The sequence below is a fragment of the Marmota flaviventris genome, chromosome 13 (genome assembly GCF_047511675.1).
Source record: "Marmota flaviventris isolate mMarFla1 chromosome 13, mMarFla1.hap1, whole genome shotgun sequence".
Classification (NCBI taxonomy): domain Eukaryota; kingdom Metazoa; phylum Chordata; class Mammalia; order Rodentia; family Sciuridae; genus Marmota; species Marmota flaviventris.
In genome coordinates this window covers 72,035,300-72,300,211 of record NC_092510.1, presented here as the reverse complement: position 1 = coordinate 72,300,211, position 264,912 = coordinate 72,035,300, and the positions used below count along the sequence as shown (strand labels likewise).

The window sequence follows — 264,912 nt, the reverse complement described above, 5'->3', positions numbered from 1 at the left end:
TTATATGTGTGCTGAGGCTGCCTCACACATGCCAAGCAAGCGCTCTACCACTGGGCCACAGCCAGTGGTAGAATATATATATATATATTCTACCGTGTGTGTGTGTGTGTGTGTGTGTGTGTGTGTGTTCTACTCAAAGTGCTGAACAGGAGCACTGAATCTCCTCTGTCATCCCCACCCCACACTTAAGGTCCCCATTAGGGACAGCCTCCTGCCTACCCTGACCCTCATCACGAGTTTTGGAAACTAACCAACCCATTGCCTGCTGGTTTCTTCCTAACATACAATCTACGCAGTCCTAGGCTGACCCCCCGACTCATGTGTGTCCTCACACATTTCCTTTCACCTCTGTCCAGGAGGAGTGTGCTGCAGTTACTCCCCTGGACCCCGTCACCTGCCATGGACTGGGATCCTAAGGCCTGTACTTTGTAGCTTCCCCATGCTGACCCCTAAACTATAAAGGTCAAATATTTCTCCTAGAGGTTTCTCCACCGCCAGGCGTGTGGGACTTCCTGGTCCCTATCCAAGAATCAGATGTTCCCCCAGAAGCACTCTTCCCCGCCCCCTTTCTCCCGATCCCCACCTCTCTAGAGCCACTTCTATGCTGAATTAGACATGGTGTCACACCAAAGGAGGACTTCTCCAAAAGGCTTAGATCATTTGCCCTGATATATTCTAATTCCTCCGAACATTTTACATATGTGAAGCCCCAAGGTGAAGGTGCAGAGGTCAGCTCCAGTCTCACTGATGCTGCACAGCAAGCCACCGCAGGACTCAATGGCTTCCAACAACAAGCATTTGGCCTTTTCCTTACAGGTCTTTAGTGGCAGGGGAAGCTCTGCTTCAGGCTGCAGGGACTGACTCCAGTCTCAGGCTAGGTACACCATTGTGGCCAATACTCCCCCTGGAACAATAACTGCCAGAGACACATTCTTTCCATGAAAAGTCGAAGAAGCCCAAGGAAACATAGAAATGCATTGCCTCGTGTGACTCAGCTCAGAGTCCATCCCTCAGATCTCAATCACATGACCAAGTCCATCACCAACAAGATCGGGAAATACATTCTACTCATTCTGTGTCCTGCAAGGTCACTAGACAGAAAGAGAGAAAGTGACATTCAGGGTTTATTAGAAAGCCAGAAGAGGGGCTGTGGCCCAGTGGTAGAGCGCTTGCTTGGCATGTGTGAGGCAGCCTCAGCACACATATAAGGAAATAAAATAAAGGTTCATCAACAAGTAAAATAAATATTAAAGAAAGAAAGCCAGAAGAGGGAGAGACTACCTGACACACTTTGGATCTTTAGTGGCCCTCGGAGGCCCATGTATTAAAGGTTGGGTCCCCAGCTTGGTGCTACTAGAGGTGATGAATCTTTAAGAGGTGGGACCTAGTGGGAGGCCTTAGGCCATTATAGCATGCCCTCAAAGGGGATTGTGGGATCCCAATTTCCTTCTCTTTTTGTTTCCTGGATACCATGAAGTGAGCCACTCCTTCCACCGTGATGTTCTGCCTCACCATAGACCCAAAAGTGATAGGGCCTGTGGCCCATTAGTGGAAACCTTCAAAATTAGAGCCAAAATAACCCTTCCCTCTTTTTAAATCAATTACCTCAGGTATTTTGTTACATTAACAGAAAGCTGACTAGGATACTACCTCTTCCCAGGGGACTCTGAGAAGTTCCCAGAGGGAAGATGACCTCTGAGCTGTTTTAAAGAACAGCCATTATCTACCAAATGGATGAAGAAGTAGAGCATCATGGCAGAGTTGCAGGTTCTGAAAAAGGACCAAAAGTGACACAGCATGCACTGAATAACAAAATCCTAGAGTGATGGGAAATGAGTTTGGCAAGGGGGCAGGGCCAAAGCACAGAGGATTTTGAAAACCATGGGCAGTCTGTGATGGGCTCCAGACCAAGGAAGAGGCCTGGCCAGGTTTGGATAAGGAAGAGTCACAGGACCAGCAAGTAGGGAAGTAAACAGGGGCCTTCTCACTCCCAAAGTGGTCTCTTTCTGGAGAACCCCTCACCCTACCCTCATCATGCAAGGCTTCCAATGCCAACGCATTGTCCTCTGCCCACCCTCCCATGTCAAGTATGACCACAGGTTCCTCATCTTGGTGGCAAAAGAAGAAGCCTCCTTCAGTGATCCTAGAAAAGAAACTGTCACATTTCACATGATCTACCTACAAAACTTGGATGACAGAACACCAGCAACATAAATCTCTAGTCTTATCATATTTATTTGAGTTGGTGACTAGGAATGTGTGAACAGCATACAAATTTATAGTCAGAAAATATTAGCTTCTAAACCCTGCACTCCTGCCCCCAGAATCACTTCTTTAAATTCAGGTTGTTTCCATTCCATCATTTGCAATCGGAGTTTTTGTTGCAGACACATTTTTTTACAGGTCCGCCCTAGACCCGGGATTTATTTGTGCTCATAAACAAAACCCTGATATTAATCGCAAACTATTTCTGATTCTTGGTTAATGTTCTTAAACATCTTGTGTCTCAGGGGACTCTTTGCCCTGTCATATGAAGATGATGTTTCAAGATTTATATTTCCCCAAAGAAGCAAGTAGATCATAAAACCTAATGTATTCCGTGGTTTGGAATGATAATTTCACCAAGAGGTGAGGGAATATTTCACCGTGATCGTTACAACAGCCACGCAAGTTGTTAATATACTACTTCCCTTTAAATATTCATCCAGCTCTGTTTATGGGATGGCTCCTACACCCCCATAGGGACTGAGGGTGATCAAACCTTGGGGACAGGTTGAAGACAAAGCTGGGCGCCATTCCCTGACTTAGGGTAAGAGGACCGTGGTTGGACACAGAAGGCAAGAGGCCATCACGAGTAAGGTGACCAGTTGGCAGCATCATGCTGAGATAAGGAGGAGGCCACTGCAGAGCTCAGGGTGGACACTGTATGTGGCCACAAGATTTCTGTCCTGGGAGCCTTCGTGGGGATGGGCAGGGCGTCTGCAGAACTCATGTGTTGTCAGCGGTCACTCACTGCAAGCAGCACCTGAGATAACTCCCAAGAGCAAAGGTTTGCACAGGCTCACGGTGTTGGAGGTTCAAGTCCCTGTTGCTTTGGGCCTGGAGCAAGGCAATGCATCACGGAAAGAGCATGTGACAGAGCAAAACTGTTTGGCAGGGAGCCAAAAGAAAGAGGATGAGGCCAGGGTCCCTTATTCCCTTCAATGGCGTACCTCCAGGGACCCAAGGACCTCTCAGTAGCCACTGTGTCCTGAAGATGCCACACCTCCAAGGAGTGCCACCCTGAAGACCAAGTCTTTAACTAAAGGGCCTTGAAGGACATTTAAGATCCAACCCTAGCAGCCCGGCTGCACAGGGTTTAAAGCCAGGGTAGGGGGAGAGACCTGGTTCAGGGAAGCCGCGAGAATGGAGAGGGCTTCCATTTAACCAGGGACTCTGCCTCAGCCCTGGGATTGAAGGGTCCCCAGTCTAGTCACAGAGACAGAGACACGTGGGTGCAGAGCGTCTTCTTACAAGGGAGACCAGAAAAAGAACTGTCAAGCAAGGGAGAAGGAACCTTGAATTCTGTCACTTGGGGGTACTCTCAGAAAGCTTATCTAAGAGACATGCTGTGCTATCATCAGGGCAGTTTTTGAAAACAAGACTCAAATTGCTGCACACTCCCTTTCTAACAAGCTGACCTGGGGCCACTTCTCAGACCTAATTCTCCCATCTGTCAAATGTGGGTGATGACACGGTCTCCAAGACAGGTGTGAGGATGGAGTAGAAGGGCATGCGCGAAGCAGAGCCAGCGCATGTCGAAGGTCCGCACAACGGAGCCTTACTGCGCACCTGGAGGCCAAGCTTTACCCAAGGGCAAAGGGTGCTACTGAACTGGATCCAAGACAGGGACTGGCTCCAGCCTTCATTTTAGGGAGGAGAATGGAACGTGTGGTGCCGACATCACAACCAGGGAACAGGGGAAGAAGGCTCATGTGGACCTGGGAAGCACAGGCCTGTAAGAAGCCAAGGAGAGGACGGTGATAGCCATGGCGATGCTGGGGATGGGAGGGAGGCCATCACAGCCCCAAGAGACAGGAGAGGGGGGGATAAGCCACAGGGGCTACAATAGCACTCCCCAAACGAATGCTTCTGCAGTTCTACACTTAACAGGAGAGAGAGAGAGGGCAGAACCGTGGTGTGTGTGTGTGTGTGTATGTGTGTGTGTGTGTGTGTGTATTAAAAGAAGAAATAACATTCTGAATCTCTAAGATTTTCTTGCATTAATCCCAATACTTGAGCAATAGATGAAATATAGCTTGGTTATGCCAGGCACAGTGGCACACACCTGTGATCCCAGAGGCTCAGGAGGCTGAGGCAGGAGGAGCATGAGTTTAAACCCTGTGCAGTTTAAAAACCATCTCAGCAAGTCAGTAAGGCCCTAAGTAACTCAGCAAGACCCTGTTTCTAAATAAAATACAAAAGAAAAGAGGCTGGGGATGTGGCTCAATGGTTAAGCACCCCTGGCATCAATCCCTGGTACACAATAAATAAATATATATAATATGTATTTATTTATGTTATATATATATATATATATATATATATATATATATATATATATAGAGAGAGAGAGAGAGAGAGAGAGAGAGAGAGAGAGAGATTGCCTGATTATCAGTTTGTCCATTTATCCATCCACCCATCCATCCATTCACATTTCCACCTATCCACACCTTGTCTGCCTGCTCTGGACTATAGAATAAACTTGACAAATATTGGCCAAGCCAGGAAGGAATGAGTAAACACCAAAAATGTTTTGAAAAATGTGAAATCTTACTTAGAACACCTCATTACAAAACTGTCTTGAGTTCATTTATTTCAACAGAAAATTCAAGGGATAATTTGGGAAACAAATCCCCACTTTTTTTTTTTTAACTCCTAATCAAATTAAATCAGCAGATCTTGCCAGACTCAGGCTCAAGTCACTGAACCCAGGAGAGGTGGGAGTGTATGTTGAACAACTTCTGTAGGTAATTTGCACACCCTCTCAAAACTACAAAAGCACATGCCCAGTGATTCCACTTTCAGGATTTAGGATTTAGATAGCCTGGGATGTGTGCACAATGACATCTTACAGAGATGACGTGGAGCACTGTTATATAACATTACCAATGAATCCCAGTGTGGAAGGACAGGGAGCTGCTGAATGATAGCACACTCACACCAGGGCACTGCCCACCTGCCTTGGAAAAGCCTCAACGCCATTGTTACACAGCGATCTCTAAGACATGATATTAAGTGGGAATGTAGGAATGTGAGCATGTGCACGGTTTATCTTCTCTGATCACTCCTGTGAGAACACACAAGGAGCTGGTAAGAGGTCACCTCTAGGTTGCGGAACAGAAGCGGGAAGTAGCCTAGCTTCCTGTATCCCCTTTTGGACCTCTTTACCTTTCTTTAAAACTGACAAACTTTAGCGTCAAAAGTCAAATAGTAGAGAAAGGTTTGTAATGACAAAGCAAATTCCTTTGCCCTATCACTCTCTATCCCTAGTCCCACTTGCAAAGTGGAAACACTTTTCATGATTTTTGCTTCTTGTTCTCTCAAATAATTAGTTAACATAGTTATTTCCTGGATCAATTATTTTCTATATTATTTACTGATTTTCTGTTTTGATAATTGCTTACTATAACCCTGATCTCTCTTCTAATAGGTCTTCAACCTCTCCTGCTAATACAGAAGTATCATGAGTTAGTCAGCATACAGTAGGTAATGCTTCAGTAACAAACAATACCAGATCTCAGTGTCTTCCATCAAGAAAAGGTTTACTTCTCATTCATGCTACATGTCTATTGCAGGTCTGTGGGGAAAGCTGAATCTACATAGTTATTAAAAGACCAAGACTGAGGGACAGCCATCATCTCATACAAGGCTAGTCATGATCCAGAAAGAAGGGGGTCACATTGGCAATGAAACTCTCGCCCTAGAAGCAACTCACTTATTTTAGGTGCACAATGCAATTACCAGAACTAATACCATGGCCCCATCCAACCTCAGGAAGTATCCAGAACAAAGGAGAACCAAAAATATCCTGGCAAGTGGCATGAATGTCTAACATGGTTACCTTTGCTACCTGACATAAAATACTCAAACCTCTTTCTTGTAAACATTGATTTTAGGCATTTATGTATTGGCTCCTGCTTGTAAGAGGAGATTACTGTTGTTACTGGCCACTTCCTTTCCTTCCATCTCTCCTCCTGCTTTGCTTCCTGGCTTCTTTCAGCTTTGCTTTTCCCTGTTCTGCTTATTTGGGTCCTGGTCAAGTTTGCTAACTCTCCTGTATGCTCCAGTAACCACGATTAAATCTCTGTGCTCTGGGCTTGGTAACCACATAGGTATCATTCACCACTGGGTTAAGCAGTGTGCTGCCATTGAGATTCTTTCTTTGCGCAACCAATATTACAATCTCTGGTGCCACTCTGGGAGTTTTCAGATGGATTCGCCTACATTCCATAAACTTCAGTTTGCTTTATATCTGCACCAAAATTTAAAAATCAATGGAAGCTTTGAAAATATATGACACAAAGAATGGGCCATGGGGCCACAAAGGGACCATGTTCCAACATGGAGCGAGCACAGTCTCAGTCATCTGGAGAGCAGGACATCAGAGGCTGGACAAGGGGACTACAGCAGAATGGAAGGTGGAGCTGCTCTGTAGATGGACCCAGGAGCCAGCATCAGGGAGACAACCCAATGCCGGGTCCTCATGCCCATCTGTAAGACTGTTATCTAACTGGAATAGTGTTCTAACATTTCTCCCTGAATGCACAGTTGGGAGGAAGATCACACATGAGTTCGTGGTAATAGTCCCCAACCACTACTCAGCTGGGACACCATGGAGTATCACAGAGATCAGAAATAACCAAGGGTTTGCGCATGTTGGAGTATTTTTAATAGTTTTAGCATCAGTATGTTTATTGTGACGGGGTTGGAAGAAAGCGATGGTTAGACATGAACTACTCCAATGTGCCCATCCCACAGATGAGTGTCAAAGCCCAAATACTGGGAGAAACACTTGTCTTTGGGATCCTTGTGCCTCAGGGGCTACTCCATCCCTCCCCAAATACACCAACTCCCCTTGTCTGTGATCTCTTTCTCCTTGCCATTGCCTCTCATATCAGATCAGCTCAAAGAACTCTGAGACTGGGAGATGTGGAAAGACAGAGCTGGAAGGGCACAAAGAGATTCCACTTCCCTGTCCACCATGAGGCACACCTGGGTTACACAGGAAGCTGTGGGAGGACCAGGCCTGGGGAGTTCACCCTGGGAACCACACCCAGCCTTCTCCCAACTGCCCCGCCTCCCTGTGGCCCTTCAGTCCTCAGATGTAGGGACACAGGATGACCCCAGAGCAGCCACCTTTATTTAACAAGCAGCCGGCTGCAGCCCATCTCCATGGCAGGAAGGAACCTGGAAGTGAACACCAGAAGCCGCAGCAACAATGATCAAAATCTCCCATCTTCACACACCATGCCTTTAGGAGCTCTGCTACCTCCTCTGTCTCATTTAAACCTTGTGATGGCCGTGTGAGGCAGGAGGGACAAACTGCATCATCCCACTGTACAGATGGGGCGCCCAAGTCTGAGCATATCAGAGCTGGGTCCAAATCCAATTCCTTTCCTAAACCAAGTATCCTTGCACCTAAAGATCCATTTTTTTTTAATGCTACATATTTATTATTCATAAAATGAAATCCACAGGGATCACTTTAAAGTGCCAATGTTTGCATGTTTCTTCACATTTTACTTGAAATAGTGTCTCTGGTGAAGACAACTTGGTGATATTTTGGCACAATGTCCACCAGCAGTTATGGAGGAGGAATTGCAGAGCAGCCTTGTGGTGGGAGGGTCCCTGTAGCTGCTCTTCTTGCTTTGTCTTGTTTTGATCCAGGGTGGCCATTAAGTTCCCTGTATCTAGCAGAATGTCTTCAATTAAACATTTACAGAAGTAAAAAAGTTCTTAAAATATTTCTAAGCAAAGAAATCTGTAATGCTGTAATCATAGAGAAACCCTGTTTATTTATACTAATCTTACATTCCTGAACATGAGACTTCCTAGAGCAAAGCTGTTTAAGTATACTTTAAAGCAGGCTCCTAATACCCAAATCTAGAACACTCTGAGCAACAAAATAATAGAATAATGGATTATAACCTAGAAAATAAAATATGTATTTATGAGTCCATGGTGATATAAATAAATTTAGTAGAATTCCAAACAATAAATGTAGAAGTAATGATGGAACCATAAAATCCTTATTTGATAAACATTAAAGTAATAATGACCAAAGTCAAGAATCATTAGTGGATGCTAAAATTAGTAGACAGAGGTGTAATAATGGCAATAAGTTGTTTACATAGTCTCAACTACCTTATCACAAGATACTTATCAAATACAAGGTGAAAATATCCTCGCCACAGTAGAGAAACAGGAGGACCCTGCTTATCATCAGAATTAGTTTTACCAGTACTGAGACAAAATGGCATCATGAGCCTCCTGATCTGAAGTGCCAAGAGGGAATGACCTGACCAGACCATGGGATGCCCAAAGTCATGGTTAAACGTCATTTATGGGGGTGTCCCATGTGCATATTTCTGGATAAGGCTGGCATTTGAATTGGTGGACAAAGTGATGGCCCTTCCCAGTGGGCTGGGCCTCTTTCAGTCTGCCAAAGGCCTGACCAAAAGAAAGGCTAAGAAAGAACTCCTCTCTCTCTCTCTCTCTCTCTCTCTCTCTCTCTCTCTGTGTGTGTGTGTGTGTGTGTGTGTGTGTTCAAACTACCAGTGGATTTGGGCCTTCTCCTGCCTTTGGGCTCAGACTCAAGACCAGAACTTCCACCATGAACTGTCCTAGTTCTCAGGACTTCAGAGTCAGGCTGGAGCGTCCACTGTCAGCTCTGCCTGTACCTAAAGGTCTATTCTTAAACTAGATGCTCCCCTGAATCCGAACTTGCCACCTTAAAGGCTTTTAAAGGAGGGAATGCCCACCATCTTTCCTTAACAAAGTCCTCTTCCACAAGGTTCCCATTCCGGGTGGATGCTGAGCTGGCTCCAGGGGAAAATGCAATGTGTGGGCGACTACCGCCCCCTAATGGCCGATGGACAAAGTGCCCTACAGTTTTGACAGAACAAAGGCTGCCTGTGTCTCCCAGGGCCTCAGCCTGGCACAGGAAGGGTGGCAAGTTGGATTTTTAAACGGGGGGGAGGGGTGGGGGAATGGCAGGGGGTGCTGGCATTGGCTGTTGTGGCTCCACTGACTAATGAGATGCACATCAGCTCGGAAAACAGCTGTTCAGGGCCTGACCGAGGGGTTGAGTCTAAAGGAATGAAATGAAAAATTGATTTATGTCAGTTGCTATGGCAGCTAGGAAATCACCAGCCACCAGAGCCACTCTAGGCTCACGAGGCCAACACCTGAGCATGGCTGGCCCTCACCAGCCCCCACCGCCGCACCTCCCCTCAGCTATCAGGGAGAAGGACTCAGAGGCCAACTGACTTCCCTCTTTCTCCCCCTCTGCCAGGGATCAGCAGCTGTGCCCTGGTCCCATCTCCAGAGCCAGGATGGTGCAGAGGTCTGCTCAGCTCTTGGGTTTCTTGTTCAGCAGGGGAGTCAGGCCAGGCTGGACCCAGCAGGATCAGACAGAGTGTTGAATGAGAGCTCAATTCAGCCCAGTCCCAGTCCCCACAGGGAAATCAGCCTGCTCTGGAAAAGTAGCTCTGAGGGCCTGTCCTGCTTTGCTGCAGGTTTGAGGATGTGGCCACAGGAGTTTCTGGATGGAGTGGGGGGAACAGAACCCTGATCCCCAGGGCTTGTTCCTTCATCGGCTTTTCCAGTCTTAGCCTCTCCAAGGAGTCCTCCTAGTGGTGCCTGTTGAGCAGCCTCCCTGGTGGGAAACTGCCTGGACTCTTGCCAGAGTTGACCCTGGGGAGTTATCTTGGTGCATTTATTTCCCCATCTATACAATGGGAACAAAGAGTATTGTCAAGAGTTTGCAAACAACAAAGAAAATAGCTGGTCCCTTAGCACCGTGGTCAGTGATTCTAACCATGGTGGGGGCTGGATCTGAGCCTGAGAAGGCACTTCCCCTAAATCACTCCTTGGTCACTGCCCCAGTCATATAGAACAGGGGCTCTGGCCTAGGTGCTGGAACTGAATTGCCTGCGTCTGAATGCTGGCTCTGACCCCCCCCACCCCACTCAGCCCTCCGGCACGCTGTCTCATTTCTCTGAGCCTCAGACAGCTGGTGTAGAAAGGGGAGGTGATTTATGTCAGTGGGTTTGGCAGCTGACTCCCCCAGGGTCAAATCTGGAAAGAGTCCAGTCATCGTAGTCATCATCATCATCACCTCCTAGGATGAAGGGACAGAGCACGCCTAGAAAGAGAAGTCAGGGCAGTGACTGTGAGTGGGGGAGGGGAGCTCAGAGCCAGGGAAAGTTCTGGCTCTTAGGTAGAAGCTGCTGGTTATGAGGCCACTCAGCCTGGAATGGTGCTTCTCAAAGGTGGAGCTGAGATGCATTTTACATACAAACTGATCTTTCTAGCGATCCACTCCATATAAGCTTCTTCATTCTGAGGCCAGCCATTCACGAGAAAGGAAAACTGTAGTGTCCTAAAGCCATTTGTTGCTCTAATGTTCATTGAATGAATGAATGAACCAATTAATGAATAAGCTTTTTTCCTGCATAGATTTTCACTATGTGCTTGGAAGTGATAACCTACAACTGAAATGTGTGCAATGTCCCATCCACAATGCACCCAGCAGAGCTAGTGACGGGCATGGTGGCCATGTATCTTCTGAGGATGCTGAAGACCATCATGCCAAACCAGGACCATTTAATATTTTCATTAATGGCTTGAAGGATGGAATCGAGGCCCAGCTAATGAGATTTCTGGATGCTACAAAGCTGGAAGGGATCTTGGCCACTTTGGAGGACAAGATTAAAATGCAATCCAAGCTTGACGAATTGCAGAGATGGAGCTAAATCAATAAAGAGAGGGGCAATAAAGATAAATGCAAGCCGCTTTGAACAGAGCTGAGAAAATTATCAGATACCAAATGGTGGTGAGAGAAATGAGTTCTGAGGAGCCTGGAGGAGGTCCCTGGATGGAAATTGATCGAGTCACAGGATTTGTAAAGTGGAGGCTCTGCTCTGTCACCTGGTAGATCTCAAGCTTCAGTGAACTTAAGAACAACTGGGAGAGCTGAGCAAATTGCAGATTTCCAGGCCCCAGGCCTGAGACGGTGCCTTGGTAGTTGTGGAGCAAAGCTAAGAGGATTCTGATATAGGTGGTCTATGGCCCACACTTTGAGAAAGCTGGCAGAGGAAAGGGGTGCTGTCTGAGCATTCTGGGACTTCCCAGATGTTTACTCATGGAACACTTACCCCATGGATTCTCTGAAGACGTGAGTTCCATAGCCACATAGTTTGGGAATATTCCCTTTTAGACAGAAAAATAATTCACAAGGCAAGTCAACATACAAATGGCTCCAAATTTTTCTGCAGTGTCCCAAACTTTTCAACCAGGGAGACTTTTTTCCCCCCATGTAACATCCAGCAGCATCTTCTGAAACACACTTCAGAAAATGCTGTTCCTGCTCAAGCATCTCCCCCATCTAATCCCCCAGGGTTGCTCAGTCCTGGCCCCTTCCCAGTGCTGTGCTCAAGCCTGTATGGGGAGCTGGGACTTGGCATCATTCAAGGCTGCTGCTTCCCCCACTGTCCTGGGTCTGAACTTTCCTCTGACACTTACAAGAGTGAACGGCTTCAGAAGTCTTGGGCTTTATAGGCCTGTTAATAGTGCCCATGTACCCCAGATTGGGGAGAAGAGGAGAGGGCTTTTCTTTCTTTGGCCTGTTGTTTTTCTTGAGCTTGTGTGAAGAACTGCTAGTTGCCTCCCCATTGTCTATTTTCTTCCCTCCCTTGAGAACAGAATCCCCCTATTGTCCAATGGCAATGTGCCCTGCTTATGCTACATTTCTCACGTCTTCTTTGCAAATAGAGGGTGGTCAGTCAGATGTATGTGGAACCCATTGGACAGATTTCTAAGGAATTACTTAATAGGGGACTGTCACATTTAGAAGGCATTCTCTTTGCTCTTCCTCACTTTCTTCTTCTTGCCTGTCTGGAACACAGACATGTATAGTAGGAGCATTGGCAGCTATCTTGGGCCACAAGGTAAACTTGTAGCTGGAAGCTACTTGCTATGGATGGCAGAAAAGAATAGCCTAAGATTTGGGTGGCATTATGAAGCCACCAGAACAATCGTGAACTGCTCAAGATGCTCCTCTATTTTGTTTAAGCCAATATTTTTCAGGTCTTCATTTCTAGCAGTCGGATGCAACTTTGAATTCACACAGAACTGAACCAGCAAAGCCTTTTGTTATTTTCCACAAATATCAGCCACTCGGATACCATCCTGACCCTGTCCCTTGATGTTTTTTCTGTTCCTCTGTGTGTTGTGTGTGTCTTGGGGCAGGGGTGTGTGTGTGTGGGGGGGGCTTTCTCGCCATCTTTGAGCCAAGACAGTTACCCTGCTCCAAGCCAGGAGTTTTGAAGCAGCCCTGCCTCAGTCTCTGGCTGCCTGCCCTTTCCTGGCTGCTGGTCCAGCCTCTCAGAGTCTCCCTGGCCTCACCTGGCCTGGAGAGGCCCACATGTTCCACTTAGGCGCCCATCAAGTACATTCCCAGGGTTTCCTTCCGCTTCAGGTGCTGGTAACCTCTGCACTTTCCTCCTCTGCTTCCATCGGGGAGCCCATGTGCCAGGAGCTGTTTGCCCAGGGACACTGTTGGATTTTCTGAACATCCCAGGGGACACTCCCTGGCAGGAGGATCAGCACCGACCTCTGGTCAAGAGCCGACAGGAGCAGTTGGCCAAGTCGCCCACACCAAGGAACACGAGTGGTCTCCTTGCTTCTGGCAAATTCGACACGGGGCCCAGACAGACCCCTTTCCTCAAGGATGTGCTCATGAGCCACCAAACAGAACAAAGCAGGGCGTGGGGACTTCTAAAATCCATGCACACAGAGAACAGGAGCCAGGTCACCAGGTCCAAAGGAATCCCTGGCTTTCGATGCAGCCACTTCAGGAAAGAGAAGGAGAATTTGGAAACAGATGGGGACGTGATCTGAATTGGATCCCGGAGCAGGTAAGGTCTCCAAAGCAAGAATAGAGTAAGCAGAAAAGGCAACTGGAAGCAAAATAATTTCAAGATAAAATTGAGAGCACCAAGCCACGAACTCAACACCAGCTCATCAGATCGGTGACGCAGGCAGAGAACGCAGGAGACATTTCCAGAGAAGAGATGACTAAATAACGAGAGGAGAGGGGCAGGAGATGGGTATCAGTGATGGGCAGCGGGGTGACAGGCGCCATGGACGGAAACGCAGGGTGGAGCCGCGGCAGTACATGGGCAGGAAGTCCCCCAAACTGGAGAAACACCTGCAATCCTGACTTCAGTTACCCTCAATCCCTCTATAAAGAAAGGAGAACGAAAGGAAGGTTCAGAAAGGCTGAAGAAAGGACAGAGCCATCCCATGGGTCCCAGCTCAGGGATTACAGCCCCATGGAACCTCCTCTACCACTCACTACCTGGGGTGGCTTAGAGAAGGCCCCGCCCCTTTTCCAAACTTCTAAGACAAGAAACCTGTGAAATGGTTTCTTGTCTTAGATTCGATTTCCCAAAAAGCCGACTTCCAGCTGAAGACTGGACCTCAGTTTCCTCACTTGAAAAATGGGGCTGTTCCTCTCTAACTCACAACAGCTCTGAGAGTGGAAGTGCGCAAGAAATCTAGGATAGTACACACCTGCTTGATTGAACACATTAGAAAAAATTAAAGACGTTTGAGGATGTCCTTTTATCAGGGAAAAAAAAAACTACATTATTTTTACTCTCACACATTTCCCTTTTTTCCTTGGCTACCAGGGAACCTTAAAATCACTTTATGCTTCAGGTTGTAATAGGCACTTGGCCTTGTATAAATATTCTGGTATAAATATTTCTCCTCTGTCCCAGCTTCATTCCACCACTCTATTTTGTTTCTAACTGCTGTGGAGTGTTCTCATCCTCTTTATAGGTGTGTTTATTAAATTGAATATCCTCTTCCCTGGCAGAAGTATTTATAGTCATGTCCAGCCGCCTATAAGCCAAATCCAACCAGCTGACATGTCTTGTTGGACAGAGAATGCTTAATAAAATATGAGCTAAAATTTTTAAATAAAGACTTTTTTTTTTTTTAAGAACCCCACCGAGTCTGGATTTCTATCACTCTTGGAAAACTGGCCGGTGTAGTAGTGCTGGGAACAAGCTGTCCCTTATAGGGGTGAGGCTCCCCCCTCTCTGTGGTTCCCCAACCCAACCAGCTGCCCCTCCAGCTCTCCCCCACGCCCAGCCTCCATGAGTCCCCACGCTGTGGGCTCTGGTGGACATGACGCAGATCCACCTGGAGCATCTGTTTTCTCCCCAATTTTACAGAATCATGCAGGAGCCCAGCCGGCATCCCACATCCACCTCTCCAGGGCCGCCCATCAATGGAATGAATGAATGAACAGAATGAGAGCTAAATAAATATTGCTCAAATTAAATATCTATAAACATGTACTCGCTGTGCTGCTCCCATAGGAAAGAAGTTCAAGTTCACAGCGAACGCCACCAGGCTCCCCTCCAGGATGAGCAAGACCTACTCCCTGATACTCCAAATAAAACCACCCCCCTCTTTTCCGAATAGCTCCCAGATGGTCCCTCCCCCTTGAAAATAAAACTGCTCCCCGTAGAAGCAGAGGTAGGTGTCTCTAAAATGTCATGGAGGTTTTTTTTTTTTTTTTTCCAATTCACTCACTTGGCTGCTTATCAGATGCTGAGAGCCTGTGTTCCGCTTCCTGTGGCCAAATAAACCAGTCAGGGCTCAATTCTCCAATTGACTGTGTGGCTCAGGGAACAAGCCCTCAAATCTGATTACAGGAAAATTCATTACTTTAAGACCTCCCTCAGGGCTCAGAGCTCATAAAAGAAACCTCCAGAGGCCACAGCTTAGGGGGAAAGAGGCTCCTATGCTGCAGATCCACAGATTGGCAATAATTAACCTGAACTAATTATTGTCAGGCCTCAGGTCAGGTTCCCAGACCAAGGCTCCCTCCCGACAGCCGGGTTTTCAGAGCCAGAATTTTTTCCCTCAGATGCCAAAGGAACACTGGAACCTTCAGCAGATTTTAATATAAAGGAATATGAGGGATCAGGAGCCTCTGCAAGGGGAAGACTAGGCTGGCTGGAAGGGTGCTGGTGGGGACACAGCACAGAGCCCCAGAGACAACTGTGCCGACTGGCTTAGGATTGCAAGACAAAAAAACCCACAAACATCAATATACAAGACAATCAGCAATATAGGAAAGTACATAATAGGAGCTAACATGAAAAAATTTAAAAAGAAAAAGAATTTCCCAAAGGAAGAACAGTAAATTTTAAGGAAAGATAATTCACCACATAGATAAGTAGCCAATAAATACATACACATTTTTTCTTTTCTTTTTTTTTTTTAAACATATTTGACTTTAGTAATTCAAAAAAAATCAGTGAGAGAACTTTCTATCTTATGAGATTGATCAAATACTTGGGGTTTTGTTTTTGTTTTAATTAGACAAGCAAAATTTTTGTTTAGAGTCTACAGTGATAAAAATCAGCTCAAGTTTGGAAGGTAATTTGACAACAAATAACAAATGTTTTGAACAGTGCATATTCTTTAATCTTTTATCTTGAGAACTTCGCCCCAGGGAGAGTGTTTCTCATGCAAGAGCCATTTTGCCACCCAGGGGACATTGGGCAATCTGGAGACATTGATGATCCCCATGTTAGGGGGATGGGCTTCGCTGGCTTCGAGTGACACAGGCCACTAAACAACTTAAGGACAGCCCCTCAGGAGAAGAATTATTGGTCCAAAATAATGGTGTTGCCATTGAGAACCCTGCCATGAGAGGAGAGGTCCTCAGGTAAGGACACAGGAATATGTGACAACGGTATTCAGTGCCGCATAGTTTAAAAAGTCAATGCATTAGAAACTCCTCATCAGGAGGGGACCTGCTAAGGAAATCACATGCTGTGCATTCAGGAGAATGCCATGCCATTAAAAATTAAATAAACCTGTGTTCATAGACATGGAAACACACCCATCATATATTGCTTTGGGAGAACAACTGGTAGCAGAATCCCATGCCTAGCAGAAGCATCCTTTGCATGCATATGCTGTTTATGTCTAGAAAAAAAATTGAAAACTTTTAACTACCAAATTGCATGTTTAAAAGTGGTTGTCTCGGGTTGGGATTGTGGCTTAGCGGTAGAGCACTTGCCTCGCATGTGCGAGACTCTGGGTTCAATCCTCAGCACCACATAAAAATAAATAAGTGAAATAAAGGTATTGTGTCCAACTATGACTCAAAAATAAACATTTTTTTAAAAAGTGGTTGTCTCTAGGTCCAAGAATTTTAGGTGATTTCAATTGCTTATTTTATCTTACCACTGTTTTCTATTTTTCTTCCAGTTGGATGGCCAGGGAACCTTTGAATGCACTGTTTCAGAAAAGGACCTTCGTGTTAGTGAGAGCTCTAGCTGGGCTCTGTCCTTGTAAGACTTTGCTTCTTTTTTTGCCCTGTCCTGGGCCACCTTTCTCCTCCCTGCCCCTTCCTCCATGCTTCACGTTGGGCCCATAGCTTTGGAGTTAGCCATCTGTAGACTGAGACCTCCAGAAACATCCTGAACCACTGTCCAAGAAGTCCCCTAACTCAGATAAAGAGAAAGCTTGGAAAGTGCTTGATATTGCATGTGAAGGAAAGAAAGCTCAGTTAGGCATGGTGTTCCAGTCATCCCTACCAAAATGCCAGCTGACCTGAACACAGCAGGTGACTCTGGTCAATACCATATGAAGTCATGGAATAATCCCACCAATTTCTAATTGAATTCTTTGCTCCAAATACCATGAAGTAAAATAAAATCATTGCTATTTTTTTTGGGGGGGTGGTACCAGGGATTGAACTCAAGGGCACTCAGCCGCTGAGTCACATCCCCAGCCCTATTTTGTATTTTATTTAGAGACAGGGTCTCAACTGAGTTGCTTAGTACCTCACTTTTGCTGAAGCTGGCTTTGAACTCTCACTCCTCCTGTCTCAGCTTCCAGAGCTGCTGGGATTACAGGCGTGTGTGAACGTGCCCAGATGGCTATTTTTAAGCCAAAACATTGTGCTGGGGACATGGTGGTGAAGCCCTAACTTTGTAGAGCTCACAATTGCTGGAGGAGCCAGATGTTAGTCAAATAAGTCCACAAATTGCAAATGTGACCTGGTGAATGCCATAGTCTTGACCTGGAATGGCCTGCAAAGGTCCATGGGGACCAAGTGTGGTCCTCAGCTTGGTGCTATTGTAAGGTGGTAGTACCTTTAAGAGGTGGGGCCTAATGGGAGGAAGTTAGGTCATTGGGAGGGGTGTCCTTGAAGGGGATACTAGAACCCTGGCCTCTTCCTTGCTCTTTGCTTCCCAGTGGCCATGAGGTGAGCAGCATTGCTTCACTACCGGCTCCTTGTCATGATGTAATTCCTCACCACAGGCCCAAAACAAAGGGCCCAGCAGCCAAGACAGAAATCTCTGAAACCTGAGCCCAAATAAATTTTACTCTCTTTAGGTTGTTACATTTTTGACACAATAACAGGGAGCTAACACAATGGTAAGAATTTGGGTTTTGGAGTGAGATAAACCAGTCCTCCTCCACTTAACTTCTCTGAGACTCTTTGCTCATCTGCAAAATAGGGAAGTGTAACAGTGGGGACACTTGGCACAGTCCCTTGCACAGGGACATTCATACTGTGATTATTAACACACCTGGAGTCATCACTAGTGGTGGCAGCAGCAGGCATGACAGCACAATGAGGAAGAGGAGAGCCCTGAGAACCTATGGGATGGTGGGGGTGGCTCTTGTTTTGTGGCGGGTCACGAGGTGAAGCTAAAGGAAATGGAAAGAACACTTGTCCAGAATTTACAAAACTCTTGGGGGCGAGTGCATGAGTGCACGGCAGGGGTGCTCTAGTTGAGCCTAGCTAGTTCTCAGCTGCCTGAGACCCCTGCCGACATCTGAGCCATTTTTTTATAAAGCAGAGCCCTCTCCCCCACCCCCAGGCCTCCCCTGTCAGCAGGTGCAGCTGCCTGGCAAGAGCTAATGAGATGTTTACTGGAAAGATTAGCTTGTCACTGGAGCCCAGACAGATGGCTATTGATCCTCCACAAAGCTGTCATCCTGTCCCATCTGAAGCAAGGTGCAGGGGAAGGCACTCTGACCCCAGAACTCAGGTGGGCACTCAGGCCCCAGGCACAGATTCCAGGGGTGTCTTCTGGTCTGTGGCCTGGCCAGGGTGGCCTCTGAGTCACCAGAAGCCCCTGCTTCTGATCCCTTGTGGGATCATGGAAAGAGAATAGTAAATGTCAGGCTTGAGTTCGAGATCTGCTTTAATCACTGTCAGGTGCTGCTTAATGAAGGCACAGTCTGAGAAATGCATCCTTAGGCACAGTCATCACTGTGCCAACATCACAGAGCATCCTTCCACAAAGCTGGCTACAATGTCACCAGGCCATGTTAGGGGATCACCATAGTGCATGTGATCTCTTGTTGGCCAAAACGTCATTTCGTGGTGCCTGAATGTGTTTTGTGAGCTTGAACTCTGTGACATTCAATTTTCTCATCTGTACAATGGGCACAATGATACCTACCTCACAGAAGAGTTACCAGACTTAAATTAGAAAATGGACATCAAAGTTCTAAGAACCAACTCTATTGATGGGATGCTCATTAAAAAACAAAAAATTGAAACCGAGATTAGAACCTTTGTACTTGTTCAGGAATTTCCCCAATGTGGCATGTCCGTTGGTGATCTCAAGGACTCTCCAACACTTAAATAATTGTAGGCTGTGCATTATGTCCCAGGGAGCTGGCCAGTGCAATGCCACTGAATGGGGTGACTTGGTGAGACAGAGGTTTATCAAGACCTTTCTGCCTGCAGGAAGGTGAGCCTGGAATTCGTCACAGCTATGGTCATGGCAGTGGAATTCCGAGGCTTGTTGGATTTTGGCTGTGTGGCATTTGAAGTTAACTTATTGATTGGATGTGAGACGGAGGCAGGGGAGGCTGTCAGTAAGACAGGAAGCCGGGAGAGGAAGTGGTACCTAGGGAAGGTGGCGGTCTCATTTTGAACATGGTGTGTGTGAGATGCTTATTGGGCTCCCACGCGTGGTAAGATAGGAGCCTGGTGTTTGGGCATCAGATCGGGGCTCAGCATGGTGATTCAGGCATCACGGTGGCCACAGTCATCAAGGTCCTCCTTGTTCTCCTTCCCCTCCTCCTCTTCCTCCTCCTCATCACCATGTCTAGTTGGTGATGGAAGCCAGAGTGGATGAGGTTCCCATGGAGACCGTGATGAGAAGAAGCCAGCACACAAAATCCTGAGGGGACAGGCAGAAGGAGACGCCTGCAGAACCAGACAGAGCGGCACCCCTGGAACTCAACAGAGGGGGGAGGGGGGAGTGACCAACAGCAGGACATTTGACAAAAGGGTCATATTTAATAAACAAAAACCTGAAACATCTCCCTGGAGGTCACTACAAGGAGGTGTTTTGAACTTGTGCAAGGCTGCGTCAGTGGGGCCAGGAGGTGAGAACACGCCCTGCGCCCTGCGTGTCATGTTCACACCAAAGGAAAGGAGGGCGGGCTGTAGCTGCAGTGCATCGGGGAAATTGGGGCTGCCTGGTGTTCGAGGTTGAAACCAGTTGCATCAACTCCCCAAGGCTGGCCTAGTACTTGCGATCCTAAATGGACAGGACTTGGGGACTGATGGCAGGCAAGGCAGGGAGAAGGGGGTGTCTACAAGGACCTCTGGTTATTGTCATGGGGCATACAGGTACCAATTAACCCAACTGCATCTGTGGGGACGGATAAAGGAAGCCAGCCTGGGACATTTGCACTGTGAGAGGGTGTCCTCTTTCTCTGCAGCCCCTCTCAGAAGCCCCCAGAGCATTACCTCCCCACCCCACTCCAGGAAAGGTAGGAAACTGGACCCACTCACCAAGACCAGCATTTCAATCTTGCCTACCCATGGCAGAGCAGAGAGGAAACCAGGCCAGGGAGGCCACCTGCTAGGGTGGTCCCCGGGCCCTTCTCTTCTTTTTTCCCAGCCTCAGTTTCCCACCTAGACAATAAGAACAATGTGTCCAGGAATCCCTGAGGCCCCTGACCAGGGCGGACATTCTCCAAAGGGAAGTTTTCTTTGTGAGCGTGTTATTTATCATCTGAGCTGCTGTCAGGGGGTCAGGGAGGTGGGATCAGAGCCAAGCTCAGAAACACAGACACATAGTTAACTGCGAACTGCCTAAATAAGATCTGAATGGAAACGTTTCCCTGTTAATTAATGGCTGCTTTTGCGGTTATTAAGTTAGACCAGGGTAGGTGTGTGGCCTTTCTTTCCAGTGCCCTTCCAATTAACAGGCACTTTGCTTGGTAAATGTTAATTTAGAGTAATTGGGCGTGCAGATGATGGGGCTTGCAGAGGGGAACAATGTTCCCTCTACTGTAGGTTAATTGCTGGGAAGTGTTGTCCCGAAGCCCTAGTCCTGGATGATTAATGGCCTTGGAGTACCCACTGGAACCCCTGAGGTCACCCAGGCTGCGCAGGCTTAACCCCTCAGTGGCCAGAATGAGAAGAGAGAAAAATCCCAGTGGCACTTACTAGGTGAACAAGTCCCCCTGGGATGTGTTCCTCACCTATAGAACAGGTTAAGTGAGGAGTCCCTGCCGCCAGTATGCCAGGGAAGCCAAGTGTCCGTCCTGAGAATGCTGATAAAACTGCTTCATTCCCCCGGTGGAAGGAATAACTCACTGGCCCAGTGGTTACTCTGAGATATTTTCATCTGGGGAAGTTAAATTGATTAAAAACAAAAACAAAACAAAACAAAAAACACGTCCAAAAGCCCTCACTAAGACTCTGCCCTCACTTAATCCCTTTCGGCCAAGTGGACCTGGGGAGGCCAGGTGGATGTGTCAACCTGGCCAGATGACAGCCCCATTACTCAGATGCAAGGCTAGGTATTGCCATGAAAGTGTATTGTGGATCATATTAAAAGTCTGTTGGCATTGCAACAGGGGAGAGTACCCTAGGTGGCCCAGATTGGTTGGATGGCCCTAAGGGCTGACCTGAGGCTTCCCTTAGAACATCTTCTAAGGGCGGCAGCTTCAGTTCTTCCCTGAGTCCCAACCCTCCTTTCCCCATGGCCCACCCAGAGGATTTCAAATTTCAGCTCCATAATTACATAAGATCATCCTCTTGCAATGTATCTCTTAACACATATCCCCTTTGGGTTCTGGGGACTTGAACCTGTCACAACCTAAAAGTTGATTGATATACAACCCAAAGGTCACTTGGGGCTGAAGGACAGTCCTCTGAGCCACGCTTAGTTCCCCTGTCTGTCAATCTCAGAAATGTGAATTGGGGCTGGCTCATCTTCCAGCTCTCAGAGCCCATTCTGGGGATCCAAAGTCCCCCAAGTTCAGCTGTCTTTGTGACTGAGGATGTTACCATCATCAGGACAACTTCTCTCCTGAAAGCTTCCTCAGGAAAAGGCAGTGAATGGATAGATTTTTCTTTCAAAAAAACACAAATACTCTAACAATATATATGCTTTCTTGTGAAAAAGAAAATGGACATTTTTAATTTGTTAATTTTAAAACCTCCAGGTTATAATTGAAAAGAATAAAAACAAAACATTAGGCTTCTACATAAAAAGGAGGGAAGAATAAGAATACATGTTCATATTTACATAAAGAAATGCTGGAAGGATAAATAAATTACTGACATAGTCAGGGATGGGGATGGGGTGGAGCCACTGCATGAGACTTTGCAGTGAGACATATTTTTGTTGTGTAGCTTTTTTTTTTTTTAAATAATCTGGGATAGGATAAAAAAGCTGCTTCACTTTATATGTGAAAAATAGATTGGAATTCACAAGTTGAGCACACTCATCCATCTCTCCACTATACCATGGCCTATGAGAATAAAATATAAGGCGTTATTAAAAGAGAAATCTTATCAGCGCTAGAAAATGAGACATGATGCAGCAGATCAGGAAGTCTGACAAAATACTGGCAGCTAGAATCTAGGTGAGAGTGAGCCCAGATAAACCACAGCCCAGCAGCAGGACCTAAACATTCCCTCTTCAGGAATCCCCAGAGAAATCCCCAGACTCGGAGCAAAACACAGAAAGCAAGGGTAGGCCTTCAGAGAGGCAATCAGAGAGTGATCGGCAAAGGCCACATCAGTGCTGAACCACTTGGACCCTCCTCTCTTCCTCTATCTCTCAACATACCCTCAACCAACTGGGAGCAACTGGCAGTGGAGATTTTGTCTTTGGGGACCTCATTTCACAGAATTATTCTCCAAAAAATAAAATATGGGTGACTTATGGAAGAAAGGATCTGAATATAGATGTTAGAACGTAAGAGAGAAGCAGAACAGGACTTTGGTCCAGCTAGAGCTCCACACAGACATATACAGCAAGTTGAGAGTCAGGCAGAAATTCCTCAGCCTCACAAAAAAATACAGCAAAGCACTGCAGTCCATGATTTAAAAAACATCCCCCCGTATTTTGGCAAATGTGGGCATCCCCCAGCAACTGCTAACATCTAGGAGGACACCTGTCACCAGCTGGCAGGGCTGGACAGATGACCCGGGTTCAAAGGAGCTGCCTGTATCAATAACTAAGAAAATGGCAAAGAAACCATGCAGCACACGGACATGAGTTTCTAAGAACGAGGGCAGGATGGCTTGGTGACCCTAAGGGTCAGCTCCACGCTGGGCAGTGCTGGAAAGAGCAAGAGAGCAAGCACACCCCACCCTACCCCTTTTTACTGGGGAGAAGACATTTGATAGAATATTCTACCCAAATAAGGCAAGGGGTAGGATTTTGAGGGGTAGAGTCTTGCTTGGTAATGTCTTGTGGCCAGCAGACTGATTGACATCTTGGCAAGTCACATCCATCTCAGGTGCTGTGTAGGATCACAGGCAGAGAGGGAGGAAAGGCACACTTGCGTGACACAGCCCAATCAGCACACAACATCAGACCAGTCCCCTCATATGCTCAAATGCGCGTAGTTCACACACACATCCCATGGATGGCTTTCGACAGACGCCTGCTGACAGCAAGGGCCAGACACTTATGGAACCTGCAACCAGCCCTTCATTTAAGGGAGAAGCCTTTTAGGGGACAGGCCATAGCAACTGTTGATGCAGATCATGAATCCTGCATTATAAAATTGCACATTTGAGGAAAACCAACAACACAAAAGAGTCAAAGAAAGACAAACAGAACGAGCCACCCTGGGAAAATCCAGGCACAGTGGGGAATGTTAGGGAGGAAAACTAATTACTGCCTTTTTTTGTTGGGGGGGGGGGTGTACCAGGGTTTGAACTCAGTGGCACTCTGCCTCTGAGCCACATGCCCAGCCCTATTTTGTGTTTTATTTAGAGACAGGGTCTCACTGAGTTGCTTAGCACCTTGATGTTGCTGAGGCTGGCTTTGAACTCATGATCCTTCTCCTGTCTCAGCCTCCTGAGCCACTGGGATCACAGGAGTGTGCCACTGTGCCTGGCTAATTACTATCTTTGGAGAGGTTTGAGAGAATGTGTAATCTCTAAAATCAGAGCAAATGGTTATGAGAGAAAAAAAAAAAAGCAGAGAGCAAGAAGTAATTCCTAAATATTTAAAATGATGGTCAAAATTTTTAAGATCCAGCAAACAGAAGGAAGAAGAGAATTTTGTTAAGACTAAAAACCAGACCAGTTATCTGCAAGTCGGTGAAATGTCTGAGAACACACACAAAAAAAGAGGTGAACAATGACAGAAAAGTCTAGGGATAGAGGAAAGATAAAGGAGGTCAACATTCACTCATTCAAGAGTTGCAGAAGCAAAGAAAAAAGGGGGTGGTAATCACATAACAGAAAATCTTCCTGAGTGGGGGAGGGGGGAAACACAAGCTTTTGATTTTAAAAGACCAAGAAGGATAAATGAAAACAAGACCCATATCTAGCTACTTAGAAAAAAAATTTCAAAAACTCATGAACAATGAGAAAGTCTCAAAAACTTCCAGAAAGAAAGCACAGATCATCTACAAAGGAGTGAGAATCCAACTACCATAATATTTCCCGTCAGATATGCTTTAAAAAGCTGGGCATGGTGGTGCACAACTGTAATCCCAGGGCTCAAAAGGCTGAGGCAGCAGGATCGAATGTTCAAAGCCAGCTTCAGCAACTTAGTGAGGCCCTAAGCAACTCAGTGAGACCCTGTCTCTCAATAAAACATAAAAAAGGGCTGGGGATGTGGCTCAGTGATTAAGAGTCTCTGAGTTCAATTTGGGGTAAAAAAAAAAAAATGCCTTTAAAATTCCAAAAGGAATATGAGTTATATATAAACTGCAGGTCAAACCAGCAGCCAGTTCTGCAAGGAAAATGTATCATGTGTGCACTCAAACTTAAATATGACTCAGGGGATTACTTGAGAAAAGCAGAGGAATATAAGAATGAGGTTTCAAAAAAACATGGGATTGGGGGCGGTGGAGTGGCTCAGTGGTAGAGCACAGGGTTCAATTCCCACCACTGCAAAACAAAAAGCTTGAGATGAAAACAAATGTAAAGAAGGGCTAGCTGAGGGAAATTAAAAGACAAAGCTCTGAACCTCAACAACTGCATGGCAGGGGTAAATAACTGGAATTTTTTTCTTTCTCTATAGATTTGATTGCAGTCCTCGGCAGTGATTAATATTTATATAACCACAATATGGTAAGTGCTATTTTTATTGGGTTTAATTATTCAGAAGTTCAAGCCTGGAAGACTTGACTATAGTTCCGGAACAGAACGCAAATATTATAAACCACGAGAGTGGGAAGGATGAAGTTCCTATGTATGGGTGTGGAAGAACACACTCTATGTAAAGAAGCAATGTAAGTTGCAGAAATATATATATATACACACATACACATATATAAACATGAAATATATTTAAATGTTTTATTTATATATGTGTGTGTGTGTATGTATGTGTGTATATATATATATATATATATATATATATATATATATATATATATATATATAAAATATACATGGCAAAACATCTGGAAAATTTTCATTCATTTTTCATTTTCTACAATTCTGTAGTTTTTTGAAATGTTAGATGCATGGATAATGTTTAAAATTAAAAATTTTTAAATAATAAAATATTAAGGATTTACTTAGGTTTTTGGCCTGCCTAGGAGACTTAAAGCTCTTCTAAGGACCCTGAGTAAAGTAATCAAATTGAGTATTTAAAAAAAAAAACCACAATAAAAACCCTACATTTTGTGGAGGCCTCAGTCTAAAGCTAAACAACCTCAACTATTGTAACTCATCCAAAACCAAGAACTCCCACAGACCAAAAACCAACGAAAGATCAACACTGCCACCTACTGAGGATGTACTGAAGAACAGGCTAACCTGGAAAGAGTTTTTGTTTTTTACATGATATCACCTTCTGAGATCTTCAGAAACCAGTTATCTGGGTTATCTTCCACCAGGGACCTTGGGTCAAGAGCAGAGGAAGAAATCAGGGTCTTCCTGAGAGATGCTTGGGAATGTATGGGTGACAGCTGAAGAAACAGAGACTGTTCACCCCATTAAAAAGCCCACCCAAGGGACATGGTTTCAAATTTCTGACAGTGCTATGTCAGGGCAAAGGCTTAGCATGTGGTACCCAGGAGGACGTGTGGGGAGAAGCAATAGGGTGACATATTTTGCTCTGCTAGAAAGAATTAAATAATGATTACATTCCAAAAATAGCATTATGTTACCGGAAAGTGAATTTGTCCTACTCACTGAAAATGTATGAACAGGCAACGTGACCTTCCATTCTGGAAAGGATGTTTGCTTTTCTAAGGGAACTGAGATTCCAGGGCTTCAGAATACATGCATGTATTCAACAGATACTTACTGGTGTCTTCTATTACTTTGGGTTCTGTGCAAGGACCCTTCCCAGAGTCACAGATCCCAGTAGAAAAGCTTCTGGAATGACTCAAACAGAACTAAGGTGCCAAGGAGTCCCAGAGGAATCAAACTACATACTTGGTGAGCCATCCTGCAAAACCCAGCCTGTGTTTGGCAAGCCCTGGATTTCCATATCACACCTCCATGTTTAAAACACATTCATTCAAAACTCAGGCCCTACAGTCTGATGAACCAAACTTTTGCTCTTTTTATAAGTAAAAGACTGAAAATATAAATATCCCAATAAGATCAAAACAGGCTTCACTAACTTTTTTGGTTTAAAAAAAGAAATATAGATTAAAATCTATATTAAAATCACAAAATAGTAGAGCTGGAAAGACTTCCCAACTCAGCTGGTACGCTAAGCTTCATATGCTGGGCTGAGAATGATAGAAATAAGAATTCTAATCATTTTTTATTTGGGAGAACATATGAGAAAAGAAATAAGGAGGCAAATAACATGTATGGAATTTGTAATATAGTCAATGCTGAAGGGTAGTAAGAAGGTAAAAATGCTCTTTCATTTAAATAACCAGAAAGGTTCCACACTTTCATCTTTCTTTAAAGGTTTTGACTAAGGAGAGCTGTTGTTTTAATTTTAAACACCAAGTATGAGAAAAATACAAACTAGTAAAATGAAAGTAGTTCATGGAATAAATAAAAAGCTCACAATAGCAAGGTGAACGGAGATCCGTGGGCAATAAGGAAGGAAATAAGAAATCTGATGGAGAACCCACCACTGCCACCCAATTGAACAAACAAAAAACAAAACAGCACCCTGCAAACAAACAAAATCCCTCAAAACAAAATACAAAAAGACTGGAGGGGAAGCTGGGGTGAGGCGTGCCTTCATGAGCAGTTTAATAAAGACCTTACCTTCACCCCTTACCTGGTGGTGAAGGACTCTGATTCTACCCAGTGTCCATCTCCATAGCAGCATCTTGTCAGATGGGTTCATATTTATTTAGGATTCCTTTACCTGAGGTTCATTCATTCAATGAGCGCTTCTTCCTGCTTTGAGCCCAGTCCTGAGCCAGGCTAGAAGGTTCAGGGAAATACAGACAAGCTTCTTGATCTCGGGGCATTTGTATCTAATTGTAGCAACAGTCTCAGAAACACGCAAGAATGAAAAATTAATATAGTGCAAGGGCTTGGTGGGGAGCGTGTCTACAATATGACAGAATCAGAGCATGTCCGGGAACCATTCAGAGAAGACCCCCCAGGAAGTGGTATTGTGGTTCTCACAGAGCACCCCAAACAAGCCAGGTTCCCCCAGAACCCAAGGATCCAGCACCCAAGTGATCACTGAACCTGTTTTGTTAATTCACAGGCTGGGTGTTTGGAAACGTGTGAAAATCATGTGCTTCCTTCAAAGGGAAGAGGGAGAAAGAGAGAATCCTTAAAAAAAAAAAAAAACTCAAGGGGTTAAAATGGGAATGAAGTGCAATTAGAAGGTGTTAGAAGGTGAGCCAAGTGATTTGGTAATCTGTTGGGGATCTGTGATCTACCAAGGCTGGACAGGAATTCAGAGGAAATTCCCTTTAGGGTGAGCCCAGGGGAGGATTCACAGGAGCTGGAGTGGGAAGCACAGCAATGGGCAGAGCCTGAGCAGAGGGCAGGGAGCAGGTGTGTGGGGAACAGGAGAGTTACTCAGTCTGACTGGCACCTAACAGGGGGGTGGGAAGAATGGCAAAAAAGTAGTTTTATGTTTCTTTAACAGGTCTCTTGGGAGTATAATTTACACACGGTAAAATCTACCATTTTCTGTGCACAATGAATGATGTATAGTAAATTTATGGAGTTGTGCATCCACCACCCAAATCAAGTTTTAGAATATACCCATCACCTGAAAAAGTCCCCTCCCACCTGTGTACAGTCTCTTTGTTCTCCTTCTTCCACTTAGCATAATGGTAAAGTCCAGGGGTTATCACCCCAAAATATAGCACCCTGGAATGCTGGTTATTTTTAATTAAAGGAGTTCAAAGAACAACAGAAGCTTCTCTCCATCTCTTTGTCTGTTTAATGTCCAGACCCACCAAAAATAACGACCACTGTTAGCCTGTTAGCATAACTATAGGCTGGTCCAAGAGTTAAGTCAAGCTAACTCCATTCTGCTCAGACATCTCACCCTGCACACCCCTTCCTCTTCCTGCAAGAGCCCACTCACAAACAAGTTGACACCTTCACACACCTGCACCCTGACACTTGCAGATGCTAGCCTACTTTCTGAATATCTATAGGGGGTGACAGTTCTAAGAAATTAATGACAGTGCACTTACCCCTCCTGCCCCCGGTTTTCGTTTGTGGTTTTTGGGGTCTTGAGGCCTGCTCTCCACCTGCAATAGCAAGGGCTAAAGGGAAGTGCTGCTGTTTCTCCCTGGGTGAGAAAGCCTGTCAGGTGTCAGACAATAAATCTGCTTTTGGCTTCGTCCTTGGTGTGTCCGAATGATCAGTCCTGCATCCAGTTTCCTTTCAATCACTAGTCCTTTTCCTGAGTTTTTAAGTAACTATACAGGCATGAACCTCCACACCCAGTTAATACTGCTTTCTACATCAATTCACCAGCTGATGAACATTTAGATTATAGCATTATTCATAATACATAAAAATAATGACAAACATTTACATACAAACCTTTAACATATATTCATCTTTCTTTTTTTATATTTTATTTTTAGTTTTCAGTGGACACAACATCTTTATTTTATTTTTATGTGGTGTGGAGAATCGAACCCAGCACCCCGCGCATGCCAGGCGAGCGTTACCGCTTGAGCCACATCCCCAACCCTATATATTCATCTTTCTTGAATTAGAGCTGCCAGATTCAGCAAGATAAAGCACAGGATGCCCAATTAAATTTAAATGTCACATGAATAACAATTTTTTTTTTTTTAGTGTAAGTATATTCCTATTCAATACTTGGGACATATTTATACTAAACGATTATGTGGTCTTCATCTGATATTCAAATTTAACTAGGCATCTTGAACTTTATCTAGCAATTCTATTGTGCATAGATACCTAGTAACTGAATTGCTGGGTCATAAAATAGGTTCATATTTAACTTTTTAAAGAATCGCCAATTTGTTTTCCCAAGAGCCGATATATAACACTAGACACTCCAGGGATGTGTGAGGAATTATTGTCAGCCTCCCTAATACTTGGTATTTATTGTATTCTTTTTTAAAAATAACCATTCTAGCCAGGTGCAGTGGCACATTTTTGTTCTCCCAGCAGCTCAGGAGGCTGAGGCAGGAGGATTAAGAGTTGAAAGCCAGCCTTAGCAAGGCCCTAAGAACCTGAGACCCTGTCTCAAAATAAAAAACAAAAAGGGGGATGTTGCTCAGTGAGTAAACCCCTCTGGGTTCTGGGGAGTTACCAAAAGAAACAAGCAAACAAAATACAAAAGACAACCTAATGTGTGTGTTTTCTTTTTGTGGTTTTAATTTCATTAAGTCTTTATAAGGAATTGTTTATTGGACATTCATTTTTTTTTTCTTGAGAAAATGTCTTATCAAATCTTTGGAGCAGTTTTTAATTGGGTTATTTGTCTTATTGATTTGTAAAAGTGCTTTATATATTCTGAAAACAAATCTTTTTATATAATTTGCAAATACTTTCCCAATTTTTGACTCTAATGGTAAAGAGGTAAGGATCTCTCTTTCTTTTTAAATATAGGTTCCTATTGTTCCAGCACCATTTATTGAAAAGATTGTCATTTCTCCAATTGAATTATCTTGGCATGAATGTCAAAATTTATCACAATCTTCCTCAGATTAAGGTTAATAAAATTCCAATAAAATAACCCTTGTCCCAGTATTGCTCCATCTCCTGTGCCCTCTGTTGTGCCACATTATACATCACATCTATGTTGTAAAGCCAACAATATAGTTTTATTGCTTTATGTGACTTAATGCCACTTAAAGAAAACATATTTGCTGTTAGGTAGATTCCCATTCTCCATTACTTAATCAAACTCCAATCTTGGGACTGCTGTGAAAGGACTTTGCAGATAAAACTGAGGTTACTAACTAGAAAGACCATCCTAACATGAGCCCTTAAAAGCAGAAGAGCAAAGCACAAGAAGCAAAGAGAGAGATGATGGAAGAGAGAAGCAGAGGAGAGATGAGGCCAAAGGGTGATCAGAGAAAGGAAATGTGTGAAGGACTCAACCAACTGCAACTGGCTTTAGGGATGGAGGAGGGAGCCTCTAAGAGGCAACAGACAGCAAGGAAATGGGACATCCCAGTCCTGCAACTTCAGGAAATTGAATGCATTTTGAAAACAAACTGAATGAGCCTGGAAGCTTATTCATCCCAAGCTTCCAGAAAAGACTGCAGCCACTGGCACTTGGGAAAAAAAGTAATTTATTTGCATTGCTTTCATTTTCTACTGTAGTGTTAGGACTTAAGCTTCACTCTTCTATTTTCTATTTACAGTTCATTTGGAATATTACTACAAATACAATATACAATATTAAAAAACTTATGGGGAAATGCAGTTTATGTTTTCTCTCCTCTTTACAGGCTTTTCAAAATCATTCAACTTAAATGAAAATTTATATGGACATTTCTGTACATATCTGAAAGCGCAGAGACTACACTGATAAAGTCAAAAGAATTCTGCACAAATACAATAAAATACAGAAAACAAAAAGTACAGATGATGTTATTTGGGGTACAAATATAAACAATACAGTACCATTTGAATTTAGCAACATAATACCCATACTTTATAGAAATAAAACTGCAAACCTGGAGAATGCTCTGACAAATATTAAACATTATATACACAATGAGGTAAATGTACCTTGGTCTCTTGAGAGGTAATATAAGTTTAAAGCAATTGACATTTTGAAGCATCTCCTTGACATATAAAGAAATATAAAACACCCTATTCCATTGGCACAACGTGAAAAAAGAGTTATCAAAACACGGTTCATGATATTTAATTCACAAATCTTGTTAAAAATAAAAACAAATTCACTGAAGTTCATAAATTTTAAGTAACAGGTTGAATGTTATTAATCATATTTTTAAAAGTTTCCATTTAAAAATAAGACTGCATAATGGGACTGAAAATAGTGTACTGACAGTCCTCATGGTGTCTTAGGGAGTCCAGCATTCCCAGAGAGAGGGCCCACAAGTATTCTTGCATTCCAAAACACAGAAGGTGCAATACATGTGTGGAGTTATCCTATTCTTTAGGATCTCAAAATAACTGAATATTTTCTGCCTTGCTGTAACAGAACCTTATTTGGAGTATCCACCATTTGGAGCCAGAACACTGTGACAATCAAGAAACAAAACAGTTGATTTACAATCATTCTTCGGTACATGGATAAAAACAACCTTTTGATAGCTAATGGGATACTAATTTTGTTGTGCATGTTAATCAGCACTTTTTCATTTGTTTTACAAAAAGTCTCTGACACTTCTCAAACATGAGGGGGAAAAAAAGCAACTCACCCATGGACTTCAAATTGGCCAAGTGACCACTTAAATTTTACAGTAAGAAGTGAAATCTGGATTTCTTAATGGTGTGGCACTGTTCACTGACTCAAGGCACTTCTTGAGCACTATTGTTACAGCAGAATTACAGGCTCGGCTCTTCAGGCTTTACTGTCCTACAAGGGACATGAGTGGCCACTGTTTCTGGCACAACTCCCACTGTCACAGCTGCCACCTTGCTGTCACTCTACTTAGCTAAAATTAATGCAGGAATATTCTAAGCCTCATCCACTCATCCCTGCCACATCCAGTGACTCAAGGAAATGGAAGTATGTTCCACAACTTTCATCAACCACCTCACTCCAGGTCTCAAAAGCGATTCTCCAGTCAAAAGGGTAGGGAGCAGTGGCCAGCAGGAAGGCAGGCTAGAAGAAAGAGAACTGAAGATAGGGAGGAAGGACCAGGGATGTCGACGCCCCATTATGTCATTCTTTCCCACTCTCACTCCTCAAGGTACTGACAAGATGATGTGGGCAAGTGATTTTCTAGAAGATATTTTTTAGCCTGCTAAATCTTGGAGGGTGAACATTTAGCACAGGCTGTATAAACAAAGGACTATGTTTCTAAATGACACAAATATTACTCCAGCCAAATTTATCTGAAGTTATGACCTATCTCATCTTTTAATATTACTTTCATTTTCAATATTACTTAATTGGGGTTCATCAAGCTGTCCCTAGGCAAAAAAGAAATTAGCTGCAGTAATATGTAAACTCAATTTAGAACTAAATTTCAACTTTAAAAAAAAATTCCCTGATTCATCAAAAGTACATTTTATCCACTTAGGCAAGAATAGTATGACTCAATTTTTGATGTTATCTTTACTAAAAGTTGATTATCTTATTTGAAAGTGAGAAATCATGTATTACAACTTTAATTCAAACAACTTTTGGTACATTCTTAAAATTATATAAAAATAGTTTTGTGATAAAATGCGTTGGTCCCTGGATTTCATAAAGCAGATCTTGTAAGCTTAGAAAAGGCCAAGACAAAAACAAAAACAAGAAAACCTAGTACCTGATCATAGAGCTAGAGAATATTAAACAGGTAATATAACTCAACTATAAAAACAAACCTCTCAAAATTATTCATTTACTTCAATAAAATCATAGTAACTACAGGAAAAAACCCTCAAATTTGTGGTCAAAGTATTAGCCTCTAAGCACATTTTCCCCGGGATGTTTTTAAACACATGAAATTTACACTAAGTTCCTATGGAATATGTCATTCATTCTAAAATTACTTTGGTTTTAAGACCAAATAGTCTTTCAAATTTATTCTATGTATAAGGAGAAGACATTATCAGAATGCAACTCATTCAGTGTAAATAACCACAATCTTTCTGACCAAAATACTGTGAAGGTTATTGTGACCCTCTTCTCAGGGACAGCACTACAAGGTCAGTTCCCCTCTTAGCTATGAGATAGATTTCCCCCCTCAGAATAAGATCACAGTGATAAGAAAGACTCTGCAAACTGTAAAATCCCTACAAAGAGACTTTACAGTACTAAAAGTAAAAACCAGTTGTTACAAGATAGTTCCAACTTCACTTGAGAAGACCATGAAAAGTTTACTTTAAACATTTAATTTGACTGAAAACATCTGTAAATGGAAAACCTACTCAGTGTCCATTAGTTATCAGCTCTCCCAATATCAAGGTGCACTGAATTCATTATATAACCATGTAAATTGAGCAGCTGCAATATCTGCATGTATGAGATAAGGAAAGACTGAATTAAAAGCTGCCTTCCTCAAAGTGTAGCGAGACCTCCAATCTACACTAACTCTAACCTCACAAAAACAGGAATCCACTGAACACTTACACCTACAAAACAAATGTGATTGTTGTACCCATCTGTTGTCTATTCAAATTATTAACTACATTTGCCTTCCTAGAAAAAGGTCTATTATTTAACATCAACCATATTCTAATTTAAATGTAATTCATTTCTTAAAAAAATAACACTGTCTTTGATCAAATAAAGAACAAAATGGCTTACAGAATACCACACAACTTCTCACAAGAGCTAGATAAACTTTCCCTTATAGAAAATGAGTCTGAATGCTATCAAGATTAAGTTAAAGCACTGTGAGCATCTCGAGTGCCGCTTGAATGTTTAAAGTACACTCAGACCACACAACTCAACTGCAAAAGCTAGAGGTGAGATTACTCCAACATGACCATGGAACAACTGATTTCATGACACTGCATTTCTTTAGTGGTTCAAGCACATTTTGGTAGGAGAAGGCATTTTCAAAATGGAATACCCAATGACATATCACAAAAACCCTTCCAAAAAACAAAATAGAAAAGGTTTGGGTTACCCAGATAAATAAACTTTTTAAATTCAAACACTATAGGATTTAGCAAACAAACTTTAAGCAATTCTACTCATTTCCATTTGAAAGACATAGAAGTGGCACTTACTGGTATAGTACAATCCCTTTTGAAGGCATGTAATGTTCTGAATATGTGAAAGAACAACAGTGTACAAAATACAATTGCATAAATTATGTTCCTCATCCCTATATGAGGTCATTTTTAGACTCAAGAGTTTTATAAGTATTAGTTTTAAGATCCTGAAAAATTATAGAACAGTACATTCAAAGTCTGAATCAAGGAAACTCTTTAGTGGTTCAGAATCCTCTGAGAATGTACTAACCAGGAGTAAATCACTTTCTTTAAAAATAAGAAATGTTTCATATAACCCAACAATCCAGTTCCTTTAACCTTACATATGATCTTCAGCATAGCAGAGTTACCTAAAGTTAAGACCAGCAATATTCTTTAAAAAAAAAAACAAGTTTTGTTAATAAAAAATAAAGATAGACTACACAACATTTTATAACTGTCCTGGGAAAGAATCGTTCATAGTGCACAGAAAGGACCCACGTGGCTGTTTCCTGGGTCCAAAGAATCCTGGGAAGTTTTTAATCAATCTTATATACTGTTGCAAAAGGAAGCAATATCCTTCCGTTCCCTCTCAGTGAGGTAGAACAATTGACCTCCCAAACGAGAACCCAGGAGCAGATCTGAAGAAAAAAGCAGAGTTCAGGCAAAGCTGTAGAATTACATTTTGATGCCTTCCTGTTGACTGAGTTGTGACAATGTCTTCTTAATCCGTAAGGCTGTCAGCCTAGCTGCTCCATTGGCATACCAACATTCTCTCATGATTTTAGCCATCACTCTCAAGGCCTAAGAAAAAAATATAAGAAAAATAATTAATGCGTGCACCACTTTTCCATCCATCTAGATCAGTTATTTATTTACTTACTTGGGCAGTGGGGACGGCACCCAAGGCCTTGCACATGTTAGGCAAGCATTCTACCATTGAGCTACATCCCCAGCCTCTTTTTAATTTCTTGAAACAAGGGTATTGCTAATTTGCCCAGGCTAGTCTTAAATTTATGATCCTCCTGCCTCAGCCCCCTAAGAAGCTGGGATTACAGGCACGCACTACCACACTTGGCCAGGAAAGGCATCTTTACCTACAAAATCTCCTTTGAAATGACATATGTACAAGTTTTGGAGGGCATTATTTGTAATAGAAAATGAATGAAAATGTCCTAAGTTTCTATCTATAGGGTACTGATGCCAACAGTTGGAAAGCAGATGGGCAAGGGATAACTACTTGGTAGATCTAAAAAGGCTGAATCCTAAACCAGTGCTCCAGAAGGCAAAGCAGAAACTTGACTCACCCAGAGTCTCCCCAAAATTGAGAAATTCACTGCATGTTCATTGCATGAAATACCTCTAGGATGAAGTTCAGGATTTAAAAAAAAAAAAGGCAGGGGGAGGATCAGTTCAAAGTGTTAGAACCCAGGTACCTGCTCCATCCCCCATAACCTGGGCAGGTGGCTGCCCACCTCTACTCCAGCAGAAAACTAGAGGTATTGCCTATGTTTTGTTTTATTTTGTTTTAAATCTGAGAGAAAAAAACAGATTTCCAGCTTGAGGAACATGGAAGGCAGAAGTTTCATACTGGAAACATACTGAATGCTAAGACCATAAGCTTCCTCCCAGAAACATGGGTAGTCCTTATGTACAAATTCTTCCATGCAGGAGATTGCAAGAATCTTTTCTGGAAATCTGTGTAGCTTAAGAAGAAAGACCTAAAGAGACAGAATCAATAATTTCCCAAGGAAGCAACCCAGTGAGATCACCTAAAGAGCAGTGAATAAGCTCCATTCACATGTACAGTTTCCTATCCCTTTTTAAACATGAAAGAAGTATGATCATACATTTGAGGAAAGTAACATGAAATGGAGAAACTGAAACAGACAAACAAAAAAAGCAACTTAGAGAAAACAAACTGGAGAGAGAGAGAATATATTAAAAAATCAATCATTAGGGGCTGGGAATGTAGCTCAGTGATAGAGAGCTTGCCCTGCATGCATGAAGTAGGTTAAATTTCCAGTACCGAAAAAAAACCAAAAACAAAATTATTATTATCCTCAAAAAGATAAAATACTGATATTGTATCTATCATTGATAGTTGTTTTTGATTGGCTTCACACTTTATTTTTTCTCCATAGTCTCTTTACTCAAAATTGCTTTACATCCTCCCCAGTGTTTCCCGGTACTTCATATTAGATGTTTTCCTCTAATGTCTACTAATGAACAGGAGGAACATTCAGAGAATAAATGAGTGCTCCTGGAAATTAAAATATAAGAGCATAAATATAATAACAGAATGGAAGAACTGGAAGATGAACCTGATAAACTTCCCAGGACACAAAGAAGGAAAAAAAAAAGACTCAACTGATGAATGAGAAATTCAGAAAGAAAATGAGAGGGTTTCTTCAGGAGGTCTAACATTCAAGTAATGAAAACTAAAGAAACAGAAGAAAGGAAAATAGGAGAAAGCAACCTCACGAACTTTTCCTAGAAAAGAACAACTATTTCCAGATTAAAAGGGACCATGTGCCAGCACATACTCAAAAAATATTTAATGAATACCTACTATACACCAGATACCATTTTTAGATGCTAGGAATATAGCAGTGAACAGATAGACAAAACCCTTGTCCTAAAGCAGTTTACAATCTAGGGAGCCAAACCACATAACAAACTACTATAAAATACGTGGCCAGTCAGATAGTAATAAGTGCTAAGGAAAGAAATAATTTAGAGATAAAATGTCAGAAAGGAGGGTGCTACTTTAAATAGGTAGAAAGATAATGTCTCCCTGACAAGGCAACATTTGAACAGAGACCTCAAAGAACAGAGTAAATGAATAAACAAAAAATAGGAAGACATGAGATCCAGGAAGGAGGATTCACTATAAAAGGCAAAGGGATTTCCAATATGAAAAATGAGGGTTATCCCAAGACGAAAGCAGCACAGTTGGGTCTTGAGAGCAACCAGTCCAGACTGCAAAGAGAATGAGTTTCACTTTCTTTCTTTTTTTTTTTTTTTAAAGAGAGAGAGAGAGAGAGAATTTCAATATTTATTTTTCAGTTTTCGGCAGACACAACATCTTTGTTTGTATGTGGTGGTGAGGATCGAACCCGGGCCACACGCATACCAGGCGAGCGCACTACCACTTGAGCCACATCCCCAGCCCGAGTTTCACTTTCTTGAAATGAAACTATCAAGAAGAAATTTGTAAAACTCAGAAAAGTAAAGGATTGAACTAGCAATAAGTACACCGATAGCTAAAGAAATCAAGAAAAAAATTAAAATGACAGTGATCATATTGATTTAGTTGATGTGATAGTAAATGTAAATTATGTGTTAATATTAACTGACTTTTCTTCATACTTAAAAATCATTTAATAATACTCACTCTAATTATTAGAGTGTATGAATACATCTATAATTTGCAGTACCCAGAAGCAATTTTAAAAAGAAACTCATTTGTTAAACTATGTCAAAAATCAACTCTTTTCTGGGCTGGACATATCATTTTGTTGGAGATAGCACTTTCTTTTGATAACAGAGGCTATGTGCAGTCCCACATTATTCTAAGATGTAAAATTAGCCAATGAAGTAACCAGCTTTTTATTCTTCCTAAGCTCTACAACTTCAAACCTGGAAAGCTATGCCCTGCTTCACTAATATCACAACAGTAATGGCTATCAATTTTGAAGATATTCAACACAATTTGTAGCCTGAGTTCTTTAAATTTACAGCTAAGAAAACATTTCAAACTTTTTGTAATAGCTGAAGATGAGAGGCTCTGACACTGATGGAAGCCATTTTCCCCAAAGTCCTAGTCATCTGGGCAAGCAGATGACCAAAATGCAAATTCTTCTGAAGCTGCTTTGCAATCCCCTCATCCAAGTTCCCCATTTTACAAAGGGACGTTCAGGTCCAGGGAAGCGAACTGGCCTGCCCAAAGTCCAACTATGAAACAGGAGCAGGCTTCTCTAGAATCCAGGTCTCTTAATTCTTGTCCCGTACTCAAAGCAATATTCTTGGCTGCCCTGGCTAAAAGGAGGCATTCATTTAAAAAGCAGGTGCCTTCCTTCATTTGGCAGATCTAATAATGTTATGATAGGCTGGTGGCTACTGCAGTACTCCATGGTCTTTTTAAATGTGTTTAAAATTGAAAACAGAAAACCAAATTATTCTATTTTTACCCATGGTCTAACTATTATGAAAAAAAGAAAAGAGAATTCTTGTCTGCTTTCCTTAAAGAAAAGTAGCAAATTTCCACAGAAGCAGTTTAGAAAAGGGCCTTATATTAAAAATCAATACTCACTTCACAGCTCTGCCATCTGTTTGGAATATTTGGCCTTAATTTCTGTTCACAAACTACTTTTCTCATTTCTTCAACTGACGGATCAGAAGGTACAAGATCATAATAAGGCAGCTGGTAATCTTCATGAATTCCTATATGGGCAAAAAAAAAAGTCTATTTTTAAGAATTTATTCAGCTAATGCCAAACCATTAGAAGTCTCTCCTAAGATGTCTATAACAGTTTCCCATTACTAAATCAGGTATGTAGAATAAGGCTCACAGTTTACTCTACCTTAAATCCATACATGCATCAACAATTCACCTCCCTGAGAACTGAGCCCATACCTTGAAATTCAACACTGCTGTGAGATTGGCAAAAGACATTTTTAATGATGCTTAACTATGAGCCATGATGACTAGATTAACATTTTCCCCTATAACTGTACTGTATATTAAATGAGATTTCATTCTATGAGGACACAGTATCTTACTGGGTACAGGTACTACTCTCTCAGTAGGATATGAATTCTACAAGGCAAGCATGAAGTATAAGCTACTTGCATCTTTAAATAACATGTCCTATTTGCTATAATACCAAGACATACTCTGTCCCTCACTGCCACAAAGACCTCAGGTCCTCCTAGGTCTTAGTCAAGCCTGGACCCCCAAGTCTAAGAGATTATTTCTTGCATAAACAGTAACAACTGTTTAATCTAAAGTGAAACCTAAAAGTTAAAATTATATTACTCTAAAAATTAATGTAACATGATAGCAACTGCATTACCATTTATCTCCAGTGATCAAGCTGGAAAAAATAACCATAATCTCAAGGAAAATCCAGATACATGATCCAGATACATGCTAGAAACAGCTTCTTTGGGTGGCCTCCCAAGCCATTCCCCGTTCTAAATATTACAGTCCAGGATAACAAGGGGTTGGGTTCTGATGCTTCCCAAAATTCAAATAGAAACAGGAAAAGGAAGATACTAGGGTAAAGCTGGGCACTGGCATGCCATGTCATTCCCCTCGGTCCAGGTTTTACCTTCTTTGTTTGCTCTGGTACTCTCAGTGATCACCTATCAGATTGTTGACTACAGAATTTCATTCAATAAAAAAGAAGGCAATTCTTGAACAACTTCTGTTCATGACAAACTGTTGGGAGAAGGGAGAGCAATTTACCACCAATGGAACATCGTCGAGCAATTTCCCAGAACACTAAGCCCATTGCATAGATGTCAGCACGTTTGAAGGATTCAAAATGTTTCATATTTATGGAATCATCTAGAACTTCAGGGGCCATGTACCTAAAAAAGAAATTGACATTTCATTTTATTGAAGGGTAGCAACATCATTTTTTAACGGTTTCACACATTTTCTTTTATCCCTGAGAATAAAATAGTAAAACAAACTCATTATTAATTTTTCCCCTCTTTAGCAAAGTTCTGCTTTTAAAAATGATTCACATTTATAAAAATTTCCCTAAGTAAACAAAGTACCAAGTGCAAAACCTCATCTCCTTCCTACCACAGTGTAAATGTTTAGATGAACATTATTTCAGACCTCTCTCTATACAAAAACACATACACACAATATTACATAACTGAGATCATACTAGACTCAAGAAAAATATTAAATATCTGCACTGGTTTGCAAATTAATGATGTCAACTAAATCCCACAAAATGCTGAAACTGCAGTTTCATGCTATCTGTCTTCTGATTTTGGCTTCTAGTGGAAGACACACATATAATAGGTATGACTTAATAAATACACTAATATACACCACCTTGTATACTGTATAGGGAATATGTATTTTTTTTTTTAATTTATTTTTTTAGTTTTTGGCGGATACGACATCTTTGTATGTGGTACTGAGGATCGAACCCGGGCCACATGCACGCCAGGCGAGCGCACTACCGCTTGAGCCACATCCCCAACCCCGGGAATATGTATTTTTATCTGGAAGTCTACTCACTAAAAGAAGATGAAAAGGGTAGGGACATACTCCAGGAAACAAAATAACAGAAATGAATGGCAGTCTTCATACTGATGCTACCGTACAGGGTTCTAAAGTTTCAAAAGCCCTGTCAAAGTTACAGATCAGACCCGTGAAGGCTTATAGCAACCACTTACCTAGGAGAGGGTTCTGAATACCCTCTATGAATCTAGAAATCATAAGTACAATTTAGATAGACTAAAACTGCTAGCTCTCTTCAAGGTCAAGGCAATAGTTTTGAAGAAACATTTGTGACAACATGATGTCATATATAGAGGAAGGGCTTTTGGGGCAAAAATCTCAGCTTTTTAGCTTACCATATACATGAAGTTGGTCACATAACTTCCAGGAGGTGGTTTCCCCACCTCTGAACTAATGGTAATGGTGCCTACCAAATTAGGTTCTTTTGAGAACTCATGGACTCAACAAATATTTATTAAGGACCTACCACATACTAGGTAGCGTGATGGATGCTGGGGATACAAGACTGCTCTCAAGAAGCTTACAATCCAATGTTACATATAGACAAAAGAAAAAAAAACAATAGTTACAACTTAATGAGGTAAGGGCTATGAGTGCCCTTATCAGGGACACCTAAGAGTAGTGAGGACTAGAAAAGGCTTCCTGTGAGAAAGGAAGGGTGTAAGTTAAGGAAACAGTCAGGGAAAGTATGTTCTAGGAAACAGTACATGCAAAAAGTTCTAAGGAAGAGAGAAAGGCATATAGCTACAGCACCTCATTTGAGGGCATTGAATGAGGCAATATGTGTAAAATACCTATTAAGATGATTGCCACATAGTAGGTACCCCATAAACATTAGCTACCATTATTATAATTAACATAACTAATGATATTTTCAGAAAGGGCTGCCTTTCATCCCCAGGCATCATTTTAAAGTCAGGTGACATTGGCTTCAGAGAAGGTAAGACTATGAGACTTACCTGTGGGCAATCTAATAAGTACAAGTTCCAGTTTCAAAAAAGACACGTATATACAAATAAGGAGATGGAAAAGAAATAGATTTCAGGAGATATTAAATATCATTTATTCACAAGTATACCTTTTTGTTCCCACTCTGTGGTTTGGAGCAATATCAATTGTATCTGTGGCTGAATCATGTCTTACTGCCAGTCCTAAGTCTGCAATACAGCATGTTCCATTCTTCTTCACCAAAATATTCTTTGATTTCAAATCTCTATGAGCAATAGCTGGTTTTCCTGAATAACCCAAAAATTAAAAATGACTGCTTAAGAAGTAATACCAAAAGCGTCTCCTTCTGCCCAGTATGAAAGCATTTCTGTCCCATCACCTGCCATACTCAGGGGAGTATTAAATAACCTCAACTGAAGCATTATACCCAAAGTTGGTTGGAATTACATTTCTTTAAAGGAAATGGAGACAATAATAAGCTCCAAAAATTGATACTCAAACAATAAAAGTCTATCAATTCAAAGACTGGGGTTGTGAAAAAAGTTGTCAGTTTGTTGGTATCTTGTGCATTCTTTACGAGAACTACAGTCTATAAATTGCTCTTCTAGTTCAGGAACCAAACATGTAGATCATATGCCTATCATTCCATTCCTGGAAAGAATACAATACTAAATATGCTATCTTTAATACCAACTACTAGAAAAGGTGCTATTAAAAAACAATCATTACAATGTGGAAAATTTAGAACCCTGATGGTAGGAAGAAGATAGAATAGTGGAGGAAAAACAGTCTGGCAGTTTCTCAAGCCATTAAGTAGTTACCATATGATTCAGCTATTCAAGTCCTACCCAAGATAACTAAAAAATGCATCTACATAAAAATTTGTACACTAACGGTCACTATATTATTATTTATTATAGTCCAAATCAGACACAACCCAAAAGTTCATCATGAACACACAAAATGTGATATATCCATACAATGGAATATTAGTCATAAAAATGAATGAAATACTGATATATGCTATAATATAGGTGAACCTTGAAAACATGCTAAGTGTAAAAAACGACATTCCCAAAAGACCACATATTATAAGACTCCATCTATATACTAATGCCCAGAATAAGCAAATCTATGGAGACAGAAAGCAGATGAGTGCTAAGACTAAGGAGTTTGGGGTTTAAAAGAGAAAGACTGCTAATAGCGGACAGGGTTTCTTTACAGGGTGATGAAGATGTAGTAAATGGTTGTGGTGATGGCTGCACAACTGTGTGAGTACTTTAAAAACCAATGAATTGTACACTTTAAATGGGCAAAACTGTGGGATGTGTGAATTATAACTCAAAAAGTTGTTACAATCAGTAATTACACAGATGGGGCTGGCAGAGATGCGAACAGAAGAGTAGGCAAGCCACCAGGTAGTGAATGGGTGGCAGCTTGAGCACAGAGCTCTATCAGCCTCTGATAGCCTACAGGACACAAATACCATGACATAAAGTTATTTTTTATAGACTTAGAGCCTTCATACAAATCAGTAAGAAGAGTACAGCTTTGAGAAATAAGAAAAACAAAAAAAGTCTAGGCTCACAGAATATAATAAGGAACAGGTTGTTTTAAGATTTGAGGGAGGAGTGAAACTTCCTAACTAAAACTTAGTATTTAATTTGTCAACTATTAAACTATCTCATTCAGTCTCCTAATCTAAGGATCAAATATAATTATTAGATGGCCAGATACAATGTATATAGCATGTTGGTGTTTAAAAAGCACTTTCATATTCCATTTGATACTACATAAAAGAATATATTCTGAGGCTTGAATTCTAGAACTAAGATCCTCAAAAATTGTAAATAAAACTGAATGCTTCTGGGTGCAGTGGTGCATGCCTATAATTGAAGCGGCATGGGAGGTTGAGACAGGAAGATCACGAGTTCAAAGCCAGCTTCAGCAAAAGTGAAGTGCTAATAAGCAACTCAGTGAGTCCCTGTCTCTAAGTAAAATACAAAAAATAGGGCTGGGGATGTGGCTCAGTGGTCAAGTGCCCCTGAGTTCAATCCCTGGTAACCCCCCCCAAAAAAACAAAAACTGAATGCTACCTTTAAGAACTTAAAAAATATCAGTGTTGTTAAAATGAGTAGAGAATCTCTAAACAAATTTCCTAACTCTGAGATTTCTAACAGAAAAGGATTTCTCATCTAAAACTTCATTTCAAATATCTTCAGTTAGGCCGACTTCTTGTTTTAAATAGACATTAAACTGTTTGAAGAGTTACCTTGGGTACCAACAATCTCCATGTGAAGATGGGCAAGACCACTTGCTGTGGACAGAGCGAGTTTGATCATTCCTTCCACAGTAACTGTATATCTGTTCAAGTAATCAAAAAGGGATCCATGCTCATGATAATCTGACACCAGCCAGAGCTGAGTCCATGTACCATTATCTGCAAAACAGAATAATGTGTTTCAGTTGGCTCTAGAACATTTGAGATTTACTCAAAAATTTTAAAATATAAAATTACTGCCTTTTATTCTTAATTCTGAACCATACAATTGCAATATCATGCCACCTCAGGTTTGTATTTCCTGTATATTCAGCTTGTCATGTGCTTTCACATACACACTCTTTAAGTTCCCTACTCTTGAGATAAGGCAAGGATAATTAATCTCATTTAAGAGACACAGGTGGTGACTTTCTTGAGTCTATACAAGCAAGTTGCAGAGCTGGAACTCTTACGTACCTAGAAGAATACTTGGATCAGATTAGATGTTCAATGGCTATTTCTGGAAGGAAAAAAGGAGGGCAATAGTGAGGGAAGGAGATGAAAAGCAATGTAAGCCCCATGTGGCCACAGTGGGAAAAAAAATAGTATAAAACAAAACTGAAATAAGTTTCAGTGAGAAGAGACATAGCTTTAGTGACAGAACAGAGTATATATTTCACAAAAATGCCAGACAATATGATTATGGCTCCAAGGTTGCTGGCTTAGAAAAACAAAATGAGTGGTACCTCTGAAACACAGGAAGCTCAGATGAAAATTAAAATGTCAGGAAGAGGAAAACTGAAAAGGTTGGGACTGAACGAAATACACAAAGTGATTTTAAACCTGAACAGTTAGGAACGTGGATTCTAGGAGTTCTTTTGTAAGCTGAACATGGATTTGAAAATGTGTTTTTTCACAGGAACAGATTAATACTAGGTGGCTCCTAGGTTAGACTATCCCATAAGAGTTATTTAACCTGGAAGTAACTGGAAAGTTGTATATTTGATCAAATCATGAAGGAAAACAAAACAAAAAGCTTTACAACTTTTAAAACACAGTACAGTTCAATAAAAGACAAACCCTTGAGTCATTCTGACCTGGGCTAGAAATCTAGGGCCTGTCTATTATCCATTACACAACCTCAAACAAGTTTCTTAACCAATGGGCCTCTCTATTTACTTTTATACAAGAATAATATGGTACTTTGTGCTAAAAAGACTAAAAAAACCAGAACACAGTACTACTTTTTTTTTTTTTTTAAAGCAATTAGTATATTGCTTGGCACATGAGAGCTTAAAATGTGCTATTTTGTCCCCTACAAATTATGGCAAGAAGAAAATGTGCCAAATTGATATAAAATAACTTCTTTATTTTGAAGATTGTTACTTTCTGAAAAGCAATATTAATGAAAAGAGATTAAGGAAGGAGATGGGAACGCCCCAGATTTTGGAGAGGATTTTTCAGCTTTAAAAGGACTTAAGAGATTCATGATACTAGTTTTTGATTAACTTATTCTTTAAAAACTATAAACTGACTATCCAAACTTATGTCTGTTCTTTTCCTTGATAAAGGCATATCACCAGCATGCCATTAACTATAACTGAATTCTGAAAGACTCACAAACACAAGAAATAGAGGAACACTGGTAGATGAAAAGGGGAGATTTTCTGAGGTAACTAACCAGAGGCAGAAGGAAGATTATGGAAGAGGCTGTGCACAGAAAGAGCAGTCTCAGGTGGAATTAACTGAATTAGGAGGTTGAAGAAAAAGAAAAAGGGAATTGGGGTGGAAAGGCTAGGTTCTGAACAAAGACCATTAAACCCTGACAAAAAAGAAAGAAGGGGAAAAGAGGGGAAAGAAGGGAAGAGCCAGTAGGGTCAGCTACTTCCCATGGTGACCACCAGGTGACAGCATCCACTTCAACAGGAAAAGAAAAGTTCAAGGCATAGCAGCCCCAGCAATTTGTGCTCATGTGTTTGCAACTTGAAACATGTCCAACAGGCTTAAGCTTCAAAATGAAGATTTAAAGAGTCACTACTATGATAGACTTTGAAACCATGAATGTAAGTAAGTCCTTTATAGCAGTAATTAACTACTATTTGTCTTATGAATCAGTAAGGAGAGTAAGACTTTGAGAGAAGGAAACAACTATTAAGATATAAGAATAAACTAAGAAAGTCAGACAATATAATAAAGAGAAAGTTGTTTTAAGGGTGGGGGAGGCCAGACATGGTGGCACACACCTGTAATCCCAGGGGCTCAGAAGGCTGAAGCAGGAAAATTGCAAGTTCAAAGCTAGCCTCGCAACTTAGCGAGGTTCTACGCAACTTAGCAAGACCCTGTCTCTAAATAAAATATAAAATAGGCTGGGGATGTGGCTCAGGGGTCAAGTGCCCTTGGGTTCAATCCCCAGTATGAGTGTGTGTGTTTGTGTGTATGTATATATGTGTGTGTGTGTGTGTGTATATATGGAAGGAGCTAAATATTAGGGTCAAAGGCAGATGACAATAAAAACTAAGGATCTGGTCAGATTATGATTACTGCTTTTGTCAACTTATTTTGTTTTAAAATTAATTGATACTGAATAATAGCCACTAATAATCACTGCTTACATCCATCACTGTCCCTATCATTATCAAACATTATATGCCTCCTGATGTGATACAATAGGAAGTATATAATATACCTGATATGTATTTTGGGGAAACCAATAAAGCCTTAATTGGATTCAAAATCTAATTGCCAGTTTTATGTAGAGTAGTTAACAGACACTACAGAAATTCAATCACCAAATTACAGAATATGATAGTAAGCCCACAGGACAAACAACCCAGTTTCTTCAACCAACTGCAAGGAAAAAAAAAAAAGATGGGGAAACCTAAGGATTTTAAGGGATGTATAAGAAATATCAACCCAATGTGACAATACGTGAACTTGGGATCCTATCTGAATAAACTATTGTGGGGGTTTTGTTGTTGTTGTTTTTAGGAGGTAACTACATATTTGAACCAGAAATGATATTTGATGACATTACTTTTTTCTAAAAAGTACAACGGTAGATTTCTCATAATTTAAAGATATGAATTGAAAATGTTTATGGATGAAAAGATATATTATCTGGGACTGGCTTCACGCAATTTGATCAGGGGAAAGTAGGTAGCATCAGAAATCAAGGATTGGCAGTAAGTTAATAATTGTTGAAGTTGGTTGATGGGGAATTAATATACTGTGCTTCACTTTTCTGAAATGTTAAAAGTGTTCTATAAATAAAATTTTAAAAAGACAAAACAACATATGCTTGTTGTAAATAAATTTGAAAATACAAAGAAGCAAAAAAAAAAATCACAGAAATCACTCATAACTACCAATTGAGAATATACACTGCCAATATTTTAAAGAAATAAATACTGCTTAAAAAAAACGGGGGCAGGTGGGGACAGGAAAGAAGGAAAAGATGACCACAGGTCTGGCCAAGCCACAAAAGACAATGATAGCATTTAAAACAAAAACAAAAAAAAAAAAACAGGAAAGCTGGAAAATACACTTGATTGAGGTTTAGGATGGTTGAGAGTTGAGTTGTAACAGAAGTCTTTTGACACAAGCTGTAAAAGTAGGAATTGTGGGTACTGAAGCCAAGAAAGTGGGAGAAGCAAAGTGAGGTCCCTGCTAATGTAATCACTCATCCTGACTCCACTGATAAAACTTCCTCAGTACCCACACTACAGGGTCAAGAAAATGTCCACATGGTCACCAGAAGTGAGGGAATTTGGTAGAAACCATTTCTGTTTAATTAAGTTTACTTAAAAAGTTGACCAATCTTGCCCCACACAACTTAGACAATAGGATACATCAAGAAGTTATTTTTACTCCTCCTATAAATGAGGTCACTGGTCTATATTGACTTGTCCATACCAGTCAAGAAGAAATTAAAAGGAAACAAGTAGTTGATCCCTATCCTACTCAAAATTTTAAGCAATCAAAATTTGTAAATTTTTTCTATATTATGACTATAATCAACTAACTGTCCAGAACTAAAATAACCAAAGTATATGGCTTTCTTTGATAGACTATATATTTTATAAACCTTCTATACATTTTGAAACATGTTGTCATAAAATTGTATTTGACTTAATAGGTCTCATCTATATGATAAACATCTATTTCTCACCTAATTTGACAATGTTTTGCAGTCATATCTGGAAAAAGACTTATATAGACTTTATTATAATTAACATAAGGATAAGCAAATTTTACTGACCTTTATTGTCTGCTGCTATAAATCCCAGGATGTTTTCATGGCGCAACATTACAGTTTGATAAATTTCTGCCTCGCGGAACCATGAACGTTCTTCTCTTGAGGAGAATATCTTAACGGCAACTTCTTCTCCCCGCCACTTTCCTCGCCAAACTTCTCCAAATCGACCTTTGCCAATACTTTCTTGTAACACAATAGTTCTTGCAATTGTTCTCTGAACAAGCAATGGTAAACCTAAAGACAAAATAAATGGTATGCAAAACAGTCAACAATGTGTTTCAAACATCATGAAACTAAAGATGTGGCCCAGACAGGTACCTTTAAGAAGCTTAAAACCTCACTAGATTTACAGACTATGTTGGCAAAAAAATAATCCATGAAAAGTGGAAAATAAGATAATAAATACAATAAAAGAATCCAGAAAACTCCTGCCGACAGGGTCAGGATTGGTTTTATAAAATAAGCTGAATTTTGACTGTCATTTGCAGAAGGGACAGGACCAAAGGAGAGAGAAGGAAGTACGGTGGTTGGGTAGGAGGAGTATGCAAGCAAAGTCAGAGGAAGGGAATTAATAATGACTATTTTGGGAACCAGCTTGTTTAATCAGAGAGGATATATGTGGAAGAGCAGTGCAAGAGAACATAAGAGCCAGGAAATGAACAGTAGTAAAGGCCAGGATCACAATGACCAATGAGGGCTATGGATAAAAGAGGACTTATTAAACATGTCTGAAAAGGGTGCCAGAAATGCAGAGGTGGGGTGGGAGTACAGGGAATAAGTTAAAATTTTATTTTGGAAGGATGAACTTAGTGGGCTGGGGTTGTAGCTCAGTGGTAGAGCGCTCACCCAGCAAATGTGAGGCCCTGGGTTCAATCCTCAGCACCACATATAAATAAATAAATAAAATAAAGGCATTGTGTCCAACTACACCTAAAAAATAAATGTTTAATAAAAAAAAAAAAAAGAAGAAGCATGAATTTGGTAATGATTTTACTGATGGGAGGAGAAAGGATGTGAACAAAAGAAAAATAAATTTTGACTTAACTTTTTTTAAATATTTATTTTTTAGTGCTAGGGCGAGCACTTTATTGCTGAGCCACAACCCCAGCCCGCTGACTTAACTTTTAATAAATCAGTAGAAATTATCACAGAAATCATTTCAAGGCAAATAATTTACTTGCTAGGAACTGATGACTTAGGCTACCTAGAATCTGAATGAATGATACCAAGGAACTTACCTTGATAATGGGACATTTATGTTTTCACTAATTAACCTTGTCTTATTCCAAAATATATAATTTTAGATATCACCATACTAATTTCATTTAAAAGAATTAAGTACCTACCTACAACATTTAAACAACTCTGTATCTGGCATAATCACTTAATAACATATCCCCAGTTCACTAAATAACTGTCAGATTCTAAGTTATACTGACATTAACAACTAAAATACCAGAGTTCACCATGTTTTATGCTAGTATTTTATTTATACAATCAATGTATGCACAAATTAGTGTCATTTATAAATTATACTCAGAGCCACTTACTAGGTCAAATTAACTCAATGACAGTAAAAAATTATCTATCCTTATGTTCCCTGGTGTGAAATGCTCATAAATCTAAATGTTAAAGTCTTTAGGGGATCAGAAAATCTTCTCTTTTCATCTGTGCATTTCTCATATAATTCTTTCCTTTTCTTACTGCAAAGCAATTGGCAGTGTAATTATAAATAATTACTTTTATGTACAATGAGACTGCTAGTTAAAAACAGATCTGTGACAAATTCTTATTTAAAATTAAGGAGCTCTTTTGTTCTATAAACAATTAACTCCTAATTACTACATGTTGTTTAATACATACAACATGTTAAGTACTAACTTATTACATTTTATCCAAGTCTTGTATAGGGCTGCATCATGTATTCAAGTATACTAAAAAGTTTCAGAGGATAATCTGGAAGTTACATAGGCAAGTAATAAAAAAGAAAAAAAAAAACACCACGTTTGAAAATGCATCACAGATTTAGGGGCTTATGTAAGTGTATAGTGAAGAAAGTAGCACAGGATAAGAGAAGTTTATTGTCTTTCCCTTCATCACTAGATAGAGAATTAAAATTAAAACCCAAATGTAGGTCAGCCATGTTATCCATATTGGGTTACCATAACCCGCATGAATACTTGAGAATTTTTATTTAATGATTTTCTTCTAAAGATAAAAATAAACAGGCCTATTTTAGATCTCTATACTCTTTGTTTTACTCTTCTGTACCTTTAAAACTGCTTGAGAGGAAGCATCAATAGGGAAAACATCCCAGAAAAGCTGTACATACAGTCAACAATGGAAATAAGAAATGGACAGTATGCACATATTTCAAGAGATCTTAAGCATGCAAAAGACCTAATGACCACTGTGTAAGACATTCACTCCTTCAAAAACTGGCACTGCTTTATAATTTCATTACAGTTTAAGAATGAGTCCATGTATAACCTGTGATTAAAACTAATGCAACAAGGGGCTAGGGCTGTAGCTCATTGGTAAGCTTTTGCCTAGCATGAATGAGGCACTGGAGTCGTTTCTTAGCACCACATAAAATATAAATAAAGGTCGTGTGTCCATCTTCATCTAAAAAGTTAAAAAACAAAAACTAATATAAAAGGGATTAATTTATCTTCAACGTTAGAGCTACTACAACCCAATTCTTTGCTGTCTTCCCTATAGTTCCCAAGTTAAAATTAAAGTCTGTAACAGGTAGAGATAAGGTTTTTCCTCAAATATGATCATGGTACTGAGTAATAGACATGTGAATTCAAAATAAGGAATGCTTAGTTTTAACTTTTCCTCAAGAAGTGAAAGAACTAAAATAGAATTTATGAATAGATATTTTACTTATTCACAGGCATGAGTCTTATGCATAAGGTAGCAATGAGGCTTTCTAATGAATATAAAGGAAAGACGGCCTTTTCTGCTATCATTCAATAGAAGATGGTTTCTGCTTAGATAAGTTCAGAAACAATTTAGCTAACAATAAACTATCATGAGAAAAGTCTTAAACTAAGTTCTTTTTGTTTAGAGGTTTTTCTTTTTTGGGTATAATGTTACAAATTGATGCTGTATATCAGAATTTTCTTCTACATGTTGTCAGTACATGCTGTCATTTGGACATAGCTCTAAATTTGCCAAATGCTTTTACACAAACATCTTGTCCCATCTGAACTTCATAACAGCCCAATGCCATGTACTATGCAGAATTCATCACTTTCATTTTAAAGATAAAATAACTCAAGCATGTGACATCAGCTAACAGCCTAAAACACTTTACAAGGGAAGGCTGGAAAGGAGAGAGAGCAGCTTTTGGACAACAGAGAGCTGTGGTCCTTGATGAACTTAGAAATACATACAAAATGTAAAAAAGAATAATTCTACTCTTGGCTCCTGTCTACATTTTAAAAGGTAAACACATATATTCTTATTCAGAAATCAACTGCCATCCATACAGCAATGCCCTAAAATTGTTTAGGTGGGCTTGTGGACATAAGGGGCTTCATGACCCTAGGTGTAAGTTTGGCAATAAAAATACAGGCCACCCTGATTTCTGTGACTTTGGTCCTTAGCATAGTTTTGGACCAGAATAATCTGTGAGAAAAATTTTCTCTGGGAACCTTTTGAACTTTAAACTAAGAATCAATGAGAAACCCTAGGGAAGCCCTAAAATACCCTTTTGTCTCCGGCTTCTTATGCAGAGATTTTCATTATCTTCTGTACTACGGCTGCTCCTTCTCAGTTCAACCTCTCATGGTTCCTGTACAAGCCTGTTTTAGCAGTCAGAGAAAGAACTTGTCTACTGAATATGTAAGGCTAAATTCTACAGAAGGCTTCAGGTGGAATTAATTTCCTTGTGTTACTTAAATGAATGAACAGATATTCATACCATACATATTTGTTTTCTTAAAACACAGACATTTGTCACTATATGAACTTTCCATTAATGTGATTTTTATGCTTCAGAGCTATCTTCCTCAGTCACTTCTGCTTTAATGTTCCTTATTATCACTTGGTCATAAAATTACTAATTTTTCATTATGTATATTTTCAGATTTTCACTTTTTCCATGACTTTAGCCCTTATATAGAGTTGACTTACAGTTTTCAAAGAGTATATCACATTTAAAAGTCCTAAAAAATAGTTTAAGTATTTTTAACAATGGCATATGTTTCATATTTCTGAGGAGGAAACAGAAGCCCAAAGAAAAAATAGGGTTTAACCAAGGTCATAGAGCCAATCAATGACAAATCTTCTACTGCAATCTAGATCTATTGATTCCCCCCAAGTATCAAAATCCCAAATTGTAGGGTATAGGGGTGTTCCTCTCTCAGTCTCCTTCCAAACCATGAGTAAGAAAAAGTAAAAGATAATTCCCCATCCCTTTAAAAGTAAAGTATTTTTAAAATCTACCTCAGGATGATTCTGGCAATTTCTTATCCCACAAAAATCAACCAAAACAACCTAATAAAAGCAAACATGACAAGGGTCATGGATCCATAAAGCATATTAAGTAAATAAGGTGGTTAGACATTCTTCTGGGGGAAAAAAAGACTTAAAATTCATTAGTTTAATGAAAAACCAGAAATGAGTTAAAGAACAGCAATTTCATCTATTGTTAAAATAGCAAATAACCTTCCTAGTTCCAAGCATGTGCCAAGTTTAGTCATGCCTACTTTCAAATACAAAACTAAAGCTGCCAAATAGTCCTGAATAGAATAAGGAGCGGATCATTTAAACATCTTTGAACTTTAGCATTATCTGTAGTACAGTTGTCCCTATCCTTTCTATCTCACATAGTAATGAGAAGCAAATGAGATTATATAGCGAGAATGCTTTAGAAGTTATACAATTGTGGAGCTGACTTACTGTCTTGTTTCAACAGTAAAAGCAAGCTCCAATTTGTTTATATTAAACTACCTACAGTAAGAACAAGCTTAAAGGTCTTTATATCGGCTTTACATAGGATCAAACCTGGAATACTAGCTGCATGTTGGCACATGGCTGTAATCTCAATGGCTAGGGGGCGACGGATGGGGAGTGCTGACTGCCAAAGTAGGAGGATTGTGAGTTCAAAGCCAGCCTCAGAGATTTAATGAGGTCCTAGGCAACTTAACGATACCCTCTCTCTAAATAAAACATAAAAAAAGCTGGAGATGTGGCTCAGTGGTTAAGTACCTCTGGGTTCAATCTCTGGTACTAAAAAATTAAAAAATAAATTAAAAACCTAGAAATACTGTTTGCCCTAGAAATACTATTTGTTTTAATAAACCAAGGAAAATGGCTTAGCCATGTAATAAATAAAAGTTGTTTTTTTTTTTTTTGAGAGAGAGAGAGAGAGAATTTTTTTTTTAATATTTATTTTTTAGTTTTCAGTGGACACAACATCTTTATTTTATTTTTATGTGGTGCTGAGGATCGAACCTAGCACCCCGCGCATGCCAGGCGAGGGCGCTACCACTTGAGCCACATTCCCAGCCCACAAGTTAAGTTTTAAAAGACTAATGTTATATATAACTAATAAAAAAAACAATAGCAAAGAAGACATTTTAGGAAAAAGGAGAAACAATTACATTACCTGATCCAGACCCTGATGTTGTCATATCATAAATTAAATCTTTTAATGTAGTACCCTCTGAAATAAAAGGGCGATCTAATGAAGGATCCTCTTCATTTGGCACTCGATGGTGAATGACAGTGCGGTTATGGCAGATATAGACCATCAACATGAGTGAGATGCAGACGAAGCAGACCGGTCCAGCAATGACAGCTGCCAGCTCGACGGGACCAAGGCCAGGAGGCTGCTTTACTGAAAAAGGGTCTCAAGTGAAATAAACATCAACAACAAAAAATAACAATGTAGAGGCAGCACCTACATTTTCCTCACCCTCCTCATTTCCTACAATTAGCTACTGCCTCCACTTAGTCATAGGTCATCATAGCCACTCATCAGGCTCAAATCCAGGAGTAGAGATTCAGTCTTCTCCCATTGTCTTCCCACCCCCTTTCATGATCTCAAGCACTGTCAACACCTTCTCACTCTTCCCGTATTCTCCAGCCATCATCTAAATCACAAGGCCAACTATCACCAAAATCCTAGGATCTCCCCCATGTGTCACCTCAGATCACTAATAAAGGAATCAATAACCTAAAACAACTTGCACTCTGTCTTTTAGAATGTTTTTGCTTGCTTGTTTGTTTTTCTCAGTACAGGACTGAACCCAGGGCCTTGGGTATGGAAGGCAAGTGTTCTACCCCTGAGCTACATCCTCAGCCCCATTCCCCAACCCCCGTAAGTGTTTTTGGCTTGTCTAGTACGTGCTTGACTAGTCCATGCTGATAGCAGAGGGAAAAAAATGCATAAATACAAAAAAGTGAAAAAAAATTATCACCTCACCATCTCAAAACAGTTCACATTTTAGTACAAGTGTCTTCAACATGTAATAATTTTTTTTTTTAATACCAGGGATTAAACTCAGGGGTGCTTAATAACTGAGCCACATCTCCAGCCCTTTTTTATGCTTTATTTTGGCTAAGTTGCTTAGGGCCTTCAATACAATGCTGAAGCTGGCTTTGAACTCCTGCCTCAGCGTCCCACACTGCTGGGATTACAGGCATGCAGAGCTGGCTTCAACAATTTTTTAAGGCCAAGTATGTCCTTTGTTTTTTCAATGGTTTATATACATATATATTTTTCCCTATTTTAACCATCTGAACTTTAAATTCCAGATCATTTATTTTCTCAATAATTAACATTTTGCATTGTTTCAGAACCACATGAATCCTGAGCCTGACTGGTTCACTGCTCACTACCATTTCTTTTCATATCACATCTTATCTATTCTTCAGATCTTCAACTGGATTAATTTCTTATATCAAATACTATTTCTAATAATTTCTTTTAGGAATAATGTTTAGATCCTTATACATTTAATAATTATCCAAAGATGGCTCTTGCCTTTGTACACACACAAAAAAATCTGGGCTTATTCAAGAATTCTGACAATCAATACAGAATGTTCCACTGCCTTCTTGATATTTAAAAAAGCAGAAAGTCCAAACAGTTTTTTCCTTTTATGGGTAACCAGTATTTACATGCACTAAATGCTTATAGATTTTTCATTCTTAAAAATGATACTTTTAAAATTATTTGTATTTGAATAATTATTTTTTCATTAATCTTACCTGACATTTTTCTCTCTTCTTTCTGCTCTCATGTCATTTTCTGGAATTCTAATAAGCATACTGTGTCACCTAGAACTGTTCCCCATCTCTCTTAAATTGCTCACCAACTGTCTTTTTCCTCTGAATTGTAACAATTTCTCCAGCTCAGCTATAAAATCACAGCATCCAGTCTGCTGTTGACTCCCAATATTGCATTTTTAAAAGCATCCATCAACTGAGCTTTTCTCTGAAAACAATCTTTTAATAACTATGAGATGTTCTCATTTTGTAGTGAACAAAATAAAAACAGACATTGGGCTGTCTAAAAGTTCTTCCCTAACAACTGGAAGCTTATTTCATAGGATTACATCTATTCTAACTTATCCAGTTCAATCCACTTATTTGAACCACTGCACCCTTTCATTTGATAATTTTTTACTTTGATTATTTTGAGTTGAAAATGAGGAGTTTGTGAATATTTAGAATTAAAAATTAGGTGATTACCTAAGGTTTTTAAAATTTCTATTCAGGTGTTCAAAGTTCAAGCAACAGAAATGGGAAATTTGGGAATTATCACTTTCTTTGCCATTTTAGAATTGCAGGTGCCTATATAAAGACATTATAGGCTGACAGTGCTATCACAGGGTGCTGCGCTACCTTGCTAAAACCAGGAGGAGGGCTCCCTCTTTCTTCTGAGCTGCAGCCTTGTTTCCTACTTTAATCAGTGTATAGCTTGGACCAACTGAGTTAAAAGTGAACACTGAGGTCTGACTTTAAGCAATGGAACCAGAGGCTCCCTAAAAGAAGGAAGGAGTTTGCCCCTGAAGTCTAGTCCCTCAGCTTAAGTTTCCAGTGGGATTTTGCAAAAAGGTCCTTTCACTCGCGTCCTTATTATATGGTATGTCCATTCTTCACTAGTCTGGTGTCATTTGTTTATAAATGAAGAAATTCCTCACAAGTGTTGGCATTTTAAGTGGCATTCTTCCATTAATTCTGCTAGCATTCATGTAAGTTCCCATTTTTATATTCCTTTGATTATTACAAAGGAATTTGAGGAAAGTGGTAAAATGTTTAAAATATATGTAGTCAAAGTTCCATCTTAACCCAAAACTTCAAAATCAATCCAATCTTAAGAGTCAAATTGCTGACTCTACCAGGACATTTTAAAATATAAACTATGGGTAATACCAAAAACCTAGAAATCATGTACACTTAACTTATACACAAAGATCATAAAACAAGGTGAAATTACAAAATGAAAATATCTAGACTATTAAGTGCTATTCTCAATTCCTGCCCATTAACCATCTGTTTATTGCTTTTACAGGCAAGCGCATTACACAAAGAAGAAATTATTCTGAGCACAAGGTGGGGAAACTGTGAGGACAAACTGCTACTTTGGGACGTGTCAGAATTTGCTTTTAAGAGACTACCCTTTTAGGCATAACAAATCTCACTGAAACAATCTTCTCTAACAACACATGTATCCAGGATTCAGGATCTTGGCTATTCTTACAACACTACAACTATGAAAAAGTCACTTCTTGCTTCTACCTTAAAACAAGTTGTGTGGGACAATTTATATAACTCCTTTCAGTTTCTGAAGGAATTTCTCTGCAATCATAGAATTTAAGAGCTTTCTTAGTAGTAGCCAGAAAAAAAGAATACAACAACTTACCAGTAGTTGGGAGCTCTATTTTATTGCAGTGGTCCTGATTGCAACAATATGTTGTAGTAACAGACCCAGTTTTTGAAGAAGGTGCACATACAAATGGTCTATCTCGAGGAATTAGGTCGATTTCAGCTATACACATGCTATTATGTATAACTTTGTCTGTGGTCTCCGTGACAGAGACAAAGCAAAGCCCATCTGTCACACAGGTAAAATTATCTTTTGTACAGAGGTGGCAGAAACACTGTAGTGCTGGGGGGGGGAAAAACAAGATCCTATTAGGAAAATAAATCTCAAGATTAACAGCTTAAAATTATTTGACATTTACACTATTATTATATTCTCAACCTTTTTATTACATAATTTCAATGCACTATTCAAAAACAACCTTTTGCCCTTAGACCTTCCAAAGTCTGTTGAGAGCCACATACACATAGAAGCCCAAGGAAATAAAGTTTGGGTCCAGGCTTTTTCTAAAAATGTTTATGTTTAATCAAACATAAAAAATGTTAAGCAAAATTTCATAAAACATTGCCCTCTTATTTGAAACAAAGCGCATTTAAATTTTTAATTTAAAATTTTTGAATTTTAAATACCTGTTCTTAGTCCCCAGCTGCATTCATATATATATATATATATCCCCCCTGGGGACCAAATGTGTGAAATAACCAACACCACTGTGGGTTGGAAATGCCATTTCAGTGGATTTATGGTAATGGAATAATGGAAATAGATTCATATTGAGTCAGGTACTCTTTATTCATCTTCGTGTAAACCCTCAGAAAGACATTTATCTTCCAGCTAGGATGGGGGTATTCTCTCTCAGTAAAGTCAAGCAACAATTCAAATATGCTCCACACTTACAGGCAACCTCGTTACATAAATAACTGGAGAAACACAAGTTCAATGTCCACTTACATTTATTTAATCTTCACAGCTCAACTCCAGGAATGACCCCTTTAGGGAAGTCTAATTACCACCAACACCTTCCCATATACACAGACACCTACACACACTAAATCATGCTCTCTTAAGTGCTCCCCAAGATACACATTGCTTACCACAATGGCTATTTGTTTTTCTTCCCCATATGAAACTATAAATTCCTTGAAGCCAGAGATCTGTTAATCATTTCTGTAACTCTATCATCTAGCACTATACATGTTACACAGCATCAAACAATGCTTGTTGAATGAACAACAGAATGGGCACTTACATCTCACCATGTTCTCACGAAGTTATAAGGCACAGATGTGTCCTTAAGTCCAATCAAACTTTCTTCATACTCATTGGCAAGGGAAAAGAAAAAGTCCAGATATGGGGAATGGCCATCTAAGATGAGACCAGGTATATACTGGCTAGGCAGATAGGCAGGCCAGGAGAATGCTAACTCCCTGAATGACTAACTTACAGTATAGGAGTTAACTCAGCAGGCCAAGCTGCTCAAACCCTGCACATTTCCAACAAACCCCTATCTTCAGGACTAGCCTTGACTGGTTCCTGGGAGATGGGCTTCCTAGCCTCTGGAATATTCTCCCTGATAACAATGCTTCTGTTTGCCTGGGGCCTTCAGTACCAATTTGATCAGATAGTTTATACTAACAATGTGATTTATAGTGAATACCTCTCTTTGATGTTGGAGTTGGAAGGGCAGTGAAGTCTGAGTAGTTGAAGTCAAGTCACACAGACTACAAACCTACATGACAGACCCTCCAATAAAACCCCTGGTCATCGAAGCTCAGGTGAGCTGCCTTGGTTGGCAACATTTTACACACACTGTCCTGTGTTACTGTTGAGAGAATGAAGGCCATTTGTCTGTTCTATCATCTACTCTACCATGATAGACACATGGAACCTGGACTGCACCCTAGATGCCTTTCCCCTTTGCTAATTTTAACCTATATCATTTCACTGTAACAAACCATAGCCATGATGATAATAACTTTTCTGAGTTCTGTGAGTCCTTCTACCAAATCATAATGCCCGAGTTGGGACTCCCAACTGCCTTGCTAAACTCAAAACTCATGAATGACAGGTTCTCCTCAAGCAGTTGTTTCTTGACTGCTGGTATAATTACCACACTTGTCTACTACCTTTACAGACAAGAGCAGTATTACTATAACCATTATTTTTTAAAAAAGTTCTTTTTCTTCATAGACACCTATTTGACTTAAGTCTTCCCAAGTCTGAAGGGAACTCAAGAAGACTACAAGAGACACGATCATAACCTAAGTTAAGAGACAGCTGACTTCCAGGATAATGTTTGCTGGTGAGTATAAAGTCCCTGGATATAATTTTCTAAGGAGGGATTCTGAGCTGGGAATTCATGGTCCAGCTTCTGAAGTACATAAATCCATTAACTATAAGACCAAATATCGTATATATTTGCATTTACAAGCAGAAAGTCTATAGCTTTCAACAGAATTCACAAAGGGATCTGTTATCCACAAACGATTAAAACCACCAATACTGTTATCATCTTCTCCCGACTCCTCCTTGCTCACAAGTAGCTGTTCAACCTAAGTGCCGCCCTCAACCAGTGCAAGCAGCTTAACTTAAGGTCACTGGTGTGAATTTCCTGGGTCACCAAATAAAACACAGACACACACTTTACTTTTAAATCAAGCTTCAGGTCGGCTCCTCCGCTCTCAGCCTCAAGCTCCCCAAATGGGAGAGTGAGGAAAGTCACGAGAGGCTGGCAAGAGAGACAGAGAGCACGTTCGGATGCGCTTTTATTGGGGGGACCCTCATTCTTAGAAAGTTCCATCCAAAAAAGGTCAGGAAGGGCAGGGTTACAAGGACAGGTGAGAGTAATTCGACCCATGGGACTGCAGAAAGACACGCCTATGTCTGAAGACACATTCTGCTACTTCAAGGATCGGGGCAATATCCAGGTCACTATGAAAGTCACCGACAGAGTCTCTCCGATCCCGGGAAGGAGAATGCCAGTCATTCAAGGAGGGCTTCCAACATATCCCCGCTTTTTTCTTTGAAAAAGCAGATGATGGGTCACTTTTTTGAGTCCCCGAATCCTTGCTTTGAAGGCTCACCATCCTACCAAAGAGAATTAGTAGCAAAGAGAACAATACAAGAATATACCATGATGAATGTTTAAAAGTGTTTCCAGGGTTAGAGCCGTTTAATTCTTTTAATATTTGATTGGCGAAAGAAGTAGGATCCGAAAAAATCAATCTTGCTTTTTTATATATTTTGAATATGATGATGGAGCTCCAAAAGATCCAAGCTGTTATTATTAATTTGCCAAATACCCAACAAATGGTTTTTAACCTTCTCCCAATCTCATTGGGAAGCCCTGTATTTGGCAGCAGTAACACATACATACTTATAGCTAGCGTGACATTTAAGTCTTTCCTTGAATTTTAAACCGAAAGTTCATTACCAATATTTATGACAGTAGCCTCTAAGGCACTTAGCTTAGTCTCAATACTTTCATCAATATTTATTTGGCTCAGTATTCTGAGCCAAATTATTAAGAAAATTTGCATATTGAATATTTTGGGATATGGCCACCAAAGCTGTGACCATTGAAGCAAAAAAAGAAACCAAGGCAACAACTCCCACTATTATGAGTCCAAGAGCACGTTTAGGTCTCACTAGCTGTTGTAAGACTTGAAAACCAGCATCAGCTTACCATGCCTCTGAAATATTAGCTGGCAATAAGACAAAAGAGGGCTGATGGAATATCGGCATTCCTTTTTCTCTATTATATCTGGTGATACAGTTAGTTAAATTACATTTACCACATGTTACAAGATATCTATCATCTTTCCATTCAACTTTTATATTTCCAGTAATTAAAACGTAAGGAGATTGAACACAGGCTCTAAGCCATAGCAAGAACCTTCCTTATAGTTCTTGCCTACAAAATCTGGTAAAGGTCTGTTAGTAAAATGTAAGAATACTGAGGCAGCAATTAAGCGCCAAACATCTTTCTGAATGCCACCTTCAATGAAGGTCAAGATGTTGCTAACAAATCCTCCAGGAGTCATTATGGCAGTACTTTTGCACAACTGCCTTTTTTCAATTTTAGGAGACCAGTCCAAAATATACCCACTATTTCTAGACACCTTATGTTTTACTGGAAAAGTATTTATACAATCCATCCACTTAGGAAAGGTGCCAATTTCTATCGCAGAATGGTTAGGAGGAATGAGGTATTCATGGACGTTCTGCTGAGATGACTGGTTTGTTATGAGAAAGTCCCATTTTAATAACTGATCTGATAAAAGGTTTTATATCTCCATTACCAGTACGATTAGTTGGTCTAGGTCTCCCAATTGCTGTCTTTTCCTCAAATGATACTTTTAGACAGCCAGCATGTTTATTGTGGGACCAACGCAAAGGTAATTGGGCACTATAGCCAGAATAATTAAATCCAGTCACATGATTGGGAGTAATATGAATGTCTGTAAATCCTCCCGTGAGTCATTAGTAAATACCAGGATGGATTCTCCAGTCCACAATGCTGGGTGTACTAGAGGTAGATCTGGAAAATATGTTCAATAATTCTCTCCCTGATTCCCTTATACTTGACAGCTCAATAGAGCTATTACTGCAGCAAGCATCATTGTTGGAATTTTAACTTTCCCTTGCTGTTGAATCATTCGTGTAGCCCACAGCATCAATTTCTTCAGGTCCTTCCACGGGATTAGCTTCCTCATTCGGTTTCTCAGGGTCATCACTCTTCTTCTCTTCTTTTGAGGTTTCTTCTTTTTGAGGGAAGTCTTCTCTGGGTGGATCTTCAGTCCTTTGAATCTTGGTTCTAAGTCCTCTATGCCTGGCGGCATGTTCAGGTACCCAAATAGGATGAAAAGCACCTTCTGGAAAAATACAAGCATGACCTCTGCCCTACATAATTACTGGATCTGGTCCTTTCCATTGACCAGTCTGTAAATCCTTCCACCAAACTCGGCCTAAAGGGCCTGTTGCTATGGAAGACATGTGTTGCTAGCTGCAGTGTGATCTTCTGAGTCACAATTTAGAAAATTTAAAAGAAACAGAACATGATTGAGGTTATTTGGGGGAGTCATAATCCTATCTCCCCCTTTTAGTTTTTGTAACTGTAGTTAAATGAGTTCATTTAGTTTTTGTAATTGTAGATAAATGAGCTCATTCTACAATGGTTTGAACTTGAAGATTATAAGGAATACCTGTTTTATGATTAATCCAAAACTCGTGGCAAAACTGTTGAAAAGAAGCTTACATAAGCTGATGCAGTATCAGTTTTAATCTGTAAAGGACATCCTAATGCTGAAAAAGCAGCTAAACAATGAGAAATAACATGTTCAATATTTTCTTTTGTACGGGCAGTAGCAAAGATGTATCTACAATTACATGAACATAGCATTGTTTACCAAATTGAGGAATATGAGTTACATCCATTTGTCATAATTGATTTGGTTTTAATCCACGGGGATTTAAAGATGGAGCGTATAAAACATACTGGAGGCCATGATGTACAATTTGATGAGCTTGTTCTCTGGTAAATTTTTTACGTAAGCTAGAAGCATTTTGATGATGTAAAGAATGCAAAGCTTGTGCCCAGTCATATAAAGACATTTGCTGACAAACAGCAACTAAGTTATCAATATTATCATTACCTGATGTTATAGGCCCTGGAAGATTAGTGAGGGCCCATATGTGGCCTATAAAAACATCAGTGCTTTCGCATTTGCATTGTCCTCTGTAGGATATGAAACAAATTGAGTAACTCTTGTGATGATGTATATACAATAATTGAAGTTTCAATATTTTCCAACTGCATATAAGCTGTCAGAATAAATATTAATGGGCTCATTTGTAAAATAACTTAAAGCACAAATGAGAGCTTGTAGTTCTGCTCACTGGGCAGAAGCATATGAGGTTTGTATTACCTCTGATGAACATGACTATAAAAACCTGCTTTACCTGAACTTGAGCATCAGTGAATACTGTCAGTGCACCATTTATTGGTTAAGCACATACAATCCTTGGAAAAATAAATGGCATTATTAATGCAAATTGAATAATTTTATCATGAGGATAATGACTCTCTATCTGACCAGGAAAATCAGTTAAAGCTACTTGCCATAAATTAGAAGTTTGAAAGAGCCAATCATTCTGTTAAGCAGAAAGTGGAATGATTATAACATTAGGTTCTGATCCAACTAGTTGTAAAACTCTTGTTCTGCCCTTTATCACTAATTGAGCAATAAAATCATGAAAAGGAGTTAATGAGTTTTGAGGAGAGTGGGCTAAATGAATCCACTCAATAATTCCCAATGTTTGCTGTATCACCCCTGTAGGAGCATGAACAGTTGGAAATATCAATAAGCATATAGGCTCTTGTGGATTAATTCTAGTAAGCTGAACATTTTTAATAGCAATTTCAACATCCCTTAAAGCCGCTCTCACCTCTGCTATGAGCTGATGAGAAGTTGGAGAAGGATCTCCCTATAATATCTAGAATAAAGGACTTAAATCTGAAGTAGTTACCTTTAAAGATGGCCTCAGCCAATTAATAGCTCCTAATAATTTTTGAAAATCATTAAGGGTGTGTAACTCCTTGACTCTTATTTGTAAGTTCTGAGGACAGATTTTATGTCCTTCAATTACATGACCTAAATATTGAAAAGGAGATATCTGTTGCACCTTCTGAGGTGCAATGCACAAACCCATTGCTGTAAGTAAAGTCTCTAATTGGGCAAAAGTTTTTTAAAGTACATCTGAATTAGCATGAGCTAAAAGTATGTCATCTATAAAATGAATAATATATACATCAGGGAATTTTTTCCTCACAGGTACGATAGCCTGTGCCACAAAATTTTGACACAGAGTAGGACTGTTACACGTTCCCTGAGGCAACACTTTCCAGCAATACCTTTTTTTTTAGAGAGAGAGAATTTTTTAAATATTTACTTTTTAGTTCTCGGCGGACACAACATCTTTTTGTTTGTATGTGGTGCTGAGGATCGAACCCGGGCCGCACGCATGCCAGGCGAGTGCACTACCGCTTGAGCCACATCCCCAGCCCCCAGCCCCCAGCAATACCTTTTGACTGGTTCTTTAAAATTAATTGCCAGGACACTCAAGGCAAACTTTTTACAGTCATCTGGGTGCAAAGGTATAGAGAAAAAACAATCTTTTAGATCTACTACTATCAAATTATAATTTAAAGAGTTACCTGTTAGAGAAGGAAGCCCATATTATAATGCTCCCATGGGCTCTATAACACGGTCAATAGCTCTAATAATCTCCAACTGCCAGATTTTTTTCTTAATTACAAAGATGGGTGTGCTCCAAGGGCTGACCATAGGCTCTAAATGACCAGCTTGAAGCTGTTCCTCAATTAACATATGGGCTATTTTAAGTTTTTTTCCCTGTTAGGGACCACTGACTAACCCAGATTGGCTCTTCCGTGAGCCAATTGACTTTTTCTGTTGTCTTTTGGGTCAGAGAAAAGGTCAGGGCCCCTACCAAAAATTTTGGCTGGGTGCATTAATTAATCTGTAGAGGAGACTGGGTGATAAGTAGGTATTCGTCCTGTAAGTTTCTCTCAATTTCCCTAGGAGTAGACCCTTGATTAAGTTCTTTAAATGACCTGATAGATAATTTGGAGTTTCTAATAATAATGCTAAACTGCTTAGGATATCTCTTCCCCATAAGTTTGAGGACAGATTGTATGTCCTTCAATTAGTGTGTCCAAAACATAAGGCTTAAAAATTCCAGTATTTCCATCTCCATCTTCCTAGCGAAGATACTGGGCACTCTGGGCAGGCTGAGAAATCGGCCCTGCCTTCTAAATTGGCTGGCGCGGTAGGTAAAGGTCAGGTTTTAGGCCAAAATCAGTGAGATAAAACAGATTTATCTACTCCAGTATCTAAGATTCCTCAAAATTTTTTATGATTGATTTTAAGTTCCAGTAGGGGGCGCTCCTGCTGGACTAATTGAGCCCAATACGCTCGATGCGGGGACCCGGAAGTTAAGGTTTTAAGTAGGCTGTTCACGGAACGACAGGGTAAAAGTACTAATTGTGTTAGCAGTCTTCAGTAGAGAGCCTAATAGCATATTCTGATTTTACAGTGATTATTAGCTCATCTCTAAAATCTGGATCAACAACTCTTGGTATTAACTGGATTGCTCTTTAAAATTATTTCATCCCCAAATTAGGCCTACAGTACCTGGGGATAATGGCCCACAGACTCCAGTAGGAACTCGCTGTGGTCCCATTTCAGGTGCTAAATCTATTACCATGGCTGGTCATAAAAGTACAGTCTGGGTGGAGCTGACCGGTAATAAGGATGATCCACCCTGGTCAGTTGTGATGACATCAAAGCCTGAGACTCTAGCTCCTCCTCTGCCCTTTATTTGGTGGGCCTGGGGAAGGCCCCGACTTCTGGTTTTGGGCACCAAAAGAGGCGGAAGTGAAGGCAAAAATGGAGGCGGGCTGCCACCATATCAGTTCCATTTCCCCTTGCCATGTGGCATTTTGTTCTGTAATGCTGCTGGCATGAACTGGGAAATGCTTCTGTCCTGTTGTGCTGAGATTCACAGTCTTGCGCCCAATGTCTGGTCCTCCCACAATTAAAATACTACCAGCTAGAATGGCATCTCTAGGATTAGGGCTGAAGTACCTGCTTTAAAACAGCAGTGAGCTTAAAACCTTGTAATTGTGTGGGGCCAACTTCCACACAAAGGCAAATAAATTCTGAGACTGTCCCTTTTTTCTGATGAGGTCAGAGGATGTCCTGACAAACTTTATTGGCATTTTCAAATGCTAGCTGTTTAACTATGAATTGGGAAGCATTCGAATCCTCGACTGATCTGTTAGCTGCCTGGTACAGGCACACTACGAAATGGAAGAATTGTTCTTTGAGCCCTGTTTATTTTATTGATCTTGGGAAGAAATTTTCAGCCAAGCTTTTGTGGCACACGCAGTAATCTGATCATGAATTGCTAAATCATAGTTTAACTGTCTCTCTAGGTCCGCAAATTCTCCAGTTCCGTTAACATTTGTAAAGGAGCTTCAAGATTTCGTTTCCTGTTTCTCTCAGCCCGATCGGTACAAAATCGGTCCAGTGGGACTGCTAGAAGAGGTAGTCACCCACAGAGAGACAAGCCTTTGCCGTTGAGATCCAGTCATTTGGGGGTAAAGGCTCTTGACACAACGAACTGACCAGGCTTTAAACAAATGGCAAGTTACGGCCATAGGTACCCCAAGCGTTTTTTGAGTTCTTTTAGAGTTTTAAAGGGAACTACAGCATGCACATAAACACACTGGTTTTTCTGCTCATGAATCTGGAAAAAGCTGAAAACCTGTAATGTTTTCCTCCACTTTCTGTACTCTTCTAAGCCCACGTTATAATGGCATAAACATGGCAACTGCCAGTTCAGAGAAATGACTGAACCTTATTCTCCCAGAGGAGAGCAGTCGAATTTGGATGGCGGGTGCTGGCCCAGCTAAACATAATCTAGCATAACTTCCTCTATTTCTTCCTCATCTATGGATTGAGTGCCCTCAGACTGTGACTCTTTTTCATCTGTTTCCAGTCCATTTTGTTCCTCTACATTTTGAATTTGCCTCACAGAAATCCAGTCGGGACTACTCTCCTCTCTGAAACACGCCCTTTGGTGCTCCTCTGAGCTGCTGAGTCTGCCTGGCTCAATGGAGACTGAGCTTTTGATTTTAGGTCTTGCCTCAAGGCAGCTTGTTTATGACTCCCAAGCTGCAGTTGTGAGTGAAAAGTGATTCCACCCTCAATTCCGATAGGGAAAGAGAAAACCTTTTCAAAGCAGCCTCTTGCTCCAAACTCCTAACTGCCTTTGAAGTCCTTTTAATAGGTCTTCGGGGGACCACTGGTCTTGATCTAGGTCATCAAAGAGACACACATTTCTAACGCAGTCCAGACCCTCTAGTTCCAGACAGCTTGGCAGAGAGACACCCTTTATATAGTTTCCTATCTAGTTTCTCCCAAGTTCATAAACCCAGTAAATCTTGCTGACAAAACCATGGGCACACCTTGCTAACCATTTTTAGGAACTGGGCTAGGTGGCTCCTTTTCACTTGTTTTCCTCTCTGGGTGATTATCGTCTCCAGAATTGTTAAATACATTTCTTTATCTGAAGACATGGAACTGCCCATGATAATTCTTTAACGTTCTTGGCTCTAAAACTTTCTGCTTCCTCCGTTACCCTTCAAAAAATTCACTGTCCACTAAATGTCTATAGCGCATTCTCAATCAACCTGGAAATTCACCTATGAGCGGTCCCTGTTCGGGCGCCACCTGCCACCCTGGGCCAGCGTGGACAGCTGAACTTAAGGTCGCTTGTGTGAATTTCCTGGGACACCAAATAAAACACAGACACACACTTTAAGTCAAGCTTCAAGATGGCTCCTCTGCTCTCAGACTCAAGCTCCCCAAATGGGAGAGTGAGGAAAGTCACAGGAGGCTGGCAAGAGAGAGAGCGTGCGTTCGGAAGTGAGCTTTTATTGGGTGGTCCTTCATTCTTAGAAAGTTCCATCCAAAAAAGGTCAGGAGGGGCAGGGTTACAAGGACAGGTGAGAGTAATTCGACCCATGGGGCTGCAGAAAGGCACGCCTATGTCTGAAGACACATTCTGCTACTTCGAGGATCGGGGAAATATCCAGGTCCCTACGAAAGTAACCGACAGAGCTCTCCAATCCCGGGAAGGAGAATGCCAGTCATTCAGCGAGCGCTTCCCACACCTATGCAGTCTAATTATTACCTTTACTGGTTACTCTACCAAAAACTTAGTACAAAAAATTAATAACTCACAGCTGTAGTCCTCAAAGAATTCCAATGACTAAGGAGAAAATTATAATACAATGTGGTAACTGCTACATCTAAAACACGGTCATGAATATCTTCTAGTATTCAAAGACCACCATGGCTGCCCTTGTGTAAATAAGAGCTAAATAAATACTTTGTCTAACAATCAAAACTTACTAGGGTAAAACTCTTAACTATTATGATGATCACTAGTTCTTGACCTTGATCTTTACACGTACTCTCTCAACCAAGTTTAAACCCCTCTCTTCTGTCTCTCATCCTTAAGATTCTATTCAAACAAGATCTTCTCCAAATATGCTCTATACCTCTTGCCTTCAGATAACTTGTAGATCCTTTCAATATGTTCCCACATTCCTCTGCATACCTTGAAGATGAGTGCAAATCAATCTATTTATGTTTGCTGTTAAAGTACCTCTCATTACCTTAAGAAGGGCCATATTTTGTTGTTATTCATGTCTTTCAATTCTGGATCCCTAGGTAAGGATCAGAAAAATATTTGCTAAAACAATGTTTCGGATTCAAGAGGTCACAAACATAATGGGAAAAGGAGTTTAAGAGTTGTGTGCACATTTAAAAAAAAATTTTCATTTCAAAGATAATCTAAAAATAATAATAAACATTCTGGATGTTCTGGATCATAAATAGCCACTGGCTAAACAAGCACTGTCACTAAGCTTTTACTGTTGCTTCTGTAGCTGTGTGAAGATCTCATTTGGGTCAAATGTCTTTGTGACAAACTTTACACAGAGAAAAATTTCACAATGATTGTAACAATAAAAAATATAGGGAATTTGAATCATAGAAGCATCTGGCAATATAGGCATGGCATAACCAAAATCCAAAAGCCTAACAGCCAATACTATGTATGCACTATAATATATGGAAATCATGATTCTTAACTTTGTAGTTCAATCCGCAAAAGTTCATTAGTAGTGAATGTGATGTGAAGTATAGGATGACATTTCTCTATTCTCATTTCTGGCAATAATTAATTGGTTTAGAAAACCATTTAATGAAGATTTCAATAATATAATATTGTTAACCTTATATACCAGTGAACAAAACAGCTGAGAACTCATTAAAACTGCTATTTTAAGGAATGTTTGCTGGCAAGTGTTTTGGTTAGGTATCAAATCTCATTATTCTGAACTTACCAACAAAGCCCTAAAGTCATTAGTATCATCTTACACAACATTACTGATGAGAACAGGCACTTGCAGCTTTTATTATCACTGAAGTTAAAATACTGAAACAGATTTAAAGTGGAATCAGACCTAAGGCTATTCATTTTCTACTGTGAAACCTAAACATCATCTGTCACACTGAATAACTGAATTAATTTGAGTTTTTTTATAGTTGTCTTTGTATTTAATTTGCAGATTTGATTTATAGTGGTAAATGAGACAGAAACATAAGGGGTTGTATCTAGTTTCATGTCTATACAATTTACGTAACATCATGAAAAATACATTCAGTACTTTTTCTTTCAAAGAAATCATTATATTATGGTAAACATGAAAAAGTGCACTGAAAAAAAGTGCTTCTCTTAACTACTCTTTCAATAAGAACAGGTCACTAGACAAACATAAACATCATACAACACAAATTTATCTCTTCAGGGAATTTTAAAATTCTGTTTTGCCACTCTCAATTAAATACAAAATTATTGTTATGTGACATGGCAAAACAGTTTAGAGAAAAATTAAAACAGGAATTTAAAGATTTCCATGAACACATGAACTTTAATACCCATTTCTTAAAAATTCAAATTAATTTTACTAAAAGATCTTGACCCCTGGCTACACCTCAATCTTTTATTAAACTAGGTTTTTGTTTTAATTTTTAAATGCATGCATAGAGCAATATTTCATCTAAAAGAAATGTAAAATGATGTCTCCTTCCCACCATACCCAGAGCCAAAGTTCATTTTCCCACTGTGCAACACCATCACCAATTTGACTTTTTCATTATTTCAGCAATTATTCATTGAGCATCTCTAAGTGCCAGGAACTACATGAGCTAATATGGGGTGTAGGGATGGACAACAAAGTTATCTGCACATAAGTAGTTCATTGGTGTGGATGAGTAAAACACTAAATAGATCATTAAAACTCAGAGTACAAAGGAAAATAAAGTACTTCAATTCTGCTGAGGTAGAAAATGTATCAAGAAAAGCAGCACAGGGCATTCAAGCTGGAACTTAGAGAATATGTACAATCTGCTAGGTGGATACTTATAAGCAAGAAATTCTGACTGGTTTGTTTTGAGGGTGGCTTTGTTTTGGGTTTTTTATTTGTTTTCTCTCAGTGGCAGGATTTCATCCTTAATGGTTAGAATCCAAGTAAGTTCATCAAGTTTAAATAACTATCCAAGATGCTAAACATAATGGTTTCATTTCATCAGCAAAATGAACATACCTTCATAACCTAGTTCATCATCTTATTGAGATCACCAAATGAGATACTATACATTAACACACTTTGAAACTAATATAAATTATTATGTAAATACACAGAATTACCATATGATAAAAACCCACCAACAATAAAATACTTCTTCAAAAAAGTGGTACCTAAAATTCCACTGTAGAATCCTAGATTGACAGAATCACATGAAACCTTGAAGATCAACTAGTTGTAATTCAATTTTGTTGTATTATGAATGAAGAAAACAAAACTTGACTTCCAAAATGATCTATAATGATATTCTATGCAGATTACAGGTGGATGTGAATTCCCAGTGGATTATCATCATGAACATGAATGAAATACATGTGAATACTTTCTGTCCTGATATCCCTATACTAAGTAACTCTAAACTTTAAAGGCTCCCTGGTAGATCAAGGACAGTTTCCTCCTTAGACCCCTAGAATTCAATTCCTTACCTCATACCTTTATACTATACTGCCCAACTTTGCTTCTATGCTCCAATTTCTACCAGTAGACATGGCTTTCTTAATTCTGAGATGCACATTTCCTCATACTTCAGCATTTTTGAAATCTGGATACACCTCACAATAAAGATCAAAGGGAAACTCCAGTTTCCTCAACAGACAGGCAAGACAGAAGGAGCTGTAGCAACCTATCCATGTGCAAATTTGGCTATGCACAGAAGGTGTTATTCATTTAACCATCACTTTATAATTAAGTCTGCATAGGTAGCTCTTCTGCAACTAAAATTCAACTTAAGTTAAAGTCTCAAGACTTAACTTAAGACCTTATTAAAAGGTCTGCATACACACATACATTGCTGATGGGACCGCAAATTGATACAACCAATCTAGAAAACAGTATGGATATTCCTTAGAAAACTTGGAATGGAACCACCATTTGACCCAGCTATCCTACCCCTTGGTATATACCCAAAGGACTTAAAAACAGCATTTTATGGCAGCACAATTTACAATTGCTAACCTGTGGAACCAATCTAGATTCCCTTCAATAAATGAATGGATAAAGAAACACAATGGAATATTACACAATAGAATATTACTCAGCATTAAAAGAGAATAAAATTATGGCATTTGCAGGTAAATGGATGGAGCTGGAGAACATCATGCTAAGTGAAATAAGCAAATACCAAAAAAACAGGGGCCAAATGTTTCTCTGGTAAGTGGATGCTAATCTATAATTGGAGGGTGGAGGACATCAAATGAATGAAGGAACTTTGGATGGGTCAAAGGGAGGGGGGAGGTGGAAAGGGGTAGGAAAGATGGCGAAATGAGACAGCCATCATTACCCTAGGTATATGTATGATTGCACGAATGGTATGACTGTACTTCATGTAAAATCAGAGAAGTAAAAAATTCTGCTCTATTTGTGTACAATGAATAGAAAAGCTTTCTTACTGTCATGTATAACTGATTGGAATAAAAAAGGTCTGCATAAAGATTTCACTACATTCAGTACTAAAAGGAAAAGCTTTTATGTTCACAGAAAAGCATCAGTCCCTTGCCAGGAAATCCAAATACCAGCAATGAAATTTCCAAATATTGCAGAATAAATCAGAGTTTTCAAAGTCTGTAGATGTTGGTGTGATGTGAAGGACTACCAGAAACCAAACACCTAGCATGTTAAATTAATTATTACCTAGCATGTGATAATTATACAAAGAAACAGCAGGACCATTATTAGGGTTATCTTTATTGTATTATTAAAATAAATCAGAGTGATAAATCCTAAGTTGAAAAGGATGACCATAGTTATCTCATTTCAAAATGTGTGGAGGTGACACAAGGAAGCACTATTACTTCTATACCTTCAGGACTACCAAGGATTGATTCACAAGCCCACCTGTCAAGAGAAGTGAAGAGACAGAGAGATTTGTATAGTACATGAAGCAGACATTTCTATCACCCTTGCCAAAGAAATAAAAAATGTGCATCAAAAACCTTGTCTTCCCAGGCCTAAAGTGAAAGTGTCTACCCAATCTGCCCTCTTTTTATGAAAACACTTTCCTTTTCCAACTCTTGCTAATTGCCCTCTCTATCCTTCCATCACTTATTCTCCCCAATCCAAAACTCTTCTGAAATATCTCTCTGAAATTCTCTGAGGATGACCTTCTGGCTGAATTCAATGTTCTTTTCTAAATAATGTCCTAGGATATGAAACACAGTGACACCCTTCCTTTATTAGTTGACATGACATTACACTTCCTGAACTTATTGTGCTCTCAGCCCTTTACTACATCTCAAATCTACATCTCTGAACTTCCTGGCCTTTCACCTGTGCTCCAAATTCATATATAACTGCCTCCAGAAAATCCTCTGCTAGGCTTACCTTTTAATGAAAAGCCAAAATATTCAAAACCAAATGTGGCATTACTCCACCAATACCATGATTAACAAAACCGTAGGCTCCTTCTTGCTGGTAGCTCAGCAGCTACAAAGGAATACAGGGATCAAGATTTCTCTGATCAAAGATAGCAATCCAATATTTCCACCATTCTGACTTTGCAGGTGATAATCTCTGAATCCCTTGCCCTGACCACTAGTGCATAATCATACTTTACTTTGCAGTGAGTGCATTCCCACATATTACAAATATGCACCAACAGACACATGAAAGACCTAAATAAGTCCTTTACTCAGTTCACCGAGCTACAGTTAAAAGCAGACTGCACCACTGTTGGCAAAGGTGAAAGGAAAAGTCAGAAGGTATAACAAATCTTTTCAGGTACTAATGTCAATCTCTTCTATCATCTAACCTATTCTTCTGTGCCATTCTCCTGAGTCATCTTCCTTCCCCCTTTTCTCCACTCCCAAGGCTGCGCCCCTCTCTCAAGGAAACCTTTCCTCTTTCTTGGCTCTCTTCCATCAGCTAAAGAATCATGTAGATTCTTTTTCTTTTTTCAATATGCTGCTTATCTGTGTAGACAATGCTAAAATCCTGACTACCTACTCTCTCAAGCATTCATTGATTCTTCTCAGCTCAACCCTCTTGGGGTTACCCTGCAGCAGTAATGTCAAAGTGAGCTTGTCAAAACAAAGAGCAATCTAATCTAAATGATTCTTTGACACCAAATTTAGGACTTCAGAACAAAAATATTATCTTCACAGATAAATTATATTTATCCATATCTCAGAAGAATGGAGGCACTCCTGGATTCCCAACCACTATTTTTTTCTACAATACTTTCATTTTCTGATCTCCTACAGTCCATGGAATTAGCTAATGTAATGTTAAATGATATTGAAGAAAATAGTACTAAGAATAGACTGTCCAATGGCAAGATGAGACTTAACAGAGGGGACTAATACAAAGGCTCTCATTTAAGTTCAAAATAAAATAAATTACACAAGTACTAGATAAAAGATCTGCTTAGCTGACTTGGGAAACTGATTTAACAACAAATTTTAAGAGAATAGACAATTTACAGTTAACTGTATCCAGGATGGTAGGGAAAACAGGGTACAAAATCCCACAAACGTTCAATATGATAAATATTTAGTGTTCCTTGAATATAAATCTGCCATATCACTCAGAAAATCAAATAATTAAAGTAGGAACTGAAAGTTATCCTAGCTATGGAAACAAATACCTCATTTTATAGATGTAGCAACCAAGTCCATTTATCTTACTATAACACTAAACCACACCACGCATATTGGTATACAACTGTAATCCCAGCAGATCAGGAGGCTGAGGCCCTAAGCAATTCAGTGAGACTTTGTCTCTAAATAAAATATTTTTAAAAGGTTGGGGACGTGGTAAAAGTACGAAAACAACCTAAACAATGACATCAAGATATAGTAAGTTTTGTTTCCTAAAACAGGAATCACCTGCGCTGAATGACAGGTTGGTCTAAAATTTGACACTCGTAAGTTTAGCAAGACTACTATTTTACAAGTTATATCAAGTCATACACCCAAGCTTTCATTTTACAACCAATTTAATGTAGGTTCACACCTTCAAGATGCTACAATTATAACAATACCCCTCATTTTTTTTAACTGCTAATCTACTAAACTCCAAATGTGAGATTCTTCAGGGTGAGGACTGAGTGCTTTTTTGCACATCTGTATCTTTAGGTTTTTGTTCATTATTTGGTACATAGGATAAATCCAGTGTTTCTTAAATAAACATTGGCAGAATATTCCATTGGCATGCAGGTAGTTGTTACCACCAGGATCCTCAATAAACAGTGAAGCAAAATTTGTTTGCTAAGAATAGGCTGTCCAATGGCAAGAAACAAATTTTCTTTCATTTGTTACAACCTTTCATTTTGAAGTTCTTTTCCTATCAGTGCTCTCCTTTCAACTACCCAAAATTCCCACATTGGTACCTCTCCCTCAAGCCCATTCAATGTAATAGATCTCACTAGAGAAAAAACTTTCCCTTCATATAAATGGAGAGCAATAGGACATGTTCCAAATAACAAATGAATAAACAATCTGAACCAGAAGAAACATACATATTATATACACAGCTTATATTCTGTTATTAATTTCCTAATTTTTTACATTACATTGTTTCTAACCTTTACTATGTATTTATCAATAGAACTGGGAAAGTAAAATGATGATTCTACTATGGAAGACCATGCAGTTATTTATCAAAAAAGAAAAGATATTATATGTAGCAATGTAGACTGTTTCACCTAATATGTATTAAGTGAAAAACCATTGTGTAGAACAGTGTATTTGATATGTGGCAACATCAGTTCTTTAAAAAAAAAAAAAAAGAAGAAGGAGGGAGGAAGGAAGGAAAGAAGACAGAGAGAAAGATACTGGCTTAAATACTGTACACTACAAATTATCTCCCTATGAAGGTACAAAAAAAATAGGTAACCTCGTTTCCCAGGAAAGGTACTGGGTGCCTAGAAGATGGGAGTGGGAAGAGCCTTTATTACACACTCACTTATACTTTTGAAAAATGTGTTGTGAGCTTGGAAACACTTGAGTATATTATACCTACTGAAGTTATAAAAAAAAAAAATTAAAATGCCTGTCCATGCTTCATCCTTTTCCCCTCGCTCCTTCAAAACTGTAACTCAGCATACTCACTATATGGAGTATAGCCATTTTACACTAATTTCAAAATTTATGTTCTTTCTAGAAAATAATCTGCCAATATTCACTAAAAGCTTTTTAAAAGTTTATCCCTTTTAATCTATTCATTCTTATCCTTAGAATTTGAATAATAGATGAGAGCAAAAATATAAGCACACAAATGTCTGTTACAATTTTATGATGGAAAACCTGTATGAATGACAAAATGATGACAGAATAAATTATGATACAATCATAAATGGAAGACTATATGAACATCAAAACTGATATGCTAACAGCATGTTTAAGGATAGGAAAATGGACACATTATTAACTGAACAGGAAGGGTAGGAATTAAAACTGCATATGGTATAATTATGATTGTGGTTCTGTCAAGTGACCTTTCTTTTATTTTTGTTTCACTTCAATGAGTTGAGAGTGGTGTGTTAACACAGAAAGCAGATGTGTGCACTTAATGTTACCCAAGGCCTTAAAAAGAAATGGGAAACTTCTATTTCTACCAGTGCGTGTTAAAACAATAACTAAATTTCTTATTTTTCCCCAATCTAAACATACTTTTGTATAGTTCCTTATTAGATTTTAATTTGACCCCTTGTTATTAAGAATATAGTGATTAAGTCCATGGAATTCAGAGACAAAGACTTAGTTTGACTCCTATCTTTCCCAGTCATATGCTAAGTAATCCTTAGGAAGTCACTTATTTGAGCCTAAATTTCTTCAACTTACTTCCTAAATTTATAATAGCTCAGTCACAGAAGATTTATGGGCTAAATGAAGATTATTTGAGGGCTAAAATGAATCAGTGTCCAACATCTAATAAAATGCTTAAAATTTTGTTTATGCATTCATTTAACAAGTATTTCTTTGAGCTCCTACAACGTGCCAGTTCATGTTCTAGATGTTGGACAGAAAATCAGAACTGGCCTTCAGACAGCTGTAGGAAGCAACACTGATAGAAAACAACGTACACTATAGGCACATGAACATTCACAGGAGCTTTCTCTCATGCAGTTTTCTAGCAATATGATTGTTTAAAAAGGGTTAACCCAAGAATGTTGCTGAAGTAGCATGAGAGGTATTTTCAGCCTCAGCATCAAAGGTGGAAGAGTAGGTGTCATTGTAAAGTTGCAGGAGACAATCTGGTTCTTGGTGTAGTCTAGGATGTTCTTTAGGAGGACCTCCAATGCCCACTTCACCACCTTCTTGATATCATTTTTGGCAGCTTTTTCCAAACAGCACATCAGATCCGTGACCAACACACTGGGGTCAGGCACTCTGAAGGCCATGCCAGTGAGCTTCCCATTCACCTTAAGGATGACCTTATAGCCCTGATAGCATGAGTGGATGCCCTGATGATATTCTGGGAAGCCCCATGGCATCATGTCAGTTTACCAGAGGGACTATGGTCATAAGGCCCTCTATGATTCCAAGATTGTCATGCCTTAGCCAGAGGTGCTATACAGTGGTACAGGAAGCACTGCAAACAAATTTGAGGGAGCTGTACTTCTCAACCTTAGAAGACCTGGGGGCATCAGCAGAAAAGGCAGAAACAATGACCCTTTTAGCTCCAACCTTCAAGTGAGCCCCAGCCTTCTTCATGGTAGTGAAGACACCATCAGATTCCACAACATATTCAACATCAGCATCACCCCAGGATCTTGCTCCTAAAAGATGGAGATGGGTTTTCCATCGATGACAAGCTTCCAGTTCTTTGTCTTGATTGTGCCATTGAACTTGTTATGTGTGGAATCATACTGGAACAAGTAAACCACGTAGCTGAGGTCAATGAAGGGGCCATCAATGGCAAACAATACCCACTTTGTTGGAGTTGGATAACCAAGTGCCCAATATAGCCAAATCCATTTCACCAACTTTACCACCATGTCTCAGGGACACAGCTGGCTCTACCCAAGAATATGTGGCTGTCTGTCAAATAGGGAGGAGCACATAGCCCACATACTACTCTTAACTGATTACCTTAGTAAGGGTAAACTACATCTGACAAAACTTAAATGATGAAATCTAGCAATCTAGCTTGAAGAATATTTATGTAGCCTTTTTTAAAAAAGATAAAGGAGAAGAAATAATTGTAATCATGGGGAAAATGAGTGTTGAGAACATAAAGATTCAAGTTTATACATGGATAAAAAAATAAGAGGGCAAAGAATGAAAGTAAAATGCACCGTGGAAAGGAGGAGAGAAAAATAATGAAAAAAGAAATAGGAAAGCAATCTGCAGCGCTACATTACATTTTCAGTATCAAGACTAATTTTACAATGCTTTGGTGGGATGTGGAATCAGAATTTATTTTCTCTCATTGAGAAACACAAGCAAACTTGCCTCTGGGATATATATTTTTATTATTTTTTTTTTTTCACCAAATGTGAAATGAGATGAAATAAGTAAAACTACTTTAACTTGTTTATTTTGGCAAAATAATTACATATAATTATTGTTGAAGGAAATCTACAATAGACCATCTTGTTGTTTTTATTTAAATCTGTTGCACACTGAATAACAAAATTAAAATGTCAGTCTCAACTGGAGAATACTCAAATCAACAGCCATGTGCTAAACAAAGACCCTCAATTAGAGCACATTATAGTTCAATTTGGGAATGAATACATCAAGCCAAAAAAAAAAAAATACATATTTTGTGTGTTTGTGTGCACGTGTGTGTATATACACAAATGAAAGTCCACGATTTCTGCTTTTCTATCTCCATGTTCCTCCTCTTCAGGTATATGAGATATCCTCCATGTTCAGAGCTCACAAATATGTATATTAGTTCTTGCTTCTAGTAAAAAAAAGAGCCAGTTTTGTTTTTCTCATGGAACCTGTTTGTACTTCAATGCATATTTAAGAATCTTATATTGTAGAAATGTAATAGGATGCCTGCACAAGGTGTCCTAGAACTATAAATATACACTATTATGTAATCAGTGAGGTTCACACCTAGGAAATCTAGATGGAATGGTTACCCTGAAGCATGTCAACAAAAATAGGAAGGTTCAGTCCTTTCCTTGTTGAGTCAGTGAGAACAAGGAAACGCTAGAACAGATTTAAAGTAGCCAGAATAAGGAAAGTAAATCCTTATGAATCATGAAGTGATAAAAACAAATCGTTCACTTTATTTCCAAATGGTCCTATACAAAGACTTCTACAACAGATTCTACCGAAGTACAGGAAGCTTGTTTTTCTGCCCCCAAATCAGAATGCCTCTAACCAAAGAATGCCTCTGATGCAAATGCATGTGGGTATCTTTTATATTAATATAGGGTTACTGTGAGACTGGTACGGTAGGACCACACTCTCTGATTAAGTGTGGTTTCTCCTAAAGTCATTATTCCCAACATTCATCAGCCAGAAATGACACAGCTCTTTAAGCAGGAAACCCAAGCAAAAACACTCTAGACCTGGCCTACTTGGGCCTGTGTGAAGAAAGGTAAACGTCTGACTCTGTTCATCTTTGGTGGTAGTACTCTGATGATGTCTGCCAAATGGAAATAGGCCAAAAAGATAAGAACATTAGGAAAATGCTTTGTAAGCCAGGCTAAATAGTTTCATGTTGCTCTCTATTCATTATGCCCTAGCTTTTAGCAAAGCTTGATTTAAATATCCTAGCCTTACATCAGCTGTTTCATTGGCATGAGAGAAAGACTAGTGTTCACACTTGAATCAGAAGTTTAAACTGGACAAGAAAGACGGTGGCAGTAGTACTAAACCAGACCCTCAACACATGTTAAAAAGAAAGCCTGAAGCAGGAATGGTGGCATATACCAGTAATTCCAGTGACTAAAGAGGCTGAGGCAAGAGGATGTCAGGTTTGAGGCCAGCCTCAGCAACTCAGCATAACAGTTTCAAAAAAAAAATTAAAAGAGCTGGGGATGTATCTCAGTGGTAGAGCACCCCTGCGTTCAACCCCAGTACATAAAAAATAAAAAAAGAAAGAAAGAAACCAAGCCTGAGAATTAACACTGCCAGGTCCAGTGATATCTCATAACCCACTTGGAGAATCTCTGAGGGTTGCAATCTTGGCGTTTCTTAATCAAAGTGGCAGGCTCCTCATGAATTCTCAATAACAGGCAATGAGAACTATGTAAACTATCAAGTTTCCTTATTTGCCCTTGCTGCTAGAAAAGTAAAAGTTAAGTCTAAATTGTCAAAGCTTTCCTCAGTTAAAATTATAGATAATTTCTTCTCCTTTTACTGACTTGTTCTTACCTTTTGTGGTCACAGTTTTGGTATTATCGATTTTTTTATTTCAAGCTTACTAAATCCTTTTCTGGAAAATGACTGGAACATGAGCCAATCAGTAAGTAAATTTTTATCATACAACAAGAAAATTACAAGATAGTGCTTATTTTAAAACCGTGAATCCTGGGTTAGCCTGTATGTTCAATAGTAAACAAGTAAATTGGGATTATACCTAAAAGTACAAAATTCTGAAGTAGAAACAGAGCTTAAACATAATCAAATCCAATCTACTACCCAATGCAAGTTTTTTTCTACAACTTCTCAGAGAGATTATCTAGCTTTTATCTGGATATTTCCAATGACAGTTAACAAACTCTCTTATAACGTTCCATTTTTTATGACAGCTACTTTTGATAGAAAGACCTTTTTCACATTGAGCTGAAATTTGTCTTTCACTACCAATCATTTCTAATTCTCCCAAAAGTCAGTCTTCTACTCATTTAAATATATAATTCTCACTTATCTAATACCAACAGTTGTCAGGCTTGTGCTAGGAACTTCATAAACATCGCTGTATACTATCTTTACAAGGGCCATGTAAGTTAGGAGTTATCCTCCTTGACACCTATTCTGATAAACAAAGATTATATTAAATTGCTGGGAACCAAGTCACATGAATTGAATCTGCCTTCAAAACTGGAAAGAAAGCAAACTTTGATTGGATCAATCTGAACAGAAAATTAAAGATGTTCTAGAGCTACAATGGGACCAGTGTTTGGCTCATGGAACAAAACAGTAGCAGGAAACTCATTTAATAAGAGAGCCATCAGAGAACTCTAAGCCATAATTAAGGTGACATCTATAACACTGCAATTACAACCTGACCAGCAGTATAAACTCATCCTCCAAACAGAAAACTTCCCATGTTCTATCTTAGTAGACACTAGAGCAGATTCCCAAGAGACCTACATTTTACTCACTTTAGTACAACCAAAAGATCATGTTTTGAATACATACTGCTTTGGTGTTATGGAGTTAGGGGGAAAACACAAAACATGGACCTGCAACCTAGGAGGAAAGAACACTGTGGTGAGCTGAGCAGAGCTCCCAGACCCGAACTAGGACTTCGGGATTAAAATACACCATGTAAGGTGGTCTTTTGGGCCACTGGAATCCAAAAGAAAAAGAGAATAAGGTGAAAGGGAAATACTGATAAGTCTTTTCTTTGCCTAGGTTCTCTCCCTTTTCCAAACAGGATCCAGTCTTTTACCTTCATTGACAACTGAACAATTCCTTTGGCTACCTTTACCTCTAACTCAACATGCTCAAGCCAGAATTAATTTCCCTTTAATCCTTCTCTCACCAAATTTCTTATTAAAGACATCTTCCAGGTGTAAAAACTTCACTTTTTTCCTTTTATGATGTCCTTCTTAATTTCTGCACTATCTTTTTTTTTAATTTTTTTTTTAGTTGTAGATGAACACAATACTTTTATTTATTTGTTTTTATGTGGTGCTGAGGATTGAACTCAGTGCCAGGCAAGTGCTCTACCACTGAACCACAAGCCCCGATTTCTGCACTATTTTTTTTTTTTAATATTTATTTTTTAGTTTTCGGTGGACACATCTTTATTTTATTTTTATGTGGTGCTAAGGATCGAACCCAGCGCCCCGCACATGCCAGGCGAGCGCGCTACCGCTTGAGCCACATCCCCAGCCCTCTGCACTATCTTTTTAAAGCTGAGATCCACTGCCATTTAACAGACATCTACTCATGCCTATGATGCACCAGGCACTTTCTATGCACTTGAAATACATTAGTGAACAAAATAAAGGTATCTGCTTTCATGAAGTTTATATTTTAGTAGGAAACAATAACCATAGTAAGAAAGTATACATGGTAAGTAAATACTGATATCAGAAGGAAGGGTTACAACAGAAAAGCAGAGTAGATAATAACAATTTTTTTGAAAGTAGTCAGGGTAAACATCACTGAGAAAAAGGTGACATGTGAACAAAGACTTGCAAGTCATGAGGGAGGAGGCCATGGAGATTATGTGGGGGAATAAGAGCATGCATGCAAAGAACAGATCAACTCCTCTGATGTTTGAAATGCCACAGAGCCACACTTCTACTCCATTCCAGATGCCTTCAAAACAACTCCCAAACCTCCCTAGGTAACTCCCCTCTGCTCCATTTCCTCTGGCATACAAGAAAACATTTTTTTTTCCATACTAAACAACCTGCCTAATTTTCAAGGCCGATAATTCTCTCACCCTACCTTTTTATATCATGACATTTTCACTCTTTCTTTAAAATTCTTGAAAGGCAACATGTTACTTCTCCACACATGTCATCTTCCCCAGCCTAGGAACACTTCCCTTCCAGATGTCATCCACTCCAAACCCTGCCATGCTGCAAGGCACAGAGATCAAATCCCATACCATTTCTGTAAAGTAGTCCTCATAGTTGCTATTACTGAGTCTGAATATACTATATTCCTCCAACCTTGTATTTCTTTTCTCTTTCTTTTTTTCTTCTTCTCCTCTCCACCCCCTGCCCTGTACTGGGATTAAACCCAGAGTCTCACACACGTAACTATCACTGAGCTAAACCCCAAGCCCAGGCTATTTCTTAAAAGCAAGTCAGTTTCATCTTTTTTTATACTTCCCATCATGTTGCTCATTATTAAAACACTTTTTAAAAAATTCTTTTTGTGCTAAGATTTGAACTCAAGGTCTTGTACATGCTAAACATACACTCTGCCACTGAGCTACAACCCCAGCCTCATTAAAAAAAAAAAAAAAACCACTTTTATTAGCTTTGTTTAACTGCTGAAGTGGAATGATTTTTACTTAAAAAAAAAAATGCACAGGGACAGGAAAAGATAAACTGTTAATAACAGATTTTTCCCCCGTAGTTCAAATTTCTAGTTCCATGCTTGTGTTACTTACACAAGCAAAGTTTTCTATGAACATATATAAATTGATAAAAATAAGCGATCAACTATCATTAGTGAAATTCATCAGTGAAATTCAAATTATCTTAAAATATAAGGTCAAAGATGGCAAACACCTGAGTAAACTGCCGTTGCAAAAGAGCCAAACTGCAATTAAGACAAGCTGAAGCAAATTCCCATGGCTGAAAGAAGACATCCTTCCTGCTGAAGTAGCTCTAACAATATATTTACTGTATAAAAAAAAAAAGCAGCACAATAAATGCAAAAGAGCACTTACCCTGAAGTGCTTACATGCAGGCTGCTCCATTGATTAACAGCATGACCTCAGTTTCCTTGTTTGTCAAATGGAAACCAGATGCTCTTCTATTTATAAACGTTCATAGATAGAAAATAGGTCCCAATACAAACAAACTCCTCTGGTCAACTCTGATTATCCAGGCAAATGGAGTTAATGGTAACAAACAATCATTTGAGTTTCAGAGTTTGGACTATTGTTAGTCTACAACTGTTCTAATTCAAGAAGGGTCTTCCTTTCATAAATTTATGATCAAAGGATGAAAGACAAAATACTAACATCTTTGGTTATTGTTAAAGAGAGTTGAAAAGAATGGTTAGAATCAATGTCATCAAAACGAAGATATACACATAAAAAGATCAGTAAATGGTTCTCGATTTAAAAACAAAACAAAACAGAAAAACACAGATATCTTCTGGTCACCCGGACCTGGAAACAATTGGGCTTAAAAATAATCTTTTGGGAATTAACCAGCACGTAAGTAAAAAATTTGTATGTTATTACACAACTACCATTCAGGGTTGGTTATGAGAATTAAATGAGATAAGGCAGGTAGAATGGCTGGCACATTATTATATTCTTTCAAGAAATGTCAAAGCAACCCATGTGTACACAGCCTGCAAGTCATTCTTACTAAAGTTAGAAATTATTTCATGTTGCCAAAATGAGCAAGCAGTTTTATAAAAGGCCAAACATGATCTATAAAATTGGATCCCAAAAACTAATCATATGTACCCTGTTAGTGCTTGATAAGGGATGTCCAAAAGGAGAAAACTGACAAGTCAACCAATTTTAAGTTCATGCTGAAGATAAGCAAGCACCAGACATCTAATAAAATCTACCTGTAATATCTGGGCTGAAAGCAAACCACACAACTATGTATACAATTCAGAATGCCAGCAAATTTTAATGTTTGTGGCAACTGCTTAGATTTGTCATTGAGAAAATGCAATTAAGAAAGGCATTAAATAATAGCCTATGAATTAAGAATTTGGTTGGGTCAAGATAGATCATAAATTTGAGAAAATTTCCTGGAGCTAGTTCTATGAGACAAAACATAAAAATCCCTGAGAGACATGCCAGCATCTGCCCTTAATTCCAGAAGCAGGAAGCAAAGATGTGACCCAATCACATGCTATCAAACCACAGTCCATCTGTTCAGAGGACGCTGCATTATGTAAGACATGACCAAAAAGAACAGCAAAAGGAATGTGGTCAGCCAACATCTGCAGGGGGCTCTGTGGTCTAAAGAGATATGCTCTTATATCAAAAGGGCCATCCGTAGGGTAACAGCATTTTCAAAACTCACTTCAATTATACATGAGCATATCTGATGCAATATAAAGGCATTACAAGAATGGTGTAGAATCTGGATAACTTTCAACCAGACCTAGAACCTTTCAGCAAGGGTCACCCCCACATTAGCACCCCCCTGCCGCAACAAGAACAAGATTTATCTTCCACATGATTAGTTTGATCACAACAATTCCCTTATGCAATTCCAACAGCAAAGGATATCAACTAAAATTCTAATCTAACCAAGGTTGTTCAGATCCAGCCTAACTCAATTATACTACTTAACCCAAGATTGTCTTCCAAACTACTACAAACTCACTTTTCTCAATCAGTAATCACTATACCAGGTGTCCTTTTATCAGCAATAAAAAGAAAAAAAAACCTGACCTTTCCTTTGAAAACTTTTAACCTATAATCATTCTCCCTCCCTCCCAACTGCAGAACTCACTTTTTTTTTTTTTCAGAACTCACTTTTCATAAATTCTGAGAAATTCAAGACCAGTTTCACTTAGGGAGGTCATCCCACTAATCCTATTCCTCCCCCATCTTTGAGTTCTTCACATTTTCAAGATTTGGAATCAGAAAAGCATTGTTCCTGGCCAAGTTCTACCCTTGTGCAACCCTGAGGAATTCACTGAATCTGAGTTGTATTTTTGCACCTGTAAACAGAAGTGATGATACACCTTTGACTTTACCATTAGAAAGCCTGGCGGACATCCCATCATGTTATTTTCCATCACTCAGCCTATCTATGTTACCTTTCTGTTTTGTTTCCAGCCATTTACTGTAGTTTTTAGGATTGGGGTTGGGGGTGGGGGTGGGGAATAGAGGTTAATACATCCAAACCCTACAGTACAGAATAAGAAACCTATTACTAAAGAGTAACTTGTCAGTCAGTCAATAAAAGCTTTTATTTCCTGTCCTAAAGTAGGGCCCAGGTCAGTGGGGGATATAACTTAAAGAACTTTAATACTCATCAAATCCTACTGTCTGCCTATCTGAATTCTAGCCACACTTCAAAGCCAGTTTAAGTCCCACAGTGTCCAGGAAGGCTTCCTCTGACACTCAACCTACACTATTTCACTCTTTGAATACTAATGCTTCTATACAGGAGCGGAATTAAAAATATGTAATAATTGGCACTACAAGGGTAAAAAAATCAATCAGAAAGGATATTTACCCAATCAAAACATAAGTGACCCAATGGGAATTGCTGATTGAACATCAGTCCTAATTACTACTAACAATACAAAAGAGTATCCTGAAACTCAAATATGCACACAGCTTCTCATCTGATCTTCACAACCATGTGATTTAGGCAAAATAGGTTATCACCCATTTTCTGCAAAAGTAGAGGTGAATTGGGGACTAATAACCAAATCAAATAACTGCTTCTTTCATCACACTATATAACATTTCCTGGTTACATACAGAGAATCATAAATTAATATTGCATAACCTATACTAGCATAAAATAGTAGGACTGCTCAAATGGAATTCATTTAATCAACAAGTATTTATGCAGAACAGGATATAAAACACAGTACTAGGTTCTGAGGCCATGAAAGAAAGAAAAGGTGTGACTCTTGCCCTCTGGGTACCTAAAATACACCAATGCAGTTAAATAACAGTGCAAGATGGCAGAAATGGACAGCACAAGCTTTAAGTGCTATAGGGTTCAAGGAAGTAAAGAGCTCAAAGAGAACTAAACCAGTATAGGAAGTAAAGACTGAAAATACTCTCCTCATGCTCCACAAAAGATGCAAATTAAATATGTAGTGAAAAGGCTCAACAATCTGGAGTTAGTGGGAAAATAGAGATTACTGGAACTGAGGGTTTGCAGTTGTGAGAAGTGAGATTTCTGATTGGATTCGCTAAGATGACCCAATCAGAAGCCTCAAGCTTTGCTCTAGGTGCTGACTACAAATGGGAAATCCTATAAATTTGTACAGGATGATACAGGAAGATTAGCTTGGCAATAGCCCATGGAAAAGCCTAGAAGAGAGAAACACTGGAAAGCAACTAGATGTGGGTGATAACAGGCAGAACTAAGCGGATGGCAACAAGTCAAAAAAGGCAGCAGAGTTGAGTTTTAGGTATAAAGGAAGTAAACAGCATTCTCACATGGGATATGTATGTAGATATCGTGGTACTAAACTGTGTAACAGGGACAATAAACCAATTTCCCTAGAGCAATTTATGTTGGAAAGACCAGAAGCTGAGCAAAGAAATACAAAAGTGATCCTCAAACAATAAGGAATGATAGCAAGTCTTAAACAGGGAAGCTAAATTATTTAAAAAAAAAAAAAAAAGTGCACTTCTTCAGAATGTATAGAGTGAAGAACTGAAATATCAACTTAACCAGATCAGAGGAGGTGGTCTGGGCTTCAAGTAACATAAGCATTTACAACAACTTTATACTGTATGTGTGCCCACGTAGGCTGTGAATTCCTCCTGGGATTGGATGGAGAAATATTTTGAACATCCAATTAAACCCAACACTGTTTCTTAAATCCACAAACACTTGTAGGTGGAAAAGAGTGAAGTATTCTTCAAGTAGTAGTACTGAAATATTATTTTGTTTGATGAATAATTACATTAATTCTCCCACTTATTCACACAGTCATCCTGCCTTCCTCCTTATGCCAAGGTCAAAAGCACAATTGTTTCCTCTAATGCAGACCTGTGTAAAGGGACTCAAGAATGTGCGAGGAATCAGAGAAAAGCCAATTTGATACTCAAATTGTGGAGGCAAAATAAAAAAGTGAGTAATAAAATCAACTGCCTATCAGATGATTGAAAAATTAAAATGGGCTATGCTAATTTGGTGTATATATCAGGAGTATAGATTTTGGAAATAGTGAACAGTAAGTGCAAATTCTAACTTAAACACTTGGTAAATACTTGCCTTGCACCTCAGTTTTCACATCTACAATAAAATGGGGCAAAAGCCACTAGCCCTGATGGTTTGGCTGTGGGAATCAATGTACTTTGGTGTTCCTTATGCATTTACAAAATAATAATCTCAATAAACAGTAGCTATTAGTATTAATAATAATTGGCATCTCCAGTCTTAAGAGGTTGTTTTTTTCAACATTTGCTACCCGATTTCAGAAACAGAAATGTACTTTTGCTCTATTTTAGTTGCTAATGTTGAGACTCTATATTTTAGTTCGGTCGCTAACAAAAGTTTTTCACTCCTACCCTCGCCAGAGTAGATGACAACCATTTATTACTACCCGATTTCATATTTTGGAAAGCCGCGCAAGCATTCTCCCTTGAAAACTAGTCACACAGACTTCTGGTTCTAAAATACTGTGACTGATTAAAAGGAACATCACAAGCAATGTTCCTTCGAGGAAATGAGAGCATTTGATCAATTCACAGAGTCATTCCCATTCAAACATTCCAAACCCTGCCGAGTGAGCAAACGTTCAAGTTTCTACTACGAAAACAATCCGTAGCCTTCTGGTTACTGGACTCACTTCAACACTTCCAGACGCACGAAAAGAAGAAACATTCCGCGCATCTTCGTGCCTCCTCACACAAAGCTTCGCAGCTCCCCTTCCACCACCCCCTGGCTGGACAAGCAGCCCTTTCCGCAGGATTGGCCCGGGCCGGCGCCAAAGCCCAGGGCAGCACAGCCGAGCCGGGGGTCTGGGCTACAGGGCGCCCCCCTCCCACCGCCCTGGGACGCCCTTGGGGCTCAGAGCCCACACCCGGGACGGGAAGCCGCCGCCGACCCCAACCCCGCCCGGGCCCGGCAGCCCCGACCCGCCTGGGGCTGGGGTGCCCAGTGCAAAGCCACACGGTGTCAGAGCGGGAGGGCAGCAGCGGTTCGGCCAGTGCCCGCCAGCCTCACACCTCCGGCCCTCGCCCACTCACTCTCCAGAGCACAGCCCCAGACCTCGGACGGCTCCTCCCGACGCCACCGCCCCCGGGAAGCCCCAAGTGGGGCGGCCTCGGGCTGCCGGGCACGTCCGCCGCGCTCCGACCCACGCTCCCGCCCGCCTGCGGCTCGCGTGGCGGCCGCTGCCAGGGCCCAGCACCGCCACCTGCGCCCCCGGCCCCGCGCCATGTTTGAGAAAGAGCAGGAGCGAGCCAGAGGCCGGGCCCGGCCCGCGCGCCCCGAGGCCGCCCGCCTGCCCGCCGCCGCTCACCCGTCGCCCTCGGGAGCAACGTGGCGGCCGCTGCCAGCACGAGGAGAAGCAGCTGGCGACGCGGAGCAGCGGCTCCCGCCTCCATGGTCCCGCCGCCACCGCCTGTGGCCCGGCCCGGCCCGGCCGCCGCTTCGCCTCAGCAAGCCTCGCCTCGCCCCACCTCCCCCGCCGCCGCGGCGGCCTCGCTCCGGCCCTTTGTAACTGCTCCGGGGACGCGCGCCCATTGGCTGCCGGGCTCCCGCCGGCCCCGCCTCCCGCCGGCTGAGAGCGCCCGAGCGGGACCCGGCCCGGAGCCCCGCCCGCGGGCCCGTCAGACAGCCAATGTGGAGCCGCGGGCGCCAGCCTCTGGGCACGCCCCTGCACTCCCGGGGGCCGTGCTGCCAGACCCCTGCCCTAGCCCGAGCTGCTCCCGGCTCCCGGCTTCGGAGGCGAGTGGGGGCAGGGTCTAGCCAGCCCCTGGCCTGCAGAGCCTTCAGCCCTCTTAGCGCGGGGCCGAGCCGATGGGTGGGTCTCTGTGTGAGTTGCTTCGGAAAAAGACTGTGGCCACTTGACGCTCTTTTCTTTCACCTCCAACTGCACCATGACCCCCCCCATTCACAGCCCTGCATCAGCAAACCCCCAACACGCGCCACCCAGATCGGCTCTATGGTCAGCCCCTGCATCTACTCCAACTTCCCCTCCCCAGACCTATGCCTCAACTTTCAACAGATCTCCGCCAAGACTCTTCCTCAGTGTCATTCATATACGACCCAGGCACCTATTTCTTACTACTCTTAGTGTCCACCCCAAACCTGGCCTCTCTCCCCAAATTCCAGGCCCCCAAACCTTCAGAATCCAGATCCTGAGCTCAGACACACCCCCGAGTAGCCTCCCTCTTCTCTCCAGAACAAACCCACACGGGGAGCCAAGCCGCTCTCTTGCCTTCTTCTAACACCTACTTCAGGTTGGAACCCGAGGGTCCCTCACCCCATCCCACGAAGGAGAGGGATTCCCTTACTTAGCACCCAGCTCCCCGGCGGGGCGGAGGGGGAGCAGTCATCATTACTTTGAGTTGTCTCCGACACGCCTGTGTAATAATTCTGAGGTGTCACTAAAAACCCAAATAAACTGCACTACGTTTTCATTCTGAATTCCTAATTTACTGTGAGACGCTCCACCCACCTTCCCTCTGGGACGCCAAAATGAGCTCCAGATTTGTAATTCTTCCTGTCAGACTAGTCCTTTCTTCAGACACAAACACAGCCAAGGAGGCTGTTCCATAGCACAGAGAACATTTTTCCGCAGAACCTTTTAAGGAAAAAATTTTATTTTGTGTGTGATTTGAACTCGGAATTAAATAAAGCTTGGTAGGAATCAACCAGCCTCCAGTATCGATTGGTAAATTACTGTAGAGCTGCTCGCTGAGCAAGTTATCTGAGGGACTTCCTTCAGGGACTGGATCTGGGGTCTGAGACCTGCTCTATTCTCCTCACGCTAGGACATTTGTGTGAACAAGTGAGTTAACCATTCCCAGCCTGCATCTCCTGCAACTTGGAGGCCTACAGCCTGCTATCTGGGGCTCCAGGCCCACCAGCAGCAAGCTCTCCTTGGCTCAGACTCACCCTGTCCAAAGAGACGGCCTCTAGTTCCAGGGGCTTCAATGGAGGCTTGACGGACCTTGTCACACCTGAGGTTTTTACACTGCCTTTTTGCTGTTCTGTTCTCAGTGGTTTACATGATATAAAACCTCAAGAGATTTTTATTGTACGCATGAATGCTTCATCTCAGAAAGTGATCGCTTTTCTCTAGCCATCTCTAAAATGTAAAAAATAATAGTACCTACCCCATTTATAAATAAAAGAGATTGAATCACATGTCTTGGGTCCCTTAAATGACGTAATGTGTCTGGAACAGTGTCTGGAACATAGTAAATATTTAGTTAATGCCATTTCCTTTGCCCATCCCCTTTCCAGCTCTGTGTGATTCCAATCAGCATCTAAGTTCATATTAATCCTTGCCTTTGCCTTACAGATCCTATGTTAATCAGTGTGAGGATCTCTTCTATGACACACCTCCAGGTCCTTAACATTTTCCATGGAATCAAGTGTGCTCAATAGAAAACTGAGGAACAGGAAGGAGAAACAGACTATTTTTAAATTTTATCTTCCTGATATTAGAAGGAAATTTCCATGAGCCACAGATCCATAAATAAGCTATGCTAGAATGGAACAATAAATTGTAAGTTTAAAATCATGGTTCTTCAACTTTAAAGTGTCTCCAAATTACCTATAGAGCTTTTTCTACTGCAGATTCCTGGGGCTAGACCTAGAAAGTCAGCTTCAGTTCCTCAGGAGGCAGTGTGGGAATCTGCATTTGTAATGAACACTAGCCCCCCACCCCTAACCCACACCCCACACCCCACACACACTGTCATTCCACCCTGAGTGATTCTGCTACACCTGGCCCAGATTCACTTCAAAAGACACTGGTTTATTTAAAATTCAGTAAATAAAAATGAATGAGCCTGTTTGCCTTTGGAGAAAGCTTAGGCCATGGAAAGGAGCCTAGGGCTTTGAAGGCTTGGAAATTCTGATTGGAATTCTGACTCTGCCACTCACAAGATCTGGATCTATGAATGCTACTTGAGCTCTTTTGAGATTCAGGATTCTGTAGTATAAAGTGGGATAATGACACCTATGCATGTTTTTGTTGTGAGGTCTAAATAAGCTATTGCACATAAGAAATTCATCATAAATGTTAATTCCTTCACTGTCTCCATAAGTTCTCAAAAAAGCTCAGAGGTTGTTGACTCCAATGACTTAATTTCAAGGGGGAAGAAACTGAGAATCATCCCCCAGCAAGTCAGCTATGGAGCTAGAACTAGAAGACTCCCTCCAATTCCTTGTCCCCTGAACAATGCTTCCTCTCAATCTTTATGCTGAGTATATTATTGCTTTTTCTTCTGGATTATTCCCTCAAGTAAGATGCTTTCTCCAAAATAGAGATCAGAGGCTACTAGTTGCCTAATCTGTATTAATTCCAACATTTGCTTTATAGCAGATACTAATTTCTTTCAGGAAAGCAATTCATCCAGGTTAAAGAAAAAAAATCTCAATTTCCCACAGGCTTTTGCACCTAGGTATGCTCATGGCTGGAAATATGTTAGTTTTGTTGTTGTTGTTATTATTATTATTATCACAGTACTAGGGATTGAACTTGGGGCTCACACATGCTAGGCAAGTGCTTTGCCACTGACTTACAGTCTCAGCCCCTTTCTTTCTTCAATTTTATTTTGAGACAGGATCTCACTAAGCTAAGTTGCTGAGGCTGGCTTTGAACTTGTGATCCTCCTGCCTCAGCCTCTCAAGTAGCTGGGATTACAGGTGTGGCCCACCAGGCACAAACAGAAGTTTACTTTTTACAAAGTAAAGTTTGTTTCCCCATAAAAAAAGAAACAGACTCATCTCATTTTCACTTTTTTTCTGCCTAGAACACAGTTGCAATGCCTAGAGATAACAACAGCCTCTTCTAAATATAAGGGTGACATCAGAAACTAGGGATAGTGGAGAGAAAAAGAGAGGCTGGGTTCTTATATATTCCTGGAACAACTGAACCAGTTCTGAAATTATTATTTCTTACTATGTGAGAAAACTAAAGCTCTTATATTTTTTAACCTTGGAACATTTTGCCTCTAGCCATAGGTCCATTCTATATATTATTACAGGTGTGGCCATTATTATTGTATATTGTATTTCTATTTTAACCTACAAGTTATTATTAATTTATACCAATATATAAGCTATTGCTAATATCTTGGTACTCTTAACTGTATAACAGTCTACTCCAAAAGTTTGTAGCTTAAAGTAGTAACCATGTATTATTTCTCATGAGACTGTGGGTAGGCTAAGCACTTTCTCTGATCTAGGCCAATTTAAGCTGATCTCTGCTGAGCTCTCCCAGGAATCTGCTGTCAGGTGACAGGTTAACTGGGGTGATGGTCTAGATCAGCGCCTCCAGGTGGTGTTTCATCCTCCAGCAGGCTAGCTTGGGCTTGCTAACAAGGCAGTCCAGAGGTCCAAGATAATGAGAGAAAGTGTGCAAGACCTCTAGAGTCTTAGATTTAGAACCAGCACATCATTAGGTTCATTTCTACCACACCCTGCTGTTTGTTTGGGGCATGAATTGAACCAAGCCCAAATTTGGGGGGTAATATTATGATGCATATATATTTTGGGTTTTATTCATGGTTCCTGGCTCCCCAAGGTAGGCCATAGAATTTCTGGCTTCCCAAGGTAGGCCATAGAATTTCTCTTCCATGAAGCTGGTCATAGACACTAATCTTTCTGTCTTGGAACTGGCCATAATGAAATTCCCTGGCCTACCTTGCTTGATAGCAGATCATGAGACTGCATTGGAGAAAGGGTCCTACCCATCACCCCCATGAAGGAATGCTGCAGAATCTGAACAGATAGGCCTTGTTGAGTTTTCCCACCCAGATTATTAACATTGGATCATTCCCTTTTTGTCCAGTTACATTTTTGACATAGTTGTTCATGCATCAATCATGCCTATATAATGAAGTTTCTATTAAAAACTCCCATAAGACAGGATTCAGAGATCTTCTGATAGCTAAATACATAGACTCCTGGAGGGTGGTGCTCTACATGGAAGTGACAATCCTTCCCTCACACCTGGGCCTATGTGTCTCTTTTTCAGTATCTTTTGAAATATCCTTATAACAAAGTGGTAAACGTACATGTTCCTCTGTGAGAAACATACGTGAATATACATGAATTCTGTGAGCTGCTCTAGCAAAGGAGGGTGCTTAGAAACCCTAATTTATAGCTGGTGTGTCAGAAGGAAGAGGGTAAATTGGTGGGGACTGAGCCCTTGACCTGTAGGGTCTAATTCTATCTCCCAGTAGATAATGCGGAATTATAATTGAATTCAAGGACCCCCAGCTGGTATTTACTGCAGAACCCAAGAGTTGCCAGGTGTGTGGAGAAACCCCAAAACACATCTGGTATCAGTAGTGATCTGAGTGGAGTGAGACTATAGCAGAAACTGCAATGGAGTTTGCTTTTTTCTATTCAATTGGGAAACAGGCTCCATTTTTTAAATAAAAGGAACTGAAAATCCACATTGCAAAGAGGCATGGATATCAAGAGAGAAATAGGTTTGTCCACTTTTGCAAATACTTTTCTACCACTTTCTTCGGAACTTTCTTTTTACCTCTCAGACTTGCCATCTCAAATCATTTTCATTTTGCCTGAAGTATATTCTTTCAAATTTCCTTTGGTGGGAGTCTACTAGAGGCAAACAATCTTGGTGTTTAAAATGTTACAAAATGGTTTATGTAACCTTTATTTTTGAACAATGTTTTTACCAGATATAATTCTAGGTTGGTAATTGTTTTCTTTCAACAATTGAAGATAGCATTTCATTGTCTCTGCCTCCATTATTGAGGTGAAATCAAGTTAATAGTCTAGTGGTTTCTTCTTCATAGGCAATCGATGTTTTCTTCTGGGTTGATTTTGTTGTTTATTTGTTTTTATTTTTATTTTTTAGAGCAGTTTTAGGTTCATAGTAAAGCTGAGTCAAAATTATATAGCATTCCTATATATCTCCTGCCCTCTACCCACACACAGCCTCCCCTATACTGACTTCCAGTACCAAAATGGTCCATTCATTACAACGGACGAGCCTACATTGACACAGTTTACATTTGGGTTCACTTTTTTAAAAAAATATATATATATTGTAGTTTAGATGGATACAATACCTTTATTTTATTTATTTATCTTTATGTGGTACTAAGGATCAAACCCAGGGCCTCACACATGCTAGGCAAGAGCTCTATCACTGAGCTACAACCCAGCCCTGGGTTCACTCTTGGTACTATAAATTTGATGGGTTTTGACAAATATATAAAGAGTATTTACAATCACAAGGATGTCTTCCTACGTGTTCCTCTGTTGTATATTTTTAGCTTTTACATTTAAGCCCTTAAAAAGCTATCTTGAATTAACTCTTATATAAGAAGTGAAGCCTGAATTCAGCTCTTCTTATATTAACATTTCTGTTAATCCAGCATGATTTATTGAAAAAAAACTTTCCTTTCTCCCATTGAATTACACTGGTGCCTTTGTCAAAAATCATTTGTGTATCTATGGGTCTATTTCTGGACTTCCTTTTCTTTTCCACTGATCTATTGCCTATCTTAGTGTCACAGTCTTGATTACTGTACATTATGGTAAGTCTTAGAGGAGATTCTCCAACTTGGTTCTTCTTTGTCATCAACATTATTTGGCCTATTCTCATATACTTATAGTCCCAGGTAAATTTCAGTGATAGTTTTTAATTTTTCTAATAAAAAAAAGCCTGCTAGGATTTTTATTGCAATTATATTGAATCTATGAGTAAATTTGGGGATGATTTATATTTTTACAATATTAAATCTTTTCATCCATGAGTATGGTATATTTCTTCATTTATTCTAGTATTTAATTTCTCTCAACAATGTTTTGTAGCTTTATAAGTAGAAGAATTTCATAATATTTGTCAAAGCTATTTCTCGGTAAGTTTTTATCCTATAAATAAAATTTTAAATGAAGTTGATTGTTAAATTTTATCTTCTCTTTTTCTCCATGAAGATTTAATTTTAATTCCCAAGTTCCAGATTTCCAACTTATCTTGTTCAGTTTGATCTTTTTTAAAAAAAACAGCCTAGCAATCATAGTTATTTCCTAATAACTATGTGTGTGATGATAGTATTTGAATTCTTGTAGGCTTATTTCTGCTGTCGTTTGTCATTCTCAGTGCCTGTTCATAACAACAGTTACTTTTTACTGAAAGCTGCTTATTTTCCTTGAGATTTTATTTGTGAAAATTCTCTGAGATCTCATATAAAAATAAGTTTTTCTATCCAGGCTTTGCATTTGGGTTTTGCCACCTGGACAACCACCAGTCTCTAATTACTCTAAATCACATTATTGGCTTGAATTTTTTTCATTTGTTTGTTGTTTGGAACACATAGGCAATATGAATTTGAGCTTCAAACTACAAAAGGGACAGATAACTTGTTGTAAATTCTCAGCGATGACATTATTTTTCCTTTTTGGTTCAGCACATAGATTCTTGCAACCTCCTGAGGGTTGACGAGGTTAGTAGTTATTTCTGCTTCATCCTTTCACTGGGGGTGTAGATTTTTGGGGTTCCATCTGTAGGGGAGGAAGTAGGCAGGGGCCTTGGATGGCCCTGATCATTGCCTCCTGATTCCTCGTGCCCTCTGAGACCTCACAACAGAAGCTCAAGTTCATCTGGTTCCATAAATACCCTCAAAGCAACAGCCAGCTGCAGCGCTCAATATGCTCTGCTGAATTCCTTCTTTCACTTAGGTTTTTGGCCTGAGAATCTCTTACTCTCTTGCCAATTCATAAACGCAGTTAGCAATACATTTCCCCTGCAGTTTCACTGGTCTGTTTATTTGTGGGTTTTGTTTGTTGTGTTTTCAGAGGAGGTCCAATCTACTAATTCCCAGGAAAAAAACTCTTACTACCTGACTTCCTGCATTATACAAATTAAAAATCACTAGCAGGCTCACTGTTACAGCAGAACACATTTTTAACTACTATAGAGATCCAAGAGGATCGAAACAAAAGCTATTTTGCAAATAGAGTACCAGAGAAAGTCAGCTTCTGGCATTGTTGCTGTGCCTCTCTAACATTAGAAATATGCCCACAGACTGTCTACCCCCACTCCTGTCTTCAAGCTGGTTCCCCCAAATGCTCGCTTCAGGAAAATGTTTTATTTTCTTTGGTTTGGGGTTTTGTATTGTTTTGTTTTCACATACACTTTTGTCATGAATGTCAAATTTTAAACACACTGTGGATAAAGAATATTACCTGTGGATAAACATTTATTTGCTTTAGGAAATTCATTTCTTTCTTAATTTAAGTTTTATCAATGTCCAATGGAAACTAGAAAATGGAAGTGGACTCTATGTGTGAATCTGTGTGTGGGGGCATGTGTGTCTGTGTGTGTGTTTAAGTGCACTTAATCCTGGGAGTTAATCCTTGCTTCTTTTTTGCCTGGTTGATCTGTCAAGCACTGAGGTCCATTAAGCTGTTCCTACTCGCTGCTGCTTTCCTCGTTTTCCCTAGAGACACATCCTGCGTCATCACCCTCCCTACTCCATTAGAGATCTACAGTGAGATGTGGGCTTCCTGGCCCCTCTGAGTTAGGGTTGGGGACCAGCAGTTTGAGCATCTTCCCTCTGGCCCTAAGAGGTGGTCCACAGCTGCAGTCCGTGGCTCTGCAGTTCCCAGTCCTGCCTTCGGATCCTGGATATTCTGAGCCATCCCAGCCTCCTTTCCTGGACACAATCTCCCCAGGACACAGCTGGTGACTAGGCTTAGGTCTTAGGCCCCTACCCACACGGGTGTCCCTCGTGTTGTCAATTCTTCCTGGTCAGGCCCAGCCTCCCTCTTATCATTTCTACTTCCAAGACAGAAATTTCAGGCCCAAACCCAGCCCAGAGGATGAGTGTTTTCTCTGTACAGACCACCTTCTTAATGAAGTTGTCTCTCTGCTTTTCAAGAACCTGCGGGCTACTCTCTATTAAAATATCTTGCTTCCTTGTTAGACACTCCAGAACTGCCTGGCTGCCTGTCACCTACCAGTCTTCCCTTGTTTCCAGCCTGCCCGACTAGAGGCCTTGCCCCACTAAAATCCTCCACCTTCCCTCTGTATTCGTCTGCCCCATACTGTTGCATGGTTTCCGGTGGAGCTTGGCCTTTCTCCTGGTCAATCGGAAAGATTTGCTTGTGGTCCAAACAAATTGAAGGTTTTCAATAGGTTGCCACTGTCCCTTCCTCTGGCTCAAATTTCCCTTTAATGACATGTTCTGAAAAAAGCACAAAGAAAAAGGGGTGAGGGGAGACCACGAGACACAGAGTGCTTGCCTCTGTGGCCTCTTTGCCAGAGACCAGCACAAATTCAATTTTATGAACACAGACACACACACATTCACATGCACATTCAGAATTATACAAACAGCAGTGTCCTCTTTTGATGACTGGATTTAACAGAAGCACAGCAGAACCACCGAGATATAATCAGCTCTATTTGGCTAGTCAAGCAGTTAAAAAATAAGCAAGGATAACAACCAAGACTAAGTCTGCACCCACGAATACACTCTTATGTGGACAGAGCCCCCTTCCAATTTCCAGTATTTGTGGGATGTTTTAAAAACTGATCATAAGTTAAGAAAACTCAAGGAATCCCTTAGAAGCAGAGACAGTAGAGAGCAAATCCTTGGTTCAAGTGAAAATTAAACAAAATATTCAGAAACACTAAAAAGACTCTCCCAAAGTAACTCAAACATTTGGAGATATCTGCTTGAAAAAGAGAGGAGGAGAAAGTGCTGGAGAGAACATGCTAGAATTTAGAGAAGTGGAGAGAACCTCAGAAGCAGAACTTTTCTGTACTGTGTGGCCAGATAGCTTTTTTTTTTTTTCCTGACTCCCTTTCATACCCACAGTGGTTAAGCCTGCATTCTGCTGCACCAAAAAAAAAATTTTTTTGACAGTGACTTCAAGTTTGTCTGTGCAATGGGGGTAGGAAGTGGGAAGGTGGTGAGAGGTGAAGAGTGGACATGATGAGGGTCTAGGTGTGGCCAGCTGTTCTGTATCAAGGAAACTTAAAGGTGAGCAGATTCCCCACCTCCCCTAAGTCAGGCAAGTCCCAGCCTTCTAGAAATCCTTCCTGCCTAACAGAGGAAGGACAAAAGATCCCATCTTCATCTGATCATGGTGTCCTGGCCACAAGGAGCCTCTAAGAATGCTCCGGGCCCAAGAGGGATGCCAACTGCCCTTGATGGTCTGCAGAGGAAATTGGACCTCTCAGAGAGCCGACATATAACCTCACCTGGAAAAGCCAGTAAGAAGGGGGACGAGTCTCAGCACCCCGGAAATTCTCTGCCCTTCTGTTTGTGTCTTGAGTTCCTAGTTCTATTGGCACATCCCACTTCAAAGCCAAATCAACAGGATCAGGCAGCCAAGAGGCCCCGCCAGCTCACAAGTTCCCATGACCTGAACCTAGGCCTTCATGTATCTCAGCATTGGTCCAGTGCAAGATGGAGTAATAAGGACACGGTCACATCTCCACCCCAGAGACAGGAGCTTAGATTTGACTTAATTAATGGCAGGCAGGCTGTTTGAGCTGAGACCCTGACTTCTAGTCTGGCCTCTTCTGGACAGTTTTCTCTATTTTTAGAAAGTACAAAGGGAGGTGGGGGAAGAATGGGGTTAAGGCTGCTTTCTAAAACCTGGGTCCCTTCCCTCTGTCCCAGGGAAGAAGAGTATCACTTCTTGAAGCATCAGATTCTAGGCCTAAATTCTAGGCCAGGATTCTTTAGGTTACAAAAGAAACAAACCTGAATTCAAGAGTGCTTAAGAAAAAAAAAAATTGGCTGTCATAACAGAAAAAGACAAGGGCAGATGATGTCACCAGCTCCCTTGTGCCTCACCATCGCCCCTTCAGCCTTTCTTGGAGTGGCCTTGCTCTCTCCTTCAGACATTTTCTATTTTTTTTCACTTCTAGATGGACACATATCTTTATTCTGTTTATTTATTTTTATGTTGTGCTGAGGATTGAACCCAGTGCTTCACGTGTGTAAGGCAAGCGCTCTGCCACTGAGCCTCAGCCCCAGCCCCAGACATTTTTCTTACATCCCTTGTGGGTGGGAGGGGTTGGCCAGAGTGGCTTTGGGCTCACCCCAGCTGGGGAACTCAAGGGAAGAGGACTACTCTTGCCAGACATTCTTAAATAAAATCCCAGGGACAGACTCTTTCCATTCTTAGGGTCAGGGTTTCTCCATAGAGAAGCCAGTAATCTCTTGAGTGGGACAATTCTTTACCACTGTCCTGGGTTATGCTGATGTTCAGCACCCCTGGCCACTAAATGCCAGAAGTGCTTCCAAAACTGTTCAACCACCACCACAAAAATAAAAATGCCTGTTCCCCATTTCCAATGATGGGGTGCAGCATGCAGTGCTGCCTAATGCTGAGAACCGTGGCCTGGTATCAGCTCCTGCAGCCGGAATCTCAGGGTGCTGCTGTGATTGGCTAATCCTCCTCAAGTGCCTGCCTCTGCTGGAGGGAGGTCAGAACAGATGGGGCACTGTGATTGGCAGCCCCACCAGACCCATACAGCACTGGCGATTAAGGAGAAGTCAAAAAAGTTGTTCCCCAAGGAACTGTCACCAGGTTCCAGTTACCAGAAGGGATGTTTCTCAGACAGAGAGCAATAGCTGTTGATTGTCACTATCCCTGATGGGAAAAGAGAGTGCTCTCAGGCAGAAAGGATTACCACCCTCCTCCGAATCAACCATCCTCCATGTCTCAGCTACTGCGTCTCTTAATCCCAGGATCTAGCTCTAAAACAACCCTCATTGATGGGGCATTGAGGTCCTGTGATCTCTTATTTTGGCCCCTTGACAGCTCCCTGAACTACAATCTCCAATAGGGTCAATGGCCCTTTTATCTGTAGTGCTCTGCACGGGGGACTCAGCCCAGAAACGTGTTGGACCAAACAAGAGCCCAAAGGGAAGATCTGAGGACTCATGATAGCCAGAGCAAATGAGCCCATCATAAGGAGCCATGTGGCATTTCCAGGAAAGAGCCGAGAGGCCCAGAGGCCCCACATCATTGGATCCTGAGAAGAAAAGGAAGCGGGATTGTTCTTAAAAGTTCCAGCATCTCCAAGGCACCATAGCTGAGCTACACTGACAACTCATGTGGCTAGAGAAGCTGGACTCTGGGAAATATCTCACATGAGTCAAGTACGGAGGCCAGGATGCATTTTTAGGAGAGATTTCACAGAGCCTGAGCAATAGATGAGTCCTGCTCATGTGAGGTAGACCATGCAACACCCCCAACTCTGCCTGCCAGTCATTATTCACAGCCCCAATGAAGTGTAGTCCCTGGCTCTTCCCTTGTGCCCTAGAATGTAACTCCAACCCCTTCCTTATTTGCACTAAGATAGATAGTTGAGATAGTTAGGTGCTTTCCAAAGGAATTTAACTGCAAAGTTAAGGGAAACGGAAGAAGAAATCCCCCAAAGTCCACTAACTTTACAGAATGGGTGTCTGAGCTTTTGGAAGGTTCTGCTCTATGCCGATTTTAGAGTTCCATTTATAGAGGACTCCATATTACTTCTTTTTTATTTTTAAAATTTATACTTTTTAGATATATATAAGACAGTAGAGAATATCTTGACATATTACACATGTATGGAGTATGATTTATTCTAATTAGGATCTCATTTCTGTGGAGTTCTAATTAGGATCCCATGGTGTGGAGTTTCACTGTGGTGTATTCGTATATGAACACAGGAAAGCTATGTTCAATTTATTCTACTGTCTTTCCTATTCTCATCCTCCCTCCCTTCTCTTTCATCCCTTCCTCCCTTCCCTTCATTCCCATTGTATAATCCACTGAACTTCTATTCTTCCCTCCCCCCTCATTATGTGTTAGCATCTGCATATCAGAGAGAACATTTGGCCTTTGGTTTTGGGGGACTTATTTCACTTAGCATAATAATCTCTAGTTCTACCCATTTACTGGCAAATGGCATAATTTCATTCTTCTTTATGGCTGAGTAATATTCCATTGTGGATATATACCACAATTTATCCATTCTTCTGTTGAAGGGCACCTAAATTGGTTCCATAGCTTAGCTACTGTGAATTGAGCTGCTATAAACATTGGTGTGGCTGCATTACCGAATTAATTTTAAGTTCTTTGGGTATATACCCGGGTGTAGGATAACTGGATCAAATGGTGGTTCCATTCCAAGTTTTCTGAGGAATCTTCATACTGCTTTCCAAAGTGGTTGCACCAAATTGCAGTCCCATCAGCAATATATAGTATACCTTTTCTCCCACATCCTCATCAACATTCATTCTTACTTGTATTCTTGATAAGTGTCATTCTGACTGGACTCCATATTACTTTTTAGGTGAATTCTTTCCTTATGATTCCAACAAAAAGCCAGTGTGGAATCAATATTCCCTGGATGCACTGCTTTCTCTCTCTTGGCCTTTAAGAACAAGGTTTAGTGGGAAAGGGCAGATACCCGTGGAGGGACAGGACTAAATAAAGCATGAGTTCTTTGCTGCATCCCTTCTTCTTTCCTCCCTCAAACATTAGTAGATCACCTCCTGTATCCTTCTCTCTCTCTCTCTTCCAGAAGCTCACAGATCACTGAGGGAGAGGGCCACCTACAATTAATTATCTGTCTTAGTATTGTTAACTCTAACATGGCCAACCACCTCCTATGCCCTCTCATTATAATGTTTCATCCAAAGAAACAGCAGTCAGACTCCTCTCTAAACACCAAAAGTCATTTAAACTTTGGTTGAAAAGAAAACTTTTAATGATATCGGAAGGGTTTGCATTTAATTTTCTCTGCAAATGTGGTCTATGCCCACCCCACCCCACCCCCATCCTCTTTCCTGGATGTCTTCTTCCTTCCAGAGAGATCATGGCCCATTCCAAATAAAATATATCTAGTTGGCCTAGTGGGCCTTCTCCCTCTCCTTCTCCCACTACCCTGTCTGGAGTCTGGCAAGGGAATGGAAACCAGGTCTTGGCAGTCTGCCAGAGGGGAGCAGGAGGGAAGACTGTCCTGTTTGTGCCCACCATAGTGCAACAGGCAGTCAGGTCTTTTCTCTGCCTGATCTTTCTTCTGTTAAGCATTAGCGCTCCTCAGGCCATCTTTATTTGGCTTATGTCTCTCCCTGGACAACCAGACAGACCTGCTGCCCGGGACAGACCTGCTGATGACTCCCAAATCTCTGCTTCTCTAGGAATTCAGCCTTCTGAGAACCCACATTTTTAAAAAATATATAAACTACTGCTTAAAGGGGACCCAGAGCTTGAGAGGGGATTGTGGTCACCAAGAGAGCTATCTTGGGGCAGCAAAACCATGAATTTTATAAGTGGGTTACTAATGATGTCACTTGGAAATTACCTTGTGTCTTATCTGGTTGGGGATCTGACCTTCTCCCTCCCCAGCAATTTCTGGTCGGGGTGGGGGTGGGGTAGACAGTGAATAGCCCTTTTGTGTCTCGACCAGATTGGGATTCGCCAAAGCATATATTTGTAAGATTTCCAGGCCTGTGAAAGGATTTTGTTGGAATCCCTGGAAGTTGAATCTCTAGATCAATTGGGTCATGTGCCCTTACCCCCTCACTGTGGTCAGGGAATGACATGTCCTAGTTGATCTAAGGTCTAGAATTAGTGCCCATCCCTAAACCAATCACGGTGGCAGTGGAGTTGAGACTGTGGTCACTGGTTTGGTTCATTCATGGCCACTCCTCCAGCCCATCCAAACCATGGACTCTCCTACCACAGGGGAGAGATCAGAGCCCTGTGAGTGAGCAGCCAGCATTCTGCAAGATTCCACTTGGGCAGTGGCTTGAAAACAAGTTTTGAACACAATCCATAGTAATAAAAACATTTTATACTGTGGCCTAGGATACACACACACACACACACACACCAAAAATACATTTTCACAAAATATTTTTCCTCCTTTGCTACTGGGAACACATTCCTATATTTTGTAACCTTGGCTACTTAACAAGGTCATGCCCAATTCTACTTTTAAAAGAATTCTAGTCTGAGCCCATTGAATTGAGTTTATAACTTACAAATGGACCATGAGCCACAGTTTGAAAAATGCCAACATGTGTGTGTATGTGTGTGTGTGTTGGGGGGCATGCTGGGGATTGAACCTAGGGCCTTGTGCATTCTAGGCAGGCACTCTATCACTGAACTCCATGCAAGCCTCTAAAAATGCTATTTGTAAAGTTTGAATAAACTACTTGCATTTTTGCAATGGTGGTAAAATGTGGTCCAGGAATTTGAGAGGGAAATGTGTAAAGAAGTGGAGGTTGGATTAATGGAGGGTTATTAAGGGGACAGGAGTGGATGGAGACTGTCACTAGGGACTCAGAAGAGAGAACTTGAAAGAGATTTTTGGAGTTCCAAATGGGACTGCAGCAGCTTCGAGTAGTAGGGCAGCTCATTAGGACTTCATCTGACTAGATTCCATCTGTGCCCCAAAGGACCCCTGGAGCAGCGGCCTGGGCACACAATACAGATGCATGCTCCAGTGTGTTTTGTCCCCGTGACTTTTTTAACCAAAACTCAGCTCTACCCTGTAACCAGACTGTTTTGACACCCTGAAAATGACAGTGAGCAGGCAGATTCTATTTTTTCATGCCAGAACCAGGCTAGCCCGAGGACCTACTATGTGTAAAATTGTGTAGGTGAAGGGCATATAATAGGTTTATTATTAGTGTCAACTGGTATACAGGGGGGACAGGTGAGGATAAATAAGCCATGTACCCACTTATAAAAAGCTAAATGACATACAGAGGTGAATAATATGTTTTTAAGAATGAATTCACACAATAAAGATAAAATTCAGAATAGTGCTTAAGGGATTGAGAAATCAAGACACAGAGAAGAGTGGAGAGAAGCTTCCACAGTAACAGTAGCCTTTAGTTTCCTAGTTTAAGTGGTGAAATACACGACCAGGCGTTTCAGTATGCACCAGCCGTTTAAGAAGTATGGTACACACATATGCACACCTGTCGGTATGTATGACAATTTAATAGGCCGTGAACTCTGTGCTTGATGATCTCACAGACTCGAGTAGAAGGCAGATATCATCACAACCAATATATTACACAATGAGATCACATCAAATACCAAGAGGTAATGGATTCTGGCTGATTACATGACCTTGGGTAAGTCGTTTTATTTGTTGAAGACTTGTTCTTTCTATACATTTATACTCGCACACACATACACATGGATGTGTATCTGTTACATATGTATATTATATATGATATGCATATACACATATATAATAGGTTTATTATGAGCGTCAACTGGTATACATAATGCATGAGAAAATGTCTGACAAACTGTGAAACACTGCAAAAAATGTGAGATAATATTATCACTTTGGGTATCTTTGCAACTAACTGTCTATTACTTCTGCAAAACTGCTATCCCACACAGTTTTGTGCTCAAGTGGCAGTCTGAAACAAGCAGGTTGTAAGTGACTGTAAATTATTCCCAATCTAACATATTTTGTGTCTAGCACGATGAGGGATAGAAATAAAGACGACGACCACACTGGCTATTGCTGAATAGCTCAATTCTCAGAACAGGAACTTGCAGCCTGATGACTAGACTTGGGGAGATGAGGACTTTGAACTCAGGGGTTATGGGGGAGAGGACTAGTAAAGTACTGAGTTTTACCTTCCTTGAAGCCCTCAGTGGGGTGCTGCTCCTTCTTAGTGCTGGGACTAAGCATGGACATAGATCCTTTCCCTGTGCCCAGGAAGAAGCACAAGAACCATCTACTTCTGATACCAGGTAGATGCTCTTTCAAGATCACCAGACCCTGTCCTTTTCCCTCTGCTGCATGAGACATGGGGCTAGCCAGCCAGCCAGCACAGCTCTGCAACCTCTTTGCTCAGAGTCTGATTTCCTGGCTCCTGGCCATCACTGTGAGGGGTTCGGCTATAAGTTTTTAGAGGCTCCTTCTCAGGAATAAGGTAAGAACTTATTAGGATATAGGAGTCCACGTTCAAGAACCTTATAGACACATTGACTCCGAAAAGTAGGCTCTGAAGAGTCCCCCTCTTGGGACAGAATATCGTCCCAGAGACTGTGGGAGACTGAGACCTAGGATGGAGCCACGTAGTTTACCAGCCAGAGTCCCAGCTGCACAGGTGGCACATTCAAATCAGGTAATTTCAGGTGAGTTTAATAAAGGGATTGTCTTTGAAAGGGATAGCGGGGTGTGGAGAAGCCACAAGGGAGAATCCAGAACCCCACAGGACTCACCAGAGCACTGGGCTCTGTGGGTGCTGTATCAGCCCATGACCTAACAGGTGAGGGGAGGGACAATTACTGGGACCAGCAGACAGAGTTCTGTGAAGGGCGGAGCCACTTGACAGGAGGTGTGGTTTTCAATGGAGGGACACATCCATCCCTAGGAGGTCCCACAGAGAGGGAATTGGGCAATATGTACCTGAGCTCACTCTCCTCCCTCCCATCTCCCTGCCCCCAGCTGGCTCAACACAGGGAGCAGCCAAAGGGCATTCTGCAAGAGTCAGGTTGCAGGGACAGAGCCCTGGGGGATGTGGAGGAGCAAATGACCTTCTGGCCTCACTGTGCTGAGGGAGGAACATGGGGGCCAGACTTGAGCGGCGCAGCCTAGCAGACCAGATGGGGAAATCCAGAGGGCACCAAAGATTCTAAGAACCACAGGTCAAGCAGTCTCCTTGGTACGAAAACTCCAGACCACAGGAATTCAGAAACCAGGAAAGCAAAGGACTATCAGCAAAGGGATGACCTTGGTGGCTGAATTCAAAACCCCTATGCTTAAAGCAGGACAGAGCCACATCTTTACATCTCTGTAGCTTTGGACAGAAATTTTTGGCAGCCAGGAGTGAATTGACGAAACAATTCAATTCAGTACCAGGTAGGAATTTCCCATCAACTGCTTTCAAGGACATTTCGAAGCAAATTCGCAGCAGATGCCCCTTTATTGACTTAATTAAGCATCATTGAGGGACTTGATGACAAGATCCTGTCCAGCAATTTAAAAGACCTCATCGGTAGTCCTCACTCTGCCGGTAACTCATGGGGCCCTTTAAGTGCTCCATGCCCATCTCCGGGCTACAGTTTCCTTCTCTGGAGTGTGAGAGGGTTGGCTATGATGTCAAGGTCTGGCACACTAAGACTCAATCATAAAGACTACGATCAGAACGAGTCATGACATTTTAGCCCAGCCGGCTTGGCAGTCCCTACACCCATCCATTTCGTAGGCTACAATATTGCTTGTTTGAAATTGCCCTTTAAAATTGCTCCATTCTCTGATGCGGCAAAGAAGCAAGGGAAAATAATTGCTTTCCAGTGGCCTCATGCCCGTGAAAACAAACCCAAGCGTACTGCTACTAAAAAGAATCTGTCTGCCACACTTCCTATTTATTTGGCTTTGGCGAATTGGATGGCACAGGACTGGGGAAGGCGTGACAGGCCACACTGAGTCATCACCTGGAAAGGCCTCCTTCTCCCAGAGCCTCTGAGCCCCCTGGACTGGGAAGGACTGACCCCGCCATTTCCCCCTCAGTTCATTTCTTCACAAAGGAAGATGTTTGTGCTCATGTCCTGCAATCCCAGTCCACCAGCTCCGTTTTCTTGTTTCAGTTAGAAAAGAAAACAAAAAGCAGCCTCTGAACACTCACTGTTTGCCTTCCATCTGACTTGCCACAAGGGGATCTGTCTTGTCTGCCTACCCAGCTTCTCTCTCATACCATCCTCACCCTCCTGTGTAGACTTGCTCCTCCCCTGGGGAGTCTCGGCTGCCAATCACAGATTCCTGCTGCCAGAATACAGAGACCTGGGCCAGACCATGCCTGGCCTGTGGTTGCCACGGAAAACAAGCCTCTGATGCACACTCAATTTCTCCTACTATGTGCTTACTACAGAGATCACTTCTGTACCCCCCAAAGGGGTGGGGATTTCTCTCCATCAGCAAGTAAGCATTTAATTTTGCAGAAGACACTGTTTGGGTGTCCTCTAATCCAGTTCTGTTCTGACGCTATCTATCTGGAGATAATGTTGAGGCCCCACAGGTTGAAGGCTCAGTCCCCAAAACCAACCCCCTTCCCTTCAGGTGCTAGTTGCAAGCCCTAAGTCATTTTACCTGGGCTTCTGACATCCGGCAATGTACTGAGGTTCCCATAACCCCCTTCTTCAGTTTGAGTCATTTGCTAGAGTGGCTCACAGAAGTCAGGGAAATACTTACGTTTACTAGTTTATTACAAAGGATACTAAAAAGGATGCAGATGATGGGATGTGTATGAAGGGAGAGGTACGAAGAAAGGGACACAGAGATCCCATGCCTTCTCTAGGAGTGTCACCTCTAGGAACCCCCACCTGTTCAGCAAGTCCCTTCTGTTCAGATTCTTCTTGGTCTCTATGCAGCATTCCTTCCTGAAGGGCACGGTAAGGACCCCTCCTCAAATGGGGGGCTTACTATCAGACAAGAAAGGTCAGAGGATATCTTTATAGCCAGCTCCAAGCCAGTAACTCACAGGAAGATTCCAGCATCTGACCTGCTTTGGGGAAGAGAAATTCTAGCCTCTCTGGCCTGACGTAGGGAGGGACTTACAACCCAGGAAGCATGGACAAAAACCAAATATAGTATCACATCCAGCCACCAAGACTGAATGAAGACACTGATCAAAGCTGGGCCAATCAGCTGGATTTGTGTCCAGACAAGCAGGGAGAGGAGAGAGAAGCCCTCTTACTGCTTTGGCAGAACTGAGCTAATAATATGAGCCAGGAGCTTCTCAGGGCCACGCTTCCCGTGCCTGTCCTTGCCAGGGTGCAGACAGGGAAGTAAGAGATCACGAGGCCCAAGCACAGAGAGAAGTTGAAGCAGCAATGGAGGGAGAGGGGTGAGAGGGGGAGGAGAAGGATTTGACAATATTATATGCTGATCTGGATGCCCAGGCCAGGTATACCCCTCCTTTTTTTTTTTTTTAACAAGAATCAGTAACTCTTATTTTTTTAGGAGAACTAATTTTACTTGGAACTCTGTCCCGTAATTAAGGAAACCTAAATAATACAGAAGTTAGTACTTGCACACAGGGACTTGTAGGTAACTCCAGTGGCTAATGCCAGGTGGGAGGAGCTAGGAGGAGTCTCCTCCCTTCTGGGTGGAGAAGCTGGCAGCCCAGTGATAGTGAACTGCCAGGCAGGCTGTACCAGCTGCTTCGAGAGGTCTGAGGTCAAAAGATGTGGGGAGGTTGAAGTGTGTTGGCCATTTCCTGTGTCCTTTAATGAGGAACTATCAGAAAGGATATTTCCGTCAAAGCCAGGCTGTTTAAAAGCAGGGGAGAGCAGCAGGTGGAAAAAGAGAGATTCCCTCTATTTGCAATAGACCCCAAGAGTGCTAAGGGTTTGATGATTTTTTCCTTAAAGAATTGCAAAAGCACCCATTGGTGACAGGAAGCTGGAGTATGGAGGAGCACCGTGGTGAAGCAGCATTGACTGGAACTCAGCCCAGGGCTGTTGTGAACCTTCCTCGTCACTCAGAGCTGATTGGCTGGGGAGTGGACACACTCCTCTGGGCCTGTGGGGAACAGCAGAAGTCGCTCAGGGGTGGGGCCCATTTTCAGCTGCTCAGTGGATTCTCCCATGTGTCCCATGGGCAAGACCCATAGGTGGACAGGAAGAGCTTGCTCCTCTGCCAGCAAAGAGCATTTTGCTGACCCTATCCAGAAGGAAAGCATAGAGGTTCTTGGCTGGTAACAACTGGACATGTTTCCCTCTCCCCTTTTATTTACACTGGATGTGTTTATTTATATATTTATATGTGCTGATGTGTTTCTTTTATTTTATTTTAGTTTTGTTTTGCAGTGATGGGAATGGAACCCAGGGCCTCATGCCTATGAGGCAAGTGCTCTACCCCTGAGCAACATTCCCAACTCTTCCCCCATTTTAAAATAGAAATTTGGCAAATACACATAGAGTGGTCCAATGTATCACTGAGTCATAAGTGGCAAGAAGCATATGAGTATGTCCATCAGGTTTCTCATCTGTAACCTGATCCATCCAAAAGCCTTCTCATTTATTCATCATATATTTAGTGAGCAACTGCTAAGGGGCAGATACTCTACTTGGGGCTAGAAAAACGAAGAAAACAAAGAATCATAAACAAATCTCATTATGGAGTCATCCCCACACCAGGAAATAGCATCACTGTCCAGGCAGCCAGCCAGGCTGAAACCCCAGGAATCTCACATAACAGACTTTGGGCAGGGCTCCTCCGCCTGAGTTCATCTGGATCTGTCGGCTCCTCTCCACCTCCTCTGCCTCAGCCCCAGCCCAGGACATCGGCAGCTCTCAGCTAAATCACTGCACCCCTGCCATAACTGCTCCCTTTGCTCCCTAGTCTCGGCAACACCCAGAAGTCAGAGTGGTTTTCCCAAAACAAGTTCACATACTACTAAACCTAATAGATCTGCAGAGAACTAACATGTAGACAGGTGTATGTATCTCAGTAATTAAATTCATTGAGTTGCAGGAGGGGAACATGTGTTTGTGAGACTCTTGGGGTATATGAAGAGTCAATATGGGTTTTGTGTTTACTGATAGGGGAAAAATGCCATAATAAGACATTCAGTTATCTAATCTGCTGTCTCAAAAAAAAATCAGTTAAATTGTAGAAACTCTCTCTAGCAGTCTCTCAAAGAAGCAGACATAAAATCTGAAGAACCCATGCTCTTTATCTGCCTGCTTGTCAGTTTCTCGTCATTTACTCTTGTCCCTGCTCCTATGACTTCCTTTTGCTGCTTAGTCACACCTGGTTACTTTGCCCCTCAAGGTCTCACATTTGCTGTCTCATCTTCCTGGGACACTCTTTGCCCAGATCTCTGTGAGCCTGCCTCCTTTGCATTGTTCAAACATAACAGGATGTTCTCTGGGATTTCCCTGTTAGCTGGGAATTCCAGCTAAAGCCCAGAGGTGGGGCAATAGAACTCTTAAAGCAGGCCCCCTTCTCAAGAGAGCTGCCCACCATGTCACCCCCCCTACCCCAGGCCTTGCTTACTGAAGGGCGTCAGATTTATCCTACCAGCTATCCCCCTTCCCGCCTTCCTAAAGTTCCTGAGATGACTGGGAAGTGGAGAAGGACAGGAGCTAGGTAAGAAACTTCTGCCCTGCGGGGACTGCAATGTCTGTGGTGAGGGGTGACCCGTAACCAAACAAAATACGAGGGAAGAACTGGGCCTGGAAGAGGAAGTGGCAGGCGGATCCCAGGCCTGGATCACCCTCCTTTCCATCTTCCTTGGAGTCAGGATCTCAGTTGAGGGCAGAGAAGAGAGAACAGCTGGAAATAGACTAGGAGACTGAAGACTTAGGTGGATGGACTTTCATTAACGGAAGTTACGCAACCTTCCTGTGTCTGTCCTGGGGCTCTGTGCCCCTCTCCTCTCCACCCTACTCTGGCAGGGACTGTGTTTCCCAAGCTCTGGGTCAGCTGACTACTGGCTACATGGTCCAAGGCAGGCAAGGAACTAGATACAGAAGGAAATAGAGAATCCAGATACTTCTCCTCCACCCACTCTGTCTCAGTGGTATTTCTAGCTGTGGGCTCTTCCTCCTTCCTGTCTCCAGGCCTAACACCATCCGACTCTTGGTCTTTGATTCTAGCCTCGGGCTCCTGTAACACTTTCTCCTTCACTTTCCCCTCTTGATAATACCTGGGAAAGACTTTCTGTCCTCAGTTCATTTATTGGCTTTTCCATCAACCATGTAATTAATTGTCTGCATTGAATTCCCTCTGTTTCAATTACTTAAAGTGCCTTCTGGTTTTTGATTGGACCTTCACTAATACACTTCCCTGGAGGTCTATACGGGTCTGTGCAATAAGGGACTATGCCATAGAGAGCAGAGTTGGGAACAACAGTTACAAGAAATCAAATAGTTTTATACTTATACCTTAATCCAGATGTCTTAGTAAACCAACAACAACTTAAGATGTCATCAAGAGTATCAAAAGGTGAGATCAATTTAAATGTCAACTCTTCAGAAGTGTCTCTGCAGGTGAAGTAGCTCCCCTGCTCCCATTACACTCAACCCTGTCACCTGTCTTCTTTTAGCGGATTTCAGTATGACCTGAGTTCACCTCATCTATTTATTTGTTTGCATGTTTATTATGTGTTCCTGCTACTGGAATATAAGATCTTCAAGAGCAGTTGCTGCAGTTTTGTGTATATCTGTGCTCAATAAATTATTGATAATTGACAGACCATCATTAGGACCTGATTGATTAGAATTGACACCACTTCAAGACTCTGGGCTTGAAGCTAGATGAGATAGCTGGATATCACTTTGCTTGTCAACCCCTAAGAAGAAAGTGAGTGCATTTTTCTTGTCGGTGAGTTAGAGCATTCTTGAAATTGCGTATGTGGAACTGTGTGTGTGTGTGTGTGTTGTCTGTTGAACACCCAAGAGTGGAATGCAATGATATCTTTTATTTTCACTTTGCCCACACTTTTATATTGTTTCTGTAGCATCCTCCCTTCTAGGAGAAATGACTCCTATCCCACCCATAAAACCAGCAAAGAATGCAGAGTATTGTGTATGTAAGGTGAGGAGATATTTTTTAATAAACTTTATTTACATAAAATATATATAACTTAGTATAATATCATTAATAGATAGTGTTTTTACCACTAGGTTTTTGTTTTAACTGCTTTATGTATTTAATTAATTTGCTTTTAAAAATGTATCATTGCTGTGTACATACACATCTTATACATGATGTTGGAATTCATTGTCAGGTGAGGAGATTTTTGATATTCCTTTAAATTTCATACATGGTTAGTAAAATACTCAGGTTTTAAATTTATTTTTGGATCAATTTTGATCATCACATTTTTATAACACATTATCCATTGTCTCTATATTTTAAAATCTAAATTTATAAATAGTATATAGAATTCTTTATATTTTAAAATGCCTTCTGTTTCTGTGGTTTATATCTTTTTCATTATAATTTTATATGTGTGTGTTTTTCTTTCTTTTGCCAGAAGCCTGTCTGCCAGGTGTGACAGAGGTCTCCTGTGTTTTGGGGCCATTTTTAAGTTACACAAGCCCTGAAATACTGTGGTAGTTGATCTGATAACCAGAATAGCTCCTAAATGACTAGTGGGTATATAGTATATACAGCACAGATATGCTGGACAAAGGCATGATGCACATCCCAGGAAGGATGGAGGGGAATAGTGTGAGATTTCATAACACAGTGCAGAATGGAGCACAATTTAAAACTTAGGAATTTTTTGTTCTGGAATTTTCCATTTAATATTTTTGGACTTCAGTGGACCCTGAGTAACTGAAATGACAGAAAGGGAAATACAGATAAGGTGGAATTATTGTTTAGAACAGGATAGGGGCTTGATGAGAATGGAGGCTGGTTGCTAAATGGGATTATAGTTAGGTGCCTCCTATATATGCCTCATGCCCCTTTGGCCGAGCTCTGATGTCAGCCATAGCAGTGACAAAACAGTTCTGAGTCTCCTCTGGTTGCTGATGTTCTACCTCAAGACTCACCACTGGTCTTTCTCCCAGTGCCAGTGCAGAAGTGCAGGGAGGTTGATACTCTGGGGACAACCTGCAAATGCTTCAGGGCCCTGTTCATCAAGTGGATGCTTTGGGAGATATTCTGCACACTTCTCTGAGGTCCCATCATAATTGAATGCCCACTGCTGACAGTTGTGACCTCAATAATATGTCCATAGATGGACTTGTCCTCTTTCTCTGGTTCACTCTTGCTATTTCCTCACTCTTGCCTCCTGTACCAGACCTTGACTCAGGCTGTGCTCCATGGGACACCAAGACACTCATCACCACAGTCTGGGAAGGGCTTGATGTGGACACACTGTAAGGTTGGTGGTGGAGTTTCCATGCCAGCTCTTCTCCTGCTGGTTGGGATGTCCTGAAGATAACCGCAGTTCAGAGACCAGAGAAGACGCCATAGAATTTAAGAGTTTGGACACTGAGACCAGGCAGTTTTGCTGTGGGCTCCTTGAATGAGAGTGACACCATGAGAAGTAGCCTCTTTGAACCTAACGATTAAGTATTGGGACATCAATTGGCAAAGACCTGTATCAGAGATAGCTGGGGTGGTTTGGGTAGCAGGACGTTCAGAGGAACGCTTTGAAGTGGCTCAAGCATGTCAGAACCCATATCTTTAAGACGACCAGGACTTCAGCAGGGTTCTCAGCAACACCAGCTTTCCACTGTCTGGTCACAGGGGTACTCCTCCATCTCCTGTTAGTTTGTTCCTGAGCAAATATTAGCAATCTGTTATGGTTTCCATATAAGGTGTCCCAAAAGTTCATGGGAGAGACAATACCAGAACATTCAGAAGTGAAATAAGTGGGTTAGGAGAGCCTTAACCTAATAGTGCATTAATCCACTTGAATGGATTAATTGGGTGGTAACTGTAGGCAGGTAGGGGAACTCTAGGAGGTGGGTCACTGGAGGCATGCCTTTGGGGCTAACATTTCGTTCTTGTTGAGGGAGTTTCTCTCTCTCTCTCTCTCTCTCTGCTTCCTGAAGACCATGTCCTGAGCTGGTTTCCTCCACCATTCTCTTCTGCCATGATGTTCTGCCTCACCTCCAGGCAGAGCAATGAGCTAGCCATCTATGACCGAGACCTCTGAAACTGTGAGCACCAAACAAACTTGAACATCTCTAACATTGATCTTGTCAGGTCTTTTGGTTAAAACAATGAAAAAGCTGACCAAATCACAACTCCAGAATATTTGAAGGAAGAATTTTTGAGTGACTGGACTTCATACTAATTTCATACCCAGGGGTTTCAAACTTTGAATTTAGATTTTTTTTAAGGGATTTGTTTTGTTTTGTTTTGTTTTCAGTTGTACCTTTATTTTATTTATTTTTGTGGTGCTGAGGATCGAATCCAGTGCTCACATGTGCTAGGCGAGTGCTCTCTCTACCCCTGAGCCCCAGCCCCAGTCCCTTAATTTAGATTTTAAAAGAAGCATGAATCTGTTTTATCATCACAATTTGGTAAGGTCTGGAACATACTCTACAACAGCATTATTGACAATTATTCAGTTTAACATTTACCAAAATTTAGTCATTTACTACTATCTTAACATAATTTATACAGTTACCTAATATTTTTCTTTCAACTAATACTTTTTTAAAAAACTTAAGTACTTACTTTAACTGCATATTACATAAAAATGAATGTGAAATTATGGATTTGGTGTCTGCCTGAATTTTTATAACATGTTAAAATAAATGTATAACTGTTAAGATAACAACCACTTCAATTTAGATGTTGAACATATACTATACAATGGGATGGGATACATCAGTTTGTACATATCTATAAAATATTCTGGCATTGTTTCTTATTAGATTTCTAGTATGTTATGATGTCCTCTACTTTGTTGGGTCTTAGTTCTTTGTTAATTTCCATTTGGTTATAATTTTTCCACAAAGTTTGTTTCTTAGTACCTGGATGCTGTGATTTTGAGTCTCACCATTCATGAAAGTATCTCTCTTTTGTTCTGATATAAGAATGGGGTGAGCTGTGGAATTTTAACATTTTCTTAATCAACAGGATTACTTATTCATTGGTCCATCATCAATTTTTATTATTTCAAGTGTGAATTCCAGTTCCAGTCTGAATTGCTTTCTGTGTAGAAGCTTGTAAGATTTTTACTTTACCTTTGAAATTCTACCAGTTATGTCTTTGGTGGATTTTTTGGCAACAATTCTCCCAGGATTCAGTGAACCATTTCAATCCATAGATAAAGCTCCTTCTCCAACTTGGGAAATTTTTGTTTCATTATTTAATAGATACTTCCTTGCATTCTTCTTTCTTACTCTATGACTCCTATTATAACAATAGTGGAACATCATATCTATCCATCTCCTTTGTCTTTGATCTCATGATGTTATCTTTTTGTCTGTGTTTTGACACAGGCAAGCATGAGAGGATCATATCAATGCTTCTGATTTTTTTCTAAGAATTCACGAAGTCAGGTTGCAATTGCACAGATGCTGCAATTCTATTTTATTTTGGTAAGCATGCAGACATTTTTTAATTTTTATTTTCTTCTCCTAGTATCCCATTTCCTGCTTCTTTTACCTTCTGAAACTTCATAGAAAATTCAAATGTGAATTTTAAGAAGTTCTCTATTATTTGCTGTCATGATTCTTTTTAAATAGAAGTCATTGGCTCTGTCCATCTGCCAGTTCACATTTTGAGGCTGCTGGACCTCCTTGGATGTGCTTGCTGCTATTTATGATTGTTCATAAATATGGAGCCTGCGCAGACAAGACCGGCAGCTCTTCAGGTATTGTCAGCAGTGGTACAGTGTCTGTGAGGGTCCCAGCTCTTCCTCAACTTATCATTGACTTCAACCCCTGCTGGTGCAGTCCACAAGTCACAACACAGCAGCACACAGGCCTCTTTGCTGTGGTTGTGGGATATCATCATACCAAGTTCATAGGACCCCAAAAGCCCTCAAGGTTTCTGCTTAGTCGGCGATCTTCTTCCTTTTTTAACAGAGGCATTACAGGTTGTCTTCTCTCCTCCTCTTCCTCCTCCCCCCTCTCCTCCTCCTCCTCCCCCCTCTCCTCCTCCTCCTCCCCCCTCTCCTCCTCCTCCTCTCCCCTCTCCTCTGCCTCCTCCCTCTTCTCCTCCTCCTCCTCCCCTCCTCCTCCTTATCTCAGTAAGATCTGAGGAAGTCGCTGTTAAGTTTAAACTATTATCTTGAGACCTGGGTGGTTTCCTGTTAGATTAAGCCTGAAGCAGCAGGCTCAGGGGAGCACGACCCATAGACCTCCAAATTGGAACTGAGAGTATTCTCAGACAACCTGAGCCCATCTGCCAGTGAGTAGCAGACTGGAACTGCAGGCAGTGTCCTGCCCTTTCCTGCTTTTCAATGACTGATGAGGGCTGGTGTAGAAGTACCGCAACACCCTTGTCCCTTGTGTTGGAAAAATACACGGATCCCAGAGTTCCTCAGAGAAAGGTATGAGTTAGTCACCCACAGTGTTAATGAGATGCACACTTTACTTCTGTCTTTCCTTCACTGTCTCACTGGGATCTCCTCCCACTTAAACTGCTTGCAAAGGAATCCCCATCTAAAGGGGAACCCAAATCAAAACTGATGGAGTGTGGCAGGCTCCTGGTGTGGAGCACCATGTGGAACAGAGAAGCAGGAGCCCAGGAGATAAGCAGGGAGGTGTGAGCCGCAGAGCAAGCCACACAGGTGGGAAAGAGCCAGTACCACCTTCTCTCTCAGGAAGACCACCACATGCAGCAAAGTGAGAGTGCCCTAGGATGTCTTAGTTCATTAAAAAATCAAAGTGGGCCTGGTGTGTACTCACAGTGGCTCTGGATGCTGAGGTAAGAGGATCTCAAGTTCAAGGCCAAACTCAGTAACTTAGTGGGGCCCTAAGCAACTTAGCAAGGCCCTGTCTCAAAATAAAAAATAAAAACGGACTGGGGATGTTGCTCAGTGGTTAAGCCTCCCCCTGACTCCATTCGGTCTCTGGTACAAAAAAAGAAAATATCAAAGTGGTTATCGTGGAAATATCCCAACTTTGCTGGACTCTCTAGCACTTATTTTGGGATTTGTTGTCATTGTTACTACTAAGAGGCACTCAGTCCATATTCATTGAGTGAACTGCTAGTAGACAGGATTTTGAATATTCCAAGCACAAAGAAATGATAAATGTCTGGGCACGGTGGTGCACGCCCATAATCCCACGGACTTGGGAAGCTGAGGCAGGAGGATCACGAGTTCAAAGCCAACCTCAACAACTTAGCAAGGCTCTAAGCAACTCAGCAAGACCTTATTTCTAAATAAAATATAAAAAAGGGCTAGGGATGTGGTATGCCAATTACCCTGATCTGATCATCACATATTGTATCCACGTAATAAAATGTCATTGTCTCCATAAATATGTGTAAGACTAAGTCAATTAAAGATAAAGATAGATATTAAAATATTTATCAAATGAATGAGTAAATAACTGACTTTTGGGCCCCTTACTGGATGGTAGTGTCATTTACTGAGAAAATGAAGGAGGGAAAGGAGTAAGTCCAGAAAGAGAAGAAGGTAAACAATTTCCTTGGACCAACATATCAGATAACAGGGCAGTCTGCCTCCTCCTGGAACTCATGGCTCTGAGCAGACTTTTGCAGGGGGACAAATCTATTTAGCATCACTGTGGTAGATGCACTTGTCATTCAGAAGGAATTTAGCCCTGCTATCAGGACTGAGTCTTGGAACTCTACTGGGCCACATGAAAAGAATTTAGATGGTGGATTATGGAGGGTGAGCAGAGGTGCAGGCCAGCTGGGGTGGGACCTGGGACAGTGGATATTCACCACCAGCAGGTACCATTGAGGACATGTTGAGTCACAACCCTTGGCTTGGAGATGGACAGAAAACTGGGCAGACTGGAAGATACCATCTAACAAGGCTGGAGAAGGAACCACTCAGCGCCTTCTGGGGGACACCTGGATAGGCCAAGGTGGTGATGCTGATGGGGGACACCTGGATAGGCCAAGGTGGTGATGCTGATAAGAACCAAAACCTTATTCCCAATGCTTCTAGGAAGTCAGCTCAAAGGAAAAGCAGCTTCCATGACTGTCCCTTTTTACAGATGAAGACACTGGGCTGCAGAGAAGGGTTGAGAGTAAGGGATTGTTTTCGGTTACTTGGAGATTTTTGGTAACTCACCTATGATTATGCGGCTAACAGGTGGCAGAACCAAAATTCAAACCCAGATGAAGACCTCTCTACCCTCCACAACCATGTGAGTTTTAGTACAAGGAAAAGGGAGAAAACAGCCAGTGGCTACTGAAGAGCTTTGAGGAGATTGTGTGTCCTGTGTTCTGGGGACCCAGGAGCTTGAGAGGTAACCAGAAAGGCCCTTCTCCTGATGTTAGGTTGGGCAAGGACTGTGCATGTATGCCTGTCCCTAATGTAGGGGTTCTGAGGAGTTGGGAGCAGAGGAAAAGGGTGAATACACAAGAGATTTGAAATGAACTGTGGCATTATAATGGGTGTGGCGGTTTTAAAAAGTGGGGACATCACTTATCTTTGTAACTCCAGATGAAAGCATGGATGCCCTACCAGTCTAAGTGCTCTAAAGTCTAAGGGTGAGGCATGACCTCACCCCTGTCTATCATTCTATCAGGACTTCCCTCATATTCAATCCTTCCCTGTTGCTGGGTGTGATAGAAATCTGTTTTTTTTTTTTTGTTTGTTTGTTTTTTTAATCTTCTCAACTTTCTGTGCTCTGTTTTCTGGTCACTGAAACCTCCATGCATTTTGGACAGAGATGCTATTTCTTCTTTCTAGTGCAGCTGCCAATCAGTCCTGGGCATACAGCACAAATGGGACCAATAGGGGTCCTTTCCAGGAATTGATGCAATCCCAGAGGGGAGGGGAAGCCTTCCCTTTCCTCTGCAGCTACTCTCTGGGGTGGTGGGGTAAGATATGCGGGGAACAGCTTGCAATCACCCCTGACACCCCTGAAGGAATCTTGTCCTCTGTCGGAGGGAAGGAACCAGATACTGACAAAAGCAGAAGCAAACAAGGCAGAGAGACAGGTAGGTAGGCAGACACGCACTCAGATAGACAAAATGACCACACTGCTTGAGTCTCTGTATCCCCCACCCTGGAGATAATACATTCTTTTCCTTCTTCTGCTCCTTCTTCTCCTCTTCCTTCTTTTGATTTGTTAATTTGAGGGTATTTCCTTCATTGGTTAAAACAAACCATCTCGTCTAAGACTCAGCTATACGGGGTTGCTGACAGTTCCCAGAATTTTTTTTACATACATCCCTCCAAGAGTCGTGACACACTGCAGGCCACATAAGGTCCAGAGAATACGGGAAATTCAAGGCAGGCTCCTGTGGTCTATTTTTCTTGTTTTCCTAGTTCTGCTTTAGGCTATACCATGTGGCTAAATCCAGGTTGGCAGGGAATTCTCCTGGACCTTCTCCTTCATAAACTCTGTCCCCACCACCCATAGCTTCCAGGTCTCCTTGCCCCATCCAGGATTGCCTCCTCGTGGACTCTGGTTCCTGATTATGAGTTGGTAGTCACTTTTGTCCTTGTTCTGTCACTGGACAGGAGACTTTGGAAGCTTGAGGTTACAGCCTTCAGACCTTGGGGTTCTGCAATACGGACTCAGAGCAAGTCCAAGAGACATCCAGCCTGCGCACATTAAATACTGTGTTAAATCTTCACTGCCGCCCGGGAGTGCTTGTCAGCTTCCCAACTATAAGTGCATTCGAAACTGTAAGCAAAGGGGTAGAGGGAAGGTGTAGGCACCCTTCGCCATTGTATTTTAGTCATGTGACAAGATTCAGATGTGAAACACAAAGGGTGTTTGGAGGGGAAGCTTGAGAAAAGGGAGGCAGATTCTGGGGAGTGGGGGTGTTACAGATGTATTGCCGTGGGGAAGAAGCAGGCCAGACTCAGTGATCAAGACCTTGCAGAGATGGGGCAGGGTGTGAACCACACAGCAGAGGAGCCTGTGTGGCTTACCTCAGTGACCACAAAGGTACCAGGCCTATGGCTTTGGGCATGTGACAGGAGAGCTCAGGTTGAGGAAAATGTTTGAATAGCAAGGCCCTGGGTCAACCACAGGGTTCTGAGTCTGTGCAGGGCTGAGGTTGACCTAGGGCCTCCCTCTGGGTATGTGTGGGGGTTTGGAAGAAGGCTGAGAGGCAAGTTCATGAGCCTCAATGCCCTTTATGGGGGTCTCCTCTCTCCCTGGCTCCACCCCCAAATCCCATTCCACCTGCCTTTCCAGTAGCTCTAGGCCATGTTGGCTGTCACTAAAATGGATGGCTGCTGTACTTCATGACCTGCTAAGCCTCCGGTCCTCTGTCCCCATGGGGTTTTATTCAAAACCACCCACTGAATGACCCCCTCTCATGGGTGAGCTGATCCTCAACCATCTCTCCCAGGTTCCAACTCTAGCCGTCTTCATTCCATGACACATCAGGGAGAATCTCACTGTGCCTCCATTTGTAAAACCCTAAATCGAGATTCTGGGCTGCCCCCGCTTTTTTTTCTCTTGTCTCAATTTCCTTTCTATTTCAAGGACTATGAGGGAGAACTCACTTTGCCAAGTTTCTGGGCCAGTCCAGATGAATAGGAGGAAGTATCCCAGCATGCCTCTTGTCTGGTGACTACGTTTCTCCTAGGAGTCAAACCAGAGCCAGCGTCACACACTTGGAGCTGGGAGGAGGCAAACAGGCAACCCTGCACTGCGGTTCCTTGGGAAGCTCTTGGGTACTGGAGTGAGACAGACGCTGGGTCTGAAACCAGCCCTACCACACACCAGGTAAGTTCTGGAGCTTCAGCAATTTTTTTCTTCACTTGTACAGATCAACATACTTCCTTTGCAGAATTATTAACTAAAGCAAATGGGACCTCTCGTAAGTCTGATATGTAGTAACTGGAGCCAATATTGTGCCTGCCTCATCCCAATCTCCTTGTGACAGAGGCCGCCATGTCCACAGTCACACACTGGGACTGGGGCAGAATCACAGCCCATTCTGTTTCCCACTCTGGGGCTCTTCCACCTCCAGCCCCACAAGTGGGAGAGACAGCAGGCAGGGGCAGATGAGCATGATGGGAAGATCTTCAGTTCTCTGATCACCGCCTGAGGGCTAGCACAAGTGGCAGTGACAGGATTAGCAAATCCACCCCAGGTCACTTCTGCATCAGTGGTGAAGAATAAAAGGAACTAGGGAGAAAAAGTCAAACAGAAAAAAAGTGCCTGGAAAAGATGTTTTATGTTCACTTACATGGAAAAAAAAGTCAAAGTATACATCACGAAGATGTACGTTTCTCAGAAAATTCATCTCTGTGAACCTGTTTGTTTCAGCTGTAGTTATGATTCAAGAACTGCCAAACGGAAGTCGTAAAACCAGTGGTGGGGGACGGGGAGGAAGGACACCAAGGGAAAGGTAGTAATTATGTGCTATTTCTTTTCTAGTTTCAGATAATTTAGAGCTTCAACTTTTCCAGCAAGTCAGAGTTATATAAACAGATGCCATACTAAAATGTGACTCGGTAAAAATATAAAATTCTTACAGCTCGATGGCAATAATATTATAGGGAAAAATCCATTAAAATTTGATACTATAAGAAAATACAACAGGAGCATTTGAGCCAGTTCTGTTTCTTTGTATGAACAGCAGTTGCAAATGATGGATGTAAATGAAATAATAAAGCATTTGGTTTGCATATAACTTAGAAAGGGGTAACATTTCTAAACACTAACTTCGTAAGAAAACATGAAGGACATCTTACACTCAACAACCATGGTTAAAAGAGGACATGATTTCCTGACGGTTGTAGTGGGCAAATACCCCAGCCCCTGGCTTTCACCCTGCTCTTAACATTTGTTGGGATTGTATTTACACTGCACGGAGTTCATTGCAGAATCTAGCACCAATATATGGATCAGATTTTATCTTTGATCAGAGTCCTTTCTGTCTTCCATTTTGAGTGTATTGAGGTACGTTTTCTTTGGTTGCTGTTGTGAACGAATGTGTAATTTAAAAAAAAAAATCTGTAATATTTACAACATTTAAACATTTTTGATTTCAGTGTCAACTCTTCACATAAGAAAAACTGGAAAATTCTTTTAAGAATCACTGAAAGGTCACTACTTCCTAGCGTCTGTCATGAAACTGTTTTCAATACACAGAACGATGAGCCTATTAGCACAGCTATATGCTTTCTGGTCCAGAATCTTCCCAGTGCTCAGTGGGGAGGCGAATCCTGTGACTGCCATGTCTGCAGTTCGCCATGCTTCACAGTATTTATCCACAAGACGGACGCCATGGGTGTTGGAGCCGTGCCAAACGACCTTCTGGGGCCTAAAAAGTAATTTTGTCATGTTAACTTTTTCACTGACACGTCTTCGTAAGCAAGTTACATACGTCTAGTGAATGGCCTCAAAGTCCTTAGCCCTCCGTGGTCTATGCCAGGTCACCTCTCCATCTCCTCATGATGCTTTCTTATCTTCTGAACACACTCTAATCCAGTTGTACCCAGCTTTTGTGAAATGAATCTGAACCACTGCTCACGAGATCCCTTTGTCTAGAGTGGCCTTGCTTTCATTTTTAGAGCAGTGACTCCTTCTCATCTTTCAAAGCCCAGTGATGCCTCCTCTTGCAGGAGGCTTTCTCAGATTCTTACTCCTAAGTGAAAATGAATGCTTCCTCTATGTTCTTATCATCACATCTGTCTTTCCAGTTTATAGTCACAATAATCCCTCTACAAGCATAGTGTAGGCTTGGGACTGTCTTCCCTTGCAGACTGGGAGCCCTGGAACAGGGGCCATGTATGTTTATTACTGTGCCTTCCAGGCCCGGCAGGCCCTGATATAGAGGAGACACTGAGGAAAGCCTGGCTGAGTTGCTCTAATCTGAAAAGTACACATAGTTGGCACAGACTGACTGTAATTCACAGTATAGAATTATAAGATCACCAAGAATGACATTACTTATCATGTTCTAAGTGCCCACTGCACGATGTGTTTGCACACACATTCATTTTATCTGCACAACAGTCCTAGGGTTATCTTGTCCATTTGACAGGCTCAGAGAGCAGCAGCACTATGCCCATGGTCTCAGATTGAGGTACTGGACCCAGGTCTTCTGGCTCCAAGGACAGGGCCTTCTCCACAACCCTCAGCTGTCTCACTGTGGCTTGACCTTGGCAATAACCCAGGGGGACAGTTGATAAAGGCATCCTACCATTAGAATGCTGCCTAGCATGTCTGTGGTACCACATAACAGGGCCCATCCCCGCTTACCAAGAAGGATCAGTCATCACGTCCCGACCGTCAAAGGAGTATATTGGAACATGTGCATTGAACTGACCTCCTTGGCCAGAAAAAATTGAGTCCCAATTATTAAAAAGTACTTGGCCCTGTGATGAAAAATGGCACATTAGAAGGATGAAACATACCACTGACTTGCAAGTGGACTAGTTTTCACTCATTCTTCAAAGCCCACATACCATTTCACACTGAGGTCCCCAGCCCCAATCCCAGAGCCTAGACAGAGTAGGAACTCAAAAATGTATGTATGTGGTTTGATTTTTACAGTTCGTCCTTGGACCCTTCTGGGTCTACTGTCTTATTTCATTCATGAGGCAATTTCTCTTATTATATGCGTGTGAAAATCTCTTCCTCAACAAAAGTCTGGCTTACGGATTTATTTTATTGTTATTTAAAAATTTGTATGCATGTGTATTGAGCTTTAAATCTGGGCCAGGCTTTCGGGGGAGACATCTGGGGGCTTCCACTGAAGGTGATGTGGAGAGGAATCTCAGTCCTCTTCCTGAATGAAAGAGCCTGGACTAGTGGACTGACTGAAGAATGCCAGTCACCCCAGCAGGGAAGGTGGTGGAAGAGGACCTGGGTCAACAGACATGGAAGTTCCACATGGGAGTTCCCAGCCTCCAGGCTCCAAAATGGAAAACTGGGGCTACATGGACCAAAGTGTCTTGAAGAACTGTGGAGAGCTAGTTAGTCATCAGGATGTGTGTGAGCAGAAAAAGAGCTGTCCCTCTGCGGCCTCAGAGGAGTCAGCTATTTCCATAGAATGATTCAGGGATCCTATGAGGTCCTTCTTGCCAGCAAATGGGGTGGTGAAAGGTCTGCCAGGCTTTGACAGCCTAGGTGCTCAGACAGCACCAAACCAGGGCTTAGGACAAAGTGCCTTTGCTTGGAACCAGTGTCCCCATCTGTGCTCTGGAGGTACTCATCAGATGCCCTAAGAAGCATCCTTGGTTGGAACTAAGAGCCCCAAGCACAGGAGTCGAGGAGGCTGACTGTAGTTCACAGTGACTTCCAACAAACTACTTTCTTCCTCTGAGCCTCAGTTTTCTCATCTGATAAACTGGGAAAGAGCAATGCCCATTTTCATTATTATTCAGATAATAGATACAAAGTGCTGCTTTATAAACCAACCAACAAAAAACTATTTAAATGAGGAGGTTCTTCTTCTTCTTCTTCCTGTCTACCCTAAGAGCCACAGACCATTCAAGCAGGAAGGAACACTGCAAATATGAGTTAAACTGAGGTCCAGAGAGGGGAAGGGGACCATCCAAAGTCACACAGACAATCGGTAAAAGAAATGGGCTTTGAACCATGATAGATGTCATGGGATGGAAACTGCCTTGGTCCCTGTGGAGACCGCTGGATCCATAGGCAGCAGGACAGTGCTGATTTTTACCTTGAGGTTCACTATGGGAAGGCTGTATCTCTCTGCTTTCCTTACAACCGTGGAGAGATCTTGCAAGTGGGAAGATAAGAATGCTCGGAAGGTGGACAACAGTCCTGCAGCTCTGGCCTGCTGGAAGCACTGAAAATCAGCCCGAATGTCCCCAGAAAATGGCATGTTCAGAGCAACCAAATGCAGCTGGAAAAAAAAAAGAGAGAGAGAGAGAGAGAGAGAAGATAGGCAGTTAGAGTTGCAGCCTTCTTCAGATGGGAAGTAAGTCCCAGGTCAAAGGTCGTCCCAGTCTCTCTCTGCCCGACATGGCAATCACAATCAGCTGGACCTCCCCAGGGAAGGAGAGCCAGGGACTCCAGAGCAGTCTGTTTCCACCCTCTGAACAGCCGTCTGGGCTGGAAATGTTTTCCTTAAATGAGAAAAGAAACCCCAAAGTCGCTCAAACCATTTAAAGCACTTCTGAGATCTGCATCCAACCTGTGGACCACATGTTTGAGACCTCTGTGTTCACCCCTAGCTCAGTCTTCAACAGGGACTCTAATGTGGCCTTTGTCCTGGACCCTAGAGCTTCCTGCTACCTGCCCATCCTTCCTTCTCCTGGGCAGGCCTGGAGTGGACCACATGAAGGCCAGGGGAAAGGCACTGAGAAGGGAAGGACGCGACTTTATACTAAGACTGATTAGCTTGGATGGAACCTTCTGGAAAGTAGGGGTCATAGAGCAATTCCACCTTGTTCAACAGCCAAAAATAAAGCCCTTCTCTAGCCTCCCACACTTCCTCTGCCCAAACTCAGCATCCTCAGCTGCCCTCTTTCCCAGCCCTTTCTGCCAAACCCTCCCGAATACATTCCATGATCAAGGAACATTCGTCCCCCGCTAGCTCTTCAGTCTCGTATCAGGACAAACTTTCATCTCAGCACCATAGAGCTGGGAAGGGCTGGTGCAGAACTGGGGCCCAAATCATCAAAGAAGGGGAATGCTTTTCAATATCATAACTCAAGGGACATGAAACAGGCCCCGTGGGGGGGCAGGAGGGGGCTGGTGTTTCTCTCCCCGTTTCTGTGCTACCTTTCAGTTCTGAACAAAGCTTCTGCATGTCCCAGCAACCCGTGTCACCAGCTGGCCTTCTAGTGCTTTTCAAGCTGCCAGCTGGCCCTGAGCTACAGCACCCAGACTGCCCACACAATCCTTGCCCTTCTCTGGACATTTCCCTCCAATTGCCTCCACTCTCCCCTGCCACCTCCCCACTCTGCCTCTGGGTACTCCTCCCTGCTCTGCCTTCACCACCATGCTAGATGGGGGTCCACCCCCACTGGGCCCCAGTGGTAAAGGAGGCTTCCCCAGCCAGCCTCCCAGAAGGAGCATTTAATGCTGTACACACCCAACCATTAGGATAGGGAAGGGGCTTCAACAAGGTGCCCATCATGATCGCTTCCGGGTCACCAGACTTCAAACCTCACCCCACACACAGCTTGGCGCTCAGATGCCCTCGCCATCTGGCTAGACTGTCTTTCTCCTTCTCTGGCACCCAAGGCGAGGGCACTCTGGTCTCATCACGTTATTGTTTGTAAATGAAGTGTTCCCCTCAAAGCTCCTGTGTTCATGCAGGAGTGGTCAGAGGTGAAGTGATTGGATTATGAGATCTGTGACCAAATCAATCCATCCTAGTTTAAGTGGGTTGACGGGGTGGCAACTGTAGGCAGGTGGAGCATGATTGGAAGAGGCTGGGTTCTGAGGATGTGCCTGGAAGGGTGCATCTTCCCTGTGGGGTCCCTCCCTCCCTCCCTCCCTCTCTCTCTCTCTCTCCTCCCCCCACCCCTCTCTCTCTCCAGACCCCACCAGGAGCTGAGGAATTTTCCTCTGCTGGGCCATTCCCTATGATGTGCTGCCTCCCTGGGGCCCAGAGTCACAGAGTCTATGGACTGAGACCTCTGAAACTGTGAGTCCCAAATAAGCTTTTCCTCCTCTAAGTTGTTCTTGTTGGGTATTTTGGTCACAGTGACAAAAACAGCTGTCTAAAACGCATCACCTTCTCCCCAGAGGGCTTCTGGTGCTACATCAAAGGGCAGTCCCAAGAGGCTTTGATGGAGGAAGTCTACCCTTCCTACCCTCTTACCAAGGGCCACCTAAGAAAAGTGCAGGACAGGTGCAGGGCTTCTCTATCACACCTCTAAACCCTCTTTCTCCTCTGTCTTTAAGGAGACACACCGAAAGAAGTCTGGCGTTATGGTCATTTGTGAATGGTGGGGCTGGGGGCTTGTGTCCACCTGTATGTGTTTATCTAATTGCTGGAACATTTTTGTAATAAATTGTTTTCACCTTTGTGTACACAACCATGTTACAACAATCAAAAATGTTATGACTATTTTGTGGGTAGGTGTAGTTTTGGCAAAGTTGTAGGTAATTTACTATTTTGTTCATCCTTTCTAGAAATCGTCAACATTTACAACAATAAATATGCATAACTTTTGAAGTGACAAAATACTATCTCAAAAATCCATTAGTCACTGCCCTCACTTTTTGGAGGCTCTTGAAGGGTAAACATGTGCTCCCTTCTCTCTCCCTTCACCTCTCAGAGGATCTTGTTGGTTATGGAAATGCTTTGCTTTTTTAAATTTGAAGGACACCTTCTAGTTCTTTCTATGTGCCTCCTGCATCCTCTGATTCTGATGGCTACTCCCTGGCTGGGCCTCCTTTCTCTCTGGCCATGGCTTTTCAGTTTCCTTCTCATATTTCTTCCTTTGATTTCTTTTTGGTCCTGGTCTATATAGCCCAAGTCGTTTACATCGTCTGGCTTCTCTTTCAGGAGCCCTACATCCCATAACGGTTGCCAAAGTTCTACTGAGGACTTTCAAGACTTGGACCAGGTCCCACTGCAGATTTCAGACCTTCATATCCCACTCCCTCTTGGTCATCCCTACTTGGGGTGTCCTGTCAGCACCTCACCGTATTTCTTCAAGTGCATTCCTCCCTGGTGATAGTGGCCCTGCAGGAAGCAGTTTTCTGGTGTCTTTCAAGTCCCTGCCTGGTCTTTGACACTGCCCCTCTAAAAGCAGTGGTGTGGGGCCTTTGACCTCATTTTCCTGGCCACTTTTGATTGGACTGAGAATGGTAGGTTGACCCAAGAGAAACCACAGAGACTATCTCTCCCAAGACTCTGAATGGAGTCATGTGGTGTTGGACATTGCAACCAGAAGATCAAAAGACTTGGAGCAACGACAAATGTTGCAGCAACCCAGAGCTGCATGCAAGCTCATGCAACTTTTGTCTATGTATTGGAGAGGGCTGGAGGGGAGGTGGGGAAGGACTCTTGCAGAAGAGGTCAGTGGAGAAAGTAAAGCAGATTGAACAGCACGAACAAGAGTCCCCAGGTCTGGTTATACTTCCTGCAAGAGAGTTCCATGAATCTCCTATAGGATGAACCACGTCGGGTACCCATGTTCTTATAAGGCAGAGAGTACCAAAAATTAAATAAGTGTTTATGACAATCATTGAATAAATGAAAGTGGATGCCAATTTAATTTAAATCAGCCAAGGAATAGAGGGAGGGTTTCTCATCCTAGCAGTGCCAGTGTTCCCTGGGAAGGGACCTAGGAGCACCTGATTATCCATGCAGAAACCTGGGCCTCATTCCTGATCTCTCCTATCCTCACTGCACCCCTTCCAATTGGTGACCACACCAGTCATTCCTGCCTCCTTCACGTTTCTCTGGCCTGCCCACTCTCCCACATGTTCACTGTCGTGACCCCCATTCAGAAAATACGGGAGCCACATACCCTCTCTGGTCCATTTGCATAACATAACCAGGGTGATTTCTGAAATGCCAATCTTATCATTCCCCTTTCCTGCTTTAAATCCATCACTAGTTCCCCACTGCTACAGAAAAAAAGTCAAAGTCCTTATCTTGGCTTACAGGCCTTTGATGACTAGCTCTCAGCCGACTGCAGACTAACTTCTCCCTTTTCTGCTTTGAACTCTTATTATTCCTTTGGCCAGACCAAAATACTTGCAATTATAGGAATGCATAGCACTTTCCCTGACTCCCTCTGTTGCATCTTTCCTGGAATTCCCACTCTTTCCCCCACTGGACTCGCTCCTGAACTCTACAGTCCTTTAGATCTTATTTTAATGGTCACCTCCTCTAGATGGACATGTTTGACCTTCCTTGTAACTCCAGCATCTTGTATTTGCCTCACCCAAACAAACTCCTACACTGTATTGTAATTGTGTCTATTTTATTTGCCTCTCTTGCTGGTCTAGAAGCTTCTTGATAGTAAAAATTATGTACTAAGCCCAGGCCTAGCACAATGTAGACAATCAGTATTTGAACTGTACTTACAGCAGGATTCTCATAATTGGCACTTAAAATAGGGTTCAGTGGAGGCTGGAGCTGATATGGCTGTTACATAAAAGAGAAAAACAAACAGTTCAGAATATGCATTCAATCTGTTCTTCAGAGTACAGTGAGGTGCAAGTTCAATGTTTCTTGGGAAGATACTTTAAAGAGCCTGACTTTGTCTTTAACTGGCTCTTAACTGAGAGTATCATGGTCAAATAAAAACAGTCATCCTCAGAAAAGTAGAGGATGCCCTCAAGACTTTTTAAAAGAGCACTGAGCCGAGGAAGCAGAGGACCCATGCTTAAGAGCCAATAGGTTCACTTAGTAGAGCAAGTCACATCTTCAAAGCCTCGTCATCTGCAAAGTGGAGATGGCAGTAGTTGCCTCATGGGAATGCAACAGGGCTTAAAAATGAATCATGTCAGTTACTCATGTTATTGTAAGGCAGACAGTATAAAAAATTAAATAAGTGATTGTTTATGCCAATCAGTGAATAAATGAAAGCTTATGTCAATCACTGAATGCCTAGCCAATTCAATAACTGAGTAAACCGAAGCTAAGACAGGGGAGGCCCTTGCCCAGAAAGATGCAGCTGCTTGGCAGGAACAGCAGGTCTCCAGCCAGTTCTCCCTGCACAACAGAACATGAGAACATTCTGTTGGCACCTGGTAACTTCTGGGTTTCCACCAGATGCTAAAGCATGCTCAGCTGGCTGTTAGAGTTTGGAGAGCTGGCTGTTGGATACCAAGGGGGACTCAGGAACTGCTAATGAATGCAGAGGCAAGCAGCAAGGCACAGAAGCTACTCACATTGCTGGAAAGTGCTGGGGGTGGAGGGCTGTCTGCAGGAATGGGGATCAGTTCTCCCAGCTGAAAGGAAAAGAGTACATTGAAAATGAAACATCAATTAGAAACTGCCTATCTTTGAATCAGAAAAACAGTAGTTAGAGGAGTAGATTATTATTATTAGAGGGTATTTGTTAAAGGCGTTTAAGAATTACCTGTAATTTTTTCCAACCATCTCGGACACGAATGAAAAACTCAGTGCTGTCCCTCAGATAGATGAATGTCCCTTCTATGACCAAATGTGCTTTCTGCAGCATGTCATTCATGTTGCTGAACGCAGTGACCTGTCAGATCATTTTAAATTCCAAACACTGCTGTTATCATTAGAATGTGGCATTAAATATTAAAATGTTATCATTAAACAGTGGACAATTTGAGAGACCACCCCCCCTTTTTTTGGTACTGGGGATTGAACTCAGGAGTACTTGACCATGGAGCCAGATCCCCAGCCCTATTTTGTATTTTATTTAGAGACAGGGTCTCACTGAGTTGCTTGGTGCCTTGCTTTTGCTGAGGCTGGCTTTGAACTCACAATCCTCCTGCCTTAGCCTCCTGAGCCACTGGGATTACAGGTGTGCGCCACCATGCCCAGCTAAACTGACCCCTTTATAAAGCCAAACAGGAGCCTTGAATTCAATAAAAAGGCGACTGTACCATATAGAAATCTACAGCTTTACTAATAACTAATAGGCATTCTTTTTGATTAAAATACATGTATTACTTTGAAACCCAAATTATAATAAATGAAATACGACACAGAAGATAATATTCTATGAGTACAAAGATATAACAGAGTTGTCTCTGTTGTTGGGTTTGGGCATTAGCAAAATTGTCAGTGAGTTTAGCCATTTCCACTTGTTTTCATGCTTCTTGATGGCACTAACATTAGTAAATGGTGTCCTTCCATGCTACTCCTTAATTAATTTCAAATTTACTTTCCTTTGTAATAAGAAATACAAGCAAGTGGGCAATTACACTTAGGTCTCAGTTTTTTCCCTAGCTTGGTAGTTACAATATCAAATACATGATAGAAAACAGGGGCTGGATGTGCTGGAGTTTTAAGTCAGTGACAGAGCACTTGCCTAGCACATGTGAGGCACTGGGTTTGATCCTTAGCACCACATTAAAAAAAAAAAAGTTAAAAAAGAAAACAGGGGATGGTGATTTTTCTGTCTCAAAAATTGCCAAAGATTAGACAGCCTTTTAGCATATCTTGAAGCAAACTTTGAAGCTGCAAAATAATCTAGCCATTGGAATTTCATTTATCTGAACAGACAACAAATTACCCTCCATTGTTTGTGGAATTGCACCAATTCTAAGGCCATGGAGTCGTTAATTCCAAAATAAAAGGAATGCCAGCCCCCTGAGCAGTGTAAACCCATCCAAAGTGGAATGATGATGACACACTGATAATGATACAGACCAAGTTTCTGGATCCTGGAAGCCCTGGCTGTCCTGGAGGACCAGGCGGACCTGGAAGGGCCACAGCTAAAACAAAGCAGAAAAGAGAAGTTATAAAAAACACACTCTCTGAAAAATGGCCCAGGGGTCTGCTCATCACCTGCAATCAGTGTTCACAGCCCTCTCCAGTGCCACAAGGTGCCCCATCTTGCAACTGTGTCCTGGTGCTCTGGACCCTGCATGTAACAGGTTAATCAAACCTGGTTTGGGGAAGACCTGAGAGTCTTCCCTGTCACCCTGGTTTAAGCCATGCCTAGGACTCTTCAGGTTTATACATCCTTTGGTTGTTACTTGTAAAAGCCAGTTTAAGTTGAATGATCTGTCATTTGCATCCAAAAATATCCTCATTCATACAACGTATTTCACCCAAGAGACATGCACATGACCTCTAAATAGAGGAAGTGGACTCAGAAAGAGGAAGAGAGGGGCTAGGCTATGGGAAGAGGCCAGGTACTGCAGTAACAGGAGCCTGGGCCTTGGGGCCAAGAGACAGAGACCAAGCCCGGGGTTGGGTCGTCATTTCCCAGCTGTGCAGCACTGCGGAAAAACAGCAAGCCACCGCCCCACCCCTCACCCCCACGCCTCCCGTGCTGCTTCCTCAACTCTGCAACATAAACAGGCATCTCTTCTTCACTGGGTTCTGGCAAGAACAAGAGGCAACACAAGACTAGAAATGTGCTTTGTAGATTATGTAGCATTAGACCGGATTCTTAGCGTTTGAAGAGTCACAGTGCCTTAAAAATCAGATCAAGGCTACTTCCGTCTTCCTCAAAAAAAAAAAAAAAAAAGTGTGGGTGCACACATGTATTTACTTGCAGCGCGTGCACGCGCACGCACACACACATACACACAATTGTATAAAAAATGTTAGTAGGATGAAAAATTCCTGAGGCACATCCTCGAGCAGTACTTTGAGTCAGGTTCCTTGCTTACAACGAAGAGAACCAAGGCTAAGGAGTCCATAATTCTGCAACCAAAAAGCCCTTGTTTTAGGCCAATATAAAGTTATTTCAGCTATTCCTTTGTTCTTCAACCTCTCTAAGCCCCGGTCAGCTCCTCACACCCATTGCCCCAAATCTGCAAAACCCTTAGCAGAGTTAAGGATGTTTTTGCAAGTTCAAGTAAAATTATTGTATACAATGTTTCAGGTTATTGCAAGCAAGCCTTCCGTTCCAATATAGAACTTGAACATCCAGACAAGTGTCTAGAGCAGAGGTCAGAGGAGAACTTGGATCTGGATCCCAACCAAGCCTCCGACTAGTATGCATGACCTTGAGCAAGTAAGTTTCTTCTCTGAGCTTCAGTATCTTTATCCATGGAATTAAGTTTATAATATCCATCCCATCTTCCTCTAGGGTTTCTGGCAAGATTACATGGGATAATGACTATGCAAGTGTATTCAAAAAATCTTTTTTCGATGTTGATGGGCCATTTATTTATTTACATGCACTGCTGAGAATCAAACCCAGTGCCTCACACATGCTAGGCAGGTCCTCTACCACTGAGCCACAACCTCAGCCCCTGAAAGTGTATTTTAAACTGTGACTTGCCATAAATTAGGAGAGGGGCAGTCCTTGTGCAGTGCAGCAAGGTGTCTTGGGGTCCACTGGGGTAATACTCTGTGGACAACAGACTGCATCCCACACTCCTTTGTCTCCACCTCCTGCAGCTCCTGTTCATCCCCCAAGGCTGTGTGAAAACCTCTGGTTTTATCCACACAGTGCCTTCTTTGCAGGACCAATGTCCTCGTCACTTTCTCTGGAGGTCCCCTCCTTTACCTCCTCCAGAAAAACCTACAGTCTCATGATTCTACCTCCTGGCCACAGGTGATTGGTTCATGATTGGCTCCTAGCTCAGGATGGGCCAATCAGAATCCTTCCCTGGGACTTGCCCCACCTGGAACTTTTCAAACTAGAAAAAGGTCAAGATTTCTAGCTGACACTGGGAGCCGTTAAGATGTCAGTGACCCTGTTTCCCTCAGCTCAGAGGATGTGGTCTGTGGTGAGGCGCGTGAAACTGGCACACAGAGAAGGGCTGAACAAGGGGGGCTAGAGAACTCTTGCAGGGATCCTGGCTCCTCCTTGGTTCTGGCTGTGCTTTATCTTCCCTACCCAGGAAGCAAGTGCTCATTTTCTCTTTCAGAGGGAATACACTTTCATTTTGCTTGAGCAGTACTTTGAGTCAGGTTTCTGGCTTACAACCAAGAGAGCCAAGGCTAAGTTAAAGCCCCAACCTCCAGGTCACCTCCTGTGTAAAGCTCTCCCTATGGTCCAGACTGTGGTCTCTTCCAGGTGCACTCCCACCACACCTGGCTCATGCCAACCCAACCAACAAAAAAATCATACACTCATGCTATTCATATTACTGCTGCTACAAGTTGAGCATCTTACCTGAAATGCTTAGAACTAGAAGTGTTTCAGATTTCAGATTATTTTTTAATTTGGAGTATTTGCATATACATAATGAGATATTTTGAGGAAGGGACCAAAGTCTAAATACAATATCCATTTATTTAGGGGCTGGGGATATAGCTCAGTTGGCAAAGTGCTTGCCTCACATGCACAAGGCCCTGGGTTCAATCCCCAGCACCACCAAAAAAAAAAAAAAATCCATTTATTTTATGTACATCTTATACATAGAGACTAAAGGTAATTTATATATTTTACATAATTTTGTACATTAAACAGTTTCATGATGTGGAATTTTCTTTGTGTACCATCATGTCAGTAGTCAGAATTTCAGATTTTGGAACATTTCAGATTTGGGGTTCAGATTAGGAATTCTCAACTCATATTATTATTTTCCACCATGTGCATGGTAGAAATAATGTAGGCTTTGGAGATACTCTAATTTGAGTCCTAATCTTGTTGATGCCACTTATTGGCTATATGACCTTGGAAAGTTTTCTTAATGCCTCTGGGTGTTAGTTTCCTCACCTGTAAAGCGGGGATGCTAGTACTTTTCTTAAAGTATTGTTGTGATAATTCAACAAAACACTGTAGTAAAGTGATTAGCAAAATGCCTGGCATTTTGGATGTTTTCTTTAATTTCACCCACTTTGCCTTTGAGGAACTGAGGCTCCAAGGGATGAATAGATTTTTAACATTGAGGGTTACGATCAACACTGGTCCTTAGCTGGTCAACTCCCTATGGCATTGACAACACAGATGGGAAGGTTCTGCTGTACATGAAAAGATGCTCAACATCATTAGTTATTAGGGAAATGCAGACCACAACCACCGTGGATACACCCAACACCCATTAGGATGGCTACAATAAAAAGATATAATAAGTGTTCATGAAGAGGAGGAGAAAATGGAGCCCTCATACACTATTGGTAGGAAGGCAAAAAATTGCGGGTGCTTTGGAAATGGTTTGGCAATCCCTCAAAAAATTAAACACCGGGGCTGGGGTTGTAGCTCAGTGGTACAGCGCTTGCCTAGCATGTGTGAGGCACTGGGTTCCATTCTCAGCACCACATATAAATAAATAAAAATAAAATTCTATCAACAACTAAATTTTTTAAAAAATTACACATAGAGTTACCACAAGACCCAGATATTTCATTCCTAGGAATATGCCCAAGATAACTGAACACATGCATAAAACTTTGTCTACAAATATTCATAGCAGCATTATTCATCATGGCTGCAAAGCAGAAGCAACTCAGATGTCCATGAACAGGTGAATGAATAAACCCAATCAATGTATACCCTACAGTGGAATATTATTTGGTCAAAAAAAGGAACAAAGTATTAATACACACTACCACATGGATAAACCTTGAAATCACTATGGTAAGTGAAAGAAACCAGATACAAAAGGCCGGAGAGTGTATGATTCCATTTGCAAATCCAGAGAGAAAGATTAGTGATCGCCAAGATCTGGGAACAGTTGGAGGGAGAGGCAGGTAACTGCTAACTGGTACAAAATTTCTTTTTGTTGTGATGAAATGTTCTAGAATCAGACAGTGGGGGTGGCTGCCCAACCTTGTGACTATATTAAACACCGTTGAATTGTGCACTTTAAATGGGTGAAGTTTTGATCTGTGAATTATACCTCAGTTTTTAGAAGAGAAAAGAAAGAAGGCTCCATCCAGGAAAGAGCCCTCTGTCAGATGGTGGGGCACTGACATGCTACCCAGATGGTGACCCTGAGCACGATGGTAGGGGCAGCATGAATGAGGGCACCACTCACAATACGAACCTGCACCCAGGATTGCTGGAGGTCCTGGGGGCCCAGGGGGTCCCGGTGGCCCAGGAGCACCAGGTCTTCCAAAGCCAGGTGGCCCAGGCAGTCCAGGAATTCCTGGGGGTCCTTGGGGCCCGACGACAGTCTCTCCTTTCTGTCCCTGTCAAGGCAGACACACACAGTAGTGGAGGAAAGACCATTAACCTCCAGAAGTCCCGGCTATTGCTTTTTTGTAAGAAGTCAGTGAATTCCAGCTGTTCTTGTCACTATTCACTATCAGGGGCACAGTTCCAGACAGTGTAAGCCCCAAGGAGCAGCAGCAGAGTCATTATGTTCAAAGACATGAGAAAGCACCCAGAGGGCCCTGGAATCAGAAGCCCCTCCCCCAGCATCTTGTTGGGCCTTTGCACTTCAGAGATGAGGCTTCGAGAGGGGAAAGGACTTCGAGAGAGGGGATAGGACCCTACAACGCAAAGTAGGGGTTCAGCCAGAAGTGGAACCCCAAGCTCCAGCTTTGCTGGTTCTACCATCATAGTGAGTTCTGGGGCCAAAGTCAATACTCTGGTCCCCAAGGTTCATAATCTGGTCATATCCTCGTTGTGGGGTGGGGGGAATCTAATTTTCTCTCTGTAGCCTGGAAAACTCTTATCCTAGGAAGCCCAAGTTTATCTAGAAATTCCATCTTGAGTAGAAATAAATATTTTCTCCAAAAATATTTTTTCTCCAAAAACATGACCCTCACCTTCCATTCTGCTTCCATTAGCTGACGTATTTACCAATAATGGAATTTTCACCGTGTGCGTGAGTGAGGTAGTGTGGACGGCGCCTGGAGGGTAACTAACTGCCCAGGGCCTGGGGCACTCCTTCCCTCCGTGGGCCTCTGCCAATCTCCCCTGCAATCAGCAAGAGGCAAGGAGAGTGGGCCCTTTTTCCAGCTTGTGGTCCTATAACTGACCCTTGACTCTCCAGCTGCCTGGTCATATTGGGGGCCTCAGGAAAGCTCCAAGTCCCTGGGAAGATGACATGGAGGGCTCACTACTCACAACCAGGCCTGGATTTCCCGGCAGTCCCGGAGGCCCAGGCACAAAGAAGTTGTCAGGAGAGTCTCCTTTTTCTCCTTTGAACCCCCTGTCTCCATTCTCCCCCTGAAAGAGAGAACGTGGGAATATTTCAGTAGGGCTGGGTGAACTGTCTCCAACATAAACCCAAGAAACTAGAAACACAGGCGCTTATGATTTCCATGTGTTGGAAATTTAATTCCCCAAATCATATATTAATGGCATCTGGAGGTAGGTCATGAAGGCTCTGGATTAGTGGATTAATAGATCATCTAGGAGTGCCTTTGTTGTGAAAGTGTGAGCCTGCTTTGTTTTATTTTATTTTTATATGGTGTCCTAGACCACCTCAGGACTCTGCAGAGTCCCGACCAGCAAGAAGACAGACACAGCCTCTTTAACTTCCAACCCTGTACAACATTGAGCTGGGTAAACCTTTATTCTTTGCACATTACCCAATCTGTGGCATTCAGTTATAGCAACGGGAAACAGACTGAGGTAACAGGCCAGACGCTTAGCAGAAAATACTCACTTTCAAGCTATTCAGAAAATGTCTCAGGTACACTGGATCCACTGGAGGACCTGAAGAAGAAATAATCCTCAAAACAAGAGCCTTCCAGATGGTAAACATGGTTACTTCCTAGAGGAGGTGACCCTGTATTGATTTAGTTAATTGGTTTGGTACTGGGCTTGGAGGTGGCTATGGCCCCAGTTTGGGCCCAGCCACCCAGACAAATCCCTGGGACTCTCTGGACTTCATTTTGCATATAAGACATGAACAACTGGAATTCTGGTTTCTCTTGACAGTGTTCCATCTTGGATATGCCAGGCCAACGACTGGGTCTTACTAGAATTCAGAGAAGCTTATGGTCAGGGTGGTAATGGCCTTCGCCTTACTCTGTGATGCCACTGCAATTCTCAGGAAGAAAAGTCAAAGGCAAGACCAAGAACAACAGTTGCAATACCTGGTGGTCCTTGGGCTCCTTGGTCGCCTTTTTCTCCTTTTGAGCCAGGAAGACCCCAGGATCCTTTCTCTCCTTTAACACCTGCCACCAAACACACATGCATTTAAGGGGAAAATCACCTTTATTCTACCTAAAGTCTTGCATAGACAAGTTTTCCAACTGAGCCCTTTTAGCAGTGTCTACTCAAACAAACACAGGCTTGCTGAGAAATCAGCAGGCATAAAAACCTTCACTACAGATGGATAGGGCAGAGGCAGCTGCATCCACCCAATTCCCAAACTTGAGAAGCCGGCACAGCTGGGGAGACGGACCCAGTTCATAGCAACACAGGCAGGATGCAATAACTGCTATCGTGGAGAGGTCAATGGGTACCACGGGAGCCCAGCAAGGGCTACAAAGAACTCTCCCTTGCACCGTTTCATGAACATAGACTGAGACTCAACATTAATAAACCTTCCACGCTCATTTCATCTGGGCCTGTGCAGTCTGGAGGTGTGGGGAACAGAGGAGGAATCCCCCAGGAGGGATAAGGGAAGACCAGAAGGGGGACTAGGGTGCTAGTTGGAAGAATGAACACCAGCTGTGCATGACGCACCTGCCAACCAGAACAGGAAGGGCCGCCTCAGCCCAACTGGCCTCACATCCTGGCCTTCTCTTCAATTCTTGGTAGGGGAGGAGCAGAGAAGGGGGTCTTGGGAAGGGAAGTGATCCCATGGGGCACCAGAGGTGAGACAGTGCCTGATGGGAGTCAGAAAGGAGGTGTACCACATCTCCCCAGGTCCTACCAGTGCTGGGGGAGCTACCTGAGACTGAGGGACTGAGTAGTGGGGACATGGGACACCTGATGAGACAGTAGTCAGAGGTGACACCAGACAGTGTTATGGTTTAGATCTGGAGTATCCTCCAAAAGCACTTGTGTTGAAGGCTTGTTCCCCATGCAACAATGTTCAGAGGAAGGGGTTCTGGGAAGTGATTGCATCATGACCTCAACAGCGAATTAATCCATGGATAGCTGAGTGGACTACTGGGAGGCGGTGGAGACAGCCGGCAGGTGAGGCTGCCATAGCTGAAGGAAGTAGGTCACTGGTGGTCTATATTTTGTCCCTGGATGCTGCTCCTTCTTCTCCTTCCTCTTCCTCTCCTCTTCTTTCCTCCTCCTCTGTTGAGAGCCACAGCCGAAGGGGCCCCAGCAAACTTCCAGCTGCCAGCAAACTTCCAGCTGCCGGCTGATGATTGGCTCACAGCGGCCCCAGCAACATCTAGCTGATTGGCTCCTCTGCGGTGATGCTCATTGGGCTGTTTCCCTGCCCTTTCAGACCACGGAGCTGCTCATTGGGGGACTTTTTTGGGTCCGCCCATGTGACCCAGCCAATCGGCCTCAAGAGCAGGAGGATTGTGGGAGGTGGAGAGAAACTTGTGGGGGAGAGAGAGGCTTGTAAAAAGCCGGTGGTGGCAGTTGAGGCTCTGAGGGTTTTTCCTGAGAGGCTGTTTCGTTTGGCGTGTGTGGTTCTAAAAATAAAGTTAGTTTCTTTTGACAAGTGGCTCCTGATTGTGCCCAGCCAGACTGCGGCACTCCTCCTCTTCTTTTTCTTCTTCTTCCCCTTCCTCCTCCTTCTCTTCTCCTCGTCCTCCTCCTTCTCTCTTTCCTAGCTATCATAAGCTGAGAAGCTTTCCTTCACCACATCCTTCTGCCATGAAGTTCTGCCTCACCTCAGGCCCAAAGCAACAAAGCTGGCCAACCATGCACTGAAGCCTCTGAGACTGTGAGCCAAAATAAATCTTCCCACTCTAAGGTGTTCATGGCAGGTATTTCATCCAGAGATGGAAAACGGACTAACACAGACCATGAGCTCACTACGCTGTCAGGGCTGCTTGCCTTGAGGGAGCAGTGACCTCCACCAGGAAGCCCAAGGACAACCACTCACCCACCAGCACCAGCACGTCCAGAATGTTCTGTCCTCCCTCCTCCCAGGGGAGTCCCACAGGACAAAGGAACAAGTGGGGGTCTGAGAAGGCAAATCCAGCTCTACCTCTTCCTCCCCAAGGGTCCACTGGGCACCAAGGGAAAGGAGAGCCTCACGTAGGATCTGAGCAACAAGGTTGGAAATAGGCTGGACTCAGCAACCAGAAGTGCAGGAGAACCAGAGGGTCAGACATGGTCAGGGCAGGGTGACCAGAGCAAGCCAGAGGCGAGTCGTGGGGGTGGGGAAGGACCTACTGTTGAAGCTACAAGTGTTCAGACTCCTCAATCACAAGGGGGACATGGCCATTCAGAGTATGTGGGGTCAAGGGGAACCAGAGTGACCTCCAGGCCCCTGCCTCCTGGCCTATCTGTCTGATGTGCCCGAGAAGCTGCCATGGATAGCCATGAACATGTGGTCATTGACTAATCAAGCCCTCCAGGCCAGCATTCCTTACCCTTCCTTGCACTTACACCAAGAGGCCTGGTGAAATGCGGGTTCTCATTAGGTAGATGCAGGGTGGGGCCCGAGGGTCAGTATTTCTAAAGAGCTCTTCCTGGGAGATGCAGGTGTTCATGAATGCTCTGAAGCAAAGGTCTCCTGAGCTCTCCCAGTCCTTCCCTGATTAGTGCTTGGTGTATTATGCTACAACTAATTTTTAATAATAGCTCTCACCTCACATATTCTAAGGGCCTGGGAGGCAGGAAGGGCAGAGAATTCACCTGTCTCAGCCCAGGGCACACGATGACACTAAGCAAGGGGTTGGCATCAGTGAACATCTGATGAACAGATGAACAAATGAGTGACCCAGCAGGGTGCTCCCTGCTACCTAGGAGGCTCAGCCACGTTGTGAAAAATAGACAGATGCTTAACAAAACCAAACAGAGGTGACCCTGTGGCCTTGGCTCAGCTGCCACCCAGGCACCCAGTCACACCTCCACCTCCTCTGAAAGTGCCCAGCACTGGGTATTTGCAAAGGAGCCTCTTCAAAGGTGCTGAGTAGAGAAAAAGAAAAGCCCACAGTGAAGAAAGAGTGTGTACCATGGAAGGTGATGAGCTCGGAATCTCCAGGATGAGTGGTACCAACCTGGAAAGAGAGAAATATAGGATCAGACCCTGGGCACCCTGCCCTGGCATGTGTACACCCCGGGGGGACACTGTCCTGGGGGCATGTGGCAGAAAAGGTGATGTTATGAGACAGAACTTGCTTTGACCCTGGCCCACCCCCCACCCCACCAAAGCCCTGAGCTCCCCAGTAGCCCTCAGCACCCAGAAATCCCAGTAGGAGAATCATCATGCAATTGGGTTGGGTAGAGAGTTGAGATCCACAGGCCAAAAATCTCAGCAAAGGGGAAATCCAAGGTTTTCAAGTGACAAGTCATGGCAATGTTGGTCTGGCCCCAGATGAACCCTCTTGGCTTCCTTTTCTATCAATGAGTATGGACCCCCCCCCCCCACTGAGAGATCAAGCATCTAAGCCCAGTCCTAAAGCTGGCCACTCATCAGAGCTGCTATTGTGCATTACCAAGGACGAGCATAAGGGACTGGTGCTGGCAGAAACGAGAGTCAGTGATGGAACACTCATTAGACCAGGGATTATTCTGAATTGTTCTGAGTGTCAGAGCCCTAGGGTGCAAACAGCTCTTTCCCAGAGTCCCACATTCCCTTGTCTGGTAAGAGGGGGCCAGCTGCAGCCTGGCTTTTAGCAGCCCCCCTTCACCTTCTCCCCAGGTGATATGTGGAATCAAAATGATCCAGGATTCTTCTGTGCTTATGGGTGGGATCATGAGCTGCTCAGGGGTCACCAAGAGAAGATGGGGGGAAGGAAGAGAGAATCTGCCAGCATTTCTAAGTTAAGGATAAAGACTGCAGCACCCAGGTGATACTTGCGATGATGCTGCTAAGTTGCCCCACTGTAGGTGTGAACTGCAAATGGTTATGGCGTTGCAAGGGCTGAAATCAGAAGGGCGTGCAAAACGCTGGGCATGAGAGGAAGCACTTCTGCCTGAAAATGTCCACTCTGAGAGGACGTATCCGTGCCCCAGCCCCCATAGTGTCCAGCCAGCCATCATGAAATAAACAACCGAACAAAAATGCCCTAAGCCAGTGTTTGGCTTAAGTAACTCCATGACCCCCAAAGGCCAAGGTTACTGCAGAGTCCTAGAATAGGTTATGGGAATCACAGTAGCATTTTCACAGCACTCTACAGTTTGTCAAGTGCTATTCCATGGCCGGCCCACTTGAAGCCTGCAATTGTGTATGTTGGGAGGGGCTTCCGGCACCCACACGCTGAGGGACCTGGGGCTGGCCCACTGCCTCTGAAGGCTGTGATGGCTCCTTCATGACAAGGAGGTGGTCATGGGGGGGGGGTCTCAGGAGGGACTCTCTAGCACTGATGCTTCCTGTTTCTCACTAATAGAAACATACACTGGGTTGGGGGTTGTCTTCACAAGGATCTGGGAGCCAGCAACTCTCTTTGTCACCTTATACAGTAGGATCTCATCCTCTGCCTTTCAGGCCAGATCTCCCGGGCTCTGGACTGTACACTAGGATGCTTCAAAGTTCAAACACAGACAGAAGTCAGGAAAACACTCAGCTAAACCGCGTCATATTGAAGCCTCTGAGCCCAGCCTCATCACCACCTCCAATTATGAATCCACTTCAAAGAACATTTTTAAATTGTCATTTGCAAACCTCAGAGAGCAGAGACCACGCCTGTCTTGTTCACCCGCTTCCCCCGGGGCCTAGCAGAGTACTTGGCTCTGGGTACATGCTCAATAAATATTTGTCAAATGAATGAGAGAATCATCATGCATCGTACTGTGACTCAGGCCTGCCCAGGCCCACCCTCCAGGGCTTCCCCACAGAAACAAGACCTAATAATGTGCATGAAACCCCAGAGTGCTGACTGGCTGGGGGACCCGGCAAGGGCCTGACCCCTTGGAATCACAGTGTCTGCACTGGCTGCCTGGGACGTCAGATGGGAATTGTGGGCCCTGCTCCATTGTGTCCCGAGACCTTGGACAAGCTAGTGAGCTTCTGTGAGTCATTCTGTTTCCTCATTACAGAGTGGAGGGATCAGCCCTGCCTCTCAGGGCTGTGTTCTGTGCTGTGCCGTGACGTGATCGCTGAGAGGGATGGAAGGCGGTAGTTACAGATTGTAGCCCCAATTCCCAGTGCAGAAACCACAGGTTGGCTTTAGTTTTTTTTTTTTTTTTTAATATTGCTCCATGCATGAAGCTAATGTGATCATACTGATAAAAGACACTGTTTTATTGATCATACTAAAGACCAGTGTGAGCACCCAAGACGACCCTGAAAACTAAAAGCTTATATCCTTGAAGGGTGTACCCATAAGTGATAAAAGACATCAGAAGATGCTCAGAGGTGGAGGGGCCCAGCACGGAGGCTGATCTTCTCTGAGTTGCTCTCTGTGCAAAGCCCACCCTTGAAGGCAATGGCCACATGCTACTTACGGGTGTTTTGCAGTGTGGTCGGGCAGGTACTGGGAAAACGGCCTGTGGGAAATAGAAGGAGAGAGGTGAGGCTGTCAGGGAACTGGACTCCAGCTCATGCCAGTCTGGTGCCTGTTGCTTGATCCTCTGGGAAAGTCCCCCCAAAACCCCAACTCACCCCTTTGATGTTAACCACAGCTCCAGGTGGTCCAGGGGGGCCTGGAGGACCAGGTAGACCAGGGGGGCCCTGAAGGGAGAAAAGAAGGGCCACTGCTGAGTTGAGGCTGCTAAGAGGGTAGAGGCAGCTGAAAGACACTTCCTCCAGGCTTTGGGCACAAAGCAAGGAAAGAAGGGTCCCCTGAAGCCACCAACTTCTACCTTGATAGGTGGACCTGTCCACAGAGCACTTCTACATCTGTGACCTCTTTGCATCTTCCCAGCAAACCACCAGGAAGACAACAGTATTGTCCCTGGTTGATCCATGCAGATAAGGAGGCCCAGAGAGGGGAAGCTACCTGCTCAAGACCACACAGCCACTGACAGCAAACCAAGATTGGAACTCAGAGTCTGACTCCCAGAGAGTGTTGAGTTGATAGGAAGCCTACCAGCTCTCTATCAGTGCATCCTTAGCGTGGAGGGGCCTGAAGGAGAGCCTCAGAAAGACGAAATTAAGAACAAAGCTCATGTTGAACAGCATAGTCAATTTCAGCCTGGCCTTAAGATCATGCAAAGTCTTCTCATCCCAGCCTGGAGGAGGACATGCAGCGGGTGGTGGGTACTGACAGGCAGGTGCAAGGAGGGCTGCACTGGTCCTCTAAATGGAGGCATGGTTCACCGGCTCCAGGAGGCTCGATGAGCAGGAGCCAGACCCTTAATACTTTAGGAAAATTGGATTTCTGAACACATAAAGTGAGGCAGTTGGATACACACAGAAGCAAAATGGACACAGAGCTGTGTTTGCCTCTTGGTTTGGTGACCTTCAGTGGCAGCCCTAACTTCTGTAGGTCCCATCCTCCCATGTTCCTGGATGGGCAGAATCAATATTATCACAGTGGCCAGACTACCAAAAGCTTTATACAGATTCAATTCAATCCCCAGCGAATTACCAATTCTTCACAGAACTAGAAAAAGCAACTCTGAAATTCATTTGCAAAACTAAGAGACCTAGTATAGCCAAAGCAATCCTGGGCAAAAAGAGAGATGTTAGAGGTATCACAATACCTGACCTCAAAAGAGACTAGAGTTAAATAGCATGGTACTGGTACCAAAAACTGACATGAAGACCAACGGAACAGAACAGAAGACACAGACTCAAACCCTCATGGATACAGTTATCTGATATTAGATAAAGGTGTCAAAAACATTTATTGGAGGAAAAAATAGCCTTTTAAACAAATGGTGCTGGGAAAACTGAAAATCTATATGCAGAAGAATGAAACTGGCCTCTCTCTCTCACACACCCTGCACAAAAGTGGATCAAGGACCTAGGAATTAGACCTGAAACTCTGCAACTGCTAGAAGAAAATGTAGGTCCAACACTCCAACATGTTGGAACAGGAACCAAGTTCCTTAACAAGACTCCTAAAGTGCAAGGAACAAAACCCAAAAATCAGTAAGTAGGAGGGCACAGAATATAAAAAATTTCTGTACAGCAAAGGAAACAGTTAAGAATGTGAAGATAGAGCAGACAGAATGGGAGAAGGTCTTTGCCACCCACACCTCAGATAGGACATTAAGATCAAGAATATATAAAGAACTCAAAAAACTCAACATCAAACCCCCAAATAATCCAATTAATAAACAACAGGCAAAAGAACTAAACAGACAATTCTCAAAAGAAGAAATACAATTGGTCAACAAATACATGAAAAATGTCCAACATCTCTAGCAATCAGGGAAATGCAAATCAAAATTACATTGAGATTTCATCTCACTCCAGTCAGAACAGCAATTATCAAGAATACAAATAATGATAAGTATTGGCGAAGATGTGGAGAAACAGATAAGGTTCGCTCACACATAGTGGGTGTAGCACTAGTTAGTATGGAAATTTCTTTAAAAACTAGGAATGGATCCACCATATGATCCAGCTCTCCAAGTCCTCAGTATAGATCCCAAAGACCAAAAATTGCCATACTATAGGGATATAGGCATATATCAACCAAGGTGCCCTTTGACAGATGAATGGATTAAGATAATGTGGTATAAATACTCAATGGAGTATTACTCAACCATAAAGAAGAATGAAATCATGGTATTTTCTAGAGAGAGAGTGAGAAAGGGAAACCATGGAGGAGTCCATCAAAAAAGAAGGTTCAGGGGCTGGGGTTTTGGCTCAGCGGTAGAGTGCTTGCCTCGCATGGGCGAGACCCTGGGTTCGATCCTCAGCACTATATAAAAATAAATAAGTGAAATAAAGGTATTGTGTCCAACTACAACTAAAAAATAAATGAAAAAAAGGAAGGTCGATCAGTTGGTTAGATGAAGGGGCTCTGGGGGAGGGAGAAAAGATGGGCTAAGGGAAAAAACAGAGGAAGGAATCTAACCTAACCTTTTAATGTACCTATATGAATAAACCACAGTGAATCTCACCACCATGTACATCCACAAGATACTAACCAAAAAGAAAAAAGAAGTAAAAGTAAATGGCAAAAAGACCAGTAGAGGGAAGGGAACAGGGAGAGGGAGGAGGAGAGGGAAATACTGGCGACTGAACTGGAGCAAATTATATTCCATGCTTTTTAAAAATTTTGTCAAAATGAATCCTATTGTTATATATAACCAAAAAGAAACAATAAAAAAAAAAGGAAAGGGGAAAAAGAGAATATTCAAAATCTGTAGAAAAAAGGTTTTATATTTTTAAGCCGAAATTTCTTCTTTTGTGACATAGTATTAAAACACATTTTTGGAAAAAAAAAATCCCCCTATGTAAAACAAGGACCCCACAGAGTGTCTGATGGGCTGGTTAGTTATCACCAAGATGATGTGGGCCACTGCCCTTACACTTTGCACAGTGTCTGGTACACAGTAGGTGCTCAGTACACACTGGTTTTCTTCTCTGAGAGCCTCGACCCTGCTGCTTCCCCCAGCATCCACCATCTTGGGAGGTCCTAAGTGGCGGGTCTGCCTTGGATAATCACTCATAAGCACCAGCTGAGCCCTAGTGATATGAGCACCCTGGGACTGTGTTCAGGAGGGAAGAGAAGACACCACTCTGGAGTCAAAGCCCTGGAATTTGGAATCACATTTCCTGAGCACACCCAGACCCCTTCTTCCTGGCCCTCCCTTTGGGGTCTGCACAAGGAGGCTGATGGCCCACTGAGATGTCGTAGGTGGCAGGGATCTCCTGAGAGTGAGCCCAAGGGTAGGGCTGGGTGGGAGGACCTTTGTAAATGGCAGTGGAGACAGAAGAAAAACATTTCTGAAACGTAATCTGTCAGTCCCACTCATCGGACACCAGCTCCCAACTCTTCCCCCAGGGTGACACAGGAGGGGTCAGTGGCTGTGGCACTCACCGGCATCATGATCCCTCGATCTCCTTTGGCTCCCTTGAGGCCGTTCAGTCCTGGGCGACCCTGAGATCCACAGGAGACTTTAGTACCCCCTGACCCACAGGCCAGCCTGGCCACGCACCCCCTTCCATCCAGTCTGAGGAGCACCCATACCTACCGGTCGCCCTGGAAGGCCAAATTCTCCTTTGTGTCCTGGTGGTCCTTTGGGCCCCTAGAGGCAAAACAAACCCCTGATTAGAAACTCAAAGTGCGGAGAAATGGGGACGGGAGGTGTGAAGCCTGACTCTGTGGGCAGTGGTCAGGAGGGCCCATGGGGGGGAGGAAGGAGGGCAGGGAGCGGTTTCAAAGCCCCCACCTGCCCAGTTCCTGTCTCCTGCCTCTCCTCGGCTGAGAGCACTTGCTCAGCCCCCACCACACTCTACTTTCCTGCAGGCTCTGCCCCAGCCCAGATGCTGGACCCAGCTCCCCACATTCAGGGCTAACTGCACAGCAAGAGGTCAGTCGCTCAGGGCTCAGTGCTCAGAACTCAGACCCCTGCCCTAGGTTGTGTGTCCCAGGGGTCCCCACAGACCCCACTAGGAATAACACGGCCTGCACCCCCACCAGAAGGCCTGCTTGGTGTCACTTGGCTTCTGCCTTCCTCCTACCTGTCCCGAAGACCAGTCTTGGCTGGGCACCCCTCTCCTTTGCTCAGTCCCTGACCCACGGACCCTATTTCAGTGCTGGCTTTCTCAGTCCACTTCTTGAGCTACAGCCCTGCTCCCTGCAGGAATCTCCGTGTCTTCTAGCATCTGGGATGCAGGCCGCTCAGCCCAGGAGACCATCACTCATGCACCTCTTCCTAGAACCTGCTTCATCCCCACTCCTGTGGCTGGGTCTGCTCTTTGTCCTGGGGGAAGGCAGGTTTAAACCTGCAGCCCTGCAAGTCCCTTCTTCCTGCCACCATTAACATGGCCAGCCCTTCCCCCAAAGACAGCAAATAAAGACTGTGTTGAAACAGGGTATACATAAAGTCCCTGGTTCACAGTGCTCTCAGGGAAGGAAAAGTGGAGAGAAAGAGTTAACGGCACCAGTCACTTAGTTGGTAGGTGGTAGGGTAATACTTCCCAAATGTCTACATGCACAGGAACTACCTGGGTCTTATTAAAATGCAAATCCAGCATGTCTCGGCCGGGCCAAGGTTCCAAATGTCTAACAAGCTCCCAGGGGACACTGGTGATGTGGCATGCGGACCACACTTTGAGAAACAAGACTCTAGTGAATTTGCAAAGGAGATGGAAGTTATACTAGTCACTAGGACCACAGCTAGCCCAGATGGCATCCTGATGCAAATTAAAAGGTGCCCTCACTGACTGTGTTTGGCAAGCTGTGAGCAAGCTGGCCTTCAGTGGGACAACCGCCATGCCATCTGCAGCCACCTGCTGGCTCCCATTACCGTTTGTATTTCCCAGGGTACTGGAGGCTACAGAGTAGTTAACCAGGAGTGAACGAGACTCTCTCAGTCTGCCTTGGCTCTCAGCTACCCTACTCCACAGTGTGGTCTCCTTGACCTCAGGGATCAAAGGCCTCAGAAGGTCTTTATTTTTTTCTTTGTATTTGTTCTTACTAGTTATATGTGACAGTAGAATGTGTTTTGACAAATTATACATATATGGAGTATAATGTCCCATTCTTCTGGTTGTACATGTCGCATTATATTGATCATATATGCGTATAGGATAGTTATGTCTGGTTCATTCTACTATCTTTCCTATTCTCATTCCCACTCCCTTCCCTTCAGTCCCCTTTGTCTAATCCAAAGTACTTCTATTCTTCCCTACCTCACCCTCTAATTATGAGTTAGCATTCACGTATCAGAGAAAACATTTGGCCTTTCATTTTTGGGGATTGACTTTTTTCACTTAGGATGACAGTCTCCAGTTCCATCCATTTACTGGCAAATGCCATAATTTCATTCTTCTTTATGAATGAATAACATTCAGCAGTTAGAGAAATGCAAATTAAAACTACACTGAGATTTCCTCTTACTCCAGTCAGGATGGTGATTATCAAGAATACAAGTAACAATAAATGTTGATGAGGACATGGGGGAAAAAGATACACTTATACATTGCTGGTGGGACTGCAAATTGGTACAACCATTATGGAAAGCAGTATGGAGATTCGTCAGAAAACTTGGAATGGAACCACCATTCGACCCAGTTATCCTCTCCTCAGTTTATACCCAAAGTACTTAAAATCAGCATACTACAGTGACAAAGCCACATCAATGTTTATAGAAGATCAACTCACAACAACCAAGCTATGGAACCAACCAAGGTGCCCTTCAACAGATGAATGGATAAAGAAAATGTGGCACATATTCACAATGGGATATTACTCAGAAGGTCTTTTGAGGGATGCACCGTGGAGATTATATGCGTTATTCATCAGGGACATGTGACTGTTACACAAACATGTGATCCTGAGATCCAGCTTGAATCAAACAACCCCATGTACGATGCTGCTTGCTGCCCACAAAGTTCTGCAAGAATCCAGGGCAGCTTGCTCCTTGGAAATAGTGGGGTGCAGTGGAAGGATTCTGGATATAGGGTCTGAGAGGCTGGCCTCAAGTTCCCTGCCTGCCACTTAAAAGCAATGTGACAGTGGGCAAGTTACTTAGCCTCTTGGAGCTTTGGTTTCCTTGTCCATAAAACAGGGATCCTGCTATTCACATCTTAGGGTTATGAGTGTGAAATGAGACAGCCGGGTGAGAGACCAGTATAGTGTCTGACCCACACAGATGTTCTCCATCTGAATTTTCTCCATTTTGAGGGAAGAAATGTATGACAAGGAAGTTTAGGGCTCATCCTTGAGAGAAATAATAGGAAAACTGTCCAGCTGTGTTGGACAGTTTCTAGGGAGAACAGCAAGGCCAGAAGCACCTAAAATACCATCTATTCTTAATCCCATCTCTTTCCTCCAACAGATGGGCAAATAAGCCCAGAGAAGAGGGCATGCTCAGAACAAGCAAGTAACAGATAGATTCCAAAAAGCTCAGAGAGATTTTATGGGTGTTATGGTTTGGATGTGAGATGTCCCCCAAAAGCTCACATGTGAGACAATGCAAGAAGGTTGGAGGAGAAATTATTGAGTTGTAGACTTAATCTAATTAGCAAACTAATCTTAAATGGGACTAACTGGTAACTGGAGGCGGATGGGTGTGGCTGGAGGAAGTGGCTCATTGGGGGCGTGGCTACCAGTTATATATTTGTATCTGGCAAGTGGAGACCTTTTCTGTTTCCTGATCATCATGTGAGCTGCTTCCCTCCACCCCATTCTTCTGCCATGATATTCTGCTTCACCTGGAGCCCCAAAGAATGGAGCCAGCCTTCTATGGACTAAGACCTCTGAAACTGAAAGCCCTCAAATAAACTTTTTCTCCTCTACAATTTTTCTGGTTGGGTCTATTAGTCACAGCAGCAAAAAAAACAAAAAACAAACAAAAACCTAACTAAAACAGCAGGGCTTCCTGTCAAATGGCAATCTTAGATTAACAACTGTGGTATGACCTTGAGTGCTCACCACCATTTGCTTCCCCCTCTTTCCTGGACACACAGCTATGGCTACATGTATGACCTTGAGTGCTCACCACCATTTGCTTCCCCCTCTTTCCTGGACACACAGCTATGGCTACATGTCTGAGGCCCCATGGATCTAAGTTCTGGCCAAAGAGAGTGTACTCAAAGTGGTGTTCGTTATTTCCAGTCTTCCCTGACCCCAAACTCAGCCTGCCAGGTGGAAGATGTTGGTGTGACTTGGAATCCACAAGATGGCAGAGTCACAGCAAGGACCATCCTGAGTCCCTGAGTCACTGCCTGGAGGAGAGAGGCCCAAGGGGGAATAACCACAGTGCACTTGGGAAGAGGGATTGGCTGCTACTGTGCTGGGCCCTGAGAAGCTTACGCAACTGCAGCTTGCCTTTCTAACATGTGGATGCTTTGCCACATCCTTTATATTTTCACCACTGGGACAACTGCATCTAAGTAAGGAAAGTATTATAACTTTGTCATACCCCAGTCCAGACTCAGCTGAGAGACACTGTGGCTTACCATGGGTCCTGGGGTCCCGTGCATTCCAGGTTCACCCTAAAATGGGGAGATACATACTTGTCAGTCTGAGGAACACTGTTAGAGACACCAAAATGGAAAGCCAAAGTAGATGTGTGGTGGCTTCAGCACCTGGTGACACAATTACCTTTTTCCCCTTCAGCCTTTCCAGAGGAATATCCCCCGTCAGGATGGCGCCAGGCTCTCCCTTCTCACCCTGCAATGAAGACAGCCTTTCAGTGAAGTCACACTTGTTCCTGCTATCGTGCCCAGTGGATCACTAAGACCTCTTGGGCCTGCTGCCATGATTAATCACCTCTGTCCTGCCTTCACAACGCCCTTCCAGCCCCACTGCTCCCAAATTACCTCTCACTAGAGGATTGCAACAGCCTCCTATGTGACCATGATCCCTCCACTGACCATCAGAGCTACTGTGTCATAGCACAGGCCATAGCCTCCCATAGCCCTCCGGAGCTCCCACTATGATCGATCTGCACCCTCACTCTCAACCATCCAGGAACCAGCCCTAGCATGGTCCTGCCCACCACTTGCCACATGATACCCCAACTTCTGGCTCCTGATATATCTGGTGGCTTGACTTCCTAACAACTTGACTTAAGATCTGTTCCTATCAAGTATCCTCATTCTTGTTAAAGCTTCTGAAATTGAGAAAGAGATGAAGGTAAAGACACTAGATGCCTCTTTCAACACAGGGGCCCTGTGTTTCCATGGCCAGCTTTGCCTCCAAATTCCAGGATTCTGTGCGAAAAATTACTTGGTCAGGCAAAGCTATCCCAGATGTTAGTTAGAGAAGGGGAAATGGGAGACAGGCAAGGATGAAGGATCCCACCCTCAATCCTGTCCTCGGCAGAGCCACCCACTCTCCCCAGAGGGTCCTGAGAAGACAAAGTCCAGAGAGCAAGGCCAAGTAGAGAAGCCTTCGGTCTCCCTGGGAGGTCTGATGCTGGCCCCTGGGGAGCTGGGCTGGGCCACACCAAAGCCTCCTTTCAACAGGGCTCGAAGCAGCCAGGCAGTGGTACTAAAGCGAGCAGAGCAGCCTCTTCCTCCATCCCCCAAAGCCCATGCACGATACTTGGGTCTTACCACTCCGCTGGTGAGGAAAGGCAGTCCTGAGTCCGCCAGCAGCGAGAAGAAGCAGGCACAAAAGCATTAGAGGCAAAGTGAGAGGAAGCACATGGGCTGCAATGGCTGGAGCAGGGCCACCTGGGGCATCTGTCCCCGTCATTCACAGCAGCAGAGGGTTAGGTGTCACCAGGTCCATCTGACCTTGTCACATCAGGAACAGCATTGGAAGCAAGAACGGCTCTTCTCCAAGCCAGAGCTGCCCCGCACTGTTCTCCCTGCAGGCCCTTGGCAGCAAAAGCACCCAAGATATTGACCCCATGTGGCTCTAAAGGTCTCCCAAGCATGTCAACCCTCCTCCCATGTGGCCCAACAGACACCGGAGCCTCTCTCCTCCTCTGTGGAGGCCTGTGTGGCAACATGGAGACAGGGAAAGAGATGGAGGAGGGAAAGAGATCGTCATGCTCTCTCCTCTCGGAAAGCACACTGCTGGCTCCCCATGGCAGGCTTAGGGGACGCTCAAGCCCCCTAGCACATACCCCCTGCCACCTCTCCTATCTGTTCCCCGTGTCCTATTTCCACACTCCTGCTGCTCAGTATAGGTGCTAGCACACCTTTGTGGGTAGTAGATGGAAGAGGAATGAATTTATAAATGAGTGGGCGGATGAGAGAATTCAATCCAGATTTTTGTGATCTGTTTATGGCTGTCACTTCTTTCCCTCATCTATAAAAATCACCCGGGAAGCTAATTCTAAGAGGCAAATGTAGAAGGTACAAAGACTGATTCTGTACCCGGGGAGCGCTCAGGAAGTGCTCAGCATGCTAAATATTTATTCCAAAGATTGTGGACCAAGACTGTCAACCAGCTGCAGAAGGCCCCAACTTGTAATTCTAAATATTGGCATTTGTTTTATTCATGAGCTAGGCACACTTTGATCCCTCAAGGGCTGTGAGTGTCATTTGTATAGCAGGTCTAACCTGGTTCTAGAGCTGGAGAAAAGCCCGTCCCTGGGGAGTATGCATATTCTAAGGAAGACACCCAGCAGGTGATAGACCACCCACTGCATTCAAGAGGGTGCTGAGTGGCATTCTTTTTCCAAATTATGGTGAAATTCAATTTCATGTCCCCATGGATAACCTGTGCCATGGAGGAACCCTGAGATAATAAATGTTAGGAGCTGAAGAGTGACTGCTAATAGACACAGGGTTTCTTTTGGACATGATGAAAACGTTCTAGAATTAGATAGCACTGGTAGTTACACAATGTTGCAAATCTACTAATAACCACTGAATATAATTTAAAGAAATTATTATGGTATGTGAATTGTATCTCAGAGAAGAGGAGAGCTAACATTCATGTTCAGCTCACTGGAAATGGTCAGCAAATTCCACAGCACGATCCCACCCAGACACCTGGTCCCCCTCACCTGTTCTCCTTTGAGTCCTGGAAATCCAGGCACACCAGTGTCACCTTTTGGTCCTCTAGGGCCCTGGAAGGAATTATTGGAAGGTATTGTGTTGTTTGTTAAAATGCTTTAACCAATCAGAAAAACTTCCCCCCCACCAAAGTAGAAAAATAGAGCATGCCATTCCCCAGGAAGGTAGAAGTCATGATTAGCTATGAGATTTTCTGAGATTTTTTAAGAGGTCCAGAAACTGTGGTCTAGAGAAAGTGACCCTGAGTGGCAGGAGGCCCAGAGGTCCCGGGCTTCTCTGAATGTTGGTTTCTTCCAGCAAGGAAGCTGCTTCCACTTACCTCCTGCCCCCCTGGGCCATCCTGCTGCCCACTCACCCCAACACTCACCCTCCATGACTCCCACCCTTTTGCTCCCCACTACCTATGAGATGGGGCCCAGCACCATAGCCTGACTCCCAAGCCCATCCTCCCTGCACCCCCACCCCACTGCTTCTGTACCCATGCTCATGCCACCCCTGCAGGGATGGCATCACCCCTCTGAAGAACCAAATTCCACATGCCCCAGCCAGAGGTGACCTCTTCTCAAGTCCCCCAGATACTGGATGTCTGTCACGGTGACTCACGACAGCCTCTCCAAAATGCATTTCAACACTTGACTGTTAACTTTTCACAAGCTCAATATATAAATATGTCCAGTGGAACTTCCCTTGGCAGCCTGAATCCTGCCTATCTGGTCCCCTCCTTGTGCCCTACAGTGGTAAACAGGCTCTTTTGAGGAGCCTGGGGCTCCCTCAGAACACACAGCCACTCTTGAGAGGAGGGTGTGTTCTGGAACATGCTTTGGCTTTTGGAGCAGTCAAGCTGGGGTGGAGCCGAGGTCTGGACTCTTCTGCTAACCGAGGTGTTATACCGTGGTTGGCACTCCTGACTGTTTTCTCAAGTCTAGTTGACATGCATTGCTAGTGTCACTGTAGTTTATGCTCCGTTAGAAAATGTAAAACTGTTCCCCAAAGTAAAACAGAGATGACCTATAATTCTACTGGGAAGAACAAATTTCTATTACATTTTGATAAATTTCTTTCTTTTGTCCTAGAAGCGGTGTGTGTCACCTGTTAGCATTAGGACTTAAGGTGCAGGGTCTTAAAAGAAATTGTTCATATCCTGCCCTGGGGCCAGGCTTCAGCACACATTTAAACTTTTAGACACAAATAATCACTTTTGATGTAGAAATGGATCTTCCTCTTCCATGGTATAAGCCCCATAATGGCACTTATGGACTGTTAACTGTTGGGATCCTTTCCCAAGGTTCTCCTTCCCCCACTTTCCACCACTACATCCTGTCCCTTCAGGGACTTCATCTACTTGAACTTTTTCTACCTAAAGCATCTACTCACATTAATGGCGAGCCAGGCTTTGGTTGGTTCTGGGGTAAGAAGACATGAGTAGGACCTAACCCTCCCCAAGGTTTTTGCAAAACAGCCAAGAACAAACAAAACAGACAAGGGGACAAATAACCGTTATTTAAGGCAGAAAAGAATCATAAGAGTGGTGACAATAAAGCCCCATGAGACTCAAAGAAGGGGACCCTTCGAGGTGAGAGCAAGGACACAAAAATTAATGAAAGAGATGGTGCTGGAGCTTGGTCATGTAGAGATGGAGGAAAATGTCATTCCAGGTGGAAGAAACAGAATGAGCACAGCCCTGAGCACAGATGAAACTTACTGGAAATCCAGGCAGCCCAGGCAAACCATCCGGTCCCTGTAAAACACCAAAGACAAAGCATTTCCAAAACCAGCAGGAACACGCTGCCCCAGCACCTTCCCAGGGCCTAAGCTGTCCCCCAGGGAGGGCTTGGTGGTCTGACTGCCCCATTTTGCAGAAGATGCTGAGCCTGGGAGGGAAGAAACCCTGCAGCAACACAGCTAGTTGGCACTAGAGGCAGAAGCTGCACTCGGGCACCCAGAGCCCCACTCTGCAGCTTCCTCCTCGGTGAGGTCCCTCAGCACTTGAAATCCTTAGGGGTGATGATGACGGCATGGGGACCTCCACAAGTAAACTCTGAGGAGTGGGTCAGGAGGCAGCCTGGGGGACTGGGAGGATGTGGGTTCATGCTGATGGGGATTGCTCTCTTCCCTTGGCAGGAATGAGAATTATAACAGCCAATTAAAGGACCTGAGACATCAAGAGTTGGTGCTGTCCTATGGTAGGGGCCAGGGCCCCTCTTCCTTTTTCTGCCAACCTCATATATATATATATGGATGCAGTTCAGAAGATTCAGACAACCCACAGACCAACATCACTCCACAGGAGAAGCCGGTGGCAGACAACTTCTCAGATAACTGCAGAAATCTTTGGGCAACTAGTGGATTTTACACTTCCACAAAAGCACACAAGATGACTTATTTTCTCCAGGGCATGGATGGACAGGCCAACTTCCCTGGGAGCTGCAGTGACAGCCCAAGCAGCCCTGGGCCCTGTACAGCTGCAGAGGTATAAGCCTTGGTTTCCATGGTGACTCGTAGTGCCAAAGTGCACAAAGCAGCTTCACTTCCCTCACCTCCTATAAGCCATCCCCAAATGGCAAAGTGCTATCAGAGAAGAGGATCTGGGGCTCAGAGTGGGGTGTGGTGGAGCTAGGGCTGGAATCCCAAGGCTCCTAAGCAAGAGCTTTCCTCCTTCCCAGCTGCCAGATGCAATGGGGATTTATTGTACAGGTGGGAAGAGGGAGCTTCCTTCCTCTTAGGTCCTGCTGTGCTATGGGCCAACCCTGTGGACTTGCAGAAGTAGTGTCACTTCCTTGTGCATTAATTTCCTCATCTCTAAAAGGGGACTAGAAAGACTGAAGCAAATCATATTCCCTCCTCGTGCTCCAGGTTCCCATTAACACAGCTATGCGTCCCTCTAGGCTCTTCCTGGAAATTGGATGCTGCAGATAACAGCACGCCCAGAACACAGCACAGGTGGCAATCTGTCTGTTACTAGGATCCCTTGACTTCTATGACACATATTTCTGATGCCTAGGAGTAGAAACTTCTGCTGCAGTGGACACAACTCTCTGCATGATCAAATTAATATGAAAGCAACTTTTCCAACATGCAAAGTTATCTCTCCATTCTACCCTGATATACTCTAGCTCGATGCTTCAGGAGCCGAAAGGATCCCAAACCAACACGACATTGTTTCAACAGGGCCCTTGGGTAGGGACTTCATTCTAGAGCAGCTGCGGATACAAACCGGAGGCCCCATGAGCTCAGGAATGTCCGATAAATTCATGGATCCATGGGTGATATTGATCAAAGACTGAAAAGAGAGATATCATAGCATGAGGACAAAAGATGGCATGTGTTCTGTCTTGCTTCTGACTGTGAGGCTTTCATTGAAGTCACCCAGCAAGGCACATATTGATAACACCCCAAGCCCCCTGCCAATCACACCGATCCCTCCTGCTTCCTACCACACCGCCCTGAGCCATCTTGTCACTTTTCTTTTTTAATTAACTTTAAAATGGCACAACACGTGAATGCCTCCTCTCTTTTAAAATTTTTAAATATGTACATAGATATGTATATGTTAATACGTATGTCTATATCCCCATAGGAAGCATCTAATGTTGGGGGGTGGGCGTGTGCATGTTTGCTCATGTGGTTATTTTACATAAATGGCAGCAGGCTTTATCCCTGAATTTGCTTTTTCCACTCAACCATATTGTGCAGAGATCTTTCCATGTGGAAATTCTGTAGTATGCCTATTTTTAGTTTCGACAGATTGCCAAAGAACCGTTCAAAGAGGCCGTACAATTTACACTTCCACAGAAGCACACAAGATGACTTATTTTCCCACATCCTTACCCACACTCGATTTTTTTAGTCATATATATTTTTTTAACTCCAGCGATCCTTTTCCCAGTTATTTGGGACTTTCTGTCTTTCTACTGTCCACCAGCTTGATGTTATTTCTCCCAGAAGGGTCACTGTCTTGCATGAATGGGAGGGTCTGCTATTAAGGGGGTCATGATCTGATCCCAGCCACATTCCAGCTTCCTCTCCAGATTCCCATGGCTCTCCAACCACCCCCACGCCTGCCACCCCTGTCCATCAGCTCCCTGAGTCTTAGGCAAATCACACAGTGCTACTCTCTGCTTTGGCTCAGGGTATTGTTGCCACTTCAACTCTGCAAGTTCTGCCCTCTGTGTCTACTTGGTAAAATCCCTCTCCGTTTTCTAGGCCCTACCCAAAGACACTTCCTCCGGAAAGTCTTCCTTGACTTCTCATATCCCAAACCAACTTTCCTCCCTTATTCCCCCACTTAGATTCCTTGGCCTCTGAGTTACAGCCATTGTCCTGACTGCACTGGGGGCCCTGCATCTTTACATTCACATGACCAGCATGGGACTGACTGTGGAGTGTAAGTCCAAATACCTATGCCAGTGGGTTGATGATAGGAATAGAAAATTAGATGACATCCAAGGTTTCATTCAGCTGATGCTGATGGAGCCTTCCCCATGTGCCAAGAGCCTCCCCCATGTGGGGCTCAAAGAAGAAAAAAATAACCCCAGGGGGCAAGTGGAGGAGACAGACCTGTTACCAGGTCCTTGCTGTGCAGTGGGAATTTTACTGATGAACTAAAAAACCACATGTCACAGATTTTGGGGGGTCAGAAGGGAGGGGGATACTTCCTTCACCAGCATGGAGATCTTTCCATGTGGAATTTTGCAGTATGGATATTTTTGGTTTTAACAGACAGCCAAAGAGCTTTCCAGTGGGGTCATCTAAACACGTTTCCTTGACATGAAGGGGGCTCATCTGATGTCATCCTTGGCCTCTCTTGATCCCTTTACTCCCATCCTGGAAGGTACAGGGACCTTTCTGATGACAGTTTGGGATACCTATAGGGACATGCTCAGCAGAGCACCACACTTCTTTCTTTTGGGTCTTCCTGCTTCTAGGAAGCACGTCCACTGACTGGCAGGCAAGTCTGTGGACTCTAGGGTTAGTGAGCAAGAACACTCGGCCCACACAAATGGACCACAGCCTTCCATGTGACCTGTATCAGCAATGAAGTTCAGAACCTGGCTGGAGAGGACAGGAACTGCTTAGCTGGGGCTTCCTCAAGACCCTGATACCTCTCATGCTCCTAGGCTGCCTTTTGAGTTGACCACAAATGCTACCAACCAGAGGGAAGTTTCGGGGGGCGGGGCGTGTGAGGGGGGTAGCATTAGAGCAGGCCCAGTCAGGTGAGGAAGCTGGCAGGTGAAGGCTCCCACACCAGGTGCTGGCTCCGTGCCCTGCATACCCAGCACCCCAAGACCCTGCAGTGGTAGACCACCCTGCTCTCTCCTTTGACAAAGGGAGAAAATACACAGCCAACCTCTGCCCTGGATGATACTCACACTCGACAGGATCTCAATGCGCCCAGGTGGTCCCCGGGGCCCAGGGGGTCCCACAGTGCTGGCTCCATCCATCCCTCTTTCACCCTGGTTACAGTGGAGAGAAGTGGGGGGATAATTCATTGTGCATGGATAATGCTTCTAGAACCAGGCTGGAAAGTCCTTCCACCACAGATCTGTGACCTTACCTTGGGTCCCTGGTCTCCTTTTTCTCCTTTGGGACCCTGAGAAAATAAACAGGCAGATAAATGAACATTTTTTGGTTTTCTTTTTTTTAAACATTTATTTTTTAGCTGTAGATGGACACAATACCTTTCTTTTATTTGTTTTTATGTGGTGCTGAGGATTGAACCCAGAGCCTTGCACGTGCCAGGCGAGCGCTCTACCGCTGAGCCACAACCCCAGCCCCATTCTTTGGTTTTCTTGGATTCGCTTTGCCTGCTCCCCTGTCCTCACTCTTGCTGTCTACCCTCAGCTCTCCCACTGGTTTCACTCCAGGCAATGGGAACAAGGGATGAGGGACAGATGCCCCTTCCAGAGCGAGAAAAAAAATTCCTCAGAGAAGAAGACTCAGAGGCCTGCTCCCGACACCAGTTGAGTGTCCCTTCGACTCCAGTCTTAGAGCCCCCTGCATCTGGGGGAGGGGGGAAGTCTGCATGTTCAGCTACAGGAAGGGCCATGCTGTTCCCTCCTGGGTGCTCAGTTCAGGGTCCCACGGGACAAAGCTAATGAAATCCAGGGGAGAGCATCCCAGTGGACATGGACAGTGCCTCCCAGGGATGGACAGAGCAGAGAGGCTGCCTATCAGGAGGGCAGGGTTTTGAAATGGGCCAAACTGTGAAGCTTCCGTAGGGTAGCGGGAGGGAGGCAGGGGGTTGGGGAGAGATGAAGAGACAAAGACAATTTTCAAATTTTCACAAATGATAGCTTGTGCAAAACTGCTTCTCCCTGGAGAAACTTTTTGCACCTTCCAAGATGCAAAGCCTCCCCATTGCACAGGTGGGGGCTGAAGGCACAGGGCAGGTGAATTATCGAGCCTCCACACTCCAGTGCCACAGCAAGACTGTCCTCATAAGAAGGTTTCAAAAGTCAACCTACACTTGAAGCAGTTGGCCCGGAGATTCTGGGTTCACTCAACAGCCTGATACTTCCTGAGCCTTCGGTATCCTAGGGAAGGAGGAAGAATGAGATTTTCAGATCTGATTCTGGAGCACCCTCTTATGCCAGTGTGGTTTGGGGTGCTGGTAACTCAGAGGCAAACTGGACTAGCATTCAGGGGGCTGGTCCTTCCAGTGGGCCCTAATGCACATGATTCTTTAACCACAGAAAGGGGGGAAAAGTACCTCAAATCCAAGTTCTGTTGTACATCCAGGCCCTGGGGGTCCAGGAGGGCCAGGAGGCCCCGGAGGTCCCCTGACTCCAGGGGTGCCCACTTGTCCATTTTTCCCAGGTGGTCCTGGTAAGCCTCTGCTGCCGGGGTCACCCTGTAAGGAAGAGGACAGGCTGATGACAGGTCCCCGGATTCCCTCATGGAAGGACTTAAAACATCTGAGTCAGAAAACCACCCTCTGAAGTCAACTAGGCAGATGTGTTCTCTGATCTGTGCTCAATAGCACAGGAACAGCTCTCTTGCTAATTGACATTTCACTTGGAGAGAAGCGGATGGGCCCGCAGGAATGAGTTTGTAAGGTGTGTGTGGGGGGGAGGAAACAGCTCCCCACCAGCAGGTATCAGCTCCCCACCAGCCCTCCCTGAGCAGCTCCTTGAGGTGTGCTTTTCTGTGCTTCGTGACATTTCTGCATTGGATGCTCCAGCCCAAACCCCAACAATAGCAAACCCCAGGAAAGGTGAAGTGGGAAGAGACACTTGCTTTCTCTTACCTTCTCACCAACGGAGCCGTTAGGCCCTCTTGCACCCTGAAAAACACAAACGTCCATGAGCATATATTTCATTAGGTATGTTCAGAAGAAAGGGCAGAATTGTTTCCCCATCAGTAACAGGACACTGCAAGGGGACCCCTTCTGTCTTGGTTTGGCTGGTGTTTCTAAGACAAGCATATGGCCTAAGACGGCAGTCTGCTAGGTCAGTCCTGTCCAAAGCTTGTGAACCCCATTCTTCACCCGTTAGCTCATCCCCTGCCTTGAGAATAAACCAGAAGTCAGGAGAGATCACAGAATGGGTCCTTGGCATTCGAGACAGTGTCCTTCCCCACCCCTTCCATGAGAGAGGTAAAGGGGTACTTCCCCTACTCTAAACCAAGAGAGAGCTTCGAGAACTTGACATGTAACCCCTAGACTTTGAGAGATTTGGGGATGATAACTGACCCTCTCTGAAAAATTTGAGCAGAGAGTACCCTCCACCAAGAATGATCAAGGGGGAAACATAGGATGCGTTCTCAAACTTCTCGTATAATTAAAAATTAATTTAAAAGACCACCTGAGGTGGGATGGCTCTGTCCTCCACCTCACAGCCGCACAGCACTTCCACAATGTCCGTGACTTTGCCAGGATGAAGTTAGGAAACCAGGGAGCTAAATAATTTTCAGGTTCTTTGTAGCTGTGACATTTTGGGACTGTCATTGAGAATAAGCCTAAACAAAGTTCTGGGGGTTCACGACAGAGGTGAGGCCATGGTTACGTTCTGCAGAAAGACATGCACACATGGACAACCAACACGGTCTCCCTGTGTTCTTCCCAGGGCAGGAAGAGTGATAGGAGAGTGACCCTCAATTGCTGCACTCTTTAGGTGCACCTTGGATGCCTCCTTGACTCAGAGGCCAGGGGGGACATCCTGGCTATCTGGAGAGGTGGGAGGAGGAAGGCTGGGGGAAGGAAGAGCTGTAGCTGGGACCTGTCACCTCCCTTTGGCCAGCCCTGCCAGGGAGAAACTGAACATGACCTTCCATCTAGGGTGGAAACATGACTCAAATAATTGAGTTCCTATTTTGCTGCCCAATCTAGAGGCTATGGTTTCTCTGTCTGCTTCTCTTGGGTGCAACCAGCAGGGCCATCGCCTACTGCCTACTACCATCTGATCTTGAGCGGAGTGCAGACATTGTGCGTTTTCCCAGCAACAAATCAAACTGCCACCAGGGCTACTGTGAAACGGAGGCTCTAGTGGCTCCATCTCTGAACACCTTACAGCTGTGCTGCCAGTTGACCCGGTTCAAAATCATGTTCACAAGTGAAGAACTGTCTTTTCAATTGCTTTTCCTATTTCTTTCAAGTCAAGAATGCATCTTATAGCAATTTCAAATAAAGTTCTTGAAGACATATTAGCCCCTGCTATCTGCCTCAGAAATGATCTTATTCCGCTTGTACCAGGTGAAGAGATAGCACGTGGATCCATTCTACTGGCTCAAAGATACGAGGACGAACATGAGATGGAAGGGGATAGAAGAATCCACTTATTGGAATTTTTGTGAACAGGTAGGGTGGAAAGCGGGAGCTTTGACGAAAAGGCTCAGGAAAGACTCCATACTTCCAAAGTGGAGATGGTGGAGGTTTACTTCACTCCTTAGTGAGAGTGTTTTTGTGTGGTGAGGACACACACTGTCCCAGAATTCCAACTAGCAGAGCCGCAAATGTGGTTGGGAGGGATGACAGGTGGAGAGATCGGCTCGAGAATGGCAACGCTGTAAAACCATCAGATCAGAAAGTCTGTCTCATCGGGATGAACTGGAGGGGGAAAGACACCGCTAGACCTCAGCCTACGGGAACTTCAAAGAACCCAACAGATCCGAGGATCTCTTCCTCTATGATGGTATCTGGGATGCCCTGTGGGCGTCTGCTGGATCTGCTCATGGTGTTTGCAATGCTGACCACTGCACTGTGTGTCCACTGCTGTTGCCTGTGGTCTGTTTGGTTTTATGGAGGCCTGTTATCATCCAGATGATGTGCCAAACACATCTGATGACGAAATAAGATAGAAAGCAGGAAACCAGGCAAACGCTGGGATGTTTCATTTAACATTTAAACTTGTTGTTACAAGCTCTAAACTCATTACCGGATCCTAGGCTCCCTGCTCAGACCCCTCCCTAATTCTTTTCTTTTCATTCTTTTTTTTTTTTCCCCCCAGTACTGGTGGAGATCAAACCCAGAGCCTTAGAGAAGGTGGTAAAGATTTAATTGCACTTCCCTGACATCTACAGAAAAGACAGAAGCTGATTGTACAATGTGATTTTGGGCCCAGTGAAATTACTCAATGTCAATTCTTGGAGCTCAAGGTTCCTCAGCAATTCTGGGTACCCAAGAATACTTCAGAGCCTTGACTCTTTCCTGCCCAACTTCCTAGTACCTTCTGAGACTGAAGAATAATCTGAATGACAAAGATTCTGAAAGAAGCAAAAATTGACCACCGTGAATCCTAGAAGAGCTGGAGGGCAGAATCAGCCATGTACAAAGCAGAGAGGTGGTTTTCAGAGGGCCACGATCTCCAGCAAGTTCTGTGGCACCCTTTCCAGAGCATTCTGCAGCTGAGGAAGCAGGTCACTCCCTCCCACCCCTTCTTGAGCTACAGATCTTAGACTTAGCTCCTCATCTTAATTGGGGGAAAACATGTTAAGAAATACTGTATCATTGAATTATTCAATGACATTCAATTCTATCATAGAACATTTGATACATTCTTTGCGCCTATGTGTGTAATATAAACTTCTGTGACATTTTCCTCATTGGAATATTTAAAAATAGATTCGAATACATTAATATTTCATGAAAAATACCTGGTAGGAGAATTTAGAAAATATTTATAATATACATGAGTTGGCCCTGAATATCTATTTTTTCATTTTAAATATCATTTCATTAAAGTAACATAAAATGATAAGGATTGCTGTAATCTTCACATATCCTGAGTATCATAAATTAAAAATATGAAGCACTTGCCAAATCCGCATGTCACCCTAGCTCAGGGCCATGTTAATCTCTGAATGGCTCTAATTTTTGATATACGTGCTGCTGAATTAAGCATTATTTAATACATTCTTAACAACCATCCACACTTGGATGACAACATCCATATCTGATAACAATGATTGTATATTTTTAAAATTCCCAGCTAAATAAACTGAACCTTATTCTTTGGCGGGGAACTCCACTTTGGGTGACTACCTAGACTGGTCTCTGTGGCCTGCTAATGACACGGTGGCTGAGGAGAGTCTTTCCTACAAGTGGATCCATCCAACTGTGTGATAGGAGCTGGGGCAGGGAGTGAGGTGTGCAAGCTGAAGAGCAGACACTCTGGTGAGAAGCCAAGGATCAAATGTGTCATTGTTTGGTACGTTCCTTAACATCCCTGAGATGGCTCATTTCCTTCAGCCCATTTTTGCTCTTTTACATTCAGTCTGTCTGTGTTCCTTCAGAAAGCATCATAAACACATAGTGCAAAAAATTGGGATGTAGAACAAATTTCAGGAACAAATCAACAAACAAATATGGGATTGATCTCCAACAGTCATCCAACTGTCAATCATCCTGGGCAAGCCTGCCCCTGCCCCTCCTCCAGGGCGCTGTTGAGTCTCCCCATTGCAAAGCTGCCCTCTGTGTCTCTGTGCAGATGTAGGCTGGGTATGGCTAAGTTCCGGACAGAGTGGGGGTCGGGGAGGCTGCTGGGGAAAGACCAGGCAAGATGAGTGTGGGTTGGTGGTGTCTCCTGCAAAATTTCATTTCTTATGAAACAGTTGGTGCGTGTAAAATAGTTTGCTAAAGCTCAACAGTTGCTTCTTTTTCTGAGAAATGTGCTTTCCATGAAAATCGGGTTAGCGCTTCAATTAAAATAAACTTACTTGAGAGCTGATGGAAATGGAAAATTTAGTTCACTGACGTTGGTGTCTAGGCCGTTGACATTTCCATGTTCATGAGGGAGGGGGTGCATAGAGGCCCCCACCTCCACCCCAGGAGGGAGGGACCCTCTCTGTTCTCAACCCTAAAAAGCCCCACTGGCCACATCCCTTGTATAAGCTTCCTTATCTTTATTGCCTCTCTTTGCTGGACATGGCTTATCTCATCAAGCAGGCGGGGAAGTCTGTCTGGCAGGAATCCATTCCCCACACCCCACACTAGCATGCAGCTTCCAGACAGCAGACAGGACAGGCGTATGGACAGAGAAGGAGGGATGGAAGGGAGGCTCAAGACCCAGAATGGCAGATTAAAATGGTGTCTGAAGGAAGTTTCATTCATTCGTCAAGTGCTCATAGGGGTCTGTGCTAATTTTGAAGGGTACAGGGATAGTGCTATGGGCTCCCTGGCAGTGTGGGCATGGGGGCCCAACAAGGAAGCTGACATCTTTATTGTCATTGGTCAAGAAGGGTCCCTGCAGCATAGATATTGTGGGGAAGGAGGGATGTGTCTGCTCATAAACAGGCCGGGAGAGCTTCCCAAAGGATATTCGGTGCCGCTCCCCTGTCCAGTTTCACTACCTGCAGTTTCAGTTATCCAGTCAACCACAGTCTGAAGACAGTAATTGGAAAATTCCAGAAATGAACAATTCACAAGTTTGAAATCGCACCCTGTTCTGAGCAGCATGATGAAATCCTGCACTGTCCAGCTCCACCCTGCCCAGAACTTGAGTCACCCCCTTGTCCAGCACATCCACACTGAATACGAGACCCACCGTTAGTTGCTTAGTCGCCATCTTGGTTATCAGATCCACTGCCACGGTGTCTCAGGGCTTGTGTTCAAGTAACCCTTGTTTTACTTAATAAACGCAAAGTGTTAAGAGTAGGGATACTAGCAATTTTATTATAATATTTGATTTTTCTATTACTATTTATTGTTGTTAATTTCTTACTGTGCCTAATTTATGAACTAAACTTTATCACAGATATGCAGGAAAACCACAGTAAGTACAGGGTTTAGTACTATCCATAGTTTCAGGAATCTACGGGGGTCTCAGAACGTATCTCCTTAAGATAACGGCAGACTATTTTATCTGAACTGGACCTTGGAGGATGAGAAAGAACTTTCCTAGAAACAGTGAGGAGAAGGTCAATATATACTACTTCTTGCCAGAAGCCATGTGAGGGGGGTTGCGGGTGATGACCTAGAGGGGCAGCTGGTGTAGATGGGGAAGGGTATCAGGACTTTGCCCTGCAGAAGAGAGCCACTGATTTCTCTCAGTTAATGGGGAAGTCACTGATGAGGGCCCACTAGGGGGAGGTGGATAGGGCACTGGGTGGAGGATGGACTGTGGCTGCAGAGAATGGGGCACCCATGTGGAGCCCAATGGCCCAGCATGGGTGAGAAGAGAAGAATGTCTGATCAGGGTGCAGAGAAAGGTTGGTCTTGGCAACTGACCTTTGGTGGCAGGGAAGGGAGGGAAAGGAGGGCTGGAGAAGACTCTGTGTCTGAGTCCAGGTCCCTGGGTAGATGGTGACATCGTTCACCAAAACTGGGGCAGGGGAGATGCTGAGTTGGGCACAGTGAGTCCCAAGATGAGGACATAAAGCAGAAGCGACCAGCAGGCAATTTCAGAGAATCAGTCACAGAAGAGGCAAGGTCAGAATTCGGGGTCGGAGAGTGTGGCTCTGGTGGCTCCTGGTGTTAGAATGTACCCCTCCCTTCCCCTTACCTTCTCCCCTTTCATCCCAGGAACACCAGAGGCTCCATCAGGTCCAGGCCGTCCCTCAGGACCCTGCAGAACATCAATGACAATCAGTCACCTTCCTGGGAAGGAGGGCAGGGTGGGGAGGTGGGTGAGGCCAGTGGGTCCAGGTCCTTATGCCAGGGTCACGGCAAGAGTGCCAGTCCTGGTCCCAGCTGGGCTGCTGCTGGCTGTGCCACCTGGACCAGCATCCTTCACTCTCTGGGTCACTCTCAGATTTCTTCCTCTGCAGGGGTGTCAGGAGCAGGACTGGACCTGGACGTTCTCCAGGGCACCCACCCAGGCCCAGCTCTGGGGTCCTGTGGTTTTAAGATCTCACAGCTGTCTGTCCTCCTACACTGGCCATGACAGAGCAGGAAAATGGTCCATAAGATGATATTTCTGGGGCTACTTCCCTGAAGTCTCAGCAATGGCTTGGATGTGGAGGATTTTGCTTGCAAACCTTAGCTGGCGGCTCTCTCCCCAGTCACAGACAATGTGACATCTGCAATCTGTCGACCCTTCCCTGGTGAAGGGAAGCCCCATGGCCACAGAAACAGGGACAGAACTTCAGACACTCACAGGGGGCCCGGGTTCACCAGCAGCTCCATCCTTTCCAGGGGAGCCAGGGGGTCCATTAAAAACATCAGTTCCTGGTTTTCCTGGAATCCCCGGCAAGCCTGGTGGACCTGGGGGACCTGGAGGACCCTAGAAAACAAGAAATTTTGTTAGAAATGGTGAAGGGAGGGTAAATATGAACTGAGCATATATGTTCACACATTCCCTTCATTCCTAAGAATGACCCTACATGGAGGGCTTGGTGACCCTACATGGAGGGCTTGGTGTCCCCACAGCAGATGGGGACAGCCAGGTCAGTGAGACCAGGAGACTCACACACACAGCTAATCTGTAGAAGAATCGGGATTTGAATCTAGGGCTTTCCAAGCTCACTGAATCTCATTTTCTCCCAAGTGCTTCATACAGTAGAGATCTAATTAGCCGGAGCGCCCGGAGGAGCTCTGGTTAATTGAGTGTTCTTATTAACCAGGAGGTCTACACTGCCTGCTACTTGAAACTCCTGAAGTGGACCTCTTAGCCTCTTACAGGTTGGCTGGTCCCACCACCTGGCAGGCCCCTGGAAGATCCGTTCGACTCCCACTCGACTCATCCACTAAGTCCAGAGCGCTTCAGCCCTGGTCACGTGGTCCTGAGGAGTGGGCAGAGGTCCAGCCGAGTGCAGCTTCTAACTGGGAGTCCATGCCCAGGGCTCAGGGGAAGGACTGGGGATGAGGTTGGGGCTGGGGAGGAGGCAACAGCTGCAGCTGGAGAAGGGAGGTGCTCCCCTGGGGGCCATTTAAGAGAGACTGGTGGAGCCCAGCCTTGGGCAGGGGCCAGGGAGCCCAGGCGCCAAGGAGGGAGAAAGGGCTGTCTGGAGAGCTAAAGGCAGGGGTGGGGGTGCCAAAGGGCAGGGAAGACTTCAAGAAAGGTCTGGAAGTCAAGGTGTGAAATGCCATCCAGACAGGGAGGAGGCCAGGGGATCTGTTTCTTGAACAAAGAGTGAGATGGGGGCAGGGGGATCAAAAGCCAATGGTGGAGGTGAAGGTCAGTGTGCATACTTGCTGGGAGCAGCCTGCTGCAGAGGGCAGCCAGGGAAAGGAGGGAGGGGGGTGAGTAGCAGGTTCTGAATATGAACTCAGGTCCAGACTCACTTCAAACCATACGAACCTGATCAAAGTGGAAAATGTCAAACACGTAGGAGAGGAAAAGAGTAAGGAGCCCCATGGACTCTGCCAACAGCGCTCAGCTTGGCCAGCCAGGTCCCTACTGCCCGCCCCTGCGCTCCTCCCTCCTGGTCCCAGGCACCAGACCGTGTCCCTTCACACTTACTCTTAACAGCTCCTCGCTGCCCATGAGGTCCCCGGAGCCAGAACCGCCATCCAGGCCCCAGCCTAGGCCGGAGCCCTCAGCCTCCACTCCCACCTGAAGAGAGAAGAAATCCCCACAGCTTGGATTCAACAGCCTCACCTCTGAGAGCTTCCTCAGATTCTGCAGCTGTAGAACACCTGACGCCAACTTGCCCTTTCCTCGGCTGCTCCCTCCTGCTTCCATCCTCCTTGCGGCCCCCACCCCCAGCTCACGGGGGCCCCTTTCTCAGCCTCCCTCCCTGCCGTTCAGCCCTCACTCATCTTTCCAGGCCTCATTCTGCAGGGGCCTCCTCCATGAAGCCCCCACTCCCCCATTCTCAGCAGAATTTACCTCTCCCTCCTCTCTTCCCTCCGGTCTCTGCCAAAGTCTCGATTTGGTGCCTGGACCCCCTGACCTAAAGTCAGTCGCTCATGTGTCTGTTGACCCCTCCAGACAAGGGGCCCTTCCAGGGCAGGACCAACCCTGAGACTCCCTGTGTGTCCAGAGTCCAGTGCGAGACCTGGCTCCGTGACGTCACCAAAGGCCTCCAAAGAGGCCAAGGGAACTTTCAAAGCTGCTCAGGGGACTTGAGGACAGCCTTGGTAGGCAGTGGGAGGAAGAGGACCCCTTGAGGATGTTTCCTGCTTTCTCTTTTGGTGACCAGATAAATAGGGCACCATTCCCGAGATGGGGAATCCAGGGGGAAGAACAGGACTGGGGCAGGTGTGAGGAGTCCAGTTTGGGATGTGCTGAGTTGAGGGACCTCTGACCATTCAGGGCATGGGACATAAACCAGATATAAATGAATTCTGACGCTGAGGAAAGGGGAAGTTGAGCACACACTGACGCTGAGCACACTGCAGGCTTCTGCTAGAGGCAGAGAGCCCTGAGGCCCGACTGGAAGGTACTCTGGGGGCTGACTAGGAGACTCTCCAGCCTGTGGCAGTCCCTGCGCACCGTGTGTGACAAGCTAGATGGGGAATCTCACGGTGGGTTCAGCAGCCCCAGAGGGGAAGCCCCTCCCCAGCACCATCCAAAAGAGAACAAATGGTCAGCAAGGTGCCCCTCCAACTGACCCCTTTGGATAGAAAACTGTGCTTGGTGTCAAGTTCTGATTACACAGAAGTGAAGATAGGCATCGATCTTCCCATGAGGACGCCCTGACCCTCAGAGGTCAGGATCCCTGTGTTCCTGTGCCATGGTGGTGGGAGGAAAGGCCTTGGGGGAAGAGCTGAGCGATGTGGACATGCCTGTGTGCCTGCCCTGGTCACCAGGATGCCCCAGTCCTGGTCTGGGCACCACCAGAGCCCCAGCATCCAGCCAACCCAGCCTCCCCCATCCCCCGCCCCACACCTGTCCTGCCCACCTGCTGCTCCCAGCAGCCCCTGCCACCATCAGGGGTCTTTATTGTTCACAGGCTGCTTCCCTGGGCCCCTGGCCTCCTAGGGGACAGGCACAGTGCCGGAATCATCCCCAGGTCCCAGCTCCCCACACAGGGCTGGTGCTTAGGAAATACCTTTAGAATGACCGAAGCACCCATTTGGAAAGGAGGAGAAAAGAAAAGGAGAGAGTTGCAGCCCAGGACACATCAGCTGCCAAAAAGCACCCAGAGAAGCGGCTGCCCTGCCAAATAAGGCACCAGAATGGCCGAGACCAGAAGAGGAGGGGTGGGAACACTGACAGGGAAAACCCCAAATATCAGTGCCGTGACACACCCCTCAGAGCCACCAGAGCCCTGCTGTCCTCTGAATCCACAGAGCCTCCCTTCCCCCACCTCAATGTGAAGATCTAGGGTTCAGGGCTAGGGCACCATCTGCCTGGGGACCACCTCCATGCAGCCCAAGGGAGCTGAGCAGGGGCAGAAGGCCAGGGCCACGTGGAGATGGGGAAGGGCCCCCAGAGGCAGCTGGATTACCGCCCATGGCCAGGCAGGCTCCCTGAGCAGGCCTCCTTGGGACCACAGGCCAGGGCCACTGTGCTGCAGCCCCTCGGAAAGACTTTCCCACCAGTAGCCATCTCAGTAGGAGGAACCTGTTATCTTTCTGTGGTGACCAACATAAGATAGCATTTCCATAAACATCAGCCACTTTATCTGGGCTAGGGTAAGCACCACGGCCCCCTTTTATAGTTGAAGAACTGATAAAGAACTACACTGAGATCCTGCAGCCCCTGAGATAAGCCCAGGACCATGATCCTTGGGGCTCTTATTTGCTCATCACCCTCCCAGGAGGAAAACCAGGGGCAGAGCTTAGACACAGAACACCTGAATGGGAAGGATCCTTCCAGAACAGATAGGGAAATGGAGGCTCATGGAGGTTGAGGACTTGGACAAGGTCACCAGCTGGTAAGAAGAAACTGGCCAGAACTTTCTCCTGCCATCTTCATGATCCCCACACCCTTGATCAGAGCCTGTGAGTGCTCCAGAGCCGCCCAGCACAAACCTGCTCTCCTTTGGGCCCGGCCTGTCCTTCCACTCCCACATGTATCCGTTCAGCCTGAAACAAGAAAATTCGGTTAAAACTTGGTCACAATAGGGGCTGGGGATATAGCTAGGGGTAGAGCACTTGCCTAGCATGTGTGAGGCCCTGAGAAACCACCAAAAAAAACAAAGAAAAGACAGAAACAGACAAAAAACCCAAAAGCATGGTCATAATATCTTTGGGACATACAGCTGCTGAGCTGATGATACTCCTGGGCCTGAGCCAGGGGCCAGGGCTGGGCTAGCGTCGGGGAGCCCATGGAGAGGCCACGGGCAGATCACAGCTCTCACTTCCTATTGACAAGTGACTTCCAGGAAGACATTTGGAGTCATCCAGAGGTGATTGTCAGTCCCATGTTTTGCTAGTGTTCCACAACACAGATTTTCAAATATATTAGTTCATTTTAAAGGCAATGTTCTCCCAGTGTTCTAGAAAAGATTCTAATACCTAATCAGTCCTTAGAAACAGAATGACTTGATTTCAACCACTGTGGCTCATGTCTCCAGATGGTGACTGTGGACAGTGCAAAAAAATCAAGGCAGAGAGTCCGGAGACTGAGGCTGTCACCTCTACTTGACCCCTGGGAAATGTGTGACCTTGAGCAAAGCCCCTATCTTCTCTGGGCCTCATCTGCAAAATAATCCTCTACAGCTGATTTATCGAGTGTATACTCTGTGCTAGGCAAAGTTTTCCACATATTCACTCTTTTAACCCTCGTGACAAATCAAGAGGTTAGGTACTTCGATTATGACCCTGTGTGGTGCAAAGACAGGAAGAGGTGAAGAAACGGGCTGCACACATGTGGCAGACCTGGGCTGGCATGCTGCCTCTCACCCACTAAGCTACACTGCTTTAGTGACTCCGAGTCTCAAAATCATCCTAAAAATGTTCTTGAGGGGGTGTCCTGCCGACCATCCTGACTGTGCCTTTTTTTTTTAATCTTTATTTTTATGTTGTGCCAAGGATTGAACCCAGTGCCTCACACATTGAGGCAAGCGCTCTACCACTGAGCCCCAGCCCCAGCCCCCCTATTGTGCTTTTTAACTATCTGCTCAGAACCACTTCAATTTCCCAAAGGCCCCTAACACAGGCATGGAGTGGTGATCTGTCCTCATCGGCTGTGCGCTGGGATGACTTGCTGTGTGTTCATTTGTTTCTCCCTTTCTCTCCTCTCTCTCTCTCCCAGCTCTATTCCCTGCTTCTTAGAGCTCCCCCAAAAAACTGATTGTAAAAATCATAAGCCCCTATGGTGGAAAATTCCAAAACGTATCAAGGACCTAACAACCTCCCACAACTCTACCCCTTCAAGGCACAAACTGAATATTTAGGGAGAGTTTTTCCTTCCAGGGTTCCTTTTTTTTAATGTTAATATTGTTTTAAATTTTTAAAAATATTTTTTGTTCTGTTTAGTTGTACATGACAGTAGATTGTATTTGGACATATACATAAATGGAGTACAACTTCCCATTCTTGTGGTTGTACATGATGAGGAGTTACACTGGTTGTGTATCCATATATGAACACAGGAAAGTTGTATCTGATTCATTCTACTGGCTTTCCCATTCCCATCCCCCCTCCATTCCCCTGACTCTGCCCTGTCCTGTTTGGTGATCCTCCCCTCCTCCCTCTTCTACTCCCACCTATTATGAGTTAGCATCTGCATATCAGAGAGAACATTTAGCCTTTGGTTTTTTGGGATTGGCTTATTTCCCTTAACATAGTAATCTCTAGCTTTACCCATTTACCAGCAAATACCATAATTTCATTCTTCGTTATGGCTGATGTAATATTCTGTTATGTATATATATATATATATATATATATATATATATATATATATATACCACATTTTCTTTATCCATTCATCTGTTGAAGGGCACCTAAGTTGGTTCCATAGCTTGGATATTGTGAATTGAGCTGCTATAAACATTGATGTGGCTGCATCACTATAATATGCTGATTTTAAGTCCTTTGGGTATATGCCAAGGAGTGGGATAAGTGAGTCAAATGGTGGTTCCATTCCAAGTTTTCTAGTCTTCCAGGGTTTACATGTGAATATTTTTAAATCATTAAGGCCACACAATATACCCAAGTTTATAACCAGCTTCTTTCACTTCACGTTTCCCCATTATTAAATATTAATAAGAGTAATAACTAATAACTGTGTAATGTTCCATTATTTGAATATAGTTTAATTCCATCTCCTGTTGTTGGCTAATTAAATCATGCCCCATTTTTCTCTATCACAAACAAAACTGAGATCAACACCCTTGTGAACAAAGCCTCTTCACATATCAGACTATCTCCATTAGAATGGATTCCTGAGACAGAAGTTTCTGGTTGTGGTTTCATGGTGGTTAGTTTACAGTTGTTAATATGCAGTTTCATGGTCATTAACAGACGTGGACAAGGTTTCCCAGAAGCAGTAAATCTTCAACACTGCCAACAGCGTGGCTGGCCTCTCCAGGCCACTTTCCCAAAGTAGAAAACACAAGGATTTAGGACAACTAACCCAGTTTCTTCAAGAAATCAGCAGCAAAAAGAATCTAAGAGACAATCAGAGAATAAAAGATTCCTGGGACACTTGTTAACCCCATGTGATGGTTAGCCCTTGAGAAAAAAAGGCATTTAAAAAAATAACCAGGGTGTTAGTTAATATGAAGGGATCACTGTTGACTGGTTAATAGATGACGACACTGTGGGTTTGACAATACAAAACAGAAAGGTCCAGATCAATCTCTTAGCAATGTGCATGAATTATTTACAAGTTAAATGATATGATGCTTGGGATTTTAAACAAATACTCCAGCCCTCCCCTCCCCTGCAAAAAGATGGTGGTAATGGGTAGAACAGATGAGGCAAGATCGGCAACGGTCAGTGTGCTCCAGCGGAAGGATGGCCACGTGGGGGTTAATTAGACCATTCTAAGCCCCTTTGTGAATTTTTTAGATTTCCAAAAATAAAAAGCATCGTAGCCCAACTTGCTCCCAGGATTGGTCGCCTGAGATCATCCCCTGGGGTCCCGGACCCAGACTCTGTGGTGCTAGAGGCTGCCTGGGTGTGCATGGGGCACGGCTGGGTTAAGCCTGGGGTAGTTTCTCCCCTTCTTCCCTTATTAGTGATGACGAGGAGGCCTGGGCCTCTAGGAGTCAAGGGCATCCCTCAGGGTGGAACCTCGCCTTCTGGCTTCCCACTGAGGGTCTCATGGATGAGAACACAGGGGGCTGAAGCTCAAGAGCAGGGACTGTGCGGGCAGCAGGCTGGGGGCCACGCCAGCACTTCCCCTCGAGGCCGCCAAAGAGGCAGGTGTCTTTACCTCCCAGGAGCCTCCTCCTTCATGTAGAATGGAGACTGCTCACCTGACACCAAGACTGTGGGGTAAATAGGACCAGGGAATGCTGGCACAGGGTGCTCCATCCGTCCCTTCAGACAGCTCGGTTCCTGCCCCCTGACTGTGAATTCCTCAGGGACAGGAAGAAGGTCACATTCTTCTCTGTCTCCGAGTGTCTGGACTGAGGGCCCTGAGATGCCATGTGTCCAGGCTGAGTCAATGACTACAGGAGGGACACTGTAACTACAGGGCTGGGAAGCTACGTAGTGAGCACCAGGCCACCGGAAGAGACCCTTGGCCACAGGGGATTCTAAACTTCCAGCAGCCTCTCTTGACCTTCTTTCTGCAGCCCCTCAGCTTCTGGGTCAGCCGTGGCTGAACCTTAAGTCAAGGGTCACTTAGGGAACTGAGGTGTCTAAGCTGGTCACCAACCAGGGAGGGGGGGTCCTCTAAAAATATATTCACTTTTGAACAGTAATTTCACTCCCTGCTCCCCATGCCCTCCAAATGAGGCCCAGCTGTGGGCTTCCTATTTCTAAAAGATGAAGCTACAGCCCTTGATTGGGGACAACCTCACGTGTGGGTACACAGTGTCCCTCACAGCTACCCTCTTCACAGACGGGAAACAGTGTCAGAGAAATGAAAGTATTGCTTCAGGTCACACAGGATCCTAGAAACTTGTGCTGGAAGGGAACTCAAGGGCCCCACACTGACATGCTTCTGTCCCCTCTACAGTCCCCAAGTCACAGAGTCAGTGTGTGTGTGTGTCTTCCCACAGTCTCACTTCAATTAAAAAGGTCTCACTTCAATTAAAAAGTGCAGCTGGGACCGAGGCTAGGTCCCCTTGATTTTTACTTCTTGCTTTTTCCTCCCCAGATTCAAGGCCCTCAATACACAAATGCACAAACCGAAATAAGGACCAGCCTCTAAAAAGGACAGGGGCCGCTCCTGATCTTCCCTGCCAGAGCTGCCAGCCACATCGTCACACCTCCCAGCCACTTACCGGAGGAGTGACTTGTCTCTCAGGAGCTGCGGTGGGGACAGGGAGTGGTGGCCCGTCAGGGGGAGCACTGCTGGGTCCCTCGCCTCCAGCCGTGGCAGGGGGCTCCTCCGTGGAGGTTGCTGCCCAGTGGTCATCACCAGGTGCCTGGAAGGAAACCGTCTGTCAAGTGACACTGCCCCATCCACGTGGCTGTGGGCATTGTGGTCACAGCCATTTCTGTGGTGCTAGCTCAATTTCAAGGCACTTTCTCACCTACAACCTCCATTAACCACCCCCCCTCCCCCGCCCCGCACCCGGGGCACATTCTCAGAAGCAGCAGGTCACAGGCCCTTCAGGGATCTGTCTCCCTCAGGGCTTAGCTTCCTGCAACCCTTTCTACCTCTGACCACTTGTCTCTGAGACAGTTTTTTTTTGGGCCAAAGCCGGGAGGCAGCAGATTGGGACAATGTCTAACCCCTCTGTCATGCTCCTGCCATTGCACTCCACCCCCACCCAGGTGGCATCTCCCCAGACCCTTCATAATGAAGCTGAATGTGCCTCTGCAGAGGCCACTAACTACCTCAGCCTAGGATGCTGACCTCTCTCTCTCCCAGGCCAGAGAGGACACTAGAAGACACTTACAGGAGTGACCACTTGCCCAGGGGCCGCAGTGGGTGCAAGGGTAGCCAGGCCTTCTGTGGGGACCCCACTGGCTTCTTCTTCCTCAAAAGTGACAAGGGGCACTTCTGAAGCAGCTGCGGCTGTGGTTAAATGTTCTTCATCCTTTGGACCCTGGAATGAAACCAGCATGAAGGATCTGGCATCCATGGCCAGGCCCCTGCTGCATCGGGTGCAAATATGCTGCAGGGAGGAGACCTCGGGGGCCATCAGACAACTGACTTTAACTCCCTTCCCCTTGCTTATCAGGAATTGTACCTAAGCTCCAGGCTCCTGGGGCTCGGGTTAGAATGAGGCTCTCAGGGAGTCCCCAACTCACCCCAGGAATCCCTCTAGCACATCTCTGCCAGGTGCTTACCTGGCATAGCTCCAATAATGGGAGCCCACCACCTCTACAGGCAGCTGGGCTCAGACAGTCCTGCTGGTCAAGCCTACTTTCTATTAAGCTAAGACTTGGTAGACCTGACCCTGGTTTTCGCCTTGTGGTAAGTGCTTTGTCTTTAAAGAATAAACAGGGAGGAAGAGAGAAAGGGAATCAGAAGGAGGAGTGGGGGAGGGGGGAGAAGGAGGAGACCACTTCATTCTTGGAAATGATCCATGCAACTGCTAAGTGGCCTGGAGAGCTCTGTCGCTGGACAGTGCACATCTTCCCACTGCAGTTTCCCTGCATGGACCGCAGACCAGAGCTGGATGCTGCTGGAGCAGCTTGACACAGAGCATGGTGTGGATGGCCTCGAGGACGGGTTATGGACCTGGGCCTGGCCACCCTGCATGCATTCACTCAGCAACCACTTGGTGCCCATCACGAAGCAAAAGTGAAGCACACCCAAGAGGAGGCATCTGCAAGCCTTGTCCTCGCTGAGCTTGTGCCCTGCTAGGGAGCCAGGCATGAACCAGTGAGCAGGTGGGCCCTTCCAAGGGCAAGGACGGCCCCGGCCCCTTCCTGAGGAAGTGGTGTTGGAGATGAGCACATTGGAAAGGATGAGGCTTCCCAGCAGACAGGGGTGTGAGAAGGCTGTGAGGCAAGAGGGACAGATCTGCTCAAGAGACTAGAAGAAGATGGGGGTGGGAAGCAGGGGCCAAAGAAAGAGGGTGGGGAGAGACCAGCCAGAGATGTGGTCAGCACGGGTGGCCAGCCAGACCCTGCAAGGCTGGGCTCATGTCTGTGGGTCAGGATGATGGGAAGTTCCCAAGCATAGGGCTGATACCCCAGAGAGGACTGGAGACAGAGGCCAGAGAGGCCAGGGAGGAGCCTGAGAAATCACCTGGACTGGGGGCACCGTTCAGTCCAGGGGCTGACACTGGAGGACAGAAGTGGTCATAAGGGGTTTAGGTGGAAAAATCACTTAGACTCCATATTCGATGGGATGTGGATGTAAGGAAGGGGGAAAAGAATTCAGCACTAGGCCACTGAGAGATGGATGGTCCACTTCCTATGAGGTGGGAATGCAGAAGTGGACAGAAGGAGTTAGCTTTGAATCTACTGAGTGAAGAATCTGAAGACATCTATTATAGGGACACTGTCAGGACAGTCTCGTCCAGTGCCTGGAGGACTTACGTTCAGCTTCAGGAGCTGAAGGCAGACGTGGGTGTGCAGGACTGGCCATGCCCTCCACCTGCTGGCCTGGTCTGCCTGCACCCTGTCACCCTGCTGCCCCTTCTGACAACCAGCTGCAACTCCATCTCCTCTCCCACTCTCACCTGGCCACTGCCCTCATGCTGGCTCCCCTCCCCACTGGCCTCCCGGGGCTGTGCCACACACCAACCCAACCTAGCGAGCTCCACCCCTGAGCGAGCATTTAGTCAGAGAACTGTCCCCCTCCCCACAGGGGAGTTGCTGAGTGTGGGACCCACACTGAGAAGGCCAGTACCTAATCCCAGCACTTCATGCTCCTTACCAGGGTGGCGTCTTCCCCAGAGTCCTGGGTGAACGTGGAGAGGACCGGCTCCCCAGTGGGCATGCTGCCAGCCTCTGTTTCCCCAGCAGAGCTGACGAGCACCTCAGCCTCCCCTGTTGCTGTCGTTGCTAAACCTTCATTATCCAGTCCCTAAACAGAAAGGCATGCTGAGGGACCATGGCAGTGGACCATGACCCTGGACCACTGGGCTGTTGCTGGAGGGATCAGACAGGGCCCCTTTTGCACCTGCATCCTGTTGTTCCTGCACCTTCCAAGCAAGTACACAACCAAGATGGCACCTTGCACCTGTGCCCGCAGAGTGACATCAGTGTGGGAATATGGACTCCTGCTCCCAGCACCCTAGCAACCAGCTGTGCCATGTTACCCTCGGGTGACACTTGCTCTCCAGTGGTCCCTTCCAACCTCTGCCACTGGTCCCAAATGCAGAACTTTACGGGTACTGAAGTCCTTGGGTGGGGGTAAAAACCCAGGCCGTGGGCTCCATGGCCTTCTTACTGAAGGAGCTATATGTACTCACTGACCACTTGACCACTCATTGTCTCCTGCTCTTCCTAGCACAGGGCCATCTGGCTCCACTCCTCCCACATTCTGAAAGTGCTCCCTCAACCTTACTCAGGTTCATGTTGAGAATTTGGTGGCGGCTGAATGCCCCCATTCTTTCTCCCCTGGGAAGGCAGATTTCCAATCTGACTACATCTCTTCCTTGTTTCCTACCTTTCAATGGCACCTTACTTCTGCTGGATCCCCTCAGTCTCCTTGATGGAGTCCTAAATCTGCCCTGCCATGGTCTCAGAGGCCTCACAGAGGCCCATGGTCACAATGTACTTGTTTTGTTTTATGAGGCTGCAGGCCTTGCTTCTGCCACCCCGCTTCACGGAACACCTGTCCCATCCCCATCTGCCCAGCTACTTCCTCTCTTCCTCCCGGGCTCACCTTTTACCTCCTTCACCCCAAAGCTGGTCTCTGGGCCCCTATTCTGTGCTCACCAAGCAACAACAGCTTCTGCTCTTGAACCTCTTACTACTGAGTTTCCAGAAACCAGGACCATCCTATTTACCCTCAGTCCCCACTCCAGGGCCAGCAGGCCACAGCACTCCACAAACTCTTGCCCAATCAGTCAAGCCACACCTCAGCCTCCTACTCAGAGCCACCCAGACTTGGCCTCACAGGGCTTTACTCTGCACTTTGCAGGGAGATGAGGAAGGCTAGTGACTGCTCCAACTGGGTTGACCCCCTCCCTGATAGCAGGTGGCGCACAGCAGGCACTTGAGTTACTTACAGAAGTGACCTCTTCCCCGGGATCCTGGGTGGTCATAAGCAGGGTTGATCTCCCAGTGGGCGAACTGCTGAGCTCTGCTTCTGGGGTGGTACTGACAGGCACTTCAGCCTCTCCTGCTGCTGTTGCTGCTAACCCCTACAAACACAGACATCACAGGAGACCACGTCACTGGGCCCCTGGTCCTGGTCCACGTGGAGAGAACAGACGACCTACTCCCCTCCAGCAACCTGCATTTCTGCAGCTCCTTTACCCCAGGCACTTTCACGTCTACGACCCCACCCCAGCTCCACGCCTGTCCCAGATTTGCAGAAGCCAGGGACAGGGCAGATTGCTGGGCACCTCGGTCCCCTGCTTGACTCAGTGTCTTTGCCCCTCTAGTGAGGAGTGATCGCTGCCTCCTGAGTCAGTCTGCTCTAGCTCTGATGCTTCTGCCTGGACACAGGGGCCTTCTGACACCCCTGTCCACATGCACCAGTCCACACAAAAGGACAATATCTTTGCCCGACGGCTTCAGAGATGCGCAAGCAGCACCTGCGTCCTCCTCAGCCTTATCGAGGCCAGCTACTCCTCTGTCCTCTCTTTCCCATGACTCGGCTCCCTCTGGGCCATACATAGGCTGAATTCAAGAAAGTGACACAGCAAGGGGACAAATGGAAACAGAGTGGCTCTGGCTGCCAGTGTCCTCAAGTGGCTATGTTTTATGTCCATTTTTCAAAGTTTTTCATTTTTTATTTTTATTTTTATTATTATTATTATTTTTTTTGCTTTTGAATACTAAACACAGAAGGCTGATCCAAGACAGATTTCCTGCTGCAGGACTTCTCAGGGCCTATATGAAGGGAAAGTCAGAGCATTTCCCAAACATACTTGTCCTCAGAGCTCTTCTTTCACATAACATATTGTCCTTGCAGACTTATCCTCTCCCCATAAAGACACATAAGAAAGATGATGTCACAGGATATCAATTGAGACTCTCTCTCTCTGACTCAGGATCAGCTAAAGCCCCAAAGGGCAAGTACAATTCCATTTGCAAATTCCAAATCCACCTGATTCCACAGCCATCAGGTAACTTCCACATGTTAAAAGAAGTGGCTGCCTCACTCATGGGGACATGCTAACAGACAATGGAGGGACAGCAGTTCTACCAGTTTTAGGCCATCCTACCTCCCTGATAGAGAGGGGAGCTGAGTGACTGGAGAGGAAAAATTTCTTTGGAAAGGATTTTCAGAGTGCTGTTCTTTCTCCCTCTTCTCTCCTCCCCAAAACCATCTGGCAAGCTGGATGTGTATTCTCTTTGGGAGACACAGGGACTGATGTGATGCTTTCCAGGGAGACAAAAGGGGAAAGTAGGGGACCATCTAGATCCAGAGAGGGAAGGGAAAGGGGAGAGAGGAGAGGGAATGGGAGAAAGAGATATAGGGGGACACAGGGACAGAGGGGGAATCTGTCTGCAGCTGTTTTACTGGACACAGGCAAGATACAATCCCTGCAAAAGGAGCTGGTTAAATTCATCAAGCTATGGCCTCTACCCAGAGGCCCATCCAGAGGGTGTGGAAGCCCAGGCAGAGGTTTAAAGGCCAGCAGTGGAACTTTGGTCCTCCTAGGTCTCCTGTAGGAGGACCTCGGAGGAATCCCAAGAGCTGCCACAAGAGAAAGTTCTAGCATCTTCCCCACCAAAGGCCCAGATCCTAATTTCACCCAGCTGGGCCTTCCTCTCCAGGTGCAGCGGACCCTGCAGATGTTAAAAGCAGCTGCTCCAGGGCCACAGGAAGTGAGGAGGAGAAAGAAGAAAATAAAGAGGAAACCCCTGACAGTGCTTCCTTCCCTGGGTGATCCTGGTGTGCACCAGGCCTACACCTGCAAAGGGGGAAATTTATTTGTATTTTTGTTAATTTTTTTATATTATCCTGGACTGACCAAGTGAAATACCTGTGAAAATCCGAGTGTGACCAGATGATTGGGAGAGATGAGAACTGTCTGAGTTTTCATCCCAGGAGAGGGAAGAAATGATCTGGCACTTTAGTTTTTAGCAGGGGTCATTGTGAGAGAGCTACATTTGCTTTAGTTTTGTACCCTACTGTGTCCAGAATTTCAAACACTGCTGGCATTGCAGGTGGAAGAACCAATCACCACGCAATAGCATGGACACGCCTGCAGTTAATGTGATTCTGTCTTGAAGGGGGCTCAAAGGGCTGAGGAGTCTCCACAATGGAGCAGGAGGTAGGTGGTTTCCATGGTGAGGGCCTGGCATGCATCACTAGGCAGGTGTGAGGATGAGCGGGGGTCGCATTTCCTCCACCTTGCCTGGTGCACCCCGAAGCCCAGGGAATCTTGCCTCTACATATCACGAGGACAGGGGCAGTCCAACTAAAACCCTCCTGGTTCTCTATGGTTTCCAAGTCACCATTAGGTTTGAAATAAGCAAAGTTCACCACTGACTTACAAAGGAAATTTGCCATTCACTCACCTCTTCTTCAGTGACAGGGAAGTCCCCGCTCCCTGAGCCAATCTCAGGAATGGGGTCACCATCCACAGGAGGAAGCCCCTCCAGGGTGTCATTCAGGATCTCACCTGACCCTACAGGAAGAAGGCATTCTGTAATTAATAACTACATTTTTCATTGCTGGAAAAGAATGAACTGTCTCTTTACCTGCTAGCTTGGTGTAACTTGGAAAGGTGTAACAGCATAACATTAGATTAAGAAGAAAAAAACCAAGTTGCAGAACAAGAGGATAAGGTAATATTGCTTGGTGGCTTCTATCACCAGCTCTGGTACCTCCACCAGCCAGGAATTCTGCTTTGCCACTTACCAGGAATGTGACCTGTGGCAGATTGCTTAGTGTATGATGCAAGCTGGTCACCTACAAATGAGGGATCATAATACTTCCCACCTCATAGGGTTGTTTGCAGGATTAATTGATAAATTAATGCAAGAAAAACATTGAGAAAAGTTCACAGCATATAGGAAGCGACTGATAAACTTTCATTGTTATTGTGGTTCTATATTTGTAAAATATAGAAAAAAATCAACCCAAACTATACATGTTCTATCATTATTATATATTCTTTAACATTCATGTTATATAATAATGATATTATCTAACATACATGTACGTGTGTGTCTATATGTTTATATACATACTTGGCTATACCACAGTACTTAATATTTGTATCTTGAAGAGGATAGGAGTGGAAGGAGAAGAGGAAACTATTATTGCTCATACAACTGTGTATTGATTAAATTGTTACCACATGCACACATTTATTTTATAATTTAAAAAACAAATGGAGACCTAAAGCAAAGAAAAAGAAATTACACTAAAGTAAATGCGTGCTTGTTATCCACCCCATCCCTCACCCCCACCCCTCCTTTAATCCCCCAGCCAGTCATTAATTCTAACAGGGACCTATCCTACTATCAGGCTGCCTGGGAAGAGCCGGGCAGGAATCCCAGGATTCTGCTTCCCTACTATCACCAGAGCATGTGTCTTGCTCCCATGGGCACAATGAAACCTTTCACTAATAATTTTCACAGAGTAGTGGCTGAAGTAGGGGCCTTGAAGCTGGGAGGACCCGTCTCCAGACCGGGATCCTTCTGCACACTGAGGTCGCTCACCCCCTGGTCAGAACAGTGTGGGGGAAGTGTTAGGCTCTCTAAAGGACCCTGTACCACCAGGAACTTGAACTACAGAGCACAGGCACCAGCGGGATGCGGGTGTCCTCCTTGTATTGACCACCAGGGGGCGCTGTGCAAGCAGCCCGTGGGCCTTTAGCCTCTTTCCTGACCCTGGGAGGGTGGAGGCCAGGTAGGTGCTGTTGTGGAAGCTGGTAATACAACTATGTGGGGGCTTTCCCTAGCTAGGGATAATGCTCAGGGTGCAGGTTTCCTTCTCCCCATCATCTGGGTTGTCTACAAAACAAGATTGAAAGGAACATTTTAGTCAGTCCCTGGTTTTCCTCTGGCCTTTGAGGGGCAGGTTAAAAAGTTAGGCTGATCTTGGGCACAGTGAGCTGTGCTGGGTTCTGGGTCACTCTCCATTCCAATTCTGCCTGCTCAAACTAGGGAGAGTCCTTGCCCTTCCCTCTGCCCTGACAGCTCCTTGCCCCTTCCTTAGGGATTGCAAGTCCACCAGAACAGCATTTGCAACTCAAAATCACTTCTATGACACATTCACCTGGAAGGCAGTATTACTGACACGCTTGGTTAAGGACTCTAGGCTGGGAAATGCTCAGTTCCTTGCCCCAGGCCCTCAGCAAATAGGCTCCTGTGCAGGGCTTCCATTCAAGCTGTGTCCCAGGACCCTCTGGCTCTCGCAGCTACAGCCTCACTTCTTGGTTTTACTATAACTTTATTAAATTACTATACAATTTTCTTCTGTCCAATATTGTATATGATCTCTTAACCACCAACTTCCCAAACCTAGTTATTAGACTAGCATTCATTAACTGATGGAGAAGCAAAAAAGAGTAATGATAAATACTATTACAGAAGACTTAGAAAATACAGAAGTCCAACAAAGAAAAATAAAACCCATCTACAATCCTAACACCCAGAGATAACTGGAGATAACTGTTCCTAACATTTTGTAACATCTCATAGGTTATATCTAATATAGCCACATTGATCTACATAGCTGTACATAAATGGATATAAATAACATATAGTCAAAATGAGGCCAGCACAAAGTTTTGAAATTTGCTTTTTCAGTGGAATAAACCAAGAGCATATTCCTGGGTCATTAAGCTTTCACATCATTGGGAAAGATACAAGTGACATAAGAGTTTGCCCACCCATTCTTTATGATGGGCACTCTGGGTTGTTTTTGCTATTAGGAACAGCACTGCTAGAAATAACCCTGTCCCCACACCTCAGAGCTCTGGCCTGGGTTGTAACAGTGGTGTGAAATGTCCCTAGGCTGGAAACCCAGCAACCACTCAGTGAAAAGCCATCCCCTGTCCCTGGGCCTCAAGACTTGCCTGGTTCTAGGTTGCTGTGCTGGACAACGCTGGAGGTGTTTTCTGGGGTCTCCTCTGGTATAGGTTCACCAGAAAGCTCCGTGTCCTCGTAGGGAGAGGGTGAAGTTGGAGGTATATTTATGGGATCCACGTTTGCTTCTTTAGGCTGAAAGGATGAAAAATGAGACCCAAAAGGATTGACTTGACAGAAAAGCTCAAAAAAAAAAAAAATGACAGTGACTTTCAGAGGAGAAAATAACTTATCCACAAAATACTGAATAAGCCAAGAAAGCTGAGCCCCCCTTGCTGTGTCCTGGGCCATCACCACACCTGCCTCCCAGGGCCTGAAGCCATGCTCATTGGATCATACTAAATCCCCGTCAGCTCACAGCAAGACTCTGCTCATCTCAGCCACAGGTCTGAGCACAGGGACCACAGTTCTGTAATCCCGGAAGCGAGGGCCAGCTCAGAGGAAGTGCCCAGTGAAGATGCACTGGGTGCGGGAACGAACGAGCGGCCCAGCGCATGAGCCCCACTGCACTGGGACTACCACACCAGCCTAAGCCCAGGTGTGTCCTGCTGCTGAAGGCCTATGAATAGGAAAGACGCAATGGCTTCCTTCCAGGGACACTCTAGCACCTGTGCAGCTTCTCCAACGCCAGCCAGTGTCCTGAACAACCCTACCTACTAAGGAAAATCAAACACAAAAACTCAACAGCTGGAAACAGCAGTTCAGAGATCCAAGCAGAAATCCCAATGCAGGTCCTAAGGGTCACATCACCCCCAGCCACAGCCACACCTCGTGAGACCCAGGGCTTGTTGGCATCCAAACGGTCTCATCATTTTCTAAGAAGAAGGTTGCTAGGGGAGGAGGGATGAGGAGAAGGGCCCAGTGTCCAAATTGTGATATGAACAAGACACAGACCTTGTTAAGATGCTGAGACCTCAGAGTTAATGTCTTAATGCAGCATCACTTATCTATCCTAACAACACAAGGATATTTCTTCATTGTCAGAATCTAGTGTATACACCGTGGATCTCTGACCCATCAGAACAGGGAAGATTCTCAGGCTCCCCATAATTTGATGATTCCATTCTTACAGTCAGAACTGGGTCAAATACCAGCTCTCTGCTTATTCGCTAAGTTATGTTGGGAAAGTCACGTAACCTCACTGAGCCTCAGCTTCCTGCTCTGTCCAGTGGGGACAATCACATGTATTCAGAGGTTGAAAGGGCATGGAAATGCTCAGCACACCTTTATTTTCAATATACCAACATCCCATATTCGTTACTGAAAAAGCTGCATGAGGAGATAAACAAAAACAGAAAATAATCACTTTAAATACCAATACCCAGAGAAAAATCACTTGTCAATTTTATTGTCGTATAAAATCTCCAGGATGGAGGTGGGAGTGATGGCTGCAGGGAGCTGGGCCTTGAAGAGTGAGCAGAGTTACAGAAAACAGGGCTAGAAAGAAGGGTTGACAAGTTCAGGGCCTGACAACCTGAGCTTGGCAAAGGCCCAGGGATGGAGAAGAGGCAGGACAGAGCCTGAGAGGCAGGGTGCAGGAGGGGGTGATGAGAGGGGCTTGGACCAGGAACTTGCAGGTGAGCAGCTCAGGCAGGAGTTTTTATTGAAAGACCCCCTCCACCTGCCCCACGCCCTTCCTTACCACAGACACACTTAGGCAGAGGTGACTTGGATGCAGCCCCAGGATTGAGAGGGATATTAATTCTTATTCATCATAAAACAGAACTTTCCAGAAATGGGTTATTATCATCTCTGCCTGAGATGGCCTCCCTCCAAATGGGACTGGTATGCTAGGATCAGCATTAGGCTCCAAGCCCTGAGGGACCACCACTCTGTGCCCTGCTGTCCTGTGTCCTGGACAGAGCAGCCCAGGGCTGATGGGTGCAGGGGATTATAACACTGCCCAGAGTGGCCACCCTCCCTAGTCACCAGGTGGGCAGGCCCACTGGACCCTTAAGTTCCCCAATCCTAGCCAAGAATGGACCTCCATTCTGGGGACAGACTTTCACAATCCTCCTGAGCCAGGAATGCACGGGTAGGCATCAGGAGACCTGCACCTAGGCACCCTTGGGCCAATTTCTTCCCCTCTCTGGACCTCAGTTTGCCCATTTGTATTAGGAGCAGTTTTCTGTACACTCCTGTACAAGAAGTGACAAGTCCCTCCAGCACTAACAATTACAGTCCTATTCCACAGCATCCACATCCCTGTCACCCTAAGTCTAGAGTTTGCAGCCTCTGCCTCGTTGACACCTCTCCCTGTTTCTTCTATAAGAGGTGAGCTCACAAAGTAAGCCAGTCCAGAGGAGGTTGCTAGAACTTTCTGTGCTCAGTGATGGAGATGCTCCTTGCTAAGTCACTAAGCACAAAAATAATTCGGCCACAGGCCACAGTGGGCATTCCCAGCAGGCAAGAGGTGGAGCACCAGAAGGAGGGCAGCCCTTCCCATGGGGCTGGGGTGGCTTGGCAGCTCACAGGAGTGGGGCCCCACGGTGTTCTGGCAGTCCTCACAGCTGGAGTGGAGGCCCAACTGTGTGTGCTCTCTCCTAGAAAATGCCACAGCAGTCATCGTTCAGAGCCACTTCCCTGGAGCCAGGCACTAGGCTGAAATGTGCCCCTGCTGCCACAAAATCTCTCTCTTGCCATACCCGGAGAAAGAGGACTACCACTGTTGCCGGTCTGGGGAAGGGCAGCTGAGAAGCGATCCAAAGCCACAGTAGTGCACGATGCCTGCCTTGCACAGTCCTCTCATGGCTACGCATACAGGGGAACCGGGAGGTTGCCAAACGCCCACTGGCCAATGCCCTCCTGGCCTCCCCAGAGGACCCCACAACTGACCTCACAGATCTGAAAGCAGAGATGTCAGATCCTGGGCCCTGGGCACCAGCCCCCAACAGCTGACCCAGTTCACAGGGAGCAGCAGTCCATACTCACCGGGGCTTGAGTGTGAGTGACGGCCTCTAAGATCTCGGCCACTGTGTCCGGGTCCTGAAGCCCGCTGCCCTCTCCTGATGCCTGCGAGGAGACAAACCACATGCCCCGCAAAGGGAGCCATTACATAGGAGCATAGCAATTGGGCCAATCAGAAACTAACAAGACTCTTGCAGAGGAACTATGAGACGCGTGTGCACCAGGGTACATGGATACATGCGCATGGAAATGTGCGCATGCGTGCAGCACAGGGATGGTGGAGTTGAAGGGGCAACATGTGTGCCTGTGCGTGGGTAGCTATTCTCTTTCTTTCCACTTCTCATTGCTCAAACAAAGTCCATCACTTTTCAGTCTCTCTTAACACGTCAACTTCCATTTTGTCCAGATCTCCTTCATTCCCACTCTGGAAGACTGTCATCGGAATCCCACTTTAGGAACCATTAGCCCTGAAGTAAGACTTCCTGTTGTTACCTAATCTCTGTAATTAGCCTCCTAAAGGCAGCCAAGCAGCCTGGGCGCTGGGATTTTGCAACTGAACCCTTGCTCTCGGGCTCTTGGGTTGTTCCTGTTTCTTCAGTATTAATGGCAGTGCAGAGATGAATGAGTGACAACACGTAAGCTTCCCTTTCTTCCGGCTTCCTATGACTGCCAGGCCGGGTCCCAGGCTCAAGGAGCACAAACATTCAGACACAGCCAAATTCCTCCTCTGCATGGCTTTCCAACTCATCAATACCTGCTTCCATTTTTTAGTGCAAAATTAATGAAATCAACCTTATGATTTGTTTGGAGAGTGACACCACCCAGAGAGCAACAGAAGTCCTAGGGAAACGCCTCCCGCTGCCTGCCTCTGACTTTGGCATCCTGCCGTCTGTCCCATCTGCCTGGAAGGGCTCTCAGACAGCCTTCACCCTGATGTGCTCCCAGTTCCTCCTGTTTTCTCTCCCTGAGCCCCCTCCATGCTGAGTCGGGTCTGAGTTCAGTCACTGCCTCTGGGTGTGTAAGCATGTGCAAGAAGCTGGGGGAGGGAGATAGTTCCCAGGTTATCCTTCCCTCCCCAGCCTTTATCTACCCTGCTGCTCAGCAAATCCTGGAGGGAAGGAAGGAGGAAGAGAGGGAGCCATCTTTTTTCCCTTCCCCCCCACCCCACCCCCAACATAGGAACTGATTCACTTGCCAGGCATAAAACTAATCTAAATTTAGGTTCATTTTTATAGGAATTTACACCCAGAATATCTTAAACTCTTAACTCTGATTTTAGAATCTGACACTCTCCTTGGCAGGGAACCTGGAAACCAGGCCATTGACTGCACAGCCATGGAAGAATTTAACACCTTATAAGACGCACAAACCCCATACCAAAGGGATGGCTACAGCTCTTTAAAAAGTGAAATAAAGCCAAAAGCCCAAAATAGGACTTGGTGCAGCGCCTGCCAAGATGAGAGGTTTCAGAGAGTCCATGACACTGGGGATGACGGATTGCCTGGGCGCCCGGCGCTCCCTGGCCGAGCATGCTGGGGCTCACCGACGATTCCTGGGCTTCGCACAGCTCCTCTGGAGTTCGGGGGTCCGAGTGGATGATGAGCTGCTGGATGGAACCCTGGGGATAAGCAAAAGGAAGCGGAAACCATGGGTCAATTATACATCCACAGCGACTCTGGTGGAAACAGGATTGTTTGTGTCATGGGGAATAAGAAGCACAGCTTACCTCTTGGACAAAATAATGTGAACCTCCCTTAGCTAGAAAGGCCCTTGGACAGCTTTGTGCTCAAGCAGGGCCTACCACAGCAGCCTTCTAGCTGTCCCCAGGGCTCAGCTTGTCAGCAGCAGGCCCTGAAGAGCCCATCTCCTTTTCCCAGAAAGCCTTTCCTCCAGGTGGGTGGCCTCAATCCAGAAGAGCCTCTGCAGCCTCTGGGCCTCTATGCTCACCGGCTCCCCCACCTGGCAGCTCATTCTCCACCAGACACTCAAAGTGGGCATGTGAAAACTGCCCTTACCCTTCTCCAACGCCTCCCACTGTGTACAAATAAACAGAAACGCCACTCCATGCCTTTGCTGGCTCAGTAACCAGGTGTCAGTAAATACCTGTGAGAGTCAATGAATCCTCACAAAAACTCAGGGATTTTTTTTTAGAATGGCTTATTCCTAAAAGCTCATTCTAATAATAGTAAAGTCAGTGTGTTGATGTTTTGTATCAGGGCACATGATCCAAAAGGAGAGACAGTTACTTCTCACTTTGGTATTCTAGATTAGGCCTCCGCTGAAGAAATTACTTAATTTCAAAGATGTTCAAAGATAAAATTGTTTAAAGATATAACCTTACTCTTGATCATGGCTGAAAATGTACAGAGTGCTTCCACATATCTCACTTGATTCTACAAGCCTGTGAAACAGGTTTTCTTATCTCCATGTTCAGATAAGAAAACAGAGAGACTTGGAGAATCTGATAGTATCTGGAATCAGCAGGCAGAGTTTAAAAGGGAGCCCTGGAGCCCAGGGATTTGGGTTCCAAGCCTAGGTTCCCCCCACCCTAACAGGCATGCCTTTTCAAGAGCAGAAGGGTAAAACAAGAATAGCACCTAGAATCCAGTGCATGGGGCATGGATGTCCCCGGGCCTCCCTGACCTGCAGGAATGGACTTGAACTCACCGTGAATCTTTCCAGTCCAGTGGCGCCTGCGTTGCCCACAAAGATCCCAGCGCTGGGCTCGAAGGCCAAAGGCCGGGAGGACCGCTGGAAAAGGACGTGGCTGTGCTCCTCGCAGTCCACCAGGAGGGTCACTTCCTCGCCCTGGACGATCACAGCAAAGCGGCTCCACCTGTTGGTCATCACGGGCACGGAGAAGGCGGCAGCCTCCTGGGACACGTGGGAGCCGGGCTCCGTGTAGTAGAGGATGACCCTCTGGCGTCCGTCCTCCACGCCGGAGAGCCGCAGGCCCAGGTAGATGACCTTCTGGAAGGCATCGGTAATGGCAAAGAGCACTCCGCCGCTGGGGCTGCTGGGCTTCACTGTGACACTGACCGCGAAGTCCCTGAAGAAGGTGGGCGGGATGAGGGTCCTGGCCGGGCGGCCCACGTTGGCGCCAGGCCCGAAGCTGTAGGCGGGAAAGCCACTGTAGCCCGTGACAAAGGACACAGATGAGGGCAGCGGGACTCCAATGAGCTCCGTGAGGTCCAGATGTCTCTGGGAGGCCAACTCTACAGGGAGAGAGAGGCCATAGTTTGACCTGCGCACTCTGTCATGCTGGAAACCAGGAAACTGCCCAAGCTACCTGGGATTCCCCAGGAACCACTGAAACTTCACTGTGGAAATTGTTTTCAAAATATTTTTACAAGGCCCAGCCCGATGGCTCATGCCTGTAATCCCAGACACTTAGAAGGTGGAGGCAGGAGGATCGCAAGTTCAAAGCCAGCCTCAGCAAAAGTGAGGTGCTAAGCAACTCAGTGAGACCCTGTCTCTAAATAAAATACAAAATAGGGCTGGGGATGTGGCTCAGTGTTCCAGTGCTCCTGAGTTCAATCTCTAGTACCCCACCCTGTCCCTGCCACAACAACAAAAAAATTTTTTTTTTTTTTTACAAAAATCCACGGAATGGAATGCATATACATTGCAACCTAAAATCGACCAATATAGGTAAATAAATATCTGTAACATATATTCTTCATAAAACATTATACTGGCTTCTAATACTTGCCAGGTCCTTGAATATTTTCCCTTCTGTTTAATTATTATTTTTTCTTTTATTAAAAACATGTTGACAATAACCTACTAAATTGACTTCAACATCCACTAAGAGGTCAGGATTTGCAGCTTGGAAAACATTATAAGTAATTCCTTGAATATTGCCAGAATACAAGATGTTCCTCTGCTAATGTGGGGATTTCTTTTCCCACTGTAAAACTAGATAGAGTTGTTTTGTTTTGAATGAGGCTTAAGTGCCTCAGGATGTAGAGGGGAAAGCAAGGACACAGTAAAGTGTTCCCAGATCTCAGAACAACTGAAATTCACATCATTGTCTCACCACCCTTCATCATCACCATCATCATCACCACCACCACCATCTGGTCTACACGCCCTGAACCACCTCTTCATTCTGGACCGATGCTGCCCTAAGCGCTTCACATACTTAATTGAGATCATTTCATCCTCATGGTAACCCTATGGGGTTAGGTACCCTTATGCCTACTTTACTTCCAAGAAAATTGAGGCTTATAGAAGTTAAACACCTTTGCTCAAGGTAAGTTCCATGCAGGATTCAAACCCAGAGCATCTGATCCCAGAGTGTGTGCTCTTAACTACCACACCTTTTGGGGAGAATTGATAAAGCACTCTTATAGTGAAAAGGACCCCAAGGCTTCGGGCAAGTCCTCGTCCATACAACCGTGGTGCCGGGAGAAGGCTGCAGGCTGGCCCACATACTCCTGAGCTTCTCTCCAAGGAGCCCCAGTGAGATAGGAGGGCAGGTCCTAGGGAGAGGTACACAAGTCCGCTGCAGCCACAAAGAAGGGCAAGCGACACGCTTGACCTTGGAAGCAGAGCCAAATCCGAGGATTCGACCTGGGGATGAGGCCTCGGGAGTGCGAGGATCGGAGTCCAGCCGTGTCCTGCCCTGGAAGCCAGAGGGCAGGGCAGAATTACCTGCTGGCTACCTGGGCTACAGCCAGAGGCCAGAGTGTCCCCTGAGTGTCCTCTGGGGACTGGATAGGTTGACATTCAGAAAAGACCAAACCCACTTCAGGACACTGCCAAGTCAGGCACTACCTGTGCAATCAAACTTGTTTCTAGTTTGCCACCTTGTCATGATCTTATTGGACACAGCTAACTAGCTGTGTGACCTGGGTATGGTCTCCAAAGATACAGGCCATCCACGTAACCCCCGTCAAAACCAGTAGGGACACAATAAACATTCACTACGCTTTCTTTTTTATTACATTTTCTCAGTGACTCCAGGAGGTGGGTGGGCAGGGATTGTCACCTACTCTGTGCTGAGATGGAGCCTGCCTCTGCCCTTGAGCTCCCCATAAAGAGTAATAACTACTGTGTCTTTACTTTTACTTTCCACAGCAGCCTGGGAGCTAACTGCCATTGTCCCATTTTACAGATGAGGAACTGAGGCGTAGGAAGAGGAAATGACCAGGCTGCACAGCTGAGCAGCAAGAGGTCTTGCAGCAGTGGCTGCAGAGTTTCTCTTGGTTTACTGCTACAGCCTCACTGAGAGGAGGGGTCTCTGCAGGGTTCTGTGTGGGGCTCCAGCTTGTCTGCCTGCTAAGCTGAGGACCTGAAGCAGCAAAGAGGAGGGAACAGCATCCCCAAGGGGTCCAAGAACTCTAATTCCCCATGGAGGTCACACATGTTCCCACAGGAGGGGAGAGAGGCACCCTACTACTGTGTCCCACCCCCACCCCATAACACCCACAGAAAAGGTGTGACATACAGATACAATTATCATGAAGCGTTTTTGTCAATACAAATAACAAAGAATAATCAGAGGCACTTAAAAACGGTTAAAATGGCAAAGCTTATGCGTATTTTATCATAAAAAACATAATTAGCTTACAGAGTTGTGAGGGTTAAATGAGATAATACAAAGCGCTTATGCATGGCACATGCTCAGAAAATAGTGGATATAGGTAAAATCATGGTTGTCCTCCTCTTCCAACTTTCAGATTCATTAAGGAATCTCAGAGGTCCCTGATACAAACTCTCCCTAACATGTGTTGGTCCTGCCCTGTCCAGCATGGTAGCCACTAGCCACATGTGGCTACTGAGTGCTTGAAATGAGGTACTCTTAACTGTGAGATGCCGTAAGTATAAAAAGCAAATTGGATTTCAAAGAGTTCATTCAGAAAAAGGAATGTAAAACACCCCATTAGTAATTTTTATACTGATTACGTGTTGAGATGACAACTTGGGAAAATACTGAGCTAAATGTAGAAAAATTTTTTTTAAATGTTATGAAGTTATATGTTGTGTATTGTGTGCATTATGAGTATGTAACAACAAATCCCATCAGTATGTACAACTATAATACACCAATAAAAAAAACTACGATGAGGAACAAGCATGGCCACTAGTCCTCTTAAGGAAGAAAACACTCAGTGGATCCTCTGGTGTGTTACCTCCTGTCCCACCCCTCTGCTGAGGTCCCAGTGTAGCCATACTCTCGGGGATTTGGCGTTTATCCTTTGCTTGGGTGTTTACTACATGAGGATGTGTCTCTAACAGAATGTGAACCACTTTGCATATTTCTAAACTTCACAAAAGTGTTGGCGTGCTGTGTGTATCCTTCTGGATCTTGCTTTTTTTTTTTTTTTTTTTCACTCAACATTGTATTTCCTTGTTGACACACGTGGCTCTGGTCTTCTAGTTTCACAACAGAATTCTATGGAATAAATAAGCTACAAAGGATTGCATGACTTTCCACCACTATTACAAACAATATTGCTACAGACTTCTTCATGCTCATCTCCTTCTGCTTACCTGTGCAGGTAATTCCCCACCTGGAGGTGGATTACTGGATGACGTGGGCATGTGCACGTGCCACCCCACAGAATGCCACTGGGCTGTTCTCTGGAGCAACTGCACCATTTTATGTACCCACTAGCAACACGTTCTCGCCATCATTTAGGGAGGCAGAAAGATGCCACTTAGGAGAGGTCCGTGGGGCTTTTCAACTGCAATGATGACACTTTTTGAATGAGGTGATGTTCCGAAGAAATATTCATGATACTATCTTTTTTTTTTTTTTTTTTTTTGGTACAGGGATTGAACTCGGGCACTCAACTACTGAGCCACATCCCCAGCCCTATTTTGTATTTTATTTAGAGACAGAGTCTCACTGAATTGCTTAGTGCCTCGCTTTTGCTGAGGCTGGCTTTGAACTTGCGGTCCTCTTGCGTCAGCCTCCTGAGCTGCTGGGATTACAGGCATGCACCACTGTGCCCAGTTTCATAGTACTATACATTTAATGGAAAAGATTTCATAATAGAGGAAAATGATTACTCCCTCCTCAGCAAAAGAGGACACATCAGTGCCCTTCTTAGAAGCCTTCTGTGGCTACCCAAGGCCCTCCGGGTCAGGGCTCACAGGGCTGCCACATGGCTTGAGACCCTTTGTGGTCTGGACCCAGCATTCTCCCTGCCCTCCAAGGTGCCTCCACTTGGTCCCTGGAGCACCCCGTGCTGTCACAGGTCCTCCACTTCTACCACAAACGCCTTTCCCTCTGCTGCCCACACCACCGACCCAGTTATTTTGCCAGAAAAACTCCATTCATCATTCAAGACTCAACCCAGGCCTCCCCCCCTCCCCCCGCAATCCTCATCTCACCTCCCACACCCACGACCTCTCCTGGAACTGCACTAGGGGCTCCCTGGGTGCACTTCGGGTCCTCTGTCACAGCTCTCAGCACACTGCATGGCCCTGCTGGGTCACTTGTTCCTCTGTTCCCTAAACCATGAGGACAAGGACCACAGTATTCATCTCTGTGCTCCTAGTACCCAGTCCAGTGCAGACGAATGGATGAACAAGTGGATGGAATGATGGATGGACGGATGGACAGACAGATGGATGAAAAAATTCAGTCCCCTCATTTTTTAAAAAACATTTTATTCAATTGTAGATGGACACGATACCTTTATACCTTTATTTTGTTTTATTTTTATGTGGTGCCGGGATCAAACCCAGTGCCTCACGCATGCTAGGCAAGCGCTCTACCACTGAGCCACAATCCCACCCCAGTCCCCTCATTTTATAAAACACTAACACCAAAGATTAATAACATGAACTCAAATGTGATTCTCACTGAAAGCTTGTCCTTTCCAGCTCACGACTTGCTTTAAAACAGAAATTAATTTTAAGTAATTTGGTTTTAAGAACCAAACTCCAAAAGGCATAAGTTAAAGCACTGATCAATTTGGTTAAGTTTGACCATATAGAAATAAATTTATGCATAGCAAATAATAATACTAATGATAATTTCCACAATGTCAAATAAAATCCAAAACTTGGGAAAAGCATTTGCCACATATATCAGACAAAACAAACAAACAACAACAACAACAAACTGTCATTTCCCTACATATACAAAGCAAATGAATGAGCAAGAGAGCAGCAATCCAACAGAAAAATAGGCAAAGAATAGGTGATTGATCCTCTCCACAGAAAAAGAAATAAACAGGGCTTTTAAATATATGGAAATATTTGACCTCGTATATTGAGAAGAAATAATGAGAACAACACACATTAAGATTACAAAAGAGACCATTTTCCCTATCAGATTGGCACAAATCATAACGTTGGATAACATCCTAGGCTGGTAAGGACAGGCAATAGGAGGCTGTCTCATTCACTGCTATTGATTGCTATCAGGAGCATAAAAATCAATGTGGAGGAGACAATGGGACAACATTTATCAAAATTACAAATGTACACGTATTCTTTGGCCAACAAGTTAATACTTCTGTGAATTTTTAAACAAAGTTCCATTAAGGAAATAAAATGCATCACATAAGAATATTCATTGAAGCATTATTATTATTGTTGTTTTGTTTATTTATTTGCTGGGGATTGAACCCATGCTCATCAAGAGCTCTGCCAATGAGCTCCATCCCCAGTATGGTTTAAAATTCACCTAAAATGCCCATTTCATGGAATGGTTAAGTAAATAATAAATTATAATATAGTCATGCAATGAAATATAATGCTGCCTTTCAAATGATGCAATTCCTTGTGTATTAATATGAAGCAATCAACAAGAATTAAGTAAACACAGACAAAAATAACAAGGTACAGAAGAGAATTGCTACCAGTTACCTAGATATATAAAGTATATATTAAATATGTAAGTGTGTAAAATAGATGTAAATACAGTCACACAGTGTGTAACAACATTCTGGGTAACTACCAGCTGCACATAGGCGGGTGGTCCCCTGAGATGGTGTTGCCTGGTGATCATGGCCATCTTAATTTAAGCTCACACTTTGCCGTTCCCACAAGGACAACACTGACTAAGGACGAGTTTCTCAGAATGCACCCTGTCATTCAGTGATGCGTGACTGTGCATGTATTAGAATATCTCAAGAAGGATGCTCAAGAAATGGGCTAGAGATGGTCTCCAAGGAGGGGGCTGGTGGCCGCGGGATAGGCGACTTTCTTCTAACGATGCCCTTTCATGCTTTTTCAATATTACACCCTCAATGTGGCATGAGAAATAAAGACAACAGCTTATTTTAAGACATAAACTCCTTGTGTCTGCTTTTAAAAATTTAAAAAGCTATTCTTTTTGTTTTGCTCACTTGGATATAGCACATCTTTGTATAGAAAGAAAGAAAAAAAAATGGAAGTGGGGGGGGCAAATATCCTACTGAGATTTATTTTTCTCCTCCATAGTTTACAGATAAAAACAAAAGCCACGAGCACCTTACCAACTGCTCTGCTTTCTTTTTCCTTATCTGATCCAGTAAACAGTGTTTCCTCCTGTTCCTGCGTCTTCTATGGAGAATAGGAGGGAAACCCCTATCCCCTTTCTGGTGGGATGCTCCGGGTCTGGAACATTCCTAGATCACTAGGGGCAAAAGAGTCTGAGGTTCACATCCCGTGGCTTGTTTCCAAGAGGTGTCCCTAGGGATTCTAGGGCCAGGTGATGATTCTGGAGACACAGTGGAGAAAGAGCTGATGGGGTCCCACTCAGAAGGCTGCCCAGGGCTGCCCAGGACACATACAGGTGGCAACTCTGGGAATTCCTATTCCCAGGAGTTGGTGTTAAAAAAAAAAAAAGTTTATCCAACATCCTTGTTTTGTAGACAAGGAAGCTGATGATCAGGGAGAGAAATGCCTGACCAGGAGACCCAGCCAGGTCTAGAACAGAAAAGCCAGGGTAGACAGGGACTAGGAATCACAAATCCCCAGAGCTGCTACTCTCCCACCAAACCTGGCCACTCTGGCCCTTCCAGGTACCAGCCCTGGGCCAGCTGGAGAGTGAGCAATAGAGTCAGGTTGCAGAGGAGAATGCTCTTAGGGTTAAGGCCCAGCCTCTGCCCTTCGCCAAATATACAGCCCTGGGGTGGAGGCTTCCTGGCCACCGGGGATCTGAAAAGAAGACGGGTGGGAAGTGCAAGTGTTCCACAAATTTTACTGATTGGTTTGTGATTCGATATAAAGATATAAACTTTACAAACTAAAGTCTGCAAAGCCTTCCTGACCCTTCTGTCCCTGCGCCCAGGCCCCAGACATTCCAGGAGGACAAGTGGGCAGGCACTGGGCCGCAGGCCTTGTTTCCTCTGGCTCCAACGAGGGAGCTGAGCCTCGGATCTAGAGGAAGCCCACGCCAGCTCCAGACCCTGGCTCCATCCACAAGCACAGTCCCATGGTGCAGTATGCAAGGAGCAGGAGCGACCCCTGGCCTGGAGTGACCCCTGCTCAGGCTGGCCTGGGCCTGCTGGCTCATTTCCCCTTGGCCTCCAGCAGAAGGGCCACCTGCTCAGGCGGCCACCAGAGAGGCAAGGAGAAGCCAGGGAGCCAAGAGAAACAAGCCCAGCAACTAGGGCCATGAGCTTGTCCTGGGATGGCTCTGTGCTGGGGAGGATGGGGAGGGTGGAGAGCACAGCTGGTGGGAAGACAGCCCGCCATCTTGGCGGGGGGCAAGACCTGGAGGCCAGAGGACACTGCTGGTGGAGACTGTCGTGGAGAGGGCCTACCTCATAGGACAGCTGTGTGCCTTGAATACAATAGGATACCTAAAATATTCAGCACACTGCTTAGCACACACAGTGCCCAAGGAATGGTAGCTACCATCTCTCTCACTATTATCATCTTCTACTTCTCCATGCAATTGTCATACCAGAAAACTGAAAGGATGCTGAGTGAATCTTAGCCTTTCCTACCTCCAACCTTTTGTGTGTGCTGTTCCTTCCTCCTGGGGAACTGCTCCATAGACCTAGCTTCACTGTCATCACCTCCTCCGTGAAGCCTTCCAGGATTCCCCCTCCTGTTAGCTGGACATCCTCCTTCCAGCACACTGCCCTGATTCTATGTAGCATGCATCACATCACATCACATCATAGGGGGTCAGACCCCCAACATCCTTGGAGCTCCTTGAGTGTTGGAGTTGGGAGCCACCCCTGCCTGTCTCCGCAGCACCGGGGCTCTGATCCTGAGTGTTGAGTGGCTGAACTGAATTAACTTCAGGTTCAGAGTCTGAGGCCCTGGTTAAGGTCAGTGAGGTCAGGCTCCAACCCTGCCCCCAACAACGACATTACTGCATGCTCATTCATCACCTGGGGATCCAGGCTGCCTCCCATCTCCCAGGAGGCATACAGCCATGGGCCGTGAAAGAGTCTCAAGCAAGAGAGACAGGACTCAAGTTCAAGTCCCAGTTCTGCCATTGACTCTATCTGTGCTCTTGGGCAAACTGCTCCTTTCTCTGATCTCAGTTTCTCCATCTGCTCAGGATTAAACAAGAAGGACCCTCAGAGTTGAGTCCTCTGTGACATTCTGTGTATCTTCATGGCCTTCAGATACCTCCTGGGGCTAAAGATGATCCCAGTCTTATTCTTTCACTTCATTAATATATAACATAATTCAAGTCAGGAATGTTCAACTCCTTCAAGTCAGGAATTTGACGACACTAATAAAGCCCCAACAACACGTGCCTCTGGTAGTGCTGGAGTTATGGAGCTGAACCTGGCATGTGCTACCAGGCTCACTTCTAGGTGACAGCAGTCGAAGCCTTCAAAGGCCCTCCAGCACCTTCAGCATCAGGTAAAAATCCTATGAAGCCTCTGCTCCATCTCCTCGTCTCCACTCCCTCCCTGTTTGTTTTCACTCACGCTATTCCTCCTATTGATACCACACTCCCCCATCTTCTCATTGATGAGTCCCGCCCCCCCTGCCCCCCTGCCCCCCTGCCCTGCTTCTCAGGGCACCACAATGCATGGGAGCCCCACAACCACAGGCACAGCCCCTCCTCTAAAGACCCGAATAAAAGCCTGGCAGGGGCAGGCACCCAGCAATGTGGCCTCAAAGAAAGGAGACAGATGCACTCAACCTGGACCTCACCAGCTCCCTCCCGCCAACCCCTGGAATCTTTAGTTCAGACAATTTCAGGGTGGCCCCTCCCCAGGCACAGGGAGGAGACATCAGACAGCTTTAGAGGTGGACCAGGCAGAGGAAAATCTGAGCAGTCCCTGCAGGGTGCGACTTTCCTCCCAAGGGTCCAAAGTCAGTTTCCATGGAAACCAGAACAGACTCCTAGCAAATGAAGAAACAAACAGGGCTGGGTTCAGGTTCTCCTCCCACAGGGAAATCAGCGACCTGGCCAGAGGAGGAGGTGGAGAACGGGATCCCCGCCTCTCCGCCTCTCTGCCACAGGCTCCGGACACCTGGTGCCCCCCCTTCCTCATCCGGCCTCGGTTTCCCCCTCCGGGCGATGAATGGGCTGGGTCAGCTTTTCCATCTGTGGGGTCCTGAAGCAGGGCCCAGGGCTGGCCTGGGCTTTGGAGCCTTGTCTCCGCAGGGAATTCTGAAAAGCTGCATCCCACAGATGATCGTCTGGGACCCAAGCCCAGAGCTCGCGCTTGTCAACATTTAAGGACCCAAGAGGCTAGGGAGCGTTTCCCTGACTCCGGGCCAAGGAGGGCGCGGAGAGCCCCGACGACCCAGCACTAGGGAGGGGGACGACCGCCACCGCGCGACAGCGGCCCGCAGCGGTCTCTCTGGAAACTGCGCCTCCGCCCCCCCACGGGAAGGCTTCTGCTGGGCTGAGGGGCACTGCCACTTGCCAGGGCAAACTGGGGAACCGAGATTCCAGCAACAGATGGTCAGAGGTCTGGAAGGTACCCAAGGGAGCAGGTCTGAGGTCATGCGGTGGGCTGTGGCTAAGTCAGGCCTTGAACCCAAATGCCTGCCCGGCCCTTTTTTCCCTAGGTGGGATGCCTGGGTAGGCCAAAGGCGCTCCTCCCCACACCACTCCCCTGGCACCCCTACCCAGGAAAACCCACAGGACCCTCAGTCGGCCTCAGGATGTTTTTCTCCAGGGGCCACATCTCCAGGTCCTGAAAAACCCATGCTGGCTGTGGCCTGGGGCTGGAGCCAGAGGCTAAGTATATAGGGTGACTGTCCTGGGAACCTCAGCAGGGCCTCTCTGAAATTCCCTGCACTCAGCCCCCAGGGAAGAAAGGCAGTCTTCAATAACCCTCCCCAGCGAGAGCCAGGAGCCTCAGAGAAGCCCAGAGCCCCGCCCTTTGCCCCTCCTCAGCTGTCCTGCCTGGGAGCAGGAAATTCTTCTTTCCTTTCCCTTTGGACACTTCTCCAGAAAGGTGGCCCCTGAGGACTCTGAGTGTGCCTACATCAGACTCTTGGCATGTGGCTTCCCTTCCTCTCACCTATCTAGAGAGACAGGAAGCTGGGAATTCAGCAAGCCACAGATGGTGACACAAAGGGAAGTCTCCTCCAGTGCACACTCATCAAAGGTCAGCTGGTCTGCTTGTCCATCCCATGTTGAAGACCCCACCAACCTGAAGCTGGAGGAGCTCCTTCTCCTGATTAACTAAGGCAGTTTCCCCATGTCTCCCACTCACCCAGCTGGGCCTAGCTCTGCCCTCTGGGAGCATACACAGTCAGCCTCAGCATGGCTTCTCACATGAGGCACAGGGCACACTCTGCCACCAGTTTGCCATGTGCTCTTCTCTGGAAGCCTCGGGTTCAGTATCTATAAAGCCAGAACCTGGAACTGAATGTTTTTCCAAGGCCCTTGCCAGTCTGAGAGCCTCCAGTTCTCCATCCTCCTCATCTCCCATCTGCGTCCCAGTTTTTCTAGCCACTCAGGATGGCCTGTTCCTTCGGCCCACAGCCTTCAGGCCTGGAAGGAATGACTCCAACGAGGACCAGGCCAAACCCAACCCTCCCCACAGACTTCCTCATCTCAGGACAACGTGGCCTGGCCAGGGACAGGGAATGCCATGCCCAGGAAAATGTCATCACGTTCTGCCTGTGAGCAACCTCAGTGCCACCAGGGCTGGAGTCTCCAGGGGCTCGTGGTGCTACCTGACCCCCCTTCCGGAGGGGAATGAACACAGCACATTTCACACTACACGGCATCAGTCTGACCCAGCACAGAGCGGGAGGTTCTTAGAAAAACCTACCACCCAAAGCATTTCTTAGAAAAAGAACTATTTCCTTGCCAGGGAAAAATCCTGGACCAACTTAGAAAGGAGACCTGGCCGGGCAACAATCAAAGACCCCATTTTTCTGAATTACAGAAGAGCATTTTTCTACATGTAAACTTAGAACGCCTCCTTCCCTTTTCCGGTTTTCATATATAGCATAGGAATTTTCATGTTCAATGAAGTTACTGTGTGAGCGCTCTCTCTCTCTCTCTCTCTCTCTGCTCTCCTACTCTCTGGCTCTCTTTCTCTTTCTCAGACCCCTTCCTAAGCCAAGGAGAGCATGTTGTAGAGGGTCCTGGAGCTGCAGTCCAGGGCTGCAGCTTGGCCTCCTTGGCCAACGGCTGGAAGGCACTGGGAGAAGGTCTCACCTGTGCAGCACCCTTTCCAGTTTCCAAAGCATCCTCTCACCTGCTCCTTCGGCCAGGAGGGAAGCAAAGCAAAGATCATTCTCTCATTTTCAGTCATGAGAATCAAGTCCCAGAGAGGCAATGAAACCCACTCAGAGCCTTGGTGCAGGGCCAACACTGAAGACCCAAAGCTGGGCTCTGCCTGGCCAGCCCACTACCTCCCAGACCTTCCCTGTGGCTCTCTCAGGTGCACTTGCCACCTCTGTGTCCCCAGAGCCCCACCCATCCTCCCACCTGCACACCCTCATTTGTCTGTCCTCTCCTGATTCCAAAAGGGTTCCTGGGCATGGACTATGCCAACTCAGCTCTCAGTTGCCAGTGTGGGGCCTGACAAAGAGGACCTATGAATGAATCAAATGACAAGAAACAATAGCATCTGTGGCTGAAGGTTGCTGTGGGCTTGCTTCATGCCAAGCACTGTTCAGAGAGCTTGTCATGGATCAGCTCATCCTTGAGTTTGGCTCTTAATGGGGTAGATAACACTGTTATCCCCATTTTACAGTTAGAAAGCTGAGGCTTGGAGAAGTTAAATTACATTCTACAACCACAAGGTTAGCAGGTGATTGGAGTCAGGATTCAAAAGGGAATAGGCAGGACGACATGGAGTGAAGGTTCTGGTTCTAGGCACGTAGCCAAGTCACCCAGCTTTTAAAAAGTCCAAAGTCTGCCTCTCCTGCCTGGCCCTCTGGAACCAGAGTGTCCTCTGTGATTCTGATGCCCTGTCTTGGTTAAGTCCCTGGGCTTTAGCATCAGACAGGCCTGGACTTGGAGGCCTGGCTCTGCCACTGAGTGGCTGTGTGACCCTGAGCAAGACATTTCATCTCTGCTGGAGACGCCCACCCTGCACAGTGGCAAACAGCAATAGAACCTGGGTCACCCCGAGGTGACTCTGAGCATGGGACCTGGGTGTAGTAAGCACTTGGTCCATAGTGTTGAGCCTAGTTAATGTGACTGGGTGCTGACTAGGGGCGGGGCAAGGGCAAGTTCTCAACTCACCCCATCCCAGTCCAGCCTCCACCTGTAAGCCACAGCAGAATATAATCAGACACATGGAGCCAGAGAGCAAGGGGCTGAGTGTGGCCCAGAGACAGTGAGGCATGACTCCCTCATGCTGTGACCTGGTGCTCACCACCCACAACACACACACACACACCCCTCAGTCCTGGAAGTCAGCCCAGCACAACAGCCACATCTGAACCTCAGGAAGGGTGAGAGGGTCCTGCTGCCTTACTGCAGGACCCCAAACCTCTGTTCAGGGAGCCTGGGTACAGAGCTGTCCCAGGGACCATGTAGACCAAGGGGCATCATGAAGTCCAGCAGGTGTGGGCAGGCAAGAGAGCCATGGGCATGGGGAAGAGTTCTGGGATGAACTCCTCTCCGTTTCTGGACTTTCCTTTTCCATTTGGGGAACAAAGACTCTTTGAGTGCGTTGAGGGCCTTGACTCCCAAGGATGACATCAACTGAAATGAGTCACCACCCAGCTCTGGAGGGCGCAGCTCAGGGCTCTGAGAGAAAAACACATTTCCAACGGCTTGGAGGAGAGGGGGCCTGTGGGGGCTCGTGAGCTGGGGAACAGACGGAGGCCTGCCCAGAGCGGCCACCGCAGCCCTCGGCTCCTGAAAACCATCGGGCTCTGCATTCGAAGGGGACCCAGACGGCCAGCCGGGAGGGCAGGCAGGGCCGGTACGGACATCGGGACAGCAGGGTTTCAAAGGGCATTTTCCAGGGCAGAGATGGGGAGAAGGGGGCATCACGCAGGTCACCAGGGAGAAGCCCAGCCACTCAGTTCCCTCACACACATGCACACACACACACACACACACACACACACTCCATTCATACAGATCCACACTCTCACTCACAAATACACACACATTCACACATGGATACAGCTATTCATGCACACCAGCACTCTTACATACACAGATTCACACTCCCCATCCACTCATGGCACTCTCACACACACACACACACACACACACTTGCACACTACAGAGCCACACCCGTGTTATCTACTACCACGCTCTCCTGCATTTGTTCATGGATCCTTTCTCACACGCCAACACACACTCACACCACACACACTTGTGCGCACACTCACACCCAAGCACTCAGACCTAACTTGTTTAATATATTGGGGTCAGTGACAGGTCTGCAGCTAAACAGGAACAATTGGCAATCCCTGCAAGCCTCCCAGGATACGGGTGTGAAGCTGGGGCACTGGAGGCAGGTCCAAACAGGGTGGGGGGGTGCTCCTGTCCTGCCTCGCCATCCCCTGAAAGACTGGGATTTCCGGTCGCCCTCCCCACACACGAGGCTTTGGCTGCTCTAGGGGGGGCGGTTTCTGCATTTCCCCCTCTTCTCTCCCTTGTGGGTGAGGCCTCCTCTTCAGAATATCAGACTTGGGGTCACAAAGCGTTGAGCCCTACTAGCCCAATCCCTTGGAAACAACCCAAGCAAGGGCATGCAAGCGAGTACACGCAGCTGACATCTGCAGGTGCTCAATAAATGCCGGCCTCGAGGTTGCACAAGTGAGAGCACAGCACAGCTCATGTGTCTGAGCCCCCACTCCATCCTGGGCACAGAGGGCTTCACCTGCATAGCGCTGTTTCTCAACCCCGGCCACACAGCACACTCCCCCGGGGCAGTGCTGTCCGTAGTGAAGCCTTGGCCCCAAGCCCTGAGATACTGATTCAGTTGGTTCACTCATGGCCCAAGCATTGCACGAGCACCCCAAGTGATGCTGATGAGCTCCTGATTCTCCACAACAACCCCACTGCTACCATTCCTGGTTCCCAGATGAGGAAATGGGACACAGAGAAGTTAAATAACTTGCCCAGTGACACACAGCTATCCAATTTCAGAACCAGGGAATTTAAATCCAGGAAGCGTGGCCTGATGGTCCCAGCTCTTGGTGACCCTGGTCCCATCTCAGTTCTCATTGCCTGGCCCCTGTCTCCCTGTGACTCCAGCATCCACCCTCAGCACCTCCCTGCCATCTCAGAGCAGGCTCTGCTGACAGCAAGGCAGTCTGGGAGGACAGGAGGCTGTAGTCCTGACCCGCCAGGCAGCCACTGATCTCATCTTTTTTGGGGGGCAGGGGTTGTCGGAGGAGAATCTTTGAGCAGCCTGGTATCATAGATTCAACTAACTCTGGATTCAAACCCTGGCTCTGCCTTTCAAAACTGTGCAACTTCAGACAAGACACTTCCGCCTCTGGTCCTGTTTCTACATTTGTGACAGCGGAATAAACCGCCTACTTCAGAAGAGAGTTTTGAGAAAGATCCGAGACAAGAGACAGAAAACCCTGAGCACAGGGTCCAGCGCAAACAGACATTTCATCCATCCCAGCGGTGGTGGTTGCCTTATCATCCATTCGATTTCCTCCGTGAGCTGCTGCCCGGAATCACTATGAAAGAGCTTCGTGCAGCTTTCCCTCTGGTTCTCAGTCTTCTCACCTCCAACAAAGTGGGCTACAACCTCCCCTGCTAGACTGCCATGAGAATCAAATATAGTTGTGACTGTGAAAATCAGCATGGACAGAGGGCTCCGGTCAGGGGTCCGGGGATGGGAGTGGTTTTCTCAGATGAGTGAAATTTGAACAGGAGGAAATGCTATAATGTGGCTTCAGAAGCAGAATTTCCCGCCCCTGCCTGGGAATGAGTTGTCATAAGTAAAAAACAGCCACTGGAACCTGGAAATCAGCTTCTCTTTCTGCCTCAAAGGCTGGAAGCTTGGGTAGCTGCTGGAAGAAACACCAATTCAATAACAGCCCACGTTTCCCAGAGTGGGCTCAGTGGTGAGCCCCAAAACACATGCCCATACCCTAGTCCCTGGAACCCACAGATGTTACCTTATCCCAGTAGCCTCTGCAGATAAAAGTTAAAGACATTCAGATAAAGAGATTATCCTGGATTCACTGGTTGGACCCTAAATCCAATGCCAACTGTGCTACTAAGGAACACACGGGGATGTGACAGAAGAGGAGAAGGCACAGGCCCACAGAGGTAGATGTTAGAGTAAGGCAACCACAGCCAAAGAGTGCCTGGCAGCCACCAGAAGCTACTAGGAATGGCTTCTCCCTGGAGCCCCAGGAGGAAGGGTAGCCCTGCTGACACCTAGATTTCAGACAGCTGCACAAGAATAAAGTATTGTTTTAAGCTGCTCAGTTCGAGGCAATTTGTTATAGCAGCACCAAGAAACTAATACAGTCCCTGAATGCTTAGGGTGCCAAGCACTACTGCATGTGAGTTACTGAGGTTGGGTCATTCAATATTCACAATAACCCAAAAGAATGTGTTATTATGACCTCTTTTTTTTTTTTTTATAGAGAATAAGGCACACAGAGATCAGGTCACACAGTAAGTGGCAGAAGGCAGGATCTGAATCCTGACAGCCTGGGTTCAAACCCCACAGCCCATATGCTTATCCATGACACCAGTGGCTCTCCAAGCGCCTGATCTGGACCAGCAACAGCAGCTGGGAACTTATTGGAGACACAAATCTTCAGGTCTTCTCCAGACTTCCATCAGATACTCTGGAATGAGCAAGGCACAGTGGTGCATACCTGTAATCCCAGCAGCATGAGAGGTGGAGGCAGGAGGATTGCAAGTTTGAGGCCAGCTTTGTCAAGTTAGCAATGCCCTAAGCAAGTTAGCAAGACTCTGTCTCAAAATTAAAAAATAAAAAAAGGGCTGGATGTGGCTTAGTGATTAAGTGCCCCTGGTTTCAACCCCTAAACCCCAGTACCAAAAAAAAAAATTAAAAAATTAAAAAAAAAAAATAAAAGACACTCTGGGCTGGACCCAGCATCCTGTGTGAGCCAACCCTGCAGGTGTCTCTGAAGCACACTTGTTTGAGGCTGTTCCGCTGTTGGGGCTAAGTTGCCATCCTACCACCAATTACGGGCAGTCATGGGGCAGGACTGGCAGCCAGCAGCAGAGAAGACTACTGTAGGGGGCACAGACCAGGTCCAGCGCTCAGTGGCAGGACTCCATCTGCTTCCACCAGAGGATAGACCCAGAGAGGGACACAGGTCTAGATAGGAAAGATGGGGCTTCCCTGTGGTTGCAACCCAGCAATTAAGTGACTTTCCAGCCAGGCTGATGTCCCATGGACAGGAAATAGGAATGCCCAGGGGCCAGAGGAAGGCCGCCAAGTGGCCTCTACTGAGAGGGAAGGACACTGGTCAGTAAGGAAGCCTGTCCAAGGCCATACCTAGAGGTAAGTGGGTAGAGGGACTTGGAGCTCCGTCCACGGGGCCTGGGCAGTTGAGCACGGGCTGTGCAGTTGGAAGGAAGCTGTGGTCTGAACCAGTGCTGCACCCATTCCCGTGTGTTCCTTAGTAGCACACTTGGCAAAATGGTCCCACACCTTCCAGGAGAGGCGTGCAGTCACCCCAATCTCCTCTTGCTTTGCCTTAGTCTCAGGAATGGGAGGACACCAGGGGAGGCCCACATCGCCACTGGAATGTGCGTCTGGTGGCCTCCCTTTCTCCACAGGACACCTTCTGTGTGTCTACAAATGGGTCACATCATCTCCCCAGGAACAACTCCCCCCGCCTAGTCCTCCAGAGGCCCAGTCTCCGGCTACTCTGTTCGTATCTGTCCACTTGTCAGTGTTTCCCTCTGGCCTGCAAGCCATTCAGGGGACAGGAGCACATTCTGTCTTGTCTCTGCAACTCCCAGCTTCACCCTCAGCTCTCTACCATGGGCCCCTGAACCAGGGTTGGAGAATGCAGAGCATTCGATGAATGAGTGAATGAATGAATTAACGGAGGAATAAATGATGCCCATTGTGTAAATGAATGGATTTACACCAACGGGTTCCGGACAAGGCTGATTTAGGCCCATCTCAGAGCAACACATTAGTATTAATAGCAATCACAAAGAACTCTCCCGGCTGCCAGGAACAGTCACAGTAATCCTCAGTACCCCTGAGCGTCACATGTACTTCACGGCCTTGCTCTCGTCCAATCCACCGTTGGGGTATAACATTCTCTTGGTTAGTGTGATGTGAACAGCCACACAGAGGTCTGACGTTGACTCTTTGGAGGCGACAGTCCTACCCTTTTAGCTGACCCTTAAGCAGGAGGTCTTTGAACTCCCAGCTCTTAGCCGCCACTGAGCTGGGTGTGCCTCTCCTCCACACGCAGCCTTCCAGCCGCCTCCGCTGTCCCCTCCCTGAAACAAGGGCCCAGTGGGGCATGTGAATAACAGATGCTTCCCCTTCTCTGTGACACACTGTTAGGTTCTTGAGGTTTGGCTGGAGGCCCCAGGAAGTCTGCTCAGGGCCTATCCGGGTATTAGAGCCTGAGCTAGGGGCACTGGGGAGGATGGGATGGGATAGGCCAACACTCCAGGCCCCAGCCGCCTAATAGGGAGGTTCTGGGTCCTCCTGCATGAGCGAGGCCCCGCCCCCATGGAGGCACTGAGTGGGAGGGTCATGGAGTGGTGAGAGGAGCTTGAAAAGGCATTGCCATTCTGGAGCTTTCTCTCATTACGTCTCTAAGTGAAACACCCTGGGTGCTTCTTGAATTCTTTGGCATGGTTGATACTACGTGGTCAATAAAATATCTTAAGAGCTGCTATCCACAGGCCCCAAGGCAGCTGTCATTGATGTGATCCTAGACCCTTGGAAACACAGTCACAGCACAGTGGACTCCCCATCTGTCACTGTGTCCTGGTCTCAGTCTGGCCTTTCCACATCCAGTATCCATGAGCCAACCTTGTCTGGACTTGGCCTGGTCAGGACTCTGGGAGATGGAGAAGATGAGGAATTTGTTCTGTGACGAGCTCTCAACGTAGTGGAGGGAAACAGACACCAACATACGGAGTCTTAGAAAAGGTGGCCTGAGATTGAGGCCATGAGCAAAGCACAGGCAAAAGGCTCCAGGGGCTGCCTGCTCACTGGAAGTTCTGGGTAGGACCTGAGATGGGCCTGCAAGGCTTGGAGAGGTGAGCACAAGGCACTCCCCCAGGAACATGGGAACGGTTTTCAGAGCAGGAGAAGCGAGATCCATAGATAACCACCCGCATTAGAGCAGGGAGGAGGGAATTGTGGGTCCAGATAGACAGACAGAGATGCTCAACTAGCAACAGGCCAAGCTCTGAGCTGAGCACTTAGGCGCATAAGGGGTGGGCAGGGGGAGCTTCAGCTATTCCATCTTCCAGATGAGTGCACTGAGGATGAAGGAGTTCAAGGCTATAAGCTGTTAACTGGCGGGGACTTCCCAGCTCCTTCTATTCTTTCTTGATTTCTTCTTCTTTATTTTCTTTTTTGTGTAAGAATTGAAGCCAAGGGCACTTTACCACTGAACCACACCCCCAGCACTTTTTATTTTTTATTTAAAGACAGGAACTCACCAAGTTGCTTAGGGCCTCACTAAGCTGCTGAGTCTGGCCTCAAGCTTGTGATGATCCTCCTGACTCAGCCTCCCAAGTGGCTGGGATCATAGGCGTGCACCATCTGCCTAGCCTTTCTATTCTTATTCACTCCTTCACTTAGGAGATGAGTCCGGATAGTGGGGAGATTCAGATGTCACGCCCAGGAGACCAAAATTTATGCTCCAGGCAATAAGGCACCTCGGGAAACTTCTAAGGAGGGCTCCAGCTGACCATTTTAGGAGCAATCACCACTTCACCTCAAGCGACTGCCCCCTGGCAGTTGGGCCCCTTCCCTGTCCTTGCCAAGGAGAGGGTGGGACTGGGCGTCTAGGAATGTGGAGCGCAGGCGGGAGTTTGGCAACCGAGCAGCCACGCCGACCTGCAGTCTCTCAGCACTTGGCATGTTATGCCCCGGGGGAAAATCGAGCTGCCCTGGGAACTGCCCAGGGCATCCCAACAGATGTGCTCCTGTGAATCCAGCCAGGGCAGACAAGCAGCGGGGGCAGAATGAGCTCATGGCTTCAGCAGTCACCATGAAATTGCGCCTACACTGACCAAGGCCAATGAAGAAGCGGGTAACCTTCAGAGCCAGGAAGAACCTCAGAAAACACCCGAACCAATGGCCCCCAGATAAGAAGACTGGGGCCCAGACTGATGGAAATATCTGTATCCCAACTGCCCACAGCATATCATGTCTCCAACTCTCCAAGTCACGCCCACTCATGACCCCTAAGAAGCAAGGTATGGGAAGGTACCTCGCGCCATGCCTGGTGCACGCTGGTGCGTACTGGGTGCCCGCTGAAGGAATGAAGGCACTTGAGCCTGAAGCAGGTACCTGTGGCCCACCTGTGGTGACTTGATGCTGCTGAGCAGGCGAGCACAAACAACGTAAGAAATTTGTTCCACCATTGTTATCAAACCCACTGCTGCATCTTCCTACAAAATCTCTGGCTCAGTTACGCAAAGAGGTCTGCAACTTGGCTCAGAAATGGGATTTGAGTTTAAGGAAACCACTAGAACAGATGGTGACCCTCAAGTCTTTATTTTGAGACAGGCTGACTCCTGTTTAATGTAGATGAAAGTGCCGCTTGTCAGTCTCCAAATGTTTGCTGGAGGAAGAGCCTGAGGCCTCCAGAATAAAGTGAGGGAATCGGACCTTTCAAAGTGAGAATCCAGGACACACCTCCTTACTGGAATAGACTAAAAACTGGGAGAGAGTGACCTTGGAGGGACCCAAGGAGGACCAATGTTTCCCAGCCAGGTGCTGGAAAAGGACACAGAATTGGGCACCAACATCACCTCAAACAAGTCCCTGCTGGAACTCTTACTAGGTAAGTGACCTTCAACACATTCTGTAACTTCTCTGAGCTTAGGTTTTCTCATCTGGACACAGAGATGGCAATAACCAGTTGTCAGGATTGCAGTGCAAGGTGAATGTCAGGTTCTGAGCACATCCTGCTCCTTTGTTCATTCATTTACAAATGATTATCAAGTTCCAAATGGTTGTCATGCGCCTGGCACCACTGGTGCTGCAGACTTGGGGTGAACAGGAGATGTGGTCCTGCTTCCACAGTGTGGATTGCCTAGGACTGAGCTCTGCATCCTGGCTGCACAACAGAACCACTAGGGGCTTTAGAATACTGGCATCTGGCCCCCACCCTAATCAGAATCCCCAAGATGTATATTTAAAAGCACCCCAGTAATGCAGCAGTTTGAGGTCCAGTCTTTGGGACTGTTCACATGACTCAACACTTGTAGCTCTCAGGATCCACCCAGATCACTCCTCCAAATTCCTTGCTGAGCATCTTCTAGGGTCCAGAGAGGCAGGACTTCTACCACCCTTCTGTCCAGATATGAGGAAATCAATGCTCCCAGGTCACATAGCTGTAAGTGGCAGAACTGGGTTTTGAAGTCCTTCTGATGACTTCAAAGCTCATCTCTAGCCATATACTGCCAGGTCCATCCTTGAAGAGGGCAGAGGTGACAACACGGCTATGGTTAAGTGTACTCAGGAATTTCAGAGTGATGTGATGCACCAGACATCTGCAGAGTCCTAGACCCAGGTCTTAAACCACACACCTCAACAAGCCCCCGTTCCCTCTGCACCTCCATCTTCCCATCTGTTATCTAGGACAGCTGGAACAGATGCTCCCCAAAGTCCAGCATTTTCTGTCCTCAAGTTATCAGTGGGTTCTAATGGAAGTAAGGTGCTGGCACTTGGAGGCCCGTGAGAAGTGAGGCCTGGGAACCCAGTTGTGCAGGATGCATTACTGGTGAACTCTGCCTTCACCCATGCAGCACGGACCACACTGGGTGGGAGGCTGCCTCTAAAGGGCGATTCTTAGAAATCTTGAACTTCAGCAAGACTGCCCATCTCCCACATGCATATGCACGAGCAGCATTTTTAACATTCCACCCAAGTTTCCCATCTTGAGCAGCCCCACGCACTTATTCCTGGAAAGGTAAACACAGATGGAGAAAGGCAAGCTTCTTGTAGCCATCAACACACACAATGCTACCCAGGCAGCAAGTATTTATTGAGCACCGGATGGATGACAGGTCCTGGGGATTCATCAAGGACAGAGAAAGACAAGTCCCCTCCCTCTTGCAGCTGACACCATCCCCACGAAAGCATCCACCATCAGAGAGGGTCCCTCTACCTGCAGGCCTGAGCCCAGTCAAGGAGCCCCACAGGAGCCTGCAGATTGAATCAAAGTGCTTGGAAGGGCTTCAGTTTTCACTTCATAATGTGCGTGTGTATGTTCTTTTAATAAGGTAAAAACGTTCTAGACTATTCCCCAGTTGTTACTGTCTCCTCACCCCAACTTACCAACCGCTGAGTGAAATAGACGCTCCAGGAAATAAACAATGTGGCTCTTTGCAGGCTGCTGTCACACAGCCAAGAACCAAGAGCGCGGCCCAGTTTGAGAAGCAGGTCTTGAAAGGAGCGGCTCGGGCAGGAGGAGGGTCATGCACCACTTGGATCCCACTTGTGAAACCATCTCTAAAGGAATGGCTCCCCAAGGACAAACATCTGAAGCCTTCCCACCAGACATAGTCCTCCCAAGCTCTCATTCCTGTTCCTTGGCAGGAGCAGTCGGCATTGTTTATGGATATACGTTCTCAATACAGAGACCCGGAGACAACCAAAGAATAAAAAAAGTCCTATCCCATCAGCACTGGTCCAACCCCATCATGGCACCCAGAGGCAGCTCTGCAACCTGGACTGACTGAGCCTCACTGCAGAGGGCGGGTCTTGAAAACTCTTTCTCACATGCCATTCGCTGCTTCTTGACAGGCAGCTGGGTTGACCTACCAGGCTCTGGGTGGGTCAGAGGCTCCTACTGCTGGCTTTGGCCTCACTTTGGGCTCTGCTTCCTTAACCTTTGCTGAGTCTCTCAGGTTCCCTTCTCTTCAGCCATACGTAGGAGGGGCCTTTGCTCTCACCTGGAAACAATTCACTCTGATAAGCAGAGGAACAGGACAGGTAGTGGAACCCAGAGTCCTACTCTGTCTTGTCCTTCAGCAGAATCCTCAGCTGGTGCACCCCTGGACTGTGAATACCACACGGGGATCCATGGCACCGAGGCCCCCAGGGCCAAGCGAGGGACAGCAGCTATTGTATGGAGTTCTTGCTTTTGTCCCATTGATCCCCACCTCTGACCCCTCTCGAGCTGCTTCCTTAACCCTCTCCCCATTGTGCTCCTCATCTGAAACAATCCGTTCCTCTGCCAAACCACCAGCCATACCCACTTTCCTGGCTAAATCAATTCACCCCTCCAATATCATTTTCAATGTCTCTCCTCAGGGAGACTTTCCTGACACCCAGTACAGATGAGAGTGTCCCTGCTTTCTTAACCCCCACAATACTCCCCCACAATACCATTTGCCAGTTAATATACGGAGGTGTTTTGTTTTTTCTTGTTTGTTTTTGGTACAAATCTTCATTTAGTGTTGCCATCCCCCTTGACAGCAGAAACCAAGCTGGTCTTGGTCACCATTTATGCCCACCACATCACATCTTGCCTTGTAACCAGTAGGCAGTCAATAAATGTTTATCAAGTAAAAGTGAGTAAAACAAATAGACAAATGAAAACCCAACCTGGATGTAACAGGCAACACGGTCATTTCTACTACAGCCAGAAACTGGAATTCTATTATTTTTATCCCACTCACCCACCTGGCAAAGTCCTTCCCATACCAGATTGGGGCTGTTTATCTCGCTGCACTGGAGGGTCAATGACTCTAACCTTCTGGTCCTTGGACAGACCCCCTAATGGAAAGGTACAAGCAAAACTGAGAAAGCCACAGGAGGGCCTAGGGATGGCATTGATGACATTGACATTGAACCTGGTGACTGTGGCCATTATGCTACTGAGGGCTGACCATGGGCCGGGCACTATGCTGAGAGCTCAGGGGTTTCACTCATCAGGAGAAGTCTCAGCTAGGCATTATTATTATCCCCACTGTTAGAGATGAAGAAAGGGAAGCTTCAAGAGGATTAGTAAATCACCCAAGGTCGCCACCTCGTACCTGGGGAGCCTACAACCAAACCAGCTCTGCCTGGCTCCCCACCCCCAGGTCACAGAGCACTGCAGCTCACCAAGGAGGTCAACCCCCTCACCTAGGAGTGGCTAAGTCCATATTCTGGTGCTGCAGGCCTGGGACAGGACCGGGCACCCTCCATTCCTAACAAGCTCTTGGGTGCTGCTGGTGTGCTGTTGGTTCGGGGGCCAGTTTGAGGAGCAAGTCTATAAAGGGGGAGAGGTGGATGTGGATTAGACTGGAACATGAAATGGTAAATCCAGAGGCAGCAAGTAGTTCGTGTGGCTGGAGCCTGGGCATGGGAGGGATGTGAGAGCAGAGGAGACCTTGACTCCAGCCCCAAGAGTGGGGAAATTTCTGTGCTGTAATGGAAAGCACGGAAGGGTTTGAAGAGGGGACGAGGCATGTGGGGACCTGTGTTTTAGATGAGCTTCTCTGACTGCAGTGGGAAGTTGTGCCAGAGGTCAGAGAGAGAAGAGGTCCTACTAACAAGGGAAGCGCTCAGACAACCCAGTAGAGAGACCCGGCACAGGCTGAACCCAGGTGGGGCAGGGGATGGAAGGGAAGGACTGCATGTGACAGACAGTGCAGAAGCAGAATTCGTGCCTTTAAATCAAAGCTACAGTACTCTCTACAGGTGCTAAAAATGTCTCACTCATTCCACGCACCAGAGCGACGTGCACAGACTGCCAAAGCTGCAGGCAGACGTGAACTCAGCTGCACACGATCCCAGTACCGTCTCAAACAGAACCACCCTTAGAAACGGCCCAGCAACCACTTCTTCCAACGCAGCCGCACCGTCTCGGGTCAGCCAACTTGCTCCTCCCTTTGCAGACTGTGTGCCTTGAGAGCGGAAGTGCCTTGGCCAGAGCCCCGTGGCCAGCCTTAAAACCAAGAACTCCTGACCACTAAGCTGTGCATCTTTGAGCAGAGAAAATGAAGACGTGCAGGGATAATTGGTATCAGCCCACACTTGCGTGTACTCAACAAACCAGAACGATTCCACTTCTCAAACTGGAAGCTCATGGCCAACGAGGGGAGGGGGAGACCCTGAAAGGGAGCCATCTACTATAGACAGTTTAACCTGAAGTAAAATTAGAAAATGTGTCACATGGAAAATCTCTGCAGTGAGAAACGGTTTCTTTTTTGGTCCCCCTTTTTTCTTTCTGTGGGAGAGTGAGTAATTTGGCATTTTAACTAGACAGGGCAGCTGGAGCCTCTCTGTTTTGTACCAAATATACACAGTTGTTGGGCAGTTTAATGTCCCAATTCAAGAATGGGCTGCCAGTGAAGGACGTGTTCAGAGCAGGATGACCAGGGACCAGGGCTGAGCACTGCCGAGTTCAAGCCCTCAGCCACGAAATTCAGCAAATGGAACCTGATCAGATGTTCGAGAATGTTCTGGCTAACAGCGATTTTAGGGTTCACTTGGTCAGGCCTCTTTGTTTCCCAGATAGGAAAACTGAAGCCAGAGAGTTTTATAAATTTGTCCAAAGTAGAAGAAGAGAAAGGAAAATGTCAAAACACAGGCTCCAGATGAGTCTGCCCCATGTCCCTCCCTATGGCCACCACATGGTGGTGTTGGGCAGGGTGGGGGTGGGGGCAGTTCTCCTGGGCTGGTGGTGACCTGAACGTAGCAGGGTTTCACGGGTTATTCCTTCAACAAGCATTGTCTGACTACAGCCCACAGGCTGGACACAGTGCCCGGTGCTGGGGATACAGAGAATAGGGAATCTGGATGCCCAGGGGAAGGGCTCCATAGGCCCTGCTGGTGTGAGATCAGGGCGTTAGGGGATGTCCTGAGAGAGGAGGCCAGATCAGCACTCAGTGGGACTTCCGAGGGCCCCAAACGCTGCCTCGAGAGCTGTCTTCATCTTTGATTGCTGCTATAGTAAATTATCACACACTCCGTTGCTCACATCAACACAGATTTATTGTCTTACAGTTTTGGAGGCTGAAAGTCCAACACAGGTCTTTCTGGGATAAAAATCAAGATGTCAACAGACTGTGCTTTCTGGAAGCATGAAGGGAAAAATCTGTTCCCTCGCTTTTTCCAGCTTCTGGAGCCTGCCCTCACCCCTCGGCTCCTGGCCCCTTCCACCAGCTGCAAAGCCAGCTGGTCAGGCCCTTCTCTGTGGCTGCCCCACCTCCTCCTCGGCTCCCTCTTCCACTTGAAGGACCCTTGAGACTGCACTGGGCCCAACCCGATAATCCAGGGAAATTCTCCCTTTAGAGGTCGGCGGATTGTCGACCTTCAGTCGACCTGTAACCCCACTTCCCCTTTGCCATGTAGCTTGATGTGGTCACAGGTCCTGAGGAATGGGATGCAGGCAGACACCTTGGAGGGCCATTACTCTGCCTAACACAGGTGGTTATCATGGGAAGGGTTTCAAGCAGAGGCAACATATCCAGAGCTGGTTCAAACATCAACATGCATGCGAATCACCAGGGATCTCCTGAGAACGCAGATCCTGATTTATTGGGTCTGGGTGGGGGTGGGGGTGAGGCCGGAGACACTGCATTTCTACTGAGTTCCCAGGTGATGCGGATGCTGCTGGTCCATGGACCACAGCTGAAGAAGGCACAAGATGACTGAGGCTGCACCGCGGGGGCTGTACAGTGGAGAGAACAGAGCCCGGGACACAGACCCGCCTGCTGTCGTCAATTTGTAACTGGACTTCACTTCACTGGGCTATTGTTAGTTAGATATATCAAATGCACACACAGACATATATACATATAATTGATATGCATGTATTCGAAACATGTACCTATCTACATATAACTGAAGTATGTTTAAAATGTCGAAAGCACTATATCATTATTAGCACAAAGCATATTTGTGGTATTTTCTTAGGTCCATGTGAGGCTCTCTGGGCATCACAGCAGCGGTCTGGGTGTCAGGACACCTGGCTCTAGTCCTGGCTCTGCTGCCAACTTGCACCATGATCTTGAGCTAGTCACTGTCCCTCTCTGGACAATAAAGTTAGGATTAGCCAGCACTGCTGCTGTGGCCAGAGGTGGAGAAGCAGCTGGCTGAGCCGACTTCGAGAGTTCAGGGTGTGATGTTGTCCAAACGGCATGAATTTAGGTTCAGCCTGCCGTCAGCTGGGATCTCTGCCCCTCTGTTCCACTGGATGCAATGGTTCCAACTTCCCAGCATGGGAAAAGCTTACTTATTATTATCTTTTTCATGAAACATACTCTAATTCCCAATGTATCTGTCATAGAAGCCCCTGCTCCCATCCCCTCTGTGCCCACCATCAGCCACCATGGGGGATGGCTGCGGGGTGGTCTTCCAGTGGGGGCCAGAGGCACACATAGGCTTCACCACGGCCAAGGGTTCATAATGCTGGGTTTTCACTAAGATCTCCACAGTCCCAGGCTTTGAATGATTCATTCATGAACGTATTCAAATGCTCATTGTGTCCATTTGGTGCCATGTCGGACGCTGTGGAAACATGGATAAATAAAGCAGGGCTCCTGCCCTCAAGGAACCCACAATGATGTGGGCTCAGGGAAGGAGTGAAGCATTAAACTGGTCACCGATGCTCCACCATGTCGGCTCAGGAACTGACTTCCTCAACAAAACTCCCAAAGCACAGAAGTAAAATCAAGAATCAATAAATGGGATGGTATCAAACTAAAAAGCTTCTACATAGCAAAAGAAAAAAATCAAGAATGTGAACAGAGAGCCTAAAGAATGGGAGAAAATCTTTGCCACCTGCACCTCAGATAGAACATTAATCTCCAGGATATACCAATAACTCAAAGAACTTAACGCCAAAAAAACCCAATCAATAAATGGGCAAAGCAACTGAACAGACACTTCACAGAAGAAGACATACGATGGTCAACAAATATATGAAAAAATGTTCAACATCTCTAGCAATTAGAGAAATGCAAATTAAAACTACACTGAGATTCTATCTCACTCTCAGATTGGCAATTATCAAGAATACAAGTAACAATAAATATTGGCCAGGATGTAGGAAAAAATTACACTCATATATTGCTGGTGAGACTACAAATTGGTTCAACCACTATGGAAAGCAGTATGGAGATTTCTCAGAAAACTTGGAATGGAACCACAATTTGACCCTGTTATCTCACTCTTCAGTATATACCCAAAGAACTTAAAATCAATAGTCTACAGTGACACAGCCACATCGATGTTTATAGTAGCTCGATTCACAGTAGCTAAGCTATGGAACCAATGTAGGTGCCCTTTAACAGATGAATGGATAAAGAAAATGTGGCACATATACACAGTGGAATATTACTCAGCCTTAAAGAAGAATGAAATTATGGCATTTTCTAGTAAATAGATGAACTGGAAGCTATCACATTAAGTGAAATAAGGCAAACCCAAAAAACCAAAGGCTGAATGTTCTCTCTGATATGCGGATGCTAACACACAATGGAGGTAGGGAATAGAAGTTCACTGGATTAGATAAAGGGGAATGAAGGGAGGGGAGAGGGATGGGAATAGGAAAGACAGTAGAATGAATTGGACATAACTTTCCTATGTTCATATATGGATACACGGCCAGTGTAACGCCACATGTTCAACCTCAAGAATGGGAAGTTATACTCCATGTATGTATAATAGGTCAAAATACACTCTATTGCCATGTATATTTAAAAAGAACAAATAATTAAAAAAAAAAAACTAGTCACCGATGGCAAGCCTGATGCTCGTCTCGTCAATCCTCACAAATAGGAAATACTGACCTGTTTTACAACGAAGAAGGAAAGGATAAGAGAGGTAACTGGTCCCAGATCACTCACAGGGAAGTGGCAGAGCAGAGATTTGAACTCAGGTCCCTGAATCCCAGAGCTCAGGGGCATGAGCCACATTCCTGAAGCCTCTCCCTGGGTGCCAGGTCTTCCACCTGTGTTGGGACATGGATGGGCATGCTCCACCTCTGGGACTCAGGACCACCACCTTTAAGAGGAAGCCTCTGGACTGGGCTGGGTTGTTCTCAACCCAGTTGCACCTGAGAATTGAGCCAGGAGCTTCGAAAACCCCGGGTGCTGCACCTCACCTTGGGTGAGTATAGACTCCTGAAGAGGAGAGCACGGGCATGGCTCCTTCACAGTCCCCAGGGTGTTTCCAGGACGACAACCAGGAGGGTCCCTGGGACTGAGTGCTCACATTCTAATTTCCTGAAAAAAAAAAACCTCATTCCTCCCACTCTCACCACCAGGTGCACACAAAATGAATGGAGGGGTGCAGGGAGGAAGAATCTGCAGGCCCACTCCACCAAGGCCACAGTGGGGAGCAGCCCACTGTGCAGGCATGTCCCTTTCACTGTTGTCATTTCTCCTTCTGAGTTAGAGAAGTAGCAGCCGTGAATTTGCACTAGGAAATAATTGCGGTCAAGTACAGAGCCATAAGAATATGGTCATCACTATAGGGTTTACAACAGTGAACAAGAAGAAATGGCCAACAGGTCTCAAAGAGGACTCGTTTAGTTATGGGATAAGCATACAATGCCATACTATTTTACTTTCAAAGAAGATTATTGAATGTTCCAGAAGAAGTTTCTAGGGGAAAAGTCGGTCAAAATATAATGTACAGAATGATCTATTCATCTTCTAATATATGTGCATACTTAGATATGGAAAGTAAACATGGAACACATTTCACCAAATGTTAGCAGGGTTTGTTTATTGCTGAGTTACAGGATAATATGTAATCTTTCCAAATTCCTTTATTTTTTGCCCTAGGTTTTTATAGTGATTGTGCATTAGTTTTCTAAAAAAAAAAAAAAAATTGATGATATTAAAAAAATAAATCTTCTCCTTTGAAGGCTATTTATGTCCTAACATCTCCCTCATCTGGGGTGGAAGTGGACGTCCCTACCCAAGCAGCGCCCAGGCTTGCATGCACATTTGGGACAAGCTTCCTGGCATGTAAGCCAGCTGAGGCACCTACCTCCCTGCTGGGTTGTGAGTCCCTCCAGGTGGACACTGGGTCCAGTGTCGCTCAGGGAGCCCCAGAGAGAGCAGGGAGCCAGGAAATATGGAAGGAAGACAGATATCGAAGAAAGCAACCACACCACAGAAGGGGACAGAGCATTCTGAAGAAGTCCTCTTCAGGAGGAGGCTAGTTGCAAAAGATCTCCCAGTTGGTATGGGATGGGACTTTTAAGCTGGGCCACATTTGAGTCCCTCAGCAATGAAAGGGATGACTCCTACAGAGGCCTAAGGCCAGGCTGCTTGCTGTGAGTCAGACTCTGGCCACATTCTCCAAATCCAGGAAAGGGCTCACCAACCTTTGAAGTCAGAGGGTTTTGGTCATTTGAGAGAGATACCAGGGCCCTCAGGAGAGTCTTCTGCCCTGTCCAATCCATTAAATCACCCATGGCACGCAAAGCATGTGAACTGGATTGAACTGGATTAGTTTGGGTTGGGTTGGGTTAAACTGAGTTGGGTTGGGTTGGGTTGGCTGAGTTGGGTTGGGATGACTTGGTTAGGGCCGGGCTGAGTGGGGTTCTCTTGGAGATGAGGAGGGATGCACTGTGTCTTCTCCTTAGGTGCCCAGGAAGAAGTCTGGACTTTCTCCCAGATTCTGTCCTCACCCTAGACTATTTCTCTCTCTAGCTGGGGTGGAGCAGAGGAAGGTGATCAGCTGGCAAACATGGTTCCTCCAAAACCTCTTATACCATCTCAGCTCCCCTGGGCCCTGTATGGCCTGCAGCTCAGGCCCCATAATCTGTGCTCTGACTTTGAAGACTTATTTGCTCATCTATTCTCCTCAGTGGACATTAATGTCTTACACTGAGCCTTACTGTAAGATTGCCCCCCTCTTTCCAACACTCACCCGCCTACCTCCACTAGTACATGATGACAAATCAATATTCTGCAGAAGGAGGCAGGGCTGACCTCTTACCAGGCTTTAAAGCACAATACAAAACAATAATCATCAAAACTATAAGGACTTAAGCACATTGTACAAACATAAGAAAGTGACTTGTGATATAGGGATTATGGAATTAAGTTTATATCATTAAATTAAAAATTGATATAATAGGGGCTGGGGTTGTGGCTCAGTGGTAGAGCGCTTGCCTAGCATGTGTGAGGCACTGGGTTCGATCCTCAGCACCACATCAAAATAAATAAATAAAACAAAGGTTTATCTACAAATTAAATTTTTTTAAAAATTGATATAATAACAATGAGGAGCCAATAGTTCACATTTATTTGGTACTTTTGAGACTACTGGGGACTACCTTGAATAAGAACTGACTTCAGGTTATATCTTAATCTATGGTCCATTTTAAAGGAATCAAGCCATAGACACTAAGACTGGAAAACAAGCTTATGCATTTAGCTAATGCCACCTGTGCCACCTTTGACAAAGTGTAAGCTATTAGGAATAAGATGAGTATAATCTAGAAAATAAGTTGTTTAAACAATTAATATAATAAGGAGCAAAGTAACAGTAGTGTAAATTCCAGCCTACCTACTTATTAAGCTATTAAAGAAAACTAAAAGCCCATGATGTTCTCCGATGACTCGGCCATGGTCACTCCACAGTTGCAGAGCCGTGGAAGAGTTGGGATGACTTATACACCGCAGAGGATGTAGTAAGTGGGCACATTAAACCACAGGCTAGACGAACCCATTCATCCCTTCTTTGATTCGCTGAAAAAGTCTGCTGAGTGCCCACTTTGCGCCAGGCCCTTTGCTAGCTTCTGGGATTCAGATTTGGATAAGACCCAGTCCCTGCCTCACGGAACTTCTCATGCAACACGGGAGACACAGGAGTCATCAATGGTCACTGCACCATTTGAATAACCCTATGACTAGCAGGCACCAATAAACCGGGCAGAGGAGGAATGCTTCTTAGAACACCATCCCAAAGGATGAATGGGGGTTGACAGGTAGACAGGGGAGGGGCGTGTTCTGAAAGAAACTGGCCGGTCCAAAGAGTGGGAGTTGGACATCACATGCCTCCTTCAGAAACCTGCCAGTGGCTTGGTATGAGCCCCCATCAAGCAGGGCTCAGCATTAGTGGAGGAGAGAATCTGCAGCACTCCATCCTAGGACCAACGATAGCCCAGACAGGGCAATTAAACTAGGAAGTCGCACAATTAAACCTGTATCAACAAAGATCCATTTGAATATAAAATAAGAACTTTCCAACTAGCTCTGTTGTTTGGTGAGTCCATTTGAGGAGTGTAGCCAAAGGAAACAAAAAAGAAAACAAAGGCCATTTGTCTGAAGAGGTTCCCAGCAGCACTGTTTATAATAATGACAAAATGGCCAAAGTTCATGCTCAGTGCTGGACAATGTCCTTTGGGTGATGGAGACTGAAGGTCCATGATGTGAGCTCTCAGGTGTCACGCCTACCCACCTATCAGACTGCCAATGGCCAGAGGAGACATTATTACAGGAAAATTCTGAACTGCTCTGATTCATATGTCTAAGTTTAAATCAGGATTTCTACAAAGAAGATGTACAAAGGACCAGCAAGCTCTTCAAAAGGTGATTGATGTCATTAGTTATGAGAGGCAAAACCACAATGAGATGCCACTTCACACGCACTAACATGGCAACGATGAAAAAGTTCTAAAATACCAAGTATTAGTGATACATGAAAAATGAGATGCCTCATACAATGCTGGTATAAATGTAAAATGGTGCGGCCACTGCGGGTAACAGTCTGGGGGTTTCTAAAAAAATGTAAACAAAAAAATCACCATGTGATCCAGAAATTGCACTCCTACATATCTATCTAAAGAACTAAAAACAGGCACTTAAGCAGATGTTAGAACACAGATGTTCATGGCAGCACTGTTCACAACAGCCAAATGGTACAAACAACCCAAATATTCATCAATGGATGAATGAAAAACAAAATGTGGTATATATAAATGAAGGAATATTTATACAGTCATAAAAGAAACAATGCGTTGATACATGATATAACATGGACACTATGGTTTGGTTAAGAGGCATCCCCCAAAAGATCCTGTTAATACAGAAATATTCCGAGGTTAAATGACTAGACTGTGGCAGCTGTAGCCTAATCAGTTCATCCAAGTTTGAATGAACTAACCGGGTAGTAACTGTAGGCAGGAGGGGTATGGCTGGAGAAGATGGATCACTAGGGGTGTTCTGGAGGGGGTCCTCTTCCCTATGGCCCCTTCCTTCTCTCTTCCTGCTTCCTGAGCACCAGGAGACAAGCAGCTTTCCTCCACCTTTTTGCCATTCCTCCGGCCCAGAGCAACAGAACCAGCCAACCATGAAATAAAACTGAAACCGTGAGCTAAAATAAACTTTTCCTCCTCTAACTTGTTCTTATCAAGTATCTTGGTCACAACAATTGAAACCCAACACACAGAAACTGGTATAGAGAGGTGGGATTGTTGCTGAGACTAGGAGTCGTGTAGATTAGAAATCTTTGGAACTGGTTTGTGGGAGGAGTTTGGAAAAGTTTGGAGACACAGGCTGGAGAAGCCTTAATATGTTGTCAGCGGAGCTTAGCAGGTGGTTTTGGTGGGAGCTCAGAAGGTTAGAATACCAGTAGGAATGTGGACAGTAAAGATTGCGCATGAAGTTTCCCAGGCAAATGAAGACTCTTGGAAACTGAACTAGAAGTCATTCATGTTGCATTCTGCAAGGAATTGTACATTTTCAACATTTTTGCCTATTCCCTAAGACTTTGTATGAGGCCAAATTTAAAGATTATAGACTAATTAATCTGGCTGAGGAGGTTTCAAAGCAGCACAGTATTCAGGCAGTGGCATGGATATTGCTCTCAGCTTTAGGCCAGGTTCACTGTGAAAACCAGGACAGACAGATTTTTAAAACTTGCAATTTGGCCAGAAAAGTACAAGTAAAACTTGGGTCAAGGAAGATTTGAAGAAATTATAGCTACTAAAGTGATGCTAAATACTTTGCATAGAGACAGAGCATCCCAGGAATTGGCAAGACCACAGCCATCACAGGCTCAAGGGTGTAAAGTAAAAATTCCTTTGAGAAATGACTATGAGGGCACTCTTCTCACACAGGGGGGCCTACAAAGTTGTTTTCCTAAGATGTGTTTCATTATGCTCAGCTGCCCAGGCACTCAGAGGCCATCGCAGCCATAGTCCAAGGGGGCCCAGCTACTGCTCAAATCGGTGGCAGACCTCAGCATCGTTCACATCATGCTTGTTCTGCAAGAAGGAAAATGCTGGAGTTAAGGGGTCACGGAGGCTTCCTCCTAGATTTCACAATTTAGACTGGGAGGCCAGGCACAGTGTAGCAGGGTGGGAATCCCTGCAGAAAGCCCCAGAGAAGGCAACGTGTGAATCTATGAGGAGGAAGCCAAAGCTGCAGTGAAGACCCCTGGGACTGAGAAATGCCAGCCACATGGACTGTCTGCCAAGGAAAGCTGTGGGAGAGTCAGCCTAAGACAAAGGCCATGTGGGCTGCAATGGGCAAGGCGGAGGGGGCAGGGCTGCCCAGCCCTTTGGAGCTCACATCAGATGCCATGTGCCCCAGCTGCTGGATGTGGAGCTAAGGGACTTGTTTGCACAGCTGGATTTAGGTCTTTCCCTGGTGCCAACCCTTTTATCTGTGTTCATACTCTTCCCTTTTCTTTTGGTCTGAGAATGTTTACTCTGTGCCACTGCATACTGGATATATGTAACTTGGTGGTGGGAACCCGGGATTGAACTCAGGTGCACCCAACCACTGAGCCACATCCCCAGCCCTATTTTGTATTGTATTTAGAGACAGAGTCGCACTGAGTTGCTTAGCACCTTGCTTTTGCTGAGGATGGCTTTGAACTCGCAATCTTCCTATCTCAGCCTCCCATCTGATGGGATTTCAGATGTGCACCATGGCACCCAGCCTGTAACTTGCTTTGGACTCGGACTTTTGGGCAATGCTGGAACTGTTAAGATCATGAGACTATTGGAGATGGACTAGATGCATTTTGCATTGTGAAATGGAGCTTTCGGGGGCCAGGTTTGGATATGAGGTGACCTCCAAAGCTCCTGTGTTAATGCAGGAGTATTCAGAGGTGAAATGAGAGATTATGAAAGTTGTAACCTAATTAGTCCATTTTGGTTTTGTGGGGTTTTTATTTTTACTTTTATTTTTTTGGTACTAAGGATAGAACCCAGGGGCACTTAACCACTGAGCCACACCCCCAGCCCGTTTTTAAAAAATACTTTTTAGTTGTAGATGGACACAATATCTTTATTTTATTTTCTTATTTATTTTTATATGGTGCTGAGGATCAAACCCAGCGCCTCACACACGAGAGGTAAATGCTCTACCACTGAGCTACAACCCCAGCACCCCCAACCCTTTTTTAAAAATATTTTATTTAGAGACAGGGTCTTGCTCAGTTGTTAAGTGCCTCATTAAATTGCTGAGGCTAGCTTTGAATTTGTGATCCTCCTGCCTCAGCCTCTCAAACTGCTGGGATTACTGGCATGTACCACCACGCCCAGCTCCATTTTAGTCTGAATGGACTAACTAGATGGTAACTGTAGGCAGGTGGGCAGGGTTGGGAAGGTGGGTCACTGGCTGCATGACCTGGAAGGGTTCATCTTCTCTGTACCCTCTTTCCCCTCTCTCTGCTTCCTGGCTGCCATGATGTTTTGCCTCACCTCCGGCCCAGAGCAATGCACCTGGCCAACCATGGACTGAACCCCTGAAATTGGGAGTCCAAATAAACCTTTCCTCCTCCAAGTCAGATATTTTGGTCATGGCAACGAAAACCTCACACACACAATGGATTCACCTTGAAACGTTATGCTCAGTGAAAGAAGCCAGACCATAAGGGTCACATGTTGTATAAATATTCAGACTGGGCAAATCTATGAGGACAGAAAACAGTTTCGTGGTTGCTGGGAGCCGGGAGTAGAGCAAAGAGGGAGAGTGACTCCTTCACGGGTATGCAGCTTCTTTTTGGAATGACAAAAATGTTTTTTTGGAAGTTGATAGAAATGGTGATTGCATAAACACACTAAATGCCAATGAATTTTACACTTTAAAATAATCAATCTTCCATCATGAATTTCCTCTCATAAAATAAGTAAGTTAGGATGTCAAAATGGTCCATTAACATAGGATCGACTTAATAATCAGGAAAATGTAAATTAAGGGTATAGTAAGATTTTTGTATGTACCCTCCAGAAATGCTGAAATTAACTTCAGTGCCAAGACCAAGCACTGGAGAGGAGGTGAAGAATGGGGACTCTCATTTCTTGGTGGCCACGTGTGTTGGCACAGCCACAGAGAGAACATACTGGTACTGCCGCTCCGTGAAAGGGTATGGACACCCTATGACCCAGCACTCTCCTCCTAGGTTCAGAACTGATATACATGTGCACCAGAGACAAACAAGAATGTTCACAGCCGTACTGTCACATTAGCCAAAAGTGGCAACACCCCAAATGTTGCTGGAGAAAAAATGGATTAAAAAATATTTGATGTATTCACAGAATGGAATATTATACAACAATGAAAATAAACTAACTGCAGCCACATACGATGACATGAATAAATCTCCAAAATCTTAATAGTCAGTGAAGGAAACAGATATCAAAGAATATATCCTTCCCGTAAAACGTTTAAAACCAAGTAAAAAGAACTGCAGAATTTAAGGAGACATACTTACGTAGTAAAGTTATTTATTAAATGCAAGTAAGTGATGGCAAGGTGAGATTTACCTCTGAGAGGAGGGGGCGAAAAATCTCAGTACAGGGCCTCACAGAGCCTGGGGGCTAGCCCGCTTCCTGACCTGGGTTTTAGGTTCATTCTGTGATAATAAAAGAGCTGTACTTTTAGCAAGAACTTTTCTCAATGGTTTGATATTTTAAAGAGAAGCAAATAACTTATACATATCAGCACTTGATGGCAGGAACAAATTACTTATAACCACACCATCCCTTCCCCAACCATGGCTCATCTTCCAAAATAACAGGCGTTCCAATGACATTGTGCCTTCACAGGGAAAGGAAGGGATAATGCTGTCTGGCAGCCCAGTCCTGACCCATTAGGAACACAGGGGTCATGTGGTGACACCCCACTGCAAGAGGTCTCTTTAAACAGGAATGTGTAAGGGAATGGGATTGGGTGCACACAGGATGGGATGGATGTTGAATGTGAAGGGTTCCAGGACTGTTGTCTGATACCCTAAATTTCTGCCTATGCATTATAAGCACCTCAGGGCAGATCTGTGCCCAACTCCTTTCTGTCCCCGGTCAGCATGCAGGTTGGCAAAATGGGTGTTCAGTTTGTATTTGTTGAACTAAACTATGCAGAGTAAGTTAGAGCTCACACTAGGCAAAGGTTGTTGTTTTCCCATGTTTTAAATTAGAAGGAAAACAGACAGGAGTGAATCTTGCCTCCCCATTTTATAGACAGGAAAACTGAGATTCAGGTGAAACTCATCTGAGTTCACAGAGGTAGTGTGTGATGAAACCCGAGCTTCCCAGTGCTTGAAATTTAAATGGGGTTGAGGTGAGAAAGGAAAAACAGGAAGTTTACGAGTATCCATTTTTTTTAACAGCTCCATTGTCTGTGAATCACCCCATGCCTGTGTTCTGTCCCTAACAGGGGAGACTTACCCTGGGCCCACAAGGACATTCAGGGATGCTGGGGACAACTGAGTTGGAGACCTAGAGATACAGGTGGACCTGACCTTTCCAGCCAGAACTCAGGAGAGGCAGTGCACTCTGAGCCGGCAGCTTGCAAGTGGCCCCCGGTGGGCCGGGTGTGTCCCAGGCTGGAGCCTGGGTGCCCTGGTACCTGGGGAAATGCTTTCTTCTGTTTCTATAACTCTTTTTCAGTGAGGCACAGTACACCCTCCCTGAAATTCACTCATTTTAATTGTCCTGTTAGGTGAACTTTTGTAAATGTATACAGTTGTCCAACCACCACCCCAGTCCAGTGTTAGGATATTTCTCCAGAAAGTTCCTGATGCTCATTTGCAGCCAGTCCCTGCTTCTGTCTCTGGCCCAGGCAGCTGCTGGTGGTTTCCATTTCTGCAGCGTTGCCCTTTTAGAAATTTTGTATAAATGGGACTCTGACAATACCCAGTGTATGCCTGGCTTCTTTCACTTAGTGTAATGCCTGGAAGGTCCATCTGAACTGTTGTACAGGGATCTGTGCATCACCCCCTCTGTGTTGCTGGATAGACTCCCTGAAAGCCATCTATAAGATGGAACCCAACTTCTCAGCACTACCAGGCGGCAGATCCAGTGAGCTGGTGGAGGGTAACTGCTCTGCAGACTGCACAATAGCCATGCAGATGCAATGAGCTCATGCTACAATTAGGACACTCTGATTATGGGGTTCACTAGAGACTGTGGGGCCCTGCAAGGTCCTTCCATCTGTGAATCTGCTCTAACTGAATATTAGGATGGTATTCAGCAAGGGCAATGAAGTCACACTCTCTCATTCCAATTCTACCCCAGATGCTTGGAAGCCTTGTGACTTTGGACTTTGGTGTGTTCATCTGAAGAACAGAAGTAGTAAGAGTCCTCAGTGCCCATCTCCTGGAGGGATCGTGAGAAGTGGAGGAATGAAACAGGAACACGTTCCCACTCCACCTGGACGGACCGTGTTTTGTAAGCATTGCCACACGGAACTGAGGCAAACTTTGGAGAGTTCACATTTCCAGGAACTGGTTTCAGATTCCGCAAGGAACACTGACTAGCATCGGTTGTAAATGGCCCTCCTGAGGAGTTGCTGGCCCTCCCTCTCTAGGTTATGGATAGAAACAGGACTTCCTCCTAATTAGAAAAAACAATCCTGATCTGACATCAGGGCACCAGGCTACAAACTCAGGAGGAGAAAGAAACATCAGTTCCCTTCCCCAGAACCCTCTTCCTTTGGGGGAAGTAGGAGTTACAGCAAAGTTCTCAAAAGACCACAGAATCCAAAAGCTGCCCTCTGTCACTGAGTTGGCAGTGCCCTGTAGCACATGCAAAATTGCAGCGTTCCAACATGGGCCAGGGAGCCGAGAAGCCAAAACTATGCTCCAGCTGCCCTTTGATCTGGAAAAAAAAAAAAAAAACTTGATGCTCTGGCAGGAAAAGCTATCATCGCCTTTGAGTCTCGCTCCCTGGGAGTCAAGTCTGAGCTGTCCAGGCTTCTTCAAATACAAAGAGTTAACCAAGGACATCCACTCCACCAGGGGACCAGGAGTTATTTCATAGTCTTCTCAATCCCTATTCAATCAGGGCTGTATACTAATCCTCTAAATCCAAAAGGGGTCAGAAGTCACCGTTGAGAGATGGATTCTCCTATTGAAATGCCTGGGGAAGTGGCTAAGGAGGATTAGGAGTCTGGAGACCTGAATTCAAGTTCTAGCTTTCAGACCAGCCACTTCTAGAGCCTCTCTATTTCAATGCTGCAAAAATTTCTGCATTGCTTTCCAAACACAATTACTGCAAGGATCAAGCAGTTCTATCAAGCAGATAGGAAGTTCTACCACTGATTGTGTGCCTCATATGTACCAGCAGCAAGGAAGACACATTACGTCTAGTTTTTCCCTGAATCCTCATGGCATCTCCAGGAGGCAGGACCGTCTAACTATTCCTCCTTTTTAGATAAGAAAACCGAGGCACAGAGAGGTGAAATCCATTCCCAAAGTTGCAGCTGAGCCACAATTCACACCCAGGCAATCTGACCTTAAACCGACTCAACCCAGTTAACCATCTAACCTCAGACTCCACTGCTCAGCCAACCACCTCTGAATCAGGAAACTAAAGCCCAGGGAACAGAAGGGACAAGGTTCCCTGGTTCCAGCCCACAGCTCTTTCCATCATCCATGGTGCCACTGCCCACAATAAATGTGAAACCCCGCTAGGTAACTAAAAGCTAAAGTAAGCATGAGAAGCAATTCAGTTCCGTTGTTTCTGGCGCTGCAAAGGCGCCAAGTGTCCCTGTTGGTGCTCAGGCTTCCGCACCTGTGTACAAAAAGGCACCGTCCTGCCTTTCCAATAAGCCAGCCAGAGCGCACAACCTGAGCGCGTGCGCTGGGTGCACGGAGGCTAACTGTTGCCTTGGCGCTAGCAAACTGCTTCCAAAGTCCCTCTCGGTCGAAGATTGGCGGGACCACGCCTAGATCAGACACCTCGGGAGCCCCTTCAGTGCTCTACCGCCGGGGCTGCCAGGGACCGCCTTTGCGGCTAGAACCCGCACACTGTCCTGAGAAAGCCGCGGGTAGAACCGCCAGGGCGCGCATAGTGGCAAGGACTCCCTTTTATGTCCAGGAATGAAGAGCGCACCGCAGCCGTGCCCGCCGCCCAAACCAACTTCCCCAGGGCGCGGAGGCAGCTAGTGCCACCCTCCGGGTGAGTCGCTTACCCGTCGAGGCGCCTGTCTCGGTGACAGCGGAGAGGAGCGCGGAGATGGAGAGCAGCAACAGCACGCGCCAGCACTGCCCATTCCTCCTGCAATAAGTGGCCGAGGGAGACACGGTGAAGCGGGCGGTCTGGTCGGAGGGGGCTTCGGCGCGGGGAAGCGGGTCCCACCTTGGCGCCATCGCGCGTGTCTGCGGAGCCCCTGAAGAAGCGCAGCGGACGGGCAGAGTGACCGAGCTTGGCGGAGAACGAGGGGCGCTGAGCGCTGGCCGCCGCGCTCGCCCTTCCTGCAGGGAACAAAGGCGGCGCTCGGCGGCGGCGGGCAGGATCCGGGCCCGCGCCCTGAGTCGCCCGCGCCCGCAGTCGCCGGCGCTCTGAAACCCGACTCCGCCGCGCCCTACCTCGGGCAGCGGCGGCGCACTCACGCCCCGGGATCCCAGCAGCACCGCGCTCCCCACGCCCCTTTCCCCCCACGGACGCGCGCTCCCTGCCACCGCCTCCAGCCAGCGGCCTTATGTAACCTGCGAGGACAGCCCCGCGCCCGCCTGCTCCGGGCAAGTGGGACGCGCCGCCCCTCGCCCGCCCTCAAGCCTGTCCCATTTGGGGCTGCCCACGGACAAAGCTCTTCCTTTCGTCTCAGCAACCCAGAGAAGCCGGAATCATTGGGATGGTCTTACATGACAGATGAGGAGACTGAGGCTCACAGGCAGAGCGAATGAGCGAGGTCGCATAGCTGCATGGAGCTCCTGACAGTTGTGCCCCACCAGTCACACCTACCCCCATTAACCCATTTGGATGCCCAGGAGTGGCCTTCTTGAGGTACATTCGTGATATATAGAAGAACTTGAAGGGTCACGTGCAACAGTTGGCCTTCCCTCAGCATTTTGGATTCCTAGAATATTTACTATGGATTGAGCCCTAAGAAACCTGATCCAGCCACTTCCCACCTGTCTCCATTTTATTGATGGAGAAACTGAGGCCCAGAGAGGCCTCATCTACCCAGTGAGTGATGGATTGTCAAGGAAGGAGACTAATTTGAAAAAAAAAAAAAAGGATGAAAAAGGTCTTCAAATGTTGCAGTTTCACATACACTGAGAAAATCCTTATAAGATAGTGAGTCCCTGTCACTGTAAGAGAAAGACCCTCTAACAAACAAGAGACAGCAGAGTAGGAATTCTGAGCTTGGACTCACAAGTTGGGGTCACTGTGTCTGGACTGAATCCTAGCTGCTACTTCAGGAAACATGGGCAGATCTGTAAAATGGAATAGAAAAGTTCCCCTCCCCCTAGGTTGGTGGGAAGATTGGAGGTGTTACTGAAATATACAGCGTTTATCAGAGTGCCTGGCCCAGGACAATGCCCACTGGATGTTAGATTCTGTTACTGGTGCTGGGGATGATCAGGGCTGTGGCCTGGGGGAGGGGAAGCAGGGGAGGAATCCAGGCAGAAAAAGCTTCTGAGATACCGAGGCATCTGGAGCCAAAGCAACTCTAGAATAGTTCCACCTCGAGGTAACGGAAGGCGAAATGCATTCTAACAAAAAAAAATCTGTTTGCATTTTCTTCAATTAATTCTGTCCCACTTGCGGTCATTCTGTGACGGATATAACCTTATTATCAATCACTAACCATAGAGAACTGGCCTCCTTAGTTGTATATTTCTCTATTGCTTGTAAAGTAACCTGTCAATTAGGAATACAATTGACTTTCTTAGAACAATTTTACCATATTGTTAGGGAAAAGCCACATCAACTGTGACTACACAGCTGTTCTGTAGTTCTGTATGACAGTTAAAACCAGAGACTGCGAACTAGTGGCCATGGACCCAGTGTTGCCCACAGATATGTTTTATTTGATTTGCCTGGCATCAAACTCCAAATTAAATTAGTAATATTAGGAAATTACACTTTCAAGTCCATACTTCTTAATTCTTTTCAAAATGTTGGGAAACACAGCAATATGGGGCCTGGGTTCCCTGCACTGATAATTGACTGGCATTGATTAGGGACTGCTGCCTAAGTTCAGGCCACACTTTTCAGTTTGCCATAGTCCCCACCACTCTCTAAGTTTCCCCCCAGCACCAAAGCTAAGAGTCAATTGCCATTCAGCCACACTTGCACTGTGTCTTTGCTTATAAGAAAGAAAAAACTGGCATAGACTGACAGCTCATGTCCCTGTTAAAAATGGGTAAATGAAAGATACAGGGACATATCTAAGTCATATTTAAAGAAAGATGGGGAAGGACGTATTTCTACATGTTTAATATACAAAGTATATCTGCCTTGAAAGGTATGAAAACGAACATGCCATTTAGAAATAAACCTGCCCACCTCAGTAATGTATGCTACCTGAAGAATGAAGTATATCTGCATTTAAATTGGTGGACCCGATTTGTGGTCCAGTTTATCAGTCCGAGATACACATGGATCAGGTCGCAGATTGCTTTACTTCTCCTGCAGCAAAGTCCTATGTGCACATTTCATAGTTTGTTGGTTCTGCTTAAGTATTTAATACTTAATTCACTGGAATCTAAGTTCCTGAAACTCATTTCTCCCCTAGAAGGGACTAGAAATAGATGCATGTTAGCACCGTTGGTTTTGAACCTCTTTTGTGTACCTCCAGTCATGTCCATAGGCAAGAAGGGTTCTCGTTTTGTAGTTTTGCCTGGAAGTGGGAATTATGAGCTGGTATGGATGGTGGACAGGGAGGGTCTGGGGCTGGGAGCTGAAGGAGAGAGAGGGTGAAACTGGTCCCAGCTGCAGGCGTGGGAGGGATGGGGCAGGAAGCCAAGCGAGGCATTGCACCTCCTGCCAGACAGTGGTGTGAGGGCTTAAGTGATTTCCTGCAATTCAATGTGAAGTTGTAGAAATGGCTAAGAGGAAGCTTCATGTCATACCCAAGCTAGTCTAAATTGTTTACCATGGTGCAGTACAATCTGTGAGACCGAGACGTGTAGACGACGGATTTTATGTTCCAGATCTTCCCGGACTCCACCAAATGAATAGGCCGTTCCATTTTCCTATAATCCATCCAAACATCCCAGAAAATTCTGCATCCAAAAAAACTCCCCAGACTGTCTCAGAGCAGTTGGAATGGACACAGAAATCTGTAAGAAGCATCCCAAACTTGGTTTGGAAAGAAGTTACCAAGAATTAGTACATGTCATTCTGAACTTGAGTTTCTTCAGCTCATGGGATATAATACTTCTCAGTGGAGTCGTGAAGAGAAAGTTCACAGGAGATACCCAAAGCGGCCTTAATGTCTGACTTAATGAGCAGAAAAGGGAGAACAGACTTCACCAGCTGACTAGAAAAGAATTTATTAGAATTAGCAAAAAATTTTATTTTCTGTTTCTTGGATAATCAAGATAAAACAATGAAGTTTAAACCCACAACTGCCTAAAGATTCACCCCACAGAGTATAATGGCTCTGCACTCCCAGGTTGCTTTTCTGGGGTGCTGGGCAGCCTCTGAAGTCATATTTCAGCTTCTGCAGGGGGGCCTAGGGGTATAAGTCAGAGGCGCTGCTTCCTTTTGCACTGATGACACCTCGATGTGTTCGGTTATGCCAAGGAGGGCCACAGGCTGAAGACACTTGATTTGTTCAGCATAATAGAGGATGATGGATTTGAAAATCTACCAATCCACAGGGGAAAGGAAAATCAGGAGAGAGGGTTCCATGGTCAGTGCCCTGTTCAGTCATTTATGTGCAGGGTGGCCATCTTCTAGCTGGTATTGATGGTGGACAGGGAGGGTCTGGGGCTGGGAGCTTTACCCGGAGCCTGCTCTGCCCACCAACACAGCAGACCAGGAGTGGCAGGGAATTAATGCCTCTCCCATCCCCACCCAAGCAGCAGCTTGGGCAGAAGTCGGTAGACAAAGCCCTTGGCTCCCTTGCTCAGCTCTTGAAAACACACAGACATGCGATGGTTGCCTCTTATTGCCACTTTCTTCCCAGTGTTTCTTAAGAAAACTGACCAAAGGAAGTGCTCTTGGTGGACTCCTTGACTCCAAATTGAGATAACCATTTCAGATTCTTACAGCATCCCCTGGCTTCAGAGTCTTTGGCCACTTATTCTAACCCCAGTTCCCTCCTTGCAACCAACTCTACCTGGACATTCACCAACTTCAGGCGGGCTCAGTTCACAGCCCTTGCCTTATGCCCTCATTGCACCTCCTGACTTCCACCCCAGGACCTCCTGCAGATGCTTAGGTGTGACATCCTCAGTCTGCTCAGCACCCATGAGCTAGCAACCTGGAAGCGCAGCACAGTTACACTACCTGGGACAAGTTCTCAGCCAGTGGAACCCAGGAAATACATTTTCCTCCTTCCTCTTCAAATGCAGTGCTCCAGAAAGTAAACTAAGGCATCTCCTAAACCATCGCGCACATCTCTTGCCTCTTATGGGCTCTTCCTCCTTCCTTTCTTTCCCTCCCTTCCCTTCACCTCTGCTCCCTAGGATCGTGGTCCCTAAAACAATACAGGCACCTAAGACTTTGCTCCAGATGCTGCTGTCTGAGTAGCCCAGTATGAGGGAGGGGATGGAGTTTCCACCCTTGGACACACACATCCTAATGGAGTATCTTAACAGAGGTAGCTGTCACTTCCACCTCACTGGCTCCAATTAGCATGCTGTCACCAGCCTTATATTCTGTGGTGTGTCAGAAGGACAAGTCCCCTATGGACTCTATTATAATTCTGGGGATAACATAACCTAGGGTAAAATAGTGAATATGAACTACTGTCCTTTGCACATAACAGTGCATTTGTTATTTATTTATGATACTGGGAATTGAACCCAGGGATGTTTTACCACCAAACTACATCCTCAGCTCTTTTTATTTTTTATTTTGAGACAGGGTCTCACTGAGTTGCTTAGGGCCTCGATAAGTTCCTGAGGCTGCCCTTGAACTTGCAATCCTTCTCCCTCAGCCTCCTGAGTTGCTGGGATTACAAATGTGTGCCATTGCCCCTGGCATAAAAGCACATTGTTTTTTAAATCTTCCTCATGTTGTATTTGCCAGATGGTGTTGCATCCCATGTGCAGAAAGCTATGTTGATATATTCCAGTGAAGATATTACATCTGGCATGCCAGCTGCACTTTATGCTACCATCTGGCCAAGTTTATGGTATCCACTATCATCTCCCACAATCCATTTGGCTCCTGCACCATTTAAGTCTTGGTGGTGTCTCTCTTCTCTGAAGTACTTCCTGGGAGGTGGTATTGTTTCTGATCTACTATCTTGAAGTCATGGGGAAGAGATAGTCCCAAGGATTTCCATTTGACTTTTTTTTTTTTTAACCAGATACTACAAGTCAAGTTGCTACTGTAAGGGTTTTGCAGGAAGCTCAGTATGTCTACCCCAGTTAGATATTGGAGAGCAGACCTAAACAGGTCTAGAAGGCACATGCAAATTATGTGAACAGGTGGTTCAAACTTCCATGTCATCAGTTGCTTTATACCCGTACTTCACACTTATGGCGTGGAGGGTGGTTTCCTACAACTAGTGCACAGAGAAGCGAAAACTCAGGCTGCGTCAGTTGGATTGGTGCCATATGTGGGTGCTGGGTGAAGATGGACTATTGCTGCTTTGCAGCCTCTCAGGGTGACCCTAAAGCACAGTGGGGAAGAGAACTCCTTCCATTGGGTACAACTGAGTGCTGTGCCTGGTCAGCCTCTTTTAAGAGGGGAGGAGTGGAACATTTAGATATATGTAGATGTCTGAGCAATGGACACAGGTCTTGAATGTTGATCAGGGGCCTGGAGAATACATTGGATGATACAGGAAGAGGAAATCTAGGGAAGAGTGTTATGGTTTGAATGTGAGGTCTCCCCCAAAAGCCCACGTGTGAGACAATGAAAGAAGGTTCAGAGGAGAAATGGTTGGGTTGTAAGAGCCTTAACCCAGATAGGGATTAACTGAGTGGTAACTGAAGTGATGGGGTGTGGCTGGAGGAGGTGGGAATTGAGGTTGGTTTGGGGGTATATATTTGTATCTGACCAGTGGAGACCTCTCTCTCTGCTTCCTGATCATCACGTGAGCAGCTTCCCTCCACCACACTCTTCCTCCATGTTCTTCTGCCTCATCTGGATCCCCAAGGAATGGACTATGGACTGAGACCTCTGAAACCAGGAGCCCTAAAATAGCCTTTTCCTCCTACAATTGTTCTAGTCGGATCTTTTAGTCACAGCAGCAAAAAAGCTGACCAAAAAAAAAGTGATATGGATAGACCTATGGAAATGAGCCCCAAATGTACTAGTCTCTGCATCTCTAGTGCTGACTGAAGACCCTGCGCCACAGAGGTGGACAGGATGACCCATCCCGTGGATGTCAGTCAGTCTCTCTCCTTGGCTACCCCAGGGCTGACATGGAGCAGCCTTAAACAGTGACAGCATTGGGTACATGTTAAGCAAATGCCCCAAACTATGAACCCCATCCCTCTAAAGCAGATCTAGCTGCTGACATTGCTGAATGCACCAAACCTGCCATATGTGGAGCTGTCACTGAGCCCTCCATACGGCACCACTCCTCAGAAAGACCCGCCCACCACTTGGTGACAGGTTGGCTTCCTCAGATTCTGTTCTGAGTGATCAGCATCAACCTAAAAATGGTTTGCCTTCCCTGACCAAGTGCTTTTGCCAGTGCCACCATCCTGAGACCTGCAGAATGCCTGCATTACCCACATAGTTTCCATACCACATTGTCTCAGAGGAAGAGTGATAAAGGGTGAATGACCGAGGAATCCGATGGTTTGAGCATGTACCATCCAGGAATAGCTAGTGCTTGGTAGGATGGTGGAAAGACCTATGAAAGGCTCACCTAGGGCACAGCTTAGGGACAACCTGATGCAGAGTTGTGGCACCTCCTCCAGAATGGGCTAGGTACAGTGGCTGATGCCAATACCTGTGGCTGTGTCTCCAATAACTAGAGTATAGTCGTCCCTTCGTATCCATGGAGGATTGGTTCTAGGACTTCCATGGATACCAAAATCCATGGAATGTTCGAGTCCTTTATGTAAAACAGCTTAATATTTGCATATAATTTATGCACATCTCCCCATATATTTTAAATCATTTCCAGTTTACTTAAATACTAATTATATTTACAATGCAAAATCTGTATAAATAGTTTTTCCACTATACTATTTAGGGAATAATGACCAGAAAATAGTCTGTACATGTTCAATTATAGACAGAATTTTTTTCCAAAAATTTTTAATCTGAAGTTGGTTGAATCCTCATACACAGAACCCATAGATACAAAGAGCCAACCGTACTTGGGTCTGGAAACCAAAGGGTAGGATGGGAGTGAGCCCTTTCACTCTCCCAGTGATCCCCTGAAGCTTTGTGCTCTTGCTGGGTAGAGCTGCTGGGGTCCAGCAGAACTTTCCCAAGAGACAAAGTAAGGCCACTAAGCTTGAAGCTATAACCACTGCCATGTCCCTTGAGGCTCCTCATAAATAAGTAGGCAAAAAAGGAGTGATTGTGTTATGGGGACAGTGAGCCACCAGGAGCCACAGTGGCAGCTACTTTCCATGGGCAGAGAGGCTATGCCTAGAATCCAGGGAGGGTCCTGGGGTATTACTTCATGCTCCTGTATCTCATAACTGATGGCAAATGAATACAAGAAGCAATCAAAGAAACTAAGAGACCAGACCCTTAAAGGGCAAAAGTCCAGAGCACCTCATCTGGCCAAGCGGGACAGATCATCCACAGCTCTGGCCAAGAACAAAGCCGCTCTGGAATGGTGGAGGGGAAGGAGGTGGGAGCAGCTATCCTGGGAGGGAGGGAACTGTAGCTTGTTTTACTTTGTTGCTGTTCAGAGATTTCAGTTGGCTGTGAACTTGAAAGGAACTCTGGCTATTTAACTTATACCTCTCCCCTTAGAAAATGATGAGGACATTGTGTTCTCACAAAATTGAAAGAGGGGTCCCGCCTCATCCACATGGCTATAGTCCAAGGCCCCCAGTGAATACCTGAAGCTGCAGATGGAACTGAACCCTACATATGCTGTTTTTCCTATAAATACATAACTATGATTAAAATTTTAATCCATACATGAGGCATAGGAAGAGATTACAATTACTCAATGATAAAAAGATCATAACAACTTACTGTAGTAAAAATATATGATATTCTCTCTCTCTCTCTTTCTCTCAAAACATCCTATTGAAGGTACTCCCCCTCCTTCCTGTGAAGATGTGGATGATACACAGCCTACATGATGAGATGAAGTGCGGAGAACGCTGTACTCAGACAAACACACAATTTCAAACTTCTGCATTGTCTATTTCTGGGCTTTTCCATTTGATGTTTTGCACCAGAGTGGATTGCAGGTAACAGAAACTGGAAAGCAAATCCACAGGTCCAGTGCACCACTTCACGTCTCCTCCGCATTACCTACCTTCAAGTGGCCGTCCTTGCGACAGATTTTGCTGCAGAGATCAATCAGTACAGCCTCTGACCAGCCATGGCTACCGCAGGCAGTGCCTTAGGGAATACCCGGTGTTTCCCTCTCCCTCCTGCTTCAGGCTTCTCCACCCATCCTGAGGCACCACCTGCTGCAGGGTTCATTTAGTGTCCACACATTAGACCCTCGCAAAAGAAATAAGATGCAGCAAACTTTTGAACAATGGGAGATGGATATGATGGATAAAGAGTATCCCTCCCTTCCTCCCCAGTTGAACTCTGCTGAGAAGCAGCTTCTCAAGAGGCAGTCCCACAAGAATGTGAACATGTGTGTATTAAATACTTAACTGCTCTTCCTTTTCCCCTGCCCCATCCTCCTGCCTTCTTCCTGGAACTTGACTCTTTTTTTTTTTTTTTGGTACCTGGAATTGAACCCAGAGAAGGTTAACCACTGAGCCACATCCCCAGCCCTTTTGATATTTTATTTGAAGACAGTCTTAGGGTCTCACCAAGTCACTAAGGCTGGCTTTGAACTCATATGATTCTCCTGCCTCAACCTCCCAAGCAGCTGGGATTACAGGCATGCACCACCTCACCCAGCCTGGAACTTGGGTAGCACAGAGCGCTCTATCTCAGGCTCCATTTGGGGGAAACTGAGGTTAGGATGGAGAAGTGAGAGAATCAGGGCCATCAGGAGAGTGTGAGGCCAGAGGTTCTATATGATGAAGCACCCAGGGAAACATTTCCAGGGGGGGTAGCCCCAGACCAGGGAAATCAGGCCTCATACTCAGTTGGAGGTATCTACAGCCCAGCAGTGGGGAGACCCTGTCCCCAGCATTGACAGCAAGGTGTTCACTGGGGCTGACCAAACGCATGGCCGCTTGGTGAAAACAGAGGCTCATGGGATCGACTGAGTTGAATTCCGTGTCTTGGTGAGTGGAACTTAACAAAGGTTGCACACATAGGAGGCTATGATGAGCCACAGCTGAGCTTCCTAGAGACCAGAGCACAGCGTCGGGGCAAGCTTCCTGAGAACTGGCTTAAATGCTGAAGAGAACTTGGAGCTTCACAGAATATCAAATCTGGCCAAGAGAGCCTCAAGCCCAGCTCTATTTTGCTCAAACAAAGGGAGAGCAGGAGGGAGGGGCTTGTCCAGGGTCATGGTTTATCCAGGGGAAAGCCACAGCCAAGTGTCCTGACTCGGGTCCAGTATTCTTTGTCCAGTCCCGGGATGTTCAGAGTCAAGACCATTACAAACCAGGAGAACAGGGAATGGATGCTTCATGCTCATGACCTGTCCTAAGTACTGTGTGCTAAGCACTGCCTTACCAGGTGCCACCCTTCAGACGGCATTGTTCAGCCACGGTTCAGACTATATTTCAACAGGTGGCCCACCTGCCTCCAAACACTTTGTGGAAAGAAGGTAGAAAGCAGATTCCTAGTCTCTGCCCAGCACCTACCAAATCAGAATGTCTGCGGGAAGGCCTGAGGAGCCGGGATTTAGTCCTTCTCTTGCACACTGAAGCGTTGTGGCCCCTGGCCTGAAGTTTCACATCTGTGTTTCTTGTGGCACCTGGTTGCTGAACTCTGTCTTGGAATTTCTTGCCTAAGAACACTTTCCCGTTTCCAATGCTAACCCCACAATGATGCCTTTGCAGTTTCCAGCTCAGACAAACTGCCAAGACGGCTCTGGCATGGATTTTCCCACTTGCCACACCCTTGAAAGAGGGAGAAAAAATGTGTTCCGTTAGATTAGGACCGTTAGGATCCAAGACTTTGGAGAGAAAGCAGCCCCAAAAGTAGAAAGGCCTTTGCACTTGATCCCAAGGCCAAATCAATCAGAGGCTCTCTGCTGCAATTTTATTTAATTTAAAGAAATAAGAGTTGAGGAATCCCCCAGGGACTATTAGACTTGCCCAGGAGACCAGTTGAGGAGGGCATGGGCAAAACCCCGCACCTGTGGGCTGCCTGCCTTCCGCCCATCAGTGCCCTCACAATGGCTGCCCTCCCCCAGGGTCTGTAACAAGGAGTGCAGCATCTACAGAAGCCCAACACGTGAGTGCTATTTTTGTCTCTGGAAAGATAAGAGTTGATAAATATGTTCTGGAGATAAGCCAGAGAAGGCAGGATGTGAAATCTGTCCAAAGAGATAAACGTTGCATCACTGACTGATCCTTGATGGCAGGGCCACACCTTTCTCTTGAGAGTGGCTGGTTGAACAACCCGGCTTTGTACCCCTTGCCTGCCCTCCTGCCTCCTGCCTGCTGGATGTTGGAAGCAGCTGGGAAGTGCAGGCAGAGCTGCTTCAACAGCAACAGCTGTAGCTTCCACCCTCCATCCTGCAGGTTCAAGGCTTCGCAGCTGGTCAGCAGCATTCTGAGGGGGTATTTAGAAATATGGGCTTAAGGGGAACTTCTTGTGTCCCAATGAAGGAAAATGCTACTGGCATTTGGCCGAGCAAGGGTGCTAAATTCTGCACTGTCAGATGCAGCCCACTCAACAAGGAAATATCCCAACAAAGTTGCCAATGGTGCACCCTGAGAAATGTTCTCAGATTGTAGCTTTCAATCTTTTTTTGACCGTGACCCTTGATCATACAATCCCATAAACACACACATCAGAAACAAAAGTTCCATGTAGCAATATTTGCCCTTTCTACATGCCATGAACTCAGACATTTTCCACCACTCTGTTCTGTTCCATTTTGTTAAAAGAGAGAGGGAAAAAAAAAAGTTGATCAAGACTCATTCAATAGATTTCATGACCCACAAGTTGGCAACTACCCATATCAAGGTATTTCAAAACCCTTGGTCAGTCCTGTGGTGGGTACGTGGGGGAATCGCACCAGGAAAACTGTCTGCTCCCAGGAGTGCTGCTTGACTTTGAAAAATCTCAGGGCTAAAGAGAAAGCCCCATGACCTCTAGTGAGCTAAACCTTTCATGGTCTCTTTCCCAAAACCAGATGATGGAACAGAGAGAGAAACAGTTGGGCATCCCCGAATTCCTGGTCTTCCCCGGGCCCTGCCACGTATTTGCTTTTCCCCATGTTGGGGAGGGGTGGGTCCTACCCCTTTAAGACTCCTGCATCATGGTGGACAGAGAAACTAGCCCCTGTGAGGGTGGACGGGTGGAGCAAGGACCCTGAAGGAAGCCAAAGCGCAGTTGGTGAGTATTTTTTCCTTCACTGACCTGGGCCTGGCACCTCGTGCCAGATGGGCAGCCTGGCTCCTGCCTCCAGCCACAGGATAGCCAGGTTCTAACAGAGCAGAAGCAGCACAGGAACAGAGCCAGGGTCCAGGGTGGGGCCTGTGACACTGGTCGGGGGAGAGCCCTTTGACCATTCCTTGGCCAATTAGGCTGCAGTCATAAAAGTCTGATCTCTTCTTTCAACTACTTCCTCCTGTTTCTACCACATTACTGTCGAATGGTTAAAAAGACACCACTGTCAGAGAACATGGGCTGCCTCCACCCCTTCAGGGTTATTCCTCCCTGTCTTGACCATAGGCTTCCTGATTCCTGGATTTGGGGACTCAGTGTTTTCCATATTCCCTCTGCCAGGACCCTGGTGCCTTGGAAGAGCCAGACCAGACCTGCCCGCAGTGCCACCCCCACCACTCCAGGGCTCCTGATCCTAATGACTCAGGAGATTTCCTGTTTCCCCACCAACAAGCCAACAAAATAAAACCTTAACTTTGCTGTGGCCTCTGTTCTTATGATCGAAATGAAAATTCACCAGCCCACACAGTAGGGACCTTTATAGTGTCCTGACCACGTACCCCATGGGGTCATCATAAGAACCCTGGGGACATGTGCTATTATCCCATTCCAGAGGTGAGGAGACTGGGACTCAGGGGGAAGGCAGCCATCTTTCCCAAGCTCAGACGCTGTTCAGGGGTACAGCATGAACTTGAACTTGAGTTTTCTGGCCTCACATTCATGTGCCACTCTAGTTCCATGTCACCTGCCCACCTCAGAAAAGCGCACAAGCTTTCTGGATCTCCTGCCTTGCTTTTCAGGTAAAACCAGAAAAGCCACTCAAGAGGTCTCCACTTTCCATAAGAAGTCACAGGGGTTTCTGTGGGAGATGCAAGTTTGTAACAGCAAGTTGAGTCCGAAGAAATCCCAGTACATTACTGAGTGATATGAGTGTCCTGCAGCTTGACTGGGGTCAATCCCTCAGAACCCCCTCCTCCTGGATACCTGTGGTCTGTGAATCAAGAGGAAACGGCAGAGCTGACTTCATGGACTCCTCAGAAGAGCGTAGACGTGTGAATCATCTCAGAAAAGACTCCTTGAAAACAAAATGAGAAGCAACTTTTTATATTTGTTTAGTTCCACAGGGCATGCTTTAACTACTTAGAAAATTATCAGAATAGCCCTGTGCCCAAATATTAACATATATGTGTAGCAGGGGATTTTTTTTTTGTAAGCCAGATTTCCTCTTTTACATTTGGGGACCTCATGAAATGGAACACCTACCCTCTTCAAAAGATACTTTGAAGCCATAAAAATGCTCATATGCTTTGACTCAATAATCCCCTTCTGGGAAACTAGCCTAAGAAAATACCCTGAAATATGGAAAAAGCCATACGCAGAAAACTATCCATCAAAGAGCAGCTTAGTGCAAAACTGGAATCAACCCAAATATCGAAGAAGGGAAGAAGGGTTGTTAGTATAAACCCTGAAGAAATTTCTATAGCCATTAAAAATGATGGGTATGCTACTTATGAAGGATCATACAAATGGCTTCTGATAAAATATTAGGTGCAAAAGTCTAGAAAAATATTTAAACACATGAGTTGTAAAAACAGCAAGGAAACATAGAAATATAGTTGTCAGTATGTCAGAATGGTAGGCATATGGATTTTTACCTTGTTTTCAAATTTCTTTAATGTTATTGTATCTTCTACTTTCTTTAAAAATAAAGTTGGAATCCCTAAAAAGTTAGCAATAGATCTATTCATGTTTTAAGCAGAAGAAATATTATTAAAAGAGTTTAGAATAAGTTTAGAAGAGAAATTGCCCATTTTATTATGAAGTGTCTTAAGAATGCTGTTGGTCTTGGCCCATACAGTGGGCCTCCTAGCTTGCAGTCTCCCCCACGGCCAGGTCTCTTCTGTGGTAGCTGTTACCCCCTGGAGCAAGCATCCCCAGAGACCTGGGCAGCGGTTGCAATGCTTCCTGTAACCTAGACCAAAAGTCTCTGAACCTCACTTCTGCCATACACCATTGGTCAAGCCAGTCACTAAGGCCAGCCCAGGTTCAAGGGGAACTGGACTCCACCTCTCAATGAAAGAGACAGCAAAGAATTTGGGATCATCTTGGATCTACCCCATGATCATTTTGCATGCATTAAATCAGGGGCAAATTGCAGGGAGGGGCAGTGTGGACATGTGACCCAGTGCAGATAAAAGCACAGAGATAGGGTTGGTGTGTTCGTTGCCCGTGACTGCAAACCAGTCGGCATTTTGAGGATTCACCTCATTAATATGCATAGAATGCATAAAATCACTCATCCACTTGGGCCCCATAATCTCACTCCTGGGCATCCCTCCTAAGGAAATAATTATACCAGAGACATGGAAGATTTACTGTACCTATCATAGTGACAGACAAGACAAATCCTGAAATAGTCAGACAGTATCCAGGCTTAACATCACTCTGGAAGAATAAGTGGCTATTAAGAATGTTTACAATGAAAGTTCTATACAGAAACATGTATTTATAGTACAGTATTAAAAAAAAACACAAAAGGTTATGTGTGTGTAACCAGGAACCACAAGGGAACAGGCAGGAATAAAAATAATTTAATCAGATAATGACGTTGGGACTGTCTTAGTCTGTCTTTCTGTGTTAATAGCACAGCAGTACAGACAGGGTGAATTTTAAAGACAAGAGGTTTATTTTGGCTTGTGGTTCTGGTCCAAGGTCAAGGGGCTACATCTGGTGATGGCCTTCTTGCTGGCAGAGTGCTGAGAAGGGGTGGGGCATCTCAGGGTGAAAGAGGAAGTGCTAGCCTGGCCCAACTGGCTTTCACAGCAGATCCACTCTCAAGATAAACCACAAACCTGTCCATCCATCAACTACACGAATAGATTAGTCTATTCATGAGGGCAGAGCTCTGGTCACCTGCAAAAGGTCCCATCAGGTCCCATCTTTATATCTCATAATGGAGATTAAATTTCCACATGAGTTTTTGAGAGCACAAGCCATATTCAAATCAGAGCGAGGTGAGTGTTCTTTAATATACAAGGCATGGAGAAACACGTTAACCAATACCACAGAGGATGCACACAGCAAAATCTGAACTGTGGGGACACTAACTCTGCAGGATAGATGACCAGTTTATTCAACTAATAAATTGCAATGAAAAAAAAATAGAGGAGAAGAATCTGGAGGTTAAAAGAAATTTAAGGGCTGGGGTTGTGGCTCAGCGGTAGAGCACTCGCCTGGCGTGTGCAGGGCCCTGCATTTCGATCCTCAGCACCACATAAAAATTAATAAATAAAATAAAAGTATTGTGTCCAATTACAATGAAAAAAATAGATATTAAAAAAGAAAGAAAAAAATTTAAGAAACAAATCAACTATTTCAGACCTAGTCCAAACAAGTGAGTTTTTTTTGTTTTGTTTTGTTTTGTTTTAGGTGTAGATGGACACAACACAATGCCTTTATGTTTATGTGGTGCTGAAGATGGAACCCGGGTCCCGTCCTGCTAGGCGAGCGCTCTACCGCTGAGCCACAATCCCAGCCCCGAAACTAGTGAGATCTAATGACAATGTTGAAGGGACATAAAAGAACACTTGAACTCAGGACTTTTGTTCATATTGTTTGTCTTGTTAAAGGTACTACCAGTAGCATTTCATAAGTCCTCATCTTTTAAAGATAAATATAAACATTTTTACAGATTAAATGGTATGATTTCTAGGATTTGCTTAAAAAAGTGTGGTAGAGGGGTGCTGTGGGTGGGGTCAGCATGAAATGAGAGAAGGAGCTGGTTTAATTGCTGGGTGATTGTGGGCAATGGTGTGGCATTAGGCTGTTCTGGTCTGTATTTCTTTTAAAATTCCCATAATAAAGGGTAGTTTAGTAACGAACTATAGAAATGATCCCTGAAAGTATAGTTTATGGGGTAAAAATGGGAGCTCATAACCCACTTGAATCAAATTGTGAAATATGATATATCAAGAACTATGTAATGTTTTGAACAGCCAACAATAAAAAATTAAAAAAAAAAAGGGTAGTTAGGGTCCCCCCCCCACCATGTCCTTCAAGGCTATTTAATGAAGGGACAAGCCAGGCAGTGCCTTGGAAGGATGGCTTTGATGGTGGTGTGGAAAGGACGGGTGAAGACGTGGGGACAAGGAAAGTCTGAGTGGCAAGGGTCTTAGCGCCCTGAGCAGGTCCTTACAGGCAGGAGAGCTGGTCCTGGGCCCAGCCAGGCCCTCTGTACTTCTCAGAGCCTCCGTTTCCTCAGCCATCAGCTGGGACAAAGACCTTACCCTTCCACAGTGTGTGCATCTCCACTGAGAAGCCCCGTGAAGCCACTCTGCCGGGCAGGATGGTTGCTGGGTGCTGTGCAGACCGGGAGCAGCAACAGGGCCTGAGCTCCACCCCGAACTGTGCATGCCCCGCCACAACTGTCAGCAGGTCACCCAGTGCCCAGGCCTGTCCAGGTCTGTGGGGAGGGGGGAAGCACAAGACCTGGTGGCTATTGGCCAAGTGCCTGGGGAAGGGGAGCCGATGCCAGAGTCCCAGAGAGGAGCCCAATAGGGCCTCTGTCATCCTCTACCTGACAGTGTACCCTGGGGAGTGTTGATACAAGAGATGGCCTGTCCCCCACCTTTAGCTGAACAAGTGAGGGCCTCTGAACCTGAGGAAGTCATGGACAGGTCACAGGCCAGGCACAGGGGCAGGGGCAGAGGACAGACACAGGAGTCAACTTCAAGGACCACAGGAAGTACAGAGGTAGGCTGGGCCTCTAGGGGAGTCCACCTGCCGGATTCTCAGCAGGGTCTGGGGTTACTACAACACCCCTGGCCCACTGCCGTCTCGGCTCTTGTTGTCATATGCCAAACATGTCCATACCAGAAGACAGCAGCTGTCAGAGTGGCCAGCTCTTCCTGCTTTCCCGGAGACCAAGAGGCTTCCTGGAGCAGGGGACTCCCAGTGCTTAGATCTGCAAACTAGGAGTGGTCAGTCCCCTACCGCCCACTGATACTGGAGAAGCCTGATCCTTATGAACCTGTAACTAGAAAATGTGCCCTAGTCCCACGGCTTTGTCTCACACATACAGTCCAGAAAGGCTGCACCTGCAAAATCAATTGGTTGGTGGTATAACTGGGAGGGAAACCCAGGGTCCCACTTTCCTGCCCAGGGTTATTAATTTCTCCTGGACATGCTACTTCCTGTACCCTCTCCTGATGTGCCATCTGCGGAAGGCACTTAAGGACTTCCCCTCTCCCTTCCCGAACAGCAAGACCACCAAGCACCTCACTGCCCAGGTCCAGTGGCTCAGGCTCCAATAGTTCCAAGGGCTAAAGGGGTCTTCTTCCAGTTCCTCTGCAGGCAAGTAGCTTGGTGGACCCCTTTCCCCAGGGGACAGCTCTTCCCCAGGAAAGAAGGCAGCCCAGGGAGTGTGAGCTAGGAGCCCACTAGGCCCCCTAGAGTGTAACTGGCACCTTCAGCACAGACAGCTTAGCAAGCCACGTGGCAGAATCGCAGGCAGAACCTGGGGACACGCTGGGGCCAGAGGCTGGAGAAAGGGCAGGGGTGGGGGACTAAGTGGGGTTCCAGGAAGGATGTGTGAAAGGGGAATGAGAAGGAAGAGGCTACCCTTGCCTGGAGGCAGCAAGCAGTGGAGTGACAGGGACTCCTTCCACTTTCCCCAAGGAGGAAGGGAGAAAACCTGGCTTTGTCCTCACACCTGAGTGTCCTTGGGCAACTTGTTTCACCTCTCTGAATGTGTCCTCCCCTTAGGCTGGTGAAGCTGATGAAACCAGGCTGGTACCTCGAAGACCTTTTTTTTTTTTTTTTTCTAATGTAATTTTTTTAAAATTTATATATGACAGCAGAATGCATTACAATTCTTATTGCATATATAGAGCACAATTTTTCATATCTCTGGTTGTATACATAGTATATTCACACCAATTTGTGTCTTCATACATGTAAATTGGATAGTAATGATCATCACATTCCACTATCATTAATTACCCCATGCCCCCTCCCTTCCCCTCCAACCCTTCTGCCCTATCTAGAGCATACTACAGGGACACAGCCACATCAATGTTTATAGCAGCACAATTTACAATAGCTAAACTGTGGAGCCAACCTAGATGCCCTTCAGTAGATGAATGGATAAAAAAAAAAGTGGCATATATACACAATGGAATATTACTCAGCAATAAAAGAGAATAAAATCATGACATTTGCAGGTAAATGGATGGAGTTAAAGAAGATAATGCTAAGTGAAGTTAACCAATCCCAAAAAACCAAATGCTGAATATTTTCTTTGATATAAGGAGGCTGATTCATAGTGGGATAGGGATCGGGAACATGGGAGGAATAGACGAACCCTGGAAGACCTTTAACCAATAGGAGTCCCTTTCCCATTCTGATTAGAGCCCCAGGAGGCAGCTGTGCCCCATTCTAAGGAAAAGTCTCACTCTAGGAAGGAACATTCTGGATGCACCAGCATCGTTAATAGGTGCGGCCCTTTTCAGAAAGACCAGGAGGAGGGCTGTGTGACTCCCCAAGAAGTCACTGGCCCTGATGCAGAGGTGCTGAACTCTGGCAGGCCCTGGAGTCACCTCTAGTCCACTCTACCTGGGAGACTTCAAGGCATAGCAGGATGGAGAATTCCTGAATGGAGACTTTGCAATACTCCCAATAAAGATGAAGTGAATTAATCAAGTCAGCTTTTTCCCATGGCCAGATGCAGCTGGTTATGGAGGCGGGATGTCTTAGAGGATGTCAAAGATTTGGGAGATTAAAGGAAAATTTAGCCCCTTGGACACTGAGGTCAACTGTGCAATGCTGTCACATGCTTAAAATGGGGATTTGGCCACACCTGGTTTAACTGGGCTCTCTGTAAAAACATGTTGAATAGTTCTGTGCTGATCATTTTCCCTGCTCTGTTTTTTTTTGCAGAAGGCTTTGTCCAAAGTCTTTTAAAATCTGAGGTACCATGTCCCTCTGATACAGATATCTTAGAATAAATGAGAAAGCACTTGAAGCATATTGAAATATGTGTAGGGAAAAACTACCATTTTGAACTACAAAGATTGAGGGTTGACAGAAAGACAGCTTTCAGAATAAATGTCAGACATTCTTTTCAGATGAGTAAGTCCTGACAGAGTTTCCCACTATGGTCAGTTCCTTCCCCTATTCAAGTCACAGCTGCTTGCTGATTCTGCGGATGGCGTCTGGAATGGGGCTGGGGCTCCAATACTGGGAGGTGATGCTGGCACTTAGTCCAGTCTTGAGAAATTGATGCTTCCACTTCTTTTTAATTTTTATTTTTCACAAGCTAGAGGGATCTGGTGGAATCTTTTTAGATTTCTCTTTTACTTTTACCATCTTCATGGAGGAGGAAACAAGCCTTCAGTATAGTGGCCCTCCAAGCATCCGCCTGGACCAGCATCCCCTGGGAATTTGTAGAAATGCAAATTGTCCTGTCCAGAAATTCTGAGATGGGGCCCAACCCTCCAGGTGATTCTGATTCACCAGAGGTGAGAACAGAGGAGGAAGGATACACAACCAGCACGAATAGGTAGGTGTCGCTTCAGATGCAGCTCTGCCACTCACGGCCTGGCCAGTCCCTTCACCATTCTGAGCCCGTTTCCTCACCTGTAACGGAAGAGTGACAGCAGCCCCTACCACTCTGCGGCTGTGTTGAGGTCCACAGGAGTGAATGCAAGGGAAGCCTTTAGCAGTGCTCTTTGCAGGGCTGGGGCAAAGGTTGTCATGGTTACCCCCTTACATTCTGCATCCATATGGCTCACTCCTTTCACCCCCATCTCTGCCCTGATTCTTTGTGTTGTTATGATTGTTTAGATTTTTGAAATCATATTTAGTTTTGTAGTTTAAAATAACAGGCTTACCTTTATGTTTCTTTCTTTTTTTAATTAGGGCATTTTAATTGTACAGAATAATAGCTTTCATTGTGCCAGCCCTGGTTCTTGGTGTTACAAAAGTGCTTGGTAGGATTCAGGAGAGTGTCACTATGTCACCGGCATATGTCTCTCTCCGCAGCCCCGGGCATCCTCCTGAAGTACCTGCAGGAGCAGAACTGGCCCTACAGCGCCAGGATGTGTTCAGGAACCTGCAGAGGGAACATGCTCTGGGCAAGGCAGCGGTGGTAAGGCACTGGAGTAGCTGATCCAACAAGGCAAGATCAAGGAGAAGATGAACGGGAAGCAGAATGTCTATTTTGCGGATCAGAACCAGTTTGATGTGATGAGTGATGCTGACCTCACTGCCAAGGTGCTGAGCTTGCAGCAGATTGGCCACCACATGGAGTTAACTAGTGCCCTGACCAAGCGGGAGGTGCAGAGAGGTCCAGGAGTTTAAGGAGGAATGTGCTGGCTACCTAGAGAGATGGGAGAACATCAAAGCTGCCACCAACCATGTGACTCCAGAAGAGAAAGAGCAGGTCTACAGAGAGAGGCAGAAATACTGTCAAGGTGGAGGGAGCGGAAGAGTGCGGCAACAGAGCTGTCTGATGCCATCCTTGAAGGCTACCCGAAGAGCAAGAAGCAGTTCTTTGAAGAAGATGGGATAGAGACAGATGAAGATCCTAAAGTCACACTCCCAGACCCCTGAGGGGTCCTCTGTGAAAACTGGGGGTTGGGAACACAGAGATGCGGGGACTGGCCACCTTGTTTAGAATGGCTTTTTGTTGTCGTTCCTGCTGCTCTTCGCCTTGGAGAACGGTGGGGACAGAAGCACTAGCCCAGAGTCTTGGGTAGAGGGAGGGCTGCTGGCCAGGAAGGGATGGTGGCGCCCATTTAATTTTCCACATTTTAACAGCTTGAGCTTAACATGCACACTTAGAATGAAGCTAAAGGAAAGCATTTTATAATATTTACTGTGATATAATTTGGTGTGAAAATACTTAAGGTCCTCTGGATATTCAAATCTCCCAGATGAAGAAAGCAGCAGGGAGCTTGGGAGACAAGGTAGAGAGAGGCGGCCATACCTCAGCCTTTGAGCATCCTCAGGCATCCCCCCAGGACTTTCATCCCAGGTACATTTTCATTATTTCCTATACCCTTCCCCCCGCCCAAGTCCTAAGTCCTGGGAGAAGTACAGACAGCACTGGGAGATGATAGAGGCTGGACAGAGAGGCTGAGGTGGTTCTGAGGCCCAGATAATTTTCCAAAATTGTAACTGTAGTGAAATTACATTGTTGATGTTCAGAAAAAGAAAAAAAAATTTAAGTGGAAAAAAAAAAAGTGCTCAGTACATGGCAGCTACTACTTATTGAGTAACTTGAGGTTTCGGCCATCTCAAGGGCCTCGGCTCAGTCGAGCCGTGGAGTCAAAGTCTTCAGACAGTCGACGGAGAAAATCCAGTGGAATCCACAGAGGAGCTACTGGAGCCAATAAATGTATTTAGTGAGGCTTCAGGATACTGGATCAATATGCAGAAATCAATTTTATTTCTCCATGCTAGCAAAACCAAAAATTGGAAAATGAAATTTTAAAAAATGCCATTTATAACAGCATAAGAATATGAAATGCTTACATATAAATCTAGCAAAAGATGCAAAACACCTGTATTGAAAACTACAAACACTGCTGAGAGAAGCTAAACCAGAACCAAATAAGCCCGAGGTGGGCTCATCGCTGGATTCGGCATCACCAAGGTTTACGCCTGTTTTCTTCTCTGCGTTGTCTAGTGTTAGCCCCTGTGTTTGGGCCTCCGACTGTATGAGTTAATTTGTTAGGTGAGGCAAGGGTCAGGTTTCATCCTTTTGCACAGGGACATCTCATGGTCTCAATACTGTTTGCCGAAGACCTCGTTTTCTGCACATTGAATGATCTTGGCACCACTGCAGAACCAACCTATTGATCATAAATGTGAAGTTTGATTTCTGGACTCTCAAGTTCTATTCCACTGGTATAAATGTCTGTGTTTCTGCCAGTACCACATAGTCTTGATTACTGTAGATTCGTAGTAAAATTTAACTCGTGAAATATGTGTCCTCCAATTTTTCTTCTTTTTCAACATTGCTTTGGCTCTTCTGGGTATGGACGACTGAGTTTGGACAAAGATATAAAGGCAGTTTAGTGGACAAAGCATTGTCTTTTCAACCACGGCTGGATAACCATTTGCCTTGACTTTCCTCTCTCTTCTACCTGTGGCTCCTGTTTTTGGCTGGACCCCTGTTTTCTGAAATGATTCTGCTCTTCCAGACACCATGTTCTTATTTCTGTTCAAAAATATAATTTTGATTAAGTTTGACTAAATTGACATATTCTTGGCCTGGGCTCTCTGTTTTCCAAAGCTGGGCTTTATCTCTCTATTCATAGACCATTTCCTGCAATCTGGGAGTGTGGGAAGCCTGAAACGACAGGCTGACCAACAGGAGCCGGGGAAGCATTCTGTGGATGTGTTCCCTGCATCCTCCCTAGACAGATGGCCTCTCCTCCCTTGGCCACTCTAGGAAAGGGCCTGAATGGCCACAGCCACAAGGATTCAGGCGCTGCAGGGCCTTCCTACACAGGCAGGCACCTGAAGCATCTTCTCTTATGTGGTTTCTGAAGGAGAAATGGCCTTGGCCTCACTGTCCACTTCCACACTTCTCCAGCAGCATAACATACACCTGCAGAGCACAGCCAAGCCTCTCTGCAGCCAGCCGTGCGCAGAGTGGTCCCCGATCCAGCAGCAGCACTTGGAAACTTCTAAGAAATCATATTCTCAGACCCCACCCTCAACCTGCTCCATCAGCGGCTCCGGAGGCTGAGACAGGAGGATCGCAGGTTCAAAGCCAGCTCAGCAACTTAGTGAGGCCCAAAGCAACTTAGAGAGACCCTGTCTCTAAATAAAATACACAAAAGAAAAAAAGGACTGCCTATGAGGCTCAGTGGTTAAGTACCCCTGGGCTCAATACCTGGTACCAAAAAAAAAAAAAAAAAGAGAGAGAGAGAGAGAAAGTTTACCTGGTGGTGCTAAATGACCAAATTTCATAGCCTGTTTTTGTGATTTGCCACCTGTTATTTAAAATCTTGGGGGTCTCTGTTTCTTTTGTTGTTTTTGTTTTATGGTACTAGGGATTGAACCCAAGGGCACTTTATCACTGAGCTATACCCCGGTCCTTTTTATTTTTTATTTAGAAACAGGGTCTTGCTAATTTGCTGAGGGTCTTGCTAAGTTCCTGAAGCTGGCCTTGAACTTGAGATCCTCCTGCCTCAGCTTCCTGAGTTCCTGAAATTACAAGCATGTGCCACAGCACCTGGCCCAGTTTCTTCATCTGTGAAATGGGAGTGATAATGGTACCAGCCCTCCACCCAGTTCTTGTTTACATGAATAGAGTGAGTCATGTAAATGACTTAGGAAGCACTTACTAATCATTGGTGTATAAACGTGAATTCCCCTTGCCTTAGCAGCTTATGAAGATTCATCCTTGTATATAACAGTTGCATTCATGCTCCTTAAGCTTTTATAAAGAAACTTACATATGACAGACTTGTTTTCATAGCAAGCAAGGTAGGTACTATTCTCCCCATTGTATACATGCAGAGGTTTTGGTGGTGACCAGTCCTTTCCTTCCAGGGTCACAGTGAGAAAGTTATGGGTCTGGGACCTAAACCACTCCTGAACTGAACATCTGTGTCTTTTACCATGTGATGTCACGAGCTCTCAGAATGAAGGCTTGCAGTCTTGGTTAATACAGTTAACTTAGATGCCTGTATTTGTCACTGCAGGAATAAAGTGACAGTCAATGTGATGCTGTTACTTATATTTAAAATTATCTGCAGGACCCAGCTTGGCCCCTGACCCATAGCTGCTCTCTGAAGTTCTTTTTGGTAAGGAGGAACAGGCAGTGGTTAACAGGTCAGTCAGAGCCAGCTCCAGCCTCTGTCTCCAACATTTCTTATCTGAGCGTGTGACCTTGAACAAGGTACCCATCCAGTTCTCTGAATTGGGTCTCGAATTCTGTAAAATGCAAGATGTGAAAGCAAATGATAAAGTGCACACACAGCATGGGATTGGAAGTCACAGAGGGGTGAAGGAAGAGTTGCTGAAGACGAATACTGCTGACCTTGTCATCTTGGAAAGGCTCTTGTGGTCTGGCAAGGCCAAGGCACCGTGCAGCTGGTGGGAGCTAGGTGGGAACCCGTGGAAAATTAGTCATGATGTGTGGTCTGACCCTTGTCAGGGAGTGGCCTGCTGGGACAGGGGGAATCAAAGATCCTGCCAGGCTGGCCTGCAGGTATATGCCATCGGCTGGGCACAGAACACTACTGCCCTCTTCCTGGCTAGACAGAGGCCCTCTGGAGTCAGGCCCCAGGAGCCCACTTGAAGTGAACAAGTTCTTGTCCCAGTTGTCAATTCACAGGATGACTATGCGTATGAGCCTCACCCTCTGGTCCTTAGCTCTCCAAAACGGATGGCTGGTCCTCAACTATTCTACCACCCTTTTATCATTCTTCCTACAGGTAACACTTGGACCCCAAAATTGCCCTACCAAATCCCCTTTCCTGAATAATGATGAACATGTTTGCCCCTTCAGTGGTATTCAGACCCACAGCTGGCCTTCGGGGAGACCCCCCTTCAGTCAATGAGGGTTCGGGCAGGGAAAGCAGACTGCTGGGTGCAAGGCCTTGGGTAAAGTGCCAAACCCTTGACCCTTAGTTTCTCCACCTGCAAAACAGAGATCAGCAACGCCTCCATGTTACTGGATTGAAATCAATGGGCTGGAGTCTGCAGTGTGTGCCAAGGGCCTCGCCTGCTCTCCCGCATGCTAAGCTCAGCGGGAAGCTGTTATTGTTGCCAGTGACACCAGGGTGCAGAGGACAACCTTGAGCTGATCGCAGGGGAAAGGAGAGACACCTGGTAATTTTAGGAAAGAGGCTTCCCCCAGGAGCTATAGACATTTCTTTCAGGCTTTCGAAAGAACTGGAAATCGCCTAAGGACCACACCCGCCTCCTTCACCCCCACCCCATGCCTGCATTAGGGGGCCCCACCCTAGGAACCACTGGCCCAGAGCATCTTAAAGCTTCTTCCATTTCAGACACTGTAGGTCTTGGGACATCTCAGCTATGCTGACGGTCAGCCAAGCCTCTTAAAAGAACCCCACGTGGTCAGCACAGCTGGGCCTGTGGGGAGTCCAAGGTGGACCACAGGAGGAGGCGCACAGGAGTCCTGTCTTGCAGGGCTGGCGCCCCAAGGGGAGGCGCCCATCAGAGGAAAGCTGGAGCCCCCATCAGAGCCTCCGGAACAGGACCTCCACGCCTCCCCCACCTCTCTGATCTGAGAAGGCCGGGAGGGAAGGAAGTGGCAGTTTCAAAGGCAGGGCGAGCCCCTCTGCCAAAGGGCGGGAGAGGCCAAGAGTGAGTCCTGAGCCCTCCCAGGAGCTGATGAAGGAAGAACCATGACTGTTTCCTCTTCTTCCCTTGGCCTTCCTTTGCAGGCCTGCTTTAAATATATGTCTTGTAGGTCAAAGTCAAGGACCTGAAACCCAGCTACCAAAGGGAGAAAAAAAACCCAGGATCTGAGTGGGGTGGAGCCAGTGGGGGGTTAGCCAGACTGGTGGGTCTCCCGCAGCAGAGGCCAGCGCAGATGGAAGGGCACCGAATCCTCACCTCTGTGGACGCTCCCTGTCTGTGCTCTCCCTGCTCCCTGAGACACACAAGGCAAGATACAGAGAAAGAAACAGAGCTAGAAAGACGACCATGCTGAAATCCACCGCTAACTTTCAAGGAGCAGGCACTGATTTATCAAGTAAGGTAGTAAGAATTTGGCAGGTACCACTCAGCTAACCCTCGCCAGAGTGCTAAGAAGCGGAAACTATTACTACCCCCATTTCATAGAAAGGGAAGTTGAGGCACAGAGAGAGATGTCAAGGAACTTCAGTTCTGGCCAATGTGAGAGACCGTGCTTGTGCTCACTGACCACACTGCCCCGTCCAGGCAAGCAGAGCTGATCAGCCACAGGGCCAGCAGCCAGCCATGCCTAGGTCTTCAGGCTTCAAGCTCAGCACTATCTCTCTGCCACCCTTCTTCTCCTGTGCAGTTAACTGATGGCGGCCTGTTCTAACAGCCAGATCCATATGAGAAGGAACCAGGTATGTGGGAGGGAGGGAGCTCCATCCCTAAGCATCAACCCGGTCAAAATTCCATGCTCCCATGGTGGAGTGGTGTGGAGGTGAGAAGGTTGGACCCAAGGTTCCTCCCAAGCAGAAGCATCTACAGTCCAAAGTGGAAGGAGGCAAAGAAACCCATCCTAGTCTCAAAAAGAACCTCCCAAATGACTTCTAGCCCCATCTTTTCTTTCCATTCTCATGTCATTCATTCATTCATTCTGTTAATCAACAATAAACCGAGAGCCTACTATGTGCCAGATGCTGTGCACAGTGACCTAGCGAGGCACAGAACCTGCTCTTCTGGAGCTTCTGCTCTGTGACCTGCCCGACACACCTGGCCAGCGGGATCGTCCTCTGCCGTGCCAAGCTTGCCCGCCACTGATCTTGCCTCCTTCTGTTTCCCTTCCGCAGACTCTTGACGCCGAAGTCAAGGCAGATGAGATGCCACCTCATCTGGGACACCCCATGGAAGTGTCAATCCTCCCACAAGGCTCCACTGATCACTGCAGGGGGTGCCCCTGCCTCAAGGGCAGTTGTGTTGATGGGGGGGCGGGGGCGGGATGGAGTGGGCGTGTTCTAGAGACCACAAGCTCATGGACTTGGCCGTGTCCACCTCCGTCTCCAGGCATTTTGGCACAGATAAGATGCCCATTCATTCATTCATTCATTCAGCAAATATGTACTGAGTGTTTGCAACGTGACAGGTTCTGTTCTGTCACTGGGTCTGTAACAGTGAACAAAACAGGCAAGAAGTCCTACCCACGTTTATAGTTCAGTGGGAATTACCAGGTGAACAAGTCAATGACTAAAGACACACAGCAGCCGAGAGACCCTGTCTGAGGCCCGATACCTAGAAGAAGGTGCGCACTGGAACTGTGTATACCCACAGACCAAATGTTTACGTAGGCTAAGTGAGCTCTTGAAGCAAGCCCACCATCCCCCGCAGTGCGATGTTTAAAAATCACAGGAAAGAGATTGTGTTGGAACTGGTCTTCCCTGCTTTGGGAATCCAGGGCCGTTGAGGTGTTAGCTTGAGGCTTGGATAAAATAAAATAAAATAAACTTTGGAGTCCAGAAATGATTCAGTTTCAGGAAACACCAGGCCCAGGGACAGTAATAACAAAAATAATCACAGCAAACATTTACACAGCGCATACCGTGTGCCAGACCCAGGAGAAGCCCCGGGTTCCTGACAGATGACAAGGCCATGTCGGAAGGAAGGGGAGGCTGTGAGAGGGACGACGCTGGCTGGAGCTGTCCCCTGGGATTGCCATTGTTCACTTGGGCTCCAACTGTCCCGTGACCCACAGCAAGCTCTCAGGCCCCGGTGTCTTTGAAATTCCCAGGAATTCAGTGGCAGAAAAGACAGGTCTTCCCAAGAAAAAGGAAATGTGATTCACTGAAATGAAACTTTGTGCCCAGGAGAGGAGAATTTTTGGGAAGATGGAGGCTTCTTTACTCTCTGAAAAGAAGGTTGGAAAACACATTTATTGGGTCCCTATGATATGCCAGGCCTTCTGGTAGGACTTGGTCTGTATTGTCATTGACTCGTTGCCTGACACTAATTTAACGCAGATCTACAGCCAAGAATAAAATCAACACTGTGGTCTCCAGGGGCAACCGGGACACCCCTATACAGCTGTCCCACTTGTTAAAACATTTACATGCTTCTGTTCTAGTGGTACAGAGCAGCTGCCCTGAGCCCCTGGACTCCCCTATCCCCACCCCAGCTGTCCTGGGCCCTCTTCCCATCTTCTTCCACTTCTCCATGATTCAGAGTTTGCAGGAGCACAGTTGGGAACCCAGAGAATGGACCCATGCTTCAGACTAACCCACTTGGCCAGTACCTGTTTGAAGTTCTGAAAACCACCTGCTCCTTTGGGGTTCCCAGGCCTGTAAGAACCACTGACCTTCTTAGAACCCCTTCAGTCTTAAATGTTGCTCCTGCTGGCCTCCTTTCTGGCCAGTGCCTTCCCCTTCCTCTCTGTATCCTCTAGGGATCTGACCCTTGCTGCTCAGCTGTGGGCTTGCTCCTTTTCCCACCCACTCACACTCTCTGAACCTGTTCTTCCAGCCTGGACCTCTTTCCTGAGCTAGCCGTGTGGCCAGGGGTCTGCAGAACCTGAAGTCCCACTGCCACCTCAAACTCAAGTGTTCCCCAAATAACTGGGGTCAGCCCTGCTCCTAGACTTCTCTCTTCCCCTCTCCTTCTCCTCCTCCTGTGTTCCCATTTCTCTCCTTCACACATGCATTTATTTATGCCATAAATCCCCAGAGAGCATTTATTACATGTCAGGCACAGGGCTAGGAAGAAAGCCCCAATTCGAGGCCATCCTGACCTCTCTTGCTCTAGCAGCTTTGGCAGAAGAGCTTCGGGTGGCAGAGTCGTTGGTTCCTAACCGTTGGCTGACTCCTTATCAGCCAGGCTCATGTGCACACAGACCCCCAGAAACACCCAGAGACACATGGGCACAAACATACACATGCTCGGGGGCCCCCCGGATATAAACAAGTCGAGCCAGGGACATGGACACGCTCGCGCATACAGTAGCCAGTTTCAGGGAGTGAAAGCACAAGACGTCCAGTTACGTCTCCATTTCAGATGAATGATCTTTTTTAGCAGAAGTATATCCCAAATATTGCGTGGAACATAGTTATACCAAAAAATAAACTGTTGTTCATCTGAGATTCCAATGTAACCGGGCATCCTGTGTTTTATCTGGTGACCTTACAGTAGAGAAAGGCTAAACCAATATTGAGGCCATGCAGACACAATTTACAACTCACAGGCTTACACTTGTACATACTTACACACGAGAGTCACATGGGACTGTGTGCTTCACACTGTTCTGTATCCTGGACTAACTGGCATCCTGCCTCTTGAGACCAAACTGTGGCAGGGCCATGATATCGGATGGCTACTAAGAGCTCTTCAAGGAAATGTTTATTCCGTGAATAAATGCCTAATTAGCAGGAAATTCCTGAATGTCCAGCTCCTAGAATGTTGTGTGCCCAATTAATCCCTGCGGATTCTACTGGGCTCAATGCCATCCCTGGCAGGGATGGCAGCGGGGGGAGGGGCCTAAGGGGCCTGATCCTTGCCTTCTCTCTTGTGCTTTCCACAGATTTCCAGAGCAAACTTCATTTCTTCAAACTCCCTTTCCAAACAGGACCATCTCATCCAAATCCAAAGTCTGCCTGGGATAATGGGAAAGCCATAGAATTTGATGCCAGACAGAAATAGGCTCAAAATCTGACTTTAACACATTGTTATTGTGTGTCCTTAAGCAAGTCACTTAGCCTATCTGACAGTGGAAGTGTTCCATTAATAAATCAACTCCTTGGGGTGCTGGTGAGAATTACTAAGTAAGAAAATGTATGCAGAAGATGATTTAGAGTGTTGGATAAAAGCTAGTTGTTATAAACTCATATTATCAATGATTATTATGCTCTAATTGTGATTACATAGGAAAGATCAAGTAAATATTAATTACAATTGAATTCAGAGACAGAATGGCCCCTCAGGTTTTAAATGAAGTACAGATAAAGTGTTGGGACAATTAAAGCCAGGAATTGGCATCAACGGAATACTGAAGAGTTACATCCTACGGGAATGATTAGGTCTAAGTTTAGCACATACGGGAAATCTGCTATGTTCAAAATGTCTTGAAAACCTTTTAGGATTGTACATATAATGACATGCAATGTCAAATGTAATTCCTATGCACACTGGAAATTGAGGACCACTGAAATAGACTAAAGGGGGAAACAAAGGAAAATTCCCCATGCAAATGCTTGAGCATCTTCTATTTTTAAAATATCTAGCAAATCCCTAGGGGTGAATGGGGGTGGGGGAAGATTCCTAAGTGTTTGCTTGCCCAGAGTTTCCTCTGTTCTTTTTAAAGCATATGTGGTTGACCTTAGTGTTGTGCATTGTTTCTGATTTTTTTTTCCACCTGAGCACACAATAGAATTATAGGTCCCACTTTGGCCTATGAAATGGGAAGTGATGTGTTACTCCTGGACAGAAGCAATGAAGTGCTGCCAAGTGATTCTCCACCTTCTCCTCCCTTTTCTGCAGTGACCAACAAACAACATTCCAGAAAGGATACTTTGAGTTTCTAAGAGAGACAAGTGTGGACAGAAGCCCAGGCAACCTACAAGTGACATTGAGCATGAGTGAGAAACAACCTTTGCCATTTTAAGCCATTCATTTTTAGGAATTGTTTGTTACTGCAGCAAAACCCAACCCATCCTGACACACATTTTAAACACTTTTAAATCTACATCCGCTAATAAATTTGTTTCTTGTTGTGACGAATTATTGAAAGTAGCATTATATCTTGCAGGGGGAAGAAAGTTCTAAAACAAACTCATAAGTTAGATCAGCTGAAATGCCATGGCAGTTATACTCAGCCTTACCTACTTCCAAATAGAACCTGTGGTAGCTTAGCAAATCCAAATACATATGGGCAAACAGAGTATCTAAAATAATGATAGAAGAGATGGGAACTCACTCAGGGAAAATGAAAAAGAGCAAGTATCAGAGGCCCAGAATGAAAGATTGAATCGTGGATCAGCGAAGGCATTTTGGTAACAAAGAAATCCTTGGTATCAAAAGGCTCTGGACCAGAGGTCTAGGAGGGAGGGAGGGAGGAACTAGTGCTTATCCAAGGGCTGCTGTGTGCCAGATACTGTGTTACATGCATTGAAAACGTAATGTCTTTATTATTTCCATTACAACTCAGTGAAGAAGGCTCAGAGAGGTCAAGTAAGCTGTCCAAGGTCGTGAGCGCCACAGTGGCCTTGCTCTTAAGTGGATGCCCTCCTTAGAGCCCCAGGGAGGTGGAGTTTGACAGGACACTCTCACCACCATTTACCCAGGACCTGGCTGCAATTCCAAGTGGCAACAAGCTAGCATTCAGCTCCCACTGGGTCAAACAGCAAGACTTACTGCAGAAGCTTGAGGCATCCAGCAGGCCTGCTCCCTGCAGGGCGGCCCTGCTCATGACTTCCTGTTCTATACCCACGAGAGTCCAGGGCTCCGTGGGAGTGTCCTCCTTGTCCCTGCATTCCAGGTCCAGATGCAGACAGCTGTGGGCTTCGTCCGGCCCATGGTGACTCACACTGGACAAAAAAGCTGCTTCTTTGCCTGATTCCCTGTCCCCAAATCCTGATCTGGGGAAACTGCCTTAAGCTCCTGAACCCAAGACCCTATCTGGGTGGCTGGCTCATGACAGCCAGGGGGTGGGCCGATGATGTCCAGAGAGAGCAGGGTCCAGAACAAAGAGGAAATTCAGGGCGGGAGAGCATTTTTTCTCCCTGGCAAGGCTCCTGCGGCCATCTGGCAGAGGGGGCTGTTATTCAAACCTCTGGATTTGTGATCTGCTTGTTTCACAGGAGTTTGCAGCTGATGGTGTTCATCAAAGCCCTGCAGCCCTCTGCACTGGCTGGCTCCTTCCACAGGGAGACCTGCACAGCCCCGGCCAACTCTAGGTTTGATTCATGGTTATCCTCTCACAGAAACAGCAGCATCGATCTCTTATCAACCAGATGCTCACTTGATCCCAGGGCCAACACACCAGATGTCAAACTGACATCAACCTGGGAGACTGGGATGAAGGAGGGGCTTTGGCCGGGCCAGCTCCAGTGGCCTCGGTGTGACCATCCTGGTTCTGAAAAGGCCACACCAACCTTTCTGGGTATCTCATACAGAGACTGAGGCTGGAATGCCGTATGTCTCTGGCTGTCCTCTGCATGTGAACAGAACAATCAATGATACACCTGAAAGCCCCCAGACCAGGTGTGACACGGCAGGTTCTCAGTAAACCACTAGTTTCCTTCTTCATTTCTTCAATCATATGACAAGGTGGCCTTTTCACGGTGCTGGCTCGCAGGCCAATGAGAGGGCCGGTGCTCCTTGCTGTGGGTGACAGGACAGCCTACACTCTCCTTCTGCTGGCCATGGGTAGGATCCATGCCTTCAAAGGAACCACAGTGGCCATAGCCTGGTCACTTTTACCCAGAGAGTAAAATCCCAACGGTTTGGTAAGACGTAAGCTTGGTTTCTCAATAGACCTTTTGGACATCAGCCTAGCTTTGGGGTCAGAGAGATGAGCCAGGGCAGCTGGGCAGGAAGAGAAATGGGGTTGTTCTGCACAGAGAGAGGGGTGGTCTCCTCCCCCACAGTGATCAAGCTCCATAGGGAAGTGGGGATCCCCTTGACTCTAGAGTCAGGGTTCTGGGAACTTCTAAATCAAACATTGTGTTTTTGTTCTTTGTATTTTAACTACTCAGTTCTTCTGCCTTTCGGGAGGGAAGACATTGAGGCTGTTCAATGTCTTGCCCAGCTCCCAGCTCCCAGCTCCCAGCCTTCCCAGATCCTGGGCCCTCCCTTCCCTCGGGATGGTCAGAAGACTTAGCCCAGAAGATCTGGAAGCTGGGCCTCCAGAGGAAAGACTCGACTCATTCCTAATACCACCCCAGCCTCGAAACCTATTTCCTTAGATTATCCTAAGTCCCTGAACCCTAACCCCCAGAAGACGTGAGTCTTGATGTCAGACCCCAGGCTGTGGTGATTACCCTGGCTACCAGACTTCCCCAAAGCTGCCCACCAGTCTAGAACTTCCATGTGCCCATTCCTACGCTCCTGGTCACTTCCCCACCCACTGTGGGCCTCTCCCTGGACCAGCAGAGACCACGGCTTCAACCTTGGCACCAGACTTGGGACCCATGACTGTGACATTGAACAGGATCCCCTCAAGTCACTGACAGGATGACTTCACTGCCTAAGGCTACTACTGTGTCCCAGCAGGTCTGTCCCCACAGCAGCAGGACCACAGAGGCCTGCGGTTGAGTGAATGGCAATCTAGTGTGGGTTGCTCCAGGGGGTCAGGGAAGGCTTTGGAGAGGAAGCACTGTCCAACTTGGAGTTCAGAGACAGGACAGGAGGACACCAGAGAAGGACAGTCCATTTTTATTGATTTAATGGTCACTTTTGTTTTTACCTTAATTTTTCCCTTTTGTGGCTGATGTCTACTTCCAAGTCACTTAATTTTATCTCTAAATTTAAAAGCTGGTGTATGATCTTGTCCTAAATTAAAAGCTCTGGAGTTCCTTCAAGGAGGATTGTTGGTGGAAGGGGACAGACCCTGGCTCAGCCTTCCAGGTGTGATCCCTAGGAGCAACGCTTGGACCTCTCTGAGCTCCAGTGCCCTCACCAGAAAGGCAAAACACCTCTGCCCAGCAGCCCTGCCGGGGCCGTTGTATGTATGGCCCAGATGAGAGAGCAGATGTGACCCTGCTCCCTGAGCAGGAGACTGTCCTGGCCGTGAGAGAGCTTATTGCAGGTCAAGACCCATCCATGGACCCTGTAACAGCTTCAAGAGAAGGACCTGCATCTTCATTTTCCCCATTTGGCACACCCGTGAGGCTGGGCTTGGTGGTCAACACATGCCCCACAGGTGAGCTCTTGCCAGGGCTGGCATGTGGCTGTGCTTTCCCTGCTTAGAGAAATGCTACCTGTGCAAGGAGGTGTCCTCGGGGGCACTCAGGAGGAGCTCTGTGTGGGCCAGGCCTGAGAGTCCAGCACAGCAAGGGTGTGGGCTCAGGGGGTCTGTGTGTGTGTGTGTGTGTGTGTGTGTGTGTGTGTAAGGAAAAAAAAAAAAGAGGAAGTGGGGGAGAAAGGAAGGGAGGGAGGGGGAGGGAGGGGAGGGAGGGGAGGGAGGGGGAGGGAGGCCTGCTCCAGGGTAAGGCCCGCCCACTGCTGCCTACCTTGAAGAACCTTAGCCAAGGCGGCAGTCTGTCCAGGCTGCTGACTGCTCCCCCGCCCACACCTCCCCAGGAGAGTTCTGGAAAAATGCCAGAAACGGAAATGGCTTTCAAGTACTTTTCATCTGCATTCTAGGGAAAAGCAGTCAGAAAGCAGTCAAAGCAGGGAGCTCTCAGAGGTGGGGGTCTCAGACCTGCTGAGAGCCCTCATTGATGTTTAGGGAGTGGACCCTGGTCTGCAGGAAAGCCAACCACCCAGGCCAAGATTGACAGAGCCTGGCCTGAACTGGTCCTATGGGACAGAGCCCTATTTTCCTCTCCGTTTCTTTTCTCTGTTTTTTTTTTTTTTTTGTTTTGTTTTGTTTTGTTTTGTTTTTGTACTGGGAATTGAACCCATGCATGCTCTACCACTGAGCTACACCCTCAGCCCCTTTTATTTATTTTTTATTTTAAGACAAGGTCTCACTACGTTGCTGAGACTGGCCTCCAACTTGTAATCCTCCTGCCTCAGCCTCCTGACTACAGGCACTTGCCACTGTACCAGCTTTTCCCTCCCTTTCTTCCTCACCAAGATGGATCCAGTCTCAACTATCTGAGGCCAGCACCTGCATTTTCCTTTCTGCAAGTTAATCCCCATGAGTTGAGGAAAGGAAGGGGCATTACCGGAAGTTTCTCTTCAGAATTTAGAATACCATGTGAAAGGGATGGGGAAGACTGGGGAAGGGAGGCAGAAGCAATTCTGTTAAAGAGACCGGGGTGGCTCTGCCGATCCCGACGAGGTCTCCCCTATATGGCAGATGGCCCCAGCTCCGGGCCCAGCCTCAGTGCTCCCCAGCTCCATTGGCAGGAGGAGTCCTGGGCCAGCTCCTGCTGGTTTGCATTAGCCCATTATTTCTTCCCAATTGCCCTTGACTCTGATCTCCCTGCTGCTGGAGGAGTTCTGAGGAAATCGCTGGCCTGATGTCCACAGAAAGAGGCACTTGGGTGGGCTGGGCATTGAGGGAGATGCTGCTTCTTCCCACAGGCCTGTCCCTGCCCAGAGAGGGCTCCCAGGGCAGCCAGAGCCGATGCCTGCTCTCGAGTCTAGCCCAGGGCGGGTTCCTTCCTGGCCCCTCTCGTCTGCAGGGCCAAGCCCTCTCCTGCATCCCCGATCCCGAGGCGCCTGCCTGGCACAGCCTTCCCTCCCTGGAGCCCAGCTCTCTCCCTCTCTGCTGGCTCCTCCCCACGCAGTGCAGCTAAGTACAGCACAGTCAGGAGACTGGGGCACAGCCGGCTCCCTCTCCCAGACCTGGGACTCAGACAGGGCAGCAGCTTCAACAAGCCTCAGTTTCTTCCCCTGGACGTTGGGGTTCCGAGGTGACAGCACAGCCTGATTTCAACTGCTCACCATCTCACTGCCTCTGCTGTGTCCAGGCCCACCTCCTGCCTGTCCACTATCAAACAAATTCACCTCGTAAATAGGCTGGCACACAGGCCCTGCTCTCAGGGTGTCCACTGTCCAGTGGGGCAAGGAAACAGGCAATTACAAAACAGAGTCCTGAGACTGGTGATGCTGCAGGTGAAGGGTACTGGGCAGTGAGGAGATGCACCTCCCTCCAGCTGGGTACCTACCAGAGCTTCCTAGTGAAGACCCCAGCTGAAAGCTGAGGGCTGATGGGGTGGGACCTCTGAAGGAGAAGGCTAGCATGTCCCAGGCAGGAGAACAGCTTATTCCAAGCCACAGGGCAAGAAGAGAAGGGGGGTAGATTAGGGAAAATAAACATGGTTGGTTTGGCTGGACAATATTTTGTGTGTGTGTGTGTGTGTGTGCGCACGCGCGCGTGCTCATGCGTATGCACTGGTGCAAATTGGGGTACAGGAAGACAGAGGAGGCAGGAACTGACTCACACACAGCTTGTGGCCACACAGAAGTCTGGGTATTTTACAGAGAGCCTTGAGGGCCCATGGGAGTGGTCCTAAGCAGGGACCAGGGCAGTCAGGTGTGCATTTTAGAAAGACCTCTCTATCGGCCATGGTGGGAAGAATCTGACTTAAAAAAAAAGAAGATTGGCAATGCCAAATAGCCATGAGAATGGGGAGCCACTGTGTCACTGGAGAAGAGATTCCTCCAAAGAAGGATCCAAGGAGTTCCCAGAGAGAAAGGAGACCTAGACTCAGGACCAGTGGGGTTCTTGGCAGGCCTGATGGAGGAGAATTTCAGCACCCATCAGGCACAGACAGAGGATCATCTAGAAATGGGGGAACACAGGCCATCTCCAGAGTGAGAGATGCCTTTGGGAGTTCCCAGCTTTTCTTTTACAGGAAGTTTGGTCGGGGTGGGTATGGGGAGGCATGCAGGAATGACATCAGTCTGGTGATCTCAACACAGGGACTGGTGGTCTGGTCAACCTCTGGATCCTGGGACTGACATGGTCTTAATTATCTAATCTGTAGAGAGTGCTGGAAAGTAGTTATAGGTTCCTTGAGATATCATATCTCTCTTTGTTTAATCTACTTACTGGGGGATAAGTTAACATGCACAGGCAGATCTACAGATTTCCCAGGAATTTGGGAGTAACTGGACTGGAAAAGAGATGGGCTTGGGGAGTGACTGGCCTGGGAAAGTAGGTGGAACTTCTGAATTTAAGCCCTTCCTTTATGTCTCCTTCCTACCTTCTTATTTCTTTAACCTACCTTGACTGCAACTCCTATATTCACATTTATGAAAGGGATGTGCATTGAACCTGGCATTCCCATTTTGAACACCTCTGATGATGCCTAATAATGTTGAAGATCCGTGTATTTTTGCCCCAGTGCCTTAGGCCATGCAGGTGCTATAACAAAACACTGCAAGATCAACGGACAGAAATTTATCTTTCACAGTCCTTGAGGCTGGAAGTCCCAATGCAAAGTGCAGCCGATTCTGTGTCTGCGAGAGCTTCCTCCTTAGACGACATCCTCTTCTGCATCCCCACGTGGAGAGAAGAGTAGATGAGTCCCCTCTG

General features: G+C 45.1%; 2 protein-coding genes and 2 pseudogenes across 5 annotated transcripts; 1 reads left to right on the top strand and 3 right to left on the bottom strand.

Moving 5' to 3' along the window:
• Positions 1-30,475: 30,475 nt before the first annotated feature.
• Positions 30,476-88,025, bottom strand: Tgfbr1 (transforming growth factor beta receptor 1). 2 transcript variants are annotated; one of them, XM_027931004.2, is made up of 9 exons: positions 87,867-88,025; positions 56,646-56,891; positions 53,382-53,624; positions 47,765-47,995; positions 43,519-43,686; positions 41,377-41,533; positions 39,501-39,625; positions 38,343-38,473; positions 30,476-34,831 (listed from the first exon to the last, which is right to left on the bottom strand). In XM_027931004.2, the coding sequence occupies exons 1-9, from the start codon at positions 87,949-87,951 to the stop codon at positions 34,706-34,708; spliced, it is 1,512 nt and encodes a 503-aa protein (XP_027786805.1). In that variant the 5' UTR covers positions 87,952-88,025; the 3' UTR covers positions 30,476-34,705. The 2 variants fall into 2 exon arrangements, with proteins under 2 accessions (XP_027786805.1, XP_027786806.1); XM_027931005.2 differs by having other exon boundaries at positions 53,382-53,612.
• LOC114089246 (glyceraldehyde-3-phosphate dehydrogenase-like) lies at positions 76,002-76,843 on the bottom strand (annotated as a pseudogene).
• A 32,282-nt stretch (positions 88,026-120,307) lies between the features above and the next one.
• Col15a1 (collagen type XV alpha 1 chain) lies at positions 120,308-228,871 on the bottom strand. 3 transcript variants are annotated; one of them, XM_071600769.1, is made up of 41 exons: positions 228,836-228,868; positions 228,439-228,721; positions 188,259-188,806; positions 187,135-187,209; positions 185,616-185,696; positions 182,675-182,819; positions 180,165-180,274; positions 177,698-177,832; positions 176,398-176,547; positions 174,464-174,613; positions 173,843-173,986; positions 169,470-169,523; positions 167,011-167,103; positions 165,706-165,831; positions 165,112-165,174; positions 159,423-159,458; positions 158,886-159,026; positions 158,641-158,709; positions 157,731-157,766; positions 157,546-157,629; positions 155,391-155,456; positions 153,879-153,914; positions 152,167-152,229; positions 149,805-149,873; positions 149,660-149,695; positions 145,726-145,779; positions 145,572-145,631; positions 142,235-142,303; positions 142,078-142,119; positions 139,643-139,688; positions 136,641-136,721; positions 136,208-136,257; positions 135,664-135,765; positions 134,636-134,780; positions 130,392-130,456; positions 129,124-129,252; positions 128,933-128,992; positions 128,124-128,183; positions 123,786-123,971; positions 122,360-122,475; positions 120,308-121,418 (listed from the first exon to the last, which is right to left on the bottom strand). In XM_071600769.1, the coding sequence occupies exons 2-41, from the start codon at positions 228,614-228,616 to the stop codon at positions 121,205-121,207; spliced, it is 4,167 nt and encodes a 1,388-aa protein (XP_071456870.1). In that variant the 5' UTR covers positions 228,617-228,721; positions 228,836-228,868; the 3' UTR covers positions 120,308-121,204. The 3 variants fall into 3 exon arrangements, with proteins under 3 accessions (XP_071456870.1, XP_027786647.2, XP_071456871.1); XM_027930846.2 differs by having other exon boundaries at positions 228,439-228,871; XM_071600770.1 differs by lacking the exon at positions 157,546-157,629 and having other exon boundaries at positions 228,439-228,871.
• A 19,381-nt stretch (positions 228,872-248,252) lies between these two features.
• On the top strand, positions 248,253-248,669 carry LOC114089113 (homologous-pairing protein 2 homolog pseudogene; annotated as a pseudogene).
• The last annotated feature ends 16,243 nt before the right edge of the window (positions 248,670-264,912 follow it).

Coding starts and splice junctions, on each gene's coding strand:
- Tgfbr1 (XM_027931004.2), bottom strand. CDS start 87,951: ATGGAGGCGGGAGCCGCTGCTCCGCGTCGCCAGCTGCTTCTCCTCGTG. Junction 43,687..47,764: donor TATAGCAGCAGACAATAAAG/GTCAGTAAAATT, acceptor TCTGTTTTGCAG/ATAATGGTACATGGACTCAG. Junction 38,474..39,500: donor TCGACGATGTTCCATTGGTG/GTAAATTGCTCT, acceptor TTGCCCATATAG/GAATTCATGAAGATTACCAG.
- Col15a1 (XM_027930846.2), bottom strand. CDS start 228,616: ATGGCGCCAAGGTGGGACCCGCTTCCCCGCGCCGAAGCCCCCTCCGAC. Junction 180,275..182,674: donor GCACAGCAACCTAGAACCAG/GCAAGTCTTGAG, acceptor TTCTTCCTGTAG/GGTCAGGTGAGATCCTGAAT. Junction 165,175..165,705: donor CTGGTGAACCCGGGCCCCCT/GTGAGTGTCTGA, acceptor GATGTTCTGCAG/GGTCCTGAGGGACGGCCTGG.